The 279,797-nt window shown below is 47.6% G+C and overlaps 9 protein-coding genes, 4 long non-coding RNA genes and 2 pseudogenes across 31 annotated transcripts; 8 read left to right on the forward strand and 7 right to left on the reverse strand.

Annotated features, from left to right (window-relative positions):
• The first annotated feature begins 18,823 nt into the window (after positions 1-18,823).
• MSL1 (MSL complex subunit 1) lies at positions 18,824-31,223 on the forward strand. 2 transcript variants are annotated; one of them, XM_025917531.2, is made up of 9 exons: positions 18,824-19,948; positions 22,444-22,667; positions 23,961-24,343; positions 26,248-26,295; positions 26,756-26,820; positions 27,454-27,521; positions 27,957-28,081; positions 28,250-28,322; positions 28,685-31,223. In XM_025917531.2, the coding sequence occupies exons 1-9, from the start codon at positions 19,181-19,183 to the stop codon at positions 28,773-28,775; spliced, it is 1,845 nt and encodes a 614-aa protein (XP_025773316.1). In that variant the 5' UTR covers positions 18,824-19,180; the 3' UTR covers positions 28,776-31,223. The 2 variants fall into 2 exon arrangements, with proteins under 2 accessions (XP_025773316.1, XP_086543358.1); XM_086687232.1 differs by lacking the exon at positions 26,248-26,295.
• Positions 31,224-31,335: 112 nt separating this feature from the next.
• On the forward strand, positions 31,336-31,489 carry LOC112854220 (U2 spliceosomal RNA; annotated as a pseudogene).
• Positions 31,490-33,261: 1,772 nt separating this feature from the next.
• On the forward strand, positions 33,262-55,763 carry CASC3 (CASC3 exon junction complex subunit). 3 transcript variants are annotated; one of them, XM_086687229.1, is made up of 14 exons: positions 33,266-33,558; positions 33,927-33,954; positions 34,297-34,334; positions 46,257-46,415; positions 46,506-46,657; positions 47,141-47,317; positions 47,504-48,189; positions 50,732-50,796; positions 51,238-51,352; positions 51,623-51,721; positions 51,977-52,191; positions 52,820-52,942; positions 53,088-53,151; positions 54,060-55,763. In XM_086687229.1, exons 1-13 carry the CDS (start codon positions 33,328-33,330, stop codon positions 53,109-53,111), a joined length of 2,112 nt encoding a protein of 703 aa, XP_086543355.1. In that variant the 5' UTR covers positions 33,266-33,327; the 3' UTR covers positions 53,112-53,151; positions 54,060-55,763. The 3 variants fall into 3 exon arrangements, with proteins under 3 accessions (XP_086543356.1, XP_086543355.1, XP_086543357.1); XM_086687231.1 differs by having other exon boundaries at positions 33,268-33,558; positions 54,055-55,763; XM_086687230.1 differs by lacking the exon at positions 51,623-51,721 and having other exon boundaries at positions 33,262-33,558; positions 54,055-55,763.
• Positions 55,764-57,142: 1,379 nt separating this feature from the next.
• On the reverse strand, positions 57,143-57,239 carry LOC112854224 (U6 spliceosomal RNA; annotated as a pseudogene).
• A 1,737-nt stretch (positions 57,240-58,976) lies between these two features.
• Positions 58,977-73,218, forward strand: RAPGEFL1 (Rap guanine nucleotide exchange factor like 1). Its single transcript, XM_086687233.1, has 15 exons — positions 58,977-59,896; positions 62,737-62,815; positions 63,737-63,872; positions 64,101-64,198; positions 66,835-66,947; positions 67,192-67,359; positions 68,082-68,179; positions 68,286-68,408; positions 68,923-69,101; positions 69,188-69,278; positions 69,833-69,883; positions 70,228-70,315; positions 70,501-70,565; positions 70,949-71,003; positions 71,240-73,218. The coding sequence occupies exons 1-15, from the start codon at positions 59,377-59,379 to the stop codon at positions 71,362-71,364; spliced, it is 1,989 nt and encodes a 662-aa protein (XP_086543359.1). The 5' UTR covers positions 58,977-59,376; the 3' UTR covers positions 71,365-73,218.
• LOC147574346 (uncharacterized) lies at positions 67,892-71,259 on the reverse strand. The gene is made up of 2 exons (XR_015244148.1): positions 69,272-71,259; positions 67,892-68,574 (listed from the first exon to the last, which is right to left on the reverse strand). It is a non-coding gene; the product is annotated as an uncharacterized LOC147574346 (long non-coding RNA).
• Positions 73,219-78,703: 5,485 nt separating the features above from the next.
• LOC147574347 (uncharacterized) lies at positions 78,704-86,038 on the reverse strand. The gene is made up of 3 exons (XR_015244146.1): positions 85,706-86,038; positions 82,083-82,170; positions 78,704-81,366 (listed from the first exon to the last, which is right to left on the reverse strand). It is a non-coding gene; the product is annotated as an uncharacterized LOC147574347 (long non-coding RNA).
• Positions 86,035-136,153, forward strand: WIPF2 (WAS/WASL interacting protein family member 2). 7 transcript variants are annotated; one of them, XM_086687245.1, is made up of 9 exons: positions 86,035-86,170; positions 108,739-108,778; positions 112,002-112,133; positions 119,013-119,145; positions 119,865-119,981; positions 120,315-120,971; positions 129,391-129,600; positions 130,974-131,075; positions 131,322-136,153. In XM_086687245.1, the coding sequence occupies exons 3-9, from the start codon at positions 112,071-112,073 to the stop codon at positions 131,360-131,362; spliced, it is 1,323 nt and encodes a 440-aa protein (XP_086543371.1). In that variant the 5' UTR covers positions 86,035-86,170; positions 108,739-108,778; positions 112,002-112,070; the 3' UTR covers positions 131,363-136,153. The 7 variants fall into 7 exon arrangements, with proteins under 7 accessions (XP_086543371.1, XP_086543370.1, XP_086543375.1 ...); XM_086687247.1 differs by lacking the exon at positions 86,035-86,170 and adding an exon at positions 86,432-86,527; XM_086687246.1 differs by lacking the exon at positions 86,035-86,170 and adding an exon at positions 92,591-92,765.
• A 140-nt stretch (positions 136,154-136,293) lies between these two features.
• CDC6 (cell division cycle 6) lies at positions 136,294-177,406 on the forward strand. 6 transcript variants are annotated; one of them, XM_086687239.1, is made up of 14 exons: positions 136,600-139,196; positions 140,067-140,254; positions 141,334-141,615; positions 141,739-141,938; positions 142,439-142,614; positions 143,020-143,126; positions 143,573-143,712; positions 144,607-144,707; positions 144,823-144,942; positions 145,856-145,920; positions 148,169-148,371; positions 148,782-148,922; positions 149,465-149,660; positions 177,303-177,406. In XM_086687239.1, exons 2-13 carry the CDS (start codon positions 140,080-140,082, stop codon positions 149,552-149,554), a joined length of 1,800 nt encoding a protein of 599 aa, XP_086543365.1. In that variant the 5' UTR covers positions 136,600-139,196; positions 140,067-140,079; the 3' UTR covers positions 149,555-149,660; positions 177,303-177,406. The 6 variants fall into 6 exon arrangements, with proteins under 6 accessions (XP_086543361.1, XP_086543365.1, XP_086543363.1 ...); XM_086687234.1 differs by lacking the exon at positions 144,823-144,942 and having other exon boundaries at positions 136,603-139,196; XM_086687235.1 differs by lacking the exons at positions 136,600-139,196; positions 144,823-144,942; positions 177,303-177,406 and adding an exon at positions 136,294-136,568 and having other exon boundaries at positions 149,465-149,801.
• On the reverse strand, positions 141,499-156,610 carry LOC147574348 (uncharacterized). The gene is made up of 3 exons (XR_015244149.1): positions 156,242-156,610; positions 152,707-152,883; positions 141,499-141,795 (listed from the first exon to the last, which is right to left on the reverse strand). It is a non-coding gene; the product is annotated as an uncharacterized LOC147574348 (long non-coding RNA).
• Positions 177,407-177,668: 262 nt separating the features above from the next.
• On the forward strand, positions 177,669-199,736 carry RARA (retinoic acid receptor alpha). 4 transcript variants are annotated; one of them, XM_086687240.1, is made up of 8 exons: positions 177,669-177,846; positions 191,653-191,801; positions 193,051-193,192; positions 195,211-195,371; positions 195,616-195,792; positions 197,155-197,359; positions 198,180-198,338; positions 198,970-199,736. In XM_086687240.1, exons 1-8 carry the CDS (start codon positions 177,669-177,671, stop codon positions 199,185-199,187), a joined length of 1,389 nt encoding a protein of 462 aa, XP_086543366.1. In that variant the 3' UTR covers positions 199,188-199,736. The 4 variants fall into 4 exon arrangements, with proteins under 4 accessions (XP_086543366.1, XP_086543367.1, XP_086543369.1 ...); XM_086687241.1 differs by lacking the exon at positions 177,669-177,846 and adding an exon at positions 186,014-186,319; XM_086687243.1 differs by lacking the exon at positions 177,669-177,846 and adding an exon at positions 186,162-186,323.
• Positions 199,737-204,155: 4,419 nt separating this feature from the next.
• GJD3 (gap junction protein delta 3) lies at positions 204,156-208,195 on the reverse strand. The gene is made up of 2 exons (XM_086687253.1): positions 207,762-208,195; positions 204,156-206,994 (listed from the first exon to the last, which is right to left on the reverse strand). The coding sequence occupies exon 2, from the start codon at positions 206,988-206,990 to the stop codon at positions 206,211-206,213; it is 780 nt and encodes a 259-aa protein (XP_086543379.1). The 5' UTR covers positions 206,991-206,994; positions 207,762-208,195; the 3' UTR covers positions 204,156-206,210.
• Positions 208,196-215,049: 6,854 nt separating this feature from the next.
• TOP2A (DNA topoisomerase II alpha) lies at positions 215,050-243,737 on the reverse strand. Its single transcript, XM_025917657.2, has 35 exons — positions 243,581-243,737; positions 242,580-242,735; positions 242,269-242,359; positions 241,940-242,003; positions 240,362-240,507; positions 240,111-240,208; positions 239,460-239,672; positions 238,888-239,061; positions 238,601-238,702; positions 238,351-238,488; positions 236,950-237,088; positions 235,585-235,742; positions 235,166-235,291; positions 234,799-234,909; positions 234,555-234,660; positions 234,354-234,463; positions 234,046-234,138; positions 233,109-233,223; positions 232,885-233,006; positions 230,742-230,890; positions 228,732-228,963; positions 228,405-228,539; positions 228,076-228,276; positions 227,704-227,899; positions 226,320-226,411; positions 226,054-226,218; positions 225,839-225,922; positions 224,452-224,634; positions 224,028-224,118; positions 218,521-218,673; positions 218,160-218,286; positions 217,997-218,040; positions 217,469-217,609; positions 216,701-216,900; positions 215,050-216,152 (listed from the first exon to the last, which is right to left on the reverse strand). Exons 1-35 carry the CDS (start codon positions 243,599-243,601, stop codon positions 216,024-216,026), a joined length of 4,605 nt encoding a protein of 1,534 aa, XP_025773442.1. The 5' UTR covers positions 243,602-243,737; the 3' UTR covers positions 215,050-216,023.
• Positions 243,738-259,787: 16,050 nt separating this feature from the next.
• LOC147574349 (uncharacterized) lies at positions 259,788-266,351 on the reverse strand. 2 transcript variants are annotated; one of them, XR_015244150.1, is made up of 3 exons: positions 266,215-266,351; positions 265,798-265,890; positions 259,788-264,789 (listed from the first exon to the last, which is right to left on the reverse strand). It is a non-coding gene; the product is annotated as an uncharacterized LOC147574349 (long non-coding RNA). The 2 variants fall into 2 exon arrangements; XR_015244151.1 differs by lacking the exon at positions 266,215-266,351 and having other exon boundaries at positions 259,788-263,755; positions 264,098-264,789; positions 265,798-265,917.
• On the forward strand, positions 265,008-277,818 carry IGFBP4 (insulin like growth factor binding protein 4). The gene is made up of 4 exons (XM_086687257.1): positions 265,008-265,643; positions 273,332-273,489; positions 274,246-274,380; positions 276,613-277,818. Exons 1-4 carry the CDS (start codon positions 265,295-265,297, stop codon positions 276,745-276,747), a joined length of 777 nt encoding a protein of 258 aa, XP_086543383.1. The 5' UTR covers positions 265,008-265,294; the 3' UTR covers positions 276,748-277,818.
• Positions 277,819-279,797: the final 1,979 nt, after the last annotated feature.

Raw genomic sequence — 279,797 nt, forward strand, 5'->3', positions numbered from 1 at the left:
TGTGAATTCCTGGGGAGGGACTGGCAAGCTTGGCTGTTCGCCGGGAGATCAAAGCTAACAGGCTCTTTCTGCAAACCTTGCAAACGTGAGGGCTTCACGTGATTGCCGGACTGACCTCGCCTTGAGGTTACTAGTGACACAAGGAGATATGACCAGTAGGGGAGGGAGATATCCCCAAAGTCAAGAGCTTAAGATGAATTTCTGCTGCAGGGCCAAGTCCAGGGACCAAAAGGAAATGTGACCCCTTTTTCCTTTTATTCTCCTTAGGGAAAGCATCCCTAAGGGAGGAGGAGTTGCCATGCGGGTGAGGTTGTCTCTGGGGACTCCCTGTCTGCTTGTATGACACCACCTCACTCATTCGAGGTGACTTGGGGGTGAGTCATTTCCTTTTGTCTGGGAAATAAAAAGGACCAGGGAAGGGAACTTTATGGTGAAAGTGCTTTTTAAGATCCTAAAGTAATGGGGCTGAGGTGAGGCAGGGGGCAGAGTGACACCTCCACCACTCTGGGTGCTTGAGTGCAGCATGCAGATCCCACATAAGGGAACTCAGGAGGGAACACGAAGATCATCTTCACCACCACCACCCCTTCCTCAGTATCCTTTCCTCAGTAAGAGGAAAATGAGCCTTAGAAGAAGTGGGTGGCCCAAGGTCAGACGTTCATTCCTAGTTCCCTCTGCCCTCCCAAACATCAGGGAGATGAGCAGACACACAGTGAAACACTGAACAAGGGGTTAGAAATGGCCCCCTTCAAAGCAGCGATTGCCCCACTGGTGAAAACAGATGTCTCCCACTTGAGGACGTGGACTGTGGGGAGAGATGGGGGCCTCTTCTCCAAGCAACCAAGTGAGGCTGAGCCACCTGCTGCTTCCTGCTAATTTCCTCCTCAGTCCCAGTCCTTGGAGGGAGGCTTTTCCCTCACAGGAAGCCCTTCCCCACTTGTTCACAGACAGCGCCTGGAGCAGCACTGGTGGATGCTTGGAAACATGACAGTCAGCAAAGAGGTAGAGAAAAGGAGGAGTGTGGGTGCCAAGGAAGGAGGAAGCTGGGTGGTGAGGAGTTGAGTGAACTGAGAGGAACTGAGAGGGCTGTGAGGTTGACTGAGAGGTGACTGAGTAGCTGGCTTGATCACTGACCCTTTGACTCCCTTTAGGAGACCCTTTAGGGAGATGTGCTCCCTAAAATGGGCTCCTTAGAATGGCCTGGGCTTTTACTTTATTCCCCCCGCCCAAAAATGTGGGAGAGAGAAGACAGGGGGCGCTTCCCTGGCCTGCCCTGGCCTTCTGGCCCAGAGCTGGGAAGCTGTAACACAGCGTGGGAGAAACTGGGAGGGGCTAGGACAAACTGGGAAAGAGGCTTTTCAGGAAAGCTTGGTTCTGAACTCAGCCTTCTCCCCTCCCCCCCTCCCCTCCTGCTGGGCTCTGGAGGGAAAGCTGGGAGGTAAGCTGCTGTGTCTAGGACTGCATGCTCTTTGAGCCTGTCCTGACTCTTCCATCAGAAGCAGGGCCAGGGCTCAAGTATCTGCCAGGGCTGGATTCAAAATCAGGGCTCTGGGCACGACCTCTAGTGCCCCACCAGCCCGAGTACCAACACCAACACACTCCCAGTTGTCCTGGACCCTCCCTGAGGCTTGTGATCCCACCCACCTCCTGTTCTATTTGTTGGTCTTTTTCCCTATAGGGAAAGGGCCAGGGGTCAAGATTCTCTCCCTGAAGTTGCAGCCAGTGAGAGGGAAGAGGAAGCAGAGGCAAGGAGAGTTGAAATTCAGTCAGCCTAACTCTTGGCAAGGAGCTGGGTTGTTTTGCAGTCTAAGTGAGGTATGAAGGCGGAGGCTTGGGAGGGAGGGAGCAAGGGAGGGGGGTTACCTCTGCTCCCTCCTTCCTCTGCAGCACTTCTTATAGGGCCCCCTTTTTCTTCCCTGACAAAGAGGTAACTTTGGGATATTCCTTCTACAATTGGAGGGAAGGATACAGAAGAATCAAGAGGCAAGACTCGTCCTTGGTTCCAGAAGCTTCTAGCCTATCTCCCCCTGCCACCGCCCCCCCCCCCCCCACGTTCCTCTCTCTGCCAGTAGCTACTGGGAGAAAGACAGAGACCTATGGGACCCAGAGGCACCAAAGGGAGGGAGAAAAAGCTGAGTTGTCTGGCCTTTGGAGACACAGACTAGAATCTAGCTTTGGCCTCTCTTTGACCTCAACCTTGACCTTAAGACAACAGGTGCATTTCAACACAGCCTCCCTCCCCCCCCCCCCCCCCCACGCCAGCTGGACATTCCAGTTCACTTCTACACACACACACACACACACACACACACACTGTTCCGCCTATAGCCAAATTCAGCCCAAGAAGGAACTGGACTCTTAATAAACAGTGCTCAGACTAGAACTGTGTGGAATGGATGCATATCGAAGATCCAGCACAGCAAGCACAGCCCTGGCTCCATGTTGCACACACTTCCACTCAGATTCCTCAGGGTCTGGGATTCTGAGGACTGACCTCCCCATTTGGGGGCAGGATTAGATCGTGTGTGTGTGTGTGTGTGTGTGTGTGTGTGTGTGTCTGTGTGTCTGTGTGTGTCTGTGTGTTCCCAAATATTCTTTAATTCTCCTGGATTTCTTTGGACTGGGGTTGGGGGGAGTGGACAGCACAGAGAAAGCAGAGGAAAGAAAAGGGATCAAGAGCTCTAAACTCTCGTCAGAGTATGCATGTGATCATATAAGTGAGAGACTGCACTGCCCATGTGAGTGTGTAAGTGTGAATGGTGTGAGTGTGCATAGATGTGTGTGTGTTTGACCCAGAATCTGTGCTCCTTGCCAGTGTGTTGTTCTGGGTAACAGGGCAACGCCTGTACAAATCCTGGGTGGCCTAAATCTTGGGCTGACTGCTTGACTAACTGACTGACTGAGGGTGGGTCCTTGCTGGAAACCAGGTCAGACTTCCTTAGGTGCCTTCCCTTCCCCCTCCTTTTTCACCAAGCAAACCATTGCCCAGGAGAGTAACCTCCCTGCCTAGGTCATGCAAACCTGGGTCAGAAACCCTGGGGATTCCCCCAGAATCAGGGAAGCAGCCATGTGCCTGGGAGAGACTCATGCCTTGCCCTCCTAGAATCTTTTCCTATTCTCTAAAGGCCCAGCTGGCTTTTCTTCACCTACCCAAAGCATTGATGTCTTGGGGAGAATTTCAAGAACATGCCACAGGAGGGTCTAAGTCTGAGCTGATTTGTTCGTTGGGGGAACTGGAGAAAGAGAGGGTGAAGCATGGTCCAGGGCTGGGTTCCATGGATGTGTTTTATCTCAGATTCTATCCTTACACCACTCCTTTCTTCAAGGAGAGGAAATAATAAGCATGTATTAAGCACCAACTGTATGCCAGGCACTGTGCTAAGTGTTTTGTATATATGATCTCATTTAATATACATAATGACACAATGCTACAAGTCCCATTTTTATTTTAGAGACAGGAACCTGAAACTTTGAGACGTTTGTTAGCTTGCCTGGGAAGAGGGTTAGCTGATTTGTCTGAAAGCTATATTTGGAGTGAAACACTGCAGATTGAGAGGATGTCACATCAGGGGTGCCTGGGTGGCTCAGTCGATTGAGCATCTGACTCTTGATTTCAGCTCAGGTCATGATCCCAGGGAGTGTGGGATCAAGCCCTGCGTCAGGCTCCACACTAAGCATGGAGCCTGCTTGGGATTCTCTCTCTCTCTCTCTCTCTCTCTCTCTCTCTCTCTCTTACGCTCTCTCCCTCCCTCTGCCCCTCTCCCAACCCTGAGTGTGTGCAGGCATGCATGCATTCTCTCTCTAAAATAAAAATAAATAAATAAAAATAAAAGACTATGTCACATCAAAAAATGGAGATTTTTGGAGAGGCTAAAACTCCCCCAACTCTCTCTTGAGACTACCACTGTCAATGTCACAATGAAGACAGGAGTGCTGGAAATCTGACCCCAGGTCTGAGGATACAACTGTTCCCACTAGCAAGACCGTCTTTCCTGGAGAGAATGATCACTTTGACTGAAACATTGACACGTCTGAGCAGCAAGTACATCCCAGTGTTTCCTAAGCAATAATGCTACTTCGAAGTGTGGGGTGTCAACCAGAAGAGATACTTGAAGCTCCCCTGTCCTTGGCCCCATTAGTACCTCACCTTCCCAGAGCCACATTTCCTTTTCCCTTGTACTCTCCCCTCTCTCCCTCCACATTCTCCTTATGTGGTTATAAAGGTAGACAGGGGCCAGAATAGGGTGCAGCAGATAGCAAACACATTTCCACATAGACTGCTACAGAGGTGAGTCACCGAAGCAGGCATCTGAACCCTCTTCTCTACCTCTGACTTTGGGATCCACAGCTGGTGACAAGAGGAGGGGGCAGGGAGACCAGGGCCCTGTAAAGCACCATGGTATTTCCTTCAGGGGATGTATTAAGAATAGTTTGGTTCATATAACTTCGTACAGTGACAGATGGTAACTATGCTTATCGTGGTGAGCACTTTGTAATGTATATAAATGTTGAATCACTATGTTGTAAAAAATAATAAATAAAATAAAAAATTAAAAAAATGAAAAAGAATGGATTAGTTCAATGAGAGTGGGGAAGGCCTCTAAAGAAATTGTGTACAAACTACTTAGGAATAACATCCCACTTCTCCATTTACCTGCTTGAGCAATGTGCACTTCTAAGTACAGTCCTTCGAGAGTCATCCACCATCCTAGGCCAATGCTTCTGCAGTAGATGCTTTGGGGAACCGGAAGGAGGATTCTCCTTCCAGAGCCCAGGATCCCACTCGCATCACAGGATCCAGGAGGTGCATGGGCTGTCCTTGGCAGTGGAAGACTAGGTCTCAGATCATCCTCTTTCTGGCATGGGGGTCTTCCTCCCGGGTTGGGGTGGTGGCAGCCAGCACATGCTATGCCAAGGCCATCTTGTCCAACCTTTGCTACGTTGCTGCTGGAGCCTACTGGTGGTTTTCTCTTCCAGGTCCAGGTCTGGCAACGACCTGTTGTCTGTCCTTGAGCCTGTGTAGGATGCAAATGCAGGGAAGTGTGTGTAGGGAGTGGGGGGGGGGGTACCTGTGTGCCTGCCTCTGTTTCCACCTATTACCACAAGCTCTAGCTCAAACTCTCTATCCAACGTCTCCCCATTTCTTGGGCCACGGAAGATCTCTGTGTAGCTGCCCAGGGAGGCCAGAGGCTCATGACAGTCCTTGTGAGCAGGATGGACCTCAGAGGAGCCATGGCCTGGGCAGACATTAGGGGCCATGTGTAGCTTCTAGGAGGCTTACATAAACACTGGCTGGGATGGGAAGGGAAGGGGGGGGTGTAATGGGCTGCCCAAGAAAAAAGCAACCCCCGCCCCTCTAGCTCATACTGCATGGAAAGAAGGAAAGCTCATTTTCCCTCCTCCCATCCCTCTCCCCTAGTCTGCAGCTGTGAGTTGGGCCGGAAAGACTGCAGTATCTTGGGGGAGGGGTGCAGGAGAAGGAGAGAGAGAGAGGATGAGACTTTGTGAATTTGGGATCCCCCCCTTCTTCTAAATTGGGGGGGTGAAGGGGGGAGAAGCAATTTGCCAAAGAGATTTTCAATGCCACAGGAAGGAGCTTTGGCTCATTAGAATGCGCAGTTTGCACCCTGAAAAAAAAAAATCTGTGCTGGTTGCAAAAATGCAGACGTGTGTAGGGGCCCAGCAGAGATTAAAAAAAAAAAAAAAAAAAAAGCACTAGCTCTGCAATGCAGGATCTGCGAAGTTTTGGTGCGATGAGGAAATGTGGGTCGTGCTCACTTCATTTGCTTGTTCCTGGTAACCTACTGTCCGCCTGACTCCAGCACGGTCTCACATCCCAGCAAGAGGCACTGCTGCTCAGAAATGGGGTCACGGGCAGGGGGCCGGAGCAGAGGGCTGAAGTGGGGGGTTTGGGGTTAGTCCTGAGAGAAGGACTCTATGGGGCTGGGAGGGCCAGGTGGATGGGAGGGGACACTTCCATGAGGCATGGAGGCTGAGCTTTTTCACACTAGTGTTTGTTCTCCAGCCGGACAGGGGTTAGTGTGAAATTCTTCCAGATCCCCCCCAGCCCCCCACCCTGCCCTCAGTGCCTCCCTATCCCCCATTGGCAAAGAGACTTTCCTTCTCCTGTCCCGCAGACCACTGCTGCAGAAAGAACCCTGGCTTCGTGTCCCTGACCCCACAAATCCCTGAACTCTCTTTGTTCTAATCCTGGAATAGGCACTTGCTGCATGTCTGTGTGGCATCCTCCTTCCTAGAAAAAGGGGACCAGGCAGTCCGATTTGGGGAACCCAGGCTGCAGGGATACCAAGTCTTGGCCCTGGGCTGACATTAGCACATCAACTCCAAGGGTAGGGTGGCCACTCTGTGCTCTTGGCTTGGGGAGGCCCTTTGTCATCTGGGGCCTAAGGCCCTGGGCTGTATATACGCCAAGAGGCTGCCTGGGAAGAGAATATGCCTGGGGAAACCTTGTTTCTTTCCTGGGTATTTGCTCCCCCAGTGGCTCAGGAGAAACAAAAGGAGGCAAAAGCAGAATAAAAAGCTGGGAGATAAGGAGAGGGGAGCCTAGTGCCCTTTTGCTCCTTCCCCATCTTTTCTCCTGTTTTTCTGGCCCATGGAGGACAGGGCCGAGGGTGTTTGTGCCGGCAAGGCTCACGCGGGCTGCAGGGTCACATGGCCTGGGCATGTGCAGCCTGCTCCATTTCTACCACAACAACTCGCTCATAAACAGCCCGGCTGCTGCGGCGGTGGTGGCGGAGACATGTGCAAGCGAGGGGGTGGGGCACGTGGCCCTGCCCAAGCCAAGGGAAGGCTCTCTCTGAGCCCTGCCTCTCCCCTCCCCACGCTGGTGCTGCCTCGCCACAGGAAATTCCTAGTGCTCCTTTGCTGCTGCTGCAAAACATGTTTTTGGGAAATAACTTTTAACAAGGATGGAGTTGACAGACCATTTTAAATGACATAGAAGAGATAATCAGTCTGACACAGACTTCTTCTCACCCTTGCCCTATGTTTCTTAGATCCCTATACATGTTGGGGTTGAGGGCTGAGCAGGAGTCACGTGTTTTCAATTCTCACCTGTTTCTTCCTCTTAAACTACATAATATTGGAAACCAACCAGGTCCCCATGGTGAGCACTGGGGCAAGGGGCTGTGCTTCCCTAACACAGTGGTTCTCAGGATCCACTGGTGGTCCAGGATTAGTAGTGGGGTCAGCATCACCTGAGAACCTGTTAGAAATACAAATTCTCAGGTCCCGCACCAGGCCTACTGAATCAGAAACTCTGGGAGTAGAGCCCAGCAATCTGGGTTGTCACCAGCCCTGCAGGTGATTCAGATGCATGCTGAGGTCTGAGAAGCACTGCTCTGAGGTCTTTGTTCCCTAGCAAATCAGTCCTGCAGGATCTAGCCCAGGATCCACTTTCCCCTTTTGTGCTTCTTCCTCTAAGTTTGGCCAGAGAGCACAACCTGATTCAGTTTGACAGTATAAAAAGCGTTTATCGAGTGCCTACTGGGTGCGAGGATTCTGGAAATGAGAGCAGGTGAGTAGTAGGAAAAGGGAGGGGATGGTAATAGGGAAGAATAAAGAAAGTGAAGGCTAGGGAGGTAATTATTTATCCTTTCTCCATCTTATCTACTTTTCTCCCTGTTGTGAAGCTTTATTTAGAACAGTTGATTGTGGTTTAAATTGTTTGGAGGCTGGAAGTAGAAATTGGTCCTTTGTCTATTTTTGCTGGCCATGGGAACCCCAAGCTAGTTAGAGCCATAGGTCCTTGACTCCCCATGCATAACAAAGAGAATACGAGCACCATGCACATGCACATGCACATGCACACGCACACACGCTCCTGGGGATCTCAGAGACAGGGGTAGGGAGAGCCAAGAAAAGGAAAGAGGTCCCAGAGGGTTGGAAGTACCCCAGGCAAAATGAGTTTAACAGATAACAAGCAGGAAAAGTCTTTCAATGGGGGAGGGTGGGGACAATTCTGGCCTACTCCAGCTTCCTGAGACCCAGAAACTGTGACCAGAGGAAGCAGAGGGTCTCTAAGGCAAATCACAAAGGCTCCTGAGAATGAAACCTGCACCAAACCAAGGCGAAATGGGGGAATGGACTTCAGATCAGAAGGGCTTCCTTTCACAGGCAAACAGGACAAGGGTAAGGCACAGCCCCTCTCCTGTGACCTCTTCTCCTCCATCACACATTGTCCCTTAAGAGCAGAGCTCCCATTACTGTCTCAACCATGACTCGTTGACTCCTGGCCTCTCCCTGCTTCAGCTTCATTTTTTTCTTTAATTTTTTAATGCTAATCTATTTTTGAGAGAGAGAGAGAGACAGAGAGTGAGGGAGTCACAGAATTCGAAGCAGGCTCCATGCTCTGAGCCGTCAGCACAAAGCCCAATGCAAGGCTCGAACTCATGAACCGTGAGATCATGACCTGAGTTGAAGTCAGACGCTTAACAGATTGAGCCACCCAGGTGCTGCCCCCCCCCCCAGTTCATTTTTTGAGGAATACGCTTTCCTCTGGTTCTCACAGAGATCTTTCTCTCACTTCTCTCTGCAAGGGTTCCTCTCTGTGCCTGAAAGGCTTTGGGCTCAAGGAGCAGACAGCCCTGCAGGCTCAGCCGCAGTGACCTACATCAGCTCTCCCCTAGGTCCTGGGTGTGGGGGCTGAGGTTTCAAGATAGGAACTTGGGAATCTGGCACAGGTCTGCAGATGACGTCAGGGAGACAGGCTGCAAAAGTGGCACTGAGGGACTGCAAGGCAGGGGGTACTGCAGGACTGAGTTCTCACTTTGTCATTTGTGGACAACGGCAGAAGACAATCCAAACCTCATATACAAAAACATTTCTGAGCAGTGACCTCTTGGATAGGAGCCAGAGGTCTCTGACAGGTCTGACCTCTATTCGCTAGATTTGGAAGTGGTTTCTGCCTGCTCCCCATTCTTGCTGAACTCACCCTAGTCTGCTGCATCTGGCTGGAAAGATTACCTTGGCCTTGATGTGGACCAGTGAGTTCAGATTTCAGCTGATTTATTTCAGGATATGAAGGCTGAGGAGAGGCGGTCAGAGATGCAGAAATCTACTCCGAAGATTTACTATATAGAGACCCATGTAATTTTTTTAGATCTGAGGTTCTGAGAAGGATCCAGAAGAAGCCCCACAACCGAATTATCATTTACAAACCCCCTTACCTCAGGACCCTGGCAGTTGAAACTCTCCTTCCAGCTACAGGCTCCTGGCACAGGAAGGCAGGTTCTGAAATAGGTGTTTTCCCTCTCTCTCACTATAAACCACAGTATTTAGCATGCCCATTGCCTCCAGATTGTGGATGTTTTGCCCTGGCAAGGAAATGCTATTGTAGGGGGAGAAATTAGGTGGTGGTGACAGAGAATGATAGATGAGCCTTTTACTTAGCGGGGGGGGGGGGGGGGGGGGGGGGGGGGGGGGAGGGGGGGGAGGAGGGAGAGAGGGCGTGTGAGCAAACGAGCCCGAGCTCATGAAGGGGAGAGGGGAGGGAGAGCACGCAGGCAGTGCCGGACTGGATGGCTCTCTCTCTCCAAAGGGCTTCCCCTCCGCCAAGCCCCACCCCCAAAGCCCAGGAAGTCCACATCCTGGCACCCAGCCAGGGTGAGAGCATTCCTCAGGGCTCTGACAGGCTGGGGGGTTGGGGGGAGATAGTGGTGGTGCTCCCACCCAGAGGACAGCGAGAAGGGAAGGAAACACGCGGGGGAGGAAATGACCACAGAGAAGAGGGTGAGGGTAAGAGGTGGGGAGCTAGTTCCCAGCGCCACAAGTCCTTTTTAGAGAGAAGGGTTGAGGCTGGATGCCTTCCCAACGGCCATGCGAAGGGTCTGCAGCTTCAGAGCAGATGACCTCCAGGTCACCTCTCTGAGCAGGGTTGTCAATGACGTCTCACGCTGTCCTCTGGAGGTTCTCTCTCTTCCTTCCTTACTCTGGGGCTGTGGTTGAGCTCGGGAGACCCAGAGTGGCGAAACTCTGGAACTGCAGCTGGGCAGGGGGAGGAGCTCAACGCGTCTCCCTCCGTCTTTCCACCAGGGCCCCGCCCTTTTCCTCCGCTAGGCCCGGGACTCTGGAAATAGCACCTGGTAATGGGAGTGCTGACAGATGCTGAATTATAGGAGAGCAAGTGTCCCTCGTCTTTAATGTTCTAGCTTAACCCGCTTTTTGGCTCTTTCCCTTGAAAATAGGCGCCCTAGGACTCCTCCCACTCCCTTCCATACATTGCTCCTTAACATGCCCCTGGATAGCCTGCTACTTGGCTGTAATAAAGTCTCCCTCTTTGAGCCCCAGGACCCATAGCCTCTTGGACCTCTATGACTTTGAAGAACAAATGGCCCTGTGATAATTGTGATTTTATTTTTTATTTTTAAAAAATTTTATTCTGAGAGATAGAGAACAAGTGGGGAGGGGCTGAGAGAGAGGGAGACAGAATCTCAAGCAGGCTCTGCACTGTCAGCGCGGAGCCCCATGAGGGGCTTGAACCCATGAACACTGGGATCATGACCTGAGCCAAAATCAAGAGTTAGACGATCAACCAACAGAGCCACCCAGGCATCCTGATACTTCTGATTTTAAATTTACCATTCCCTACTCTTCCTTCCCTGAGCACTGCCTGATAGATAACTCTTTCTCCTGGTCAGCTTCCAAACACATGCCTTCCATCACCCCAATTTCCCATGCAACCTCTCAACCTCACATCTCATGTGGGGGAAAGGAGTGGGAAGGAAAATGGACAAAGCTAGGTCAGAATTGTTTTCCAAGGAAAACCAGTTCTCTCTGTTTGGTTTCATTTGACCTATACCTCAGCTTTTCCTGGTTGGTCCTCTTGTTCCTTGCTGCCCTCCTCACCTCTCCCTCCAACATGATCCCCTGTGCTGTTCCCATCCAGGGAAAATGTCCCTAATGCTGAGAAAAAAGACTCCACTTTGGTAATAATTTATGTCAGCTCTCGAGGAATACCAACTCACAGAGGAATAACTGCTTCCAGTGTTGTTGGGGAAGGGGAGGTGGTGGAGGAGGCAAGAAGCAAAACATTCACTCTAGGAGAGGCCGTGTTCCCATTATCCAGCCGGTAATTAAAGAACTCTTGGTTCTTTTCTGGTATCTGCGGATCTCAGCTCTGCCAAGAACAACGAAGAACTTTAAGGGAAATAGGAGTTGGAGTAGAGGTAACCAACTGTGCAGTGAGGGACTAAAACTTTACCCACCTCCACCTCCAAAGTCGTTTTCTTTGATGATATCCCTTCTCTTGAATTGCCTGTTTTATTTACTTTTATTTTTTAAGTTTATTTTTTTAGAGAGAGAAAGAGCACGTGAGCAGGGAAGAGAGAATCTCAAGCAGGCTCTGCACGGTCAGAAGGAGCCCAACCCTCCGGCTCAAACCCACGAACCAAAAGATCATGACCTGAGCTGAAATCAAGAGCAGGAGGACCTACCAAGTGAGCCACCCAGGCACCCCACCTCATCTTTTAAATTGCATAATCCTTAATGTTATTAAGCAGTGAGCTACACGGCATGAAATCATTTTAAGTAGATACAGTCACATTCCCTTCTTGCACTGCACACCTCAATCAACTTTTCTCTTCCTCCCCAGGTTGCTGCCCCACATTCACCCTGAAGGGGGCACTTTTGTTCAGTCTTTGGTGCCAGAGAAAAGGGAGCCCCAGGAAGGAAACATAACAATTGGTCATGTGTTGGGGGGGTTCTCGAAGGGGTTGCTGGGACAGGGAAGGGAGGTCCACGTGGAGTGGGCGGAGCCTGCTGAAAGTTTTGGCGGGGCTGGCAATAGGAGAAAAATACCACATTTGAGTTGTGATTTTACTAAAAAGAAAAAAAAGAGGCAGCAGAGAGGGTGTGTCCTGCCCTCAGAGAGGGCCCTGCAGAGGGGAGAAGGGGAGCGGCACACGCGCGTCCTGCTCGCGGAGGCCTGGAACGCAGGGTAGAGTTTCTGCCAGAAAGAGCTCTGAGCCATATCGGGCTTCGGAGCCGGAAACCTCCGTGGCTCCATGCTGGTTTCCCATCCCCCATCCTCTCGGAGAAGGGAAAGGTGGCCTCTCCCCCATGGTCTCCTTTCGGAGACCATGTGGAGCTGGGCTAATGCCAGCCACGCAACCCCAGTCTTTATTTACCTTTCCAAGAGCCTCAGGAAGCCGCCCAGATGAAGCCTCTCTCCTTGGGGAGAAGCCAAAACAAGCCTCTTTTTACTACCTAGTTCTGCCCTACTGTTAGCTGGAAAACAGAGCTTCATACAGTCTTTAAACTGGAAGGGCCTTAGTGATGATCTACTTCAATTTTTTTTCTGGTCTGGGAAAACCAACACCCAGACAGGTAACAGGGCTTACTACCTGCTCTTTCCACACCATAGACACTCAGTTCCAAGAATGTAGGTCATAGAAATGGAATTCGCCATCCTAAATCCTTAGAGTAGTGATAGTATTGGCTTTAACTCCATCCATACCCTTAGCCAGAGGGCAAAAGGAAATGATCATTAGCCCATTATGGATAAAAAAGGCAGAGGATTGTTTAGGGACTTAATTTATGGGTCCCACGGTTTTCCTAAGTGCTCTCAACAGTGGGCAACTCCACCTTTCTCCCTCTGCGCCTTTACTGTTTGGTATTAGGGCCCTTATATGTCTTAGTTCAGGGATTACCACAGTTTAAAAATCTAATGGTTTGGAAGCAAGAATTCTTAGAAGAGCTTCTTTCCCCAGGATTAAGTTTTCTGGTGATTTATTTACCTCGTCCTGTGACTTGAGATCAAGATCAGACCTCCAAATCCAAAAAGTCCAGACTTTTGGCTTTGGAGGAGAAAAGCATGTTTACTTAGTCTGGAGTAGTGAAATCTTAGACTTTGGATTTCAGAGCTGTAAAATTTCCAGAAAAAAAAAAAAAAAGTGGGGGGACTGATGTAGAATTGCCAGTGTTCTATTTTGCCAAGTAAGGACATTAAAAAAACTACTAGCACCAATTGCTATTTATTATCACCATCATTTCACAAAAGGAAGTACATTTTAGCACACACAAAATAGGAAACATATAATGTCAGAATAAATAACAGTTCTAAGCCACCCTGCATTGATTCACGAGTACTGCATAGTGCTTTGCTTTTTTTTTTTTTTTTTCCATTTTGTTGTAGATTGGTTCCAGTTTGGTCTATTGGTCTCTAGACCAGTGGTAGCAAACTGCAGTCTGAGTGCCAAATCCAGCCCAATGCTTCTTTTTGTATTTGCCCCAAGCTAAGCAAAGCTAAGCATTTTTTTTTTTTTTTAATTTTGTCCTTATTTAAATTCTACACCCAGTGTGGGGTTTGAACTCACAACCCCAGGATCGAGAGTCACATGCTCTATGGCCTGAGCCAGCCAGGTGCCCCTAAGTTAAGAAATTTTTTTTTATTTTAATTTTTTAAAAAGACTTTTGGGGTGCCTGGGTGGCTCAGTCGATTAAGTGTCCAACTTCGGCTAAGGTCGCCATCTCGTTGTTCGTGAGTTCAAGCCCCATGACAGGATCTGGGCGGACAGCTTCAGATTCTGTCTCCCTCTCTCTCTGTGCCCCTCCCCCACTTGCCCTGTCTCTCTATCTCTCTCTCTCAAAATAGATATTTAAAAAAAATTTTTTTTTTTTTAAAGACTTTTGGGACACCTGGGTGGCTCAGTAGGTTTAAGTGTCCAACTCTTGATTTCGACTCGGGTCATTATATCACAGTTTGTGAGTTTGAGCCCAGCGTTGGGCTCTGTGGTGACAGCACGGAGCCTGCTTGGTATTTTATTTCTCCTTCTCTCTCTGCTTCTCCCCTGCTCACATTCTTTTCTCTCTCCCTCTCAAAATAAATAAGTAAACATTTAAAAAAAAACAAATTTTGGGGTGCTTGGGTGGTTCAGTCAATTGTCTCATTTTGGATCATGTCGTGATCTTGAGGCTCATGAGTTCAAGCCCCATATCGGGCTCTCTGCTGTCAGTCTGCTTCATATCCTCTGTCTCCTTCTCTCTCTGCCCCTTCTCTGCTTGTGCTAGCTTGCACACTGTCTTTCTAAAATAAACATTGGAAAAACACATTTACTTATTTATTTGAGAGAGAAAGAGAGCCAGAGTGGGGAGAGGGGCAGATGGGGGGGCGTGGAGAGAGAAATAGAGGATCTCGAGCAGGCTCCATGCTCAGCACAGAGCCCAATGCAGAGCTCAATCCCACAACCCTGAGATCGTGACCTGAGCTGAAATCAAGAGTTGGATGTTCAACCGACTGAGCCACCCAGGCGCCCTAAGAATTTTTAAATAGTTGAAAAATCTAAAATAATATTTCTTTTTTTTTTTTTTAATGTTTATTTAATTTTCAGAGAGACAGAGTGTGAGCAGGGGAGGGGCAGAGAGAGAGGGAGACACAGAATCTGAAACAGGCTCCAGGCTCTGAGCGGTCAGCACAGAGCACAACGTGGGGCTCGAACTCACAGACCATGAGATCATGACCTGAGCCAAAGTTGGACACTCAACCGACTGAGCCACCCAAGTGCCCCTCTAAAATAATATTTCATGACACATGAGAACTATGTGAAATTCAAATTTCAGGGTCCCTAAATAAAATGTTATTGAACGGTGGAACTGTGATTGCGGCTTGCAGTCTCATGCCAGAGCCTTTGTTTTTAACTGTTGAGTCTCCCATCTGCCTTAAAAAAAAAAAAAAAAAAAAAGTTTATTTATTTGCACAAGCAGGGAAGTGGCAGATAGGGAGAGAATCCCAAGCAGGCTCTGTGTTGTGGAGGCAGAGTCTGATGATGTGGGGCTCGATCCCACAAACTGTGAGATCTTGACCTGAGCTGAAATCAAGAGTTGGACGCTCAACTGAGCCAGCCACCCAGGTACCACCACTTGCCTTTCCCTCTGTATCTCCACAACCGTGGTACTTTACATTAACAGTCATCATAAGCCACCCTTATTCATTCACATGTCTTTTGCAACACAATAGCAGAGTTGAATAGTTTAAGAGCCCCTATGACTGTCAAAGCCTAAAATATTTCCTGTCTGGCCCTTTAAGAATAGGAAGGCCAAGGGGTGCCTGGCTGGCTCAGTTGGTGGAGCATAAGACTCTTGATCTCAGGTTGTGAGTTTGAGCAATGGTTGGGTGCAGAGATTACTTAAAAAACAAAAACAAACAAACAAACAAACAAACCCAAAAAATTGGTCAGCCAACTCTGGAAAGTTTTCAAACTTGAGGGGCATCAGAATCACATGGAAGGCTTGTTAAAACACAGACTGCTGAGTCTCACCCCAGCATTTATGATTCTTTAAATCTAGAGTGAGAGGCCTGAGAATTTGCATTTCTAACAAGTTCCCAGTGACGCTGATGATGTGGGACCACATACCACTAGTATCCTAGATTAACCACGTGTCATCTCACACTTAGGGTAACAGCCTTCAAATTGGCCTCCTGCCTTAGGTGCAAAGATATAAATATTGAAATTAGCTTTCAAAAACAAATCTGGCCATTCTCCACTTTGCTGGAAATCCTTTGATGCTTCACCTTGGCTGAGAAATTATCCATTCCTTAGCTAGGCCTCATAATCTGTTCTCAACCTACCTTACCTGCTTTATCCCCTATACTCTCCACTATCCAAACTAAACTCCAGCCAATTTCTCTCATTTACTCCAATCTATCCTTTTATCCCATGCCTTTGTAATGCTCTCACTTCTGTTTGAGAGGTCTTCCTATGGTCTCAACCTTTAAGATCCGCCTCAGTTGCCACTTCCTCAATTCCTTCCAGATGGTATATTCTATCTTCTCTGTACTCCCAGACCTTATTCTTCCCTAGGTTTCATTTTTACTATATTAATGTTAAAACTGTCACTGTCAACCAAGCTAAAGGTCAAGGGAAGATGCTTTCTCTTAATATATCTACATAGCTCATTTATTCATTCAATGAATGTGCCAACTTTGTGCCAGGTATGGTTCTAGGTGCTGAAGGTATAGCAGTGAAAAAACATGAAGCTTATATTCTAGCAGGAGAAGATATTAACAAGGTAAATTACATGTTTAAAAGTATTAAGGGGCGCTTGGGTGGCTCAGTCGGTTAACCGGCCGACTTCGGCTCAGGTCATGATCTCACGGTCCGTGAGTTCGAGCCCCGCGTCGGGCTCTGTGCTGACAGCTCAGAGCCTGGAGCCTGTTTCAGATTCTGTGTCTCCCTCTCTCTGCCCCTCCCCCGTTCATGCTCTGTCTCTCTCTGTCTCAAAAATAAACGTTAAAAGTATTAAGCACAAAGAAGAAAAATAAAGCAGAAAAGGAAGGGAGGGAGTTTGGAGGGGTATGTGAGTTCACATAGGGTGACCAGAGAAGGTCTGATGAAGAGATGATATTCAGTTAAGAACTGAAGAAGTGATAGGAGGGCAGGTGGATATTGGAAAGAAGAATGATCCGAGTGGAGGGAATAGCAAGGCAAAGGATGTGAGCAGGCAAATACCAGGCGTGTCTGAAGGACAGTAAAGAGAGGAGTGTGGCAGGAGGGGAGTGAATAGGGGAGAGAAGAGTAAAAGTTGAAGTCAGAGAGCAGTGGCCAGAGGGCCACATCCTGTAGGCCGTAATAATGATTTTGTTCTTCTTCCAAGTAAGATGGGAAGCCATGAGAGGATTTTGAGCAGAGAAAGAACATGATCTCACTCATGTCTTATCAGGATCACTATGGCTGCTGTGCTGAGAACAAATTTGAGGCAAAGGTTGAAACTGAGAGACTAATTACAAGGTTACAGCAATAAAAAGGTGTGATATGACTATAACTTAGACTAAGGTGGAAGTTGTGGAGGTGTGTGAAGATGTGGGATTCTGGACATGTATTTTGAAGGGCAGTGGGATTGGTGATTGAGTGGGTATTAGGTGAGAGAGAAAAAGAAGGCTGTAGAAGCAGGATTTGGAGGAGGGAAATTCAGGAGTGAGATCTTAGATGTAAGTTTGAAATGCTGATTAGACATCTAAATGGATATGTCTCCTAGACAATTGGATATATGATTAGGGGAGGAGTCCAGGAAGAAGATATAAATTTGGGAGTTGTCCGTGTAGAGATGGTATTGAAAGTCTAGACACTGAAAAAGAACACCATATTCCATGTGCCTCCCACCACACCCGCCTTTATTGGTATCCCTAACCCCAATGCTTCCTTTGCAGATCTTAGGCCATACAGTCTGGTGGAAGAGGGCTGGGGCTCCTTGGCATCTTAACACATGCACACCCACTTGTTTAAAATTTTCAGTGCTTCATGCTTTGGGCCCACAAGGCCAAGACATAGTTCTAATTAGAGGTTTTCACATCAGGCCAAAGAATGTTAGTCATCTCCAATCTTCATATGGATTGAAAAAAAAATACACCTCAACAGAAAAACAATCAATTAAAACTACTTAAAAGTTTTTCCACGAGGAACTGAAGACTTGTTGCCTAAGTTGCATGGAAAGTGAGACACACAAATACACACACACACACACACACTGAACACTGAGAGATAGGAAGAAGTGTTCCACATAAGAGAATATGCAAAGTATTCCTATTCCCAGTAAGGACAGAAATCCCTGGGGCTGGCTGGCTCTGGCCGAGGAGAAAGTGAATCTTGATCTTGGGATGGTGAGTTCAATCCCCACATTGGGTGTGGAAACTACTAAAATAAAATAAAATAAATAAACTTAAAAAAAAGATAAAAATCCCTTCCGAGATTTCCTTTTTGCTTCGACCCTTCGTGAACCTCCAGCAGATGCTAGAAGTGACTTAAGAAGACTGGGGAGATGGCCATTGGGAAAGAACTGTTGGTAGTTGGCAATACTTCATTCTAGGGAGGTTGTGGCAAGAACTCCCTAGGCAGCAGACATCATGGATTTTCCTCCCTCTGGGAACCAGAGGTCCCTCAGTTTCTGGTCTGAATCCCTTAGAGACAAAGAACTTCATTCTCTCCCAGACCAGAGTGGGGCTGCTGGGGAGTGGAAGGGGTGGAGGGGTTAGAATTCTACCCCCAGGAAACACCCACAGGCTCAGACAGGAGCCCGAATCCTGACTCTGGTCCAGGAGGCGTGCGGTGCTGCTGCGGGGGCCGCGGGGCCCCTCCGGCGAGGGCCGGGCCGGCTGCCAAGGTGCCCGGGGAAGGGGCCGCCCAGCGCAGGCCGGGTACGTGGAGCGCTCCGTACACTGCCTCGAAGGGCGCGTCTGCTCCTGAAACCCCCTGCCCTCCTCTCCGCTCCATTCTCTCGCGTTCCCTTTTCCCGGGGAACCTCCGCATTCCCCATCTTCCCAAAGCCGCCCTCGCCTTTTCTTCCCTCCCCCGACCCTCCCCCGAGTAACCCCCTCCCTCCGCAGCCCACCTTCGCCTCGCTCCTCCGCGGGCTCCTGGGTCCTCGCCCCTCATCCCTGGCCTCCCCTCGCCGGCCCCCAGCGCCCAGGGCCTCCGCGGCCCCCTCCCCGCCCCCCTCGAGGCAGCGGCGGCCCCTTTCACAATAGCGCGGCCCGCCTCCCTCCTCTAGCTCCCGGTTCGCTCCCGCCCGCTCCCCGCCTGGCGCATGCGCCCTCCGGTCGGCGGCGGCTGCGGCGGTGGCGGCTGCGAGCGGCTCCGTTTTTTTAAAGGGAAACGCTGAGGCGCCGGGGGTGACTGTGGGGGAGGGGGACCCCGAGCCGCGGAGACCCCCGGGGGAGGCGACAGACCCCCCTCCCGCAGTAGGAGGGCTTTGGGCGGACCCATCCCTCCCACCCCCTCCTGAGGAGGAGCGGGGGGAAAATGGAGGCTCGGGGCGGCTGAGGCGAGCTCCGGGGCGGGGGGCCGGGGCGGGGAAGGGGGGGTGTGGGGTGGGGAGACGAGGCGGGCCCGGCCGGGCCAGGGGGGGCCGAAGCGAGCTCCGGGGATGAGCTCGGGGGCGGCTGGGTGCGAGCTCCTGCCTCTGAGGCGAAGGCGGCGGCGGCGGCAGCAGAGGCGGCGGCGAGGCCCCCATGGGCCGGCGGCGGGCCTCAGCCGCGGCCTCCACTTCTCCACACGCCGGCGGGATGGCGCCCGGGCCCCGGAGGAGCCGCGCTAGCCGAGGCCTGCTGCCGCGCTGCTGAGGCGAGCCCGCCAAACTCCCCTCCCCCTCCTCCGTCCTCGACCCCCCACACCTCGCCCCTTCCCCACCCCCTCCTCCGTCTCGGTCCCCGACGCTGCTCCGGACCACTATGACCATGAGATCCGCAGTGTTCAAGGCGGCCGCGGCCCCTGCCGGCGGCAACCCTGAGCAGCGACTGGACTACGAGCGGGCTGCGGCGCTGGGCGGGCCCGAGGACGAGCCCGGGGCGGCCGAAGCCCACTTCCTCCCCCGGCACCGTAAGCTCAAGGAGCCGGGGCCCCCGCTGGCCTCCTCCCAGGGCGGGAGCCCCGCGCCCTCCCCGGCCGGCTGCGGCGGCAAGGGCCGGGGCTTGTTACTCCCGGCCGGGGCGGCCCCTGGGCAGCAGGAAGAGAGCTGGGGCGGCTCGGTGCCCTTGCCCTGTCCGCCCCCGGCCACCAAACAAGCCGGCATTGGGGGGGAGCCAGCGGCCGCGGGAGCCGGCTGCAGCCCCCGACCCAAGTATCAGGCGGTGCTGCCCATTCAGACGGGCTCTCTCGTGGCGGCGGCCAAAGAGCCTACGCCCTGGGCTGGGGACAAGGGTGGGGCGGCTCCCCCAGCTGCCACCGCCTCGGACCCGGCGGGACCCCCACCACTACCTCTGCCGGGGCCGCCACCCCTCGCGCCCACCGCCACCGCCGGGACCCTGGCGGCTAGCGAGGGCAGATGGAAGAGTATGAGGAAGAGCCCTCTCGGGGGTGGCGGCGGCTCGGGAGCCTCCAGTCAGGCCGCCTGCCTCAAACAGATCCTTCTGCTGCAATTGGACCTCATCGAACAGCAGCAGCAGCAGCTGCAGGCCAAGGAAAAGGAGATCGAGGAGCTGAAGTCAGAGAGAGACACGGTACGGGAGGGGTTAATCGGCGTTCAGGATGAAGAGCGAGTTGTGCGCATGCTCGGGGGAAGGGGGCTGTAGGAGGTTAAGGTATCCCTTGGTTAGGGGTAAGGAGGCTGGCCACCAGCAAAGGAGTAGCTTAAGTGTCGAGTCCCTGGGAGCCAAGCTCACAGACACGTTGGGTCGGAGGGAAGGGTTAAAGGGCAACCTCCCAGGGGGAGGGGGAGGGGAGGTTTCAGGTGCCAAAGGGTTAATTTAAAATGACAGCCCCAGACTTGTGGGAAAGACGTTTAGAGTGGGAAAAGATCTGATTTGTGAGGGGTTGAAAATGCAAAGGTGGGAATGCATATGTGGTGGCTTTATGGAAGGGGTTAATTGAAGGAGCTTTTGCTTTAGAGATGCATTTTGAGAGGAGAGGGACATAGCAGCTGTTGCACTGCTGGAGCATCTTCTGACAGGAGGGCAGTAGGCCTTTTCACTGGCAGACAGGCAGAGGTGATTTCACAGTGGAATCCTATTTTAGTTTTCTTCAATGATATGAAGAGACTGACCGCCTTTGATTTCAGACAGTTTTTAATGGGAATCTGAGTTATAAAACATGACCCACTGACTAGCTCCCTTGTATAAGCATTGTGTTTAGAGGCCGGTAGATTTTAAGGCATCAGCGGAAAGTAAGTTTATTAAATGTATAAAGTAGACCCCCTCTAAAAAAAAAATCCCTATTTTAGAATCTTAAGATAGTAGGGCAGTAATTTATTATTTCTTTGTACTTCTGAGGAGCACGACTATATAGGCTTGTTTTCACTGCAGCAGTAGTCAAGAGCTCCCTATGCATTAAAACAAATTCTTTCAGATATCAGGAAAACTGTGTGTGTGTGTGGGGGGGGTATTACTGTGCTAGCATACCTTACAGCTGCCTAAAAATAAACATGGTTTCTACAATTGTTGTGTTCAGGCTGCAGCAGTCTGTCTCTCTGTCTCTTTCTCTCCCTCTCTCTCTCTCTCTCTCTCTCTCTCTCTCTCTCTCTCTGGCGTTGTGTGCGCCAAGGGCTGAGCAAGGGAGCAGAGGGCTCTTCATTTTGTTTGCTTTACAAATGAATCGCATCAAGCAGGGGCTGTTTTATTGGAGAATGCATTCTGCAAGGTGGAATGGGAGCTGGGGCAGGTCTCATTAAAATATCTCATAGTGTCGATTTGTGGAAGTTACTCAACATGGAGGTGGCCCTGCTTAGCTACTGTACTGCAGTCTAGGGGTGCGATGGTACTGTAATTACAACACATCATATCCTTACATGGGGGGGGGTGAGTGGGGCGAAGAGAAGGACCAGTGAAGAAGAAGAAATCAAGGAAATGTCACCCACAAACCATGGTTGAGTAATGTTAAGGCCGGGAATCAGAACAGAAGGAGATGAAATGAGAGTATGGCTGACTGGGGCGGGGGGTGGGGGGGGAGCCCCCCTGCTGATTGTGGAGGTTTATGCTCAGTTCCTGAGGTAATGGCCCCTTTGCAGACTTTCCTAGGCAGTAAAAGTGGGGTGAGTTAAGGATAGAGTATCAGTCTGAACTTGGCATTCACTGTTTCTGTTGTGTATTGCAGTCTTAGCATTGCTTAAGCTTGTTTCTCTTATTCCAGTTGTTGTTTGGCCTCTACTAAAATCTCTGCAGCTAAGTAGATATAATGAAGATAACATTAATATCACTGTCTACCCAAATAAAATTCTTACTATAGTGTTTAAAGAGCATAGTTGGCACCTTTTCTCAGAACATTTAATATGAAGTTTCCAATGGTAATAGACTTCTATTTTCTGTTTGATTATGTAGTTCTCTCTTTAATTAGAGTTAAAAGACTTTGTTTTAGTTAATATTTAGATAAATAGGTAGATTTTTTTCTGGTATCTCAAATGTAAAGAAATAAGCATATTTCTGATTGATGGGATTATGGGCACTGGTTTCTATTATAATTCTTCCAAATTGAGTATTCATTGTTTAAATGCCCTGTACGCCACTTTCAAATCCCTCATGGCACTGGGACTGTGAGCTTTTAATTCCTTCTCAATATATTCTTTGGACTCTGCCCTTGTGTATAGCATTTTGGAGTGAAAGGAGAGAGGATAGGATTTGGAGAAACTTAGGGCCTCCTAAAAGAGCATAGGGTTAATTCTGGAAACTCCCAAACTGACTTGGAGCCACATGGTTAGCAGTAGCAGAGACCATGCCATGTTGTGGCCCCTCCCAGAAAAGAGGATCTTCTTTCAAAAGAATGAACTACAAATTCCCCCATGCCTCTCCTCAACTAGGTTAGCCCTAAAATTAAGCAGAGTACCTTTTCTTCTCTACTGTGTTTAAGGAAAACTTTTCCAGTTAATGTCTGCCTATTAAAAATAAGTTAAATTGCTATGGTCCATGGAAAAAGGCAGAAGATCATACTGATGCCTAAACGGTGCTAAGTACCTGGGTGTAATTTTTTGTGTGTTAAGTCTGCATTTTGGCACTCTCTCTTTTAGCTCCTTGCTCGGATTGAACGTATGGAAAGGCGGATGCAGCTGGTAAAGAAGGATAACGAGAAAGAAAGGCACAAGCTGTTTCAGGGCTATGAAACTGAAGAGAGAGAGGAAACGGAGCTATCCGAGAAAATTAAACTGGAGTGCCAGCCGGAGCTTTCCGAGACATCCCAGACTCTGCCTCCCAAGCCTTTCTCTTGTGGGCGGAGTGGAAAGGGACACAAAAGGTGTGCTGATAACTTTGTTACACTGTCTGGACATGATGAGGACACTTGTTTCCAGTGACTGAGAGTAGGGGATTGAGATTTAGGAATTAGTTTTAATGCAGCCATATCCTGAATTAAGAAGTCTTCCATGCTGAGAAACTATCTTGAAACATTCTTGTAGGCTATAAAAATCTTTTAGGAACATTGTGGTCACAGTAGTAATTACCGAATGCAGAGTATATCACAAAGAGAATGGGCAACAAATGTGGCAGCTGAGTTTCTTAAAGAAAACTATAGCAGTTGACATCAAGTTAGGAAGTGTTAAATCATTCCTTCATTGTGTTAGGTACACTGGTGGACAAAAAAGTAAGATCTAACTGTCCTTGGACCCAAAGAGATTAGTCAGTCTAGCTGTAAAGGTGGCATAAATTTGGCAAACTTGGAATTCAGCTGCAATAAAATGTGAAGGTAGACAACAGTGACACAAAGTAAGTTTTGTGAGATTCGGAGACATTAAAGATTATTCTAAGGTAAAATAGCAAAACTTTTAGGGCGAGATGGATCTTGAAAAAGAAGTATAGAATTTAGGTTGGTAAGCAGGAAATGAGACGGCATTCTAGGAATGGGGATTTGGGGGAGGAGATGGTGGGAGAAAGAAAGCTGGTAGATAGCAAGAAAAACGAAACAGATCGTAATTAACATGGTATAGAATTGATGGAAAAAATAAGAGACCGGTCTCTGGTTGACAGGAATTTTCTTTAAAAAAAAAAAATTTTTTTTTTAAATATTTTTATTTATTTTTGAAGGAGAGAGAGACAGAGCATGAGCGGGGGAGGAACAGAGAGAGAGGGAGACAGAATTTGAAGCAGGCTCCAGGCTCTAAGCTGTCAGCACAGAGCCCGATGCGGGGCTCAAAACCACAAACTGTGAGATCATGACCTGAGCCAAAGTCGGATGCTCAACTGACTGAGCCACCCAGGCGCCCCAACAGGAATTTTCGAAATAAGTCACAGAGTAGTGGCACCTGATGTTAGCGAAAGGGTCTTGAATAAAATAAGACTCTTTTTAAGTTTAGTAGGCAATAAGATACTATTAGAGGTTTATGGAAACTCAGTTGTTCAATAAAGACTTACGGAGGGCCTGTCATATATAGTGGTAAGCATGAGGCTGTTCCTGCTCATGGTTGCCAACTGAACCAGATGTTTAGATATTTAGATACCTGAACTAGTTTGTTCTCTTGCCCCAAAATGTAATCAATTCAGATTTTATTCAAGAATCAATACATTTTATAATGTTTTCTTCCCTATCTAATAGGAAATCCCCATTTGGAAGTACAGAAAGAAAGATTCCTGTTAAAAAGCTGGCTCCTGAATTTTCAAAAGTCAAAACAAAAACTCCTAAGCACTCTCCCATTAAAGAGGAACCCTGTGGTTCCTTATCTGAAACTGTTTGTAAACGTGAATTGAGGAGCCAAGAAACTCCAGAAAAGCCCCGGTCTTCAGTGGACACCCCGCCAAGACTCTCCACTCCCCAGAAGGGACCCAGCACCCATCCCAAGGAGAAAGCCTTCTCAAGTGAGATAGAAGATTTGCCGTACCTTTCCACCACAGAAATGTATTTGTGTCGTTGGCACCAGCCTCCCCCATCACCGTTACCATTACGGGAATCCTCTCCAAAGAAGGAGGAGACTGTAGCAAGTAAGGCATAGAGAACACTTGCTCTTATACCCTAGTGGTGGCGGTCAAGCTAACAAGTGTGAAAATGCCTTTGGCATTTTTAAAAAAGTGCAATCAATAAAGCAGAGTTCTGTCAAGAATGAGTAAGTTAACAGCCAGAGACAGACACTGTGCAGGCATTGCAAATAGATGGAATTACAGCAAAATGTGCTCAATGTATTTGCCTGCTTACAACACTGGGAGATGTGTTTGCCAGTAAGTTGCTCATCACAAGAGCACCAGACTTGGGGGTGTAATCTCCGGCAACTTGCATGCCCTCTGAAAGAAGGGTTTTCTGTGCTGTGAAATGCATAGAACTTATACTTTGCCATGCACGACTGTTCCTGCAATTGATATTGTGTGAAACCTGGGAGGGTGGTCTTTGGGTGTTCTCAGGGGCCAATGGTAATTTTTGGGTTGGGGAGCCAGCTTGGGGTGGGGAATTTCACCTGGGCCTCCGCTCTTTAACTATATAAACATTTATCTGTATCTCTATGTCCCGGTCTGGGGGGCAGGAGGAATCTGCCAAAGACCAACAGTCTTACTTTATCTTACTATACTTCACAAAGGTTCTAAATGTGAAGAGTTTACTTGGATTGCAGTAGCCCATTGGTTGTTCATATATTTAAATAAAATGGTCTACAAACTATTTTTCAAACAATAAGGACTATCTTGGGATATCTGAGCTGCTTGGGGAGGGTGTGGGGTGTGGGACCTTGGTCTTCATTCCCTTTTTTTCTTTATGGCTTCCACACAGAGATGCTCCCTTATATCCTACATCAACCAGTTAACTGCAATGTGCCTTCAATTGTGTAATGTTAGTCTGACAGTCACTATGGGTACTCCGGGGTGATGGTGGGGGAAGCCTTCTTGAATAGAGCCACAGCCCCAAGTTTCTACCACTGGGTCTTACCCTAGCAGGGATGGGGATGGGAATCCATTCCAATAAGACAAGAGCATTCTCCAGGCTTTGTTTGGCTGTTCTGGTGACAAAATTAAGTGGGGAAGATAGATTACTCTTCTTAATTATCTAAAATACATTAGGCCTCACACTTGAGTACATGAGATAGACCAGGATCCTGATCTAGGTTCAGGTTTTTTGTTGGTTCAGTCAGTTGAACAGGTTCATCCTTAATGGTTAACCTTGCTGCCATGGCAATGCTGTGTAACAACTTAAGAGAAACCGTGAAGCAACTTCCCATCCGGGATTGGGAAATGGCTTGGTCCAGAGCTGTTCTGTTTGACTGGCTGTTTTGAAAACCCTATCTGTCCTAGTACAGAAAATTCCAAACACCTCTGAGATTGTGGGCATAGCAGTACAGAAAGAGTCTGATTGGGGGGATCCCAGCCCTTTGAGGAGCCTGAGTTGTGAATAAACGTGTGAATCCTTATTCTTGATGCCCCTATCTCAAGAGGAAGCTCAATGGCTTGTTCTAAGGAAGCCAAAGTCTTTGTGCATGTTGTTCAGGCTGGACCAGCAAGGTAGTTTGTTTGGAGGGAGGAGGGAGCTGTTTCAGAAGACTACATATGTAAGTTTTGAGAACACTGATCTTTTATTTGAAAAATAGGGTCAACTTTTACTCACCTGCCATGTTCTGAGTTTAAGGTTTGATATCCTTGGCCATCAACTGTTGCAGGGAAACCACCCTAAATAATGAAGAAAAGAAGTCGTCTCAGTGTAAAAAAAAAAGTGGTGGGCTTATTTTCTTTTCTTTTGTCTGTTTTTCCCTCTTCCCCTCCCCCAGAGAGAAATTCTCAAAAGAACAACTCAAAAAAACCAAAATGGCTTCCTAGTGAGAACTTCAGTGATGATCCTTTCCTCCATTTTGGGTATGGGCTTTTTTTCTTTTTACACTGAGATGATTCTTCTTTCCTGCATTATTTAGGGTGTCTGATGCCATCAAGTGTTGCAGGAGAAACTTCAGTCTTGGCTGGTGAGTAGAATAGGAATTGTGCTGGCTGGGCCTGGGGTGGGGGTTGGGGGGATGGTGGATGGTGGGAGCTGCGTTCCCTGTCAGTTGGATGTGGGAGAGTGAGATTCCTTGGTGTGTGATTACACTATAGACTTCAAAATGACTACAAATTTCAGTTGTTTTTCAGGAACTGCAATAGCATCCATTATATGAATTGTCAGGTATTGGCTTAGGGTTTTTTGTGATCCTGTGTTTGGCAGACTGCTGCACTGGCATTTTAGGTTCTTTTTATACCATAGCAAGGACACTGAATATGGCTTCAAGCGAGGCCATAGAATGGATTCCTATCACTTGGTAACTTGGTCTTATCTGGGGAGAGACCTCTGGTCCTAGTGAATAGTAGGAGGGTTGTGTGACCTTGGATTTAAGGGTGGTTCCACCCCTCCTCCCTTTCTTTTTCTTTCTTTTTTTTTTTTTTCAGTTCCTTCTTGGAGGGACCACTCAGTAGAGCCTCTAAGGGACCCAAATCCTTCAGACCTTTTGGAGGTAGGTACCCAAGACCTGTCAGTGGAGGGGAGTGAGGGACAGAGTAGGAATGGAGCTTTAACTTGAATGTGTTATAGTAACTGGATGGATGGGTTAAATAACTCTAAAGCCAGAAGGGAACTTGAGTGATTATATCTAATCCAACTCTTTTGTTTATATAGAATAGAAAACTGAGTTTCAGAGTGGTAAAATGATTTATTCAAAAATAAGTAGCTAGGGAGTGCTCAAAACAAAATGAGATTTTACGTTAAGTAGAAAAATTAGCATGTACCACTCAGCAACAAAATCATATATTCCAAACTCATTTGACTCTTAAAACAGACTCTTGCAAAGTATGGAGGTAGGAAGGGTTTATGGCAGTCTCAAGGGTTGTTTCAGTTTGATGTGGTTTTCACCTTGGAAAGTTAAGAAAATAATTTTGAAATGTGGACAGTCTAAAAGGGTGGGTGTGGGGAGAAGCATATGTGTTTTGTTGATTCTGTTACCAGGAGGTTCCCATGACATCCATAGAACTCACAGACTCAGGTGGGACCTGCAGGGAAAAGATTTTACATTCCTGGAAGCTGGAGATGAGTGCTATACCCATGTGTCACGTGGTGATAAATACTTTATTAGCTGCTGTTCTTTACACAGAACCTGGATGACAGTGTGTTTTCGAAGCGGCATGCAAAACTGGAGCTGGATGAGAAGAGAAGGAAAAGGTGAGGCTAGAGGTACTCGTCCTGGAACACCTGAGCCCTAGGACCCTGACCTCTCTCATCCATGCTGTGAAAAGTCCTGGAGCCCTTAACACCCTTAAATTACTGGCATCCCAATTGGTTGAGTATCTTAGTTTGAAGTGGTAGTTGTCGTAAGTAAAGGTGTTTGGCTTCTTTTTCTTTGTGTACACCCTTCTTCAGTTCCACTCTCTGTGGAACACCAACACATGATTCGGACTGCTAGACCGACACAAGTCTTTCCTGAACCGGTAGACAGTTCACTTTACCACCCCCACCCTGCCCACCCCATTAAGAAGAGTCAGCACGGGTCTCACCGGTGTCTGGATTGTGTTAGTTGCTTTTATAGAGCAGGTTTTCAGTAATATTGGGTTTGTTTGTTTGTTTGTTTGTTTTGTTTGTCTGTTTTGTTTTTCCCAGATGGGATATTCAGAGGATCAGGGAACAAAGAATTTTACAACGACTGCAGCTCAGAATGTATAAAAAGAAAGGAATTCAGGAATCTGAGCCTGAGGTTACCTCATTTTTCCCTGAGCCAGATGACGGTAAGTTCTGTCTATGTAAGAGAATAGGGTTTTCAAAGAAGGAAAAGGGTGCAAGGCTCCAGGGTACAACTTGCTGTGAATGAGCGAACAGCATTTTGGAGCAGGTGTAGTTGCTAGACATTTCCCCTCTATGTCACTAACGAGGTCCCATTTGGCTTTCTTCCATAGTTGAAAGTTTGATGATTACCCCCTTCTTGCCTGTTGTAGCATTTGGACGACCATTACCCAAATTAACTCCGCAGTAAGTACAAAGGTTTTTTTTCCCCCCCCCCTCCCCTGTCAGGTAGCCTGCACTCCACCTCCTTTTTAGACCTCATGAAAGCCTAGATCTAAGGCAGAACAGGTGGCTTAGGGATAGCCATGGTTTTTTGGCAGTGGTAATTAGGAGGATTGCTTTTTGAGTTAGAAGTAGATTATTCAGTCATTTTAATAGCAAACTGTTTCTCTGGCTTTGAGGCAGGAAAGACCATCCAAACTTGGAACTTGGGAGTCAGAATTAGGAGTGGTAAGGGGCATATAACTCTTTTTTAGAGTTAATCTCATGTCCACACTGAATCCCTTCTAGTCTTGCAAGTTGATTTCCTTATCCTTTTTTTTTGCCAGGAATTTTGAGCTGCCCTGGTTGGATGAGCGTAGCCGATGCAGGTTGGAGATCCAGAAGAAGCAAACACCTCACCGGACGTGTAGGAAATAGCTGGGCTGGCAAGAACCTTCTGTCTTCAGATAGTTGTAGCATGCCATTCCCAGAGAATGGCAGAGACCTGTATATGTGACCTATGTCCTCATGTATGTTATCATTCGCTGATAATGCCCTTCCATAGTCCCTTGATCTTGGTTTTGTTTTCATCACTCTGATTTCACAAAAACTCTTCCATTGGGCTAATTGTGAATTATGGAGGATGATTGGGATTTCTTTTCCCTTTTTGGGAATATGAGCTCTCAAGCTAAATCTATAGGATGGCAGATTTAGAAGCCTCAGGGGTCTGCTTCTATACACTTGCCTATGTTAAAGGGGCAAAAGGGCTCTTTTCGTTCGACTTGTGGAAGATGAAGCAACCCCTGCCTTTAGAGCTGTGCCTGCATGGCACTCTTCACGCCCTGGTGTACCCTTCCTTATAGTTCTGAGTATAGTGATGTTTACCCGAAAACAAAACAAACAAACAACCAACCTCACCAGGAGCTTAAGGACCAGATGAGGAATAAAAAGTGAAGTGATGAAGCAAGTCATCTTCACAGGGTAGAAAAGAGATTCAAGAGTTGGCAGATACACGTCTGAAAAAACAGTTGTTCTCTTAAAACTATTCTGTGATACAGCCATGTGGGAAGGGATATTTGGCTATGATTATTTTGTAAGTTAATGGGTAACTGAATTTCTTCCCCCACCCCTCAAAAAAAATATTCAGAAAAAAGAATGGGGATGGTTAGTTTTGGTCAAGTTATGGCTCTAAACAAAAGCTATTGGCATCTGAGGATGGCATGCCAGAACCTGTACAGATGTCCTTGTGTCACATCACTTCTCAAGTATTCCTTAGTTGGGCTTTATTCTTTTAGCTGAGCTCTTGGTGGTGGGATAGAGATTTAGGGAGGGTGGGGGGGGTATGTGGAAATATGTGCTTCCTTTGGCTGGCAAATGTCTACATCTTGAAACAAACAGATGTACCTAATGAGCTTCTCCATTCACTTTGTAAAAATAGATTTGTATGTGTATCATCTTGGTCCCCCTTCCCCCCATTTTGTTAAAAAATTTCAGGACAGCACTCCAGGCCACTTTGGTCTCAGTGTAAGATCCCTGTAACTATCTGGAAGGAAAATAGAGCCAAGACCTCTGGTCTTAAATATATAGGAATTGCCTTTCTTTAGTCTTCATGACTATTGTGTGAAAACAAGTAGGGGTCTAATCTCCTAGAAGGTAGGGGCTTTTATCCTTGAAGAGAATATGTCCCCAGATTATTAGCACTTTTAGAGGAGAAGCCAAGGTATGTAGGGTGTGTGGCCGGCCCATCAGTGGAGCATGAGAGAATGGGGATACCATTGTGGGAAGAAAAGAAAAGTTCCTCAGGGGCCTCCCACTGCTAAAGATTTTTGTGAGATGTTGATCTGTGCTCCCTGAGTTTGACTTTTAAGGGAGTTATTCCGGCAGCACATGTAGTATTCTTGGATGATCTTGCTGCTTTTATTTCTCCTTCTGTGTGTGTGTGTGGCTATGGGCTTTCATTTGTAACTCCATCTGCTTAGGAGAGTGGGCTCTCCACAAGGGAACCTGCTGTGAACTTCATTGCAGCAAGAGTATAGAGAGAAATAGGACTTGTTCCACTAGGGGCTCTCATCTCACACCTTAAGGGGAGGAAGGAGATTTCTAGAAAAACTGGGCCAGATTTTCTTTGTTCTCCATCATTTTAATATGGCAAGCTGTTTGGCTTTCCTACTCTGATCTATGTTATGTTCCTTTATGATGTGCCCAAGAAGAAAAAAGACCAATCAGTGTCTCTTTACGTTGTTCCTTGATTCCTCTGTTTCTTCCTGATTTTCAGCATTTGTCGGATTCCTAATTTGGATATGGGTTAGCAAATTTAACCTTTTATGTTTGTGCCCTACCCAGGGAACTCCCAGGTTCTGAAATTGAGCTAGACTAAGAGGAATCCATGAGGTGCTATCTGGCCAGACTTAAGTGGATTCTATTTCCTTGGTTCTCCCTATACCTAGGACTGCTTATTTTATTGTCCCCTCTTCTAGATCAGTTCTCCTTTGATTTGGATGTGTTGAGGTTTGTTGAGGAGGTTGGAGAGTAGATTAGCAAAGTTCCAAGAGCGAAATTACAGTGTGTTAGAGTGTGGGGGGAAAATTAGTCTTATTTTTTCCCTACATGGGATACAACACTGTGAAATTCAATCTTCAACTACGGCCCTGCAATTCTCCTAAAACATAGTTCTTTGTTTCTTTCTTTAACAACGTTTAAGCTAGTGTTAATAAATTAAAAAGAGAAACTGCTTGTCTGTCCACTTCAGCTTTGTTTTATGCCCATTTCATATTGTTGTCTGTGTTGTAATTCATACTTTTGATACCATTTCTGATGTGTAAAATTGGTTGTCTTGTAAATATCTTATAAAGAGTTCAATTGTAAATAAACTATTGTGGCTGTTAATTTTTGAACTTCTGCTTCAATTTATTAGATTTATTGGGAAGCATTGAATAGTTCTGCTTGTAGATATTAAAAGATTAGAAAAAGAAAAGCATTTTCAAAAATGGAGAAACACATCGCTTCTCGGCCTTTTGGCTAAGATCAAGTGTAGTATCAAAAATGGAGAAACACACCATTTTCTCTTTTATTTGTGTATGAGCACAATGTATGTTTTTCATCCCTCTTTGTTCTGTGTTCTCTCTTCCACATGCGGTAAGTGGCAACTTTAAAAATGAGATTCTAGGGTAGGATACTTGGTGCCTGGTGTCTAAATGAATAAAACCTAGTTGAAAAGACCTTAGAGGTCATCTAGTCTGACCGCTAATACATGATTTCCCCTTGACAACATTCCAGACAAATGAAGTCCAGCTTCTGCCTCAACTTTTCATTTTTTCCCTAAATGTTAGAAAATCCTTCCTCAATGATAAAATCTAACTTTTTGTAACTCGAACCCATTGGTTCTTGGTTTGCCTTCCAGGGTGATGAAAAAAGATCAATTCTTCCTGTTCCTCATAGTCTCTTGAATAGTTAGATTGCTGTGGCTATCTCAAATCTTCTTCATGGTAAACATTCAGAGAGCTTACACTTGTTCCTCAAAAGCAAGGATTTTGAATTTTTCAGTTCCCTCTGAGTGAACAAGTTCATGTTCATTTAAAAATTGAACCCAGCCTTGGGACACCTGGGTGGCTCTTCAGCTCAGCTCAGGTCTTGATCTCACATGAGTTCAAGCCCCACGTTGGGCTCTGTGCAGGGTATGAAGCCTGCTTAGAAAAAAAAGAAAAATTGAACCCAGACCAAACAACTAAAAAGTAAAGTGGCAGGTTATCACTTTTCTTATTTACACACTAAACTTGGCAGCCTTATTTGCATCAATTTACCTTGTGATAGAAAAAGCCCTCCAAATCTTTTCCTCCTTTCCTTTTTCCTTTCCCTTTCCCCTTCTTTCCTCCATGCATACATCCTCCATTTTTGGACTCTGGAAGCTGGGTTTTGGAGCTGGATTTACAACATGTCACATTTGGCCACTTGTTAAGATCTTTTTGGATCCTGAATCTGTGAAGGCATTCAGAATGCCTTCTAGTTTCGTATTGTCTATAAATTTGGTAAACATCAGAATCTTTAACCATATACCTTGTAAAAATATTACATGGGATAGAATCCTGTACTATGCCATAGTGACTTTTCTCTGTTTGATATATATTATTAATGTGCACTCCTGTAGGTACACTAATACCTTACACAGCTTGAACGTATTTACTATGGTCCAAAGAAAATACACCTTTTTTTTTTTTTTTCACTGCTGGCAAATGCCTGGCCAAAATCAAAGCATTCCCCTCAGCTACCTGTCTGGTAACCCTTAAGAAGGAAATCATGTCAGGAAATTGAACCAACGGCAGTTCATCTTTTAAAATCGGTTCTAAATCTTGGTTAAGTCTAGCATCATACCAGCCTGCACTTTGGGAGAGGTGATAGCTGGGATGGGGGTGGGGGAGATACAAGAAGGAAGAGGAAGTGAGAAAACACGGTGTGCTGCAACACTAAGTCCTTGAGCTTCACTGCAGACAACCGGTTTCTCCTTCGCTCTTTAGCTTCAAATGGGCTGCTGTGGCAAATTCTGATGCACCACAACGACTTTAGAGGTTTACCTTCACTCGTGATTTTACTAAGCAAACGAATGCAGTAAAACGATCTGCTTCAAACGTAGGTAGAAACGAGAAACGGAAATAGAAAAGCCTGAAACAGCTCCAATGCCGCAGTGAAGCTGTGACAGGTGAGCGCCTTCGACTCGCAAGGCCCAAGATGGCTGGGCGAGGAACACCGCTACCCTCGCGGGGGCCTACCCCAGGCAAGACAGGGGTCGCGGCACGCCCCCCGCACGACACGGATTACGTAATCCCGCTCGCCGCAAACGTGCCGCAGGGTGCCCGCCCCTAGCCCCTCCTCCCGAAAAGCGCGGCGGCCAGTGTCGCACGTGAAGCATGCTGGGACTAGCTCTCAAGCCTCCCGGCAGCCCCTGCGACGGGCGCGGTACGTAAGGAGCTGGCCGGCGGCGGCCGTTCTCCGTAAAATGGCGGATCGTCGGCGGCAGCGCGCTTCGCAGGACACGGAGGACGAGGAGTCTGGCGCATCGGGCTCAGACAGCGGCGGCTCCCCGGCGCGGGGCGGCGGGAGCTGCAGCGGTAGCGCTGGAGGCGGTGGCAGCGGCTCTCTGCCTTCTCAGCGCGGAGGCCGAGCTGGGGCCCTTCATCTGCGGCGGGTGGAGAGCGGGGGGGCGAAGAGCGCCGAGGAGTCGGAATGTGTGAGTGCGCGCGGGCGGGGCCGGCCGGGGGGCGGGGTGTAGGTGGTGATGCGAGGCTGGGAGTTGATGGTAGATGCTGGGGCATATCGTGTTAGAGAAGAGAGCTATCCCAGTGCGGTGTGCATCCGGAGCCCCAAGGGAGGAGGAGGTGTTGGGGTGTCAAGGGGAAGGGTAGAGCCGCTGTAGATGAAAAGCGGATGTTTATTCAGAAATTGGGGTTGGAAGTGAAGAGATCGGACCTCCCTCGGCTGCTATTTGTTAAAGATGTACCTTTCCTCATCTCCCTTTTCAACCATTTTGTGTTGAGTCTTTAGCTCCCCACCCTCTGGAAATCACGGAACTAACCCATGTCATCTCCTTTCCTTCAGGAGAGTGAAGATGGCATGGAGGGCGATGGTGAGTAGCATTATGACAAGTTTTTTGCCGGTAAACTCAGATCACCTATCTTTAGCAGTTGACATCCTGTCAGACTGTTATGGATGTGGGGGAAAAGTGCCATAACGTGGCTCTTTGTAGCACAGGGCTTGTGAGCATACATTTTAGCAGTATGATGTTGGGCAAATCGCTCTTTGAGCCTGTTTCCCATTTGTAAATAGGGACCGTAATTTTATCTCCCTGATAGGTTGATGTCAGAATTGAGTTAGAGTCTTAGCTTGACTCAAAAAGCAATCAGGAAATGTATTTATAATCATTTCTGTTGCCTTTTTTTTTTCCTTACATATTTCTGTTTTGTTTCAGCTGTTCTCTCGGATTATGAAAGTGCAGAAGACTCTGAAGTGAGTGTAACAGGTTCTTTTTTCTCTGTTATCTAGGTTGGAAAATGGTTTGTTTGTTTTTAATGTATTTTAAAAACATGTACACACTCGTGGTTCAAAAGTACCATGACCCAGTTGTTACTGTTCTTGTGCATTCTTCATTTATGCTCTTCAAAAACTGTTATAAAAGGTCTTGTTTAGAGTGAGGGAAATTTGGTGCATGCCTCTTTAGGTTTCATGTGATACACTGTTAGTGTCAGTTTTTCACTCTGTTTGCGGAAAATAAGGTTCTAAATTAGAGAATGAGAACATCTTGAAGTCCTTCACGGGATCTTTGGCAGTTCCTTTTATGCTACCTACAGAATGAAACCAGGCAGTTGGATATTTTTTTTCAAGTGTGTCTGAAGACCTTAAAAGGGCAGGATTCTGAGTGGTTTGTATCAGAAACATCCCTCAGTTTATAGGGTGCTTTCTCCCTCTTAAATTCAGGAGAAAATTTCCATAAACTAAGCTTTTGTGATCTTATTTTGGTTGGATGAACTACCAGAGATGAACTACCAGGGAATGGCTGTTTGTTTCCTTGGGTTGTTGAATAAAGTCCTGAGTTCTGGATTTTGATCATGGGATTATGAACAGAAGGAATTGGATTGTGGATCAAAGGTTCATTGTGTAGATTTTGTAGGACTGTTACTGTGTATTAGATTTCCATTAAGCACTGGAAATGCAACAGTGAACACTATACCACAATTTCTGTCTTTAGGAATGACTTAGTAAGGAAGTTGGATAAACATGCAGGCAATCCTAGGACCTGGTGACAACTGCTGGGGACAGGGTTAAGTAGGGTATTAATGGCTGAGTACTGAATCCATTTTAGGTAGTCAGGAAAAAATAAGTTGGAGTTAGACAAACCATGTTCTAGGCAGAGGGAACAACAGCTGTGAAAGTCCTGACACAGGAGAGTAGACTGAATTATTTGGAAACTGATAGTTTGATGTGGCTGGAACATAATAGGTATGGGACGGATACCAGAAATAAAGGCAAATTAGTGAACAGGGGCAAGATCGTCGAGGGATTTACTTGTTCCTTTTTTTCATCATGTACCTGCTATGTGCCAGGAGTTGTGCTGAGCACTGGAATAAAAGACAGACATGGTTCTTCCCTTGTGGAGAAAATAGACAAGTAATTACAGTAATGTTTGGTGAGTGTCATAATATCGGAAGCATAGGGTGCTTTGGGAACACCTGGTGGGGGCAACTAACTGGGTTTAGGGTATTTGGAAACACAGAGGATGGGATGTTAAAATAGAGGTTTGAAGAGTGAGTGGGAGTTAGCCAGGCAGAATATCCTAAGCAGAGAGAACACTGGGAAAAAGGTCTAGAAGGAATGGACTGCATGACGATTTGGAGGATGTGAAAAGTTTAGCATGACTGGTGCTAAGTGATGAGTCTGAGTCCAAATCTTAAAATATCTTGTAGGCCAGATTAAAATGTATTTGGATTATAACGTAAGGAAGTGAGAAAGCGTAACAGGGTTTTCACCAAGTATGTGATGAATACTGATGGCTTAAATTTTATTATATTATTATTATTATTATTGTTATTTTAATGTTTATTTTTGAGAGAGCAAGACAGCATGAGTAGAGGAGGACAGAAAGAGGGAGACAGAGAATCCGAAGCAGTCTCCAAGCTCCAAGCTGTCAGCGCAGAGCCCGATGTGGGACTCGAACCCACAAACTGTGACATCATAACCTGAGCCAAAGTTGGACGCTTAACCGACTGAGCCACCCAGACGCCCCCTTATTTTATTATTATTTTTTAAGATTTTAAGTAATCTCTACACCCAGCGTGGGGCTGAAACCCACAACCCCAAGATCAACTGTTGCATGCTCCACTGACCAAGCTAGCCAGGCTCCCCTGAATTAGACTTAAATTTTAAAGAAGTGTTTGTCAGATCCAAGGGACACCTGCCTCAGAAAATCCAGTTGGCCAGTTCTGAGCAAAATCTTGCAGAGGGAGGGAAGACTCAGACATTTATATGTTAATAAGATCCCAGGTTGATGTTTATGCACAGTAAAATTTGAGATCTTTTTTTTAAGTAGGCTCCATACCCAGCATGGGGCTTGAATTCATGACCCTGAGATCAAGAGTTGGACACACTACCGTCTGACCCAGCCAGGCATCCCAAGAATTATTATTTTATAACCGTTATTTTGTCTGCAATTTTAGTTGATCTGAGGGGAGCAAAATTGGAAGCAGAAAAGCTAAAGCAATGTGCAAGTTGAGGCAAGCAGTATATGTGGCCTGGAGTGGAGTGGTGTGATAGCAATGAAAACGGAACTGGACAGGATCAAGGGGCACCTGGGTGGCTCAGTCAGTTAAGTGTCTGACCCTAGGTTTTGGCTCAGGTCATGATCTTGCGGGTTTGTTGGTTCTAGCCCTGTGTCAGGCTCTGTGCTGGCAGTGCAGGGCGTTCTTGGGGTTCTCCCTCTCTCCCTCCCCCTCCCTCCCTCCCCCTCCCCCCTCCCCCCCCCACCCCTCCTGAGCTCTATCTCTTAAAATAAATTAACTTGGGAGGAAAAAAGTGGACAGAATTGAAAGCTATTTAGGTAATGGAATTCATAGAATGTGGTGATTGATGAGATGACTTATTTTCTCTGAAGTCAGTGATGAAGTTAATGTGTAAAGAGTAGAAGGGAGATGAGAGGTTTTGGGGTGAAGAATGTTTGCAGTAGTCACTAGAGAATGGAAACCCTGGAAAGATTGTTACGCAGAATGCAGTGTTCAGTGAGGTTTGTTGATTATGAACTTATAGCATCTCACCATTCTGTATGTAAATGAGTTTGGGTGTTACCCTAATAGCAAGGAAAGAAAGCTACTGATGGCTTAAGTAAAGAAGATGAATTGTGGGTGAGGCAAGACTTGGGACAGGGAGAGCCGGTTAAGAGGTTGTTAGGACAAGCCAGGGAACATGATGGTACCCTACAGAAGAGACATGGCAGTGGGACTCAGATTTGAGACATGTTAGGTGGTACTAACAGAACTTCTTGATTGATTGAATGTGGAGCCTGAATTAAGGAGTCAAAGGGATGCCCAGGTTGATGAATAAGAGAGAGAATGGGACATAGGAAGGGTGCCTGGGTGGCTCAGTTGGCTAAGCAGATGACTTTGGCTCAGGTCATGATCTCGTGGTTCATGGGTTCCAGCCCCACGTCGGGCTCTGTGCTGACAGTGGAGAGCCTGGAGCCTGCTTTGGATTCTGTGTCTGTCTCTCTCTGCCCCTCCCCCAGTCACATTCTGTCTCTCTCTCTCTCTCTCAAAAATAACATTTTATGAGAAGGGCACATGGGTGGCTCAGTCAGTTGTGCATCCGACTCCAGCTCAGATCATGATCTTGCGGTTCATGAGTTCAAGCCCCGTGTCACGTCAGGCTCTGTGCTGACAGTTCAGAGCCTGGAGCCTGCTTCGGATTCTGTCTCCTCTGCTTCTCCACTCACACCGCCCCGCGCGCGCGCTCTCTCTCTCTCTCTCTCTCTCTCTCTCTCTCTCTCTCTCTCTTAAAAATAAATAAAACATTAAAAAAAAAAAAAAAAGAACAGGGTGCCTGGGTGGCTCAGTCTGTTAAGCATCCGACTTTGGTTCAAGTCATGGTCTCACAGTCTGTGGGTTCAGGCACTACATAGGGCTCTGTGATGACGGCTCAGCCTGGAGCCTGCTTCGGATTCTGTGTCTGTCTGTCTGTCTGTCTGTCTGTCTCTCTCTCCACCCCCCGCCCAAACTCTGTCTCTCAAAAATGAATAAACGTTAAAAAAAATTTTTTTTAAGAAAAAAAGAATGGGACACAGGAGGAGATTTTAGGAAGAAGAATGGTGGGTTAAATTTTGGATGTTTTGAAATTGAGGGACTTGTGGGACTTTGAAATGGCAACATATAGTATATATATCGTCTGAAAGTTAAGAAAGTCTAGTTCTGCTCTAATACAGTAGTCACTAGCCAAATGTGGCTATTTAAATTTAAATTAGTTTAACTTAAAATCAACTTCAGTTCTTCAGTTGCAGTGGCCACATTTTAAGTACTCAGTAGCTAGCTGTGGGTACTGGCTGCTGTATTGGACAGCATAGAAAAAGTTTCTATGGACAGCAGATTATATTACAGAAAAAAAGCCTGGTATCCTGACTTTCATAGTAATCCATTGCTTGCATTTCTTCTTGATTACTAACTATATACCTATACGCTACAGTCACACAGTCTTGCCTATTAAAGTATGATCTCTCTTGAGGTATCTGGGTGGCTCAGTCTGTTAAGTATCTGACTTTGGCTAAAGATATGATCTCAAGGTTCATAAATTCAAGCCCCACAGCAGGCTTGCTGCTGTCAGTGCAAAGCCTGCTTTGGATCCTCTGTCCCCCTCTCTCTGCCCCTCTTCAACTTGCGCTCTCTCAAAAAAAATAATAATTTTGATTTTATTTTTTTAAGTTCATCTTGAGAGAGCATGTGCGCAAGTGGTGGTGGGGGGGGGGGCAGAGAGTGAGAGAGAGAGAGAGAATGGGAGAGAGAGAATCCCAAGCAGGCTCCATTGATGCACTATCAGCATGGAGCCTGTTGTGGGGCTCAAACTCATGAACTATGAGATCATGACCAGAGCTGAAATCAAGAGTTGGACGCTTAACCGACTGAGCCACCCAGGTGCCCCAAATTTGATCGGTCTCTTAGTCTACAGGTTAGTTTTTCATCCCTTTCTTTTCCTTACAGTTTATCTGTTGAAAAGGTATTGATGATTGTTCACTCGTAGTACAACCCAACATGCCTTTTCTGTCCTTTGTATTTCCTGCAAATTATTTCCAGATCCATGGAAAGACAACATGAAACAAAGATTTTATCTTGAACAAAACTAATCATTACTTATTTTCTTTCCCTTATAGGTCACTTGCTTTTTTGTGTGTAGGTATTCCCAGTATATATTTTTTAAGGTCCAGTAACTATATTAGAATTTGTCTAGTGGTGGTTGCTCTGGGTTGGTGTTCACAGGTATGAGATGTACTCTGCAATATGTCATGGAACTCCTATCCCAAGTATTTTGTTTTATTTATTTTTAATGTGTATTTATTTTTGAGAGAGAGAAAGTGTATGTGCACAAGTGGGAGAGGGATAGAGTGAGGGACAGAGGATCCCAAGTAGGCTCTGTGCTGATGGCAGAGAGTTGGATGCAGGGCTCCAACTCACAAACCCTGAGATCATGACCTGAGCCAAATTTGGACACTTAACCAACAGAGCCAGGTGCCCCCTAAGTATTTTATGTGTGTCTTCAGTATTTGACCCTTTCTTTCTAATCCTTTTTTCCTTTACTTCTTGATTTTTAAAAATACTTTGTTCCTTATCACTTTTATTTTTACGTAAGGTGTTATTACTATGTTTATTCACTCTTGTGTTTCTTCTAGTTTTAGGCTTTGTATTTGAAATGATTTTTTTAAAATTTCTAGTACTTTCCTGAGTTCTTTCGTTTCGTTTTTGAGTTTTTCTAACTCTGATTGATGTTCTTTCATACCTTACCTAATTTTCTTAATGCCTTTTTAGCTTTTTTGAAATGAAGTTACACTTTTTATATGATATGTCTGTCTTCTGTCATGCTTTCTTTGTAGAATGTTCTTATTTTTTCTTTCTCATGATAAGTTTATATAGGATTTGACCTCTATGTTTTTGCTACCGGTTTGTATTTTATGTGATATTAGTTTTCCTGATCTGTTAAAAAGACATATGGCTCAGAGTAGCTTTTTCTGACTTCATAAAGCTCTTTCTGTTGTTTTCCTGTAGTGTTAAAAAAAAAAAAAAAAAGTGGTGGATTGCTTTCTGTGATTTCCTGCTCTTGTTCCCATTCCTAATTTGTTTTGTAGCTTCTCTTCATTCCTTCTGCTCCTCTCCTGCTCAATTGGATTGTCCTCTCAAGTTTCTCTTTGGTGTGGGACCCTATCCTAGAAGGCAGCCCTGGCAGCTGCGTCGGTTGCAAGATTTCAGAGATTTTAGACCCCTCGAGCCCTTTCAGAGCTTCTTACTGTAGGACCCTTACATTCAAACACTATTGGAGACAGTAAAACTCCTCCTACTTTCAACTGTTGTTTTCAGTTTAGGTTTCTGTTAAATAAATACCTGTTGATTAATTAGTTCAGGGTTCTCCTGTTCTCAGTTCCATTTACTACTCTGCTTTCTTGAATACGGACACAGTCTGGTGCAGGTCTTAATGGCTGTTCGTGCTTTATTTCTGTGTGCTTGTATTTTGAGGTCTGGGGAATACCTTGTAACCTAGTTTTGTTGTAAACGTCCAAAGCCTTTAAAGGGCTTTGATTTTGCTGTCTAGAAGCTCTCATTTCATGTGGAGGTTAGAAGAGATCAAAAACTGTGGCTGCCATTTTCCCAGAATCCTGGGAAAATCCCAGACAATTTTTAAACTTGTTTTTATTATTATTATTATTATTTTTAATTTTATTTATTTTTGACAGAGACAGAGTGTGAGCATGAGCTGGGGAGGGGCAGAGAGAGAGGGAGACACAGAATCTGAAGCAGGCTCCAGGCTCCAAGCTGTCAGCACAGAGCCTGACGCGGGGCTTGAACTCATGAACTGCGAGATCATGATCTAGGCCGAAGTCGGACACTTAACCAACTGAGCCACCCCGGCCCCCCCCCCCCCTTTTTTTTTAATGTTTATTTATTTTTGAGAGAGAGAATGCAAGCAGGGGACACGCAGAGAGAGAAGGGGACAAGAGGATCTGAAGCAGGCTCTGTGCTGACAGCAGAGAGCCCGATGCAGGACCTGAGCCCATGAACTGTGAGATCATGACTCAGCTGAAGTTGGATGCTTAACCGACTGAGCCACCCAGGACTGTCCTATTTTTTCATTGGGTTGTCTTTTTATTGAGTTGTAAAAATATATTCTAGATACAAGTTCCTTATCAGATACATGATTTGCAAATCTTTTTTCCGCATTCTGTGGGTTTTCTTTCTACTTTCTTTTTTTTTTTTAATTTTTTTTTTTTCAATTTTTTTTTTTTCAACGTTTATTTATTTTTGGGACAGAGAGAGACAGAGCATGAACGGGGGAGGGGCAGAGAGAGAGGGAGACACAGAATCGGAAACAGGCTCCAGGCTCTGAGCCATCAGCCCAGAGCCTGACGCGGGGCTCGAACTCACGGACCGCGAGATCGTGACCTGGCTGAAGTCGGACGCTTAACCGACTGCGCCACCCAGGCGCCCCTCTTTCTACTTTCTTTTTTTTTTTTTTTTTCAACGTTTATTTATTTTTGGGACAGAGAAAGACAGAGCATGAACGGGGGAGGGGCAGAGAGAGAGAGGGAGACACAGAATCGGAAACAGGCTCCAGGCTCTCAGCCATCAGCCCAGAGCCCGACGCGGGGCTCGAACTCACGGACCGCGAGATCGTGACCTGGCTGAAGTCGGACGCTTAACCGACTGCGCCACCCAGGCGCCCCTCTACTTTCTTAATGGTGTAAGGTTTCAATTTTGATGAAGTCTAATATATCTGTTTTTTTTTCTTTTTGTTTGTGCTTTTGATGTCATATCTAAGAAGGCTGAATCCATGCCAAAACCAAAGTCATGAAGATTAACTCCTGTTTTCTTCTAAGAGTTCTATAGTTTTAGCTCTTAAATTTAGGACTTTGATTCATTTGAGTTAATTTTTGTATATGGGGTGAGGTGGGGGTCTAACTTTTTTTTTTGCATGTGGCAGTTTTTTAGTTTTATTTTTTAATGTTTATTTATTTATGAGAGAGCGCGAATCAGGGAGGAGCAGAGAGAGAGGGAGACACAGAATCCGAAGCAGGCTCCAGGCTCTGAGTTGTCAGCACAGAGCCTGATGTGGGGCTGGAACTCAGGAACCATGAGATCATGACCTGAGCCGAAGTCACTCACTCAACCAACTAACTGAGCCTCTCAGGTGCCCCTGCATGTGGTAGTTTTGATCAAAGGAGTATTGAAGAGTTTTAAAGAGGAGCAGGTTTACTTTTTTAAAAATGTATGGCATAAAAATAAAATGTATAGCAGGGGTGCCTGTCTGGCTCAGTCGGCAGAGTAGGCAACTCTTGATCTCAGGGTCGTGGGTTGTGAGTTCAAGCCCCACATTGGGTGTGGAGCCTGCTTAAAAAAGAAATGTATAGCAGTTCCAGATAAGACTTGTCTGGAGTGTGGGCATGGAAACAGATGGCCTGTAGCAGAGGTGAAGAGTGAGCATCTTGCTAGTCTTCCAAGTCTGTGGCAGGGTTGGCTCAAGGAAGGCATAGAGGTATATAGCTAGGTGATAGGAGCCTCAGGGGAGTAGGAATTTAAAATGATGCTGGATAACTTAGATCTAGAAGAGACATTGAGAACCAGGAAGACACTAACTCTTGTCTTATACTCTGAAATACATAGGGAATGCAAGAATAAGCTAAAACTTCTGTGTGAGAAAGCTACCAGGGGCTTCAAGGGAGAGCTAGACTTGAGAGTTGGGGAGAGTATTCATTGAAGAGGAGTTTTATCTCTGGAAAAGGATTTGGTGTCAGTCCTTAGCCAAAGCAGTGTGATCCTGGTGTAGCACCTTTTTGTCTTCAGTTAGACCAGACTAATTTGGAGTCTTCTCAGCACTGCTGTTTGTATCTTTCTGTCCTGCCCTGGAAACAAAATTAGTTTCTCATTTGGAATAAAAGAATTCCCTCATTTGACATTCCACCATGGACTAGAGGAGGCAGAGCATAAAACAAAATTCTCATAATCATGCTGATACTATTTTAAGATGTTTGAAATCAGTGTGTGTGTCTGTGTGTTTGTTTGGTGGGGACTAATGAATGAAGGTCACATATACATATTGAATAAGATTCTTGAAATTTCTGCTTTAGAACTTACAGGGAACATAAGATTAGGGAAAGAACTGAATGATTACCACCCACCCATCCCCATCTTAAGAGGAGGGGAAACTTCTTGTGAATGAGGGGAAATGGGAAGAATCAAGGACACTTGGTTATTAGAAAGCTGTGGGTAGGGGCGTTTGGGTGGTTCAGTCAGTTAAGCATCTGACTCTTGATTTCGGCTTAGGTCATGATCCCACGGTTTGTGATTTCAAGCTCCACATTGGGCTCTGCACTAACAGTGCGGAGCCCGCTTGGGATTCTCTCTCTGCCTCTACCCCACTCACTTGCTCTCTCTCATAATAAATACATTAAAAAAAAAAAAAAAAAAAGCTGTGAGTAGAGGCTTAATCCTTATAGTGTGGGTGTGGTCTTCCTCTAATTGTGGGTTTCATAACAGTATCACCTTTCAGGAATCTGACCCAAAACACTTAGAGGCTGAAATACCCAGATGCTGAGTAGGGAAGAGGATTAGTTGGCTCATTTGGGCCGGTTGGGCAGATGCCACTCTATTTGAAGAAAGGGTAGAAACTTAGAGCTTCTTTGCTTTATCAGGAATCTCACAGTAGAACTCTTTGATCACATTCCTGATGTTAGCATGAGTTTGGAGTTATGAGCAAGTCTAGTATAGATCAAGCGTCAGACCCAGTAGGAGAATAAGATTAGTGTGCACCTATCTACCAGGTGGCAGCGGGGTATTGGCACCCTGACCTGTTAACCCAGCAGTGAGGACTAGCCCACCTTCCTTTGAACCCATTTCTTTGTCTTCAGGTCTCTAAACCTACCCTCCAGCCTATAGATTGGCCTCTGGAGGCCCAAATCCTGAGAGGAATTTGAAATGAAAGTATTCTAAAGCCAGTTCCCTCAGCATAAGCTTTAATTGCTCCTTTTCTCTCCCTAGAACTAGCCACACCTTTATTACCTAACCCTTTCTGGTGGCCCCTATTTAGTAGATGGCCTAAGGACCCTCTTCGGTATGGACAGACTCAGCAGTTTCTCTGTCACAAGCAGGATTATCCAACCTTGATGTGGCAGGAGAGGCAAGAAAGCACTTGAGCTTTGTTTTCATTTCTAAAATGCAGTGGTCATACAAGTTCTCTAGCTTTCTAAGTCACGGGTGCCTGGTTGGCTCAGTTGGTAGAGCATGCGACTCTTGATCTCGGGGTCGTTAGTTCAAGCCCCACGTTGGGTGTAGAGATTACTTAAAAATAAAATCTTAAAAAGAACAAGTTTTTTAAGCCAAAATTTTATAATTACATAATTCTGGGCTGAGTTGTTGGCTAAGGTGATCTCATGCTGCAGAAAGTTGAGTATTCGTATCACAGACATAAAAAATGGTATGCCATTATTTCCCAATTTGAGGGTAAATAAATGCCTTGAAAAATCGTAGGGTTATTACAGAGTTTGCAAATTCACTAGCTCAGTTCATATTATTTATAGACTAAATGTACATCTCCCACCTTTGTGTATTACTGGTTTTGAATATACAAGTTAATACAATGTAGATTTTTTTGAAGTATTATTGAATGTATAGAAATTGTTAATATGTTTTTTTCAGTCATTGGGTGTTATATGAGCTATTGTCTAATGGAGATCCATGAAAATTTTGGAGTTTAACAAGAGGTCCACATAATCTAAAAGGTTGGGAATCTCTGCTCTAAGCTATTCTGAGATGAGACAATTCACAGCTTGAGTTAGAGTGTAGTTTTTAGGCACTGCATGTTTAAGAAATAATCCATGAAGAGGGAGAGGAATCATCAACAAAGATTAAGCTCCTTTTGTATGGTAGGCAGTTTTTATTTTTACTTTTTTTAATGTTTATTTATATTTGAGAGAGAGAGAGAGAGAGAGAGAGAGAGAGAGACACTGTGAGCAGGGAAGGGGCAGAGAGAGAAGGGGACAGAGGATCTGAAACGGGCTCTACACTGACAGCAGCCAGCCCGATGTGGGGCTTGAACTCATGAACCATAAGATTATGACCTGAGCTGAAGTTGTCCACTTAACCAACTGAGCCACCCAGGTGCCCCTGTATGCTAGGCAGTTTAAAGCCTCTCTTTCATATCTCCTGGGCTCCTTCCCCAGAGGCTACCATGGTTAACATTTCCTTGCATATCTTCCTGGAAAACTTACATGGATCTGTATAAGTATACGTATGTATATTTTTTATTGTGTTTTGTGTGTGTGTGTGCGCACGCGCGCCCCATCCTCTAGAAATTTTAGTAAGAGTTTTGATATGTTTGCTTTTAATTCTTACATGGTAGTAAAAGTTCATTAGAAAATGTTTCTATCCTGGGGCGCCTGGGTGGCGCAGTCGGTTAAGCGTCCGACTTCAGTCAGGTCACGATCTCGCGGTCCGTGAGTTTGAGCCCCGCGTCAGGCTCTGGGCTGATGGCTCAGAGCCTGGAGCCTGTTTCCGATTCTGTGTCTCCCTCTCTCTCTGCCCCTCCCCCGTTCATGCTCTGTCTCTCTCTGTCCCCAAAATAAATAAACGTTGAAAAAAAAATTAAAAAAAAAAAAGAAAATGTTTCTATCCTAAAGAATGGAAAATAGGGGCGCCTGGGTGGCGCAGTCGGTTAAGCGTCCGACTTCAGCCAGGTCACGATCTCGTGGTCCGTGAGTTCGAGCCCCACGTCGGGCTCTGGGCTGATGGCTCAGAGCCTGGAGCCTGTTTCCGATTCTGTGTCTCCCTCTCTCTCTGCCCCTCCCCCATTCATGCTCTGTCTCTCTCTGTCCCAAAAATAAATAAACGTTGAAAAAAAAAATTAAAAAAAAAAAAGAATGGAAAATAAGGGGCACCTGGGTGGCTCAGTCGGTTAAGGGTTCAACTCTTTGTTTTGACTGAGGTCATGATCTCATGGTTTGTGGGTTGGAGCCCTGTGTCAGGCTCTGTACTGACAGCATGGAACCTGCTTGGGATTCTCTCTTTCCCTCTCTCTCTGCCCTTCCCCTGCTCATGTACATGCTCTCTTTCTCTCTCAATAAACTTTAAAAAAAAAAAAAAAAAAAGAATGGAAAGTAAAAATGCACCATTTCCAACTGATGGGAACTTTTTTCAGGGTGAAGAAGGGGAATACAGTGAAGAGGAAAACTCCAAAGTGGAGCTGAAATCAGAAGCCAATGATGCTGCTAATTGTTCAGCAAAAGAAGAGAAGGGAGAAGAAAAGCCTGACACCAAAGGCACTGTAACTGGAGAGAGGCAGAGTGGGGATGGACAGGTCAGTGTCCACCACAGGCCTCCATTTTGGGGGCCAGAATAAGGACTCTTAACCTTGGAGAGAATAAGGAGCCCTTTGTCTGTCCTCTAGGAGAGCACAGAGCCTGTGGAGAACAAAGTGGGTAAAAAAGGCCCTAAGCATTTGGATGATGATGAGGATCGGAAGAACCCAGCATACATACCCCGGAAAGGGCTCTTCTTTGAGCATGATCTTCGAGGGCAAACTCAGGAGGAGGAAGTCAGGTACAACCATTTGTTGCTGCTATTAGTATGTATTTAGTGCTTACTGTATGCCCAGCACTTTGCTAATTTATTGCTCACAGTACTTTAAGTTTTATGATTATCTTTTGAGGAAAGTGAGGCTTAGGATATTTGGTAACTTTTGGTGGAGGAGCTGGGATCCAGACCCACACTTCCACTGCCTTCCTTAATTTGAGGCTCAAGACTCTGGGATATGAAATAGTTGCATAGGCTGCCTTATAAGCAAGAGATATTTATTTCCAAGGTGCTGAGTAGTTTGAAGTGAAGTCTTTCCTCATTTTTGTCCCTTATTACATTTGAGCTCAGTAGGCTCTGTGATTCACTCTTGGTTTTGTATAATCTGTCTGGGAAAATGGGAAGACCAGTGAAGTTCCTACTGTTTCTCTGCCCAACCCTATTTTTTTGTGAACATCTTTATATAATGGAATCTACCAGCCTAAGACACTTTTTCCTGGTTTTATCCAGACCCAAAGGGAGACAGCGAAAGCTATGGAAGGATGAGGGTCGCTGGGAGCATGATAAGTTCCGGGAAGATGAACAGGCTCCAAAGTCTCGACAGGAGCTAATTGCTCTTTATGGCTATGACATCCGCTCAGCTCACAATCCTGATGACATCAAACCCCGAAGAATCCGGAAACCCAGGTGAGGAAATTTTGCAGTTTATATTTATATTTTAGAGAGACCTTTGCTTTTCTAAATGCCATTTCAGCCTGTCATTCAGTCGGTGAGGAATGGGTGAAGTCTCCCTGACCTTCAGTTTATATCTCTAGTCATCTCATCTCTTTTGTTATTTCTTTCCTTAAGACTTTTGCCATTCCATTTATTCAGGTTTGGGAGTCCTCCGCAAAGAGATCCAAACTGGATTGTTGAGCGACCAAACAAGTCCCATCGCCATCAGGGTCCTGGGGGCACCCTACCACCAAGGACATTTATTAACAGAAATGCTGCAGGTACTGGCCGGATGTCTGCTCCCAGGAATTACTCTCGATCTGGGGGCTTCAAGGAAGGTCGTGCTGGTTTTAGGCCTGTGGATGCTGGTGGGCAGCATGGTGGCCGATCTGGTGAGACTGTTAAACATGAAGCCAGTTACCGGTCACGGCGCCTAGAGCAGACTCCTGTGAGGGATCCATCTCCAGAAGCTGATGCTCAAGTGCTTGGCAGTCCTGAGAAGGAAGAGGCAGCCTCAGAGATTCCAGCTGCTGCTCCTGATGCTGCACCACCAGCCCCTGACAGGCCTATTGAGAAGAAATCCTATTCCCGGGCAAGAAGAACGAGAATCAAAGCTGGAGATGCAGTCAAGGTTGCAGAGGAGGTGCCCCCTCCACCTGAAGGGCTGAACCCAGCGCCTCCAGTCCCAGAAACTACCCCTTCTCCACCTGCTAAGACTGGAGCCTGGGAGGCTCCAGTGGATTCAACTACAAGTGGACTTGAGCAAGATGTGGCACAACTAAATATAACAGAACAGAATTGGAGTCCAGGGCAGCCTTCGTTCCTACAGCCACGTGAGCTTCGGGGTAGGTACCTTAGGGTTAGTGACTAACTTTTTTCCCTGAGCATCACTGAGTTTGGGGACATGGGATTAGGTGTCTTGGGGATATAGTGTCTGATAAATATCTTTTTTTTTTTTTTTTTTTTTTTAAGAGAGTGCATGCATGTGCAAATGGGGGAGAAAGAAAGAGAGAATCCCAAGCAGGCTCTGAGAGCAGGCTCCCTGCTTTCAGCACAGAGCCCATCAAAGGGTTCAAACTCACAAACTGTGAAATCATGACCTAAGCCGAAATGAAGAGTTGGATGCTTAACCAACTCCACCCGGGTGCCCCTAGCTTTGTTTTTGTTAACTGAAAGAAATATATTCATAGGTATATTCATACAAAGACCTCAGAGAAGTTTTATCTGTTACCCAAGACTACCCCACTACTTTGCCTACCTGACCAGTTATCAATATTGGCCTCCTGAATGCACAATCTTTTACCCATTCTCTGTGGGGAAAGTTGGAAGAGAGTGGCAGTGTTCTTATTATATGAATTAATAGTTAAATATCTGAAGGCAGATACTTACTCGTTTGAATTTGGATGAGAATTTTCTTTTTTTTTCTTATTTATTTATTTAATGTTTTTTATGGAGGGCTTTTATTTTATTTTTTTTTTAATGTTTATTTTAGAGAGAGAGACAGTGCAAGTGGGGGAGGGGGGCAGAGAGGGGGAGATATTTAATATTTATTTTTGAGAGAGAGCACAAGCGAGGGAGGGGCAGAGAGAGAAGGGGAGAGACACAGAATCAGAGAGAGAGAGAGAGAGGGAGACACAGAATCTGAAGCAGGCTTCAGGCTCTGAGCTGTCAGCACAGAGCCCAATGCGGTGGTCAAACCCACAAACCATGAGATCATGACCTGAGGCAAAGTTGGACTCTCAATGGACTGAGACACCCAGGTACCCCTGGATGAGAATTTTCTAATCTCTTTGAAAGGAAAGCCTAATTTCCTTAATCTAGAGCCAGGCTACCCAATAGAGTTTTCTATAGTGTAAGAACTTTTTGAACAACTGTAATGTGCCTAGAGTGACTGAGGAAATGAACTTGCAATTTTAATTAATAGAAATTTAAATAACCACATGTGGCTATTGGATATCACGTTGGATAGCAGAGTTCTAGAAACCAGGACCTATCTACCAGGCTCTTGCCCATCCATCTTTCCCTCCAGCCAGGTAGATCAAAAGATCTTTTCCTTAGTTTCTTTTTTTTTTTTTTTTTTTTTTTTTAATTTTTTTAATGTTTGTTTATTTTTGAGAGACAGAGTGTGGGTGGGGGAGGGGCAGAGAGAGAGAGAGAGAGAGAGGGAGACACAGAATCTGAAGCAGGCTCCAGGCTCTGGGCTGTTGTCAGCACAGAGCCCAAGGTGGGGCTCGAACTCACAAGCTGTGAGATCATTACCTGAGCCGAAGTTGGCCGCTTAACCAACTGAGTCACCCAGGCACCCCTCTTTTCCTTAGTTTCTGAAATCTGATTTGAACTTAAAGATTGGAAATCCTCATTTGGACTGGGAGTTTCAGCATCCTTCCCTGGTGTGCATGATTTTGTTTGTTTATTTGGAGAAAGCATGTGAGTGAGAGGGAGCAGAGGAGGGGAAGAGAGAGGAAGAGAGAATCCCAAGCAGGCTCCACGCTGACAGTGGGGCATGAACCTACGAACTATGAGATCATGACCTGAGCCAAAATCAAGAGTGGACACTTAACCTACTGAGCCATCCAGGCACCCCTGTGCATTTTTGAATACCAAAAACCAATGTAGTATAAACTGGACCTGGAGTTGATCTTTGGATGGAGAAGTATACCCTTCTACTGATACCTTATTACCATTGGAAGATGTCTTTTTTTGTCCTGAGTCATTTTCAGCTAGAGGGCAGTATCTTCCCAAATGTCCATCCTAGACCTCTATGGCCTAGAATAATTGGGCAGATTCACAGAATGTCCAGTTATGTTCAGAAACTTGAGGGCTGAGATTTTTCAATACGTTTGATAATGTACTGTGCTAATTATAACTCTTAGGCATTCTGTAAAAGGAAGTATTTGGTGGGAGAAATTTGAACTTGCACTTTCTCATTGAAGTGTGTGTGTGTGTTCAAAGACTTTATTGCTATATTAAGATTGCAGGCAGTGAGGACAGATTTCCAAATGCTGGTATTGACAGGAGGCAGAGATAGTTTAAAAGGAATTTTGTTGGGTCCCTGGGTGGCTTAGTTGGCAAGCCTCTGACTCTTGATTTTGGCTCAGCTCATGATCTCATGATCTCATGGTTCGTGAGATCCAGCCCAGCATCAGTCTCTTTGCTGACACCGTGGAACCTGCTTGGGATTCTCTCATTCCCTCTTCCTCTGCCCTTCCCCAACTCATGTGCTTCCTCACTGTCTCTCCCCTTCTCCCTCTCAAAATAAATAAATAAACATTAAAAAAGAATTTTGTTAGTTTAAAAGAATAAAACAATTCCACATGTTGTATTCTTTAGTCTTACTCAACATCTATCTACTCTGCAGCCATGACTTTTTTTTTTGTTATATTACAGGTATGCCCAATCACATACACATGGGAGCAGGACCTCCACCTCAGTTTAACCGGATGGAAGAAATGGTACAGAAAGGAAAAGGGAGTAGTTGGGGGAGCGAGCTGCATGCAACAGTTGTTCACTGTTTAAACCAGGATAAGGCCTTGGAGTCTGCTTTCCCATTGATTTACCCTTATTTCTTTTAATTTGGCTCTCCAGAAAGGGTAGAGGGTCTAGGTTCAGATCTTGATGTTTCTCATCGGCTTTACAATTCATTTCGCAAATATTTTTTTAAGCTTTTTTTATTAAGTAATCTCTACACCTCATGTGGGGCTCGAACTCATGACCCGGAAGTCAAGAGTTGCATGTTCTTCCAACTGAGCCAACCAGAACCCCTTCATTTTGCCAGTATTGTTTAAATATGTGCCATATACCAAGGGTGTGTTTTGCAGCACCTACAGGAGGGTGGGACTTGATAGGAGAGTCAGCCCTCTGGGAGTCTTTTTGCTCAGACCTTGTTATTTCAGGGTGTCCAGGGTGGGCGAGCCAAACGCTATTCATCTCAGCGGCAGAGACCTGTGCCGGAGCCCCCTGCCCCTCCTGTGCACATCAGTATCATGGAAGGACATTACTATGATCCATGTGAGTTATTTTGGGGGTTTTTTGTTTGTTTTTTTTTAAATTCTTGTTAGGCACCTTTCTTGGCAGGATGAAGTGAATTAAGAGACCAGCCTCTTGACTCCTAAAATTTCCCTTCTGACTTCTCACAGTGGTTATCAAACATTGTCTGGCTGCTGTTTTCTTCACATGGAAAACTGAGAACATCTTTTAAAGGGTTTGGGGGACAAGGAGACTTATCCATATGATACGAAGAGTGAGGGTTTATGAGAGTCCCAATGTGATATTTTACAGTGCAGTTCCAGGGACCAATCTATACCCATGGTGACAGCCCTGCCCCACTGCCTCCTCAGGGCATGATTGTGCAGCCAGAAATGCACCTTCCCCACCCAGGTAAGCTTTGCACCTCTGCTTGTATGCTTCCAGTACGTGAGGATATGTGTTGGGGGCTTCACAAGCTCCATCCTCCTGAGCTCTGTGCTGCTTGCTTACAAGGCTGGCCACTCTGGCTGCTTGAGCAACAAACTCCTCTTGGGTCCATCCTGAGGACTTCATCCTGAGTCTTTCTGTGCTGAGCAGGGCAGCCAAGCCATCCCATGGAAATGGTGTTATCTTCTATTTAATTTTTGTTTTCCTCTTCTTATCCAGGTTTACATCCCCACCAGACACCGGCACCTCTCCCCAATCCGGGCCTCTATCCCCCACCAGTGTCCATGTCTCCAGGACAGCCACCACCTCAGCAGTTGCTTGCTCCTACTTACTTTTCTGCTCCAGGCGTCATGAACTTTGGTAATCCTAGCTACCCTTATGCTCCAGGGGCACTGCCTCCCCCACCGCCTCCTCATCTATATCCTAATACGCAGGTGAGATGGCTAATGAGCAGATTTTTCTACACGTCCTTTAATTCAGACGAGGAGGTGATATGGGAAGAATGCTTAAGGAATTTGAGAAAACATTTTGATGCCACTGATTTGCATGTGACACCAGGACGCCTCTTGGTGGTCAGGAGCTGGAAATGCAGCTTATGTAATGCCCATCGTCTGTTTATTGCCTTCTGTTTCTTGAATGGTATTTCATTGAAGTGTTTTGGTATGTCTTAGGTGGCTGTGTCTGTTATTCAATTGAGTAAAGAAGCTGTATTATCCTTACCAGCCCTACCCCTTCCTGTGCTGCTTAACTCCCAACAGGTTGACACCATCTGGTATGTGAGGTGTCACCACTGAGCTTAGTTAGCCTCTTCCATTTTTCAGCTGATGGTAAGAATTAGAGAAAGATGAGCAATACTTTGGAGGAGTAAGAACCAGAACATAATTAAAAGATAGTAAGATAGAAATGAATGATCACTTTAAGGGGCAGCTTAGAGATTTAAAAATTCCCCAGTACTTTTATTTTTGTGCCCGAATAATGCTTCCTGCCCAAATAATGTTTCCTGTTCGTCATAGTTAGGGTGAGTTTGCCTAACTTTTTCTTCTGACTTATTGGGGTCCCAAGGCCCCATCACAGGTATATGGAGGAGTGACCTACTATAACCCTGCCCAGCAGCAGGTGCAGCCAAAGCCCTCCCCACCCCGGAGGACTCCCCAGCCAGTCACCATTAAGCCCCCACCTCCTGAGGTATGTAAGCTGCTTCCCACATCAGTGGGTTTTCCTTTCCCCTAGAAAATTTCTCTCCTTTTCTGAGTGTGTCTCCATGGCCTTTTTTTTTTTTTTTTTTTTTTTTTTTAACGACTGGTAACAAATTCTAACTTTATTATTTCAGGTTGTAAGCAGGGGTTCCAGTTAATATGAGTTCTTAAATATTTTAAATCGAACATCCTATAAAAGTAAGTGTACAATGTACTATGACTCTTACAACATTTTAAATCTTTTTTATTTATTTATTTATTTATTTATTTATTTATTTATTTATTTATTTATTTTTTAATGTTTATTTTTGAGAGACAGAGACAGAGCATGAGCCGGGGAGGGACAGAGAGGGAGACACAGAGTCTGAAGCAGGCTCCAGGCTCTGAGCTGTTAGCACAGACCCCAACACAGGGCCCAAACCCACAAACCGTGAGATCAGGACCTGAGCCGAAGTCTGCTGCCCAATCGACTGAGCCACCTAGGCGCCCCAACTCTTATAACATTCTTAAAACTAATGCTCATGCTTATTTACTTAACAGTCACCTAATTAATGCTTTAAGTTATAATCATGAGATATCTTGTGGGGAGGCTTAAAGGAGTCTCAAAATTTGCCAGCCGCTTTGTTTTGCGAATGCATTGAGCAGGATTGAAGCAGAAACCATTGTTAACTTGGCAGAATTTCATTTGGGAATCTGCAGGGGAAAAATGCAGGGCATTCTTTTTTAAGGAAAGGGAAATCTAAATTTGAGGTGTTTGTAGCAGAGCCAGTTCTAAAAGTCATGGAGAAAGATCATGGGGGTTTTATTGTTGCTTTGTTAGGGACTTTATTTTTTTATCTTTACTATTATTTTTTTTAACGTTTATTTATTTGAGAAAGAGACGTGGAGAGAGAATCTCTGCTGTACTGCAGAGCCTGCTTGGAATTTTCTCTCTCTCACTCGTGTGTGCTCCTTCTCCTTCTTTCTCTCTCTTAAAAATAAATAAACATTAAAAAAAAATAATAAAACACATGATTTAGAAACGTGGCTTTTTGAAAACAGCTTGTAAATGCCCAGAAGGTCCATTAACGATGTTTCTTCCCATTTCCCCACCCCTGTCAGAACAGCAGAGGTGAGAACCCAGGAGAGAAGAGAAATACAACTGGCTGTTTACTACCAGGAGGGCTTCAAAGATATAGGGTGGCTCCTACCAGCAAGCAGCTGAATGAGGAGGACCCCTGCCTTCCTCTGAGGACAGACTCTGTTGGAGAAGGGGCTAAACAAGTGGACTTCCTCCCATCTCCACTCTTTACTTGAGTTGGCTGTGCTCAGAGGAGCAGAGGTCCAGCCAGCTCAGGCTTCTGGGTCTACATCTAGAAGCCCATGTCTTTTACTCTTCTTCACTTTTTCCTGGGAAATTCAAGTGTCTTCTCCCAGGGAAGCTCCTTCCTGTATGTTTTGTTTCCTAAGACGTTCGTTTGTAAAGCCTGGCTTATTATTCTTAAATTAATATTCTTTTAGTTTCTTTTTCTCTTTGCCTTTAAATGAGACAAATTCATTCTTCTGATTTGCTAGCTCCTCTGGGTTCCCTTTTGGTCTTTCCCTGCATCCCAGATAATTGAAGTTTTACCAGCCAGTTTTCCCCCACCAAGTCTTTAAAGAGGTGGCCTTTCATTTTTGTCTGGCCGTTGTTATTGTACTTGGATTCTCTCACTTCCTCTAACCCTCGAAGCAGAGCCGTCCACAGAGTGTCTCATTGTGGAGAAAAGTTCAAAGTGTGTGGTAGGAGCCCTTCGTCTTGACTTCGATTTTCAGGAGTCTGAGCCTCCATCAGTCCCTGTACTGTGTAGGTGTCAGTCCTCTACTTGAGGGCAGAGTCTCTACAGTGGGGAGAGATGGCAGTCCAGATACCCTTGTGAGAAAGGGAGAGTGGAGTAAGCCTTTGCCCCTTAAGGGTCTGTATTCACACAGTCCTCAGGGCTCAGTCTTGGAGGTAAGTGGAGTTAGAGGTCCCTGTGCTTCTCTTCTTTCCATCCTTCCTACCACACCCCCTTTCCAGTTGCTGTGGACCAATACATCTCTCTAGAGGCAGATACTGTCCAGCAAGTGGTCTGCCCTATACTTCGCAGTTGCTCTTCTCCATGTCTTTCCTGCTACAAGTGTTTTAGATGTTACTACCTGATTTTCCCCAAGTTCTGCTCCTGTCCCTGCAAACAGAAGATCCCACATCTGGGCTTCAGGCCTAAGGAAGCCAGTCATTTTCGGGGCAAGGGCTCCTCTTCCTTTTCTTCCCTATCCATGGCGCTGAACCACTCCCCTGCTGCCTCTGTGGAAGAGATCCCTATTACTGCAGCACTTGTGTCTGCCAGGGGTAATTTGGCCACTGTCCCTGTCCTACAGAACCTGAGGGAGATGGTGGTGGCTGTGTTTCCCCAAGTAATGTCACTGTCTCTATTCTCTCCAAGAGCTGACCTAACCACTCTTGAGTCACAGGTGTGGGGTGGGGGGAGGCACTCAAGCTGTAACCCCCAAGGAGGAAATAACTGAGAGATTCTTCTAGGGGTAGCTGGTGGTTGTGCCTTTTGTAGGCTGTTCCCTTTGCCTTAAACCTGAAGATGTCTCCTCAAGCCTGTGGGCAGCATGCCCAGATTCCCAGACCTTAAGACACTGTGACAGTTGTCTCTGTTGGTCCACTGTGTTTCATTGCAAGAATTTCTCCATGTGTGGTGGTGGTGTTGTTGTTTGTTTGTTTGTTTGTTACTATTTTAAAGGGTGCACATTTGTGATCAGCATTGTGACTTGGAGATAATAAAATTTAGACTGTAAACTTGGCTCCTTTGCCAGTGTTTTGCATGAGTCTTGATTTGGGAGGGACAGTAGAGAACTTGCTGACTCCCCAGAGTTGCGGTCACAACTCAAGGCAACTCAAGACTTATGAAATGGAAGCCCTGAGAGGTGGGGAACCCACAGTTGTATCAGTATTCCCCATTGGCTATCTTATCCTAACTACATTGCCACATGGATCCAGGATATTATTCAGTCCCTTTGATTGGAAGCATCAGGGACAGAAAAAACTAGTGCGATGCAACTTACCCACGTGAACATGTAGTTACCCTTTCACCTTTGTTAGTGTTTGGCAAGTGAGTTTCCCTTCCCAGGGTAATGTGCCCAAAGTCAATACAACTGTACCAGGGGGAGGCACAGGTAGCTAAGCTTTCTTCTTGTAAAGACACTCTGGCACTGAAGTATCAAGAACCACAGCCCAAGAGGGAGGCTTCTATTAACCTTAGTAAAGGTAAAGCGGAACTATTGAGACCATCAGCTGTGGCTAATGCTGCCGGTTACCTAGTTCACTGAGCCCCTGATGTGTGCAGGCCAGTTCCTAGCTTCGAAGTGACTGTTTTCTTCCAGATCCTGGGTGGGGTGAAGTTTACTACAGAGGTGATGCCCAGTGGGGGGAGCAATTGAATTTAATGTGGAGCTAGTGGCATCTGTTCTTGGACCACAAATCCTTGTGCACCGGGGGCATGGACATCATGGTATACCTTAAAACAGTTGGGACTCCCCCTGTATCCCTTGGTGCTACTGCTTGAGGCAGAGGACCATGATTCTTTTTCCCCCTACCCCTAATTCCTCTTAGTCATGTCCATTTGCTTTCCTCCTCCCCACAGGGTGATGGGTAACTATGGCCCTGATCTCCTGGGGGTCATGCAAAGAATGCCAGGCATCCTTGGGGGTAGGACACTGGCGGGAGGGATGACTGTTAAGATGTTTCCTCCTCACCCCTGCCTCTTGCTTCCCCAGTCCTGCAGTTAGATCCCATTGCTCTCTGTTGCCCTGGTAACAAGCTCAGCAAGAAGAAACTCAAACTCAACAAAGCCCCCAGGTTCTCTGCCCTACCAGCCTGCCTTTCAGTGGGCAGAAAGCAAGTATGAGGGGCAGATCAGCCTTATGTAGCCTTGCCCTATTCCCTTCTAGAAGTCCATGGGCTGGGCTCTCAGAGTTCTTTGCTTCCATCTTCTCACAGTTGTTAATCCTATCACTCTCTTCCCCTCTATTTCTTCCATGCCAGCCCCCTCTCCCCTGCGCGGTCAACACACAGGCTTGCTACCTTATGGGTAAGGTCTTAGAATCCTGAAGTTGTCTCCTAGCATCGACAGCCTGCTTGGGCTGTCCCTCTAGGGCAGTGATTCTCAACCATGGCTGTTTGAATCACATGGGGATCTTCTACGTGGCATCCTTGTACAGGGACCATGCTAATCTCTGTATCATCCCAGGTTTGCTATATGTGCTGCCAAAGTGAGCACCACTTGGGGATCTTTTAAAAAATACCATAAACCTCAGCCTCACCTCAAAGATGTAATTGATTCGGACTGTGGCCTGGGCATCAGTATTGTTGAGTTCCCCTGGATTCCAATGTGCACTTGGGGTGAGAACCACTCTTCTAGGAGGGCCATGACTCACTCCATGCTGGCTTTCCTTCCTCATTCAAGTCCTTGAACTCAGTCTCTGCCTGATATCCTTGAGTAGTTGCAGGGGTGCTGGGGTCCTGCTCCCCAAGCTTTCAGTTTCCAGAAGTGTCTCTGCCTCCTTTATTTCCAGCCCCCACACCCTCCACACTCCCCAAATCTTTCCCCTTCCTAACTGACAATCCCAAATCCTGCCCAGAGAGGAGGTTACCAAGGCAACCGCTTAATCTGGTAACTGTGGCATGTGCTCGGAGTGGAGCCCTCTCCTCTTCTTATTTGGTTCACAAAATGCCTGGGGAGCTCTTAGCCACTCCAGCCAGTTTCTCCTCTTAACCCCAGGGATAGTGGGGTATCCAATAAAGGGAGCCCAGCAAGCTGATACTCGGATCTCTATTCCAGCTTTTTAGCCAAAACTGCTCTTTCCCTTTTACTGTTCCCTTTTGAAATCCACAAACAGATGGGTGTGCAAAGCTTTAATTCTGTAAACACATGCTCTAGCACACATAGGACCAGATATGCACACACGATGACACGTGTGGAGTACACACCCTGCAGTTCAACCACCACTCCCAGCCTTTAGCATTCCTGTCCCTGCCTGGTCCCTGCACGGTAAACAGGGGTGGGGCATTGTCCAAGGAGCTTCAATCTCTCTGGAACCTGGTGCCACTCCCCCACCTTGTTACTTTAACCTTGATGTGTTTACACTGAGTGTTTCTCTATACCCACCTCTTTCTGGGGCAGTGTATCTTTAGGGACAGAATGCTCCAGGCACAGGCATCAGGAATAAAGATCATTTAGAGTGCAAATTGGCACCACTTGCCCTACTCCATGGCTATGTCCACCCTGGAGGGGCTCTACACTAAGTGATATTGGCTGGCAGTTCTGGAGCTTGTCACTCATCTCCACAGTCCTAATTTCTCCTGCTGCTGGCTGGGTTCAGGTGCCCTTGTGCTCCTTGTCTCCTCCCCTCTGCCTCCTGTCTCTTTTCCTCACCCCAACTAGACCTGCCACAACCTGCTGCTGCTCCTTGCCTGGCTCCTACCTGCCTGCCAGCACCTGCCTCTCACAAGCCAGGCCTTCACCACCTATTGTGCCCTACCAGAAAGGGCAGATGGGCACCGCCCCCAGTGCCAATGCCAATCCACTTCAGGCCTTCCCAGCCCTTCTTATAGAAGGAAGATAAAAATCACAAATATAGCAACAGAGCATAGTGTCGGGGTTGAGGGTGATGGACACCCAACCAGCAATCTTTGTAGGTCTCACCTGAGTACAAGTCCCAAGTCTGCAGGCCACAGGCCTGCCCTACTTCTTTGAAATGAAACTAAGAGCCCCTGTAAGCCCCCAAGCCAGGAATCTCTCTCCATTGCTAAATCACTCCATCACCTTTGCCCTTAATTTCTGCATCTGCTCTGAAGCCAATCCCATTCAGCCCTTCACTATTTCCCTCTCGGCCAGCCCCAGCGCCCAAGTTCAAGCCTCGCGCGGGCCAGGGGGCGGGCCAGAAGGGGCAGGGGCGGGGACTGGGCGGAGACTGGAAGAGGGGGCGCGGTCTCAGTTCTGCCACCTTCCCCCCTGGCCAGGAGCGCAGCCGCCGCCGCCGCCGCCGCCGCGTCCTCTCTCAGCTTTGCGCTCCGCCCGCTGTCTCTGCCGCCGCAGCCCGGCCCAGGAGCGCAGAGCCCCGGGCACTGGCCCCGCAGCCTATCCACCCTCTGGGCCGCGTGCCAGCTGCAACCGGCATGGGGGGCCACTAACAGCGGACACTCCTTCCCTCTGGCACCTCCCCGGGCCACTGGCCACTGGACCCCGGCCAGCGAGCCTCGGGCTCCTCTGGCCCCCAGTCCGGCGCCTGGCACGGCCCTCCGCTCTGCCCCTCCGGCTCTGAGCATCGTGTCCCCGCCCCCCCCCCCCCCGCCCGCGCCTGGGACACCTGGGTCCTCCGGCGGCCCCAAGGAGAGGGGCGGGGGGGGGGGAGGGCATGAAGCCACTGGAGAAATTTTTGAAGAAGCAGACGTCGCAGCTGGCGGGGCGAACGGTGGCGGGAGGTCCCGGCGGGGGTCCGGGGAGCTGCGGTGGGCCTGGCGGGGGCGGGGGACCCGGTGGGGGCAGCGGTCCAGCCGGGGGACTGCGGCCGCTGCAGCGGCGTCAGAGCGTGTCTCGCCTGCTGCTCCCCGCTTTCCTCCGGGAGCCCCCCGCCGAGCCGGGGCTGGAGCCGCCCCCTGAAGAGGAAGGGGGAGAGCCGGCGGGGGTCGCAGAGGAGCTCGGCAGCGGGGGGCCCTGTTGGCTGCAGCTTGAGGAGGTGCCAGGGACCGGGCCTCTCGGGGGAGGGGGACCCCTGCGCTCGCCTTCCTCGTACTCCTCTGACGAGCTGTCCCCCGGCGAGCCCCTGACTTCCCCGCCCTGGGCCCCCCTGGGCGCCCCCGAGCGGCCGGAGCATCTTCTGAACCGGGTTCTGGAGCGGCTCGCTGGAGGGGCCACCAGGGACAGCGCCGCCTCAGGTAAGGCTCCTCCATCCCGGAGTTGGGGGTTGTTACCCGGTTCTTCTTCCTTGCCCTTGGAGAGTGGGGGTGGCGCCATGGCGGGAGCCTCGGTGTGGGGCCGAGCGGTCAGCTGAAGTGGGGCAGCGGCCTAGGGGAGGAACAGACCCTTCTGCAGAAGGGAAGTGGCTGTGCCACCTTCCTCCCTGTAGCAGCCTCACCCACTGGCTGGAGAAGAAGGCGAACTCTTTCTCTGAACCTCAAGCCACCCTTCCTTTCCCCTGGACATTCTACCCACAGACTCTCATGGGTCCCGGAGGTTGACTACCTCCTTCTGTGGCCCCAAATTAAGGCCTGACACCCTAAGATGGAAGCTGCCCAGAGCACACCGTGCTTCACACCCCTCACTCCAAGAGGTGCTGCCTGAGACCTGAGAGATGTTCCCGGAGTCCCTGCTTCTGTCTAGAAACCCCAGAGCACAGGGCTGGCCCACTCAGTGGGGCAATGCCAGACAGGCGCAAGGCCCAAGCTGCCTTTCGGCCCGGCAAAGGGATGCATTGTCCTTAGCAGCTTGAGGGGGAAGGAGGCATTCTAGTTGGGGGCTGACTCAGAAGGTGTTTGTTGGGGGAGAGGTGGCTGGGCAGACAGACAGCAGGACCCTGCAGCATGGAGGGGATTCTGAGCTCCACCAACTCCTGCCCTTCCCAAGGTAGGCCTCAGCATACGGCCTCTTTAAAAAATAATAGCCACACCCTGAGAAGCTTATTCCCTAAACGATGATACTATTTCACCACTCCCCACCAGCACCCCTACTAAGGGAACTTTGAGGAAACCGAGACCCCAAATTGCCGGTTGGTGGTGGAGGTAAAAGGCTGGTGGGCCTTTAGGTCTGCCTCTCAGTATTTCACTAAGCCCAGCAAGGTCTGAGGGTGGGGAGCCCTGGTTGAGGGCCTCAAGGTGGGGGTTTCACACTTTGCTCTCAGACCTCTGTAGGGAGCCTGGACCTAGGCATGTGGAATGGGACTACATCCCCCACCCCCTAGATTTTTTTTCAAGACCTGGGCCCTCTCCTTGGCTCAGCTGTCATTGCCCTGGGGAGCTGACACCTTTTGGATTTAATTAGAAAAATATCAGACACACACAGCTCTCCTAACCATAACTTCCCGCCTACACCACACACCCTGTGTCTCTATGACACATTCCCTGGGGAGGCTGTGCATTGGACCAGAGCCTGGCTTGGAAGAGACAGACGCCAAACTGTAGCCCCCATAGCAGCATCTCCCCCACTCTGCCCCATGTTCCTCTTCCTTTGCTCTGGCTGAGCTCTCCTGTGAGATAGATAGGAACGATGCTGGGCATCCCTATTCCTTGTCACCATCCCTGGGGCCGGAGGTCGGGTCTGGGGCTCTCAGCCTCACTTTAAGAGCATAGCAAGGTAGCTGGGCAAAGAGGAAAAGGGAGAAACTGTCTTTCCCCTTCCACAGGGGCCTGGTGCCACACACTGTGCCTGGTCTCCCCTGGGAAAGGACTCTTGAGTTGCTTGTCATCCTATTATCTGGGCTGGCAAGCTAGATCCCCAGAGTAACTGGTTTGGGGAACCAGTTAGTAAATGAGAATTAGTTTAACCTACCACTCTGATATTCTCCAATATAACCAATGTTCTCAAGCCATCTTGGCTTTTTCCCAGGGTGTGTGGGAGGTGAGGGGGACTTACAGAAGTTATTCCCAAATCAGCCAAAGGCTCACAAACATCTAAGCAGCCCCACCGTGCTCTACCCCGACACTCTGGTTGCCTCGGGCAGATCGAGAAAAGAACAAAGACTCAGGAGTCTGGGTTCCTATTCCAGCTCCAGGCAAGTCCCTCCCAACTCTGGGCCTCAGTTTCTCATTTGTGAAATGCAGTAGTTAAAATAGAGGATCTTGTGTTGGTTCTCCTCCTCTACCTTCATGGCTTGAATCAGAGGCCAGGGCATGGTGAGCCAAGGGACTCAGAAGACTTGGTTTTGTCTGGGGGCAGTGTCTGGGGACCTGGCCCTAACCTGTCCTGGTGAGGACACCTGGCTCCCTCCCTGCGCCCTGCTTGTCTGTGTGTGCCAGGCTGCCCTGCCCCACCCCAGGGCTGGCTGCAAGTCAGGGCGACCTTGTACCTGGCTGACTGGCTGAGCCAGGCCCAGATGGGGGTGTGGAGGGGAAAAGGGTGGTGAGAGCCACTCCCCTCCACCCTTCCATCATTAACCCTTCCGTCTCTGGGCATCTGGGGGACACAGGGTTTCTTCTTAAAGGCTTTTGGGATCAAAGAGAGGGCAATCACTCCCTCTCCCTTTTAATGGGGCTGGTTCTCACCTGCCTAGTTGGAACTCAAAGTTGTTAGGTAGAGAGTAGGGAGGGCAGGAGGGATGAACACACAGACACACACACACACAGACACACACACACACACACACACACACACACACACACACACACACCACTGACTCTAACCTCTGTTTGGAAGTTCTTTTTGTCTAGAGACACTTCTGTGGTCTACCTCTACCTCTTTTTTTCAGGCAGATCTCAAGTTTGCTATATTATCTGACCAGCTTCCCACATCCATTGAAGAGAAGTGGGCGTGACCAAAAGGCGCCCCCTCCTTCCCTCCAGCTGCCTTGGCAGCTGCCAACCCCACCCCCGCAGCGGCTGCCCAGAACCTTCACACGTGTGCGTGCGCGCTTGTGCAGAGCATGACGGGGCAGGTGGCCAGGGCTCCAGCCTGGCTAAGGAGAACTCACTCTAGGAGGCGGCGGTGGGGGGAGGGTAGTGAGTGTCCAGTCGGGCCCTACAAGTGCCCGCCTGACATCAGTGGTGCCAATTGATCTCTACAGATATCCTGCTGGATGACATCGTCCTCACCCATTCTCTCTTCCTCCCCACGGAGAAATTTCTGCAGGAGCTACACCAGTAATATCCTTTTATGGAGCCTGCAAAAGGGGAGGTCGGGAGGAAGCCACTCCCCCTACCCAATGTGTGATGTCAGGGCCTCCACTCTTCCCTAGAAAATACACCTTGGTTTCAATTCCAGGGGTTTTACTCAGCAGCTGCGTGACCTTGGGCAGACCACTCAACCTCCTAAAGCCTCAGTTTCCTCTTCTGTAAAAGGGGGTAAATAGCACCTGCCCTGCCTACCTATGGGGCTGCTGTGGAGATCATCTGATAGTAGATGTGGGAGTGCTTTGGAGACTGCAGAGCCCTCTGCAAGTGTAAGGTGTTATTATTCTATTAAGAGTGCCTCTCCCCCCCACTGGATTGCTGCTCTAAACATCTGGTTGCCCAGTGAGTTATTATAGGGTCCGATGTAAACATCAGGTCACAGCTATGCTTTAGTAAGGTCTGCTAGAGACAAGCACTGGCTGAGCTATTCATAGGGTCTCATGTAAGCATAGGGCCTCTTGCTGAGTTATTTTAGGATCTAATTGTAAATGTCAGGCCACTGTGTAGAATACCATAGACTCTCTTAGAAACAACGGGCCTTACACTGAGGTATGGTCAGGTTTGTGGTAAGGATCATTGGCCTTTACCAGCTCCAGGTTATGGGCCAGTCAGAGGTTGGGTGGGTCCTGGTAGGGTATCCTCAAGTGAAATTCAAACAGGCAGGATGTGGTCAGATGGATGTGGTCAAGTGGATGCCATCCACACCTACTGTGAGAAAAATACCTGGGCTGAGGCATGAGGGGGTCTTGGCTCCAGGGACACCTGGATCTCCTTTCTTCTTGGCCCCAAGCCTAGAGAGCATTTGGGAGGGCTTAAGCAACCACTGCCTCTCATCTCCCTTCCCAGTTTCTTCAGGTCTCCCTGCTTGGGGCTTTTTCTTAACTAAGGGGTCAGCTTTGTTTGGGCAGGAGGCATGGAGGGCCCCGAGGGGCTGGGTCGGAAGCAAGCCTGTCTAGCCATGCTCCTTCATTTCCTGGACACCTACCAGGGGCTGCTGCAGGAGGAAGAGGGGGCCGGCCGCATCATCAAGGTGGGCCTGGGAAGAGAAGGCGGGTGAGCAGGCTATTAGCTCTGGAAGGGGACCCCTTTGAAGGAGCCATACTCCTCAAGCTGGGTACCTGGAAGAAGATGCCTGTGGGCCTTAAGTTTATACGGTCCCTCTGTGCTCCAAGGCATGGAGACCCTGCGCCAGCCCTTGCTGATAGTGATGCTTGGGATGACACCCCTGCCTTCACCTTCTCTCTCCTCTGCTCCCCAGGATCTGTACCTGCTGATTATGAAGGATGAGTCCCTTTACCAGGACCTTCGAGAGGACACACTGAGGCTGCACCAGCTTGTGGAAACAGTGGAGCTAAAGTGAGGGGAATGGGTTGGGGGGAGGGGACAGGACAGAAGTCCCCGTGTTCCTCTATCACAGGGACTGCCTCTGGCCTTTTGACTCCAATGCGGTTTTAGTTTTCAGCCCCTTTCTCTTGCTGGAGGGTAGCACAAAGCACGGCCTCCAGTGGCTTCCTTGTCTGTTGTCCCATCCGTTTCTTTGTTGATCCAGTGGTGTACTGGTACCTATTTAACAACCAGCACATCAGGGTCAAAAAAGCCCTGATTTGTAGCTTTTGCTGATTCCCATGGTGTAAATTCTTTCACTGGCTGCTTTAAAGCAACCAACGTGATGTCACCGAATGTGAAGTTGGGCAGAGAAGAGAGGAGCAGTAGCAGGGCTTAGGTGGGATTTTCACCACACAAATACAAGAGAGGTAAATAACCTCAGAAGCACAGACAATAGCAAAATGTAGTAAAACAGGCCACTACCTTTTGTGGTAATAATTTGGCTAAAAGTTTATGAAACTTTTTTTTCATGGCTTTTTAAAAGGCAGTAGGCAGAGGGGCGCCTGGGTGGCGCAGTCGGTTAAGCGTCCGACTTCAGCCAGGTCACGATCTCGCGGTCCGTGAGTTCGAGCCCCGCGTCAGGCTCTGGGCTGATGGCTCGGAGCCTGGAGCCTGTTTCCGATTCTGTGTCTCCCTCTCTCTCTGCCCCTCCCCCGTTCATGCTCTGTCTCTCTCTGTCCCAAAAATAAATAAACGTTGAAAAAAATAAAAAAATAAAAAAATAAAAGGCAGTAGGCAGAATCGCCCCCAAATTTCACAATCCGCTGTCATGAGCCAACGTGAGCCCGCTTCAGGACTCCACTGCATCCATCCATCCATCTGTCCGTCTGTCCATCCATCCCTTGGACCACTTCAGTTTCTTTCCATTCCATCCCTACCGCCACAACCCCCATTTAGGCCTCATTATCTCTCACCTGGAATATCGATCGCCACAGCCTCCTGTCCAGGGCTTCAGCTTATGGTCTTGTGTCCTCTCCTTTCTTCTTCTTCTTCTTCTTCTTCTTCTTCTTCTTCTTCTTGTAAATTTTATTAATTTTTAAAAATATTTATTTATTTTGAGAGAGAGACAGAGACAGAGTGAGAGCGGGGGAGGAACAGAGAGAGGGGCGGTTGGCGGGGCGGTGGGGGGGGGCGGGGTGGAGGGCCGGACAGAGGATCCAAAGCGGGCTCTGTGCTGACAGCAGAAAGCCCAATGCAGGGCTCGAACTCATGAACCTTGAGATCATGACCTGAACTGAAGTCAGACGCTTAACCCACTGAGCCACCCAGGTACCCTGTGTCCTCTCCCTTCTTATGCTGACACCAGAGGGATCTTTCCAGTTTGATGACATCGTGCTCCTATTCCAAACACATCCTCGGCTCCCAATTGCCTATAAGACAAAATTGCAACATCCTTGCACAGTGTTCAATGAACGCCCTTGCCTTTCTGCCTTCTGCCACTGCTTCCCACCTCATTTCCCAGCCCCCATGACACTCCCTATACACCCCTGAACTCCTGGGCTCTCCCATTTTCCCACCATCATTTGCGTGGTCCACTCCAGAAGGACTCCCCCATACCCACTTCTCTTTCTGTTGTCCTTCAAGGCCCAAGTCAGATGCCATCTTTTTTTTTTTTTTTTAATGTTTATTCATTTTTTTTGACAGAAAGCCTACGCGCCAGCACGAATGGGGGAGGGGCAGAGAGAGAGGGGGACAGCGGATCTGAGGTGGGCTCTGAGCTGACAGCAGTGAGCCCGATGTAAGGCTCAAACTCACGAACCATGAGATCATGACCTGAGCCGAAGTCAGATGCTTAACCGACTGAGCCACCCAGGTGTCCCTCAAATGCCATCTTCTTGTTTTTTTTTTTAATTTTTAAAAATGTTTTTATTATTTTAATTTTTGAGAGAGAGACAGAGCACGAGCAGGGGAGGGGCAGAGAAAACAGGGGACAGAGGATCCCAAGCAGGCTTGAACCCATGAACCATAAGATCATGACCTGAGCCGAAGTCGGACGCTTAACTAACTGAGCCACCCAGGCAACCCAAATGCCATCTTGTTGCTGAAAGTTCTCCCTGCCTCATACCAACAGAACTCTCCTTGTACCTTTGTTATATCACCTAACACCTCCTGCCTCGTGTTAGAAGTAGCTGTATACACACCTGTCTCCTCCCAGGCTGTGAAGTTCTTGTCAGCAAAATTCAGCAAACAGTGGATGACCTACACCTATCATGTGCCAAGTAGTGTGCTAGACCTGTGGGGTGAAAAAAAAATTTCAGGAAGAACTAAGCCCAGCCCTCAAACGCTCTCAGCCTTGTAGAAGAGATAAGATTCGAACGTAAACAAATATTAGCCCAGTGTCCTACGGCAGTTAAAGCCAAAAAGTGACCTTTCCTGGTGGGTGGGGTAGATCAGAGAAGAATTCACGAAAGAGGTGGCATTTGATCTGGGTCACCTGGACTGTTGTCCCATGCTGTTCATTGTCTCTCTTCTGACCTCCTTCATCACTTTCTGAACCTGGTACTGGTGCATCCTTGACTCAGTTCTGATGTCCCTGCTTGATGTTGCCTGCCTGGCGCTCCATATGCCTGGCAGGACTTCCTGACGCCCAGCTGTGTCCATGTCAGGATCCCAGAGGAAAGCCAGCCGCCCAGCAAGCAGGTGAAGCCACTGTTCCGCCACTTCCGCCGGATAGACTCTTGTCTGCAGACCCGAGTGGCCTTCCGGGGCTCTGATGAGAGTGAGTGGGGGCACTAAGAGGGGCAGAGCTTCCAGGGTGGCTCAGAGGGCCCTCTGGGGTCTCTGGATTTGGGGCATTCTCCTTATGTTGTAGAACCTGTCCTGTTTCCAGCATCTTTTTCAGAAGCTAACCAATTTAGGGTTAGGGGTGAGATGGGATGGGGAACAGAGGTGCCCTGGAGGGGACGATGCCAACACTGCCATTCTGCCTTCTAATGAAAACCCACCTTCCTGGCTCTGCCCAGTCTTCTGCCGGGTCTACATGCCTGACCACTCTTACGTGACCATACGCAGCCGCCTCTCAGCGTCAGTGCAGGACATTCTGGGTTCTGTGACAGAGAAATTGCAGTACTCAGAGGAGCCTGCAGGGCGCGAGGACTCGCTCATCCTGGTAGCTGTGGCTTCCTCCGGAGGTGAGGCTCAGGAACAGCAGGGCTGGGGGGTGGGTGAGGGGGGGGGGCAGGCAGGAGAGGAGAAACTCACCTGCCCAGAGCTCTGGGGCATGGCTAAAGACAAATTCTAGGCCCTGGCTACTTGAAGTGTGGTCCTGAGGCCAGCCACATGAGCATCACCTGGGAGCTTATTAAAACTGCAGCACCTCAGACCCCACCAGACCTGCTGACTCAGAATGAGCATTTTAACAAGATTCCCAGGTGATTCCTATGCACATTAAAGTTTGGAAAGCACTGGCCCAAGACACTTGGATTGTGATCTAGGTGCTTGCCTCTTACTCATCTTGGGATCTGGTTCTTTAACCTCCTGGAGGCTACGTTTTTGAGGCTAAAACACAGGGTGGGCCTCCAATCCCTGTGGGAAGGCAGAGAGCCTGCAATGTAGCCAGAATCCTATTTTCCTCTGAGGCAAGGGAAAAAATATTCCAGTATCATGGGGATGATAGAATGACAGAAGAGCTGTGGAAGAATGTTGGGGGGTAAAAGAAGGTGATGAATGCTGAGGAAATCATTATTTGAAAATTTCAGATGAATGTGGCACAAACTGGTGATAACAGCAGTCCCATTCGTCTAGAATGTGTCCATGCAGGGTTAGGAGTTTCTAGACGGGATGGCGACAGTGGCTGGGGTGTGTGAGGGTGCAGATAGCCAGGGCTGAGGCAGAACAGCTCGTTCTCCTGCAGAGAAGGTCCTTCTCCAGCCGACTGAAGACTGTGTCTTCACCACGCTGGGCATCAACAGTCACCTGTTTGCCTGCACCCGCGACAGCTATGAGGCGCTGGTAAGAACTCCGTCACAAGGGCGTTGGCTGGGAGTGAGGGCCCAGAGGGACTATGGGGCAGAAACTCACAAGCCCAGAGTGGAGTCCAGCCCCTGCCTGTCACCAGATGCCCCTCCCCGAGGAGATCCAGGTCTCCCCTGGAGACACAGAGATCCACCGAGTGGAGCCTGAGGACGTCGCCAACCACCTTACTGCCTTCCACTGGGAGCTGTTTCGATGTGTGCACGAGGTGGGGACTGAAGGTGGTGCTGGGCTGGGGGCCTGGAGGGAGAAATGTGCCAACGTGGGGTCCTGGAGACGGGCCATGTGTGCAGCTGAACTTTGCATTAGAAGGTGGCTGGCGGGGTGCCCTCGGGCAATTCACCCCCAGACCCTCTAAGCCTTACGTCTCCAATCTGAAAAAAGCGGCAAAGTGAGAGTCCTTAGTAAAGTGGGTCTAACCAGATAAGGTATCTTTAAAATATTCTCTACTAAAGAGAGAAATTAAGGCAGTGACAATACTGTCTATCAGATGGTTCGAGGACCTGGCACCAAATAAGCGCCCAGTAGATGGGAGAGTATTATTAATGGTGCTTCCCCTCTTCCCCCATTTCTGTTGCATCCCGTCTTGTCCCGGCTTCTTCTAATTTCCACCCCTCCTACCCCTGCCCTCCTGCCTTTGCCTCCTCGGGTCCAATTCACCTCCCGCCCACGCACACCCCCCACGCCCCGGCGGCCCCTCCGCCACGCGGACGTGGGTGCAGCTGGAATTCGTGGACTACGTGTTCCACGGAGAGCGCGGCCGCCGGGAGACGGCCAACCTGGAGCTGCTGCTGCAGCGCTGCAGCGAGGTCACGCACTGGGTGGCCACCGAGGTGTTGCTGTGCGAGGCCCCGGGCAAGCGCGCGCAGCTGCTGAAGAAGTTCCTCAAGATCGCGGCCATGTGAGTGCGGCCAGCCGGCGGAGGGGGAGCGCGGAGACCACCCCCCTCCCCCCACCTCGCGCTGACCTCGCCTCCCACCCCTGCAGCTGCAAGCAGAACCAGGACCTGCTGTCCTTCTACGCCGTGGTCATGGGGCTGGACAACGCCGCTGTCAGCCGCCTGCGGCTCACCTGGGAGGTGATGCATGGCTGCCCTCTCCTCTCCTCCCGCCTGGGCTGGCCCGGCTCGGGGATCTTGGCCTGCCGGGCTCACCCCCGGTGCTGCCTCCCGCGGTGCGGCTGGCCCTTAGGGAGCCTTTGTGCCAGGCGGAAGGAGGCGCCCTCTTCTGGCAGATCCAGGCCCGAGGCACGCCGCTAGGTTAATGCGCCCTGTCCTTGCGCAAATTAGTAAAAAGCCGGAATCCCCGCCGGAGAGGGGGGCAGGCAGCCCAGGCCAGGTCGCAGACTTGGATGCTGGATTCCAGCCAGCGCTCAGTGAGGCCCCTTGTGCGTGGCAATGCCAACGCAGAGGCTCGAATTCCCCAGAATAATTCATTCCTCCGGGCTGCTTCAAGCTCCCCAGACCTCACCAAGAGCTGATTCTATTTCCCTACCCACCAGACCAGCTTGCCAGCCCCTTGCAAGATAGCCGGGCCCTTTCCCCCTCTGACACCTGGGGATTAGCCAGAGGTCCCCTGAAACGCAAGGAGCTCCAGTCTGACATTCCTTCTCCTTCCTTCAAACTCTCTGCAGAAGCTGCCCGGGAAATTCAAGAATTTGTTCCGCAAATTTGAGAACCTGACAGTGAGTGGGTTCAGCTCTTTTATCTGCCCCTGGGCTTGCACCCCAGAGACCCTCTGTTCCCACAAACCTTCCTCCTCAAGCTTGCCTTTAAGGTTTTTAGTGCCCAAGACCCTTCCCCTGGCATGCTGGGAGGGGGAAGGGTGGGTGGATTGCTGCCCTGTTTGCTTTGGAGGTGAGGGGAGGACAGTCAAGCTCCTCCCCATCTCACCCCCAGCTAGACACCCATACATACCTCTCTCTGATCAGAGATGGATCTAGGGCAGGGGGATGAGGGAGGAGTAGGGGGCATCTTTGAGGTACACTGGGACTATGTGTCCCCTAACCTCTCTTCTGCGGAATGCCAGGACCCCTGCAGGAACCACAAAAGCTACCGAGAAGTCATCTCCAAGATGAAACCTCCTGTGATTCCCTTTGTGCCTCTGATCCTCAAAGGTGAGAGTCAATCCCATGCTCTTCTGGCCACAGTCTCTGTGCCCCAGTTCCGGCTATCAACCACTGCCACTTAGCTCTGAATGCCCACTGGAGAGGAGCCCCGCACTGAGGGGTTGTGGGGGAGGGGAAGGGCCCTTTGGACCTCCTCTCTTCTTCCTCACATTTGCTTCTCTTCCCTCCCCTAGACCTGACTTTCCTGCATGAGGGGAGTAAGACTCTTGTTGATGGTTTGGTGAACATTGAGAAGCTGGTGAGTGACACGGCCTACCCTGGCCCAGGAGCAGGGGCTGGCATCCTTCCCCCCCCCCATCCTGGCAGCCCCCTAAAGACAGCAGCCTTCCTTCTTGGTGCCCAGCTTGCTTGACAGACTCCTGACCGTCCCTGCTGCCATTGCTGTGGCAACACGCCCACAGGCCACAAAGCTGACAGGGAGCTGGGGGGGGGGGGGCAACTCTACCTCCCCTCACCAGCCCCATTACACCCCTTCTTTGGTTCTTCAGAGACCCTCCAGAATTAGACCCTGGAGGGAGTGGAGTCAAACCAGCAGAGTTGGGGAATAGACCAGGGGGAGCATAAGAGGGGGGGAGCATCTTTCTGTACCCTTTTTAGGGCTCATTTCTTGTCATCTCCCAGCATTCAGTGGCTGAAAAGGTGAGGACAATCCGCAAATACCGGAGCCGGCCCCTTTGTGAGTACCCAGGCTTCTAAGAGCTTTACAGGTAGAGCTTTGACTGAGCGGGAGGATTCCGGGAGGAGACCGTCCTCAATTCTTTATTTCCTTAAACTTGTCAGCTCTCCATCCTCTCTTTGGCCTCTCTAGGGACCCTCCTGTCCCAATCCACACCCCTCTTCTCTGGCTGGTAGGCATGTAGAGCAAGAAGGGAGGCTGGGAGCCTGAAGGCCTCTCTCTTGTCACACCTCCAGGCCTGGATATGGAGGCATCCCCCCATCACCTCCAGACCAAGGCCTATGTGCGCCAGTTCCAGGTCATCGACAACCAGAACCTCCTCTTCGAGCTCTCCTACAAGCTGGAGGCTAATAGTCAGTGAGAACAGAGGTTTTGGTCAGTGCCCCACCAGGGTCCTTGGGCACCTGGCACTCAAGCACTTTGCACGCTATCCCAACCCACCTCTGACATCTTTCCCTTGGAGCAACTTCCTGCCCCTCAGGAAAGAGTCGGATGGACTTACCCCTGGGCTCATAAGCCTGTTCATCCTGCTGAAGTCCTCTCCCCCTTGCTCCTTCAAGCCAAAACCGCACTCTGCTGGGTCCTGCCCTCGCAGGGATGGGGGGCAGAACACTCCTTCCTCTGCCCCCTCTCATCAAGGTCTGTTCCAGAGACGGAGCTTCCAACCTCCTCCTCCCACGCAGACAGGAAAGCTGCCCACATTGTCTGTGAGACAGAGCGGAACTGTGGAAGGGATTGGCAGCCTTCCTCTCCACCCGTGGCCGGCTTCTCCCTGGTCAGGGCTGGGACCCCTGGATGCACCCCTCCTGGAATATTATATTGCCCTTGTGTCTGTGTGTGTGTGTGTGTGTGCGCGCGTGCGTGTGTGTGTGCACCTGTCCCCTTTAAGAAGCAGCAGCGCATCTGTAACTGAGGGAGGGTGTTGTGTGTAGCAGGGGTCCTTCTGTTTGGTGCTACCCTGGTCTACTTGGCCCTGTGATGGTGCGGGGTGCTGTCCCCACCCCCACCACTCCCTGCTCAGCTCCTTGTGCTGCCCCATGTGCCCAAGCTTGTGGGTGAAGCTGCTCGTGGGGCAGGGGGCAGCAGTGAGGGGGAAGGGGTTATCTGTCAGCCCTTGGGAGTCCTCCACTCACGCCTCCCCAGGGTCTCTGGGTGGGCTCTGGTGAGAGGGTAAGAGATGCTCAGGGAAACACAGGCCTAAGCTGCCTACAGGACACTCCCTCTGCATTGTGGGGTGGGACGTGGTGGTATCAGGAGTTGGGGGTGTTTGCTGCCCACACTCCTTCTTTTGCGGTGTGTTACTGCTAAGAAGGGAGCTGTCATTCCCCTCCTTCTGGCTCTTCTGTGGGACACCAACAACATGGTCTCTATCCTCCTCCCTGTGTTGACTCCCCCTTGGTCCTCCCCATCAGAGCTGGGGTGGGGCAGACCCCTGTCCCTGGGCAGGTAGCCCACAGAAGTGAGGGGAGGGAATGGCTGAGACTGTAAAGGCCACACTGGACTGTGGTGATGCCTTTAATACCTCTCTGTCTCCCCTCCCTCTCCCACACGGGCCTCCAGGGCTGAGGGGCACAGGGCTCCTGGCAGCTACCGGGTGAGGTTCCCTGGCACAGCCTCACCCTCCTTTCTGGCGCCACCTCTTTCTCTTCTGAAGAGGCAGCAGCAGCAACAGCAAAAACAGCTGCTGCTCTGAGGGTGTATATATTTTTTACCAAAAGCTCTGGAATTGTAAATTTATTTTTTAAAACTCAAAGAGGGAAAGAGCCTTGTATCATATGTAAACATTGTATCATAGGTTATGTTGTACAGTCCCTTTTATACAGTGGTCTGTCTCGTTCCTGCCACAAAAGATGTCTATGGACCCCTCATTCCCCATACATACACCGGCACGGTGTCCCACCACCTCCATCCCCCAAGGACGGTGACCATAGGCCCCCCTCCCGCTCCCTGCTTCCTCCCTGCAGCTTAACACGCGCCCTCCTCTCCCTGGGCCGCCCTCCTCCTGACCCCACGCAGCAGCCTTCTCTCGCAGCTCCCACAACCCTCCTCAAGCACTGGGGCCCACTGGTCCAGTCTTCGCTGCTTCCCGCCCCCAGCCGTGATGCCTGCCCCGCTGCTCCCCAGCTTTGCCAGAGTGAACCGTGTGTACCGTACAGGCTCGGTTGTCTGCAGAAGCCGCTGGCTGGAGAAAAAGCTGATAAAGTCTATGAATCAAGCTGCTTGCTGTTATCCATTCTGTTTCTCTGAGGGAGAGGGTGAGGGAGGGGAGAGGGGAGAGGGGACCGCCTCTCAGTGTGCTGGGCCCCTCAGCAGGGCTGTTCTCAGTCTGGAAAGACTTTTAAAATGTGGATGAGGGAAAAGTGCCAGCCTCTTAAGACTTGCCACATAGTGTCTGGAACTTGGAAGAGTGGAAGTTTGAGTTCTTCCATGTTCCAGGTGCCCTAGACATGGGATCTTGTTAAATTCTAACACCATAAGGTGGAAGATGGAATCCTAGCATAAGGTCCAAGTTACAGGCGAGCGAGGGGGCAGAACTGGGCCCCTAACTCAGATCTGTCACTGCAGACAGCATGCATGCACATTCCCCCAGCCGCTACCCAGACAGCACGCGCCATTCACACAACCAGTGTCTGCCAGTTATACTAGGATGGGGGCATCTAGAGCCTTAGTGCTCTAAGGATGGCCTAAGCTCCAGCAGATGACATATTCAGACAGCTACCCATGAGTCCTTGACCTTCCCTTGGCCCACATCTGTTATTCCCTGTCTCCTGCATCTTAGAAAACGGTCCTCTCATCCACCCGGGTTTTCAAGGCAAGGATGCAGGACTCGCCCTGATGCCTCCTTCTCATCCCTCCCTCACTCATCAACCAGTCTGTCCTGCTACAATTCCAGGACACGTCCTGACTGATCCACTTCTCTGACTCCTCTATTACCATCTAGTGCAAACCATTTGTGGGTCTTGACCCACACTAGCCTCCTGTCTGGTGTCTCAGTTTCCTCTGCCCAGCCCAACCCTAATCCCACCACTTGGTTCTCAGAGTGCAGCCAGGTTGCTCTGCTAAAAACCTACATCAGATCATGAATGACTACAATTTTAAAAAGTGGTAATACCAGTATCAGCAAGGGTGTGGAGCAACTGGAACCTTTATATGCTGTTGGTGGGGAGTGTGAATTGGCACAGCTACTTTGGAAACCTGCTTGGCAGTGCTTACAAAGACTAAATGTACACCTAACCTATGACCTAGAATTTCCACTCCCAAGAGAAATCAGTGCTTGATGTCCAGTGAAAGACACAGCCAACAGTGATCAATAGCAGTTTTATTAATGACCGTGAAACTGGAAGAAGCCAGAATGTCCTTCAGCAGGTGAATGGATAAATCAATTGCGGTATACTATTACAACGGAATACTACGTAGCAATAAAAAAGAACTACAACCTGCATGAAGGAACCTCACTCACAGACGTAATGCTGAGTAAAAGAAGCCACACACATAAGACTACAAACGGTAGGATTCTACTTAAGAGAAATTCAAGAATAGACCCAATTAATCTATGGGAATAGAAGTAAAAATAGTGGTTACTTGATGGGGATGGGAGAGAGTATTGACTGGGAAGGGGCATGAGGAAGCCCTTTGTGGTGATAAAAATGTTTTATATTTTTAAAAATTTAAACTTATTTATTTTGAGAGAGGCAGAGACAGTGCACGTGGGGGAGGGGCAGAGAGAAAGGGAGACAGAGAATCCCAAGCAGGCTCTGCAGTGTCAGCGTGGAGTCCAGTGTGGGCTTGAACCCACAAAACCATGAGATCGTGACCTGAGCTGAAACCAAGAGTCGGACGCTTAACCGACTGAGCTACCCAGGCGCTCCAAGAACGTTCTGTATCTTGACCTGGGGGGTGGTTATGTGTGTGTGTTCACTCAATTGTGAGATTTACCCAATAACTGTAGGTTTGTGACATCTCGGCTAAAACAATTCAGATTGCAACACTCCTGTTTCCAATAACGCATTAAGAATCAAAATTCTCCCTCTCCGACCCCATCTCCTGCCCCCTCTCCTCTTACTCACCCCACTGCAGCCACACTGACTGCTTTACTGTTCCTTAAAAACCCTAAGACCCATTCCTGTCTCAGGGAATCACCTTTGCTCTTCTCCGAGCCTTTCCTGACCACTCTGTTTCCATCTCGCCCACCCCCACTCTGTCCCCTACCCCCTGTATAGTCAAGGCACTCATCACTCCCTGACCTATATATTCTCTGTGTATTTTCTTTGCACCCACTCCCCTACAAGGATGTTAGCTCCATGAGTGTCTTGTTTGCTATCCAGAGCCAAGAACAGTACCTGGCACAGAGAAGACGCTCAATACATATTTGCTGAATTAATAAATTAGGTTGGTTGAAATAGTAGCAGTAAGAGTGGACACAACACAAGATGATAAATGCTCTAGGAATTGAGCTAAAGAGATTCACTACTGGTCTGAGGATCGGGGGGTGGTGGTGGGGACAATAAAAGAAAACTTCTTGAGAACGATGACTTAGGCCTTGAAGCAGGTTTGATGGCCAAAGTGCAAAAGTGGGAAGTCAGGGATGAGGCACTGGGAGGCACTGAGAGCTGCCTCTGCCCTGCTGGACTGGTTACAAGGGAAGCCAGACGTATGGGGGCCGGACAGGTTCTGCCCTCTTTAAAGGGTGCTGGTCGCACCCTCAAGGACTCCATGCCCTGGTGCAGGATCATAGGGACCAGTCCTTTCTGTCCCTGCTCTTCTACCCCCAGGGAGGGCAGAGAAAGTGGTGTGGGCTATTCTCCTTATCCCCATCTTGGCCACCTCCAGAGCCATCAGTCATCTGCTCTCTTTCACGGGTGATGATAAGAACTGACACTTGGAACGGTGTCCTTTGCCACTCACTGTGCTTGACTTTATGTGCCTTCTCTCAATTAATCTTCCCATGGGGCGCCTGGGTGGCGCAGTCGGTTAAGCGGCCGACTTCAGCCAGGTCACAATCTCACGGTCCGTGAGTTCGAGCCCCGCGTCGGGCTCTGGGCTGATGGCTCGGAGCCTGGAGCCTGTTTCCGATTCTGTGTCTCCCTCTCTCTCTGCCCCTCCCCCGTTCATGCTCTGTCTCTCTCTGTCCCAAAAATAAATAAAAAACGTTGGAAAAAAAAAAAAATCTTCCCAACAAATAGGTTGGCTCTATCAGCGTCACTTTCCAGATGAGAACCAAGGTCATGAGAAATTTAGCATCACAGGCACAGAGAGGCCAAGTCACAGCTAGCAAGAATTTGAATCCAGTTATTCTGACTCCGGAGACCACAGTTTAAGCTCTGCACAATCCCCAGAGCTTGAATAACTGAGAAATGGCCATCTTGCACTCATCAGGGCTGCAGTGGTCACTTGACTGGAGCTGGGTGACTGGGGTGTGGGGGACATATATCCTTTCTGGTCCCTTCCTCACCCTGTCTGAATTCTGCTTCCTTGTGGGGAGAGTGGCCGAGAGACAAGAGACGTGGCCAAGGTCCACTGTGGACTGAGAGGGGAGAGGACGAACTTACTTAGTAGCATTGCACATCGTAGGCTGGTCTAGCAGTGAACAAAAGGGTGAAAATGATTTGGAGTGGTCACAAGACCAGCATGAGATGCCCTCTTGAGGAGGTGTAGAGAGAGGAGTGAAGAATTTCAACAGTGCCCTTTGAATCCACTAGGTGTCACCACCATGATTTCTTTCTCCTGAAGCTTGGGGCTAGGAGGCGGGTAGAACATTTCTTGGGGTGTACTGAATCTCTCACATGGTTGGTCTATCCCCAGGCATGAGTCAGAAGTTTGACCAGAATAGCTTGTATCTTTCATGCTCCTCTTTCTGTTGGCTCTTTCCCACTTAGCATTTAAACCCTCTCATCTCCCCTTTTGTTTTTCAATTTTTTTTTTTAACGTTTATTTATTTTTGAGACAGAGAGAGACAGAGCATGAACGGGAGAGGGTCAGAGAGACGGAGACACAGAATCTGAAACGGGCTCCAGGCTCTGAGCTGTCAGCACAGAGCCTGACGCGGGGCTCGAACTCATGGACTGCGAGATCATGACCTGAGCCGAAGTCGGCCGCTTAACCGACTGAGCCACCCAGGCGCCCCTCATCTCCCCATTTTTATTTTTATTTCAACGTTTTTTATTTATTTTTGGGACAGAGAGAGACAGAGCATGAACGGGGGAGGGGCAGAGAGAGAGGGAGACACAGAATCGGAAACAGGCTCCAGGCTCCGAGCCATCAGCCCAGAGCCCGACGCGGGGCTCGAACTCACGGACCACGAGATCGTGACCTGGCTGAAGTCGGCCGCTTAACCGACTGCGCCACCCAGGCGCCCCTCATCTCCCCATTTTTAAAAAGCACTCTCTTGACCCTACGTGCTTGCTCCAGCTTATTGTTCCCTCTCTCACTTGGCAGTTCAAGGCCAAACTGCTGCAAAGGATGGTCTCCACCTCCTCATCTCCCATTCATTCCTTTTTTATTTTGTCTTGTTCCCCCAACTTTCCATCATGAATCATCTTAAACACAGAAAAGTTTAAAGATTAGTACAGTGAATAGCCTTGAAACTTTCTAGATTCTACAATTACCATTTTGCTAATTGGCTTTTGTTGTCTCTTTCCCACTTCCTCTCCCTTTCTCTCTTCACACACACACACACACACACACACTCTTTTGCCAAGCTATTTGAAAGTAAGTTGCAAACATTAATATCATTTCACTCCTAAAAGCCTCAGTGGAAACTTCCTAAGAATAAGGACAATTTCCCGCATATCCACCACAGCATTATCACACCTAAGAAAGCCAGCAGTAGTTCTCAGATATCATCTAATATTCAGTCTCTATTTGATTTTCCCAGGTTGTCTCAAAAATCTCTTTTTAAAAACTTAAAAAAAAGAGGGGTGCCTGGCTGGCTCAGTCAGTAGAGCATGGGACTCTTAATCTCAGGGTTGTGAGTTCAAGCCCCACATTGGGTGTAGAACTTACCAAAACAAAACACTTAAAAAAAGAAATCCTGGGGGTGCCTAGCTGGCTCAGTCAGTGGGGCATGTGACTCTTGGTCTTGGGGTCATGAGTTCAAGCCCCACGTTGGGGCTAGAGATTACTTAAAAACTTTTTTTAATTAAATCTAAATCTTTTTTTTTTTTTAAGGTGGGGGGATTCTGATCCAATCAAGGCCCAGCAGTGCATTGGGTTCTTATATCTCGTTTCTTTTAATTTAAAACAGCTCTTTTCTTTTTTTCCAACCACATTGACTTTCCGAAGTCTAGATGTCTTGTAAAATGTCCCAGATTCTTGACTTCTCTGTTTCCCCATGCTCTTGTTCCCTTATACTTTCATCCCCTCTAATGTAATTTACATTTTTCTAGTAGTTACACTTAAAAAGTAAGAACAGGCGAATTAATTTCAATAATATATTCTATTTAACTCAATATATACAAAACAATGTTATTTTAACATGTAATTGATATGAAAATACTGAGCTATTTTACTTTTTTTATATTAAGTCTTTGAAACCTGCTGTTAATTTTATATTTAACAGCATATGTCAAGCTAGACTAGTCACATTTTAATTGTTTAAGAGCTACAAGTGGCTAGTGGCTCCCAAATTGGACAATTTAGCTCCCAAATTAGCGAACATTCCTTATAGTGGTTTTCTGGAGCTTCAATATTCTAGAAAAAAATACTTTTTAAAAAGTTTATTTATTTATTTGGGGGTGGGGGAAGGAGCAGAGAGAGAGAGAGACAGAGAGACAGAGAGAGACAGAGAGAGCCCCAATAGGCTCCACGCTCAGCACAAAGCCTGACGCAGGGCTTAATCCCACAAACCGCAAGATCATAACCTGAGCCCAGATCAAGAGTTGGATGCTCAACCCACTGAGCCACCCAGGCACCCATAGAGAAGAATACTTTATAGGTGATGCTGTTAATACCATTGTACCAGGAGATAGGAACGTCAGGTTGGTTCCTATCAGTGATGGCTGAGTTTGTCCAGGAGGATTGCCAGATCTCTCCATGAAAAAGATAATATATTTCTTCTCTCTTTGTTGTATGTGGTGATTTTTGCATCTTGCAAATATCCTATTTATCTCAATCATTCTTTCCTGCTAAAAAATTATGTTTAAATGTGTAATTTTTCGATCACGCAAAAAGTTTAAAGACTAATGTAATGAACACCCATGTCTCCACCATCCAGCTTAGGAAATAAAACCTGACCCTGCAGCTGAGGCCCCCGGTGCCTGTCCCCAGCCACGTCTCCTTCCTTTCTCCCCAGACAACCGCTTTCCTAAGTGTGGTATCATTTCCCTGTATTTCCATAAATATTTACTGTGTATGTATACATCTCAGAACAATATATTTTTTTTGCATTCTGGGGAGTAACAATTTTATTGAGATATTTACATGCACTATTTAAAGTGTACAGTTCAATGGCTTTTAGCATAACCATGGAGTCGCGTGACTATTGCCACAATCGACTTTAGAACATGTTCATCACCTCAAAAAAGAAATCATACAAGAGTGTTCAGAGCAGCATTATTTGTGATAGCCAAAAAGTGGAAACAACTCAGTATCCATTAATTGATGCGTGGATAAACTAAAATGTGGTATATCCATAAAATGAAGTATTATTTAGTGATAAAAAGGAATGAAGCACGGATACAGGCTACAATGTGGATGCACCTTGAAAACACTACACTAAGTAGAAGAAGCCAGACACAAAAGCTCACATATTGTATGAAATGTCAAATCTATAGACATAGAGTGGATTAGGGGTTGCCAGGAGACAGAAGGAAGGCAGAATTGGGAGAGGCTATTAATGGGTACAAGTTTTCTTTTTGGGGTGATGAAAAAGTGCTGGAATTAGACAGTGGTGATGGTTGCACAATACTGAGAATATATAAAACCTGCTCAACTGTACACTTTCAAGTGGTTAAAACGGTTTCCTGTTATGTGAACTTTGTGTGCTTGACTTGTAGACACATAGCTCCAATCTGCCTCTGTCTTCACCTGGAGTTCTCCCCTGTGTATGTCTGAGGCCTCTCCTCTTCTTGTACGGACATCTGTCACTGGATTTAGGGCCCACCCTAATCTACTTCATTTCATCTTGACCCACCTGGCTTCAATTTAACTAATTTTATCTGCAAAGACCTTATTTCCAAATAAGGCCAAATTCTGAGGTTCCAGGTGAACATGAATTTTGGGGGGGGACACCATTCAATCCACTCCAAGATCCTTTAACCATTGGTTAATTGGGTTATTTGTCTTTTTATTACTGAGTTTTAAGAGTTTTTTAATATTTGCATGTTTTAAAACTATATAAATACTGTCCTCCTAGGTATAGTGTTCAGCAACCTTCCCTCCTCAAGGTTATGCTTGTGAGATTCACCCAGGTCAATAGGTGTAACTCTAAAAACAAAAACAAAAAACAAGCCAGGGCGCCTGGGTGGCTCAGTCGGTTGAGTGTCCGACTTCGGCTCAGGTCATGACCTCGCAGTTTGTGGATTTGAGCCCCGTGTTGGGCTCTGCGCTGACACTTTGGAGCCTGGAGCCTGCTTCAGATTCTGTGTCTTCCTCTCTTTGCCCCTCCCATGCTCATGCTCTGTCTCTCTCTCTTAAAAATAAATAAATATTAAAAAAACATAAACAACCCCCAAAACCGTAACTCCAGTTTGATTTTGTTGCTTTTTTCATTCTTCAACCCAGTGTATCTGGCGTCCACCCTCAGTGCTCACTGAAACTGTTCTTGTCAAGGTCACTGACTCCCATGTTACCAAATCCAAGGGATACTTATCTAACTGTTCTTTCATTGGCATTTGATATTTCTGACCACTCTTCCTTCCTGAGCACTTATTGCCACTTCCAGGATACCACGCTCTCAGGATTTCCCTCTGTCCTGTTTATCTCAATCTCCCGTGTGAGCCTTCTCCCTCAGTTTGGTCCTTGCATGTGGGGTGCCTTGGCTCTGTTCTAAGCCCTCTTCTCTTCTCACTATACACCTGGGCTTAGAGTTCATCAGTATCATTCTGCTTGGAGATCTATTGCTGCATAACAAACTATTCTAAATGTAGTGCCTCAAAACAACAACCATTTTATAACTTCTCATGATCCTCCCAGTTGGTTGATGGGAGCTCACCTGGACAGCTCTGCTGTCTTAGTTGGGGGTGTCTCTTGTGGCCACAGTCAGAAAGTAACTGGAGCTGGAATGTCCATGATGGCTGGCTTGCTTGTCTCCCACTCTGGGGGCAACAGCTGGAATGCTGGGATGGCTGAACCTCCCTTTCTCCATGTCCAAGCTTCTCTCTCCAGATGATGTCCACAGCAGAGAGGCTGATTTCCCACATGAGACCTTAGGGGTCCCCAAAGCAAGAGTGGAAGCTGCCAGGTCTTCTTAAAGCTTAGCCCTGGACCTGGTGCAGCTGACTTCCGCTGCATTAAAGGTTGCCACAGGCCGGCCCAGATTCCATGGATACAAGGAGTCCTGGGTTGTCAGGGGCCATCTTACTCCACAGTTTAGGAGTCCCACATTGCTAGGATCACTCTTTTAAGTTCCAGACCCAGATATGTAGTGGTCTACCTGACCTCTCTTTGCTCCCTCACCAGGCTCCTTGGGCTCATTTAGTCCTGGCCTGTCTTCCTCTGGGCCTCTCTAAGCTAAGTGTTAGCATCATGTGCACATAGGAGGTTAGCCCAAAGCCTGAGGGTCATCTTTGGCTTGTCCCTGTCCTCAACCCTCACATTCCACTTCTTCAATATCTCTTGAATTACTTCTTCCATCTCTACTGCTCATACCTAATAATGATCATAGCTAAGATTAGCGGGTGCTTTCCGAGTGGGTACGCACTTTGGACACATTCCATCCAGTCTTATCTCCATTTTATAGATGACAAGACTGAGGCTGGTAGAGATTGAGTAACTTGCCCAAAGTCTCACCTTATTCAGTAGTGGGAGAACTGAAACTCAAGCCCTTTGGCTCTGCAGACAGGCAGGCCTGCCTCCAAAGCCTTTGTGTCGGGCTGGTGCCCCGCTGCCACTCACCACAGGCAACCGTCATCTCCCACTTACCTGTTCACAGAAGCCTCCCAACAGGTGTTTCTGCCTCCCATCTGGACCCATCTAATCCATCCTCCACCTTTCAGTCAGATGGATTTTTCTGGAAGGCAAAAGGAGCCACAGCACTTCTCGGCTTAAATCTTTCAATGGTTTCCCTCTCAACCTGAAGATAAAATCTAACTTTTCACGACAGTTAATAAAGTCCTTCATAAATTGGCTCCCATCAATTTTGACAGTGTACCGTGGGGCATTGGTTCTCTATGGGGGCATTCTGGAAATTTGTGGAAGCTTTTTTGTTGTTGTTGACCACAACAATAAGGATGTGCTGTAGACATTTGGTATGCAGGGGGCAGGGATGCTAGGGGGCTGCAATGCAAGGGACAGAACCACACAGCCAAGAATTATCCTAGGTTCCACACGGCTTTCAATGTCCTATTGGACATTCCATGTGAAAAATCCATTAAAAAAAACAAACAAAATAACACACTTAGCTGGGCCTATAATCTATCTCCATTAACCCTATACCCAAGGGAGGAGATGACAGACTTATTTCTGGTTCACCCTTACCAGAAATAAAGCCCTTTATTTCTTTGAGGGTTACATTTTTACAAAGAAGAATTTTTTGTTAAACTCCCCTGTTGAGGAGGTTCTGAGGCATTTATTTTTTCCATGAGACACTGACCAAAGCTCATGTTCACCTAGTTAGGCAAATGTCCTTAGAGCAAAAACCTGCATCAGTGTTCTACTTACCTCTCTACAAACCCCGCCTTCACTTACTTTGTTTTGCCCTGAAAATTCCTTACTTTTTCATTGAAGCACTGACGATACTTTTATTTTTGTATGTTTATTTATTTTTGAGAGAGAGCATGTGCAAGGGAGGGACAGAGAGAGGGGGACAGAGGATCTGAAGCAGGATCTGCACTGACAGCAGCGAGCCTGATGTGGGGCTCAAGCTCACGAACCACGAGATCATGACCTGAGCCGAAGTTGGATGCTCAACGAACTGAGCCACCCAGGTGCCCCAAAGATATTTTACTTTTTTTTTTCTTTCTTTCTTGCTTGCTTTTTGAGAGAGAGAGAGGGAAAGAGTGAGTGTGAGTGGGGGAGGGGCAAAGAGCAAGGGAGAGAGACTCTTTAAGAATCTCAAGCAGGCTCCACACCCAGTTGGGAGCCTAACGCTAGGCTCAATCTCATGACTATAAGATCATGATCTGGGCTCAAATCAAGAGTCAGACACCTAAGTGACTGAGCCGCCCAGGCACCCCTAAGATGTTTTTTAATATTTTTCTATCCAGGATTTTTTGTTGTTTTTTGAGAGGTCTCCCAGGTGTTTGGCCTGTCATATTATCAAAAAAGGAAATTGCAAACATGAAACATTTTTGCACAAACTTAATATAACCTGTTTTTTTAATGAATACATTTATTGTGTTGTTTTGTGTTGTTGAGAACTTTACCATAAGTCTTTCATCATTTTAGGAAATCACATCACAAATGACAATGCAGGGACACCTGGGTGGTTCAGTCGGTTAAGCTTCTTGATCTTGGCTCAGGTCATGATCTCACAGTTCGTGGGTTCAAACCCCGCGTCAAGACCCAAGCTGGGAGCATGGAGCCTGCTTGGGATTCTCTCCCTCCTTTTCTCTCTCTGCCCTTTCCCTGCTCATATACACTCACTTGTGTGTATGCTCTCTTTCAAAATAAGTAAAATAAACATTAAAAAAAAAATGACAATGCAGGGTCACTTGGTATGGGCATTAAGAGCACAGACTCTGGAGCCAGTTCTATTTTGTGCATATGTGGCTTTGGGCAGGATGGTTACTCCTGCTGTGTCTCAGTTTCTTCATTTGTAAAATGGGGGTAATAATACCTACCTCAGAAAGTTATTGTGAAGATTAAATGAGCTATGACATGTGAAGTTATGCCAATGTTACATGGTAACATGGTGTTAATAAATGTCAGATGTTATGATGATTTCTTCGACCTAATTTCTTGCCTTTTTCCAAGTTCTAGCTCTAACCACATCAAAATGCTTTGAGTTTTTGGAAGGTGCCCTGATTCTTATTTTGCACATACTCTCCCTCTGCTCTGGGATGCTTTTCTCTCTCCTCTAGCCCTGCCCAATTCTTATTTTCCCATCAGGCCTCACTTTCTTCATGAAGCCCATGCCTAGTTCCCCAGGTGAGATGTCTCTGTGCTCCACCCCAGTGGCTGCCCTCGGCACAGAGTGATGTTATAGAGAATGGTGGGGGGGGGGGACGGCGGGGTGGGGGTGGCTAACATTAGCTACAGTGGGCAGGGAATGCCTCTGAGGAGGGGACATTTGAACTAAGGCTTGAAAAATGCGGAAGGGGCAGAGTAGAGGCAGTGCAAAGGCCTTGAGGAGCCACTGGGTGCACTGCAGTGATAGAAAGCAGGTTCACACTGTATATGATGAGCAAGAAGGAGACAGAATGGACACGAAGTTGAAGAACGGGGAGTTTGGGTCTATCATCTTCCTGACCCAATCACCCCACCTTCAGACACGCAGGACTACATACCTGAAAATCTTTAGCTTTATACCCACTGGTCCCTATGCCTGGAATGTGTTCCCTACCTTCTCTGACTAGTAATGAAATTCTACTCATCCTTCAAGGCCAAGTTCAAAACCATTTACGAAACCTTCTCCCATTCTTTAGCAGGAGTTAATCACTCCCTGTCTGACCTCTCACAGCACATAGGTCCCCATGGCACTAATTACATGCTGACTTGTATCTCAGCTAGCTGTTTACATGCCCGTCTGCCTACCACACAGTGAGTTCCCTGAAAACTAGGCTCTTAGTCATCTCTGTAACCATCTCGTGGTGCCTAGCCCACAGCAGGTTCTCAACGAATGCTGTGACATTGACTAGTGGGTGCTGCCCAGCACTACTCATGGCACAACAGAAGGAAAACAAAAATAATAACAATTTACAATTTATCACATGCCTTCCCATTCATTACTTGATTTGAGCCTTCCAATAACCCTATAAAACAGTTGAGACAAGCACTATTAGTCCCATTTTACAGATAGGGTAGTTGAAGCCCAAGGGCACACAGCTAGTAAGCAGTGGAAACTGAGTCTCAATCCTATCCCTTTACTTTGGATTTAACACAAGGAAGGATGCCAGAGAGATGCAAAGAGCATTTTGAGGATATACGGCAATGGGGTTAGCTATAGTAGAAAAGAGCTTTTGTGAGTGGACTAGGGAGAGATCCTTACTCAGCTGGGAAGGAGTTAACAGCAGCTCCACCACGGAGGGCACAGGATTCCTCTCCCTGACCCAAGCAGCTGGAGGAGTCTGCAGCACCATCCCCCAGCCCCGGAAACTAGGGAACCCCCGGCCCGCGGAAGAGACGTGTTCAGGTCAGGTGGCTATGACGTTAAGGATGACTTGTTGGCAGGGGCTTGCCTCTCTGTTGCTATGACAACAGGAGCTAGACTACTGGGCCCCAGCAAGGTTGAATGAAGAGGGTTCTTCCTTGACTCGAAACTAGGGAAGGACATTTATGGGGCAGGTGCGTGGGTGTGTGTGCGCGCGCGGTAAAATAAAAATGCAAAAGCTATGTTCAAGACGGTAGCTCAGTGGTTCTCCACCTCGGTAACATGTTGGATTTACCTGCGGAATTTAAAAGTCTCGATGCGTAGGACATACCCCAGACCAATTAAATCAGAATCTCTGGGCTTCACTCTGCTTAAGTCTTCGCAGACGATTCCAAACGCTGAAGTTGCAAACCCTGCTTTGAGGAGGCAGGCGGAATTTTCGCGACCTTCCCAAGATGGCGGCTACCCGACCGCTTCCGCCTTTACGTGCGCCGTTAGGGGCCGGGCTTTCCGATAGCGCGTGCGTGTAGTGTCTTTTCGCCCCCTGCTCCCTCCTCCTCTTTCCCCCGCCTCCATTTTGTTCGCGGACGCTGGGGACGGTGGGAGCAGATCCATTTCCGGGTTGGCAAAAGGGGCGGCGGCGGCGAGAGAGGGAGCTTGCTGGGGAGCTAGCCGGACGGGACGAAGCCGGAGCGGAGGTGGCGGAGGATTCGCTCCCGGGGCAGCTACAGCCCGGTCGAAAGGAGGCCGAGGAGGCTGGGTATGTCGCTGAGATGACCTGCGGACTTGAGTGGGAGGGAGGGCCGGGGTGGGGGGCATTGGGGCGGGGCTTGGAGAGGAGAGAGAGAGAGAGAGAGAGAGAGAGAGAGAGAGAGAGAGAGAGAGAGAGAGACAGAGAGGAGATTGGGGGAGGGGCCTGAGGGAGAGAGGGGGTCCTGGGGGCGGAGTCTGAGGGGTGAGTGGAACGCTGGGCTGGGTCTGAAGAGCTTGGAGCGGGGCGTGGGCAATCTAAGTAGGGAGGAGTGGTCGGGAATTGGTGTGGGACGAGCGCTGACTGAAAATGGGAAGGAAGGTTACTGAGAGACAGGAAATAAGGAATCCTGAAGGGTTGGGTAAGGTAAGTAAGACGGCAGCTGGGAGTGAGGAACAAGTAACCGTGCGCCTAAAGGGAGATGGGGAGGGCGGACTTGTTGTGAACAGGTAATTAACAGGATGCTGAGTGAGGAGGCCACTGTGACATTTTAGGGATTGAGTTGAGTGACAACCAATGGTTTAGGATGATTCGGGAAGCTGCTTACACTAGAGGGTATTTTGAGAGCGTTGGTGGAGAAAGAATCAGAGTTGAGATAAAGGTATGAGAAGTACTGAGTTGCGCATGGGAGCAACCTAGAGTTGAGGGTTCAGATTGGAGTGGTGTGAAGCAAGGGAAGATGGAAATCTTAAAGTGTTAGACGTGGGCAGCGTGTGGTGGTAAGTTACTGATCAGGAAGGAAAATTACTAAGAGAGAACGCACGGCTGAGGAGCTGGAAGAAGCTGGCCTGTACTGGAGTTTGTATTTTTAAAGGGATTTGAATAATCTGTTACTGCTTTGGGCTCCCCCAGGATCCACCTCCTTTTTCATGGTGCTGTTTTTACTCATTGTTTTCTGAATGATTTACGGAATGTTTTGGTGGCTTTTGTCTCCTCCTACAAACCAAAAGAGAACCTTGGGGAATAAGGACTGTTCTAGCATACCTATGGATTTACTAAGTAACTTTGAGGCAAGTCATTAAACTGTCCTTTTTTCCCCCCCCCTTTGAAAGACAGGTTTGGTTCTTCTCTGCTTCTGAAAGATTGTTTTAACTAAGTGGGACTTTTTTTTTAAGTTTATTTATTTATTTTGAGGGGGAGGAGGGGCAGAGAGAGGGAGAGAGAATCCCAAGCAGGCTCCTCGCTGTCAGCACAGAGCCCAACACAGGGCTCGAAGTCACAAACTGTGAGATCATGACCTGAGCCAAAATCAAGGATCAGATGCTTAACCCATTGAGCCACCAGGTGCCCCTAAATGGGATCTTTAAAGTGGTTGCAAAGAAGTGATCTCTGACAACAAGATTGAGATATTGGTATTTAGAAGACCTGTTTTCTCAGTTTCTTCTCAGCCTTGCTGCGTTTGTTACACCAGGGAATAGTTGGTTTTCCGCGTTTGTTGTGCCAGGGAATATAGTTGGTTTTGATTTAATACATGTTCAGTTTTTTAACTTTTTTCCGAGTCAACTTTTAGTAGCCCAGAATTTCATATTACTTGTTACATTGTATTGGCTACCATCAAGATGGAGATAGGGAAGTTAGAGCTTGGGTTGAATGAGGTTGGTTGATGAGGAATGTGAGAGAATGCAGTGTTTTATTTTACCCTTGACAAACACTGACTTTCCTCAATGAACTCTGAGAATTCGCTGAAGAATAGTACTTTATTTAGTTGAGCCTTTTGCTTTGGTCCAGGCAGTTTGGCCCCGTTGGTGGGGAGGAGTGTGCTTGTGGCCAGTTTCAGCTTCTTTATTGTTAATACTTTGAAATCTTGACTATTCCAGTTTTTTCTTTGGGCATAATATTCTAAACACTTTGCTCATAGGTGAACTTATTTAATTTAGCTTAGAAGAAGTGTTCCTGAAAGTCTTGGCATTTCTGAGGTCTGACTTGGATTTGCTTAAGAGGGGGCAGTTTCCAAATCTACCTCATACTTGATATCCGTAGTGTTTACTTTAGTTGGTACTGATTAGTTATGTGATGTCAGCACAAAGGTGAAATGCAGGGCAAGGTGGAAGATGTTGATAACAGTGGAGTTTTCAGGTTTTATTAATGGCTTTTAAGAAAGGAAGAGAGAAGTCCTGTCCCTGTCGAAGAGACAATTTCTTGACCTCTTCTTAGATTGGGAGAGTAACCTAGTGTACTTGTGTCTGTTTTCCTATTGCTCTGAAATGATTCTGAAAGTCTTGGGCTTGTTCAGGCTGTTCTCAAGCAAACTATAGTCTTCTTACCCCAGCAAGAGCAGGAAGATCTTCAGGCTATGAAGTATATAGTACATACTTATTTGGGGGTAAAAACCAGCTTAATATTTTGCCGTTATTTCAACCACAGGGTGTCTCTTTGGTTTGTTTTTCAGAGGGTTTGGAAATAAGTTATGGGAGTTCAGAGCTCTGGGCAGGCTTTTGGTATAGCCTGCTCTTTAACATAATGATTTTCCATTCTTCCTATCCTGTCACGTTTTTCCATTGCTCTACTTGAGCCAGTCCTAGGTAGAAAATGGCAAATAACACATTCTTTCCCTGTTCTTTTTAGTCTCTGGTTGATATGTTGTCTGTGTCACAGTTTGATACCTCAAAAATGAAAGGATTTTTGACTGCTTTAAATGGAGAAGATGACAGTAGCTGAGCTGGGTTTTCTGGGCCAGAGAATGGACTCTGTCAGAGCAAAGAATAGTTGCAGAGACACAAACTGGGACCTTAAGCTGTGACTAACATTTTGGCAACATGCTTCCCTTTGCCAAATAACTTCTTTTCTTCTTGAGTGTGATTGTTGATCTCCTTCTCAAAGTAGGCTCTTGTTGCTACTGTGCTCCACACAACTCCCAAGCAGAAGTTGGCAGAGTTCTGGTTGATTGACTGTCTTTTGAGGGATATGTCCTGGATTAGAGTAGATGGGGTGTTCCTTGTCAAATTGAGGTTCATTGGCAGGTCCTGAGAGCTGCTCTGCAAGGAAATGGAGTCAGTATTCTTTACTGAATGTTCTTGCACTCCTTTATGCTTCTTCTAAATTCAAACCTGTTTCTTATTCACCTGCTGATTAAGTGCAGAATCATTGCTTCTGCCTAGCTTTCAAAGTCCAGAGCACTGAAGAGAGAGAGAGAATTTCCCACTTTTTTTTTTTTTTTTTTGCTCCACTCTCCCTCTCAAGCCTTTTAGCCTAGGGAACCACAGGCTAAATTCATGAGTACTTCTTGGTATTATTATAGACAGGTATTAAACAAAATTTTTATTTAATGTTTACCTTTTTTTGAGAGAGAGCATGAGTGGAGAGGGGCAGGGAGAGAGGGAGACACAGAGTCTGAAGCAGGCTCTAGGCTCCAAGCTGTCAGCACAGAGCCCAATGCGGGGCTCAAACTCAAAATCCGTGAGATCATGACTGGAGCCAGTCTGACACTTAACCGACTGAGCCACCCAGGCACCCTATAAAGGGGGATTTTAAAATGGTGAGTAGAACTTTATGGAGAAAAACAATGTTGGTAGGGAAATCAGGTGATTTGTTTGCTGGTGTCTGTGTCAGTCTTAGATCTCAAGATTTTGACTTAATATGCAGAAAGAGCGTTTGGGGGCAAAGAAGTTATCAAATGGGAGAGCCAGGAATTGGCTTCTTACTTGCCATGTAACATGGCAAAGTTATGACAATTTAGAATGGCTGTACTGAGTACTTCGTTCTACTTAGTAAATACCATTTTGTTTTTCAGGGGATAATTAGTTGAAGATAACTGTGTCTCTAATAGGTCTTGGGATGGATTATGAAGATCATTTCTTGCAGTCGATGGCAATGGCCCTTGTAACATTGGAGATAATCCCGAAAAAAAATCCTCTTTTTGGTGGCCCTGGATTCAGGTTCCTCTTGCCATTCTTAGTCCAGAGTATTCTGTACCTGATATGCAGGTTTGGGAAACTAACAGGTTCAGATCCAAAGGTTTTGACTCTGTTCCAGGGCTTTGATTGTGGTAACAAACAGGATTATTGGAGTTGTGTTTAATCTTGTCTCAGATATTTCTTTACTGAAGAATGTCTTAAAGTTTGGCACATCTGTTTATCTAAGGAATGTGTATAGATTTCCTTACCATTTTTAACTAGTTTTCAAAAAGTTCTTTAGTTTTGTGAACTTTGTGGATTCAGATTAAGCTCCATTTGGATTTTAAGGCCCCTCGGTGAGAATATTTTGTTTTGGGTCAGTATTTATGATATTTCTTCCATACAAATGTATCAACCTACTTTCTAAGCTAAAAAAAATGCTGAATTCCCTTTTTTCTCTAATCCCTTTTTTCTGTCAGTAATCCCTTCTGACTGTGAAAACATTCTCCATGTATCTGGATCGGGACAATTAGTTGTGAAAAAGATGGAATTTTCTTCCAAAATGGTACAATCTAGGAGTGCCTGGGTGGCTCAGTTGGTTAAGTGTCCAAGTTTGGCTCAAATCATGATCTCAGAGTTGTGGGTTCAAGCCTCACATTGGGCTCTGTGCTGACAGCTCAGAGCCTGGAACCTGCTCCAGCTTCTGTGTCTCCTGTTCTGCCCCTCCCTCACTCACACTCTGTCTCTCTCTCTCAAAAATAAATAAACATTAAAAAAAATAATAAAGTGGTACAATCTAGTATGGAGTAAGATGTCTGAGATTTGTGGATAAGTGAATTGTCTTTCTTTTCACTCCCCCCCCCTCCCCGTGCTTAGCTTGCAAGCAGGATATTTGTCATCAAATCATTTAAACTTCATCACTGTCTTAGAAATGAGGATAGGACTGTCTTTAGCAAATTTTATTTATTTATAAGTTTTATTTCTGTTTTTCTTTAGTTATTTATTTTTTTTAAGTAGGCTTCACACGCAGCGTGGATCCCAGTGCGGTCCTTGAACTCAGGAGGCTGAGATTAAGACCTGAGCTGAAATCAAGAGTCGGATACTTAACTGACTGAGCCACCCAGGCACCCCATTTTATTTTTTAGTAATCTCTATACCCGGCATGGGAGTTGAAATCACAACCTGAGATCAAGAGTTGCATGCTCCTCTATTTTTTTTTTTTTTAATTTAAAAGTTTATTTATTTATTTTGAGAGAAAGAGACAGCATGAGCAGGGGAGGGGCAGAGAGCAAGGGAGAGAGATCTTGTGGAGCCTGCTTGGAATTCTCTCCCTCCCCCTCCCCTCCCTCCCTCCCTCCCTCCCTCCCTCCCTCCCTCCCTCTCGCTCTCTGCCCCTCCCGTGTGCACACACATACACTTTTTCTCTCTCTCAAACATTAAAAAAAAATACATTTATATGGTTCAAAATTTAAAACTTAAAAAAAGTGTACATTGAATAGTCTTTTATGCTTGTGTACTCGTGAGTCCAGTCTGTCTTCCCAGGGGCAACTGATGTTTTCAGTTTCTTAAGATCCTTTCCAGAGATAACATGTACATATAAAGCATATATATATTTCTTGCGTTTTCTTTTAAACAAATGTAGCACGCTGTTAGTACTATTTGCATTTTTAAAAAACTTACTTTTGCAGTCATTCCATGAAAGCAATAGAGATTTGGCACCTGCCGTGTATTGGTAGACATTTTAAATATTTCCGCCTTTATGCTATTACCAACTATGCCCTAGTGAGTAACCATAAGCATTTGGCCCTTTGTGACTATATCTGTAGGGTAAATTATAAGTAGAATTGCCAAAGCTGATGTGTTTTTAGCCCTGTTACTCATTTATTTGTCAAGAAGTTTTGAGCTCCTACTGTGTGACAGGCTCTGTGCTTTGCCAGTGAACAAAACTGACTGAGCCCTTGCAGTCATACAGTTATGGTCTGGTGGGGAAGACATCCATTAAACAATAATTAATTACTGTTTTGTTCTAAATACTGTGGAAGCAGCTAATGGGAAGCCTAACCCAGGTTGATTGGGAAACAGGGCAGTGAGGGAATGTCCCCAAGGAATTGACTTTTAAGGCTGACACCTAAGGGATGAGGGGCAGACCAAAGACTGTGCTAGGTGGACGGAATGACATAGATGAAGATCCTGAGGAGGGGCCATGTTCTTTAACATGGCTATTTTGAAGAATTGAAGGAAGGAAGTTCCAGTGTGTCTGGAGCTTAGGGAATGAGAAGTAGAGAGGTAGGCAAGGCTTCAGGGAGTGTGAGGTCTCCAAAAAAACCAGATAAATGACAGTGAATTTTGAGCCCAGTCTTTACAGGAGAGATTTTTCTCAGTTCTTTTCACAGATATTAATTTACTAGTGTTGATGCTGAAATTGTCAATATCGTACAGAAATCTGATGCTTGTACAATGGAATATGTATTTTATAAGAACTTTTTTAGATAAAGGAGGTTCTTTTAGTCTTGAGTCATTTTATTTTATTTTATTATTTATTTATTTATTTATTTATTATTATTTTTTTTTACATTTATTTATTTTTGAGAGACAGAGTCAGTGAGAGCACAAGTGGGGGAGGTGTAGAGAGAGAAGGAAACACAGAATCCGAAGCAGGCTCCACACTCGAGCAAGCATTCAGCACAGAGCCCGACGTGGGGCTCAAACCCACGAACTGCGAGATCATGACCTGAGTTGAAGTCGGTCACCTAACCAACGGAGCCACCCAGGTGCCCCGTTATTACTTATTTTTTTAATGTTTGTTTATTTTTGAGAGAGAGACAGTGTGTGAGCTAGAGAGGGGCAGAGAGAGCCAGAGACACAGAATTGGAAGCAGGCTCCAGGCTCTGAGCTGTCAGCACAGGGCGCGATGCAGGGCTCCAACTCATGAACTGTGAGATCATGACCTGAGTCGAAGTCAGATGCTCAACCGACTGAGCCACCCACACGCCCCAGTCTTGAGTCTTGATTTTTAGGTCTGGCAAATTAAACTTGCATGGCTGGATTAGGTCTTAAAATTTTAGGATCTTGGAAATTGGTTTGGAGGTTAGTAATAATTGGGGAACCATTCTGAGATTATGGGGGATGGTGAATTTGGCCATACCACCCTGAACACACCCAATCTTGTCAGATTATGGGGGTGTTGAGATGGGTGGTTTGCCAGACCTGCTGCTTAGGAACAGAAAACCTGTTTACTTCTAGAGAATATTGACTGTTTTTTGTAAGCCTCATAGGGCTAGAGGGTGAGCACAGATGTTCTCATTATGAACTGGTGAATATAATACTCTGTTTGTACCCGTCCGTCATCTAGGCCATATGTCTTAATACAACACATAACTCTTACTGGACGTGAAAATGAATCGGTAGCCCAAGGGCCATTATAACTGAATATATGAAAGCATTTTTATCTGCAAGTATATTGACTTTTGTTCAGACATCACAATACTCTTGCTTAAAGCCCAGATGGTCCTGTTTGATTTAGTACCTTTTTTGTGTAATTGGATCAGCTTGCCCTGTTGTCATAACTTAAAGTAGACTCTTGGTTTAGCAGCCCAGCAGTAGTGAGCAAGGAATGAAAATGTGCAAATTTTTCTAGCATTTCAGCATGAAGCGTCTGTATATCTGATGGCTTCGGGGCATTAGAGTGAGAGAAGAGACGCCTCAACAATGAAAGTCACAGCTTTGTTATTAGATTATCGGTGGTGAGTCAGGGCCTAATATATTATCTTTGAAATGAGGCATGACACTTCTCTCCATGTGAAGTCTGGATCAACATTTTATGGAGCATCTGTTTAAGTTTTCTTTCAGGCCTTTTCTCATGCAGACTGTCCTCACTGGATTTCCCTTACTCCTGACTCTTGTCTTTATAGGCTTTTTACTTGTATCTTTGGGATGAGTGGAATGAAGGCTGCTGGGACATGGAAGCTGAGGCCTAGTAACATGAGACACAGCTAGCCTAGCCTACAGTGAGAAGAGCCATTTTTTGTCATCTGTGGCTAGGTTACAGCCTAACCCGCTAATTAACAGTTTCCTAGAACTTGTAAAGATGTTTTGACCACAGATGTTGGGTGTTTCTAAAAAATTTTTTAATTAGTTGTGTTAAATTGAAAATAAGACCTAAAAATGGAGCTAAGGTAATTGATTTCAAGATCTATCCCTTTGTTTTTATGCTTACCTTTGCAGTTAATTTTGGTCATGATTTCTTCTTGAGGCCTCGAGTTTCTTCAGGTATTTGACCTGCGATAGAGTGAACTCTGGGATGGTGAACATTGTTAGGTCACACCCAGGCTGTGGCGGAGATTGAGGTCACATTAGGCAGCCTGCTTTCATTAGAGTTGGATCTGAGATACAGGTTCTAGAATTAAGCATATAATGGCCTTTTAATTATTTGGTTGGTTTGGGATTTTCTGCTGTTTTTAACTACATTGGCAACAGATCCAGTACGGACCTTATGGTTTGAAATTTTGGTCAGTCTGAAGTTTGATTTTGCTTATACAGTGTTAGGATTTTTTGCCTTTTAGTAATTAAATGTTTGGATTTTTAAGTTGAAATAGTAAGAATACACAATTTAAATAGTCAAATAGTACTACAAGACTTATAATTAAAAGAACAGCTGCTCCATTTCTCCTTATTTGTCCTCATTTTTAGTACTTTTGGTGTTTTTTTTCCTGATGCATATTATTTCCATATTTTTACATGGTATGCCTGTACTGTCATTTCTTGGTTTTTCTAGTCTCAGATATTATCTATTGAATTTCTATGAAAGATGATTTTGTATTCTTTTTTAAAAGATTTTTAAAATTTTTATCATAATTAAAAAAATTTTTAAAATATTTGTTTTAGAACGGGGGAAGGGGAGAGAGAGAAAGGGCAACAGAGGATCCGAAGTGGGCTCTGTGGTGATAGCAGAGAGCCCAATGCGGGCCCGAACCCATAAACCATGAGATCATGACCTGAGCAGAAGTTGGATTCCCAACCGACTGAGCCACCCAGGCACCCCTTTATATATTTTTTAAGTTTATTTACTTATTTTGAGAGAGAGAGAGAGAGAGAGAGAGAAAGAGCACATGAGCAGGAGAGGGGCAGAGAGAGAGGGAGAGAATCCTAAGCAGTCTCTGTGCTGTTAGCTCAGAGCCCAAATGGGGCTCAACCTCTTGAACTGTTGAGAGCATGATCTGAGCTAAAATCAAGAGTTGGTTGCTTAACTGACTGAGCCACCCAATCACCCCAAGATTTTTTTTTTAATGTTTATTTGTGTGTGTGTGTGTGTGTGTGTGAGAGAGAGAGAGAGCGTGCGCACGCACACGCGTATGTGTAGGGGAGGGGCAGAGAGGGAGGGAGACAAAGGATACAAAGCAGGCTCTGTGCTGTCAGTGCAGAGCCTGATGTGGGGCTTGAACTCGCAAATTGGGAGATCATGACCTGAGCTGAAATTGGACTCTTAACCCACTGAGCCACCCAGGTGCTCCAGATTTTTTTTTTTTTTCAACGTTTATTTATTTTTGGGACAGAGAGAGACAGAGCATGAACGGGGGAGGGGCAGAGAGAGAGGGAGACACAAAATCGGAAACAGGCTCCAGGCTCTGAGCCATCAGCCCAGAGCCTGATGGCGGGGCTTGAACTCACGGACCGCGAGATCGCGACCTGGCTGAAGTCGGACGCTCAACCGACTGCGCCACCCAGGCGCCCCAAGAGTTTTTAAAGTGAACTCTACATCCAACATGGGGCTCAAACTTACAACCCTGAGATCAAAAGTTGCATGTTCTACCAACTGAGCCAGCCAGAAATCCCTGATTTTGCATTCTTATACTGTTATCTATCCTCAACTCTTTCTGCTACTTTCCTAATACAGTCCCATCACAGTTTTTATTAAACCAATATTTTATATGTTTTTATGTATCAGGGTTCAATCAGAGAAACAAACCATTCTTGATATTTCAAAGAGGATATTAGATGCTTGCACAACCATTGGAAGATCATGGGAACATAGGTCAGGGAAAGCCACTTTGCAGGGATTACAAACTGCTAACCATTAATAATCTTGGCTATCTTAAATACCAAAGCAGGCAGTTTGTAGAATATTGGAAACCTGCAAAACGACATGTCTGTCATTTGTTGGAGGCCACACACCTGCTCATTGCTACTAGAAAAGCAATAATGACATATACCTTTCTTACATCTTCTAGGGCTTGAGTGAATGAGTCTGTGCTGATGGAATTAATTTATTTATTTATAATATGGGGCTCAAACTCCCTACCCTGAGATCAAGAGTCGCATGCTCTTCCAAGTGAGCCATGGGTCCAGTTGACCCATATGTACTGTTGGAATTTATTTATTTATTTATTTATTTATTTATTTATTTATTTATTTAAAAGAGAGTTTTTTTTTTTTTGTTTTTTTTTTAATTTTTGGGACAGAGAGACAGAGCATGAACGGGGGAGGGGCAGAGAGAGAGGGAGACACAGAATCGGAAGCAGGCTCCAGGCTCCGAGCCATCAGCCCAGAACCCGACGCGGGGCTCGAACTCACGGACCGCGAGATCGTGACCTGGCTGAAGTCGGACGCTTAACCAACTGCGCCACCCAGGCGCCCCTGTACTGTTGGAATTTAAACCACAACTCCATTGAAAGGGCATTCTGGGAAATGTAGTTCCCAGGTTTTCAGCCTCCCTTTCCATCTTCCATGAGCCCAGAAAGTGAATACAGGTAAATGTAACCTAAAGAAGAAAAATTAACATCCAGTATAATGACTGTGTGTACTATGCTTATACAGTATTTCCTTATAGATTTTCCCTTTAAATATAATAATTACCATTCTTTTCTTTCCTTTTTTCCTTCCTTCTGCTTGATTTATTGAGTATCAATCACTAGTTCATCCCTAAACTCTGAGGAAAGTGTAAATCTCTTTTCAGTACAGTTACATTAGTGGAGCCTTGTTCAGAGGCTTTATGAAAAAGGGTTCATTGGAGGTGGTGCATTTTTTTTGAGACTTACCTGTTTCTGCCTGCACATTGGTTGGAAGTTTGGATGTAAAATGTTGTTAGAGATGGTATTTGGAAACTTTAAGCCTTGTTTTGTGGTCTTATGACTTTCAGTGGTAGACTATGAAGTTTGATGCTATTCTGATTCTGGATTTTTTGTATGGGATTTGTTTTTTCTCTGAAAGATTTTAGGATGTTGTCTTTACCCCAGGTATTCTGAAATACAGTGATACATGACTGTATACCTTGGTGTGACTATTTAAAAATTCATCATGATTGACATTCATTGGGCCTTTTCAGTCTGAAGCTTATTTCCATCTATTCTGGGAAATTTTCTTGTATTATATATTTAAAAAAAATTTTTTTTTTTTTAACGTTTATTTATCTTTGAGATAGAGAGAGACAGAGCATGAACAGGGGAGGGGCAGAGGGAGAGGGAGACACAGAGTCCAAAACAGGCTCCAGGCTCTGAGCTGTCAGCCCAGAGCCCGACACGGGGCTTGAACTCACGGGCTGCGAGATCATGACCTGAGCCAAAGTCGGCCGCCCAACCGACCAAGCCACCCAGGGGCCCCTTGTATTATATTTTTGATAATGTATTCTTTGGTAGTGATTTCTGTCCTTTCTCTTTCTTGGGAACCCTTATTATCCAGATGGTGAAATTCCAACACTGGTCCTCTTAATTTTTTTTTCCTCATGAATTTGTCTGTTTTTCCCTCCTCATTCAGTTTTCAGATATTCTGAGTTTTTTCTTCCAACTCTTCTATGATATTTTTAATATTTGCTATTGGCATTTTAAATTTCCATAAGCACTTTTTGTTCCAGAACTTTATTATCATTATTATTATTATTATTTAACATTTGTTCATTTTTGAGAGAGAGAGAGAGTGCAAGCAGAGGAGGGGCAGAGAGAGAGGGAGGCACAGAATTTGAAGCATGCTCCAGGCTCTGACCTGTCAGCACAGAGCCTGATGTGGGGCTCGAACCCACGAACCATGAGATCATGCCCTAAGCTGAACTGACTGAGCCACCCAGGTGCCCCAGAACTTTATATATAAGTATTTTCACACATTGTCAGGAATTCTGTTTTGTTACTTTGATTCTTGTCTTTCCTGTAAGAGATTTTCTTCAAATGTCTGGTAATTTTTGGCTGTTTATTTTTAAGAATGAGGCACTAAAAAGCTCTCAGTGTGGAGCCCTGGCTCATCAAGTGGTAGGCATCACTATAGGGTGTATTGGCAACTGGTCATTTTCCTTGGAGAGGACTCTTCCAATCTCCTGCGTAGAGAGGATGAGCCCAGCAGTAGGTGTTTTGGAACCAAATTGGGGAAGAGAGCTGAGGAACGGGGACAGGTCTCATCGCTGAGTGGAAGACTTTCACTTGATCTCCCTTTTTACAGTATGGCACTCCTGCTCTAAGCTGTAACTGCTCCCTTGGTTCAGAGGCTTTCTGCCTGGCAGCATGGGCAAGGGAAAGAGGGTACCTCTTTCTTTTTTTTGAGAGAGAAGTCGCAAGTGAGTGAGGGGCAGAGAGAGAAGCAAGGCTCACCCGAAGCAGGGCATGAGCTCACCCCAAGCAGAGTTCAAACTCACGAATTGTGAGATCATGACCTGAGCCCAAGTCAGATGCTTAACTGAGCTACCCAGGTGCCCAGAGGGGAATCTCTTTCCTTTACAGACTTTCAATCAGTTCTCCTGTTTTAGCCCCTCCAAGGCCCCTTTGTCCAGAGGTACCAGGTGCCTTTGGTTTCTGAGCTTTTTCTGAGATTCTGTGGTGGGAATCTACTTTCTGCTGCAAGTGTTTAACTTTTTCCTTCCTTTGAAGTTACTTGTCACTAGTGCATGTGCCTTCCAGCTTCCAAAATTTTGTTGACATCCTTCTGCTGTTGCATCCTTTCCCATTTTCTTCATTTTTTTTTTTCAGGTTTAGGTCTTAAAAAAAACATCTCTTGTCGTTTTAATGGTGTTTCATGAGGGAACACTAATAAATGCATGCAACACGTTTATGTTGACCCAGCTTATTCATCAGCTTTTCCTTGCTGATTTCCGTTCAGACACAATAGTGTTGGTGTAGTTGATTATTAATACTCTTTCAGAACAATGTTTTTCAGACTTCCCTAATACCCAAGTATTACTTAAGGTGCTTCTTAAATATACAGATCACCAGATCTTTCTGCTGAAATATTTCTGATTTTAGTAGGTCTGGATTAGGGTCCAGGAGTGTGTGTGTGGCTGTGTGTGTGTGTGTGTGTGTGTGTGTGTGTGTGTGTGTGGTGGGTGGTGGGTGTGTGTTTTAAACAAATGCCCTAAGATGTGTCTTATCTTCAGGTAAATTTGGAAACTCTGTTTTAGAAGAACCTTTTAAACAATTTATTGCTCCCAAGTCTCTAAGGCAAACTTCTCAGGCTCCACCTAGTATTGCTTTTGTATTCAGACTGTGTTTTAGTCTGTCTGGCTTTGGTCTGGATTTCTAAATTAGAATGTGTGTCCTTCATCTGATTAACTCCTCTCTTCTCTGGTTATATGCTGGCTGATGTTAATGGCTTTGGCCTTGTGTGACTCCAATTTTTTTTTTAGCTAGCACTTCTAGACCCATTGGTTCTTGGCCTGTGTGGATGAGGAGGAAATATTAGTTATGAACATTGAGCTACTCTCTGCATAATTTCGCTGTCCAAATCCAGGAATCTGTTAATTTTTTTTTTTTTTTTTGGTGAAGTGGAAAATTGACTTAAGGTTTTGAAAATAGATGTACTAATGATCTGCCTTGGACTAATGCAGAATCATTTTTGGAGATGTTAAAGGATGTGATTTGAAGTTTGTAACTTTGATAATATGAAAGGGCACATTCTATTCTCCTTTTTGTATTATGGATCCCTAAGGCCTAGAAAGGAAAAATGGTTGAACCATTTACTGCCAGTCTGTAACGCATCTGGAAATGAGATGTTTGCAGCTGCTCTTTGGTTGCTGTGAATTGCTTGGCAGTCAGGAACCAACTAGTACATGTCTTATAATGCAGAGGCCAAGTTTAGGATCCTAGTTCTTGGTTCTCGGAAATCTTGTGGCTGTTATTAGCTAAAATACAGCCTGAGAAAGTCATGTTGGCTCTGACGTAGAGCTGATGTAAATCCTAAGATGAACAATTCCAGAGAAACAGCTCTAATATGTTTTGCAAGTTCCTCTGAAACAGTTGTGGTGAATGAAGCCACAAAAACAGTTCTAAATCTAAAGTGTTATTGTTTGCTAGATTATTGATCTCTGGCTATGTTACAAAACACTACTTTGAACTACTACTGATTTATTGCAGTTGACTGTTTTCTATATATGTTCCCCTACCTTTCCAATACTTTAGTGTTTTCAGGTTAACAGGATTTTTCTCTTTGCTTTGAGGGGTGTAGTAGGTTCTGGTGAGGTCATTCCCTGACTTCTGTTTAGGATAATTTTCAGACATTTCATTTACCCTTGATCTTGCATTAGTTAATCTATAGCCATCTCTTTTATGGAGCCATTCTTTGCTGTTGTGGTTATTTAATTGAACACAAGAGCAGACTTCTCATTGATTTGTCATCATTTTAGATGAGAGGGCTTGGCTCCTGGGTTGCCCTGTATCTGGGAATAACCCGTGGCACCTAATACATATTACATTAAGTAGTATGTGAATAAGTACACTTCTGAGTTTATGTTTTTAGGGCTTTAAACAAATCTAAGACAAGAGGAAGGAGTCATATTAGGGGAAAAGCTGCATCATGGGATGTGTACTTCCGTTTCTTGTTAGAGAAATTATATAGACAGGATTTCTTCATACAGTTACATATCTTTTTTCTGCCTCTTTCCTTTTCTCTTTCAAGGTTGTGTACTGCGTATAACAGTGAAAAGTCATTGATGTAGAGAGTAAAAATCCAGCTTTAGTGGTAGAAATTGTAGGATTTTCAGTTTAAATATTCACAGTGTGTATGTGATTTTTTTTTTTTTTTATTACTTGTTTTGGATCAATCCTATTTGCTGCATAGTTGGATTTCCATGATGGAAAATGCCTGCAGTTGGAAGAGTGATTTTTTTTTCCCTTCATGGAGTAACCTTGGAGTTTTAATTAATTCTGTCTGTATGCATGATAGAAATCTGTTTCACCAGTTTTGACTGAATTGAATTTCAAGGGGAAGGTAGCACCTTTTCCATTGAGAGAAGAGGGCTGTGGATTATTTTTAAAGCCTTTTTTCAGGTTGGTGGGAGGGTGGTTAAATATCTGTGACATGAAAGTCATTCTAGTCTGTTTCCTTATGTTTTAGAGAAACCAAAATGCTTTAGTGGAAACCCTCCACTGTATTCTATCCTAGAACACATAAAGGAGTGTTCATAATTCTGTGTTGACATCAGTTCCCACATAATTATAGGAGCCTGTTGTTCGTTAGTCTCCTGGAGTGGCATGTGAATACTCTTAGGTAGCTCCTGGCACTTCTCCCATGTTGAAGTTCTTTCGTTTGGCAACTGGATGCCATTGTGTTTACTGTGGTAATGAGCTCCTACCTCACCATACTGTATTGCTTTTCAGGAGCAAAATTGAAGGGCAGGTGGATAGGCAGACAGATTATCATTAGGTGATTTTTAACCCTGGGAAGCTTCCAGTTAGTATCTAGGTCCCTAGCTGTGCTTAAGCCAAGAGATGAAATACAGTCTATGGGATTAATGAGATAACCGATTGAATTTGTTTACTCTGGGCGTGAAACTATTGGTTGGTTTAAACTTCTTTAGTATAGGCATGTTGGATGGAGAAGGATACTACTTTAAAAAAAAATTTTTTTTTAATGTTTATTTATTGTTGAGAGAGAGAGAGAGAGAGAGAGAGAGACAGAGTGCGAGTGGGGGAAGGGCAGAGAGAGAGACACACAAAATCCGAAGCAGGTTCCAGGCTTCGAGCTGTCAGCACAGAGCCCGATGTGGGGCTCGAACTCACAAACCATGAGATCATGACCTGAGCTGAAGTCGGATGCTTAACCAACTGAGCCACCCAGGTGCCCTGGGATACTACCTTTTTTTTTTTTTTTTTTTTTTTAATATATATATATTTTTTCAACGTTTATTTTTATTTTTGGGACAGAGAGAGACAGAGCATGAATGGGGGAGGGGCAGAGAGAGAGGGAGACACAGAATCGGAAGCAGGCTCCAGGCTCTGAGCCATCAGCCCAGAGCCTGACATGGGGCTCGAACTCCCGGACCGCGAGATGGTGACCTGGCTGAAGTCGGACGCTTAACCGACTGCGCCACCCAGGCGCCCCTGTGGGATACTACTTTTAAGGGATTTGGAGAATGGCATGTAAGGCCTCAGATTTCATCTTCTACTGCTCTTGTCTGTATTCTATTCTAGCTACCCTGGCTTTCTTACTAGTTCTCTGACATGACAAGCTCATTCTCATCTCAGGGACTTTTTACTTGCCATTTTAAAATTCTTTTTGGAATACTCTTTCCCTAGATGTTCATAGGAGTTGTGTGCTCATGGAGAGAATTCTTTGTGGAGAGCTGGCCCCTCTCCCTGCGACCCTGTCTAAGAGAACACTCCATCATACTCCTAGTTTCAGCCTTTCTGATTCTCTTTTTTAAATTCTTTTTATCAGTAACTGAGATACGAGATTGTATTTGTTTCCTTGTTTATCTCTTCTAGAACATAAGCCCCAAGATTGTAGAAACTTGTTCAGCCTCTAGAACTGAGTTTATCAATCTCAGCATTATTGACGTTTTGAACTAGATGATTCTTTGTTGTAGGGGACTGTCCTATGCATTATAGAATGTTTTTATCCACTAGAAGCCAGGAGCACCCTCCTAGTCACGACAGTCAAAAATGTCTGTAGACATTGCCAAATGTCTCCTGGGGGACAAAATCATTCCAGCTTAGAATCATTGTTATAGAACAGTGCTTTGGTTCCTAGTGAATGCTTAAGAAATATTTATTGAGGACGCCTGGGTGGCTCAGTTGGTTAAGTGTCCGGCTGTTGATTTTAGCTCAGGTCATGATCTCACAGTTTGTGGGTTCAAGTCCTGTGTCGGACTCTGTGCTGACAGTGCAGAGCCTGCTTGGGATTCTCTGTCTCTGTCTCTCTGTCTCTCTCTCTCTCTCTCTGCATGCATGCTCTCTCTTCTCTCTCTCAAAATAAGTAAACTTAAAAAAATATTTATTGAATGGATCAAGTGATGGGTGCTTAATAAATATCATTGGGTGGTAGATGAATTCATGAATGATTGAATTTAACAAGTTAAAAAAAATTCAAACACTGAACTACACACAGTCCCGTGTTTCTTCCTTTCCTGTTTTTCATAGATATCCATTCTTTTTTCTGTTTCTGGCACAATGTCCATCCTTTACTTCTTTTTTTCCACCACTCTTGTTTGCTCTTTCAGACAGTGTTACTCTTTTTTATTTAATTTTTTACTTTTTTAAATTTACATCCAAATTAGTTAGTATATAGTGCAACAATGATTTCAGGAGTAGATTCCTTAGTGCCCCTTACCCATTTAGTCCATCCTCCCTCTCACAACCCCTCCAGTAACCCTCAGTTTATTCTCCATATTTATGAGTCTCTTCTGTTTTGTCCCCCTCCCTGTTTTTATATTATTTTTGTTTCCCTTCCCTTATGTTCATCTGTTTTGTCTCTTATTAAAGTCCTCATATGAGTGAAGTCATATGAATTTTGTCTTTCTCTGACTGACTAATCAGACAGTGTTACTCTTAAATTTACTTTTGTTCAGTTCAACACACTACTACTGAACACTTTGTGCTGTAAAGTAATAAAAAAGAAAACTATAGAAAGATGCAGTGCTGTCTGTGCTTAAGAGCTCATTGGGTAGGGGGTATGTGCAACTCTTGATATCAGGGTTGCAGGTTTGAGCCCCATGTTAGGTACGGAGATTACTTACAGATAAAATCTTTATTTAAAAAAAAAAAAGAGCTCATTGGGTTAAATGGACATACATATATGAAATGTTCCTCTAAATTTAATTCTTAGTTTAGAGTAATGTCTACATGGGTACTAATGGGCCAACACAGGTTATTTGAGTCAGTAGTAAGTGCTTATCAGAATGGGATGAAATTACCGATGAATTTGGAATGTAGTTTCAACAAAAATCTATCCATTCACTTTCTACTTTTTTTTTTTTTTTTTTTTTTTTTAAAGTAGGTTTCATGGGGCGCCTGGGTGGCGCAGTCGGTTAAGCGTCCGACTTCAGCCAGGTCACGATCTCGCGGTCCGTGAGTTCGAGCCCCGCGTCAGGCTTTGGGCTGATGGCTCAGAGCCTGGAGCCTGTTTCCGATTCTGTGTCTCCCTCTCCCTCTGCCCCTCCCCCGTTCATGCTCTGTCTCTCTCTGTCCCAAAAATAAATAAACGTTGAAAAAAAAAAAAAAAAATTTAAAGTAGGTTTCATGCCCAGTGCGGGGCCCAACATAGGGCTTGAATTCAAGACCTGAGCTGAGATCCAAGAATCAGATGCTTAACCAACTAAACCACTCAGGCACCCCTACTTTTTACTTATTTTTATTTGTTGCAGTTACCCTTGGTTTTTTGCTATTCTTTTTTGTCTAAAACCTTATTGAGAAATAATACAAAATGGAATTGTTCATTTTGAACTTGTTTGAGGTAAATGTTTCTAGGGTTTGTTGTGTGATTATGAACATTGGATTCATCAGTGGGTTTTTAATGTCTATGCTTGGAAAGTCTTGCCACCCCACCTACCTGGGTTGTTGAAGCCTTATTAGGTAATGCTGTAGTTTCTTCTGACTCAGATTAAAATACACCAAACAAAAACTGCATTCTGCATTATGTGACTTTGTCTCAGGGCAGCTGATTTTCTATTTCTGCCAAACATTTATTGTTCCATCTCTGATACTATTAGATTTATTTTGCTTTGAACTGTTGGATCAGAAGAATTCCATTGAGGGGAATGTCTGGAACCTTTCCTCTTGAAGACAAAACTCTCTTTTCTTTAGATGATTTGGAGACAGAGTAGGCAGAGTATTGGTCTTTTAGAGAGTATCTTGAAATGTCTTTTTTGTCTGTCTCTCAGCTTCTTTATGCTGGGGAGAGGTTTAATAGGATAGTAAAGAATTGAACATGTTTGGGGCACTGGGTGGCTCAGTCGGTTGGGTGTCTGACTTCGGCTCAGGTCATGATTTCACAGCTCATGAGTTCGAGCCCCAATGTCAGGCTCTGTGCTGACAGCTCAGAGCCTGGAGCCTGCTTCGGATTCTGTGTCTCCCTCTCTATCTTCCCCTTCCCTGCTCATGGTCTGTTTCTCTCTCTCTCAAAAAATAAATAAACATTAAAAAAAAAAAAAAAAGAATTGAACATGTTTTTAAGAAAGGAGAGAGGGGCTCCTGGCTGGCTCAGTAGGTAGAGCATGTGACTCTTGATCTTGGGGTCGTGAGTTTGAGCCCCACATTGGGCATAGAGAGTACTTAAAAAAAGAATTTTCTTATTGACATCCCAAATTCATATTCATTTAACTGATTCTTGTAAGGCAGAAGGTAAGGCTCTTGAGACTTTGCTGAGGGAGGCAGCCTACTTTTTAAGGTCAGTTTTTTTTTTTTTTTCTCTTGTGGGATTTTGTTGGGTACTTCAGTGCAAAAACTGTAATTTACTAGATAATCAAAGGTGAGATGAAAGGAGAGTGCTGTTACTTAAGGTCTCTTCGAATGAAAGTACATGGCATTAAGATTTAAAATTAAAAACCTTTTTTCTTTTTTTCTTTTTTTTTTTTTTTTATTTATTTTTGGGGCAGAGAGAGACAGAGCATGAACGGGGAAGGGGCAGAGAGAGAGGGAGACACAGAATCGGAAACAGGCTCCAGGCTCCGAGCCATCAGCCCAGAGCCCGACGCGGGGCTCGAACTCACGGACCGTGAGATCGTGACCTGGCTGAAGTCGGACGCTTAACCGACTGCGCCACCCAGGCGCCCCAAAAACCTTTTTTCTTTTAAAAATAACTTGTAATTGAGACTTGAGGGTTTTTTTTTAATGTTTATTCTTTTTTTTTTTTTTTTTTTTTTTTTGAGAGAGTGTGAGCAGGAGAGGGGCACAGATAGAGTGGGATAGAGGAACTGAAGCAGGCTCTGTGCTGATAGCAGCAAGCCCAATGCAGGGCTTGAACTTATGAACCGTGAGATCATGACCTGAATCAAAGTCAGATGCTCAACTGACTGAGCCACCCAGGTACCCTGAAACTTGAGTTTTATAATAATAGCAGGATGCCATTTCAATAAAGGCCCCAAATGGTAGTGGTAACTAGAATATCTCTGAGATTATTTTAAGTATATGAAAATAGCAACAACTAAATTAGATTCTTCATTTATCAAATGTGAAAAGTTGATGTCTTTTTTTTCTTTTTATATATAGAGAGAATGCATGCAGAGGGAGAGAGAATCTTAAGCAGGCTGCATGTCCAACACAGAGCCCAAGCTCAATGCAGGGCTCAATCCCATGACCCTGGGATTGTGACCTGAGCTGAGATCAAGAGTCGGATGCTCAACTGACTGAGCCACCCAGGAGACCCTAATTTTTTTTTTTAAGTAGGCTCCATGCACAGCATGGAGCCAATATGGGACTTGAACTCACAACGCTGAGATCAAGAACTAAGCTGAGATTAAGAGTCAAACACTCAACTGACTGAACCACCCAGGCGCCCTAATAGCAACTCAGCATTTTTTTTTTTTTTAACATCTTATTTTTAAGTAATTACACCCAACATGGGGCTCAAACTTACAACCTGGAGATCAAGAGTCTCGTGCTCTACTGATTGAGTCAGCCAGGAGCCCCTTCTATGTCTTTGTACTCAGAAGTTTGCTCTTACAAAATACGTATTTGGAATGAAACATTAGGAAATTGAATAGAAAACTAGGTTTTGTCTTTTGAGGAACAGAAGAGAGTGCATTGCTTTTTAAAAGTGTGTTGTTTGATGGGGCTCCTGGGTGGCGCAGTCGGTTAGGCGTCCGACTTCAACCAGGTCACGATCTCACGGTCCGTGAGTTCGAGCCCCGCGTCGGGCTCTGGGCTGATGGCTCAGAGCCTGGAGCCTGTTTCCGATTCTGTGTCTCCCTCTCTCTCTGCCCCTCGCCTGTTCATGCTCTGTCTCTCTCTGTCCCAAAAATAGATAAACGTTGAAAAAAAAAAAAAGTGCGTTGTTTGAATTTTATGAAGACTTATCTCTGAGTTCTGTGATAATTTTGACATCAGAAAAATTTGAAATACTGCTTTCTGAACTCGATTTAAAAGAAACGGACTCCTGAGGATGTGAATGAAAAGCTTATTCTGTCATGGTTTTTGAGGTAGAAGGGCTTACAAAGGGAATGAGAACTTGTGTGTTGATGAACTGGAGGCAGCCTCACAACATTTCTGAAAATCAAGGACTCTGAAGAGCACAGATGGTGAGGTTTTATAGTTCTCATTTAAAAGATCAGAAAGGAAAGACTTAAAATTCTGTAGAGAACCCTCTTTTTAGGTTTAGGTTTAATCTCAGGGTTGTTAGGTTTTAAAAATTGCAATAGACAGTGCTTCTGGAAGGGCTGGAATTTGTCCTTTGTTTAAAAGTAGCTGGCCATGGGGCACCTGGGTGGCTCAGTCAGTTAAGCGCCTGACTCTTGATTTTGTCTCAGGCCATGATCCCAGGGTCTTGGGATTTAGGCCCAAGTGGAGCTTGTTTAAGATTCTCTCCCTCCCTGCCTCTCTCCCCGGCTTGCATGTGCACACTCCTACATGCTCTCTTTCTCTAATAATAATAATAATAATAATAATAATAATAATAATAAATAAAAGTAATTGGCCACTAAAACTTGTTATTCTGTTACAAAACTTTAGGAACTGTTTTGGTTCACTTGTTTTTAACTAAAAGCAGACCCTCTACTTTGGCTTAGTGATTGTTATCCATCTTAAATTAGCTTGAATAAAGCTTTTGGGGATTTTCAGGGAAAGGAATGTTGTATTAATGTAAATTTACTTAAGTTGGGCTGCTCTTGGGAAACCTAGAGAGAGCTGTTTGTATTCTGTTAATAAAATAGAAATTTGGAGTGGGTTGAATTTTCATTTGGGGAAAATACTAGAAATTGTTAAACCAAACCAATTTCCAGCAGAAATGATTTCCGTGGCGATTAACGAAATTGCAGGAGATCAGAAGGGCTGGTGTTGAGTCCTAATTCTGCAGTTTACTCCAAAGTGATCTTGGGCAATGCCCTTACTTAGATCAGTCTTTTTCTCTAGTGTGCATGCATGCATGCAATTGTATCCACTCCTGGAGCTTTAGTGTCCTTACCTGTAAGATGGAAAGCAATGATACCCTACCATAGCATATTGTTGTATAATAAGTGTCAATAATAGGAGCATGTCACGCATGCAGTCTGTGGAGGCAGAAGAAAGGTTGAAAGCCCTGCTGGTTGTCAACACTAAAATCTGTCACATGATGGTGATTTTTTTTTTTTTTTTTTAATGGATCTATTTTGAAGTTGGAGTTTGAATTGAGCCTATTTTTAAAGAAGGTGTCTGTAACTGTGTAATTAATATAACTGGTCTTTTCCAGTAGATTGCTTTATAGAAAAGATATGCTTTGCTAGAGAATTTCTATTTTGCCTAATAAATGATGGTCACTGTAAGGCATAAGGTTGTTCTTCTAGATCACTCCTTACTTTGTAGCATGTAGGTTGGATCACTTGTGGATATGAAAAGAATTAGAGATTTGTCTGAATCTCTTTTCCAGGTCATTCTAGGAGACCATTTCAGTCATGGCAATGGCAAAGGTAGGTAGAACTGGGAACTCAGAAAAGGCAGGAATTGCGGTGACTGGAATTAGTTGAAAATGTTTGTTTCTGAGTAGATTATTATTTTTGCCTATTGTTTACTGTTAGCTTTTAATTTTTTTTAACTTTATTTATTTTGAGAGAGGGTGCGAGGGGGGAGTGGGGTGGGGAGAGAATCCTAAGCAGGCTCTGTGCTGTCAGCACAGAGCCCAATGAGGGGCTCTATCTCACAAACCATGAGATTGTGACCTGAGCTGAAATCAAGAGTCAGACACTTAACCGACTGAGCTATCCAGGCACCCCTGCTAGCTTTTTAAAAGAATGTTTTGGGGGAACTGTCAGAGTGAACCCAGAAAATTCAAACAGAAGAAAATTTTTTCATTTCTGTAATCTTTATTTTAAATTTGCATTCCCCCTCCCAATTATAGGTAGATCGTGAGGATTTACTATTTTGATCAATTTTAAAAAATATTTTTGTTTTTTATATTCTAGAGAGAGCCAAGGTGGGGAGAGGGGCAGAGGAAGAGAGAGAGAATCTTGAGCAGGCTCCATGCTCAGCGCTCCATCCCACGGTCCTGGGATCATGACCCGAGCCGAGATCAAGAGTCAGACACTCAATCGACCGAGTCACCCAGCCTCCCCTATTTTAATCAGTTTTTAAAGCCCAGTATGTTAGATCCCTGGCAAAGAAAAACTAGACTTAGCTTTGAAACAGAAATGGTGTTTCCCTTGGAGAGCAGTCAACTTCTTGATTCTTGCAGTGAGTTCAGACACCATTCCCCATGGGAACCATCTAGCCAGAGTACTGTCCAGTTTTGTGATTGGAGCAAAAAGCTCTGTTGGGCATCCAACCCATAGTGGCATTACTGGAAGGGTTGGGATTTTGAAGACTTTCACAGTCATGTTTCTAATCAAATTCTAACCACCTCTAAAGATTTTTAGTTTCTTAGAACCTTTGAAATATTTGCTCTTTATTTTCATCACTGAGGAAGTATTTAAATGGTTTTGAGAACACTGAGAGAAGTGTTTAAGTCATATCCTTTATTCACAGGGAAATTGTGATCACCCTTGTAAAGAGTTCAGAACCAACCCTCCTCAGTGGATTGTCATGCTGGTTTGATCTTTTAAACTTGGCTTGGTACACATGGTCTCTCATCTGTGCTAGGGGCTGCTTGTGAGATTTCTTGGGTCATAATCTAATCACCTTGCTTTTCTGGAAGCGGTTCTTTCATGGATTAATTGGTGAAGTTGTACCTTTCTTGTCATCTGTAATTTGTACTCTCAGTGCTAATATTATTTTGACTTTGATTTTTGGGGGAGAAAGGGTCAAGAAGTGGGATTTCCTTGGGACCAACTTTTTGGGGGAGTTTTACTCTTGAGTTTTGGTTTTATCTTTGCCCCCTACTTTAATGTCTTAAAGTAAGACAATTCCCTGGTTTTAATCTCATTTGTAAAATGAGGATCACTTACAGACTATAATAATTGGGGGACAACTGTATAGTTTTTTGTGTGTGATCTGAGAAGTAGCTAAATTCTCACTTGGTGTTTATGCTCTGATCAGATTCCAAGGATGTGAGTATAGTAGGGGTCAGTAGACTGGCCAGTGAGTCAGATCTGGGCCGTGGTCTGTTTTTCTATGACCTGTGAATAAATGGTTTTTGTATTTTTAAAATGTAAAAATGTAGTTTTAAAATGTAAAAATCAAGAGTGAGAAGATATGCCACAGACTGGGAGAAAATATTTGCAAAAGACACATCTGGTAAAGGACTGTATCCAAAACAGACAAAGACTCTTAAAACTCAACAATAAGAAAACAACCTTATTAGAAACTGTGCAAAAGACCTAAACAGACACCTCACCAAAAAAGCTACACAGATGGGAAGTAAGCATATGAAAAGGGGTTTAACTTCATACGTTATCAGGGAATTGAAAATTAAAACAGTGAGATAGTGCTACTACACACCTATCTAAAACACTGACAGCACCAAATGCTGGCAGGGATGTGGAGCAGCAGGAACTCTCATCCATTGTTGGTGGGAATGCAAAATGGTGCAGTCACTTGGAAGACATTTGGGGAGTTTGTTATCCAATGTAGCTCTTACCATATGATCTGGCAGTCACACTCAGTGGTATTTACTCAAATGAGCAAAAAATTTATGTCTACATGAAAACTTGCACAAGAATATTTATAGCAGCTATATTCATAATTGTTAAAACTTGGAAGCAGCCAAGGTGTCTTTCAGTAGGTGAATGGATAAACAAGCTGTTGCACATGAAGACAGTGGAATATTATTGAGCACTAATAAAGCTATCAAGCTATGAAAAAGCATGGAAGAAACTTAAATGCATATTACTAATAGAAAGAAGCCAATCTGAAAAAGGCTACGTATTATATGATTCCAACTATTTGACATTCTAGAAAAGACAAAACTATGGAGACAGTAAAAAAGAGCAATGGTTAGGGGAAAGGAGGGATAAATAGGCAGAGCACAGATTTTTAGGACAGTGAAACTATTCTGTATGATGCTACAGTGGTACGTAGTTGTCATTACACATTTGTCCAAACAAAATACGTCACCAAGAGTAAGCCCTAATGTAAACTATGGACTTTGGTAATGAGGTGTCCGTTGTATCAAATGTTCCACTGCAGGATGTCGATAACGGAGGCTGTGTATGTGTGTGTGAGGGGAACAGGAATATATGGGTACTCTCTGTACTGTCTGCTCAATTTTGCTGTCAACCTAAAACTGCTCTTTTTTTTAATGTTTATTTTTGAGAGAGACAGTGCAGGTGGGGGAGGGGCAGAGAGAGGGCGACCCAGACACAGAATCCAGGCTCTGAGCTGTCAGCCACAGAGCCCGACGTGGGGCTCGAACTCATGAGCCATGAGACCATGACCTGAGCCGAAGTTGGACACTTAACTGATTGAGCCACCCAGGCGCCCCTAAAACTAGTTTGTTTAAAAATTTTTGCCAAAATAAAATCAAAGAATAAAATGTTACAGAGACCATATGTGGCCTATAAAGCCTAAAATATTAATATTTCTTACCTGACCTTCTACAGAAAATATTTACCGAACCCTAGACTATATCACAGAAGAACTAGGAGAAGAGTTGCTTGGTTTCTCTTTGGTATCCTGTCCTGCCTGGTACCCTAAGTCCCCCTGAGTACTCAGTGTCTCTGATGGCAGAGTTGTTCTTAAGAATTTCCATTTCATTTGCAGGTATATGAGTGACCTAAAGCTGCAAATTAAAACGGAGAGAAAGCAGTATCAACTGCGAGCAGGGCAAGGATGCCAATTCCTCCTCCCCCTCCACCGCCCCCTGGTCCTCCTCCACCTCCCACTTTTAATCAGGTATGTACTTCTTCCACCTGGCTATCTCAAAACCTTAATGGATACTTAGGGCTTCCTGGTGTAAGACATGGAGTACTCAAAGATACGTGGCATAGAAAGATGGAGAAAAAAATGCTTGAAGTCTCTCCTCATTAACTGTTTCTGATTCTTGAATGGTCCTCTTAGGACTATAATGGCTTATCTTGGGTTTTTTTTGGCCTGGTTCAGTATAAGTGGAGATTTGGACAAGTCACATCAGAACAGGAACTAGTCTTTTGCCCCAAAACTATTCTACAAAGGTGAGCACAGCATTTCTCTGGAGTTGTTGAGAAAAGGGACGGCAACTCCTGGTTGTTACTTGCTACTGTTTCATCTCCTTTTCTTCCACTCCAAACCAGTTCATCCTAAGGCCAAGTCCATTAAGTCTACTACACCATCAAAAAAGAAAGGAGTTTCCGGAAAATATTAGTACAAAGACTTAAAGGTTTGATAACAGAAGGAAAAAAAGCAATGTGGCTTCTGAACCGAAGAGGCAACCATGTTTACTATATGTGGATTGTGATATCTGGTGTTGCATGAGAAAGAAGCAACTTGGGTGCTTTCTCTCTCTCTCTCTCTCTTTTTTTTTTTTTTTTTTTAGATTTTTAAGTAATTTTTACACCCAACGTAGGGTAGAATTCAAAGATCAAGAGTTTCATGTTCTACCAACTGAGCTAGCCAGGCATGCCTGCTTTATCTCATTTTTGTAAAATTTTAAAGCAAAAGAAACTTGAGGGAATGAATATTGTGTGTGTGTGTGTGTGTGTGTTTAGCAGATGAGAAATAGTGCCTGAAAGTGTCGGTGTATGTGTGTCTTAGGTATTGAACAGATGAGAGGTAGTGCCCCTAAGGAGGCAAAGTGACTTGCCTAGCCAATTTATTTTAGAACTAGGACTAGAGTTCAGGTCTGCCCACTTGTTTTTTTTCCGTAAGTTCTGGTTTTCAGACATTTTGTTTGAGGGTATGTATGAACCCTCTTTCTGGATGAAATCTTATTTCATCCAGAAAGCCCAATAAGTGAAATGGAAAGCAGAGCTGCTCTGGTCATAGTGGGATTCAAGGACCCAAAGTATATCCTTGGATCTGTATAACTTCCTGGGTTAATGCTCTGCATCATGCTGTCTTAGTCATTTACTCAGTAGCCTTTTGTTGTGTGCTTCATGTCAGAGACTTGGCTTGGCATACAACTTAGAAAATCCAGATAATTTTACTCCATACTTCTTTCTATGTTGCTTGACTCTTTCCCAATAAGATTTATTTATGTAATTGAAAGAGAGGGAAAACATGCAGATAAGAAAAACAGATTAAAAATAATCTGTAATACCATTGGCCAGAAAGGACAATTTCTGCCTTCAAAGGCTCCCAGCACAATGGGTGAAACAGACAAGTCAGCAGGCAAATTCCATGCTACACAGAGATAAATGAAGCCATAAAGGAGCAGGCCTCACCTACCGGCTCTGGAGGGAGTGGAGGCAGTCAGAGGCGGCTTCTAGCCAGGAGGTGATACTTGAGCGGAGTCTTAACAGATGAGTAGCATTTAGCCAGAAAGTGAAGAGTGAGGGCAGGCACTTGGTATTGAAGTAGAACGGAAGAGTGCTGATGTGTGGGAAATCACACCCAGGATCGGATCATTGCTGGAGGGGTGTGGTGGGAAATGAAGCTGGAGGCAGGCACAGGCTGAGAGGGTTTGGGTTTTTCTCCAGGCAGTGATAGGGAGGTAGTGTATTTTTAGCAGCAGGAATTAACTGATTGGGTGCATTAGAAAAGTGTGGATAGTAGGTTGGGGTTGAGACTGGAGACAGAAGGCTGTTACAGTTGAAAATCGAGAGTTTTGCACTAAAGCAGCAAAGATGGAAGAAATGAAGATGAGAGACATTTAGAAAGTAAAATCTTTTTTTTTTAAGTTCGTTTATTTTGAGTGAGAGAGAGCGCGAGTGCGCGCGTGCATGGAGGAGGGGCAGAGAGAGAAGGAGAGAGAGAATCCCAAGTAGGCTGTTGCGGTGCTTGAACTCACTAACCCGTGAAATCATGACCTGAGCCGAAATTGAGTTGGATGCTTAACAAACTGAGCCAGCCAGGCGCCCCTAGAAAGTAAAATCTTAAAGAGTTGGTAACAGTTGTAAGACTGAGGAAGAGGAAGGAAGTTGGAATGACTCTAGTTTGGGGGACTGAATGATGGTGTTGTTGACAAAGAGAAACAGGTTTGTGGAGGAGGATATGAATTCAATTTTGGATATGTTTAGTAATGTTTTAATGATTTTCTCTTTACAAAAGTAATGAGTAAGAAATTTATGAACTATGGCTTGGATGCCTGGCTGGCTCACTTGGTAGAACATGGGACTCTTGATCTTGGGGTTGTGAGTTTGAGCCCCATCGTGGGCATAGGATTTATTTTTAAAAGAAAGAAATTGGGGCTCCTGGGTGGGTCAGTTGGTTGAGCGTCTGACTATTGATTTCAGCTCAGGTCATGATCGTAGGGTCGGGAGATCAAGTCCCACATTGGGCTTTTAGCTGACAGCACGGAGCCTGCTTGGGAATCTTTTTCTCCTCCTCTCTCTGCCCCTTCCCTGCTCTCTTTCTCTCTCTCAAAATAAATAAACATTTAAAAAAGAAATGTATTAACTATGGATAAGTATAAAGTATAACTATAAAGGATTCTACTTAATCCAGTGATTCATAATAGTTTTGTGTATATCCGTCCCCTCCCTTCCTCCCTTTTATCTTCTACTTTTTTAAAAAGGAGGCTGTGCTGTATATACATACTGATTTGTTTTGTTTTCTTTTCCCCTCCCTCACACTGCTATGCGTACTGAGTTCTAATCTGCTCTTACTCATTAATACATCGTGAATGACTTCTCACATCATTAAATGGTTAGTGCTATCATTAAAAAAAATTTTTTTACTGTATTAAAAATGTGGAAAAAATTAGAGAATGCCAATAAAAATAGAAAATGTTAAACTATCAATAATTAACCTTTGTTAGCATCTTACGTTTTACATACTTATGATAGGAAAACTAGAAAATTCAAGTAAATATAGAGAAGTATTACCCCAAATTAACTTTTGTTAGTACCCGTGTATATCCTGCAGATGTTCTATATAGATGTACCTTGAAATTTAGCTACTGCTTTTATTGAGTTCTTTTTATACATCAGGCACTGTGATAAGCTCTTGAAAAATGTTTTTTTTTTTTAATTTTTTAATGTTTATTTTTTTGAGGAGAGGGGGGATAGAGATGGGGGAGGGGCCCCTGAAGCAGGCTCTAGGCTCCTGAGTTGTCAGCACAGAGCCCAATGTGGGGCTCAAACGTACCAACCTACCAACCACAAGATCATGACCTGAGCCAAAGTTGGGTGCTTAACCAACTGAGCCACCCACCCAGGCACCCCAAAAAGTGTTATTTCATTTAATTTTCAAAACTACCCTATGAGATAGGTTCTATTATTTTTCCTGTTCTATAGAAGAGAAAATGAATCCAAATCCTCTTAAGGGTATTGTTTTATAATCTTTTTTACTTGACTATGTCACACATTTACTGCTGTGTAAAGATATTTACTGCCACATCTTGAAGAACTTAACTGGCATTCCCTTCTATGCTTGTGCCATCAGTGTTCCCTTATTGAACTTTCGATTATTTTCAGTTCTTTGCTATTATAAACTTTTTTGCAATTATTAACATGTTTGTATACTTCTCTAGTTTTTTTTTTTTTAAGTTTTCATTTATTTTGAGAGAGACACACACACACACACACAGCATGAGTAGGGGAGCGACAGAGAGAGGGAGAGATACAGAACCCCAAGCAGGTTCTATGCTGTCAGTGCAGAGCCCAGCATGGGGCTTGAACCCACGAAGCCATGAGATCATGACCTGAGCTGAAATCGAGAATTGGGACACCTAACCGACCTAGCCACCAGGTGCCCTTCTACTTGTTTTCTTGAAGTTAATTCCTGGAGATAGAATTCTTGTGGTAGACTTTCTGAAGATGTTTGATACATAAACTACTTTCTAGAAAGATCATACTAATCTGTCTTACTCCAGGTGATACAAGAGTACCTGTTTCCCTGAATCGTTATGACCACCATAAGACAGTTACTTGTTCTTCACATTTTTTTGAGCACCCTCAGTGTGTCAGGCACTGTACAACAGTGAGCAGTGGATGCTGCCTTCTGCAGCTAGCAGTCTCCTGTTAGAATTTTACCTTTTACCAATTTCATTGGTAAATGATGATACTGTGTTTTAGCCTGAAAAATTTTTTTTGTGGTTGAATTTTTTTCGTATATGCTGGTTCTCTGATTTCTTTTATGTAGTTCATATCCTTTGCTTATTATCCTGTTGATTTATAAGTCCTCTTTATGTTAATGCTCTATAGATTTAGGACATTATCTGTATGTGTTACAGATGATTTTTTCTTCCAGTATATATATCATCTGTTTATTATATTCCTAAGTAAATAAAAGTCTTTCGGTCTTTCCCTATTTTAGTTGTCATATTCTTCCCTTTATGTGTTTTTCCATATAGTACTTCTGTGAGGTTTTTTTTTTACATTTACATTAAAAAAATTTTTTTAATGTTTATTTTTGACAAAAAGACAGTGCAGGTGGGGGAGGGGCAGAGAGAAGAGGGAGACACAGAATCTGAAGCAGGTTCCAGGCTCTGAGCTGTCAGCACAGAGCCCAGCATTGGGCTCGAACTCATAAACCTTGAGATCATTACCAGAGCTGAAGTTGGACGCTTAACTGATTAAGCCACCCAGGCACCCCTACATTTACATTTTATAACTCAGCTAGAATTTGAGAAGAAGCCGTGAGGTAGGGGTTTAACTTTATGATTTTTTCCCCAAATTAACCAGTTATTATCAGTAGCTTATATTTAATAATCAGTGCTTTCTGCACTGCTGAAATACACTTTTATTATTTCTTACATAGATCTAGGTTTGTTTATGGACTTTCTGTTTTGTTCCATTTATCTAGCTGTCTGTCCCTGTGCTCCCCTTGTAGTCGATTCTAGCTTTTGGTGGCGCAAGTCCCATTTTCTTAGTTTTTTTTCCCTCTGCTTAATCTTCCAGATGGATTTTAGAATCCTTTTTTTTAATGATTTCCAAAAAATTCCATTGTGTGGTTATTTTAATTTTTTTTAATTTTTTTTTTCAACGTTTTTTATTTATTTTTTTTGGGACAGAGAGAGACAGAGCATGAACGGGGGAGGGGCAGAGAGAGAGGGAGACACAGAATCGGAAACAGGCTCCAGGCTCTGAGCCATCAGCCCAGAGCCCGACACGGGGCTCGAATTCACGGACCGCGAGATCGTGACCTGAGCTGAAGTCGGACGCTTAACCGACTGCGCCACCCAGGCGCCCCAAATGTATAGCTTTTAAAAATAACCACACATGGGGCGCCTGGGTGGCGCAGTCGGTTAAGCGTCCGACTTCAGCTCAGGTCACGATCTCGCGGTCCGTGAGTTCGAGCCCCGCGTCGGGCTCTGGGCTGATGGCTCAGAGCCTGGAGCCTGTTTCCGATTCTGTGTCTCCCTCTCTCTCTGCCCCTCCCCCGTTCATGCTCTGTCTCTCTCTGTCCCAAAAATAAATAAACATTAAAAAAAAATAAATAAAAAAAAATAAAAGCTATACATTTAAAAATTTTGTAAGGAACATGGTATGTATGATGTGTTTCATTTTAGGTATGTGTGGGATATTCATTTGGAGATGTCCTGGAGACATTGGCACACATGGGTATGAAGCTCAGGGCCAGAAGTGGTGACGAGATAGAAACATTAGAGATACTAGGGCTTATCAGTGGTATTGAAACCATGGGACTGGATGAGCTTGCTTGGGGAGGTTTAGATGGAGGCTGAGGATAGGGCTCTGAAATGGCATTTAAGAGGTAGGTGGAAGGTGAAGAACTCAAAAATAAATATATAGGGGGCTCCTGAGTGGCTCAGTCGGTTAAGCATCTTGACTTTGGCTCAGACCATGATCTCGTGGTTCTTGAGTTCAAGCCCCACATCAGGCTCTGTGCTGACAGCTCAGAGCCTGGAGCCTGCTTTGGATTCTGTCTCCCCCTTGCTCTCTGCCCCTCCCCCACTCATGCTCTGTCTCTCTCTCTCTCTCAAAGATAAATAAACATTAAAAAAAAAATTCAAAAAAGAAAAGAAATAATGTTGTTGGAAGAGACCATAGGGAAAGTGGGAAAGGCATGGGCTTTACACAATCAGACCAGCTCTGCATTTACTAACCATGTGACATTAACTTTTCTACACCTTCACTTCCTCATTTTTGGAATAGGAATAATATGGTCTATTTTATAACATTGTCTAGAAGATGAAGTAATAGGGAAGCAGTAAGGTCTGTTAGTTGAGATAAGATGGGCATTTTAGAGTCAGTGTCTGGGTTTGGATCTTTGCTTTCCTATGTACTGGGTGTATGGCCTCAGGGAACTATTCAACTATTCACTTTCCAAATGAGTAATGATAATAATACTTCATAAAAATATTTCAAGATTTAAATGAGCTAACAGAAGTAGCATGCTTAACTTGAGGCATAGTAGGGACTCATTGTTTGCCTTGATACGTATAAAGCATCTAACATACAAGCCCAGCACACAGGTACTTGGTGTTAGTGTAGGCCTCCTTTCAGAAGCTTCTTAACAGGAAGGAGACCACACCCTTTGCAGAAGGCACAACAGGGGAAGGACTAAGAAGAATGAAACCGAAGAATGAAAACGTGCATTGGTAGTGATATTTGGCGCAGGGTCTGATTAGGTTAGAAGGGCATTAATGAAATCCAGTTTGGCTTAAGGTATTTATCCCAACCTTGTGGTGAAGGGAACTATTTAGGATGAATAGTTCTATTTTCCCCTCTCCAGGCAAACACAGAGCCGCCCAAGCTGAGTAGAGATGAGCAGCGGGGTCGAGGTGCCCTATTACAGGATATCTGCAAAGGGACCAAGCTGAAGAAGGTGACCAATGTTAATGATCGGAGTGCTCCCATCCTTGAGAGTGAGTCTAAGCTTCATTTCCTAGTGAGCCACCAGGGTCCCAGGATCAAGCTGGAGACTTGGCTGGCCTGTCATTTTTATTGTTGGGCCTTGAGTTGGAGAGTTTTGTCCTTTATGAGAGTTTTCTTTGAATGTTCTTTGGCCGTCTTTGCCTCTGTTCATTTGAATATCTTAGAAGTTTCTTTTTTGACCTTTGGGATGTGTTCTCTGGGGTAAGATTCTCTTCTACTGTAACTAGTGCTTGTTAGGGTTTATCTTTGGCAGTTCTCTGAGGAGACCACTGTATTACTAAAAACCACTAAGCTGAAGCCAACGATGATTTCTATAATTGTCACAGGTGTCCATTCAGATAGGCCTCTGGAGAGTTGCTCACACCTGGGTCCCTGAGTCATTGGCCCCCTTACCATCTGGGACTTGGAGAGACACTCCTCTGAGCCTGTCTTTATCCTGGTTTTCCCTCTGCCTTTCCTAAATAAGGGAAGTTTGGCTTCTTTTTCCTTTTGTTCTTTCTCTTTCATCACAGTGTAGAATTTTATCTCCACATGAAGCTGTGGATCTGAGAGGCCTAGCAATTTTATTTTTAATTTAAATGCAAAGGCAAAAGCAAGATTGGTTTGTTTGCAAATTAAAGCCCAAATAGAGGAGGGGTTTCTCCTCAGGATTGACTTGGTCACCAGCTTGGAGCATGTGAAGTAAAAACCCTAATGGTATGCTTTCCAGAACCCAAAGGAAGCAGTGGTGGTTATGGCTCTGGAGCAGTTGCCCTGCAGCCCAAGGGAGGTTTCTTCCAAGGGGGAGTGCCGAAGCTCCGACCTGTGGGAGCCAAGGATGGTTCAGGTATCTGAGCAGTACTTTATTAGGATATTTCCCAAGTGCATTAATTTCTAACTAGTCCCAAGTGGGCTATCTAGGGTTAAGGCATGTGGTAGAGGTGGGAGAAAGGAGAAAAGGGAGCAGGGGAGGGGTTACAGAGTAGAATAAAGCCAAAGCTGAGGGATTAAATAAAAATGTGTTCATCTTGTATCAGCAGTATTTGTTAGTGGGCCCTGAACCTGAAACCAGATTAAAACCCAGAACTATACCAGGCATTTACCTGCTACCATGCAGGTTACACTGAGGAGGCTGGGTGAAGGATATACTGACCAACATGTATGTATGTTGTATTTGTAGAGAACCTAGCTGGTAAGCCAGCCCTACAAGTCCCCAGTTCTCGAGCTGCTGCCCCAAGGCCACCGGTGTCTACAGCCAGTGGGCGCCCTCAAGATGATACAGACAGCAACCGAGCCTCACTCCCAGAACTGCCCCGGATGCAGAGACCATCGTTACCGGACCTCTCTAGGCCTAATACCACCAGCAGTACAGGCATGAAGCACAGCAGCTCTGCCCCTCCTCCACCACCCCCGGGGCGGCGGGCCAACGCTCCCCCTACACCTCTGCCTGTGCACAGCAACAAAGCCCTAGCCTACAACAGAGAGAAACCCTTGCCGCCCACACCTGGACAAAGGCTGCACCTTGGTCGAGAGGGACCTCCTGCTCCACCCCCAGTCAAACCACCTCCTTCCCCTGTGAATATTAGAACGGGACCAAGTGGCCAGTCTCTGGCTCCTCCTCCTCCGCCTTACCGCCAGCCTCCTGGGGTCCCCAATGGACCCTCCAGTCCCACTAACGAGTCAGCCCCTGAGCTGCCCCAGAGACACAATTCTTTGCATAGGAAGACACCGGGGCCTGTCAGAGGCCTAGCGCCTCCTCCACCCACCTCAGCTTCTCCCTCGCTACAGAGTAATAGGCCACCACCCCCAGCCCGGGACCCTCCCAGTCGGGGAGCAGGTAAGTGCCTGGAAGCACCTTTTTTTTCTATTAGATGGAGAATTGAGTTAATTGTCTCATCCTTTTCTCCAAAGCTCTCCTTCAGCAATTGAAGAGAGAAAAAATTCACTTATTCAATAAGTTTATTGAGTTCCTTTTTATGTGTCGGACTGTGTTAGGGAAACAGCAATCGATAGAAAAGACAGAAGATTCCTGTTCTCTGGACAGTCAAGCAAATTAGTAAAAAAAAAAAAAAAATTAGAGAAATACAAAGCAGAGAAGGAGGGGAATAGGATCTATGGGGTGGAAGGTGGTGGTGATATTTTTATTGCAGGAGTGGGGTATGAAGTGACAGTCTGGCAAAGACCTGAAGACAATAAGCTAAGCAGTTTCTGGGAGAACAGCTATTGCAAGCATTGAGAACAGCAAATGCAAAGGCCCTGAGACTGGGGACATCAGGGAGGCCATCTTGACAGGACTAGAATGAGTAAGGGGACGAGCGGCAGGACATGGAGATCAGGAAGCTAGATTTCCTCGAGAGAATACTGCAAGGCTTTATCATGACTGGGATTTACTTGGAGAGATGCAGAGCCACTGGAACCATGGGAACAAAGGAGAAGCATTGCTTCAGATTTTATTTATTATTATTTTTAAATTTTTAAAATGTTTATTTATTTTTGAGAGAGACAGAGAAAGCGAGGGAGGGACAGAGAGAAGGAGACAGAATCCCAAGGAGGCTCCGTGCAGTCAGCACAAAGCCTGATGTGGGGCTCAAACTCACAAACTGACAACATGACCTGAGCTAAAATCAAGAGTCAGGATGCTTAACCCACTGAACTACCCAGGTGCCCTGTTGCTTTTGCTTTGAAAAGGATGACAAACTCCTGTGTTGAAAACAGACTGCCTGAGGACAAAGTTGGCAAAGGAGACTCCTTCCGAGGCTGTTGAAATAGACTGGGCAGATAGGTAGGATCACAGCAGGTTTGGGGGAAGAAGACAGGTGTTCACTTCTGGACAAGTCAAGTTTGAGATCCCTGTTAGCCAAACACCAATTCATTATTTTCTCTTGGATGTCTGTCAGACTTTGAAGTTCAGGGGAGAGATCTGGGCTAGAGAAATTTGAATGATATTGAAAACCACGTGCTGGGGGAGCTCACCAGAGGAGCTGATCTAGGTAGAGAAGAGGTTGAGGCTTAAGGCCTGGGGTCCTCCTATATCACAGAGATATATAGTAGCGAGCAGAGGAAGCTGAGAAAGAGCCTCTAGTGAGGAAGAAAGAAACCCAAGAGAATGCTGGAAGGATGCCAGGATGGAGTCATCAGCTGTGTCCGGGGCTGAAAACAGAATGACATTGGTGTTAGCAACTTGGAGTCATTGGGGGTCCCGCAAACAACATGATACCCTTTAGAGTAGTTTCAGTGGAATGGTGGAGGATGAGGGTAAAAGTCTAACTGGGATGTGTTTGGGAAATCTGGAATAGGAGGAAAGGAATTGGAGATAGCAATGTAGAAATCTCAGTTTGCTTCAAGGGGAGTGGGGTGCAGATAAATGGAATGGTTGCTGGAGGAGGATGTGAGAGTGAAGGTTCGGACCCCTCCTCCCCATGGTGCAGTAGAAGCAGGGGAAATTGCTTGAGTAATGTCCTCAAGAAGGCTAAAAGGAATGGTATCTGATCCATAGGTAGGAGATTGGCCTTAGATAAGAACACCGTTCTTCCATGGTAACCAGAGGGAAGGTAGAATGCATAGGCATAGAAGCAAGTGGGTAGGTGGGTGTAGTGATAGGAACATGCGCAGAGTTTCTTCTGGTTTGTTTCTAATTGGCGAAATGGAAAGCAGGGATATCTGCTGTGAACAAGGGGTGGGGGGAAGGAGAGAGAGGGCATGAGTGGCTGTCTAGAGGTGTGCTGGGATAATCAGCAACATGAAAGGCCCACTCAGGGTTAGGAGCCATACACTCAAAGTGAGATTAGCACAGTGTGTGTCGAGCTGTGCATTTGCAGGTGCTGAGTGGGGCAGCATGGTATTTAACCAGGGTTAGCTTTTTTAGGCATGTGTGATACTAAGGGAGAGTGGGTCAAGGAAGCTAAGGATTTAGGTCAGGGACTGATTGTAACAGTGGACTTTCGGCCTAAATTGGGTGAGCAGGAGACTAAGGAGCTCTCGAAAAGGTAGAAGAGGTTGTGTAATCTTTTTACAAAATAGCATGACTGAAAGTAGAGTGAGGTAGATCATGAAGCTCTCTGGTGCCTTCCTAGACCCAGGAATTTTGGCTCCCATGTCCTCTTGTATCATTGGACTTTGAGCCACACCCTCCACAAATGGCTTTTGAGCTTTTATTTTATTATTTTTTTTAGAGAGTGCATGAGCCAGGGAGAGGGGCAGGGAGAGAGAGAATCTGAAGCAGACTCCACTTCCATCATAGAGCCCAACTTGGGGCTCGATCTCATGACCCTGGTATGACTTGAGCCAAAATCAAGAGTTGGACACTCAGCTGACTGAGCCACCCAGTTGCCCCGGCTTTTGAGCTTTTAAACAATCAGTCCTTGCTGATATAGATCATTGATGAAGAAATTAAGTGATCCAGAGGCCGTATAACCTGTGCTGCTGGTTGGTGAGGTACATAGAGATTTGTACTCTAGGAGCTGGCAGTCCAGCCTAAGCTGTCATATAGTACCTGGTACGTTCCTGATTCCATGTCTCCTTGGTTTTAGCCATAAGAATCCTATTCCTAAGGTGGCCTTTGATTCTATAAAATTTAGGTTTAAAAAAAGTCTTTTTAACTTAGGGACTTAAAAAAAAACTCTTTAAGTAGAGCCCATATCTACCTAACTCCATCCAGAAATAGAAGTGGGGAAAAAATGTAATTTCTGTGGGTTGAACTGAGTAATTTTAATTTATTTCTCAATTTGATTCAATTTAATTTATTTTAACTAGGCTGTAGGCCTAAAGTGGGGTGTGAACTCACTACCCCGAGATCAAGAGTCACATGCTCTACTGATGTGAGGCAGCCATGTGCCCTGAACTGAATAGTTTTAAATGTCTGTGTACTTCTTGCTTCCCACTTCTCAGTTCTTTCTTTGGGGTTTCTTTAGAAGAATGTGAGGTTATGAGCCTTGTTCTTCTGTCACTTAGCTATCACCAACTTTGAGGCCTGGTGGAGGCCTCAGCAAGCTTTCCTTTTTTTTTTTTTTCCCCTTTCAAATTTTAATTTATTTGTTTATTTTGAGAGAGAGGGAGGGAACATGAGTGGGAGAGGGGCAGAGAGAGAGAGAGAGAGAGAGAGAGAGAGAGAGAGAGAATCCGAAGCAGGCTCCCCACTGTCAGAGCAGAGCCTGATGTGGGGCAAATAAATAAACATCTAAAAAATAAATTGGGGGAGGTGCTTGGGTGGCTCAGTTAGTTAAGTATCCAACTTCTGCTCAGGTCATGGTCCCGTGGTTCATGGGTTTGAGCCCTGCATTGGGCTCTGTGCTGACAGCTCAGAGCCTGGAGCCTGCTTCGGATTCTGTTTCCCTTTCTCTGCCCCTCCACCGCTCACTCTTGCACTCTCTCTCCTCTCTCTCAAAAGTAAACAAACATTAAAAAAAAACTTTCATATAAAAAATAAATAGGGGTGTCTAGGTGGTTCAGTTGGCTCAGGTCATGATCTTGCAGTTTGTAAGTTCCAGCCCTGCTCCAGGTGAGCTCGAGCCCCACTTCAGGTGAGCCCCACTTCTCTCTCTCCCTCTCTCCCTCTCTCCCTCTCTCCCTCTCTCCCTCTCCCCCTCCCTCCCTCCCCCTTCTCTCTGCTCCTTGCTCACTTGCACCCCCCCCCATAAATAAATTAAATAAATTCAAGTTAATTAATAGTGTAATACTGGTTTCAGGAGTAGAATTTAGTGATTGGTCACTGACCTATAACATCAAGTGCTTAACACCCATTTAGCCCATCCCCCACCCACCTTCCTCTATCAACCCTCAGTGTGTTCTCTATCATTAAGAGTCCGTTAGGAGGGTGCCTGGGTGGCTCAGTTGGTTAAGCATCCAAATTCAGTGCAGGTCATGATCATCTTACAGTTTGTGGGTTTGAGCCCTGCATTGGGCTGTGTGTGGACAGTCAGAGCCTGGAGCCTGCTTCGGATTCTGTGTCTTCTCTCTGTGTCTTCCCCAGCTCATGCTCTGTCTCTCTCTCTCAAAAATAAAGAAAACATTTTAAAAAGTTTTTAATAAAAAAGAATAATTTAAAAAGTCTGTTATGTTTTGTTTCCCTCTTCCCCCCCCTTCCCATATGTTCATCTGTGTTGTTTCCTAAATTCCACACATGAGTGAAATCATACGTTATTTGTCTTTCTCTGAATGATTTATTTGGTTTAACATAATACACTGTAGCTCCAGCCACATTGTTGCAAATGTCAAGATTTCATTCCTTTTGATGGCTGAGTAATATTCCTGTGTGCATGTGCGCGTCTGTGTGTGTGTGTGTGTCTGTGTGTGTGTGTGTCTGTGTGTGTGTGTGTGTACACACATCTTCTCCATTCATCAGTTGATGGACACTTGGGCTGCTTCCATATCTTGGCTATAGTGAATAATGCTGCTGTAAACATTGGGTGCATGTATCCCTCTTTGAATTTGTATTCCTTGGGTAAATACCTAGTAGTGTGATTTTTATAGGGTAATTCAATTTTTAACTTTTTGGGAAACTCCACACTTTTTTTCAGAGTGGCTACACCAGTTTGCACTGCCACCAACAGTGTTAAGAGGGTTCCCCTTTCTCTGCATCCTCGCCAACATATGTTGTTTCCTTTGGTGTTAATTTTAGCTATTCTGACAGGTGTGAGGTAGTATCATTGTGTTTTTGATTCGTATTTCCCTGATGATGAGTGATGTTGACTATCTTTTCATGTGACTGTTAGCCATCTGAATGTCTTCTTTGGAAAAATGTGTATTCATGTCTTCTGCCTGTATCTTAACTGGATTGTTTTTTGCGTGTTGTTTAAGTTCAACACTTATTTTGGATAGTTTATTTTTCAACACTATTTTGGATAATAACCCTTTATCAGATATGTCATTTGTAAATATCTTCTCCCATTCCATAGGCTGCCTTTTAGTTTTGTTTATTGTTCCTTCTCTCTGCAGAAGCTTTTTATCTTGATGAGGTCCCAGTAGTTCATTTTTGCTTTTGTTTACCTTGCCCCCGGCAACTTGTCTAGGAAAAAGTTGCTCCAGCCAAGGTCAAAGAGGTTGCTGCCTATGTTCTTCTCTAGGATTTTGATGGTTTCCTGTCTCACATTTAGGTCTTTCATCCATTTTGAATTTATTTTTGTGTGTGGTGAAAGAAAGTGGTCCAGTTTCATTCTTCTGCATGTCAGTAACCAGAGCAACAGTTCTTAGAGTGATAATACTGAGAAAAAATTGAGGTATCTTAATCAGAGATCATGTCAGTATTGGCTCTCTTTGTTGTGTGACATTGGGCAGATCTCTCTGATTCTCTGGGTTTGTTTCCTCTTGTGTTCACAGTACCTTCAGAGGTGGTTGTAAATAAAAGTATGTATGAAAGTGCTTTGTAAACAGTAGTATGCTGATAACTTAGTGGTTTTCCGCAAGGATTTCCAGGTAGTTCATGGATATATCTCTGTTACTCAATCATATTATGACAGTATTATATGATAATGTAGTTTTGTTTCTATATGAATTATTTACATTTAAAAAAGCATGGAGTCTTTTGTCTTCCCAGAGTGCTCAAGGATCAAAAATTGCCATGTGTTGGTCCGTAGAGTTTCTGAATTTTTTCTTTGCAGAGTAAAATACTATTTTTAAGGGATTTTTTTTTTTTCTTTTAAGAATCAATACTACCCTTCCCTCAAAATTAGGTTTATCTTGGTCTACAAAAGGGTGACCTCCCACCGCAGGGTTTCTTTTACAAACTACTTCTTTCTTAGGGTCCTTGGGTCCCAGCTCTGTCACTTGAAACAGTCTTAAAATTGGATGTGACAAAGGGCCCAGAAACTTATTGGAGATGGCAGAACCTGGTTGGGATGCCTGGTCCCTCAGGGAGGGTGCCAAAGGAGCAAGCAGGCTGCTCTTGGTCCTGCTCTATTTGGCCAGTCTGGGTTGGCTATAATCAGTGCCACCTGCCCAGTGTCTAGCTGGTGTCCTTTTGAGCCTGGCTAATATTGCCTGTCTTACACTTCCTGGCACTGCCCTAGAGTAGAAACAGACTCTTAGGGCCCTGAGAAATCTGGGTTTTAGAGAAATATTTTGAGGGTGACCTGAAAGGGCTTTGGTTTGGGCAGATTTGAAATGCAAATAAGGTTCAGAGATCTGCTGCTAGGTGCTATTAAGGAGATTTCTCTTTTATTATTGCCTCTAATAGCCCCTGTCATACTTAAACCTTGAAAAGAGGGAGACATTCAGAGTGTATTTTAGGAGAATTGCAAACCAACATTTACTGGGCCTACAGTGCTGGACCCTTTGTCTACATATATTATCCCATTACTGTTTTATGCTTAGCTGTGGTCACTCTACAGAAATTCTGACAGTAATTTAGAAGGAGTAAATTGAAGATACACTCTTGGGGTACCTAGCTGGCTCACTCAGTAGAGCATGTGACTCCAAGGGTCATGAGTTCAAGCCCCACATTGGGCACAGAGTTTACTTAAAAAAAAAAAAAAAAAAAAAAAAAAAAAAGATACACTCTTTCTCACTAAACTAGTGTTAAGCTGAGTTGTCTCTCCATGTATTATTTAGGTAACAGCTATTTATTGGATATGGCATTGGTGCCAAAAGACACACTTCCATCTCAGTGGGTTACAAATTTTGGGGGGAGATAAAATACATAGTACTTGGTGGTAGTTATGAAAAGCAGAGTGGGCACAGTGGAAAGAGCAGATGTGTGCTGAGTCTGTTAGATCTATGGCCTCAGACAAACAGGCTGAGTCCCAGTTTCCTCATTTGTGAAATGGGGATAATACCACATAATTTGCAGGAGAGACTGAAGAGTTTTTAAAGATTTAATGCATATAAAGTGCTCAGGACAGTGCCTGGAATATAATGGAAATGAAATAAATGGTAGCTACTATTTTTGCTAGTTAATGAAAAGAATAGAATAATATAACATAAACACCTTAGAACCTATTCCAGTGATGTTGACATGTCTTCAGACGTGTTTTTTATGTTCTACTTAGTGGCACATTTTTGTCTTTTAATAGTGAATTTGATTTTTGAAAAGACGTAAGTACGAATATTTTTATTGGTAGTGGTACGACCTCAGAAATGAGATATGAACATCATATAATATTTATGGATGTGTCTGATTAGAAACTGGGTTTGGAGGCAATTCCCAAAGAGGCATTCCCAATTTTTTGAGCAATTAGATTATCATTGGAGATATGTAACTTCTGCAGATGAACATACTAAACATATTTTGAGAATCACTCATTTTAGTATGTACTACTAAGTGTTAGAATAAATGACAGAGCCTATAAATGCTGTGGGAGAACAAAGAAGAGGGGATTAGAATAGAGTGCATTGCTTTGGGAAAGCCTGTAGAAGATAGGGCTTGAGTTGAACCTTAAAGAGAGGTAGGGTTTGTCAGTAAGGGAAGAGGGATGGTATTTCCGAGTCTTTTGGGCCAGTCACAAGAGCAAAGCGTATGTAGTTTGGTTTAGTCAGCAAATGTTGATTGCCTACCTGTGTGCTGTACATTTGGCTGAGCTTGGGAACTCAGATGAATGGACAACTGCTCTGACTTAGTGTCCTGGGGAAGAGGCACATAAAATGAACAACTATAATACAATATAGTAGTGTAGTAGAGAGGTACAGAGGCAACAGTGTGAGTGTGGAAGAGGGGCACCCAACCCAGCCTTAGGAATCAAGCAAGGAAGAGGAGATGGTGAGATCAGGCTGACTGCTGTGCTAAGTTACTGTGTAAGAAAGGAAGATGATAGGATGAGACTCAGCTGGGGTTGAAGCTAAGGATTTGAAACTTCATGATACAGGAAATGCAAAGTCCTTGGAAAAGTTTGAGCAAGTATTTGGGGACATTAGTGAGTTGGTATGCAGAATGGATTGGCATGATAAGAGATGAGAAGCAAGGAGGACATTTGGGAAACTTTTTGCAATAAAACAGGCTAAATACGAGAAATCTTTGAATTAGAAATGTGGAGGAAGGCGTGGAAAGGCAGGGAAAAGAACACGAATAGGCAGAGTTCTTGGCTGACTCGTCACAGAAAATTAAAAAGGTCACACATTCATTCTGAACTTTGGGATCTGATAGAATGTTGCCGCTGTTAAATAGGGGTGACAGGAGGGTGAGTATGATACTTGATATGCTGCCCGGGTGCTCACAGAGCCTGGTTCTTTGGGAAGGCACCAAGACATTTAGTGTGTGTCTCTTAACCCGCCCCCCACTCCTCACCATCTCTGCATCGCAGTCTAACTGCTTTGGATTTTCATTGCAGCTCCTCTACCCCCACCACCCATGATCCGAAATGGTGCCAGGGATGCTCCCCCTCCCCCACCACCATACCGAATGCATGGGTCAGAACCCCTGAGCCGAGGAAAGCCCCCACCTCCTCCCTCAAGGACGCCAGCTGGACCACCCCCTCCTCCTCCACTACCCCTGAGGAATGGCCACAGAGATTCTATTACCACTGTCCGATCTTTCTTGGGTGAGTAGCAAGCTGTTTTAGTCTCACAGTTCCTGTGGTGACTTCACTAATTCCAGTGGCCACTCTAGAATGGGAATGGTCACTGGGTACCCTTTGTTGACAGCAGTTCTTCTCCTAACTTCCTCTTGGATTTCTGGGCCTTTGCAAATTGACATGCCTTTCCTTTTGCAAATTCTAGGCATGATTGCTTTGGAAGAGATTGAAGTAAAATCAGTAGGTGTTGTGTTAATAACTCCAAAGCCACTCTCTTGCTCCCCAAGGATCATTTGTGATTAACTTTTAGGTCAGAGACTTTATCCTCTTCAGGATTATTCAGGCAGGAATTATGTATCTTCCTAGGAAGGAGAGGGCCTTTCTGGACCTTTAGAAAACAAACAAAACACACCACTGTACACCACATTAATCTAATAATACAAAGCCACTGCCTAGCTGTGTTACTTTGAGGAAGCCATTTCATTTCTCTGGGCCCCGCTTCCCTCATCTATGAAATGAGGGGGTTGAGATCAGGAGTGTATCATATTTAACTTTTCAAGGTTATAAATGAGTCTTAGGCCCCACTTAAGAGGTTCTAATTCATTAGGTTTAGAATGGAGCCCCAAGCAAAGGTTGTCCATAGGGTTTTCTCAGACCCTCTGTTGAGGACCCCTGGAAAGATCTATACAGCCCCATTCGACCCTAACACTCTACGTTCTTTAATGGTTAACTCTTACCCGCTCCCGCTCTAGTCTGTTCCTAATAGGTGGACCAGGGTTTTTGGAATGTGAGTCACGCCCATAGAAAATTTGAGCCGCCTTGTAGAAGGGCCATGGAAAGTGGGAGTGGGGGCCGTGAGAGGGCTCTCCCAACTGTGTCGTAGAATTTAAATGAGGGTAGTTTGGACCAGAGGGGAATTATCTGGTCAGATCTCTCACTAGCTCGTGACAGAAATTCCCGTTTTAGGTTAATGTCTACCAATCTGTAGATTCAGTTCAGTTGGTTTCCCATGGTGACAGTCTCTAAGATGACTGAAACAGAACTGTATTTCTTTCTCTTCCCATGCAAACAGCTGGGCTCCTTTCATGTTAAGTGTGTGGTTTTTGGTGGAAAGATTTGAAGAACCAATTCAAAGATTGATTCCTTTTCATTAGAAAGAGCCTTTCATTAGAAAGATTCTTTTCATTAGAAAAGAGCCTTTAAGCACAGCCTCTGCATATGAGGTGCCTAGAAAGATGCTCTTGCTGGCCTCCAGAACCTTGGTTTAGTGGGCCAGGCGGGCCCCTCATCGTCCATCAGAATTTGCATGGGAAATTAGCAAGGGGAGGGTCAGAAGTGGTACGGAGTATGTGGGAGCACATGAAAGAGTGATAGGAATTAATTTTTTGTTCTTTTCCCAGATGATTTTGAGTCAAAGTATTCTTTCCATCCAGTAGAAGACTTCCCTGCTCCAGAAGAATATAAACACTTTCAAAGAATATATCCCAGCAAAACAAACCGAGGTGAGAAGAGCAGCCATGAAAGTTTTTCCGTAATTCCATTGAATGTAGAATTGGTGTGTTTTTCTTAGGTTAAAATTTGCTTCTCCTCATCAGTGTTTTCTTAAGAAAACAAAGATAACAACAAAACCAATCCCTAAATTTTAAAGGTTAGCTTAAAGAGCCTGTTTCTTATTTCAGGAATGTTTGGGTTATTCAGGCTCTGGTGGTTGACCTTCTGTATGTGGTTTTCATTTTTATATTTTTCAGCTGCCCGTGGAGCCCCACCTCTGCCACCCATTCTCAGGTGAAGCCTGGCTTGGTCCTGTTCCTCAGGATAAGGATGGACCCTCTCCTGTGCTCAGATGGTCCCTTCCATTCCCCTGAAACCTGCATGAGAGCTCCTGACGTGTTTCTCCAGTGCAACCCACCTCTAGACACCAAGCGTCCTCCCCACTCACCTCCATCTATGCATCTCGTCTCTAGACTTGGTGATTGGACTCTTTATATTGACAGGAGGGTCTCAAACCCTGCATCCATCCCTCCTCTTGCAAGCCCTGCTAGCCAGATGAGGAAAAAGCTTCCATGTCTCCTGCTTTCCTTTTGGGGAAAGGTGCCTTGTTGTGATGAATGAACTCATTGTTGGAGCAGGGTGGAGAATGGTACTCCTACCTTCTCCTACCCACAGTGGGGGAGGCTTGGCGAGTATATTCTATTTCATCATTCAGGAGGCTGGCATGGCCAGGACTTCTGGGGGGTGGGCATTTTTAGTGAAACAGGAAAGGAATTTGCAGAGAAGTGATCTGTTTTAAAGGTCATGTTTGAAAAAAGGGCAAAGAAACGGTTCTGCTTTCTTTTTAGGGGTATTTTGGTTTTGTTTTCACCCCACCCCATGCCACCACCCCAGGGAGAAGTTGGATATTACAAATACTAAATACTAATCAGTTGAACTAAACATCTAATAAGAAGAGAGGGTGAAATAAACTGGGGATCCTTTTAGAGCTAGTCAGTTTCTGTGCAGCAAAGGGACCAGGAGCCATTTGCATCCTCTGGGAATCCCTGCCCATTTCCTCAGGGTGCTGAGGCTGAGGGATGTTTTTCCTCTCTGCACTGCCCACTCCCTCAAGAGAAAAGTCCCATTTTTTCATTCATTACAGATTCACATACTCCAAAACCTGCAATGGGAGATGGGAAGATAAGGCCTTGGCCTTGACACCTGGCCCTTTTAGTCCTGCTCAGAAACTTCAGCCCCTCATGGGTGCTCCAGGATGACAAGGGAAGGGTGAAGCACCTCATGGAAGGGATCAGCTCTGTGGACTTCGAAGGACTTTAAGGCCAACTTATTCCAAAGTTCACAGCCCATCTGGCTGAGTATGTTCTTTCTGTTCCTTTCTCCACCACACTTGCTTTCCCAAGACTGAAGGGGTTGTACAACCAAATAGAGAAGGGTGAGGAAGCTTATGGGGATAGTCAAAGATTCCTCTGTGCCAAGAAGCACAAAGACTTTGGTGAGGTGTGCTTCAGTCCAATTGATCTTCCTTGGCAGTCAGCAATATGTTTCTTTGTCTTCCAGTCCTGGTTAAAGGGCACAGAGGAAATGGGTCCCAGTCTAGGTAGGAACTGAGCTTGGATGGTGGAACAGGGACTTCACCATTCTCCAGCAGCAGGATGGGGCTCCTGGGTTCTACACATGGGTTGGTTTGGTTTGCTACAGCTCTTGCCAAGTGCAGAGACTGCTCAAAGCTTGGAGTTAGAGCAGGAGAGCCAGGGCTATTCCTTGAAATGGATGGGGAGAGTCAATTAAAAATTATCACCAGGTACATCAACAGGCTTAAACTGCCTTAGGGACCTCTCTAATCTGTTAGATCACAGACTAAGGATCTGTGCCTGGTGCCCAGTGAAACCCAAGTCTTCCCAGTGCTAGATGGGAGAGCTCTCAACCTGGGTTATTTGTATGGGGTCTGCTATCCTCTGTCATCCCCTGGACTACATTGGCCCTTGGGACAAACCATGGTGAGGTCTGTCACCAAACTTTTCTAATCATTCTCTTTATTTTTATTTTCAAATCTGTTAGCAGTTACCTCCCAGCAGTATATCCCTAGCATCCTGAAGCCAGGATAGCTGAGACAGGGCACTAGTGGAGGGAAAAAGAGTTACAAGAGTTAATTCTGCAGCAGAGTTCCAGGGAGATGTTGACCAGTTACTGAACTTGGACTGTGAAGTCTTCCCATTTGTTTTTGAAATGGGAGTTGATGCCTTTTGTACAATGTTATCAAAGTATATCTTTTTTTTTCCTCCTTTACTCAAACATAGAGCATCAAAATGAGTATCACAAGTAAAAGCCAAACCCCAGCTTTTCATTGGGGCTGATAATCTTCCTCCTCTGTGACCTGCTGTCCCTCATATTCCCCAGCATTTGGGCTGTGTCACATGGGTATTGATTGTATTCCCATTTTCTTGGCCTCATGAAAAAAGGCCTGGGCCTAGATCTAATCAGAGGGATTTTCTTCTTGAGAGCATGTTGATGGCACAGTACCTATTTAAATGTCTTTTGCCTTATACGTTATTTGGTCCCTCTGTTAATAACAGATTTATTGTCATGTATATTTACTATTGAAGAATGGGAATGTGATCCTCATAGTTATTGATCTATTTTATATGTTGTAAAAAGCTTGTAAAATAGATTTAAGGTGGGCTGGCTGCAAGAGCACTAAAACTTCTCACCTTTTAAACTGCTCTTTTTATCTGCTTGTGGGAATTTTGTCTCTTCAGTGGAAGATTGGGTGGTCTCATGTTGAGACTATTGCCCAGTCCCATTAACCCCCTTATTCCCTCCCAGAAGGAAGAGACATTGCCTAACTAAGCATCAGGAATCTGTGTTAAAAGCCCTTGTGCGGGTTTGGTTTTATGATGTTTTTCTCTAGTGGGAAAAACTTAATTGTTTCTTTCCACCCTTTCTGGGAAGCAGAGCAGTGGCTTCCAGGTTTTTAAATGAGCTAGATGCCCCTCTTCCCTCTTTTTTGGTCACCAGACCTGGATCGAATCACTTTGATATTCCAGGTATGGTTTTTTTCTGTTGTGGGGATTTCCTCCAGCTGCAGAACCCTATCATCCTCACAGCCTGGGCTCCCAGAGTGTGGGTTTAGGGCTACCCCACCTGATGGATGTGAGGCTGCTGTCTCCAGAAATGCATCCCAGCACTCCTAACTGGCAAACGCAAGGAGACTAGCCGCTGGCCATTGCACTGGGGGCTTCCCTCCCCCGACAGCTTCCCAACTTGAAGCCCAGATTTACCTCCAGGGAGAGGTGAGAAAAAATTGTAAATAGACTTGCTACAGAGCAACTCAGGGTTGGGGTGTGTTTTAATTCTCCTGATCACTTGAAATAATCTGTAGGCTGAGTGCTTATGGGAGTGGGGGAGAAATGTGACTCCAGGGTCCTTCCCTTCCGCAAAGCTCTGGGGGTGGAGTACAGGGCATCTGAGGCCCTTTGATGGCACTACACTGAGCTGTCTGTCCTTCTGGAAACCCAACCTACGATCAACTGCAAATCCAATTCTTCACATTCCAGTTGTAGCCTTTCTTTCCCTACTGAATCTCAGTCCCTGGCCATGTGGTCAAGGTGGCTTTCTGTAAGACACCCTGATTTAGGGAATGGAAGGCATTACAAGTCTGCCTTCAAGACTCATCTCTTAAAAGCAAAATGTAACAAAATTACAGCCACCTTCAAGATACATACAAAAAGAAGGATAACTTTAACTGAAGGAAGGATTTGGTTCCATTCAACTCCACGGTCATTGTGCCTTTACTTGTGTTAGAGTTCTCTGCTTTCTTCCTCTCTCCCTTTGAAGCAATTAAAATCTTCCTTGATAACTGCTGTTTCCTTCTTTCTACTCTTGTTTCTAACAGTTTAGTGGGTTTCCTCTAATTGTCTTAAATCTCATTCCACTGGTGGCAGAGGGGCCAAGCCTTCTTTTCTCATGTCTAACCTTTGTCCTTTCCCACGGGGACCAGTGTGAAAGTCATAGTCAACACTGAATAAAAGACTAGAGTGACGTGTGGCGTGCGTGAGTGTGTGTGTCTGTCCATCTTTGCGTGTGGGTCAGTTTATTTTCTTTTTAAAAAATAATTTATTGTATGACTTATTTTGGAGTTCTACTCCAATTACAGTGCTCCCTCACCCAATTAGCAGTGATTTTGCCCCCTCCCTCCCCACAATGTATAGTCTGGTCTCAGGTTGGATTCTTTGGTACATTTCTTTCTTCTGGATGCCGTGCAGTTTAATTAAACCTTGCTTAAAAACAAAAACAAAAACCTGAAAACTGTGTACTCTTGTCTGGAACGCCGCCTCAAGTGGTGGCATAGAGAGGGGAGAAAATCCGTTGCCTCCAGTGAGTGTAGTGGTTTGACTAGGACCTCTGAGAAGGTAGATGCACTGACTTGGGCGGAAGCATCTGGTAGCTGGAGGGGTTTTCCCTCCTCCCCTCCTGCTGTTTTGAATACCACAGTTCATTAGCCATGCTCACCTGGGTGATTCTGATAGATTTGGTCATCAATGTTTGCCACCTACCTGATTTCAGGGGACCCAGGAGATGCTCTGGCCTTGTCCTCTCCTTCTATCTCTTAAGCTTCTTTCTACCTGTGTTGCATGGCAGTCTCAGACTGAGGTATGGAAGAAAAGGTGGGGGCAGAGCAGACAGACTATGCGTGTCTATTTTTATTGGTTTTTTTTTTTTTTCCCTTTCCTGCTTTTTGCATTGAAATCTTAGCTGGCTTTCTTGAACTTTGACTTGGGGTGTAAAAACTGAACCAGACATTCTCTGCTTACTGTGGTCAGCTGACATAATCACCACCAAGAGTTAATGAGCTTACCTTGCACTTTTCATCACTAGGAAAGGTCTTGAAATTATTTCCCATACTGATTCATTATGGGTGTGTGTATGAATCACTTTCACATAATTTTAGATATGAAAACATGTGAGAGGGAGGGGGGAAAGGCCTCCTTTCATTTTCATCCATACTTAACAGATTGGCTGAATCCCTGATTATTTGACCCATCATTGTTATTAATATGATTAATAAACTACCTATTTATTGATTTAATTGTTCCTCCTGTGACTTTAAATAGCCCTCAAATAGATTTTGTGTGAATGACCCTCAGCTTCACTTCCTAACCCTGTAAGGTTTTCTCTGTCCTGTTTGAGATGGTATTGCTAGTCTGTGTGTGTGTGTGTGTGTGTGTGTGTGTGTGTGTGCGTGTGCGTGTGTGTGCACGCATGGGTGCACACACAAGGATGTTATGCACTGGATGGGTCCTTCCAGTGTGATTTGATTCCTTCCCTCATGCTACTGTGTTATCAGTTAAGCAGGTGATAAGGACTCCAGTGTGTCAACTGTCATTATTACTGAGACACAGCTGCTTACTGTGAATGTGCCTGTTTAAGTATTTCCTGGCCCCGCCCAGCCACAGCTGCAAGGATGCTGCCTGCCTCTGACTTCTGTTACTCTGCAGACAGAGGTAAGAGAAGGAAAATGTCAACCTCAGGACCCTAACCACCCCAGAGGAGAACTACAGGGAAATGCTTCACGTCTGACATCATGACAGCACTGGAGCCCAGTCTGGATCATTTTTACACATAATTGAATTAATTTTCCACTCCTAGGTTATGGGGTGTGAAATTTAAAGGACTCTATGCTATCCAGCCACAAAAAGTGTTCATGAAAAAGGTGGATATCCAGTTGGCAGGAATGTCCTTTCCGTTCTTTCAGCAGGCCCGTATTGTATACTTTACTCTGCCAGGGACCTACAATATGAAGATGAATAGGACACGGTCTTTGCCTCCAGGGAGCTCAGAGTCTAGGAGGACACTTCAGGACAGCTGCCAGGAGAAACCTATGTAGGTTATTAAAAGGCTTTATGGGAGCCAGGGAGGGAGGATGGTGTGTGGCATTCCACACAGAGGAAACAGCAAGGACAGAGGCACAGAAGCAAGAAACTGGTGGCATGTGCAGCATGTTCCTGTAGTATCGGAAAGGGAGAGCTTCATGTAGGTAACCTTTTAGGGACCTTTCAATCCAGACATTCTGTGATTCTCTGCCTGCTTCCACGGTGGTCATTTAATCTTGTAGGCTTATTTTGGACCATTGTTTTTCTTCTTGGTGGGTGTTTTCATAGCCTGCAAGATGTATATGTTAAGTACTCCTTGCTTCCTGGGCTCCCTCTAGCCCACTGTAACTGAGGGAGGTTGTTTGCCACTACCCCTTAAAGCTGGCTGGACACATGTTTCCATTTCAGGTTATTAAGGACAGTTCTTAGGTGGCCAGGTTATCAAAATACATGAACAGTAAATGTTGCTTCCTGGGTTCTATCGCTCTATTAAGAGATCAGAAATACCATCAAGTCAAAAAGCCTCCATTCTACGGTAACACTTTTTCCATTCACGTCAGTTAGTCTCTTCACTTAGGGTTTCCAGCTCCTAGAGAGCCTTCCCAAAATGTGCTCCTTCACCATCTCTTCCTATTTATTTACTTTTGAAGTTTTATTTAAGTGATCTCTACACCCCACGTGGGGCTTGAACTCACAGCCAGAGATGGAGTCATAAGCTCTTGTGACTGAGCCAACTAGGCACCGCCATCCCTTCCTATTTAGAAGTACACAGAAGGTTTCTTACTTAGGACCTGCATCTAATACCTCCCCCTGTATTTAAGTGGTCAAGAATTTGATCTCCTGTCAGACTTCCTGAGTTCAAATGCCAGTTTTTCCACTTACTGGTTGTGTGACTTTGGGCAAATTTACCCAAGCCCTCTATTTCAGTTTCCTCATTTGCAAAATGAAAATAACACCAATTTAATGCGATGTTTGTGAGAGTAAGGTGATAATAGGTGGGCTCAGTGCCTGGCATACACTTAAACACTCAGTATTTGTGCTTTATCTCCTGTATGAACTAATTATAATTAACTGATGATTGTAATACCATTGGTTCCTATTTCTCAGCTTCATTGCTCTATTTCATTTGAAACTAAAGAATGAAAGATAAATGCCTGCCATCACCTAGAATTGGGTTTTGGCCTTCAAGGGAACCTGAGGTTATTAGCTTTGGAAGCCGGCCTGTAAATTACTCCTTTAATTTATATTTTTCATTAAAAGCTCAGCTTGCCTCTTCTTCTATAGGGGTCTTCTCTGGCCCTGAAACCCCAGTGTTTAGCCATAAAATAAGGTTTTAAAATTAAGGGTCCATAATTCTCTCAGCTCCCCACAAGGTGTGGATTAATGGAATTGATAAGAAGGTGCACAGGATGTTATTTTTAACGAAAGCAAAGGCCTGGCCCTATTTCTTATCTTTGAAACACAAATCAAGGAGATACTGCGATTGGAGTGTAGTGTATTTATTTATGTATGTGTAGAGCTTTACAAAAAAAACCTCGGTTTGGGTGTCAGGAAAACTGGGTCCTAAGCTCTTCATAGCTCTTCATCGCCACCAAGATGCTGTGACCTCTAACCCTCTGCACATTCGCTTTGTGACTTGCAGGTTGAACATCAGGTAAGTAAAGCGCCTAGTATCACGCCTGGCACACAGAACTGCCCCCCCCCTTCCCCTGTCATGACAGGTAGTAGGTCTCTGAAAATGCATACCACTAGGATAATGAAAATGGGTACGCGCGCCAGTGAGAAGGGGCAACCACATCTCTACACCTCCCACGGAAAAATGAGCATGGAAACAGAGTCGCGTTGCAGCTAAGACTACACTTCCCGCTGCCCTTTGCGGCCGGCTCGTTTGCCTTACCCAGAATCGCTCCCTCCGCAACCTTGCGTCTTTCCGCGGAGGCCCCGGATGTAGAATCCCTCTTTGCTCGATGGGCGTGGCCTGGCGGTGGCTCTGAGACCTGGGGCTCTCTTATTGGTTGTGGTCCTTCCGACTGGATTGGAAGTGAAGGAGGGGGCGTGGGCCAAGGCGCGCGGCGCTCTAGCGACAGCCAATCAGAAGCCTGGTCGGGCTTTGGCGGGAGGCAGTAAAGCTGCGGCTTTGCAGATTTGGCGCGAGTGCGGCTGGGCTTTACTGCAGCTGGTGTGTAGTTTATTCCGGAACTTGCCCTGAAGAATCTCAGAAGCCTTGTGCGAGAGACGTGAGAAAGAGCCAACACTGAGGTACTCAGCCTTGTGAGGTGGAGAGGAGAGGATTGCTCGGGGAGGCCTAGGGCCCAGGAGGCAGCGGAGTTGGGAGAGCGGCTACGGCGAGGGCCGCTGCTTCCCCCTGAGGCTCGAGGTGAAGTGAGGGGAGAAGAGCTCAGATCGTCGGAGGTCTGGGGTCGGAGTAAGAGAAGGGAGTAGCTTGGCAGTCGTGCGTGGAATAAAGGGGCTGAATGTCGAAGGAGGGAGATGTTTCGGAGTGGGGTTGAGAAGGTGTGGCGTGAGGACTGAGTGCAGGGTGGAGGGAAGACCGTATATATGTCAGGGTGCTGGGCCAACCTGGTGATAAAGACACACCCCGTGCCCGGAGTGAGGGAATTAGAAGTCCTGTAGAAGTCAGTTAAGATAAACTTTTTATTGCATCACTCAAGTGGTTAAGAATTTGGGCTCTGGAGCCAGAATGCCTGGCCTGTTATGACTTTGGGCTTTTGTGCCTCTGAGTTTTCTCCTCTGTAAAATAAGAATAGTAAGAGTGCCGACCTCTAGTGTGTAAAACTTAAATGAGTCAGTGCCTAAGGGGCCCCGAGCTGGCTCTGTCCGTAGAGCATGCGACTTGTGATCTCAGGGGTCGAGTCGGAGCTCCACGCTGGGTGTAGAGATTCCTTAAAGTGAAAATAAAATGCTTATAACAGCGTCTTACACATAGTAGGTAGACAGCAAGTGTTTGTTATTATTGCTCAGATTTGGATGTGAAGTAGAACTGAATGCTAAAATATTGTTATCACATAATTATGAAATGTTGCTCATCGTTATAAATTCCATGTTAGCTACTTTTCCTTCATTTTTTACATATTGACAGATTGTCCTGTTCCCTTTTTTTGTACCCAGCCGTGTTGCCATCATGCCTCAAACCCGATCCCAGTCACAGGCTACAATCAGTTTTCCAAAAAAGAAGCTGTCTCGGACATTGGACAAAGCTAAAACTTCTGGTGACACCAAACTAGAACTGACCAATGTCCAGGCCTCACGCCATTCTTGTGTAAAAATTCTGCCTCTCAGCCCCAGAAAACGTCTTGGTAAGCTATCCATTATAGAAGTACAACTTTTTGCCTGGTAGCTCTTTGTTTGTTTAGTTTGAGAGAGAGAGAGAGAGAGAGAAAGAGAGAAAGCATGAGTGGGGGGAAGGGGCAGAGGGAGAGAGAGAATCTTAAGCAGGCACCACGCTCAGCACAGAGCCCCACTCGGGGTTTGATTCCCACCACCCTGGGATCATGATCTGAGCCCAAATCAAGAGTCGGGTGTTCAACTGATGGAGCCACCCAGGCGCCCTGTGACTGGTAGCTCTTGACCTCTCTTTCCTCAATAATAAGATGCCTAGTCCTTTGAAACAGCTTCCTAAGTTCATTTAAGACCACTGTGTTCTTAAACTAATTAAAAAAAAAAAAAAAAAGACCACTCTGTTCACTTTGGTTATTTTCAAAATAGTTGCTAAATTCATTTACTGAACTTCAGAGTTAAGCTCCGTGTTGAGGTCACTTTCTGAACTGCTTAACAGTTCTGGTATTCAGTTCCTTAATTTTGAACTTAGTCGTCAGTGTTTTAAATGACCTTGCAGTTATTTATATAGTATTTTGAAGCTTTCACCTCATTAATGGTGAAATTAATAGAAGCAAAATAATAGAAGATTGTTTTAGAACAGTAGTTGGTAATCCTGTCTTGTTTTAGATCTTTTTTTGTTTTTTTGTTTTTAAATGAAGGGTGATATGGCAGTATCTAAAGACATTTTTGGTTGTCACAATTGAGGGAGTGGCATAGTGGATAAAGGCCAGGGATGCTGCTGAACATTCTACAATGCACAGGATAGCTCCCTACAAGAATTATTTGGTCCAAGATCTCAATGGTGCCAAGACTGACAAACCTTGTTTTAGAGCAATGTTAAAAATTTCATCCCACTAAACGCGTTTGCTTTCTGCCAAATAGTGGTAAGATTCAGTGTGCCATCTGGTGGCCAGTATTTGCTTCTAGATGAGAAGCATTTTATTTTGGTGGTTTTGATTATGGAAATTTGACTCTTGCTGAGAAAAGCAGAGATGTTCCAAGTCCTTTTACTATCCACTACTATGAATGACCATATTTTGATTTTAATATATTTCAGGTGATGATAATCTGTGCAACACTCCCCATTTGCCACCCTGTTCTCCACCAAAACAAGGCAAGAAAGAGAATGGCCCCCCTCGCTTCCATACACCTAAGGGGCGCAGATTGGTGTTTGACAATCAGCTGACAATTAAGTCTCCTAGCAAAAGAGAACAAGCCAGAGTTCACCAAAACAAAATACATTCCTCAGTTCGAAAAGGTCAAGAGATTACAACAAATTCTGAGCAGAGATGTCCACTGGAGAAAGAATCTGCATGTATGAGACTGTTCAAGCAAGAAGGTTCGTTCTTACATGTCAGCTGTTAGTACAGCCTCATAAACAAGCTGGTGACTCCAGATGAAACCCAGTGGATTTTCTTAGTCTCCTCTGTTGTATCTAATTGTCCTTTCACGTTTGACACAGGCACTTGCTACCAGCAAGCAAAGCTGGTCCTGAATACAGCTGTCCCAGATCGGCTGCCTGCCAGGGAAAAGGAGATGAATGTCATCAGGAATTTCCTGAGGGAGCACATCTGTGGGAAAAAAGCTGGAAGTCTTTATCTTTCTGGTCCTCCTGGAACTGGAAAAACTGCCTGTTTAAGCCGAATTCTGCAAGACCTCAAGGTACACTGAAAGTCTGAAATATGAAGCTCTTGCTAAAATGACACTTGGTTATTAAGGGTTAAGAAAAAGTAGACATGCTTAGGAGATTGAAGTCTTCCCTCAAATAAGATGTTTTTAGTTTCATTGTCTAAATCTTTCTTTTTTTTTTTTTTTTAATTTTTTTTTTAACGTTTATTTATTTTTGAGACAGAGAGAGACAGAGCATGAACGGGGGAGGGTCAGAGAGAGAGGGAGACACAGAATCCGAAACAGGCTCCAGGCTCTGAGCTGTCAGCACAGAGCCTGACGCGGGGCTCGAACTCACGGACCGCAAGATCATGACCTGAGCTGAAGTCAGCCGCTTAACCGACTGAGCCACCCAGGCGCCCCATCATTGTCTCAATCTTTCTAAATGAAAGTAGAACTTATTCTCTTACATGCATTTAACTCCTCAAAGACGTTTAGGTCCCGTCAAACCTTTATCTGAGGGCAAAATATCTCTCATGTTTGCATTTTTCTAGAAGGAACTGAAAGGCTTTAAAACTATCATGCTGAATTGCATGTCCTTGAGGACTGCCCAGGCTGTATTCCCAGCTATTGCTCAGGAGATTTGTCAGGAAGAAGTATGCAGGCCAGCTGGGAAGGACATGATGAAGAAACTGGAAAACCATATGACTGCAGAGAAGGGCCCCATGATGTAAGTATTGCTCTGCTGCATGTTGTTCTATAAAAATCTGCAAGGTCTGTTGCCCACAAACTCATATTCTAGTCTCTTGAATTTATCAGTTTGTATAAAAAAAGAACATTTCCTATATTTGCTGTACAAGAGGTAGTTACATATGCTTAAAGGGAAAGAAGAGAGGAAAAATACATGTTCTAATTTTAAATTGGAAAAAATGTTTTTAAACTAATTGCTTGAAAAACCTGTATGTTACTTTTATGTGATGGTGGGGGGTTATCATTGTAACAGTGACTGGAGAGAGGACAGCTTATGACCTCCAAACTGGTGTCAGCTGTAGGAATGTGACTTGAGTCAGCCCAGATATCACAGATTGGAGAGTTAAGGTGAACATGGATACTAATCACTTCTCTTTATATGTAGTGTGTTGGTGTTGGACGAGGTGGATCAGCTGGACAGCAAAGGGCAGGATGTGTTGTACACGCTGTTCGAATGGCCATGGTTAAGCAATTCTCGATTGGTGCTGATTGGTTAGTGTTCAGTTGCTAATGTTACAGGATGGTTCTAAAGAATTCTTTTTTAATCGCTTCATCTTATCTATCACCTATTTTATATCAAGCCAGCTTTCTGCTTTCTTATCAAAATGAAAGTTACTGCAAAATAATAGTAGTTTTAACCTAAAATCAGTTTTGTGAAGTCTGAATAGAAATGCTATAATACTTCATTTCAGAGACCGCTGATTTTTGGACTATCTGGTCCTATTTATTAGTGAACAATTCTAAACCTAACTTGAACAGAGCATTCTAAGGTGACTGTGTACATCTTACCTAATAAGTATGGGTGGAGGGTGGGTGGCAAGTGAGAAGCAACAGTTAGAATGCTGGATTATAACTAGAAATCTTGTTCAGCTTTCCAAGGGTTTAGTTTTCCTTATAGGTGATTTGACCGTGATGATTGGTAGTATTTATCTCCTCAGGTATTGCTAATACCCTGGATCTCACGGACAGAATTCTGCCGAGGCTTCAAGCTAGAGAAAAATGTAAGCCACAGCTGTTGAACTTCCCACCTTATACCAAAAATCAGATAGCTGCTATCTTGCAGGATCGGCTTGATCTGGTAAGTCCCACCTACTGTACCACATTATGTATCCCTTGGATCAGCTCTGGAGGGGAAGCCTAACAGTCATTCTAAAATATTTTTGCTTAGATTGCTTTCCTTAGCAGGGAGTTCTGGTGGGCCATAGTGAGAACATTTTTATATGAATTTCTACCCAAGGCTCCGTTTATTGGGTGCCTCAGTGTTGGAATAAAAATAAGAGAAGAATCACTCAATACTGTTTTTTCCTCTTTTTTTTCAAGTTTATGTATTTGTAGTAATCTCTACACCCAATGTGGAGCTCAGACTCATGACCCTAAGATCATGCTCTTCTGAGTGAGCCAGCCAAGTGCCCTTAATCCTTTAAAAGAAATTTTTTTAATGTTTATTTATTATTGAGAGACAGAGAGAGACAGAGCATGAGCATGGGCGGGGCAGAGAGAGGAGGAGACACAGACTCTGAAGCAGGCTCCAGCCTCTGAGCTGCCAGCACAGAGTCTGTTGTGGGACTCGAACTCACACAAACCTCGAGATATGACCTGAGCAGAAGTCGGATGCTCAACCGGCTGAGCCACCCAGGTGCCCTGCCCCTCAATCCTTTTTAAATGGCCTTTAAAAATAGGGCCTATGAAAAAAACTTTCTCTTGAAAATGACCAAATAGATTTTATTTTAGTTTAGTTTGCTAATTTCTGATTGCTTTTTTTCCCCATTCATGAACCTCAAGTACATGCTGACAGAATGCTTCAATGTGTGAAATTTCCGTTTACTTTATGAGAAAAAAAGGCATCTCTTAGATCCTAAAGGGTGGCCAGTCAAGTTTAGACTTAACATGAAAATATGTATATCAGGGACCTAAATTACAGAGAGGGGGAATATTATACTTCATGTTGTCATCCCCTGTGTCTTGTCCAAAGGTATCTAGAGATCAGGTTCTGGACAATGCTGCAATTCAATTCTGTGCCCGAAAAGTCTCTGCTGTTTCAGGAGATGTTCGAAAAGCACTAGATGTTTGCAGGTGAGTTATGGCACTGTCGGCTACTTTTATTAAAAAAAGAAATGATGTTAATTGTCTCATGTAACTCAAGTGAATGTGGCTTAAGAGGCTGCATTCTGCCACTTTTTACACTCAGAAAGGAGGACTTGTTTCTCAGTGGGGAGCTCTGCATTTCCACCGTGTTAATGTCTGAAACATTATCAGTCCATTACCTACAGAGGGAGAAACAAATGAGATGTTGCTGGCACTCCCTGTGGTGATTATAGATTGGTTAATTACATTTGTATTAAAAAAGACTCCAGTTTACTTTTCCATTAGCTGGTCTCAAGCAGGTTTATTTATGGACCTGAACCATCTTTGCCTTTAGACTTTTTTTTCCTTCCTTTCCTTTTGTGAGCACCCCTTCCTCCTGTTGGTGGTCCCCCACAGTTGTACTCTAGACCTCTCTCTCCCTTCCCATCCTCTGCCCCTCCTGCTGGGGAAAGCCTCTGTGCTGACTGATGAAATTTCTTCCTTCCCAGTAGGGACACTGGGTCCATTAAAATGATACTTGCTGTGTTGGCCCGCTGGTCCAACCTCCCCCTACTGCCATGCAAAAGATCCAGGCCTGGCTTATGGCTTCCTGTGGGCAAAGTACTTTGGAGACAGCAGTGGGAGAGTAAGCTCTGCCTATTGCTAGATGGCATGATCCTGGATTTGAAAGTTTCCCCTAGTCAGCAAACTAGTTGGGTAAAGACTGCAACTATGAGCAATTGTCATGTAGGCTGGTGTGGTTTAGCCTACATGTATCATATGTATATGTAGCCAAGGACTCCCCTTTTAGCTCCAGTGCGTATGGGTGGTACTGGCTCTCTGTAGTCAGTCACCCACCCACATATCCTCTCTCCTGTCCATGACATTTTTTCCTTGTTCAGAATGTTATTATTGGCCACATGTATGATGACCTACTTGGCATCTATAAGAGGAAACCATATAGTGTTGAAGTTTCTCAGATTCCCTGGTCCATGAAATTATTTCAAGGCAATTAAGTCCCCTTTAGCTGAGACATAACCCAGCTTCATTTAGGGGCTTTGAAATTATAAAACATGTGTCTGTTTTTGAGCTTGGTGGTTTGGTGTGGTGTTTGGTTTGGCTCAGCCTAAATTAATTTTAGAAATATTTTTTTATAGGAGAGCTATTGAAATTGTAGAGTCGGATGTCAAAAGCCAGACTATCCTCAAACCGCTGTCTGAATGTAAGTAGTTTATCTCCTTCCCGTCTTCCTTTATAATTGGAAGCTTAACTTTTCTGAGGAAAGGGGTAGAAAGATGAAATGAACACAGTTAAATCCACACTTATCCTGTTCTGTATTTCTGTTTTTGGTCAATTTCATCTACTTTACTTGAGTCTGGCCTGTCAGTACTGTAGTCCATGCATTGCTGGAAATGAGCTCCCCAGGGTGTTACAGAAATGGCTGGGTCATAGTAAGTTTTCTTTCTAAACTCTAGAAATGAAAATTGTAGACAATAAGGCTTGCCCAGCTTCTCTCTGGGTTCTTGTGTTGAGCGCACTTTAGGTCTTGATATAGGTGAAAAGAAAGCCCAGTAAATAAGAGTCAGACAGTGAGAGAATCTAGTTCAACTTGGGATATCTCAAGCCTTTACACATGTGTAGGAGGGTGAAGATACAAACATGATATTGCTACAGTGGGCTGTTAGAAAAATGACAAAATTAATTTTCCTTTCCGTTAGCTTTGTTCTCTTAGTCATGGCGGATGTAAAATGGCCCTGAACTACGGATCTTGTCAGTATTTTAATATCCAGTGTTAATCTTTAGAAACAAGACAGTCCGATTTGATTGTTTCCTCTTTCACTCTTGCAGTGGTTGAGAGTTATCAAAATTGTTTCTAGCACTATAGTTCCATAGAAAACTCACTTTCTTTTCTTCCCTTCCCTTCCCTCCCCTCCCTTCCCTCTTTTCTTTTCTTTTCTTTTCTTTTCTTTTCTTTTCTTTTCTTTTCTTTTCTTTTCTTTTCTTTTCTCTTCTTTCTTCTTTTCCTTTCCTTTCTTTTTTCTTCTTTCCTCTTCTCTTCTCTTCTCTTCTCTTCTCTTCTCTTCTTTTCTTTTCTTTTCTTTTCTTTTCTTTTTTCTCCCCCTCTCCCCTTCTCTCCCTTCCTCCCTTCCTTTTCATCAATTTGTTGAAAGGAAATCAATAAAAATATTTCAGAAGTAGCCAAATTCAGAGCGTATGCTAATTAATGGTAGGTAATATATACCAATGCATAGATTAGGTTATTGGTTTCTCTTTAACTTTTCAGATTATTCCTTTTCCTGAAGCAATAACATTTAGGCTTGTCAGTGCCCCTGTGAGCACCACTGGCACACACATAGCTAAAGGAGGTTGTAAGCTTCTGGCATAAATTATCAGACTAACTACATTCCTGTCTTTTGACCTCTGGTATGTGTGATTAGCTTTTAATGGCTCCAGAAAGCTATACGGAGGCTGATTTCAACTAAATATAAGAAGGCACTTTCTAGTAAATAGCAGTAACTGGGCTTCTTTGACACATATGTGGGTTCCCTAGCTTTGAAGATATTCAAACAAAAGCTGGATAGATGATCACTGGTTGGGATTGTTTGGGGTAGGAAGCAAGAAGAGACCTCTAAATTCCTTTCAACTTTAAGATTCAGCTACTTGATCAGTGATCTCCAGTTTCTCTACTACCGCCAGTTCACAGCAGCATCCCATTTGTGGTAACAAAATAGAAGCAAATTGCTTTGGGGTGACTGCACGTGGTCTGAGGAAGTAACTTAGGCAAAGGTTGTTACAGAGCAAATCCCTCCTCTGTCCAAACAATGAGGCCACAGTCCTAGGCATCTCGTTGGCAGTTCCCCAACCTCCCGCCTCCGAGATGGTGCTATCTGCTAAGATATCCAATGACATTTTCTCAAGTGTTGCTCTATTGTAGATCAGCTTAGGCAAGTGAACCAAACCTCAAAGGTCATTTGGGGAGGCTATCTAGAAGAATTATGTAGGATTCCCTTTACTGTCCACATTTAGCCACTCATTTGATTCAAGATATTAGGTAATTCTTACAATTTCTTTTTCCTTTCTTAATTACCATGCACAATCATCCTTGCCGTAAGGTTCTATTCTTTTTCATCTTCAAGATACTAAGAACTTCCAAGGCAGAATACAGTAGTTTTCTGTCTAGTCCTTCTTTCCTGAGGTGGATTTTGTCTCCCTGACATTAAATTGCATTCCACAGGACAAAATAGCTTGCCGTTCTACCCAGAAAGAGGAAAACCCAATTTTCCCAGTCATCATATTTTTAAGGATAGCATTGTCTCTCGTCCTTTGGCTTCTAGTCACAGAGTTGGAACCTCCGCTTTTGCCACCACATGACTGCACTTGAATTTCTTTCAGCTAAAACTTAGTATTATCTGTCTCAATGCACACGATATTTTAAAATTTTAATTAAGCTTGATTTATTTACTTTTTAGGTAAATCGCCCTCTGAGTCACTGGTTCCCAAGAGGGTTAGTCTTATTCACATATCCCAAGTCATCTCAGAAGTTGATGGTAACAGAATGACTTTGAGCCAAGAAGGGGCACAAGATTCCTTCCCCCTTCAGCAGAAGATATTGGTCTGCTCTTTGCTGCTCTTGACCAGGCAGCTGAAAATCAAAGAGGTCACTCTGGGGAAGGTGAGTTGAGAATCTGCTTTGCAGAGCAGATATTGTCCAAAAGGCCTATTATGCTCCAACTGATATGAATTAAAAATGGATTTTTAACAATAAGAATAAATATTGGTACCATATAAAAGGCAACTGGCTTTATTTCCCTTGGGTTGTGGTTGAGAATTTCCCATTAATTTCCTCCTCTCCATTTCTTCCTCTCCCTAAGAAATATATAGAGCTCCTCTCCTGCATTACAGTACAGTCTGTTGGCAATGTCTACAGTGTGCCTCTTCGAGGATTTGATTGAAAAGAGGGAAAATTAGGGTATTCAGATAACCTACAAATGCGAACTCACAATTTAAAAAAAAAAAAAAAGATTATAAAGTTACAAAAGATAGAACTTTTAAACAACTTTTGTTCTTCCTTATTCCTCCCAGTTACATGAAGCCTATAGTAACATCTGTCGCAAACAGCAGGTGGCAGCTGTGGACCAGTCAGAGTGTTTGTCACTTTCAGGGCTCTTGGAGGCCAGGGGCATTTTAGGATTAAAGAAAAACAAGGAAACCCGCTTCACAAAGGTACAACTAACTGCTTCTTTGTGATAATGCTTTTAATTGTCATGTTTTGGAGAGATTATCTTTTGCTAAAGTAAAGATTTAAATATGACCACAGTTAGGTAAACAATTTTTTTTGTTAAGTAGAGTTAAAGATCTGTGAGGATGGGGGGCACCTAGTGGCTCAGTTGGTTAAGCATCTGACTTCAGCTCAGGTCATGATCCCACTTCAGCTCAGGTCACGATCTGGTAGTTTGTGATTTCAAGCTCCTTGTCTGAGCTGTACTGACAGCTCACAGCCTGGGGCCTGCTTTGGATCTGTCACTCCCTCTCTGCCCCTCCCCTGCTTGCACTCTGTTTCTCAAAAATAAATAAACATTTTTAAAAATTAAAAAAAAAAAAAAAAGATCTGTGAGGATGGGGCAATGGTATGAATGAAGCATTCTCTGCGGGCCATTGACTTCTTGCCTCTTGTGACAGAAGTTCAACATGGTAGAAATGTGTGTAATAAAAACTTGACTTTTGTGAGTTCTCCACCATGAAAAGTCCTTTTCTCTTCTTTCCAGGTGTCTTTGAAGATTGAAGAGAAGGAAGTAGAGCATGCTCTAAAAGACAAAGCTTTAATCGGAAATATCTTAGCTACTGGATTGCCTTAAATTCTTTCCTTTTATACTAATGACGCTACCTGAAAGTATCCAGCTGGCATTTAGAGATCTATGGAGTCTTCATTTTAGTACTTTATCCATTCAGTGGCATTCAATGGTAATTTGTGAAAATATGACCTTTTTTTAACATGAAACTGATAAATTTTAATCTATGGATTCATGAATATTAGTGCAGAATAATAATTTGGGGTCTTATTTTATGCATTAAAAATTACCAAGTAGACCTTTTTTAATTATATTCACTACCTCCACCTCTTGTGTATCTCTAACCAATATGCTTATATTGCAGTACACAAGATTTATGTTGTGGAATGTGCCTGTATATACCTCTTAGTTTCTTCAGACATTGGCATATTTTAAAGAACCTTGGGGCTAGAGTAAGAAGAGAGAAAAAGGATGTTGCAGGAAAATAAGCAAGTCCACGTGGAGATCTGGAGATTTGATCAAAGAATTTCTTTCTTTTTGGAGGATATTGTGTTTGTGTTGCAAGTGCTTCCACAGTGACATTTTATTTTTTTATTTTTTTTTTTTCAACATTTATTTATTTTTGGGACAGAGAGAGACAGAGCATGAACGGGGGAGGGGCAGAGAGAGAGGGAGACAGAATCGGAAACAGGCTCCAGGCTCTGAGCCATCAGCCCAGAGCCCAACGCGGGGCTCGAACTCACGGACCGCGAGATCGTGGCCTGGCTGAAGTCGGACGCTTAACCGACTGCGCCACCCAGGCGCCCCCACAGTGACATTTTAAATTTTTTTTTTTTTCAACGTTTATTTATTTTTGGGACAGGGAGAGACAGAGCATGAACGGGGGAGGGTCAGAGAGAGAGGGAGACAGAATCGGAAACAGGCTCCAGGCTCTGAGCCATCAGCCCAGAGCCTGACGCGGGGCTCGAACTCACGGACCGCAAGATCGTGACCTGGCTGAAGTCGGACGCTTAACCGACTGCGCCACCCAGGCGCCCCAACCCACAGTGACATTTTAAAGACTCATGGAGCTTATTGGGCACTCCCAAGGCTGTGGGGGTGGTAAAGGGACAGTAACTGTATGGATTGTGAATATATTTATTTTCAAGTTGCATCCTTTGTCTTTTTAAGCATGCACATTTCAAGAGAGCTCAGACTTTCAGAAAACCATGTGAAAATTTCTCCCCAAACTGTCCCACAGTCTTAGCTGCCCTCAGATGAAGCCACTTGTTTCCAGATGCTTTCGTTTGGGGTTGGATTTTCATCTGAGCCTTTTCATCTGAGCCTCAGATTTTTCCAGTCTTATTAGATAAATTAATCCATGTGGCTACTCAAGTCTTCCCTTTGCTTCATTTGGTTTCCAGTGGCATTCAATGGTAATTTGTGATGGGGACACCAGAGGGCACCATTATAACACTGACTACCTTAAAACTGCAGGCTTGGGGCTGGGGTAGTTTTGAGGGAAGGGGGAGAAAACCAGTTTGATCCCTTTGGGAGATTACTATACTTTTATAACTCAAGCAGATGCTTGGAATGCAAACCATGTGCGATGTGAATGGTCTCAGAGCCAGTGACCAAGTCTGTGCTCACTGAGCTCTTTTACCTCTCGGACAGGACTTGAGTTGGGGAACTTGATATTGTACAAATGATCTGTTGGCCAGTGTTTCATTCATGCTGCCCACTGTATCCTTGTAATGTGATCTGGGCCACGGCAGATGGTATGGGATAGAAGAAGGACATGCAGAGAGAGCCCTCTGAAATGAACACTACCCACCGGTGGGTGTGGCAGAGCATTGTCTGTACATGAGAGTCTGAATGTCGTTCTCGCCTTCTCACCTTTACCAGGTTACTCCCTCCCTCTGAGGGTCATCTGTGAGTGGAAAACACAGTTCTGTACCTAGAAGCCTGAGAGTGTCTGGGGCTACAAGGGTTAACAAGCATAATTGCAAAGATTGTCCGAAGGCTGATGGAAAGCAGAGACTGAATGGGATTGAGAACAGATGCGAGGCTTGATTTAAATTACATTTTATTGGATGCTGCAGCCTTAAGAGACGTGACTGCTTTACAGTTTGTTTCCACACTGTGGGCAGCTGCTGTCTGTTCTGTGTCCACAGTAGGATCCTGCCCAAAAAGGAGCGGCCTCCCCACCTCGTTGTGTTTGAGGCTTGGCGCCTTTCTCTTAACTGTAGGGCTTGAGTCAGGAACATGGCTTGACTCGCAGTGGGGCTGCTATGTATCCTCCATGGCTCTGAGCCAAGATTGCATTTGCAGATTCAAAAGGGTGAAATTTCTTTCCCCTCTACCTCTTTTCTCTCCCTTTCCCCTGGTATTTGGAAATAGGGTTTTTTGTGTACTGGTTTGTTAGTTTCCTTTCCTTCAGTTCTCCCCCCACTGTCAATTTCTAGGTCATTGCTGCTCTTAAGACTTCAGCAATTGGAACAGGGTTGGTTCTGTCAATGATGCGTGAAGCAGACTTAGAGTCCCTGCTTGGCTTCCACTGCCCTTGTGGGAGCAAAAGCTGATGTATGTTTGTCAGTGAAGTCTTAAGTGTAATTCAGACAGCCAGAGAGCAGACTGAGAGGAGGAAGAAAGTGCTTTTCTTACTGGCGTTTCTCACTGAACCTGAGAGCTATGGGAAGGTAGTGGGATTTTTAGAGGGATGGGCCGGACTTGTGGTTACTAGTTTTTGCCAGGATTGTAGCCTGTTTCACATACAGTAGTGGCAAAGATGCTGACCTACATTCTTCCTCTTGAAGGTGGTGGGGTGTGTGTCTATATCCTGATTTATATTTCTTCACAGAAGCAGATTAAGCTTCCGTAGAGTGTTGATGGGTATTGCCATGGAAAGAACATAGACACAATAAAATTGGTGTGTTTCAACCCCAGAGCTGCCGCTGACATTTCTGGCTCAGTGAAGACTTGCCTGTGGGTAGATAACTAACTGGCAAGAGTGTGTGAGGTCCAAGCTACCCAAAGATCAAAAATATTGGCAGAGCTCTATTTGCTACCCACCCCCCATCCACTGCTCCCTGCCTTTATTAAGTGCCCTTTTAAGATTGACCAATAAGAACTGGGAGGTAGGATTGAAATACTTCTTGAGGATCTTCAAAAATATCTATTGAGAGGTGTTGCCTTGACTACCGAGGGAGACCAAAAGAAAGAGCCAAGATGTTACTTACCTTTGTGTCTGTCCCCAGCACCTAGTACAGCGTTGGGTACCTGGTAGGTATTCAGTAAACAGTCATTGAATGGACGGATAAATGAACCAAGGAAGACACTGCCTTTTCCTCCATCTCGAGGCCAGTTATCAGAAGGTAAACACTGTTGGTGTTTCTGCACGGAGGTGGAGCAGGGCCCTGTAAAAGAAGGGTGCTCCATCTTACAAGATGTGTCTTGACACATTGTGGAGCGTTTATTGGTCTCACAGATGCGTACCAATCGCTCCCTCTGATGTAGTGGCATTTTGCTTGAGGCAACTTCCACACTGCTCCCAGGAAGCCTCGGGTTTGGGGAGAGGGAGTCCTACCCATGGGCTGGGAAGATGGGCACCTGTCTAGATGTTACCTAGTGTCCCTAGGGATTGGCCGGAAGCTTTGCCTCCATTTGGCAAGGGATCAGGGAGGAACACACCTTTGGTGTCCCACTTTGTAACTTTTGAAGAAAGTGGTGATCTCAGGTTCTTCCTGAAAATCTGAGGTGCCCTCTAAGACATTCCCCTTCATGCTGCAAACAGCACTGGTCTCCCTCTTCTCAGAAGTGCATTCTGTAGGGGGAGAAGGTGTGCCCTCTGGCCTCCCTTGATTTTCAACCCCAGCCCCAAGGCACTGGCAGTAGAAGCTAATTGGGTGCAAGGGGCCTGGGTAGAGGCTGTCTGAAGACTGGGGAAAGGAGAGAGCCAGCTCCTTTTTTAAAAAGCTCTAATTGAGTTCTGAATCAGCCTCCCTCTCTTTGATCCCTCCTCTGTTTCCCACACTGCCTGAAAGAGCTAGATCAGCACTTTATAACAAGGGTGCGCCTGCTCCCCACACCGCCCCCCTCTCCCGACGCGCTCTCCGCTGCCGCCATCCACTGCTTGTCTCCTTCAGTTAAGATAATGAAGATGCTGAGAGATAAAATGTGTATTTAATAAGGGTGGGGGTAGGGAGGCGGAAAGGGGCAGCCAGGGCCTTCCCTAGTTTGGGGCCTAGCCAAGACTCAAGCTGAAAGCAAAGCTGGAGTAAGACTTGGCCCCAGGGTGTGGGGGTTTCTGGGCCTCAATCCAGCTGACTTCACTGCCTGCTGTTTGCCCTAAATTCCCCCACCTCCACCCTCTCACCCCCACACTCCTTTCTTTCCTCTCTCCTTGCTCCCCATGGGGAAAGGGAATCTTGCTTCAACTTTGTTTTCAGCTGGTAACTTGGCCTTTGGTGCGGTGCCCCCAGTCCCCGAGTCAGCTGCAAGGTCGGGCTAGGGCAGCCCCCTCTAGCTAAGGCCTGCAGAAGCCTTGGGTTCGCGGTGGGGGGTGAAAAAAAGCTGGAGTTAATGAAGACCAGCTGCTAGTCTGGGTTCTGCCTGCAGTTAGCTGGAGGCCAGCCTTTGGTGGTGGTTGAAGGTACTGGGGTGCATGACCTCCGTCCCTGGGCACAAGGATATCCTGTGGCAGCTGAGGCTTGCGCTCCTCTCTGGGCTCGGTTTTATCCTTAGTTTGTAAGAGAGGAGTGCGTTTCCCTCTTGCCCTACTCCTCCCCTCTCCAAATAACACTCGCCCTTATTGGGCTTTATAACTGTAGTGGCGGCCCAGCTGAGATCTGAGGATCTCCAAGTTCTTTTGTAAACACTCATTAACTGCCTGGGAAGAACCAAGAGCCCTGGTTAACAGCTGGGAGGGAACTGAGGCACGTTAGGGAGAAAGGCTTGACCTGAGCTCACCCCATGGACTCCACCCTGGGGCCTCCATCCTTCCTGTCTAGCTCCTTTCCTCAGTAATTCCTATAAGCGGGAGAAAGATGTGGGTGAAACACTGCTGCCCTCTCCCCTTCTAGGAAGAGGCCATACTTTCTCCCTGCCCTTGAATCTGTCCCTGACTACCTCCTGCCCCACAGAGTCCCTTCACCGCATGAAACTTTCCCTGCTCTGCTGCTGCTGCTGCTGGAGATGCATGCAATTCTCCTTGCAAAATACTCTCACTCCAGCCCTCTGCAGCCCTCCCATCCACCTTTCCCTGGCCCACCAAACCCAAACCCCAGTGCCTCTTTTTGAGGTACTTGGGAAAATCACCTATCCTAAACTGGGCCTGTAACCTTGAAGCTGATCTAATTGTGCTAAGAGGTCCCTCTGTCCCTTGTATTTATCCCAAATGGTAGCTGGGAAAATACTCTTTCTTTACTGAATTCATTCTGGTAAAGTTTCAGGATTAAGGGCTGGGCAGCGGCACTGGTTGACCCCTATGTGTTCTGAATCTCGCCCTTCTGCTGACAATTGCCATTTCTGGTGATAGGTGTAACCCAAAGCCCCCCAGCTCCACCTGCTCATACTCTCATCTGTATGTGCATGTCTGCCCACTTTAGCACACTCCCAGGTACACACACCCTAGCCAGGATATGAAACTACCAGTTTCCAACTGCTATGGATGTCTCATCGCCCTTTTACTTGTGGGGAAATCGCCCTCCCCTCCCCTGGGTGGCGTCCTAGGTACTTAGGAATAGTGGGGAGGGATGGGGAGATTGTGCTATGTCTCTGAGGGGTGGGATAGGAGTGAGCACCTGTCCAAAATGCATACCTCCATCCCCAAATTCTCAATGGCTAAGTGGCTTAACAGGAGTGGTAAGGAAGGAAATCTTAACCCCCATCTTCAACATCAAAGCCCAAATCATCTGCTAGGGGCAGGAAGGAAGAAATGTCCTTTTCCTCTTGTCAAATATTATCCTATCTTCAGCTAAAGTCATCCATGTGCTGTGTATTTGAGACTGAGGACTGTTCCGGTCTCCAGCCCATGACTGAGACACCCTGCTTTCTCCCAGTGAGTTCCTTCTCCCCCCATCAGTCAGCTCTGCACCCGCTGACCCAGCCAGGGCTGGTGGAAGAGGGCGGGGAGAGCTTACTGTTTGGCGAGTGGCCTTTAGGACCCAACGGAAACCCGTGCCTCTTGCAGCAGCCTAACCCAGAAGCAGGGGGGAATCCTGAATCGAGCTGAGAGGGCTTCCCCGGTTCTCCTGGGAACCCCATCGCCCCCCTGCCAGCACACACCTGAGCAGGTAGGACCGCGCACTCCCTTCCCAATTCCCCCTCGGCCGCCTTCCGCCGGGCTTCTCCGCTGCTGATCTGGTCGTTTCCCTCTCGCCAGTTCAGGCTTTCCCCATCCCTCCTCCCCCCACTGATCACTGTGGTCCGGGGAGGTGGGAGCCTGGGAACAGTGGGGTGTCTGAGAGCTCGGAGCCCCCCGCACCCTGCAGCGCCCTTCCCGCGCTCACTCCCAGGCATTCCCCGATCTCAGGCTAAGAATGGAAAGTGGGGGGAAGGTCTGCCCAGGCCCCACGCCCTTGCACCCTCCTTTGCAGTATTGCCTAATCCCCCTTCCCCCACCTCACCTCGACAGGAGAATTTACAGTGCTGGGGTGATAGTGGAGGGAGCAGGAGAGGAACCAGAGCCTTCCAGGGGGATTTGTCTCTCGCTTCCTCCTGGCCTCCCCGCCCCAAGAGCTTGGGACTTTGGTTTGCCCCCAACTCCCTACTCACCTTGTAGGGGAACTAATACCCCTTTCCAGATCTCACACTTAGGTGGCTAAAGGCTTTGCTGGAGGGTAGTGGAGGTTGTGAGCAGTTTTCGGTGACCTGTTCCTCTAGGGAAAGTTCTTTCATTCTTTCAGCTTAGAGCCCCCATCACTGCCAATACCTCAGCACCTATTGCAAAGAACCCCCCCCCCCAACTACGTGTGTGTGTGTGTGTGTGTGTGTGTGTGTGTGTGTGTGTGTAGACCATGTGATTTTAAATCTACAAGCTTTGGATAAAGGTGGCTGCGTGCAGTGAAGGGGAGAGATCCCAGAATGTGGCCCAGGCCAGAACAGGCTCAGCCCAGATGGCTGGGGAAGGGGGTGTGGACCAGATCTGGGAGGCCACCCAGCCATGCCAGCTCCCTGGGCTCCTTGGCTTTCAGAGCCTCAGGCTCCTGGTGTTACCCCAAAGCTTCTGCCCTCCTGCAGGCTCTCTGGGAAAGGGCTGAATGGCACCTACTGTTTACAGTGGCTTATTTTTCCCTCCAGCTGGGGGCTGACAAAGCCTGCTCTCTGAAGATCTAGGGCATCTCATTCTGGTTTAGTGGGTTTGCAGGAGGGGTGTATGACCTGTCAGAGTAACTGTGTGAATGTGTGTATATCACCTCTGAACAGAGCCGACTGGGGAGGAGAGTGATAGGAAAGACTGGTCACACTTTAGGGGAACCCCTCTAGCTCTCTCTGGTGGAGTGGGCTGCATGTCCCCTGTCCCCAACTGTGAACTCTATCTAGGTGTGGGGTGTGCTCTGCAGTCTCCATGACTCCTTGGATCCCCAACAGGTTGGTTTTGTAGGAAAGGGTGGATAATGGAGTGACTTCAGACTTAGTTCTGCTCTTGACCCAGGAAGCAAAGTAGAGATTCTGAGTGTGAACAGGTATGTGAACATTTGTACTGAAGCCTCAGTTTTCTTTCCTTCTTTCTTTCTCTCTTTTTCTTTCTTTCTTTCTTTCTTTCTTTCTTTCTTTCTTTCTTTCTTTCTTTCTTTCTTTCCTTTCTTTCCCTTCCTTCCTTCCTTCCTTCCTTCCTTCCTTCCTTCCTTCCTTCCTTCCTTTCTTTTTTTCTTTCTTTGACAAAGAAGGGAATTTATTTCAGTGAGGCTAATACAAGGAAGACAGCACACTAATGTCTCAGACTATCTCCCTCAGTTTCTTCATTTGTAAAAATGGCTATTGGTAGCAAGCCCCGCTTGCCTGATAGGGACACCTCCATAAAGGCCCCATAAGACAATGTATTCTAAAACCCAGTGCAAATGGTGGTTTCCGCTGGGGTGGGAGTGGGGGTTCTAAGATGGGATTCTGTTCCTAAATCTAGGTCAGTCTCTCTGCTTTGGCTTTCCCTCGCCCCAATCCTTGCCCTTCTGGGGGATGGTGGAATCAGGCAGGCTATTGCCCTAGGGGCTGCAGAATTACCCTAATGCCAGTGGTGGCTGTTGCCAGAGAGCCTGTGGTCAGAGAGGACAGATCTCTCTACTAGGCTTTTCTTCCTCTGGGGCTCCACATCTTCTCCCCTGAGCCCCGTCTCCACCTTCCTTCTGCCATGCCTGCTCAGCGTCCTTGTCCCCGTCTCTCCCCTGCCCAGTGGCCTCCTTGTCCGGCTCACTGGACAGGGGCCCTAATCGGATTGGACAGCTGAGATATGTGTGGCGGCTGAGAGCAGGCGGGAGGGAAGCCAGTGGGAGGATGGTATGAGGGCTGCCCCTGGCACTGTCCAGGCCTCCCAGGCACCACCTTGGTCCTGCGGACTCCCGGCTTGGCTTGGTCCTGGGGAAGGGGTGCCAGAGGAGGCTAGGAATGAAGATTAGGGGAGGGGGGAATCCACCCAGGACCCCAGGACCTCTTTGATCTTTGGTGGCCTAAATGACACTATCTCTGACCGTGACCTGGAGGAGAGGACAGCAGGTGAGGGCCAGGCTGGCTCTGCCCCCTCCCCCATTCTCATGGCCCTGTTTTCTTCTCTTCTTGTTTGGAAATGTGTTCACTTTCCCCATCCAGCCCCTTTGGCCAGTTCCCCCTTATGGGTCACATCTGGGAGCTGCTGGGGGCACCATGTGTCTGCCTCACTCTGGGCTGTTTCCTCCCCTCCAAGGTATTTCTCTCATTCACTCTCTGGGCTGGGCGCCAGGACTCCTGGGTTTCCCGCCTGCCTCCTGGTGCAGGGCTGTCCTTCAGGCCTCCAGAGAGTCGCTAAGCTGGTTTCCTTCCTCCTGTGTGGGGAGGGCCTTCTCCCTGGGCTGGGAGGTGTCAAGAATCCCAAGTGGGATAGGGGTGGGGGCACCACAGCCCCTGGCACTGTGTACCCCAACTCCTCCCTCCCAACCTCTGACTCAGCTTGGGGGCAACACATGCCCTGCCTGGAAGGCATGGCCTGTTCTCGCCTCCAGGCTTTCATCTTTACATGTGGGCAGCCCAGATCTTCTGCTATTCTTTCAAGCTTTTTTTCTCATGGTATCTGGGGGTGGCCATTGAAACCCCTATGTCTGTACCCACACATTTTGGGGAGCAGAGGATTAGCATAATTAAGGCTGGGGCACTATTTTGTCTTCTCTCCAGCTGGGCCAGGATGAAGGAAACCAGCACAAACTTCCCCATGCCAATTCCCTCTGCCCTCAAAAGACCAGTCAGTGGAGCCAGGCCCTGCCCTCTCGGTGCCCACAATGTGGTTGGCACTGATTTGTCAGAAATTGGGAAGGTTTCCCTCTAGACTGCTTGCCTCCGCTCTCCTCCTCTCGGAGGGCAGGGACAGCTCTAGGATGGCAGGCACTTATGGGCAGGCCTCTCCCCTAGGGAAGGGGTGTGGGATGCCCCTGAGATGGCCAGGTTGGCACTCTCCCCAGGCTGGAGTCCTGGACTTGGTTTGGAGCTGGGAGTTTGTGGGGGAGAGCAGGACACGGGCCTCCCTGCCCCCCTCATTTCCTGCTCTTTGGGCAGCTGTGGGCGAGAAAGGCTGCAGGGACTATTTTTAGTCGGTCTGTCCCCTGGCAGGAGGGACGTGCAGAAAAGCACGGGGCAGCAGAGGGGCTGGCCAAGGTGAGGGTAAGCAGGCAGGCGGAGGAGTGAGGAAGAGCCAGAGGGGCAGCAGACAGGGCAGAGAGGCACGCATTGGGCTGGGGCAGGGTCTGGCAGAGAGGGTCCTGACCCAGGTAGATGGGCTGGGCTGGGATGAGGAATACTGGGCACCCCTTGGCGGGTTCTCTGTCCTGCTAGACTTAGAACCCTGAAAGGGCATTAAAGACCACTTAGACAATCCCTCCCCCTTGTGGAGGAGCAAACAGGCCTGGGGTGGGGGCAGGATATTCCTTGCACTAGGACATTCAAGCAGTCATCTGGCTGCACTGGGACCCCTTGCACCCATCTTCTCTCTTCAGGGTCCCTCACCACACCTGGTTGTGTCTCCCTACCCTGCTGCAGCAAGGAGGACCTGGTTGTTTCCTTCTCTGCTTGTTTATGCACCGTCTCCCGTAAACCCCAGCTTGGTTTGTTTAGAAGTCTCCACTATGTGGAGAGAGCCTGTGTCCAGGCTGGAAGGAGGTCAGGGTTGGGGTTTGTTTAGGTGGCCTGTGGCCACTGGTGTGGATCGAGGTGCTGGGCATCTGCCAACAGGCTCACAGGCTGGCGAGTCTGGGCTTAGAGACACCTCAGGGAAGGGGCATCCAGTCTCACTCCACCTTAGAGACCCAGAGAAGGCCCGGATTTGCCCGCAGTCCTGGGATGAGCTAAGGATAGACCAAGGACGGGAGTTTTGCAGGCTCTCCAGAGCCCCCATCCGGCCCCACGGAGGTCATCCTGGTTCTTTGCCAGTGCCCCCAAGAAAGGAGGGGCACAGGCAGAAGAGTGGGTAGATTACCAGAGGCTTCCAGCCACAAGTCAGAAGTGAGCCCTCCTCCAAGGCCTGGGGGCAGAGCACCTGGTTGAGCTTTGGGAGGAGAAAGTTCAGGAGAGAGTTGCGGTCCCTCAGGACTCAGTCTCCGGTCTCAGTCTCACCCCCAGGGCCACCATGTTGCACAAAGACTGTGAATGGTGCCCCCTGGAGTTGTTCAGGGCCCTGCCTATGGAGTCAAACGTGGTGCTTCTGTCCCCCACCTTCTTTCTTTCAATCAGCCTCAGATCCAGCTGGAAGGAGGTGTTCCAGGTGGGCTTGAATCCAACATTTCCTCCCCCACTCTGCCTCCTGCCACTCTGTCTCTTATTCCTCTGTTGCCTAACCCCTCCCCACCAAGCCTGGCACAGTGGGCCACAAATTGTGGTGCAGGCACCCCTCCCCCCTCTCCATTCAGTCTCTATGTCTCTGGGGGCTGATTTATCCTGCCACCCCCCCACTCCTGCCCGCCTTCAGGCCTGCTGCAGTGTGTGAGAAATCAGTAGTGCAAATGGATTGAGGTTGTTCAGCCAGTCCATTCCCCTTGGGCCACCCCCCCCCCCCCCCAATCCTCCTGGGACTTGGAGAGTTACCCAGTCCTCTTCTGGCTCCACATACACAGTGATATACACACCTAGTGGCTGTAGCTAGAGCGCTGAGCACAGGAATTACTCTTTCTGTCCATCGCTGCCTCTGTCCCTCTCATTCTCTCTCTTTCTCTCATATACTGGGCTGGCCTTAGCATGACAAATACCCTTGACCATTTATTTTCTAGCTTGGGTGGAGTGGGGGTGGAGGGCCTTAGAGAGCAGTAGGCTGCCAGCCAGAGGTGGGGGGAAGCAGGTGGGTAAGGGAGATGGGGGGGGGCGGGAGGACTAGCTGGGGAGGGATTGGGTGACAGCCCACCCCATCAGCCTCTGGTAACCCAATCCCTACACCCCACCCTCCTGATTCCCCTCCTGTTCAACAGCTTCAGCAGCTGCTGGCAGAAGCAGGGCTGGCAGAAGTGTGTGTGACTGCATGTGTGTGTGTGTTGGGGGTGGAGAGGGGCTGTGGGGGCAGGAGGTGCTGCCAGGACATGTTAAAGGAGCCGCACAGCCTGGGTACGACTTGGGTGGCAGGAGGAGGTGGGGCTGGTGGGAGAGTGGGTGGTGAATGATGGCAGGGGGCAGGCTGCAGGGGGGCAGGGCAGCCTAGGGGTCTCACAGAACTTGTCTGCACTAGAACAGGGCCTGGCAAGCTGGGGGTGGGCAGTGATGAGGGGACAGGGGCGGGTACAGCTGTGGCTAGCCCTAGGATGCCTGTTCTTCGCCAGGGGGCGCATGTAACCATGGAGGACACAGCCTGCCCCTGTCCCCAATCCCTGGGCTGTGCCTGCTGGGCATCACAGTCTTGGTGACTAAGTCACTTCTGTCCTGGGGCTGGCAAGGTGCCAGGCTCAGCTCTTCTCGGTAGGTGAGTCACTGCCCTGGCATCTCCCCCGGATGCAGCTGAGTCACCGGGCTGTGCCTGCTGGGCAGGTGGGCACCATGCTTGGGGTGGGGTTGGGGGACCATGTATGTAGCCTCCGGTGTCTTCTCTGATCTCTCTCTGGCATGTCCTGGCCCTATCCACCACCCTGCAGCTCTGGTGTTTGTCCCATGTGCTCTATTGAGGGGGTAAAGAAGGAAGCAGCATGGTACTGAGTGGAAATGTTTGATTCGGAGTGAAGGGGGGGGTGGTTGAGAAGGGGCCTGTGGGTCAGAATCTTAGCTCTGCCGCTGGCAAGCTGTATGACCTTGAGCAAGACAATTTCCTTTTCGTACCTCAGTCTCCTCATCTGCACAATGGAAACAGGAGCCGTGCCCCAGATTACCCTTCAGTTCGAATCAGAGGGAGTGGGGAAGTGAGCGTGCTTGTGGGAGGAGCTCCCCCAGGGATGAGGGGGGCGGAGGGCAGCCAGGGACGGGAAGAGGAGTCAGGGGCTGGGCTGGTTCCAGCAGACATTTCCCACACGGCCTGCATCCAGGTAGTCTCTTCTCACTCACTACCAGTGTGGTGCTATTCTTGAATAGGAGCTCCCCACTGGCTGTGAGAGGGAGGCCTTGTTTTGCTGGAATTGTGGGCCCTCCTGGGGTGGGGGGTGTCTCAGGGCTATTTTGTATCTCCTTTGAGTGCTGCGGGCTCTCTAGGGTTTCCCTTTGGAGAGAGATCCCTGTCTTGGGAAAACAGTGGCTCAGACTTCTTCCCCAGCCCATTGCCTTCTGTATACAGGACGGGAAGGGCAGGCCCCAAGAAGGAGTGTCTTTCCTAAAGAGTGAGGAGCCCCCTGGCCTGTGGCTTTTCTCAGTCTGATAGTCTCCTGCTGCCTACTGCACTTTTCTCCCCTCCTGTGTAGGGTCCCTGCAGGGTGGGGGTGGGGACCCTGCTGGGGGTACGGCACAGCTGGAGTTCAGCTGCTGCAGCTTGAAGACTCCTGGCCTCCCACCTGGGGACCTCTCCTGTTTCCTGGAGTCAAGCCTGGGTAGGACTAGAGCCTGGACAGGCAGTACTGGGTGCCCTGGACAGGGGGAAAGTGCCCCAAAGGCCTGTGGGCTGTGTGCTTGTACATCTGGGGCCAGTCTTCTGTGCATGAGTGTCTGGCCCCCTGTGGGGAGTGGATGTGTGGGTGCATGAATTTCTTCCTCCATCTGCACATGGGCCTACTGCCGTGTCTGTTCAGGAGTGTGCCCCACACTGCCTCATGACCTTGTGCATGCCCAAATGCCTGTCTTATATGTGCATGTTCTGTTTGACTCAAGGATGTGGATACATGTGTGCTCTGAATATGCATGTGGGTGTGCATATATGGGGGTCCTGCATGTGTGTTTCCACATCTGAATCTCAGTGTGCACGAGTGTACCTGACCCTGTGTGCTGGCACGTATATGTGAAGGCCTTTCTTCGTGGGAGGCAGTGTACCCGTGTTTATGCACACTTGCATTTTTGTGTCCATAGCTTTAGCTAGAAGGGATACTGGCAAAATCTAGGGCAGGAAGAGCCTGTGTGGGATAGGGGTGGCTGGCGCTGAGCCCCCTCCCAAACTGATCTCACCCGGGGCAACGCCCCCTGCTGCTGGTTAGGCTCAGGCTGGAAGGCCTGGGCGGTGGGGGGGGGGGGGGGGTGTTGGGGGGGAAGGGGTTAAGCGTCGGCGTCCACATCTGGGAGCCATTGGCGCATTCCTGCCCGCTGAGCGCATGTTTGCGGATGGATCTGGACGGGACAGGACGGGAGGGGCTGGGCGGGCGTTTCGCACCGGTGGACGGAAATCCAGACGAGAGCACGAGAGCGAGAGACAGCCGGGCCTGGAGGGCGGGAAGGGGCCTGGGGAAGCGCTGCCCCAGCGCCCTGTCCCTGTGCCGGACCTCAGAGCAGATCATCCCACCGACCAGGCTTGTCCTACTTTACCAAGGCTGGGGGGCTAAAGCTGGAGGGAACAATCAGATACTCCGATTCTCCACCCAGCTGTGCAGCCGGTGTGATGGTGGACAGAACCCTGTGTCCACTCCCGACCTCCTGTTCCTCGTCTGTAAAGCGGGGGCCGTCGGGCCGGTGGCTTTGAGAACTTTGCCAGCCGGGTCAGGCTGAGAGTCTTCCTCACTGGGGTGGAGGCCTGGGAGTGTGACACTTCCCCTTCCACTGGGAAGTCCTGTGGGGGCACTTGTGGCCACTTCTCTGACCGGGGAGGGGGGTGGTGTTGTTCCTTAATGATTTTGCTTCCCCCCAGTAGGCTGCTACAGGTGGGGACGTGATCCTTCCAGCAGGCTCGAAGGGGGCCTGTGGCTGTGCTGGGAACTGGGGTCTCTGCAGATGGAGAGTGATTCAGATCTTGCCCCGCTAGAGCAAGAACGAGAGCTCTTCTGGCTCCTCCAGACTGGGCCGGGAGAGAGAAGCTGGAGTCTGAGAGTCCTCTAGCACTGAGGGGTGCTCCTGGGCGCCCCCTGGTTGGTTCTTGGAAGATCCAAAGGCCACTGCCCTTCTGGGGGAAGGGTACTTGGCAAGGAGATGCTGAGGGGTTAGGTTGGGCTCTAGTTCCTCAGACCTGCTCGAACTGGAGAGGTGTTTGGGGGAAGAGGAGAGGAGTCATTACTCGAGGGAGGTATACCTACTCTTGCACTTCCTTTTTTTTTTTTTTTCAGATGGGAAAATTAAGATTCAGAGAAAGGAAGCGACTTATTCAAGGTCGCACAGCTCTGAGTTCCAATTGATCCCCAGAGAAGGATTATAACTATAGGAGTTAGGGGCTTAATATCTAGGGCCAGAGTCACTATATTCACTTCTATATTATGCTCTCTTCCCCGGTTTAGGTGTTGGGCGTGTGTGTGATCTGTGCCTCTGCGAGTGTTGGTACGTGTGATTGGGGGCAAGGGAGTGTGATACCACACACTGCTGTCCTTTCTCGACAGAGTCCTCTTTCCATTCTTTCCGCAGAACTCCTCCTGCCCTCTCAGAATCTCTCCTTTTGGGGCAGAGGGAGGGAATTCTCCCAGATTCCCACGGTCCAGCCTTTAGCTAGGCGCGTCTCCTTTAAGACTCGCCCTTCTCCGGGTCTGTTAAGGAGGGGCGGGGGGCGTGATCCCACAGGCCCGCCCCTGGCTGGTGATAGGTCGGTGGGCGGGCAGAGGCGGGTCTGGGTGGGGGAGAGGGCCGCCCCTCCTGCTCCGTACCCTCCGCCCCCCTAGTCTGGGGCTCCGGGTAAAGTTTCAGCCTCCGCACGTGACTCGCCATGGCCGCTGCCTTCGCCCCGCGCCCCTGAGCCGCGGCCCCCCAGACTGCTCCTCTCCTGGGATCCCGTACCCCTGACGCTTAACAGCACCGAGGCGCAGGGTCAGGGCAGACGCCGAGCCCGCGGGCGCTCTGGACGGATTGCTTCCTCCCGCTGCGAGGTAACCTCTGCCCCGGGGATTTTGGAGAGCCCCCAGCTCCCGCGGGCACCGGGGCCCCTTGGCCTGTCCCTGATAGGAGCTGCAGGCGGGGACCTGGTGCTGGGCGGGTTCGGACGGGAACCCGGGGTTTCCTGGGCTTCCTACCCCGCCGCCGCCGTGCCCAGGGTCGGGGAGTCCAATCTGTGCGTCTGTCTGCGCCCGAGTGTTCGCGCGCAGCCGTGAGGCATCTGGGGCGGTCTGCCGCGCGTGTCCCCGGCGCCCGAGCTGTGGCAGAACCGCCGCTGGGAACTCCTACTCCCTCTTGCTTTCCTCTTCAAAAACAAACAAAACAGAAAGACTTTCAAACCTGTTTGGGGAGAGATCGGATGCCCAACGGACTAGCCCCCTCCTTTTCCTCCTGTTATCTGAGCTGCCCTGTGGTTTGGGGAGAATCAGCCCGGAGGCCCACCCCCACCGGAGCAGGCGGCTGGGGGGCGGGGCCCGCTCAGCTGGTGTCCCCCGTGGAGTGAGGGGAGCCGAGATCGAATTGGGTAAGGGAGTCAGTGCAGTACCAGGAGGGAGGTCTCTGGATCTAGTGCTACCATGGGGTTATGGAAGCTTTTTGGGGTGAGGGGAGGACGGAATGGACTGGTTGTCTTTGCTCTGCAGAGGGTGTCTGGGACCTGGTGCCACCCACGAGGAGGAGAAGCTGCTAGCCAGATGTGGATGTGGGGGGGGGGGGTGTGCTGGAAAATCAGCTTGGCTATGCCCCTTCTCCTCTCTGGGCACTGCCCTATTGTCAAGTTGCTCAGTGGGAAGGGCAGCAGGCCACCAGTGTGCTAGGCTGGGGATGGGGACCGACTCCTATGGAAATCAGACAAGAAAAGCCCCACAGCCTTGAAGATATTTCTCTGCCTCTGTCCATCCTGTCTTGGATAGGATGCCCATGTGCTGGCATGGGGTACCCTCAGCATTCAGCTGGTGCCAGCTCCTTCTACCAGATTGCTTTCTGCCTGTGGGCTGTGTGCACATGTGTGTGTGTATATGTTCTTAGAGGGACTATTCCTGAGAACACTCCCCCACTTCCCCACCCCCTTCTGCTAACTCCCCCTCACTTTTGCTCCTGACCACCATCCCTCCTCCAGTTTCCTGGGTGGGAGATTCAGGGATGTCTCTTGTCCCTCTCCCTGGCTGCAGTGGTCATAGGGCAGGGTTGTTCTAGGGAAGTGGTTCAGTAAAGGCACCAGGTCTTGCTACAAAGTGGGCTTGAGCGCCAAGCACTCCTTCAGGGCCTTGTGCTTGATGGGGAGGCTGGGTTGGGGAAGACCCAGATTGGAGCGGGGGTGGCTTGACACCTTGGGGCTTCCCCCTGTTGGGGGTGGAGATGAGTCTGGGGGAAGAACAAGAGAAAGAGTATTTGGAGCTGGAGGAAAGGGGGGGTCTGGGGGTTTCTGACTATGAAGGGTGTTAGTGTACTGGGAGGGGCTGGGACATCAGTTCTGTGTGGGAGTCTGAGCTACGTTGGTCCTGAGACCGAGCAGTCACTAGGGTCAGACTGGGGTAGGCCCTTGGGAGCTGAGGATCTTAGATTTGGACTTTGAGGGTGTGAGTGAATGTGCATGAAATGGTCCATGCAGGAGTTTCCCCACCAGACTGGTGAGGGCAGTGCAGATGAGGTAGCAGTTCTGAAAAGACCCTGGGTTTGGAATGGCTTAATCCTGGCCACCTCCTCCTATCACCTCTCAATCTCCATCCTTAATTTGACCCTAAATGCCCCTGCTACCATTCTGGGACACTTCTCTGGTCCACCTCCTACTCCCAGCCATGTGGCAGCCTGGCAGGAAGCTAGCTGTGGGCAGCCCCATCCTGATCACCCCTGTGCCTCCCCCGCTGGGCACAGTCACCCACATGTGCCATGACGCGGTTCCTGCCACTCTGTCTAGTGTGGGGTAGAGGACATTGTCTGAGTGGCACTTCAAGTCTGTTTTGGGGGGATTGACCCAGACCTCGGTTAATTGGCTCCTCCTCCCTAAATCCTTTGGTCTTAGAAGCTGGCTCTGCCCTCTAGGACCTTTCCCCCCAACCCACTTCTTGCTCATACTTCTAGGTTCTTTAGTGGGGTAGTCCTCAGAACTGTGTGACGTGAGGGTGCGGCCTGCTCCAAAATATAAACCTCAGTGCCTGGTTCCCTGCGCTTTGGGCAGCATAGGCTGGGCAGGGCAGGGCCTGACCTGGGCTGAGCTGAGGGATGGGTGTGTTTGGGCCTTTCTGGAGGTCTGTTTAGGAGTAGTGTCTGGGATCTATGGTGATGGGCATCTAGGGAAGGTAATCCTATCCCTGTGACGAATGAACATGGTAATCTCCACTTGCCCAGTGCCCCACGCCCCTTTCTGGTGGCAGTGGTTTTGGGAGTGTGGGAAGCTGGCAGGGTCCCTGGCAAGATGACCAGGGTTGTCTTGACTTACTGGGTTTTGGGAAAGGCGTGTGGCAACTGATACCTCAGCTCCCAGGGCTTTGGCCGCACATCCTCTCTGATGCCTGCTGTCTTTCTTCCCTCCATTCCCCTCTCCACCCTCTGGCTGCTGTCTAGAGCCCACACGGTTTGTAGGGGATGGAGGGTGGGGGCGAGGGCCTGGATCTCCGTGTGTGTCCAGGGAGTGTTCTGGGGATTGGCAGGATTGGCTGAGAGTGTCTGGGTGTCCCTGCAGGGTGGGTGGTGTGCAGGGACCAGGCCCAGAGTGTGAGAATGTGTCAGCGTCGGTGTGTCTGTCCCCCGTCTGGCTTGGGTGTGGGTGTCTCTTGCTTGTCTGGATCTTGCCTCCCGCTCCAGTCCCCGCCTCCCCCCTCCCCCCCCCCCCCCCCACCAGTTGGGACCGCCTGCTTTCTCTCCCTCTCTCTCTCTCCGCAACTGGAGCCTCCCTTGCCTGTTCCTGGAATTTGGAGAGGAGGAGGAGGAAGAGGCAGGCAGACAGACCTCCCACACTGTAGCCCGCCTGCCTGGCATCATGGGGAAATGAAATAGGTGCTATGGAACTAAGGTTTCCCTGCCTTCTCTAGACCCTCCAACACACATCACAGAGTCTAGGGAGCCACGTTTACAGAAGGGCCTTGGGCTGCCCCCTACCTGCCTGGCAGTGATGCCTCCTTCTTCTACCCAGCATCCTGCCTGCTTGGCCCCTGCCGGGACCTCTAGGCACCACTGTCAGCCCCGGGAGCGGATGGGGGATTAGACTGCTGCCAGCCTGGCCAGCACCTGTTGCCAACCCCCAGCGCTGTAACTGGAGCCGGCCATGGAAGGGGGCTACAAAATGACAGGTGGAATTTCTGCAACCAGGCAACCCCCCCCCCCCCCCCCCCCACTGGATATGCCTTTGCCTTCCGGCCGGAATAAGGAAAGCCTACCCCCCCACACCCCCTCTGCAAGTGTCAACCTGATCTCAAGGATGATGTCCCAATCCTGCCTGTGGGGGCAGGGCCTGGGAGATGGGCAAAGGAATGAGTTTATTGCTGTTTGCCCAGTGACCCCCCCATCCCCTTCACAGGCTGCAGAGCTGAGCTGGCCTTGTTTAAGTTAACTGAGCTCTGTTGCTCAGGGAGGGCTGGGGGGCATGGGGGTTGTGGAGGGGGGTGGTTCTCTGTTAATGTTTTAATTGCATAAAAACTGGGAGCTCAGCTCCCGACCAGTGGGGAGTCTGGGTCTGGCTGGCCGCCCGGTTTGGGCTAAATATAGTCTGGGACATCTGCAGAGAAGGGGAGGAGGGTGGAGGGAGGTTCCTTTCCCCCCACCTTCCACCAAGGTGCCCTCGTCTGGGCGGGCACCTTGGAGCAGGGAGGGGGATTCCTGAGCACAAAAGGCTGGGGAGAGGCGGTGGGGGCTGGGTACAGTTGGGATCTCGCCTGTCTGGCGGCCAGTAGCTGCCTGAGATGAACCCAGAGGCTCAGGACAGGCTGGAGTGGGGTGTGCGGGCTGTATCCAATGGCTCTGCTCCCCTCCCCCCAGAGCTGCCTGAGGTCAGGCAGTCTCCGTGTGTCACTGCGCCCTGCCGGCCGCCGCCGTGTGTCACCGTGACCCACTCTCTGTGTGCCTGTGTGTACACACCTACCTAGGAGTGGCTCCCTCCCGGCTCCTCCCCCAGAGCCTCTGTCCCCTGGGTCCTACCGCAGATCCCCAGCCCTCCTTCCTTCTGCCCCTCGGCCCACGGTGAAACCTCCAGCCCAGGAATCGAGACTTGAGAAGGGGAAGCTGCGGTGGGGAGTTCTCTGATCTCTAGTCACGGCAGGAAGTGGAGGGGAGGGGGAGCAAGGGGGAGAACCGTGAGTGGCAGGCCAGGAGGGAGGGCCCATCAGCCCTGCGACCAACCTCACACACTGCGATAGGGGGTGGCCACCCTCCCAGCTGGCCCCCTTCCCTCCAGCTCCAAGTGGGGGAACCTTAAGGGACAGCTGATTCTCTAGGGGCTGGTAACAATCCTTATCACCCCCCAACACTGGAAAAAAAAAGTCTTCCTGTCACGTGGCTGTCACTTCCTGTCCCACTGTGGTTCCAGGGATGTTTGTTGTTGGTTGCCATGGAGATAGCCGCCGTGGGCACTACCCCGGTTCTTGTGGGGAGGGAGCTGCCCCTCCCCCCAGGGCCACAGTTGGGAAGGGACTTGGGGGGCCTGCCTTGGGGGCTATTTCAGGCTGAGTGTGTGTGGTCTCTGATGCTCCAGATCCTCTAGGCACCGACCCCCCCCCCCCCCAGACTTCTGTCTGTGGGAAGGAGTCACAGCCACCTACTCAGACCCAGTGTTGGGGAGACCGTGACTGTGCCTGGTTGTGCTTGACTGGCTGACTGTGTGAGTCTGACTGATTGTGTGGTCCTGTCCCCTCCAGGCTAGGTTGTGCTGCCTCAAAGATACATCGCAGAGGTTCGTGGGACCTCTGCTCCCTATCTCCTTTTACCTTTGGAACCTTCTCCCATCTTGTGTTCTCATGGAAATTGCCTTCCCCAGGGAGCTTCTGGGATGTCTTGGGGTATAAGCTGGAGTGGGAGGAGGCTCTGGGCAGGTTGTGTGTGTGTTTGGGGGTGGGGAGGTGGGGGTCTGCCTCACCCTTGCACACAGCCTGTACCAGCCTTTCTCTGAGCCTGAAGGCCCTGTGCTTTAAGGGGCAGGCCATACGACTTTGTGACCCATTCTTCCCACCCCCTTGTGGGTTTCCCTCTTCAGCCAGGGATGGAGACGAGGAGATTCCCCCTAGTTCTAACCCCCAACTGGTAGGCGGGTGCAGAGTAGGAAGTTCCTGGGGGGTCAGTGGATGGAGGGGTATGGGGCGGGGTACAGTCTGACTCAGGCCTGGTCTGGGGTCAGAGCCAAGAGGATATCCTGAGGCAGGGGATTGGCGTTCCCGGCTTCCCTGCAGTCGAGGTCCCCAGGGAGGGGTGCTGGGAGGGGATTGGTAGGACCATGTCCTGCTGACTTTCTGCCCTAGGATTCAGAATCTGGCAGTCTCAGGTTTAGGGCAGAGCTGAGGGGATAGCGGAGGGCGGGGATTGCTGTAGCCTTACATACACACACACACACACACACACACACACACACACACACACCCCCCCTTGCTGTGTGTGCTCCCATTGTGAGAACAGTGTTTCCTGCGTGGTATAGTGGGGAGACAAGTGGTGAGGGGGCAGCTGCCAAGGTGAAGGTGGGGAAAGCCCCATGCCAGGCTGGGTATAAGGACGGTGGTTTCCAAGCTGGGGGGGGGGGTCCCCTTTGTCTGTGCCCCCTTGGTCCCCTGCCCGGACAGAGGGGCCTTTGTTTGGTCCACACACTCCTGTGGTCTGGCTGTGGCTTCGGCAGGCTCATCTCTTCCTCTTCCTGTTTTCTTCCTTCCCTGTAGGTTGCTCCCTCCTCGAGGCCTGGGCTGCCCCCTGCCCTTTCACCTACTCTCTGCTTTGAAAGAAGACCCAGTGGGTTCCAGGGGAGGGGGAGCTCAGCCACCTTGAGCTTTGGAGGTCCCAAGCATGTCTCCTAGGGGGCTCTGAGGTGCAGTCTTTGGGGATGCAGGAGTTGGAGGCACTGTCATGCCCACAGAGACCACCATTTCCTCCTCTCAGAACCTGGCCTGTCCTAGGTTTGGACTTACCCAGTTGCCCTTTCTGCTGGGTAATCAGTCACTGCTGGAGGTCAGGTGGCCCTGCGTAGCTGGGACAGAACCTAGGGCCAGGTGGGGTCACAGGTTGAGGGGACATCAGACCCACTCTTCTGGGACTGAGTGCTGCATCTTGAGGCAGTTGGGCAGTGGCAGCATACAGAGGAAGATGCTGGACTTCATCCCTCCCCTAATCCCCTCTGAGGATGTGCTAAGGGCCTGCACATGTTTGGGGCAGGTTTTCAAACAAGTCCTAGCTCTAGTGAGGCAGGCCTGGGGTTGCAAGGGTCTGGTAGAGAAGAGGTGCCCTGTACCTGTCCTGACATAGTCCAGGCCCTCCTGGGGTGGTGATCTCTTTCAAAGTGGGGCTGGCCTTGCTGGCTCCCTGCAGCTGGGACTCTGGTGAGCAAAAGGTAAACAGAGGACCAGAGTGGCCAGACTGTGGACTTGGAGGAGAGGGGTGAGAGCCTTGGCCAGAGGAACCTTTGGAAAAGGGAAAGAGGGAGTAGTGATCATCACTGCTCCCCAGACCCTGCCTGAAGATCTGAAGAGCTAGGAGGAGGGGAGAAGTTGTGGCTTTGTGTGTGTGTGTGTGTGTGTGTGTGTGTGTGTGTGTGTGTTCCTGGAAAGTTTATAAATAGTTCCAGCCCACTGTTCTGGTTTAAAATCTGCCCTGTCCCGCCCTGTCCTGCCCTGCCCTGCCCTGCCAGCTCCTTATCTGATAGGGGGTGCAGAGGGTCCAGGTCTTTGTTTCCACCAGGGTTCATGTCCTGTGTGTTCCCCTGGGTACCCCGTCAAGTTGAACTGAGCTTTGGGTGTCATTTGCCTATGATTCACTGACTGTCTAGAATGCTGAGGAAAACCCCCATCTCCCCTTCTTTTAAGCTGCCCGGTCTCTGTCCCTATCTCTCAGCCTCTCTGGGACTGCCTGCCTTCTGTTCCTTGGGAGCCATTGTTGCAGAGGAGCCTGGGAGCTGAGAGGAAGGAGTCAATGAGGAAGGGAGGCTGGATCAGCTGGGTTTGGGGACCCCCGGCTCCTCTTCTCTGGGGATAGGAAAGGAAATAGTCTATTTCTCTTCCCTTCCTCCCCTCCCCAAATCCAAAAGGTTTCTCTTTTTTGGTTTGTGAAATGAAAGAAGGGAATTTGGGAAAGCGCTGTGGTTGGGCGTCCACCCACACCCGAATATCCCTCACCCACATCCCTCTTCTCAGTCTGGGGGGAAGCAGACCCTGGAAAATGGGTAATTGTCTCTCCGGGGCCTGTCCACAGACACGAGCCCTGGTTGGGAAGAGGGAAGGGAGAGCAGACACATGGCCCAGGGAGGCACCGGGTGTGGTGAGAGGTGTGGGGAAAGGGGCCCCGTTGCCCAGCACCGCCTGTGTGCCCAGTGCTGTGCTAGGTGCTTTCCAGACTCATATGTCTGAAACCACACAGCCAGTTGTTGAGAGGGGTAGCTCACAAGTGAGTAAACAGACGCTTAGAGAGGTTAAGTGACTTGCCGAAGGTCACCCAGAGTGGCAGAGCTGAGATTTGACCCTACAAACCTCTGGTTCTTTCTACCGTCTTCATGGCTCAGCCAGCCCTTGCCTTTTCCTCTAGGGGTGTGAGTTTCCCCTGGCACTTTTTGGGAGTGAGGGAGGCTCCGGTGGGCAGGGTGCATGGCTGGTGGCTGGCACTCCAGCGCCCACCCCCTCCGACTGTGCCCAGGCGAGGCTCAGCGTATTGGAGGGATGGGCCTGTGGTTTTCTCTGCCTTGAGGGAGGGTGCCCACGGGTAGTAGAGCTGGTGGGCAGAGGGTGGAGGTTGGAGGTAGGTAGTTTGTTTTCCCTTTCTTTGGTGGTTTCAGTTCTCTGCTGGTGTCTTCTCTACCCCTGGGTCCAGGTAGCTGGGGCCCAGGTGTCTCCCCAGGGATCATGGCTCCAGAGGGAGCTTCTGAGGCAGGGCCTGTGCTCTTTGGCTCAGCCCCCATCATCCCTGCCCTCTCCCATCCCTGTTCCCTGGCCAGCCTGGCCCTCGGCTCATTTCCATGACCTTTACCCCCTCCCATGGCTCAAGGTCCTCCCCAGGGAGCTGAGTAACTCTGCACCAGAGTTTGCAGGCTGAGCAGGGTTAGGGATAGTGAGGCTCTCATGGGGTGAGGGAGGCCTTCCAGTCTCTCACTGGGGTGTGGCTTTGGAGTGCAGGGGGTTTTGAAGTTTGGTCCCATGTCTAACTCCTCACAGGCATTAAGGTGGGCATAGTCATCTGTCCTCTGGGGGCAGGGGTGGGATGCAGAAGGTCCAGACTGGACCGACTGAATCCACCCCTATACCCCAAAAGCTGAGTCAGAATGCCTGGGGTCTAGAGTGAATGGCTTTCTGGGCCTCAGCTTCCTGGGCCTCACCTCAGGGAGGCCGGCCCCTGTGTGGACGTAAACCCTCCTGAGTATTTGTCAGAGGGTGCACCTCAGTGTGTGTTGGGTGCTGGGCCCCCAGGGAGGCAGGTACAAAGGCCAGCCTGGCTGTGTGAGGGCCAGGGAATGTGCAGTTTGGGAAACTGTGGGGCTGTGGTTGTGTGTCTGTGGGGAGCTGTGTCCTGGGGCCGTGCACACAAGCCCTGAACCATGTTCATTGTGTGGTGAAGCCCAGGTGTGGAGAGATGGTATCTCCAGGTTCCCTCTCTTCACGTGCGTGCCCGCACACACACAGGCTGGGGCGTGCAAGCATGCTCTTGCCCACCCGGATGCTTTCCATAGACCTGCATGCATGAGTTTCTGCAGGAGAGAGAGAGAGAGAGAGAGAGAGAGAGAGAGAGAGTGTGTGTGTGTGTGTGTGTGTGTCTGACTGTCAACGCTGATGAGGCTCGGCCAACCCCTCCTTCCCTTGCCTGGCTCCCTCAGCTCAAGAGTTCCCGTTGTGTGGGGCCCCACAGGGGCGTGGGGGGCTGGGGTGGCAGCTGGCCCAATGGGTGGGGCTCCTGTTCCTCTGACGTCAGCCTTCTCAGCCTGGGAGGGAATCAACAGGGGCCTGGGGAGAGAAGGGGGTACTTCATTTAGGAGTAAGGAGAGAGGCCTTATGGTTGTCATAATTAGTACCAGTAAAAATCATGGTCATTAACAATGTCCAGATTCCACTCCTGGGGGAGCTGCCCCCTCCCTAGCAAGTACCTGTCCCCTCTCCCCCTCCCTCAGCTTGGCCCAGCTGGGCCCAAAAGTCCTGGCCTTGTCCACTGTGGCCTTGGCAGGAACTCCTCTATCCCAGGCATGGTCCTCTGCCAAACGCTGGCCATGTGCATGTCCCTTGGATTCTAGGTCTGAGCCTGGAGCTTAGAACCTGGTGTGGCCTAGGCTTGGTGGGGGAGGTGGGGGGAGGAACAGGGGTTAGAAATGCAGGCAGTCCTTAGTTTGGGTCTTTGTGACCTTGTTTCTTTCCTTTTTCCTTTTTTCTCTTTCTCTCTTTCCTTTTCTCTTCCCTTCTTTGTGTAATATTTATTTTTTATTTTTATTTTTTTTTATTTAAAAAAAAATTTTTTTTTCAACGTTTATTTATTTTTGGGACAGAGAGAGACAGAGCATGAACAGGGGAAGGGCAGAGAGAGGGAGACATAGAATCGGAAACAGGCTCCAGGCCCTGAGCCATCAGCCCAGAGCCTGACGCGGGGCTCGAACTCACGGACCGCGAGATCGTGACCTGGCTGAAGCCGGACGCTTAACCGACTGCGCCACCCAGGCGCCCCATTTATTTTTTATTTTTAATTAAACCCTACCCCCAATGTGGGGCTCAAACTCATGACGCTGACCTTGAGAGTCACACGCTCTACTGACTGAACCCGTCAGGGGCCCCTCCTTTCTTCTTTTTAACAGGTTTATTGAGATGTAATTCATATACCGTAAAATTCACCCATTAAAGTGTATAACACAGTGGTTTTTGTATACTCACAGAGTTGTGTGAATGTCCCCACCATCAATTTTTGAAGATTTTCATCACTCTAAAAAGACCCCGTTAACTGTCAGCAGTCACCTCCCATTTCCTTCAAACCCACCCCCTAGCCCCTGGTGACTGCAGTCTGCTTTCTGTTTTTATAGATTTGTCTATTCTGGGCGTTTCATAGAAATGGAATCATCGTATGTAGCCTTTTAGAACTAGCATGACTGTTTTCATGTTGTAGTAGTATATATCAGTACTTCATTCCTTTTTCTGGCAGAATTAAGTTTGCATGTGGATGGACACTCTGTCCATTCATCAGCTGATAGACATTTGGGTCGGTTCTACTTTTAGGCCATTGTGAGTAATACTGGTCTGAACATCTGAGCACAAGTTTTTGTGTGAACTTATGTTTTCATATCTCTTGGGGAGATACCTAGGAGTGGACTTGCTGGATCATAAGGTAACTCTGTTTAACTTTTTGAGGAACTGCCACATTGTTTTCCAAAGTGGTTGTACTGTTTTACATTCCCTCCAGCAGGTGTATGAGGGTTCCGGTTTCTCCATATCCTTGCCAGATTTATTCTTTTTGATTATAGTCATCTTGGTGGATCTGAGGTGATATCTCATTGTGGTTATTTATTTACTTATTTAAATGTTTATTTATGTTGAGAGAGAGAGAGAGACAGAACATGAACAGGGGAGAGGCAGAGAGAGAGGGAGACGCAGAATCCGAAGCAGGCTCCAGGTTCTGAGCTGCCAGCACAGAGCTTGACGTGAGGCTTGAACTCACAAACCGAGAGATCTTGACCTGCGCTGAAGTCTGATGCTCCACCCACCAAGCCACCCAGGTGTCTCTCATTGTGGTTTTAAAAGGCTGTTTCTTTGGAGCGCCTGGGTGGCTCAGTTAAGTGTCCTACTTCAGTTCAGATCATGATTTCATGGTTCATGAGTTCGGGCCCCGCATCAGGCTCTGTGCTAACATCTCGGAGCCTGGAACCTGCTTCGGATTGTGTGTCCCTCTCTCTCTTTCCCCTCCCCCGCTGGCACTCTGTCTGTCTCTGTCACAAAAATGAGTAAATATTAAAAAACAAATAAATGGCTGTTTCTTTTTGTCTTTTTTTGTCTTCACATATATACAATGCCATACATATGTCATATATATGTGTATATGTATTTGTATATAAAGAAATATATCCATGTACATGTATTTATTTTAGTATATCCTATACCCCAGGTGGATTTGATTGGAAGCATCCTCTTGCGGATGCTTCTCTTTTTCCCCTTTCTCTCTTTTCCCTTGTTGCTGCCTTTCTGTCTGTGTCATGGCATCTCTGGGTTCATCTCTGCCTCTCTCTGCCCCATGGTGTTATCTGTGCATGCCCTTCTGATCCCAGCTGTTCAAACAGGGTTTGGATCTGTATACACACACGTGTGTGTGTGTGTGTGTGTGGGGGGGCGGGCATCTGGTCCTTCATTGTGTGCCCTCCTCCCACCCCATCCAGGGATGTTGCTTTTGCCACCAACTATGAGGGTGAACTTTGAATTCATCAATCTTCCTTACCGTTTCATTGCCTGGGGCTGGGGAGGTTCTATCCTGGGCAATCCCTACCCTTCTTACACACTGCCCACTCCTGGCCCATCATGCTGGTAAGCATTGGAGGTGATACCCAGGAGTCCTTGGTTCCCGTTTCCTTATTTGTGTGTATGTCAACGGGCCTCCTCCCTAGGCCTGTGGGACAAACCCATCTGGGGTGCTGGGGCTTGGATTTTGGGGGGAAGTGGTATAAGAGGGGCCCCCTGGCCTAGGAGTCATTTTTCTGAGAAGTGCCAATGCTTTAGGGAAGCGGCTTTTCCTCCCCCACCCTCCTCCCCTCAGGCACAAGGTTCTTTGTATCTTGACCTCAGGTAACCCGCACTGGGGGGAGGAGGAGGGCCAGCTGCTGGCCTCTGCCACAGGGATCCTCTGGGGTGGCAGACCCTGACCTTTCCCCTCAGGACTGTGGGTGAGAGGCCCTTTGTGGCTCTGGGCTCTGTCCTCGTCTCCCCAGCCTGGCTGTGCTATCCTGCCACCCCCAGCAGTGTCTGGGCCCTGCTCCCAGGCTGTCTCTGCCAGCCAGGCATGGTGCCAGCTGTCTGCTCAGCCGGGTGCCACGGGAGAATCTCCGGCCGCCCAGGTTGGGGAGCTCCACGGGGAATGCCCGTGTACCCGCTCCTCAGTGCCCACTCACCTGCCTTTCCTTTTTCTGCAGTGCCACAGAACATGGCCCCCCGAGCCGCCTAGCCAGGGCCCATCTGGGAGAGGCATCCTCTTCGGTGTCCTGAAGGCCAGCTCTGGACCTTCCCAGAAAAGTGCCAGCTCACAGAACTGCTTGACCGAAGGACCAGCTCTTGGGACCTCCCCCAACCCACGCGGCCCCCCGCTAGAGTGGGGGATCCAGGAGGCTGAGATTAGCCTGTTGGCCTTGGACAGAAGCTCCAGGACAGAAGGGGGGGGTGGGCTGACCACCCAGACCCCCTCTGGGCCCAGGCCCCATGCCCCGAGGAGGGGCAGCCTGAAGCCCGTCAGAGCCTCCTGCCAGACTGTCTGCCTACCCTTCTGACTGTGGCTGCTTGGCATGGCCAGCAACAGCAGCTCCTGCCCAACACCTGGGGGAGGGCACCTCAATGGGTACCCGGTGCCCCCCTACGCCTTCTTCTTCCCGCCAATGCTGGGTGGACTTTCTCCGCCAGGCGCCCTGACCACTCTCCAGCACCAGCTTCCAGTCAGCGGCTATAGCACACCATCCCCAGCCAGTAAGTGGGGTGGTGGGAGGCTTGGTGGGAGGGGGCTGTGGAGATCGGCAGGCCTCAGGGCTTGGCCTCCAGGCACATCTGTTCTGCGCGTCTTCTCTAGATGAGGGGGACCATCGTTGTGTGTGTGTGTGGGGGGGTGGCTCCAGGCTGGTAACAGTGGTTGTTTGATGTTGGGGGCGGCTGAGGGAGAGATGCAACCGTGCCGTTCCCCGGGGCTCCTGGCGCCCTCTCCTGTGCTGTGCTCTTGAGGGCCTTATAAATAGCTCCGAGGACTGGACACAGAGGCCGGAGGCTGGTAAACACACCTCTTGACATTTGGTGGAAATGGCAACTCTCCTGAGAGTGGCACCCCACCTCCGTCCCACCCCTCTGAGGAAAGAGCTTGAGGGCGCAGACTGCCCTGGAGGCTGACGAGCCCCCCCACCTCTCCCCTCCCTGCCAGCTCCGCCCACGGTTGCCTGGTGGCCAGGGCCAGTGTCCCAGGAGGGGGCGCCCAGCCTGGACTCTGGCTGTGCACGCATGCATGGTCTTGGCAGGGCCTGTGTTTTCTCTGTGACTCCACCCTCTGCCACGGGGGTCGCCTGTTGGCTGGACAGGGGTCTCCGTACCCTTCCCCGGCTGGCCGAGCCAGGTAGTGGGAGGTGGCAGCAGCTATGGCCAGCTGGCGGAGTCCAGGCCTCGGGCCTGCCAGGCCGCTTACAGTAACTCTGGCCCCCAGGGCCCAGCTGGGCACCAGGCCAGGGCTCGGGGAGGAGGGAGCAGGGGCCTGGCCTGGGGCGGGAGGGGTTGGAAGCAGCAGAATGGGCCATGGACGGTTGGCTGGTCGGTCAGCTGCTGACCTGGGAAACGTGTCCCACCTCTCCTGGTGGGCGGGGACTGAACACCCTGCCCCGGGCACCCACTGCCCCTCCCACAGCCCCTGGCAGGCTGCCTGGCACCACTGCCCTGTGCGCCCGGCTGGGCTGGGTCAGTGCCCCCTTCTCAGTGTGGGGGCAGCACACTCTCGCCGGAGCCAGGGAGTCTCTTTGTCCCTGGGGCAGGCCCTGGCCGGGCGCCTCGCTGCCCGCACTGGCCGTCTGCCCACCGCCACCACCGCTTCCTGGACCTCCTCCTCTGGCTCCGCCACGGCCCCTCCCTCCCAGGCCCCACCGGCTGCTGGAGCAGGGGCTCCGTGTCTGTTCCTACAGGCTCCCCCTCTTTCTGGCCTGGGACCAGAGGGCAGGCAGATACTCCCTCAGTTTCCACTGCAATGCCATTCATTCTCTACCTTCTGTTTCCTCCCTCTCTTCTGTCCTCATACGGCAGTGGCGGGTGGCACAGTGACCCGGAGTTGGGGGAACTCCGAGTTTGGCCTAGTCTTCCAGTCCATGCTAGGTGGCCAGGGAGGCCAGTCTCTGGGTTCAGGGTTGCTGGGGAATGGAATTGGGGTTGTGGGCACGTCTGTGGTTCCTTTTGTCTACAGACACTGGAATTCGTATTCTTGGCTGGAGTAACTGGAGTGTCTCCTTCCTGCCAGGGTGGGATTTTTAGGGAGGGAGACGTGGGGGGCTTGCAACCTGGTACCTGTGGATAACTTGTCCTTCCCCAGGTGATGGGAACAAAGCCCCAGACGCTGCTCAGAGTTGGAGGTGGACTGGGTTCTTGCCCATCCTGTGTCAGACGAGCAAAGAGCAAATGCTATGTCCTCTGAATGTTGCAAGCTTCTTCCCCTTTCTTAGAGGTGGGTGGGGAGGGCTTCCGGGTCCCCCACTTCCCACCCTGGTAACATTCTCCCCCCCCCCCAGGGTGGGGTGCCCACATTTTGGGCAAGTGGAGCCTTCTCTGGCTTTCCCCACCCAGGTTAGGCAATGCTCCTTTCCTGCCCCCTCCCTCTGTGAGCCTGTGGGTTTCCCTACCCTTCCCCTCTTCCTAGTAAACAACAACTTCTCTTCCTACCTAGACCCCCAGCTTCTGAGCTTCTCCCTGCCATTCTCCTACTCTGGGACCAGGGGTGTAGCCATGGGCTTCAGGGAGCCAGGCATCTCCCCTCCTTCTGTGCAGGGCTGGGTGGCCTGGTGACCCAAGCTCCTCAGCCCTGGGTAGTGAAGCATGACAGATCAAAATTCATATGTGTTAGAGATGGAGGCAGCCTCATTTCTCTGCTCTCCCTGCCATGAGGCTGGTGCCAGGGGTCAGGCAGTTCCTAGGAGAGGTAGACATTGGTGGCCCCCATTCCTGCAGAGAGCAATGGTCACCTTTTTTTGTAGGAAGCCTCAAATGGGAGGCTCTTTACTCCCATTTCCCACCAACAAAGGTGTTTGCATAGTGCCCCTCCCTTTCCCATCCCTCTTCCCATGTAATGTGGAGGCCGGACCTTGGGTGTCTTGGGTGTATCCTTCAGAGACCCAGTGGCCTGTGGAATGACAGGTCTGGGTCACTGTTGGGGAAGGGGTATTTCTCTTACTCCGGTCAGGGAGTCAGAGTAAGAGGCCCCAGAGATGGGACAGGATTCCCTCCCCACCTCCCCAGAGCCCCTGGGGCTTGATCTCTGAGGACTGGTATTTACTATGGAGGGTTGAGATTCTGTGTGCATTGTGGGGAGGGTCAGGGTTGTGTGTGTTTTAGGGGTGGGGGTGTCAAGGCTGAGTGTGTGTTGGGAAGGGGGTTAATGGCTTGTGTGTATGGGGTGAGAAGGTCAGAGCTGAGCGTGTCTTGGGAGAATCAAATCCAGAGCTGGGGAGGGGGGGCGGTCAGTCTGTATGTGTGCTGGAGGAGGCGGTGACTTAGGGCATAGAGTGTTTAAAGGAGAGGTCTGCGGATTGTGCTGTGTGTCTCGGGAGGTCAGGGTCTCTTCTTATCGCCAGTTTAGGCTGGGGGTGGTGGTGTGGGGAGTGGGGAACACCAACCTGCCCGTGTTGTTGCTCACTGTAGGAATCCGTGTGGGCTACCTGCTGTAGTGGAGCCTGAGTTCTGGCTTTGCCACTTAACTACATGTGATAACCTCTCTGAGCACGTTTCCTGGTCTGTAAAACAGGGATATTACCAGAACCTCCCTCAAAGGCTGAGATTAGGCAAGATCACCGACGTAATGTTCTCAGCTCTGCGTCTGCTTGTGGCATCCTGTCGTCTGCATCCTTGCTGTCTCCTGTGTGGTACCGTTACCACGGTGAAAAGGGGACCCAGGTCCCTTCTAGGTGGAGGAGTTGGAGAGAACTGGATGCTGACATGTGTGGAGCACGTACTATGTGCCCCAGATTATCTCTGTGGTGCTGGGAGAGGGTTATTATCCCCATTTGTATTTGAGGAACTGGTGTGGGTGGAGGTTAAGTGATTGGGTTAAGTGAGCGGTAAAGCTGACCTATTTTCCAGCATCCAGATAGGCAGCTGCAGGAGGGTATGGTGGTGGGCACTCCTGGGTTGGGGGAGCCTTTGGGGGGGAGGGGTCTGTCAGGGCCAATGATGAAACCTCCTCTCCTATGGCTGAGTCCCACTTCTGCCCAGGAACCTCCTGCTTTCCCCCAGTAGGGGGCGTCAGGGAAGGCAGCCAAGCCACACCCCCTCTTCTGTGTTTTGGATCCTGAAGGCTGGAGGCAAAGAGCCCTAAGAGGCCTGGGCCAGATCTCCATCCTGTCCTGGAAACTGTGGATACAATCTGTTCACACCCATCCCCACCCCCGAATCTGCCCGCTGCAGCCCAGGGGAGTTTGCAGAGCTCAGTAGGCAATCCTCCCGTCCCCCTCCAGACAGACATTGTAGGAACAGAGTGTAAAAGCCACAGTTGTTATTCTTATTTTGTTTCAATTTGTGGGGTGGGGGCAGGGAAGTTGGAAGCAATCAGTAGAGGAGCTAGAGATGGGAACCCCAAAAGACTGGCTCCAGACTTTTCCTTTCTGTCCACATATTCCTAGTGTGTGTGCCTGGAGACTGGGGAGACCAAGGAGGGAGTGAGCCCCTCTTCCTTTCTTCTGCCACTCCCTTCCTTTAGTCTCTTCCTCCCACCCTCCCTTCCGTCCACTCTTTCCTTGGACAATAAGAGAGACAGCCCAGGGAGAGAGGGTATTGCTAGCAGTGCCTTTCCAGAGGTCCAAAATGCAGAGTCAGCCAAAGATTGTTGGATGGGATTTTGAGTGAAAATGGGGCCCCTCACCTTTTATCTGGTAGCGGTGATAATGCATGAGCTCCCTCAGGCAGGACTCAGGGAAGGAAGCCTGTCTTCCTCTTGGGCTGGCAGGACCTGAGACATTGGGTCCACCCCATGCCAAGGGCCATGTGCCCACAGGGATGTGCCAGTGCAGGCTATGACTACCCTTTAGGGGGTAGCATCTGTAGAAAGAGGAAGTGTTTCCCTTCTCCAGATCACTTTGGGGCAGTGCCCACGTGGCCTCCTCCTCCTCCTCCTTCTCTATGGAGTCAGGCACAGCCAGTGGAGCTGGGTGTCCCAGGGTAGACTGGTTAGATCAGCCCTGGCTAGATCAGATATAGAGGCTCTCCCCTCCCCATTTTGACTTCTGGGTTACTGAGAACCTCAAGCAGCCCACAGACCAAGGCACCATGGGCAGAAATCTTAAAAAAGACTGCTCTTCCCATGCAGCCTAGGGCAGGTCACCTATCCTCTCTCTGAGTCTGTATCCTCTTCAAAGTAAGACCCTTAATGCGTTCCTGGCTGGGTGAGTTGCTATGAGGCCACAGTGACCTGCTGACTGTTGAGCCTGGGTGAGCTTCAAGTATCTTGCAAGGGCAGTGATGATGAGGTGGGTGGAGTTGGGCCCTCGTCTTGGGGGATGACCACCCTATACTGGGACCCCATGTCTGGGTCCAGGCCTCATGATTTTCTGTTTGTGATCCCCTCCAGATGGGGTTGGGGACAGGAGGGGGCCTGGAACAAGTGGGGGCTAGTTCAGTTCAGCCCATACCTGCTGAGGGCCTGCTAAACACACAGTCCTGGAGGAGCTGTGGGGGAATGTCACAGAGAAGCAGCAGAGGAGGCCTGGACCTCAGGCCTGCAGGTAGCTGTGGCTGGAGCCCTCCCTTGGCCACCAGAACCTTCCTTTTTCCCTCTTCTCCCTGTGCCTCAGGAAACTGTGTTCTTCTCTGACATGCCTCATGACCTTGCTGCTGCCCAGAACAGGTATCTCACCTGGACTTTTCCCTTTCTCCAGCTCCAGCAATCCTACCATCCTTTAAGGAACATCCTGAATCCAGAAACCCTCACATCCTCTTCCTAGAAACCTTCACAGATGTTTCCCATTCCACACTACACTCTCCCACCTTTGAAACCTGTGTGTCATTTTTTTCTCTTGTAACACTCATCCTTCTACCACGAAGTGACTTCTTCCTGCCTAGTTCCTGCCGTGAGCTGTAATCATTTGGGAGATCTTTTCCCAGTTACCAGGTCTTTGATGGCAGAGACAGTCTCAGATCCCTTAGTAGCTCACAGCAGTGAACACAGAGCCTAGCACATAACTGATGCCCAGGAGCTATCTCGTTTGGGAGGAAAGATCCCAAAGGCTGTGGAAGCAGTCTGCCCTCTTCCCCGTCACTCAACCACTGCCAAGGCTTGCATATGTGCCCCAGACCCCAGCATTCCACCTGCAGCCCAGACTTCACTTAGGTGGGACCTCACTTTGGAGCCCACAGCCACCTGTCCATCCGCCAGACCAGTAGATGTCTGTACTTCGCAGTCTTGGGAACTTTGCTGTTGCAAAGCCACACACCAGAGTGCTCTTGGCTACCCTCCCCCTGTCCTTTTATGCTGCCTGGACTGTTGTAGCAGCTACTAACCGGTCTCTCTTGCCCCCCTACAGTCCATTCTTCACACAGCTGCTAGAAAGATCTTACAACACTGTAAATCAGATCTTGGTTCTCCTCTGTTTGGGAAGCTTTCTGTGGCTTCTCCTGGCATTTAAGATAAAATCCAAAAGTCATACTGAAGCCAACAGGCCCACCTGGTCTGGCCTCCGCCCACCTCTCCAGCCTGGTCTTGTGGCTGTTTTCCTCTTGAATTTTACGCTGCCTCTACCCTAGTCCTCTGTCAGTACCTTGAATGAACTCACCAACATCTCTAACCCCAGGACCTTTGCACAGGCTCCTTCCTTTACTGGGACCGCATTCCTTCCTACTCTTTGCCTGATTAACTTACAAACTTCTACTTTCTTTAGGTCTCTGCCTTGAGGTCCTCCCTGACTCTTCAACCTAAATTAGGTACCTACAGTATTAATTCTCCTTCAAAGCATACTATAGTTGTTTCCAAATACCAATTATCTGTGTGCAATTACATTATATATATATAATGTAATTATTTGCTTAATGGCTGTTGCTCCTTAAGGTCTGCTAGAACAGACTCACCAGAGTATCTATATAGGCGGTGCTCAGAAAATACCTTTTCTTGAATCAGCCTGGCATGATGGGAATATGGGCTTTGGCAGCAGAAAGTTCAAATACCCTAGCTTTATTAGCAGTTTGAACTTGGGACAACCCACCTAGCCTTGCTGAGACCTCAGTTTCTTTATATGTAAAATAGGAATAATGCCCCCTTATCTCTTGGAGTTGCTGTGAGGATTTAATGACCAGATTAAGAACCTGACTTCTAGAAGAATGTCCTTGGGAAGCATGTCAGTTCCCATCCTTTTTTAGAATGAGGGAGTTCTGCTGCAGGGTTAGTGGGAATTAACAGGATACCCTCTCCTCTAGGGGCATCTCCCTCCTTCACGTACCTACCCAACCTAGACCTTTCTTCCACTGAAACTGGCATCCCGAGGGCTTCCGGGAGGAAGTGGTCAGCTGGAAGGCACCAGCCCCTCCTCTTATCTCTCCGGGGCTGGATTGCGCGGTGGGGGGCCAATCCTGGTTCCGCCGCTGGGAGACACCTTGGGCGGGGCTTTGCTCGCCGGAAGCACGCAGAGCGTGGGGAGGAGAGCCCCTTCTGCAAGCGTTTATGCCAAAGCAGACGCGCTGCCGCGTCGGGTTCCGGCGGGCGGCCGGAGTCACACATGATGTCACAGACAATGACACAAGCCGGGTGTCTCATCCCGACACTACGCCTGAGCTGCACAATGTCACACCCGGGACACTCGGCACACGCTGCACGTTGCATTCGTGGCGCTAACGCTTGGCCACGCGCGCCCTGGTCCCTCGCCTCCTGCGGCCACTCTCCGCGGCTCCAGGGACGCTGGCCTGGCCTGAGGGGGCCGGGGGCCGGTGGGCGAGCCCCGCGAGCGGGCTGGCAAGCGGGTGATGTCACGGGCAGCGGTGGGTGGGTCACCCGGAGGTGAGGCGCCGCCAGGCGAGTTCAGCGAGAGTTCAGCCGCATTACATTAGGCAAATGAGGCCCGGGCTGGGTGGGGGGTGTGTTAGGGGGAGGACACCGGGACCACCCCCTCCTCCCCGCCCCGTCACCTCTCCCCTTCCAGCGCCGGGTCGGGGACTGACCGAATCACTGGGAGGCCGGGAGCCGGAACTGGGATGGGGTAGACTCCCGCCCCTCTTCCGTTCCTGCCTCAGCGCCAGCCCCCACCTCTCCGCGTACCCTGCCTCCGTCCGTCCTCCGCGTACTCCTCTGTAGCCTTTCCCCATTCCGTCCCCGCTTCTCTCCTCCCCCTTCCCAGGCTCCCCCCACTCGCCCGCCACAGCCCGCCTCTCCCTGTCAATTCCCTGCGCTTCGCCCGCCGGACCCGCCGGGCAAGGGTTAAGTCAGGGGCGGTGCCTGGACGGGACGGGGCGGAGGAAAGGGGGTGGGACCGCCGGGGAGGGGGCGCGCAGGCTCCGGGCAGGGGGCAGCGGCGAGCACCTCCGAGACCGAGCGTCGGCCGGCGGCCCCGGGCCTGGCGGAGGCGGAGCCGCGCGGGGTCCCCACCCCCACCCGGAATCCTCGTCCCGGAGAAGCCCCGGGAGCCCCGGGGAGGAGGAAGTGCCCGGCGTCCCCCCGCCCCCACCCCCCGTGCCCCGCGCCGATCCCGCCCCCGGCCGGAGCACTTGGGGAGCCGCGGGACTCTGCCTAGGACAGCATGCGACTCGAGACGGGAGCCCCCTCGAGGTGGAGCCGCTGAGTTCCCGGGCCTCCGCCGGGCGTTCCCGGGGGGAGCCAAGGGACACCCCCCTCGGCCCCCGCACACAACTTCCCCGCTGTTCACCTGGGACTGGTGGAGCCGCCAGCCGACTTAGACGCAGGACTTCGGGCGACGGGCGGCCCCCGGCCCGGGTCGCCAGTCGGGGCGAGGGGGACGTGCCCCTCGCCCCCAGCTGCTCGCCGAGGATGGCGCCGCCGGCTGAGTGAGAGAGGCGGCGCGCAGGACTTCCCCGCCCGGACCTCTTGTCTTCGCGGGGAAGATGTACGAGAGTGTGGAAGTGGGGGGGCTCACCCCCACCCCCAATCCCTTCCTGGTGGTGGATTTTTATAACCAGAACCGGGCCTGTTTGCTCCCGGAGAAAGGGCTCCCCGCCCCTGGTCCCTACTCCACCCCGCTCCGGACTCCGCTTTGGAATGGCTCAAACCACTGTAGGTACCGGCCTCCCCTCTCCTATTGTAGGAGCTGGGGCTGGGGGTGGGTGGTGGAGCTTCCACTCCCACTGGGGATGCGGGCCTGGGGCGCGGTGGGGGTCTTGTCTCTACTTTCCCGTCTCTATTGCTGAAACTCGGGTGCCCTTGCTGGACAATTGGACCCTCCCAAGTAACCCCTGGGTGCTCTTTCTGTTACATTAGGGCTGAGGAACTTTAGAGGTTCCTCCCTTCGGGAAGCATTCGTTCATCTGTTCTGCTACTTCTTGCAGGGGAAGTGAAGCCCTTTGCCTCCACTTTGTATCTTCTTGCTAGGAATCCAGTAGCTTCACCGCAGAGTGGTCCTTTCTCCCACTCTGGAGGGTGGGGTAAAGGTCCTATCTGTGGGCTTATCTGCTCTAGGAGGAGGGGCCTCCTTCCCAGGTCCCACCCGTCAAAGCCTGGGGGAGAGCCCCCTCCTGTGCAACAGCTGCTGCCCCCAGCCCTTGCCCTTGTGTCATTAGAGTCCCTGTCCGGGGAGCGCTTAGTGTCTTTGGTGTTGGCAGTGGGGTGTGGCAGGAAGGGGCAACTTCACTGACACCCGTCTGCCATCCTAACCAACTCTTTACACTGGGGAGGGCACCTGTCCATATGAGGGTTGTCCTGTCCCTGGACACTTGGCTGGCATCTTTGAGGTTTCTGTCTCAGGAATGGCAGGGAGAGGCTGCTCTGGTGGAAAGAATCCCTCCCTACTAATCCAAAGCTGGTTTGTTTTCTGGGAATGAGTTTGTTTTTTGTGGGTCTGGGGCTGCTCTGGAAATGAGGGATGCATTCCCTGCCAACCCAGCTGTGTCCTTTTGTTACCCTGTTTTCGCTTAGGGATAGGAGCAGGGAACTGGGCTGACCCTAAGAGGGGTGCTGAACCCTGGAGCCCTGCAGCCAGCTCACCTTCCCGCTGTCCTCCGTCTGGGTTCGGGCTCTTCTGGAAGGGAGGGGCTCTGTGCACCCTCGAGAGCTAGCGCCTGGGGTGCACACCTGGGCGTGTTCCTACCCAGCTGTGAGGTAGTGTACCTGGGCGGGAGGGAGCCGGCGCTAGAGGGCTATTGTTACCTGGCTCGGGTTTCTTCCCTTTCCCAGCTCGGGGCTCAACTCTTCCCCGGAGCTTCTCCCACCCTCCCGACTGGCTGCCTCCCTGCTGCCTGCCTGGGAGGAGGGGTGGAGTGGGTCTCTAGGGGCCCGGCAGATTGGAGAAGGTTGAAGGGCAGCCCCCAGCCCCTTTGCTCTAGGAAGAGAGACCTGAAGTGAAGAGACACCCCACCTGTACCCCTCCCAGAGCCACCTCGCCTGCAGCTTTTCCTATTGTCCTGCCCCTTGACCTTTGCCTCTGGGGCTGAGTGGCTGGGAGGCTGCAGGCTGCCTACCCTGGGAGGGAGGGGGTGTGTGAGTGGGCCGACTTTGGCCAAAGGGGATTGGTAAGAGGTGCCACACCAAGACCCTTTTCCCCACTTTTCACAGCTGGAGGAAGGTGTTCCTCCGCAGTGGGATAATTGGGGCACGGCTGCTGTGGTCACCCCCTCCACCACCTTGGCCACCTGTGCCAGAAGACTAGGGGGAAGCTGGGATCAGAGACCTTGGGCTCCAACCCCGTCTCTTCCTTTACCCCACGGGAGCAGCTCAGCTCTCCCTGGCCCCAAACTGGTTGGGGAGGAGGAGCATGGGGTCCCAACAGGCCTTGAGTTTGGTGAGGCTCGGGATAGGGAAGTGGAGAGCTGTTTCCCACACCCTGTCGGGTTAGGTAGAGCTAGAGATCTGGGTTTCCCTGTTCCCAGGGTCCCTTTGTAGGCGTGTGTATGCGTCCTCAGTGGGGGTACCAGCGGGCTCAGCCCCAAAGCTGTGGGCTGGGAGTTGTTCTGAGGCGCAGGAAAGACCTGAAGGCTTCCGGTGGTGACTTGACCCTGCCCTACATGGGGTCACACCACTGTCTTGGGAGGAATACCTTGGTGTGTGTGGAGGTCCTATGGTGACAAGAGCCCTCCAGCCTGCTCACTGCCTCCTGCTACCTGCACGCAAGGTGGGAAGAGGGCAGCCTGGCTGTGGAAGGAGATCTTTCAATCCCGCAGGGCCCTGTGGGGACCTCGCCTCCATCCCCAGAGACCCTACTGGGGGGAGGGGCACTGGAGGACAAGGGGTACACGGGATGCGGCTCCCCATCTGTCCCCCACCAATCTCACCGCTCACGCCTCCGCCCGCTCCCAGACGTCCAAGAATGTGAAGCACGTGGATGCCCGTGGTGGGGGGAGGGGGAGAGATGCTTATCGGGGTGCTGGGCTAGGGGCCTCCTTCCGCCCTACGCCCAGAGCCACCCCACCCTCCCCCGCGGGGAGGGAGGAGGGGGCAGTACAGGGGGGCCCTGTGCCCCCTCCCCAGCCCTCCCCAGGGGCAGCGAGGGGAGCTGCGGAGGAGCGGGCGCCAGCTGGATTGGGAGGGGAGCCGCTGGCCAGGGGCCCGGCTGATTTCCTGCTGATCTCCTCCAGGAAACCAGCCCCTTGTGCGAGCCTGCGAACGGCTCTGGGGCGTGGGGAATCCGGAGCGCTGTGCCTCTGCCTCCTGGCCCCTGCCCGCCAAGGGTGGGGGAGGGGCACCTGGCAGTTCTGGCGGGAGGGGACGCCTGGCTTCCTGGGCCGGTTCCAGCCCTCCGAGGGGGCGCTCCCCCTCGGGGACTTGGAGCCGAGAAGGTGTGGTGCTCCTGCAGCCTTCTCCTTCAGGAAGAGGAGAGATTTGTGGGCTGGGGCCTCTTGGGAGGGAGGTGAGCAGGGAGGGGCCAGGCCCTGGCGGTCCTTCCCCCAAAGGTCCAGTGTGCAGACGTAAGGCTGACTCCTAACTCTTGCAGACGCCAGGAGGGTCCCAGAGTGCCGCCCCCCCACCCGCCACCCGCCAGGCCCAGCTTCTCTAGGCTGTTGGCCAGAGGCCAGGAGGTGGAGACTGGGCCAGGGCTCTGGGTTCAAAGGGCATGGTGCAAAACCTCCAAAGTGTTACCTGGGTGACAGGTGGGGATGTGCAGGGGGTGGGGGTGCAGAGCATGCTAGAGCCTCAGAGGCAGCCAGCCACAGTGGGGTGGGCTGCAGGGAGGCCTCACCCAGCCCAGACTGTAGCTCCCACCAAGGCTCACCTCTCCCATCCTGCCAAAAAAACGATTTTAAAAAGCACATGCTTTTAAGTTCTGTAAACACCCTCTGGACTTTGCCTTAGCTCCAAATTTCTATGGGCCTTTGCCCCTTTAGTCAGTCCCTGGCCTTAGAGCTGTCTGTCCCTCATCACGGTATCCTGTGTGTCTCCCTATGCCCTCCCTTCCCTCTGCCCCACTCTGTACCCCAAAGCTCCATCTGTCCTTTCTTCTCCTCCTGTCTGGCCCATTTTAGAGGTGGGGCTTTGGGGAGGTGGGCCAGGGCAAAGGGTGGATGCGGAGGGGAGGGGAGGTTGGTGCCTTCATCCTCTGCTTATTGGAAAGCAAGCTGGGATTCTAGGCCATGGTCCCCCCACACACACCCCCTTGTCCTTGACACCCCCTCCCCCCCCACAACCAGTCTGGATTGTCTATTGTTACTCCTTTTACGTCTTGGAAAAAGTTAGCACAACAAAGAGCTTCTTTGTCACTCACCCCTCTGCCTCCTGGCCTCACCCAGGCCCCCCAACCCCACCCCCCCCCCCCCCAGCAGCTGTTCTCAGGCCTCTCGCCTGTCTGATTTGCTTGTCTGGCCTCTGAGAGGGTGAGGTGGGGGGAAAACCAGGCCAGGGCAGCTCAGTGTTGGGGTGAGAAGCAGAGAGCCAGGGGAGGTCAGTGAACAGGCTGTGGATTGGTGGGGGTATGGGCATCCACTATTCCTTTGCTGCAGGCTGGTCTCTGGGCAGGGACGGGGCACGGGACCATGGCAGTGGTGGTCAACCAGGCTGACCAGGGAAGTGGTGCCCAGGCCCTGCAAAGAGCCAGGAAAGCCCTGCCAAGGTTGGTGGCCTGGTTCCCTGTCATCAGCCACCTGGCAGTCCCTGGTGTGTCTGCAGGTAAGGTGGGGGCGGTGGTCGTACGCAGCCAGCCCCCAGTGTCCGGCTACTGCTTTTCTCTGTGTCTGGACTTTGGGGTCATGTGATTCATGGCCATAAGGTGCTTGGGTCAGGAGCTGCCCTGAGCTCCTTTGAATTCCAGAACCTTGCATGCTGGAGTTTGGGAGGAGACTAGGTAGGATTCTGGGGTGTGGGAGGAGGCCGGGATCTACCTGCTCAGGGAGGCATCCTTGCCCCTCCTTGGCCCTGGACAAGTAGATGTGGCAAAGGCCTCTGGGGGATGCCGGGTGGCACCTTGGGAATCTGGGATTGCCTCGGGTCACAGTTCTCATCCAGCATGATACACCCCCAGCTGCCCAGGCTTTGGGCACAGACAGCCCCCACCTAACCCAGCTCTGTTCTGCCTGGGGTGATGGGCAGGGGGCCAGGCACTGGGGAGGATTTGGTAGTGGTGCCCCTGTTGGCTGGGTCACCCCCCCCCCCCCCCCCCCCCCCCCGGCTGCCCTCTTGGGGCTGAATAACCGGAGAGGAGGAGGGTAGTAACCCGGACATAGTATTGAGGGCAGACAGACAGAGCATTGATAAGAACAGATCCCCTTTTGTCATGCTGCTTCCCCCCTAGATAGGGGGCACCTAGAGCAGTGGGCTTCCGGGGTCCAGAGGGAGTCTTCTCCCTGCCTCCGGGGGTCCCCCTGCTTATCTCAGGGGAATCCCCACCTGCTCTGCTCCAACATTGGCAAATCTTCTTTCCACACCCTGCCTTGGGTCCCCGGCCAGGGGATTGTTTAGGTGGAGGAGGGGCTGTGGCTGCTGGCTGAGGGGTGGAGAGGGGGGAACGGAAGCAGAGGGGGTGGGGGAGTGGCCGCTTTGAATATCCTGTTGACCCCAGTTTCCTCTGCCCCCAGCTTGTGTCCTCTTCCTTCCCTCCTCATCAGGCCTTAACTCCTTCCTAACTTGGGGGAGATGGGGCCAGGGCTTGAGAGCCAGGCTGACTCCTGTCCCCAACCCCCAAGTGTGGCTATGTCTACATACAAATCTGATGGTTTATCCTCTGATCTTTCTGGTTTTGAAAGGCGGGGTGCTGGGGGAGTAGGCAGGAGTGATGGGGTGCTGGAAGCTTCATTGGCAACCTCATTCTCCACGTCTGCCTGTGAAGTCCCAGTTTTCCTGAGACTGTCCCTGCCTTAGAGTGAGAGCCCAGGGAGCAGTGGTGAGGGCTGGGAGAGGCAGGGTGGGTACGGTATTAGGGATGGTGACCTGGGTCTCTAACTGCTCCTCCCCTCTTCTCTCTCTAGCCATTGAGACCCAGAGCAGCAGTTCCGAAGAGATAGTGCCCAGTCCTCCCTCGCCACCCCCCCTCCCCCGCATCTACAAGCCTTGCTTTGTCTGTCAAGACAAATCCTCAGGCTACCACTATGGGGTCAGCGCCTGTGAGGGCTGCAAGGTGAGTTGAGGGGGTCACTGGGAAGGACAGTCCTGATTAGATAAATGGGATGTCCCCACTGCCTCGTCCTGGAGTATGCTGGGGGTGGGGGGCTGGGGGTGGGGGATGTCTCTGAAACTGCTGCCCTTGCTTCCTTCTGTGCAGAAGGTGGCAGATCCTTGGAGGAGAGGGAGACTGCATTAGAACCTTCCTGTAGATGATCAGGAACCCCCAAACCAGAGGTCCCCCCTCTGCCTGAGCCCCTCTCCTTGTCTCCATCCTCTAGCTGCCAGGGTGTGCACTCCCTTTGCTGCCACCCAGGTTGCCATAGTGAGCTGGCTGCCAACTGGGTCTTGGCTGGAAACCCAGGAGGCCTGCCCCCAGTGGCCCTGCCTGAACCTCACCATGGCAGCCTGGCGGGAGGCAGGTAAGAGCAGGCGCCCTGCCTTGGGTGCCCAGGCTGTGGGCTCCCCGGGGTCTGACTGGATTTCCCCGTGCCCACGGTAGGCTCCAGAGTGCAGATGAGGCTGCCACCTTCCCAGCAGCTGTGGGTGTGGCTTCTTCCCCTCTCCCTTGTGCCTGAGCCTCTGTATTGGTTCCTTCCCCAGAGATTGGGGCTCAGAAGCTGCACGGCTTGAGGCTGCCCCTCGGCGTGGAGTGGCTATCCCCAGGGGCGGGGCGAAGACAAGGGCAAAGCACAAGGCTTCGGATGTGTGTGTCCGCCTGTCCTGTCTGGTTGTTCCTAGTTTGTCCCTGGGTGCTTGTCTCTGGTCAGCCTGTGTGTGCAGCCTCTGACCAGCCCAGGTCTGCCTGTGACCATGGACATCTGCCTGGTCGGTGACCATGTGTCTCGCTGCCTTACTCCCGATCACGTGTGCATCTCCACCTCTCTGGCTAGCCTGCGTATGTCCCTCTATGGCCTCTTTCTCCTGTGCTCTGAGCCTGGGGCTGTGGATTCCAGAGCTCTGCTTCTCTCCCATCTAGTTCTCTCTGCCCCTTTTCTTGACTCACTAGCAGCCCTGAGATCCTTCTCCCTGGGAGGGAGAAAGCCAGGCATGTGGGTATGGGTTGTGGGAAGACCGCTGCCCACCTGCAGCATTAAGGCGGGCACTGGGATTCTTCTGGGGGTGTCTTTGTGGGACTATTTTCTTCACCTCGTCGGGCTTAGGGCAGCAGCGGCATGGCTCTCCACCCTCCAGGCCGAGGCTGCAGGCCCGCCACGCTCCCACCGTGGGTGCGGCTGACCTGACTCCTTTTCCTCCATACCCAGGGCTTCTTCCGACGCAGCATCCAGAAGAACATGGTGTACACGTGTCACCGGGACAAGAACTGCATCATCAACAAGGTGACCCGGAACCGTTGCCAGTACTGCCGGCTGCAGAAGTGCTTTGAAGTGGGCATGTCCAAGGAGTGTGAGTGCCACAGTGCCAGGAGCCGGCTCTGCATTAGGCAGGGCCCGACGTGCTCCTAAAAGGCCATGGGAGTCGGGGCGGGTGGATAATGTGTGTGTGGACCAGAGCGCGTGTGCCCGTGGTGCAGTGTGTGGGCTCATGGTTGAGGACGGTTTGTATACAGCTGCAAGGACCTGTCCGTCTGTCTGCACCTCTAGCCCGCTGTGTGTCTGTGTGTGGGCAGCCATTCCGTTTGCATGCAATTGGCTGTGTGTGCTCGCACACGCGTGCATGTGTGTCTGCTTCCAGGCCCCGCTGCGCTTTGGGGCGGGGCTCAGGCACACCTGAGGCCCTCTGGATTGTGCACCTTAGGGGAGGGCTTGCACAGAGGGGTGCTGGCTGGTATTTGTGTGTTGTTGGGGGTGTGTGTGGCTGGCACAGGGATTTAAAAGCCATTGTCTGGTGAAGCCTGGGACCTAGAGTTGGAAGAGAGAACTGGGACTTCTCAGGTCCCAGAGGAATGGGGGTTTCCAGTTTGGGCTCAGCTGAGGCCTGATGGAGGGAGGGAAGGAGGGAGGGCTGGACAGGGAGACCCTCTTGTGTTGAATCATGGGTGTTGCCGTGGTGACCGGTGATTGATGATGTCAGAGATAAATGACGCTGACAGACGCCTCCTTGTCTGCGTGGCCGTTGCCATGGAGCCAGAGCCTTGGGGGATGGGGTGGGGGAGGGGGGCTGCGGGACCCCCTAGCCCTTTGTGGGGAGGGCAGTGGAAGAGGGAAGTGGGGAGGGAATGTGGGGGGGGACACAAGGAGCCCCAGAGAGGAGCAGAGGGGCCCTGCAGCAGCCTGCCACCTCCTGCCTTGGGAGGCAAGGGACGCGTGGTCTGGCACCCAGGAAGCGGTGGCTTTACGCTGTAGAGTGGGTGACAGCCCGGGACCCTTCCCTTCAGGGCCCAGCGCCGCCACCTCCCACTGCTTCTGCCGCCTTCCACTCCCAGAGCTTTTCAGCGTAGAAGGACCAGGGTGGGGACCCCCTCTCCCTCCCATCACCAACTCCCCCTTTCCCTCCCTCCTTCTCCTCTCCGGCTGCTCTGTGCCCCGGAGCTGAGCAGCTGCCATTTCAATAGAATTAAAGCTTCCGAATGATAAACGTCTTGTCACAGCTGCAATTTTCTCTTCCCAAATTATCCCCCCCCACTCTCCCTCTCCCTCTTCCCTCCTCTCCCTTGCACTTTATTGAATTTGCAGAATCGACATGAGTGATCTCCAAATTATGCCAGCTCCCCCCACCCCCACCCGCTGCCCCCTCCCTGGGCCCCCAACCCCCACCCCCCTCTCTTCCTCCAGCGTCAGCAGCCGCGCCACCACTGGCCCTGTGAGTGATTGTGTGTCTGGGATAATCGGCTGGTAACGACCCCATCGCTTCTTTAAAGCCGAGTGGTGTGTGCGGCTCAGCGCCCCTGGTGATTTGTCAGCTCCCCCCGGCTAATGGGCCGAGAGATTCTCCCGCCGGGCCCCCACTTTCAGGCTGGGGAGCTGCTCAGAGCCAGTCCCTGGGACCCCCAGGGAGACTGCTGGCAGGGGGGCTGGGGGCCGTGGAGGCAGGAACCAGTCCTTCCTGGAAGCAGAGGGAGTAGGGGGTGGGGGAGGCAGAGCACGGAGCTGGGACTCTCTGCACACTTGCTTTCAGCCCTGGACACCTGCACACTTGGAGTGTGGGCTGGTGTGGCTGTGTAGGAGTACAGGGGACACAGGCTGGCCAAGGGGTGTGTGCGCTGTGGTCACGTGCTGGGGCAGGACTTGGCGTGTGGGTCAGGTGGGTGTGGAGGGGTGGGCCGTGTGCTGACACCTTACCTGCCTGTGCACTCGTATGTGCGCATTCACACGTGCACTCCCGTGAGTGCGCTCCTGTGCGCCTGCGCCGGGCCTGGCTGGGTGACTTCCTTGGCAGCCAGTGGTTCTGTCTGGTGGGAGGAGCTCAGGCAGGAATGGGCCACTACCCTCACCTGCTGTAACCCCGGCCTCTGCCCTCCACAGCTGTGAGGAACGACAGAAACAAGAAGAAGAAGGAGGCGCCCAAGCCTGAGTGCTCGGAGAGCTACACGCTGACGCCCGAGGTTGGGGAGCTCATCGAGAAGGTGCGCAAAGCGCACCAGGAGACCTTCCCCGCCCTCTGCCAGCTGGGCAAATACACTACGGTATGGTTTCCCCCGGCCTGGCAGGGTGGGGTGCACCCAGTGCCATGGGGCCCATCTTGCCCCTCCTCACCCCTGCCTGGGCCTCCATGTCCTCCCTTCCCCTCTTCTCCTTCCTCCCGCTGCCTCCTGATTCCGGGGCTCTCAGGAAGTGAAGTGGGTGGAGGGCAGGCCTGTGGGGGCAGTGGAGCCAGGCTGAGAAGGGGTACATGAGGAGAAGGCCCTCACTGTCCCCCGTCCCTCCCAGAACAACAGCTCAGAGCAACGTGTCTCTCTGGACATTGACCTCTGGGACAAGTTCAGTGAACTCTCCACCAAGTGCATCATTAAGACTGTGGAGTTCGCCAAGCAACTGCCCGGCTTTACCACCCTCACCATTGCCGACCAGATCACCCTCCTCAAGGCTGCCTGCCTGGACATCCTGGTGAGGGTCTGCACCCTGCCCACCCGGGCACTGCCCCCGAGTCCTTGGAGAAGGTCCTGCCACTCAAATAACCACCCTCCCAAACACACATCTGGAATCCATCTATCCAAATGCCCACCACCCGGTGTCCACCCTTCCTTTCCCCCATGTGTCCACCTGTCCACTTAGCCACTCAGCATCTGGATGTGCCATGCTTCACCGATTCACCTAGACACGCATCCATCCACGCGTACCTGATCTTTCCACTGAACCTTTCACCCCACCACCCATCTGCCCATGTCTTCAGTCTAATAAAGTTTCACGTAGGACCCTGTGTGGCCAGGCCTTGAGCTGGGTTTCAGGAACAGAGGTGAACACAACACCAGCCCCTCTCTTGAGAACCTTCTGTGGGTGGAGGCAGCAGATATGTAAACAGAGGTTATAAAACCATGCCGAGTGCTGGCTGGAGATGGGGGAGGGCTGTCCCTTCCCTTTTGGGAGAGAGAGTCAGGGCTGCTGGGCCCCAGGGAAGGCGTCCAGAGGAGGGGGCATCTTGGGGTTGTGTAGAAGGGGCATGTGAGAGGGCCCTAACTTAGGAGCAGGGTATGAAAGGCCCAAGAGAGTGTGAGACCAGCTGGGTTCAGGAGACTACAGGGCATTTGGTGGGGCAGAGGGTGACTAGGCTGGAGGCAGGATGTGTGTGATGGGGACTGTCAAAGCCAAGGCTGAAAGAATTCTCCTCCTTGTCATCCCTGATGGGCTCTGCTCACCTGTCCCCTCTTGGCCACTTCCAGGGTAGGGGAACCTGGGAGGTGACAAGGCTTACAGCTTCCTGGTGGGGGTGGGGCAGGAGGAGCAGATTATGGCATCTCTGGGTAGTCTCCTGTCCCCGTGCCCCAGATTTAAGAGTTTCAAATCTGGATCGGGGTTTGGAATGGTTGGAGCTGATACACATTTATGGAATTCTGTTGTGTACCCAGTCCCAGGATCTGTAGACATAAACCTGCTATGGTCCTTGCCTCCTGAAAATTCTAGTTTCCCTCTAAATTCTCTTGTGGATGGAGATCAGCTGATCTAGATCTGCACTGTCTGTTACAGTAGCTGCTTGCTGTGTGTGGCTCTTTAAATTTAATTAAAATTAAACTTCGTTCAGTTCTTTAGTCTCACTAACCACATTTCAAGTGCCCAATGGCTACATTGTAGCTGGTGGCTACTACTTGCACAGTGCAGACCTAGGCCATTTCCATCATTGCAGAAGATTCTAGAAGGTTCTGTCCGACAGACAGGTTTGCCACCTGCCAGGTGGTCCTGTGGGGGATGCTGGTACTGGAAGTGCTGGAAGGATGGGTCAAGTCCCTGAACCTGTGCATCCTCTGTACCCAGATCCTGCGGATCTGCACGCGGTACACGCCCGAGCAGGACACAATGACCTTCTCAGATGGGCTGACCCTGAACCGGACCCAGATGCACAATGCTGGCTTCGGCCCCCTCACGGATCTGGTCTTCGCATTTGCCAACCAGCTGCTGCCCCTGGAGATGGATGATGCTGAGACTGGTCTTCTCAGTGCCATCTGTCTTATCTGTGGAGGTGGGCAGGGGGCCTGGGACTGCGGGGGTCAGGCCCAGGGTGGGTGGTGGGGCAGCCCCCGGAGTCTCTTCCCAGGGAGAAGCCTAGGGCCAGATCAGAAAGGGACCTTGGCCTCTGTCAGGCCCCTCTCAAAGGGGCAGACTGAGAACCCAGAGGGGCAGGATTTGGTCTGCGGTCACACAAGCAAGGGAGTGGCAGTGGAGACCTGAACTCTGGTTCTCACTCTTAGGGGGCTTAAGAGTGAAGGCTTGAAGGTCAGACCACCCAGGTTCAAATCCTGGCCAGCTTGTGACCTTGAGCAGTTGCTGAATTTCACTGAGCCCCCGTTTCTTTAAAATGGGGCAGTAATGGTCTCCACCTCATAAAGTTGATGGGGGGATTAAGAGAGTAATAAATAAGGCGCAGTGTGACTACAGTAAGGCCCAGTAAATGTTGGCTGGTGTTATTATTTTATTGTTAAGAGTTTTGACATACTGTGCTGGTGTCCACAATGATGGGTGGGAGTGAGACCTACCTGGGCATCCTCCCTCTGCCTGAGGACGGCACCGCCCGTGTTCAGGGGACACATCCCTATAAATTGGGCTGTCAGAGGGGGCCCTGGACAAGCCCCACCTCAGTTCTTCTCGCATTTAAGAGCCTCTTGGAGCCTTTCTCACAGCCGCACAGGCTCCAGCCACTGCCCTTGTAGGGGAAGGTCCCAGGAGCAGAGACGCTTAGCCTGTGGCCTGGACAAGCGCGCCCTCCCGTGGCCAAGGCTGGGAGCGCGGCTGTGTTCCTTGCTTCTCCGGGGCAGCTGCTCAGGGGGCATCTGCTTCCTCAGACCGGCAGGACCTGGAGCAGCCAGACAGGGTGGACATGCTTCAGGAGCCGCTGCTGGAGGCGCTGAAGGTCTATGTGCGGAAACGGAGGCCCAGCCGCCCCCACATGTTCCCCAAGATGCTGATGAAGATCACGGACCTGCGAAGCATCAGTGCTAAGGGTGAGGCTCCCGCACCTGGAAGGATGCCTTGTGTGTCTGCCAGGGCTGGACCCCGACACCTGGCCCATGCCCAGAGTCCGGCCCCCCACGTGTGAGCCAACACGCCACGTCTTTGTGCCCAGGACGATGCCCCACTCCACTCACCTGGACTTCACCGTGCCCAGGTGACCTGCCTGTGAGCTCTAAGGTGGCAGCGTCACCTCTGCGTGGTGGTTGAGGGCATGGCTCTGCCTCCAGACCCTGTGGGTGTGTGTTCTTGAGCAGGTCACTTAACAGCTCTGAGCCTCAGTTTCCCTGGGGATAATTAATGATGGTGTTTACAGAGTTGTTTTGAGGTGTCAGTAGGAGAATTCATAACACACAGCACCTAGGAAGGGGCCCAGTGTCCACCCCAGGCAGTCTGACCCTGGAGCCTGAGTTTGGAAACACTGCTGCCCCTAGACCTGGGGGCTTGGGAGAGCTGGCTTATGTCAAAGAGCTGAGCCCTGAGTTCGGTCCACACTGGATGCTGATACTGGTAGTACCAGTCCTCCCACCCCTGCACCCTCCCTCCTGGAGCTTTGTGGGGCTGGGGGCCGGGGGCCGGGGGCCAGGGGCCAGGGTGCTGACCTCTGCTCCTCCTTTCCTGCAGGGGCTGAGCGGGTGATCACGCTGAAGATGGAGATCCCGGGCTCCATGCCACCTCTCATCCAGGAAATGCTAGAGAACTCCGAGGGCCTGGACACTCTGAGCGGACAGCCAGGGAGCGGGGGGCGGGATGGGGGCGGCCTGGCCCCCGCCCCCGGTAGCTGTAGCCCCAGCCTCAGCCCCAGCTCAAACAGAAGCAGCCCGGCCGCCCACTCCCCGTGACCGCCCGTGCCCCGTGGACACAGCCCTCACCCCACGCCCTGGCTTTTCTCTGCCTTTCTACCAACCATGCGACCCCCACCAGCCCTGCCCCCCACCTGTCCTCCCTTTCCTGGGGGACAGGAGGGAGGAGGCGGCGACTCTTCAGATGGAGGCCCAGGTGCAGATGGACTGCCTGCTCCTGCAGCCTGGGCTGATGTCAGGGGCAAGGTCATGAACTGAGTGAGGACCCCTGGTCCTGGGCCTCAGGATGGAGCCTGGGGGCCTGGTGTTCATCAAGACAGCCCTCTGCCCCCCTTGCCACATCTTCATCACCAGCAAACGCCAGGACCTGGCTCCCCCATACTCAGAACCCGCAAGCCATTGCCCCCCGGTCGGGAACCCCCCCCCCTGCCTAGGTTGGTGACAGAGGGGGTGGGCCAGGGGTGGGGGGTTCCCCCTGTACATACCCTGCCATACCAACCCCCAGGTATTAATTCTCGCTGGTTTTGTTTTTATTTTAATTTTTTTTTGGTTTTGATTTTTTTAATAAGAATTTTCATTTTAAGCACATTTATACTGAAGGAATCTGTGCTGTGTATTGGGGGGAGCTGGATCCAGAGCTGGAGGGGGGTGGGTCCTGGGAGAGGGGAGCGGCTCAGAAGGGGCTCCCACTCTCTCTCCATGTCCCTGCACCCCCTAGCCCTCCTCCCCAGCCATTTTCTCCTCAGTTTTCTCTTTAAAACTGTGAAGTACTAACTTTCCAAGATCTGCCCTCCCCTTCTCCCTCTGCCTAACCACTGGGCGTGGACCGTTTCCGGCAGCCCCTAGAAGGAGGGGGCTCACCAGGAGAGACAGGGCAGGGGCAAAGCAGTGGGGGGGGGGGTCCTCAGAACATCCACGTGTGTGTGTCTCCACCCTGTGGCCTTGGCAGAGCTGCCTCCCCATCAGGGCTCACATCATCGAAGCCCTCCAGCCCCCACTGCGAAGGGGCTGGCCGAGGGGTTCAAGCTGCCCCGTCCCCCAGCCTCACAGCCACCAGCACTGCCCACAGGGCCCCCAGACACACACACGTGTACACACACACACACACACACACACACAGCGGATGGGCGGACAGACACACTTGGCCCGAGTTCCTCCATTTCCCTGGCCTGCCCCACCCTCACCCATACCCGTGCCCCCTCCTTGCCCCGCAGGACGGGCCTACAGGGGGTCCCCTCCCCTCACCCCCTGCACCCCCCGGCTGGGGGAGCTGGCTCTGCCCTGCCCTCCTTGCCCCGGGGTTGGGGTCTCATCCCCCCAGAGCCCGCTGGTGCACCTGTTACTGTTGGACTTTCCACTGAGATCTACTGGATAAAGAATAAAGTTATATTTATTCTACACATGCCTCAGAGTCTCACTGCCTCGCTGCCTTCTCTTGGTGTGTGGGCAGGGACTGGGGATGGGGGCCAGGTATGAGCACCAGAGGGCAAGCTGCCTTCGGAGCCTGCCTTGCTGTGCTGGGGTCTTTGGTGGAGCAAGATAGGCCTGCCCTTGGGAGGCCCTCTGTCTAGGGGTCCACACAGCCCGTGTCAGGGAGCTCCAGTCTGAAGGTGGGGAGGGCAGAGGAGAAACGGTTCCCACCTGCAGGGAGTCCCCAGTTTGAGGGAGGAAGCCAGCCCCAGTTCTCTGGCAATCTCAGTCTGAAGGAGGAAGCCAGCTCCTGCCTGCAGAGTCCTGAGCCCCTGGAAGCCAGAGGTTGGGTCTGAGGGTCTCTAAGTGGCAGAGGAGCTCTAATTTGCACTTGACCTTCAGAGGTGGCAGTTGGCATGGGCACTTGGGTCAGGAGCTCCTGGCAAGCTAACAAGAACATAGATTCGGATGGAAGATTAGAAAACTAGTCCATCCATCCCTGTGCTTCCGAGAAGGACTGTCCTGCCTTCCCCTGCCTACCCCTAAAGTCACTCTGTAGGCAGGAGGCACAGAGGACAGGTTGCAAGAGACCATGGATGCTCCTGGTTGAGAGGATCAAGTGTGGCAGTCCTGTAGGATCATCAGAGACCAAGTTTGTCCACGCTTCACACTCTGCACATCAAGGCCCAGAGAGAGCAGTGCCCTTGCCCAGGATCACAGCGAATTCACGGCTGATGGGGGACCAGTACTCAGGGCTCCCACCTCTCACCCAGAGGTCTTTCCTGGAATCTTGCCCCCAAAGAAGCATCGAGCACTGAGGTCTGAGGGTTCCAGGGAGGTGGCAGTGGAAGCTGTGTCTGGGGTGGGTTAGGGCCCCTGGACAGGAAGAGATTCCTGGGCAGAAAGAGTTCCTTCCGTGGGAGTCTGCCTGCCATTTCTACTTCAGCCACCAGGTGGCGGCAGCCCCCTACTTATCTGGCCATCTGGGCCGTCACCGTGCACGTGGAGGCCAAGGTTCTCTTCCTCCAGCAAATATTTTCTAACATTTTCTTCCTGAATCTGACAGAAGTTTAACATAACATACCTATCCACGTGATTTACAAAAATCACTATGCTATCACGCTGTATTGTAAAGGAGAAATGAAGGGGAAGGACTATGAATTTCAGTACGTTAATACTTGGACACAACTGCATAGCAGATAGAACATTGTCCTTCGATTCCTTCTACTTTTTTTTCTTCTGTAAAGTTTTTATTTATTTTGAGACAGAGATAGCAAGCGGGGGAAGGGCAAAGAACGTGGAAGACAGAATCCCAAGCAGGCTCCACGGTGCCAATGCAGAGCCGGAAGCAGAGCTTGAACTCACGAACCGTGAGATCATGACCTGAGCCAAAGTCAGATGCTTAACTGAGCCACCCAGGCGCCCTAAGAAGCCCAGGAAACTTAAAGAGTATGAGTAATGTTGAAATAAAAGCTGCCAATGTATAATAAAACCACACACACACACACACACACACACACACACACAAAATCCCCAACCACAACCCTAAGGTTTTACTTGTGAAACAGAATCAGGTTTCGGGCTCAGGTAGTTATGGAGAGGCTTTTCACTATGTGACCATCCAGTGGGTCATTCTAAAGTCATGTGTGAAATTTCTTTTCTGTCTCCCTTTTTAAAAAAAGTAATCTCTACACCCAACTTGGGGCTCTAAGTCACAACCTCCAAGTCACAATCTTGAAATCAGGGGTGCCTGGGTGGCTTCGTTGGTTGAGCATCCGACTTTGGCACAGGTCATCATCTCACAGTTCGTGAGTTCAAGCTTTGCCTCAGGTTCTCTGCTGTCAGCACAGATCTCTCTGCACCTCCCCCATGCTCTCTCTCCCTCTCTCTCTCCCCTTCCCCCACTTGTGCACACGAGCAAGCTCTCTCTCAAAAATAAATGAACATTAAAAAAAAAAAACCCAAATCAAGAGTCACATGCTCTAACTGAGGCAGCCAGGTGCCCCCACGTGTGGTGCGTGTTGTAGGAGGGCATCTTGGCATTTCTAGCCCCTGACTACCAAATGCCAACAGGATTGCCTTCATTTTGACAACTGTAGCAGTGGCCCCACATTTATAAAATGCCCGCTTGGAGTTGTATCTTTGATGATGGGGCTTGAGGTTGTCCTCAGGGGCTCACAGTTCAGCTATGGCACAAGTGACATTTTGGGCCCAGGGATTCTTTTGTCGTGAGGGGCTGTCCTGTGCATTGTAGGGTTTTAGTAGCATCCCTGGCTTCTGCCCCTAGATGCTAGTTGCACCTTCCCCTCAGCTGTGACAAACTAATATGTCTGCAGACATTGCCAAATGTCCCCTGGGGGGAGAAACTGCCCCCAGGTGAGAACCCCTGCTGTGGGGTCTGATCCTTGCTGACATGTGCTTTGCACCATCAGGGAGACTGACTGAAGGATGCTGACTGGGGTACAAGCTGGGAAAAGCTGTGACTAAGTCTTGGGTCTATGGGAGCTCAGGGCATTTAACCAGGCCTGGGACAAATTTCAGAAGGCTTCCTGGAAGAGGTGTCCCAGGTCCCAGCTAAATTAGGTGTAAGGGAAGGAGTTAGCCAGCTGGGACACAGAGGTGATAAATAGCTTCATGTGACCAGAAACTGTCACCAGCTCTGTGCTTTAACCATTTTGGTTGGAATGTTGGAAGAAATGAGTTGGAGAGGCTGGGATGGGCTCAGGCTAGGGCCGGTTCAGGAGCTGGACTTGACCGAGAAGGCAATGGGAGTGAAGGATCTCAAGCCAGCGAGTGAGCCATTTGGACTGGAATTGCAGGGAGCAGAGAAGCTGTGGGAGCAATTCCGGCCACTGGTGACAAGGCTGACCCTGGTCAGTGCCTGGAGGGATGAGAGTGGTAGAGGGAGGAAATGCTTCGGTGGTAAAATGGGACTAGGTGGTTGACAGGACATGGGAGGTGGGCAGAAGACAGCCTTCGGCAGTAGTGGGTGCAGGTGGCCTGGGTGGATGGAGATACCAGCACTGAGAGGGGAACTAAGGCAGTTGGGTTGCATTTGAGGTGTTGGTGACCACACTCCCATCCCTCATTCCACTCCAGCCACAATGGCCTCCTTGCTGGCCTCAAACACCCCAGCATATTCCTGCCTCAGGGCCTTTGCACTTGCCAGCCCCTCCACCAGGAATGCTCTTCCCAGAGCCAGCTTCGTGGCTAGCTCTTTGCTACATTCTGTTCCAGTGTCACTCCTCAGGGATAGTCACTGTCTGCCCTTACTCTGAGCGATATCTGGCGGTATGTGCTATATTTATTGCCTGCTTTGTAAGCTTCATGAGGGCAGGTTTTGTTGCCCACTGGAGCCCAACATCTGGATCTGCTCTGTTCAGTACAGCAGTCACTAGCCGTACGTGGTGACTGAGTCCAGAAATGTGGCTGGTCCAAATCCAGATGTGCTCCAAGCATAAAATATACACAGATTTCAAAGACTTAGTAAAAAAAAAAAAAAAAAAAAAAAAAAAAAAATATATATATATATATATATATATATATATATATATAAAATATCTCCTTAATGCTTTTTTCATATTGATGATGTGTTGAGATAGTATTTTGGATATGCTGGGTTAAAGAAAATATATTATTAAAATTAATTTCATGCGTTTCCTTTTACTTTTTAATGTGGCTAATGGAATATCTGAAATTACACATGTGGCTCACATCCTATTTCTATTGAACGGTGCTGATCTCGAACGTAGTCTGGCATATAGTATGTGCTCAACAAATATTTCTTGAACGAATACATCCGGAGAACAGCTGTGTACCCACATTTGAGTTTGTTGGAGATCCAGGCTTTGCACACCTGACTGATCAACATCAGAGAGACACTATTGCACACCGTGAGCAAGGATAAGTGCTTGGGCCTCTGGGACGCCTTGGGTTCCTTATCAACATATTTTACTAAGCACGACTCTGGGTCCATTGGTGGAGGAGCAAGTAATGCCATTCAGCAGAAGTGCTCTGTCTGGAGAAGCAAGGGTGCCGTGGTCATCTAGCTCTGACTTGGGGGTGGGGGCCATTAGGAAAAGGATCTATTTATTTCCAAATGAGACTGAAAGGCAGGTAGGTATTAGCTAGGGTGGGGAGGGGGGTGCTGCAGAAAGAGGCTGCTCCAGGCAAAGAAACAGCACGTTCAAACATCTGGAAGGAAATTGGTCACTGTGTTTGTAGGAAGAGAAAAGTCAGTATGGTTAGGAAGCCCGTGCAGCAGGGGTGAAGCAGGGCCAGGAGAGGGCAAGACTTCAGAAGGCTCATTCAGGTGCTTGACTTACCCTGATGACAGGGAGCCCCTGGGGGCCTAAGTAGGAGGACTATTTAGAAAGACCCCTCTGGCTGCTGTGTGCAGTGCAGGCAGGGGTTTCCAGGAAGAAGAGCGCAAGGAAAGGAGGACAAAGAAGGAAGGGCCAAGGACGCAGGAGAAAATCAGGCAGAGCGGGTCGCAGCAGCCTGCTCAGGGGGGTTGAACAAAGTCCAGGGTGCAGTCACATGGTGGCCCCTGGATGTCACTTAGGGCCTGGGTGATCTTACGGAGAGCAGCCCCACTGGGGTGGAGAGGGAGGAAGACAGATGGGGACAGAGAAGAGACAGGAGCAGGACCAGAGGTGGCCATGTAGGTGGCTCTTTATACTCTCAGAGGAGAGAAGAGGGTGGTGGCTACAAGGAAATGCAGGGCCAGGGCACGTTTCAGGGCAGCTTTCTTTTGAGGTCGGCTGGGACTTAGCCGAGTTTATGGACTGCGGGGGGGCGGGGGGGGAACAGCAGCAGGGTGAGGGGGTGAATCTAGAAAAGAGTCCTGCCCTCTGACCCTACCGCCAACCCCTACTCTACCTCCACCAAAGGGAGGGCTTGGCCACTGCCCAGGCCACAAGGCTGAGTGTGGGTGGTATCCACAAGCCCTACCGCACTGAGGCCTGCCCAGCGTGAAGGGGCGCCTGCCTCCTCTCCCTGTGGGCTCGGTCAAGAGGGGAGACCTTCCTGCAATGCCCCTGCAGGTAGGGAGGGAGCCAGTGTGGCTGCTGCCGGCACTGAGTCCTGACCACCCACCCGGTACATATCAGAGATCTCTCTCTGTCTCTCATACACACACGCACACGCGGCTCACACAGGGCATACAGATGCCTGCACAGACGCAGACCTACAGGGAATACACACGCACACACAGAGAGCCCACATAGGATGTACACACACACGTACACACACGGCTCACGTGCACGCACGCAAAGAGCTCACACAGGTTTTACATGTGCATGTGCACACGCAGCTCATACCACACATATGTGCGGTGTGTGGCCACACACAGGGAGCCCACACAGAGGCCAGGCCTCAGCCCCAACAAGGAGAGGCCCTCGGGAGGCTGGTATCACAAGTACTTTTTCTGGGCACCACCTGCACCTCCCCTTCCGGCTCTGCGGTGCCCTCCTCCTGTGCACGTTCTCTCAGCCCCAGGCCTCCCCCCTGCCACCTGGATCAGGGCAACAAGGACCTGCCACAGTTCAATCTACGGGGCCCCCACGCAACCGAGCGCACTCGGGAAGTGCTGGGGACGCTGCAGGGCAGGGTCCCGGGGACAGTTCTCCGGGAAGCACCCGCGGCCCGCCTCTAGATGGCCAGGTCCTGGCGGACCGTGGCCAGGGACGCCTTGCTGTGGCCGCTGCCGCCCTCGCTGTCGCTGGCCGGCGCCGGGTGCGGGTAGGCGGGGGGGCCGCAGGGGTCGGGGCGCGCGCGGTGGCGGCGGCCGTCGCGCTCTGCCGCCTGGCGACGGCGCCCGGCGCGCGGGCGGCCCTTCCAGAGCAGGTGGCCCAGCTCGGCCACGCTGAGCAGCGCCGAGAGCAGCCCCACGGCGAAGTAGAAGAGCACGAAGACGGTCTTCTCGGTGGGCCGGCTCACGAAGCAGTCCACGGTGTGCGGGCACGGCGGGCCCGCGCACGCGAAGTGCGGGGCCACGCGGAAGCCGTAGAGCAGCGCCTGGCCCGCCAGGAAGGCCAGCTCGGCCAGCAGGCGCAGCGCCACGCTCAGCAGGTAGCAGCGGCGGCGCGGGGGCGGCCCGGGCCCATCGTCCGCGCCGCCCGCCTGCTTTCCGGCGCGGTGCACCGAGTAGATGACGAAGAGCACGGGGGGCGCCGAGAGCAGCAGGATGTGGAAGAGCCAGAAGCGGTAGTGGGAGACCGGGAAGGCGCGGTCGTAGCAGGTCTGGCGGCAGCCGGGCTGCAGCGTGTTGCACACGAACTCCTCCTGCTCGTCCTCGAACACGGCACCGCCCACCGTGGCCAGCACCAGGATGCGGAAGATCAGCATGACCACCAGCCACAGGCGGCCCACGAGCGGCGACTGCAGCTGCACGGCGTCCAGCAGCGAGCCCAGGAACGCCCACTCCCCCATGGCGCTGGGGACGCAGGGGTTGGGGGGGACCGGTGTCAGAGGCTACCGATCAGCGCCCCCCCCAGCCCCCTAGCCCATGGGGTGAGGTTAGCTAGCCCTCCTCTAACTTGGGGTGAGGCAGGGGCTCAGGCCTGGGTTTAGCTGGGATTTTGTGGGAACGAGGGAGTCAGCAAGGGGGCGGGGGCAGGAGGGGTTAGGAGATTCTCAACTGTGGGTGCCTTTCTCCTTGGGGAGAAGGTGCTGGGGAGGAGCCCCACCCTGGTGCTCTAGCCAGACCCCCACGGGCCTGCTTGGTTGGACCCCATGCTCCTCCAGGGTCTATATCCGTAGGGAATCAACTTGACATCGGCAGGGCCAGACCGACTGCATTGTAGAACCAGAAGCCCGGTGGTGCCCTTACGTGCCCAAGGATGCTTTCCATGGGCAACCGTGGTACCTCCAACCGGGGAGTCCAGACCCAACTTAACCTGGGAGAGGTGGGAGCCAGCAGACCCAGAGGGACCTCACCTCCTTCCTTCTCTGCCCACCATTTCTCCTGCCCTTCTTACTGCAGTGAACTCCTCTCAGAATGGGGAGTTCCATAACTCTGTCATTATCCCTTGTTCTAGGGGTCCCCTGCCATCCCACTCCTGAGCGGCCCAGCCATCTCCGATCTCCTCCATGGTGTCCCTCTGCTTCCAGCCTCCCACATCTCCGGAGAACCTCCCCAACACACTCACGCAGGCCCCACAGGCTCCCCGTGCCACCGGACCCCAGCCTGACCCCACTCACCCTGTGGCTGGAGCTGAGGTGTTAGAGCTGAGGGACGGATCCTGGGAGATGGCTGGGACCTGTTACTCTCCCGGGCCCTCTTTCATTTTCCCTTTTGGGTTTGGCCAGGATAGATGACAGGACAGAATAGCCAAGAGGGGCTTGCTCTCCCCCTTCTCTTAAAGGGACAGGGTGGCCCTGTCGGTTGGCTCCACCCTTGGGAACGTACACAAGGCCATGCCCCTTGCTGGGCTTTGCAGCCCTCCCTTTCTATCCCTTACCCACCCTTCCCCCATCCCACCTGCTGTGTCTCCTTCTGGAAATGGGGGTGGGAGTTAACCAGAGCCACACCCCTTTTGAGGGAGGGGGACTCTACGGAAGCCCATGGAACAGACTCCCCCAAACTGGAAGGCCTAGATCCACTAGCAACTGACTGTCACCTTCGAAGGCAGTCTTCAGGGTGGGCCCAGTCTCCTGGCTTGTCAGCTGAGGAGGCTGCACTGTCTGACCCCCAAGTTTCCTTGTCTTAATGCTAAGGTCCCAACCATATTATGGAGAACAAAGCCAACCTGTGCCCAGGAAAGAATCCCACATGGAAACCATTAAGGCATCAAGAGTGTTCGGCACTGGTGGTTAAATAAAAGCTTTTGCTTTCTTCCTGCTTTTCTATAATTTCCAGATTTATTCTAATAAGCATGTTATTTTATAATGTGAAAAATGAATAGAAGGACTTCTCTGCCCTGGTAAGGCTCGGAATCACATTCTACAACTCTAGGTGGCAGGAGAAGCTATCCCTTAGGGGAAGAGTTAGGATGATGCGTGGTGATCTGAGTGGCTGAGGAGGGGACACCCTCAGGTTGAGACATCTTGTTTGTCCCCTCTAGGCCTTTCTAGGAATCTGCCCCACCCGCACACCATTCCCCTTCCCCTGTACACCCGCTCTGGACCAGGCCTCGCGCCGAGCCGATCACACAAATCAGCTCATTGCATCCTCTTGATGACCCTGGCAGGAGGGAAGCTGAGACTGGGAGGGTCTAAGCCACTTGCCCACACAGCAAGTAAATAGCCAGTTCCCGTCTCATGCCTGGCTTGATGGGTTGGGAGCCCATGTGCTTAAGCCCCTCATGGAACTGTTCTCACTCTAGCTTGGCTGGGCTTCCCAGGTGGTGTTCCGGGGCCTGACCATCCCCAGGGCTTTGGTTGGGTCTGGTGGGCCCAGACACGCCTGCCCCTCTCTGAGTGGGGAGGCCAAGAACCTCCCCCTCCATGACATTTCCTTTCCCCGTCAGCCATGGGGGCCTGTATAGTTTTCCATGTGTTGACAGGGACCCCCTGGCCTGATTTCAGGGAGGGGTGGGAAATGTGCCCTTCACCTACACTGGCTCAGGGGTCCTGCCCAGCCTGGAAAAACCCTCGGTTAATGATGGATGTGGTGGGGAACCCTCCGCACTGTCATGCAGGGTTCCCTTGGGAGTGGACCTGGGTGGGGAGACACTGCCTTGGACAAAGTCCAAAGGAAAGCACATGCTGGGGCCCCACATTCCAAAAACAGGATGTGGGGTGGGGGTATGGCTGACTTTCCCAACCCTCACCTCTGCCTGCTCCTGGCAAAGCTGCTCCCCGACCCCCGACCCCCAGCCCCAGCCATGGGGGCTCAGGGACACACCTCATCTCTCCTGACTGTCCAGGAATGGTCCCTGCCCTGTCCTCACAGCCCCTGCTGGGTGAGGACACTGGCCCAGCCTGGAAAAACCCCATCAGATCTGTCTGCTTTTGGGGAATGGAAAATGGCAGAGGTAGTGGGCTAGGGTGAGGCAGGAGCATGGTCACATGCTGTCCACAATCCCTGATGCCACAGGCCAGACACAGGGGACTGTACAATCTCCGGGGCCCGTCCTCCTTCCCAGATAGCGCTGTCCAGACTGAGAGGAGGTGTCACTGATGCTGCCCAGGGCTGGTGACACATGGCCCCATTCTTGGCCATACTTAAGGTCTGGAGCTGGGCTGAGAGGCCCATCCTGCCCAGTTTCATATTCAATCTCTGTCCCAGACACTTCACTCTACCCTGTGGGGGCTGGGGAGCCAATTCCCATTCTGTCACACATAGACACACATATGCAGGCACTACATGGTTGTACCCAGTAAGTGACATCATCAACACATGGCTGTATTTTCTCTCCCTGTGCCCCTCTAACATTTTTTTTTTTAAAGTTCATTTATATATTTTGAGAGACTGAGCATGAGGGACAGAGAGAGAGAGAGAGAGAGAGAGAGAGAGAGAACGAGAGAATCCCAAGCAGGCTCCCACTGACTCAGGGCTTGAATTCACAAACTGTGAGATCATGAGCCGAGCTGAAATCAAGAGGCGCCCAACCAATTGAGCCACCCAGGCATCCCAACCCCTCTAACATTTTTAGTCTTTACAGAAATGTTGCCTTTTAGTGAGGCCTTCCCTAACCTTCCTAACGGGAATTTAACCCCCTACTTCCTATCCCCTTTCTCAGCTTTATTTCCTTTGCACTGATCACTACATAACATACTTGGTTATTTAAAAATTGTATCCTGTGTAGCACCCATCTCCTCCATTAGCATGTATGCTCCACGAGGTGCCCTGCTCACTGTCCCGTGTCAGCACCTAGAACAGTTCCTGGCACGTGGTAGAGGCTGGGTGGGTGAAGGTTGGGGTGGGAGGGTTGCGGACGGGGCAGACCATCTCTGCCCCAAGACGGTGAGCTCACTCTGCCTCATTTGCTAACTCTGGTCTCCTCTAAAGCTAGTGATCACTTAAGTGGCCGATTTGGTCTGAGATCGGTAATCAGAATGTCTAGTCCTGGGTAGAAATGAAAACCTCCAAACGGGTTAACGGTAAAATTCCTCCCTCACCTCCCCCCTCGGCCTGGGTGGGAAAGGTGAGGGAGTCAGATGCGTGGTTGTGTTGGCTTCTGATTACTCTGGAGCATTCCTCGTCCCCCCTCGCCCCTCCGCTGCACAGTGTCTGACCCTTCAAACTCTTTCCAGGCCTGCAAATCCTCTGGACAGGTGATCTTCGGTTCACAGGTTGTCCCCGCTCCTCTCTCTTCTCCCCGCCCTCAGCCTGTGGTTCCCAATAGACCCCTCAGGCTCTGCGGTTTTATCACTCACGGGGACCTGCTTCCCCTTCAGGCCTTCCCTCCTCCCTTGGCTCTATAATTATTTAAGATTAGGTTCGGCTGTAACAGCACAGCTACTAAACCGTGGCTTAAACAAGAGAAGCTGGTTTCCCTCTCACACAAAAGGAGGAGGGCGATGGGCTGTTCAGGGAGGAGGGGCAGCTCTGTGCCTCAAAGTCCTTGGGGGTGCAGGCTCCTTACAAACTCCTCCCTGGGTGTGGTCCTCGTCCTCCACCATTCCTCCTCCGCCGCATTCCAGGCAGCAGATGGAGGAAGGGACGAAGGCGGGACAAATTTGTGCAAAAACGGCTCTCTCAGAAAGTCCCGGAAGCTGCCATGTGACCGACTGCTCACTTATCATTGGCCAGGATGACCTTCCGCAAGGAAGGCTGGGAAATGTAGTCTTTTCTCCCCGGTAGGTGGCCTTACATCCAGTAAAGGGGAATTTAACCCTCACTGTCGCAAATCTGCACCACTTAATGGCTTTCTCCGCGGAGGTGGGGATTCAGAGAAACTAGTTCCCCCAGGTCTGCCCCCACCCGCTGAACAGTTCTATTTAGGTTCTCAGCGGATTGGATGGTGCCCATCCGCATTGGTAATGGTGATCTTTACCCAGTCTACTGATTCAAATGCTAATTTGTTCTGGAGACACCCTAAGAGACACACTCAGTAATATTTTACAGGCTATCTGGGCATCCTTAACCCAGTCAAGTTGACACCTACAATTAACCGCCACACAGTTTTTCAACACAGCTTGCGGACATCTTCCTCAGATTTGAAATGGTGCGGGCGGCCCATCGGTAAGAAACACCTGAGATCGATTCCTGGCGTGGTACAAGTTCAGCATCATTTTAGAACTGGAACCCATTTATTACTTTAAAAACCTGAAAAAAATTATAGTTATTTTCATTTCGAATAAAACCATGTAACACTGACTATTTTTGTAAACTATAGGAAGATGCAAAGAAGAAAATGAGATCACCCAGATCTCATTATCCAAAGAAAAGCAGATGACGGTTTGCTGCAACTTGCAGTTGGCCTTTCAGTGCACATAGCATTTGGTCTCAAACTTCAGTTTGCATCAGAATTAACGGAGCGCTTTTTAAAACAGGCGCTTTTAAATCACCCGGTTCTGGAGTGGGCCTGATAATTTGAATTTCTAGCAAGCTCTCAGGTCACGCTAATCCTGCTGGTCCAGGGAGCACACACACACGGAGGAGCACTGATATGTACTCTACACCTTTGCTTTTCCAAGTAGGCTCTCCAAACAGCAGCACTGACATCACTTGGGGAAATTACTAGTAACACAACTTCAGACCTCACTCCAGGCCTACTGAATCAGAATCCGCAGTTTAACAAGATCTCTAGTGGATTTGTAAGTGCAAGTTTGAGAAGCTCTGGTTTATATTTGAGCCTCATACTATCTAAAAGATAGCTTTTCCTATTTTGTTTACACGCAGCGAAATGCACCATTTTATAATATAACTTAATGAGTTTTGATGCATTATACAGGATAGTTTTTGTATCTTTTTTCCCCCTCTACCCAACACAATGACTTTCCTGTGTTATTAAATGTTTTGGGAAAATATGACTTTTAATGACTTGGTAATACATGATAAGGGTGTACCAGTTTAACCAATTCTTCCATTGCAGTACACCTATTCTGTTCCATTTTTCACCAGTGTAAATAATGCCACGATGAATGCTTTTGGACACAAACTTTTTGTTTTTCGGACTCCAGAATAATCTTCCAAAAGTGGAATTACTGAGGAAAGAGGTGCTGGATAGGTCAGAACAGATATCCCTCACTCTAGAAGTAAAAAATGCATGCAAAAATTTTGTCTTTGTGTTTTAGGAAAAATGGCTAGGAATCACTTAAAAAATTCCCCTTCAGCAAAACAGTGGGATGCAATGTATTTAAAAAAAACAAAAAGGATAGGGCACCTGGGTGGCTCGGTTGAGTGGGATTTTTCTTTCTGTCTCTAAAAAAATATAATAAAAGAACAAAAAGCCTTAGTAAGCTTATTGTATTATATATCAACTCATGCAAGTTTTGAATCCCTTATTTTCCAAGTATTCTTTTGTAATTCTAATTGATGTAATATGTATTTATTAAGCAATGTTTCCTGTGTAGGAGAAATAATTACATTCTATAAAGGGTTTAAATGTGTACGACCAAGTTTATTAGCACTAGAATTTTTATCTTCTCGAATGTCTAGAATGAATAGTTAAGAGATGAATTTACTCAGAGTCTTTTAGTTAGCAAGTGCTTTGCTGGGAACAAACTTCCACTTTTAAAAGGTAAAGGTTTCTGACTTTTTATTTTTAAAGAGGCTTTATATGCTTTCTTTGATTTGTTTTATAAACAAATGCATACTTACCAGACAGGGACTTCACCTCTGATTTGTAATCTGCTTGCTTTCTTCACTCAGTAAGGTCTTGGGTGTCTTTTCATGTCAATCAATATTTTTCTTTCCCCCCCAAATATATCATTGTTAGTGAGTACCTGGTATTCCTCATTGTACCATAATTTGTTTAAACCAATTGTTTTATCTGAAGTCTCCTGTTCGTTGGACGTTTAGGTTACTTTTATTTATTTTTAAATTTTTTTTTTCAACGTTTTTTATTTATTTTTGGGACAGAGAGAGACAGAGCATGAACGGGGGAGGGGCAGAGAGAGAGGGAGACACAGAATCGGAAACAGGCTCCAGGCTCTGAGCCATCAGCCCAGAGCCCGACGCAGGGCTCGAACTCACGGACCGCGAGATCCTGACCTGGCTGAAGTCGGACGCTTAACCGACTGCGCCACCCAGGCGCCCCAGGTTACTTTTAATTTTATTACATAAACTTTAATAAGCATCTTTAAAAAAAAAAAAATAGAATCTATAGATTTTTTTTTTTTAATGTTTATTATTTATTTTTGAGAGAGAGAGACAGAGTGTGAGCAGGGGAGCGGCAAAGAGAGAGAGGAGACACAGAATCCGAAGCAACTCCAGGCTCCAAAGCTGTCAGCACAGAGCCTGATGCAGGGCTCGAACTCACGAACGCAAGATAATGACCTGAGCTGAAGTCAGACGCTTAACCGACTGAGCCACTCAAGTGCCCCAATAAGCATCTTTTTTAAAAAACATCTTTGCATGTGGCTTTTCTTGAGGTAATTGTAGATTTATATGTAGTTTTGAGAAACAGAAATCCCTTGTGTACTTTGCCCCACTCTCCCCTAATGGTAGCATTTGTAACATTATGTAACTAGGATATTGAGATTTCCTGTATTTCTGTGTTTACATGGTTTTGCATGTTTCAATTCTTCTCTTGAACTAACTTTTTTAATGTTTATTTTTGAGAGTGCACTTGAGCAGAAGGGCAGAGGGAGAGGGAGATGAGAATCCCAAGCAGATTCAATGCTGTCAGTGCAGAGCCTGATGTGGGGATTGAACCCACAACCGTGAGATCACAACCTGAGCTGAATTCAAGAGTTGGACACTTAACCAACTGAACCACCAGGTGCCCTTTGAACTAAATTTCTTAAAGTGAGAGTTTTTGAGACAGAGTTTGGCCTCTTTGCCGATTCTGATGAAAGGGATCATTTTTCCAGATCTTTGTCAACACTACCCTTGGAGATATGTTTTGGATATCCCTCTGTAACTCAAGATTACTTTTCTTCTGGTACATTTCTAAATGGTTTTGCTTTTGACATTTAAATAAATATTGTCTGTTTGAACTTAACTTTGGTATAAGATGTGAGGAAGGAATTGGATTTATCTAACATTTGTCTTTTTTCTAAATGGTTAGCCAGTTGCCCTTATTGAGATCATCAAATAGTTGTCCCGATTATCAAAATAGTTGTAAAGGAATTAAAAAAAAAGACATGCATATTTGAAACTACTTACTGATGTAGGGCCAAGGCCTTCTGAGTATGAAGGAGATGGAAGAACTTTGTACCCATGTATAAAATCCCAGGAAAAAACCTGATTGGCTTTGGTTAGGTCATGATGCCTATCTCTTAGACCTGTTGCCACACGGCCAGGGGCTGTTAGGTCGGTACATCAGCACATGATCAGAATAGTTCTCAAAAGGAAGTGAAGAGGGATATATTTTAGAGTAAAGTAAAGGGTATATTGCAAGGCCCCCGCCACCAAAAGGGGCAATCAATCAACGGGTTGCAATGTTTAGAACATTTTATTAAAGTACAAAATTGTTGAAATTAGGTGAAATAGAAAAACATAGTAAATATTTACAAAAACATTGATAACACCACTCAAGTAACACAACATGTAAAAATGCAGAAAGGCCTTAAAAAGTTTGTAAGTTGAAAATTATAGAGATTTCACAAAGTGGATATAACTGCTCCTGAGTATGGCACTCATAGAAGATCTTTGAATGCTGTCCTCCACTTTTCTGCAATCCAGTGCTCCCTAGATATTTGTTCTTTGGGAGATTTGGACTTGGAGACAGCCCAAGGGGACAAGTCAAGAGCTGAGATAGTCACATAACTTATGGTCTAATTTTCTTCATCCTATTGACTGTGTTGAGGTTATACAGACACAGCCAAGGTGTTTTCTTCAGCCTCTGCTAATATTCAAAAGGATATAAAGAATATGAGTAATTTTCTTATTGCTTGAGCAGAAATTCAGCACATAAAAGGCTGAGTGGGGAGTATTTGTATTAGAACTATAAAGTTCTATCTGATGGAAAATTACCTAAATTTTAAGGTAAAACAGAATTAATCATGCTCTCTCATATTTACGGAAAGTAGGAAATTGAAAGGAGGCAGAATAGACACTTTTATAACAATTTTAGCTTAATGAATGGTCAGTAAACTGTATTATGCTGAAGTGACCACACAACTATCTCTAGAGTCCAGAAGAATTTAAAATCAGATTCTAAAGACAAAAGAAAAGACAGTCAAAACATAGACAAAGCAGAGAAGAAAACAATGCCCATGAAGTGGTCACTATTTAGACAGTATTATAAAAAGGGAAGGGATACTTGGGCTTTACACACTTCACTTTGATGATTCGGCATTAAAACTACCTTCCCCAAATGAAATTCAGAAGGGAGGAAATTAAGGGATTCAGGTAACTCTAAAATCAGTCTTGGGCTCAATAAGACCATTACTTAAAATAATCACATTTTAGAACAGATCATCTTCATCTGATTCTTCGAGGTACTTTATAGGTTTCTTTGCCCGTCCAGATTTGGCCCGAGGAGCCACAGCTGAGTCTAAGTCCAGATGGAAATCCTCACTCTCCCCCTTGGATTTCTACAAGAGGAAGTCCATGTAATTTGCACAATGTTAGTCTGACAGCAACATTTCACTGGAAAAACCATCAACAGACTATAATTCAAGAAGTTTCCCACCTTCTAATAAGTAGTAAGAAATAGATCTAAGGCTAGTCTCTCATTGACTAAGTGGCACATTTTTAAATGTAGCTGTGATATAGTAAGTAAAAGCTAAATGGATTAGGAGATTTAAATTTATTTTCTTAAAAATGTGTCAGATTAAGAGCAAATCTTAATTATGCATTTTAAATTTTTTTTTTTTTTTTTTTCAACGTTTATTTATTTTTGGGACAGAGAGAGACAGAGCATGAACGGGGGAGGGGCAGAGAGAGAGGGAGACACAGAATCGGAAACAGGCTCCAGGCTCTGAGCCATCAGCCCAGAGCCTGACGCGGGGCTCGAACTCCCAGACCGCGAGATCGTGACCTGGCTGAAGTCGGACGCTTAACCGACTGCGCCACCCAGGCGCCCCTAATTATGCATTTTAAAACAGCTATAGCAAACAGACGAACTAGGATAAATACTCACCTTGCTTGTGACTGTCTTAGAAATCATTTTCTCAAAATTAGAGTCAGAATCATCAGAAGTGGATGGTTTCCTTTTGCGGCGATTTTTGGTTTTGGGAGGATCAGGCTTTTGAGAGACATCAGAATTCAAGCCTGGCTCCTTTTTGGTTCCTTTTGGTGCAGCCCTTTTTTTGGCACCTGCAGTGGAGGTGGAAGACTGACCTGCAAGTCAACACAGGCATTCATCATGTCCACGCTAGATGGATTATTCTACTGTGGACTTTCTTTAGCAAGCTGTTGAATGCTTACATTTAACATAGGAAAAAATCTAATAGAGCTGAAAATACATTAGAGAATCAAAACTATTCTTAACTATTTTTAAGTAGGCTCCTATTTTACTAGGCGGGGCTTGAACTCATGACCCTGAGATCAAGACCTGAGCTGAGATCAAGAGTGGAACACTTAACCAACTGAGCCATCTAGGAGCCTCAGCATCTAATTTTTTTATAGGTGTATGTTTTACATTAAACCTTTGCAACTGTTTATAAACCTTATCCCTGTCATAGATAATGAGATAGATAACACCTGGCATTTTGAGATATATGCTGATTTTAGACCTTCTGACCACCAGTTTTGATTACAAAGATCTAAAGATCTAAAGATTTGCTTTCACTTGGGAAAGGTTTAATTTCAATATTACTAGTAATTTTTGGGAATAAAAAATTGAATTCATTTGTGGTAGCCAGCTTCTTAATCATAACATTAACCCTTTTGAAAGACTGAGGCTCACTTTTTGCTGCTGTCTTCTTCACCGCTACCTTCTTTTTAGAAACAGGGTTTATGACTTCAGTTTCAGCTGAGAAATCAGCAGCCGGAGAATCTAGAGAAGGTGGTACACTGTCCTTGGCACCACCAGAATCAAGGTCCATTACTTCAAATGGAAAGGAAAATAGCACATATAAGCAACACACAAAAATCCATTTCCTTCTCTGAGTTTCCATTTAACTACCAAGTCTGTGACTTTTCTAGAATATTTAAAACATACTCTTATAACTTTGTTCTAATTTCTGGATTCTTCATCAGCAGATATTTTTTGTACCTCTAGCACCCAGCAAGCATGTGATGACTTTCAGTATATTAAGTATAGAACCTGTTTCTGTGCAAAACTAACCCTAGTGAACAACATCAACGCAATGCTAACAAGAACCCACATTTATCTTCCAAGGCAGGACTCGGATAACGTAGTCCAGATTAGAACCCACTAGACCCAAGTGCCCCAGTGAAGCAGACATCTCACTACTTTTAATTAAATACATACCTGATGTGGCACTCTTCTGTGGCTTCAGTTCTTTGTTAGTAGGTCTAGAATAAAGAAGAAACCATCAACATCCTGACAACCAATTCTACATGTGTCAAAGAATGTATCATTGACTATTGACAACAATCACGATGATAAGATTCATGTTAGAGAAGATACTTACACTGGTGGGGAAGTTTTGGTCTTAACTGGGCTAACATCTGATGGGACAAAATCCTCATCTTGAGTTTTTTCATCAAAATCTGAGAAATCATCATCTGAATCCAAATCCACTGTAAATTTGGTTTTTGCTATAAAAAACATACATCAAAGAATAAAAGAGGGGAACAGAAATATGTAATTCACAGATTGCTATAACAATTCACGAAAATTTAAGCTTTAGTTTAATATCCTAAAAGATGCTGTAGTTTTTTAAAAACTTAGTAATATATATAATAGTATATAATAATTTCTGGGATTTGTGCCCTGAAATACACTGGCCCAGATCTTGCAACATATCTAGCATGTTGTTCGCTTGTGCTTACTTGCTGCTCTCCGTGGCTCTATCTCTCGTGGGGGAACATCAAAGTCACTTTCATTACTGCTCATATCTGATTCTGAATCAGACCAGGGGTTTCTCTTCTTTCCTTTTTTGACTGGTTTAAATGGCAACGTAGTTTGCTTCTTTGTCTTGGTACCTAGAAGGGAGATAGGAATTAACCACTTTCATATATTCTTAGCCACACTTTTCTCCATCTACCATCCATCCATCTTCCAAGTATTTATTGAGCTCTGTGCCAGTATTGAGAATACAACGGTGAATGGAAACGGATATAGTCCCTCTTCCTATTGAGCTTATATAGCTTGGTCATCTAATCCCATAAATAAATATAATGTGTCTATGTAGGGTATGAGGCATATGTGTATGTATTTAAATAAGAAGACTGTTCCAAGAAATGCTTGAGCTGAGACCTCAAGTTTAGAATGAACTAGTTGAAGGCAAGTGGGTAATGAAATATTACAGCGCAGAAACTACCATGTACAAAGGACCTGTGGGGAAAACAGTACATTTAGGAAAATGAGAGAAATCCATTATGGCTAGAAAACAGAAGTTGCAGGGAGAGAGGCTGGTCTTAAAGCCTTTAAATTTTTAAATTTGTATTTATTACTTATTTAAGTAAGCTGTACATCCAATGTGGGGCTTGAACCCATGACCTCAAGATCAAGAGCTGCATGCTCTACGGATTAAGCCATTCAGGAACCCCAAGGATTTTGTTTTAAACAGGGAACCAATATAACCAGATTTGAATTTTAAAAAGTTCTCTCAGGTTGCAGGATAGTGATTGGAAAGGGGCAAGAATAGATGCAAGATCAACAGAAGGTTATTCTTGAAGTCAAGGGAAGGGAGACAATTCAAACAGAAAAGAATGGCTAGGATGAAACCTTGAGGGTGTTTAATGGCTGAGTAAGGAGGTTTAAAGTCACTAGTCCTGGCCCAAAGAGGAGAAGGGCAGCACCCTCACTGATCTTATACCATCCTTCATATTCTTGTCAGTATACCTATCTACGTCAGATTTCCTAGTTGAATCTAATCTTATCCAGTATCCTCCAACAACCTGGTTTTCTATCTCTCTGTCATCTAGTTTAAGTTTTTTTGTTCTGTTGTTTTTACTATTTCCCAATATAAGCGTGCCCCTCGGCCCCCGTTGAGGTCTTCTCATTGTCCCATGCATATTATATGCCCATTTTTCTTTTCCTAATCTAGAATACCTAAATCTTATCCAGTCTTCAGGACTGTAACCCAAGTTTTACCTCTCTCACAAAGCCTCTACAATGTACATGCACCCACACTGATCTCGCCTTTCTCTCAGTTCCTACAATGGCTAGTATATATTGCTTTAACTTTCTTGATAAACCTCTTGAAGGTAAACACCATGCTCTCCCACTTCTTGTGCCCTCACATTATTTGGGAGTAATGGGAACATGAATGCTCAAAACATTCAACTGATTCGTTGGTTTTATATGCTAACCGACTGCTAGCTAGGTTTAAAGTTAATATAATTTTGCACAATTTGGCATGCTTTTATTACTTATTTAGTTTAATACTAAGATGTTTTCATCTGTTTTATTCATCTTTTCATTCCCCACAGAACTGAGCACACATTATCTATTAAAAGTAGATATTTGGGGCGCCTGGGTGGCTTAGTTGGTTGAGCATCTGAATCTTGATTTTGGCTCAGGTCATGCTCAGGTTGTGGGATTGAGCCCCATATCGGGCTCCACACTGAGCATGGAGCCTGCTTGAGATTCTCTCCCTCTGCCTCTCTCCCCCTCTCGCACATGCTATCTCAAAGTAAAAAAAAGTAGATAGTCAAGGTTAGATTTACAGATCAATCAATGGAATTGAGTTGAGAATCCATAAATAAACCTTAATATTTATGACTAACTGATTTTTGACAAGGGTGAAGACAATTTAATAGGGAAAAAAGGTTTTTCAATATGGTGCTGGGACAACTGGATATCCACATGCAAAAGAATGAAGTTGGACTCCTTCCTAACGCCACACACAAAAATTAATTCACAATTCATCAGAGACCTAAATGTAAGAGCTAAAACTAAAACTCTTAGAAGAAAACATAGGGGTGAATCTTCATGACCTTGGACTTGGCAAAAGATTAGATATGATACCAAAAACACAAGCAACAAAAGGAAAAAAAGAAGATAACTTAGATTTCATCACAATTAAAAACTTGTGCTTCCTATCAGCAATAGGCAAAGTATGGAAAGAGCCCAAATGTCCATCGCTGGATGAATGGATAAAGAAGATGTGGTGTGTGTGTGTGTGTGTGTGTGCGCGCGCGCACACACACACACACACACACACACACACACACACACACACACACACACACACACCGAGTCTTACTTGGCAATCAAAAAGAATGAAATCTTGCCATTTGCAACTATGAGGATGGAATGAGAAGGTATTATGCTAAGTGAAATTAGTCAGTTGAAAAAAGACAAATATCATATGAGGACTTTAAGATACAAAACAGATGAACATAAGGGAAGGGAAGCAAAACTAATATAAAAACAGGGAGGGGGACAAAACATAAGAGACTCTTAAATATGGAGAACAAACAGAGGGTTACTGGAGGGGTTGTGGGAGGGGGGATGGGCTAAATGGGTAAGAGGCATTAAGGAATCTACTCCTGAAATCATTGTTGCACTCTATGCCAACTAACTTGTATGTAAATTAAAAAAATAAATTAAATTAAAAAAATTAGAATAAACTGTTCTTAGAGGTTGAAAAGTTAAAAAAAACAACAAAACTTGTGCTTCAAAGGACATCATCAAGAAAATAAAAAAAATAATCTATAGGAGAAAATATTTGAGAATTATGTATCTGATAAAGGACTGGCATCTAGAATACATAAAGAAATCTTACAATAAACTCAACAACAACAAAAGACAACTCAATTAAAAAAATGGGCGGGCTGCCTGGGTGGCTCAGTCAGTTAAGTGTTGAACTTTAGCTCAGGTCATGATATGGCAGTTCGTGAGTTTGAGCCCCACATCGGGCTCTGTGCTGACAGCACAGAGCCTTGAGCCTGCTTCAGATTCTGTGTCTGTCTCTCACTCTGCCCCCCACCCCACCCCCACACTCTGTCGCACTCTCTCTCTCTCAAAAATAAATAAACATTAAAAAAAATTTTGGGGGGGTGGGTGCCTGGGTGGTTCAGTCAGTTAAGCAACTGACTTCGGGCTCAGGTCATGTTCTTGTAGTTCGTGAGTTCGAGCCCCGCGTTGGGCTCTGTGCTGACAGCTCAAAGCCTGGAGCCTGCTTCAGATTCTGTGTCTCCCTTTCTCTCTCTGCCCCTCCCCTGCTCGTGCTCTGTCTCTCTCAAAAATAAATAAACATTAAAAAAAAATTTTTTTTTAATAAAAATAAAGGGGCACTTAGGTGGTTCAGTTGGTTGGGTATCCGACTTCGGCCCAGGTCATGATCTTGCGGGGAGTTTGAGCCCCTAGGTGGGCTCTGTGCTGACAGCTCAGAGCCTGGAGCCTATTTCAGATTCTGGGTCTCCCTCTCTCTCTGCCCCTTCCCCGCTCATATTCTCTCTCTCTCTCTTAATAAACATTAAGAAAAAAGATTTTTAAAAAATGGGCCAAGGGTCTGAATAGGTATTTTTCCAAAGAAATATAAAAGGCCAACAAGCAACATGAAAAGATACTCAACTCAATCATTAGCTAATAGGGAAATGCAAACCAAAACCACAGTGAGATAACCACTTCATATCCACTAGCATGGCTAGAATGAAAAAGAGTGACAATGAATTAACAGTGTTGGTGAAGATGTGGAGAAACTGGAACCCTTCTACATTGCTGGAAGGAATGTAAAATGGTGCAGCTGCTCTGAAAAACAGTGCAGAGGGTTCTTTAAAATGTTAAACATAAAAAATCCTATCACCCCACACGATTCCACTCCTACGTATCTATCCAAAAGAAATCGAAACATTAAGTCCACGGGGGCACCTGGGTGGCTCAGTCAGTTAAGCACCTGACTCCTGATCTCAGCTCAGTTCTTGATGTCAGAGTCGTGAGTACAAACCCCTGGGTTGGGCTCCACACCCAGCGTGGAGCCTACTTAAAAACAAACAAACCCATGAAGTCCACATAAATACTTATATATGAATGTTCATAGCAGTGTTCACAATACCCAAAAAGTGGAAACAAGCCAGATACCTATCAACCAATGAACAAATAAAATGTATATCCATACTATGAAATACTATTTGACAATAAAAAAGAATGAAGTATTGATACATGTTACTACATGGACCACCCTTGAAAGTATGCTAAGTGAAAAAAGCCAGGCACAATAGACCACATATTATATGATTCCATTCATATGAAATGTCCAGAGTAAGTAAATCTAGAGACAGAAAGTAGATTAATGATTGTATAGGGGGAGGGGAAATTGGGAGGAAACAGAGAGAGTGACCATTAATGGGTAAAGTGTTTCTTTTTGGGACAAAAAAGTGTTTTAAAACTGTTGAGTATACTGAAATGATTGAAGGTATACTTTAAATGGATGAATTTGATATGTGAATTTTTTTTTTCTTAATTTTTTTTTAATCTTTATTTATTTTTGAGAGAGAGAGAGAGTGTGAGCGGGGGAAGAACAGAGAGAGAGGGAGACACAGAATCCAAAGCAGGCTCCAGGCTCCAAGCTGTCAGCACAGAGCCTGACCCGGGGCTCGAACCCACAAACTGTGAGATCATGACCTGAGCTGAAGTCGGTCACTTAACCGACTGAGCCACCAGGCGCCCCTGATATGTGAATATCTTAATGAAGAAGTTAAAAAGAGTAGATACTCAGTGAGGGCATAATCAAATGGCTAGTAAAATTCTTTTTTAAAAAATATATATTTTTGAGAGAGAGAGAGAGAGAGAGAGAGAGAGAGAGAGTGAGTGCACAAGCTGGGAAGGGGCAGAGAGAGGGGTGGGGGGGCGGGTGGAAGACACAGGGTCTGCGCTGTCAGCACAGGGCCCAATGCGGGGCTTGAACCCACAAACTGTGACATGACCTGAGCCTAAGCTGGACGCTTAACCAACTGAGCCACCCAGGCGTCCCTGTGTAGTAAAATTCTTAAATTTAATTTGCTGGGTGCTACTTATAACCCAGACGTGGTTATATGGTATTCAACTATAGGGGTAATACAAACATGACTAAGATGTGCTCACTGTTCTCAAGAAGCTTTATATAATATATATCAGGGCCTTTTAACTGGCTAGAAAGTGAAATCTAATAAACTGAGTGTGTTTTCTTTAGATTCCCAACTAAGGAATTCAAGTTGCCAAATTAACGAATTATTTCAAAATGATCTCTTCTAAAATAAATCAAATCCAAGGACAGTGTTAGGGGGTTCAAGTAAACTTCAGACATAGTCCTCCATCATGTTAGTACTGAACATGTATGCGGAATATACTAGGTAACAGACAAAATTTAATCTCAACTCTATACATTTTACTTAAAATGTTTTAATACCTGGTTCTCTTTTCTGTTTCTTCTCCAACCTTTGTTTCAGACCTTCTAGTTCCATACCATCCTCTTGAGGGCTCCCTTCAGTGTTTTCACTCTAATAAAAGAGAGCAAGACAAAGATGGTCAAGTTCTGTCAACTTATTATTTGGAATAATGTAAGGTCAAATATACAAATATATATCTAGTCAAAGAGTGATTTTTTTTCTTTAAGTTTTGGTTAAGAGCTATAAAAAAAGGTATGGGCATGACTTTTTCAAGATACTTAAACACCAAAAAAAAAAAAATTAGGTTCACAGGAAAGACAAGTTTTGATTAAATATAGGATAACTTACAAATTATGGGCTTAGAAATTTTATAATATCATTTATTCAATTTTAAGTTGAAATATGTTTCAAGTATTTTAGTGTATAACTTTTCAAGAGTATTACCTTAATTTTCTTTTTAATTTTCTTTTCTGCCTCTGCTTTCATCTCTATGGTCACTCGGGGGATGACTCTTTTCCCACATGGAGAAGGCAAAACTTCAGCCATCTGTATTTTTTTCCCCTTTGCTTTCCCCCCTTTCCCAGGGAGTCCTATTTGTTCTTCTTGTTTTTCCTTTGTTTCAACAGCCTACAAAGGGGTAAAAGAAAGCAAGTTTATAAGCCAACAAAGACAATACAAAATCTAGGCTAGTTATAGGAATAGAATAAAAGGCAACAGTCAAACTGATTTCAATCTGTACATCTTAATATAAAAATTTTTTAAAAATTTATGCATGTATGCAATCTCTAAATCCAGTGTGGGGCTTGAACTCAGGACCTCAAGATCAAGAGTCACATGTTCTTCTGACTGAGCCAGCCAGGCACCCCACATCTTAAGGTAAATTTGTGGCAAACTGTACAACTAAGTATATCACCAATAATAGTGAATATATAACTAAGGCCCACTTTGACAAGTGTGGAGACAGAAGATTGGGTTCTACTCTTGATTCCACCATTTAAACTGCTGAAGATAAAAAGGGGAAACTGGGTTAGGGATAAAATACATAGGTACATATATACATATTTATAAACTTAAATAAGAAGTGAGAAAGGGTGGAACTCTACTTGTACATCCATACCTAAGTGTAATAATATAAAACTGCACGGTAAGCATTATAACTTAGTTTATGAAATGCTTTTCTTATCTTAAAATAATATTGGAAAACAAAGCAAATTAGTGAGATTTAGGTAACAAAGTATCTTCTGAAACTGATTAGCTAGTCCTGAAGGTAAATATCTTTGTCCTTTTAGGTTGACTTGGGGGGCTGGCTTGGTCTTCTTACACATTTAAATTCTTTATCTTCTCAGTCTCAATAAGTCAGAAATCAGCTCTTGCCCTTTGCTCTCTTTGTCCAAAACCTTCTAGGTAGTATGCTTCCCAGTATCATTTACTTTATCCTAACAATCCGTTCTTTTATGTGTTATCTTGGAATGTTTCCTTTTGCCTCTTATATCCTTTCTATTTGCCAATTGTGAAATTTCTTGACAAAGAGGTATACTGCTGGAGTGTACTATTTCATTAATAATAACTCTTGGGGCACCTGGGTGGCTCAATCTGTTAAGCGTCTGACTCTTGATTCGGGTCAGGTCAAGATCTCGCAGTTTGTGAGTTTGAGCCCCACATCGGGCTCTGTGCTGACAGTGCAAAGCCTGTTTGGGATTCTCTCTCTCCCCGCCTCTCTCTGCCCCTCTCCCATGCTCGCTCTCGCTCTCTCAAAAATAAATAAATAACCTTAAAAATAATTAAAAAAAATAAAATAAAAACTCTAATGCAGACATTATAAATGACACACCTCCAGCTCTTCAATAAAAGCAGCTAGGTCTTCTTTCCACAAATCTGATGGACTCTTTCTCTTTAATGTTTCTAGCTCTTGTTCCTTCATAAGATAGTCAGAAAATTAAGAGTTAATTTATGGGCATAAATAAATAGCACATAATTTTCATGAAGCAGTTTTTACTTTCACTACTAAAACAACTAAGCGGCATGTACCCTCTACCAATAACTCACTTTTTCATTTCTCAGCTTGCACAGTTCATCCTTCTTTTCCTTGGTGAGATACCAAAGAGGCATATCAAGAAGGTAGTTGAAGGTTGGTCCAGAATCTTTTACAGAGTCACCCTTTTCAGCTTCATTTTCATTGTCACTCTCTTCATTTTCTTCTTCATCTGGTACCTAAAGGAGGAATTAAAATGTAGCTTTAACAGGACATGTGAAACAGAGACAGATTATACACAGTCTTTAATAACATAGAAAAATGCTAACCAAGAGATTACCTTTTGCTGGGCTTCTTTCCAAGCCTTCACAGGATCAGAATCATAACCCCTCTGAATCAGAACTTTAATTAATTCCTTCTTTGGCTTATTTTCTATTAAAATAAAAGTAAACATAGATAATGGGTTTGAGCATGAGTTGTACCATATTAATTCAAAAGATTAAAACTAAAAATTAAATGGTCTTTGTCTTACATAAATTTGTATATCCTGGTATAGAGAGAAGTCTTCTCCCCAAACCACTGTGGATGTAAATTACCACAAGGCAGGCAGTCAAATCATGTATGAGACTGCTGACCTAATCATAACTCTTAAAAGAATAGAAGGCAATCATACCTTTATTTCTGATAAGTCTCTACCTCAATTATACTCCCTTATTAACGTTTCAACATTTCATTGGGCAAGTTTTTAGTGCCACCAACCCAACCATTGGTTTCTCCATGCTGCATCCATTTCCTTTTTCTCTTCCAAGGACTACTGCAGCCAATTTATTACACTTTGAGGGATACTGAATTACTAGCTACTGATATTTCAGAATGAATTTGAGTGCCATCTTTTATTAATTAATTTGATACAGATTACATGTTTAGGCCCTCCACATTTTTATACTCAAGAAGACTGGATAGTCACATTATTTCATCTAAATACAACCTTTACTTTTAGTTTTCTTTGAGTCATGTCCAATATTACTCATTTTAGCCTTGCCTTAAGCAACAGTCTTATGAAATCAGGGAGCTGACAGTTAGTGTTATTAGTTTTAAAAACATTCATGAAATTGAACATTTAACTATGAAGTTAAACATTTTTGTGTACCACCAGAAAATTATTCTGTGATCACAAGGAACTCAAGTTGCCATGTTTTGGGACTTGCTCCTATAACCCATAAGTTAGTTACCTAGCTTTCCTACTTAGCCCTGGACAGGGTTGAGCTATTTCTTTTAATCTTCCTTATACTCCAGCTTTTATCAAAACTATTTACTTCCTGGTTACTTAAACCCTGACTTAGGTGCTTCTAGAAGGTCTTTAAAAAAAAAAACTTCTGAGACATAACTCAGTCTTCAGTACACAATTTACTTGTAATATAAGCCATTTATAATCTTCCTTCCAGTCTCTTTTTTTCCCTATCAGACAGACCTAACTTCTCTTTACACAGGTACTTTTTCTAGCTCTCTATTCTGTCTAAATGTGAACTAAATATTGATTTCTCAAGATAGTCTAAGAAAGCTATCTTTTTCAAACTATAAATGCCTAGGTATTTAAAATAAATGCTTGTATAAGTAACCAGCTGAACTAAATGGATTTTGCCCTCCCTCCCCACTATTATTCTCTCTAAAAATGTTTAAAGTTTGGCATAATTGTATAGACAGTTATTATTCCAAAAACATACCAATGATTATTTTGCCATCTATTTTCTCTAAGATAAAGCGAGCCTGATTGTTCAGTTTAGCAGATTCAGCACCAAGCATTCCTAGTAGCCATTCTTTTCTTAATCCATAATATTTAAGCCTGAGTTCAAAGAAGTCTCTTAGAATATCCAACACTGTGTCATATTTCTTTAAACATCCTACATGGTCAAAAAGCACCTAGAAAAGAAAAACAAGATTAGAGACAAGAACAGATAAATTGGCTAAACTTTAATGGTTTTAGAGAAATAAATTTATTCTTCAGAAATATAAAAGTATTCTAGGATATCCTTTTAAAACTGGTGGATCTTTAATACAAATCGAAACATATGGATCTCTCATAAAATAAGACATACCATAGAGTTGCATGTGAGACTAGTTTGGAGTTTGAAGACTTTGTGCAGTCCCACTCTCTCTGCCTCTGCCAATTTCTCTTCAGTCATCTTCACAACAAACTTCACAGTGGTGTCTGTATGGTATTCCCTATAATCGGTTATGAGAGGTGGTGTCTTCTCAGTGCCATTCAACATGGGTTCTAGAACCTGTTCTTTATATGTCTAAAGAAAGATAGAATAATCTTTTTGTTAAGTGTGTAAAACACAGGCTTATGAGTATTTAACAAGCTATAGTACAAAGTGTTTCCTTGATCATAAAAATCAAAGAAAAAAACCCCACAGTTACGTACCTGGGTCCATGTTCTGATGGGAAGTTCTGAGATTTCAATGGTTGTGGAATTAAGAATAGCCACTTCACCACTAATCACATATTGATTTGGAGCCAGCTCTTCAATCGTACCCCTGAAGTTCTTGTAACTCGGAAGCTAAATTGGTATTTTAAAGAAGAACAGGTTTTCTAAATGTGACACTAAAAACAGAAATCCCCACAGCATTAAACAATAAATCTAATGAATATTAAAGTATGAAATAAATTTGATGTGTCCTCTTTAACCATATAGCCTGATGAATTGAAACCAGGTGAAAACGAAGGATCCTGATACACACAGAATAGTTACCATTGGCAAAGGTTCTTCTCCATCCATCAGACGCCTGATATTATTTACAACTTCACGAATATCAAAGTTCGGGATTTTGCAGGACCACCCAGTACCGATTCCTTCAGCACCATTTATCAGCACCATGGGTATAATAGGAATGTACCATTCAGGTTCAACACGTTGATTGTCATCATATAAAAACTTTAATGTATGATCATCTTTTGGTGGAAATAACAACCGAGCCAAAGGGCTAAAGAAAACAATCAAAGAATGTTATTTTATAAAAATACTGGCTTTGATACTTAACTTGTGAAGGACAAGTATTGTCTCATATCTATGCATAAAACCTTCCATATTACCTTGGCTTTAATTGCTGACTAGTAATTGTTTAACAGTATTTACTGAGCACTTTGTATGTGCTAGGCACTGCAGACATAAAGTCTCTAAGGAGCTCACAGTCTACTACAGGGAGATAGACAATGCACATACATTTTGTCAGGTGGTGGGGTAAATGCTAAGAACAAAGAAAAAGTAGGTAAAAGTGATTGAGTGTGCTAAGGAACGGTCACACGTTCTGAAAGGATAATATTAGAGCAGAGAAGAAATTGAGAGAATGAGCCATCATGCGGTTATCTGGAGAAGGAGTAGTGTAAGCAGAGGGACCAGTAAGTTAAAGGCCCTGAAAGGTGTGCTTGGCACATTTGTGTATAGGCAGAGGCCAGGTGTGTTCGGAACAGCAATAGTATGAGATGGAATCAAACCATATGGGGAGTGGGCACATAGATCATGTAGGTCCTTTAGATTTTGCTCTAAACGAAGCAGTTGGAAGGTTCTGAACCAGAGTGGCCTATTTAAAAAAAATCAACTGGCTACTATAAGGATGAAGAATGAAGGATAAAGAATGAAAGAAGGATGGTAGACTATATTAAAATACTTTAGGTAAACAGAATGCCTTAGTATTTTTCTAATGCAAAACCCATAGGATACCAATGTGAAAAAAGGTGACTACAAGGTTTTTAGTCTGAGAATTAGAACAATAGCATCCAATTTGCTGAGACAGGAAGGCTAAGAATTTTGTTTTGGACTTCGGTTTGAGATGCTTATAAGACATCCAAGAAGGAAATTTTGAGAGGGTAGGCAGCTCTATGAGATTCAGGTTGGGACTGTGAGTCTAGATGGATGGGATATCATCCATGGATAGGAAGTTGAGTGTAGCTAGTGGAAAGAGAGCTAATGAAGGAGCTTTGGGGGCAGGCCAGAAGTTAGAGCCTGGGAAGATGAGAAAGACCCAGCCAAGAAGACGAACGAGGAAAGCCAACAGTCTAGTGTCTTAGAGTCCAAATAAAGAAGAGTTTCAAGGAGGATGAAGTGATTAAGTATCCAATGCTGCTGAAAGGTTAAATAAGGTGACAGCTGAAAATCGACCATTCATAGTGTACTTTCCATAGACTTAGAAAGGAAGTAAGATTTCAGCTGTGGTATTTCAGAGGAATTAAACTCTTTACTCTAACCCCAAGTCCACAGCACGGTTCCTCAACCTGAGCATTGACATTATGGGTCAGATTATTTTTTGCTGTGGGGGACTGTCCTATGCATCATAGGGTGTATCTCTGGCCACTGCCTTCTAGATGGCACAGCTGTCCTAGTCATGACAATCAAAAATGTCTCCAGACACTACTATGTCTTCTGGGAGATGGGGTGGCAGTGCAAAAATCTATCCTGGTTGAGAACCACTGCTCAATAGGATGAAAGAGAAGAAAACATAAGAGACGGAAGTAAAAACATTTAGTTTGGCAAGGAAACAACTAAGAAATTCAAAGGCATGGCTGTCAAACTGAAATAGAATTTAGACTTTCTACTGATCATAAAGAGTAGCATAAACTTTAATGAGCTAGTTAAAAAAAATTAATACTCTAAGCATTTACATCAAAAGCACATTTTCTGATTAACTGAATTTATATATTTTTGGCCAACTAATTATTTCAAAATTAGAAATGGCAATTCACTAGAAATTGAAAGCATACCCACCTGAGCATTGTGAAGATGTATCGAGGACTAGCAGAATCCTTACCACCATGCAGCCTGGTACCAAACTGACCAATGGGTTGCAAGAGGTTCAGATTATTGCTACCCACAAAATTCTGAGCCAAATTGATAATGGTCATCATTAGTGACATCTGGAGGTGGAAAAAGATTCATTAATCTGATCTGTAGGCTCTTAATAATAAAAATATCATTATAACTAAACCTCACTATAATTGTGTACAGTTTTATGACGCATAGATGTTTATTGATTCTTCCCAGATAAATACATGGCAGACGTACCTAAACCTAAGACTTCCGGCTCCAAGTTGAGGGCTCTTGCCTTCTAATAGTTTTTATCAAGTCCTACTTAACCTTGAAGGCATAGCTCTTCTCTTCACCCTCAGCAGAATGAAATATTTCCACCTTTGTGTTACAACACTTTGCTCATTTCTATTCTAGCATGCATCACTTTATTCTATAGTTGCATGAATGCGTGTTGGCCCTCTGGTTAAATTGTGATTATACTTTGAAGAACATATTTGATTTTTTTTTTTTAATATATTAAAAAAAATTTTTTTTTTTCTTCAACGTTTATTTATTTTTGGGACAGAGAGAGACAGAGCATGAACGGGGGAGGGGCAGAGAGAGAGGGAGACACAGAATCGGAAACAGGCTCCAGGCTCTGAGCCATCAACCCAGAGCCCGATGCGGGGCTCGAACTCACGGACCGCGAGATCATGACCTGGCTGAAGTCGGACGCTTAACCGACTGCGCCACCCAGGCGCCCCTTTGATTTTTAAATATATACCTGGTGCATGGTAAGCATTCAACAAATGTTTGTTGTGTCAACATTTTGATTGAAAGTGACAAGCAAGACAATCATTACATTTTAAAGTACTAGAAACTGTGGCACGTGGGTAGCTCAGTTGGTTAGGCATCTGACTTCAGCTCAGGTTATGGTCTTGCGGCTCGTTAGTTTGAGCCCCGCATCATGCTCTGTGCTGACAGCTCAGAGCCTGGAGGCTGCTTTGGATTCTATGCCTCCCTTTCTGTCTGCCCCTCCCCCACTCATGCTCTGCCTCTGTTTCTCTCTCAAGAATAAATAAAACATTGAATGCATGGGTGCCTGGGTTGAGTGTCCAACTTCAGGAGAGGTCATGATCTCATGGCTTCTGAGTTCCAGCCCTGCATTAGGCTCACTGCTGTCAGTGTAGAGAGGGCTTCGGATCCTCTTTCCATGGCTTTCCCCTACCACCCCGCTGCTCACCTGCTTGCTCTCTCAAAAACTAATAACATTAAAAATATGTATACATATGGTGAATGCAAAAATGGAATTTAATCACAAAATCTATAAAAAGGAATATGTTTGTGTAAAGTCAAACAATTCAGACATATAAAAAATTGAACAGTTGTCCTTTTCAATTGACAGGGATAACCAAAGTTAACAACTGGGAGGACACCCTTGTAGACATTTTGCTTAAGGTATTGTTTTGGCTTTTTCTCTGCACAGACAATGGGCTGGATATTCTCAGCGTTAGTACACACAGATTTACTTCAGTTATATCATTGACCCCAGGCATAGATGTGTCACAATCTAAAACAATTTGCCAATTGATAGCCACTTTTGATGTCTAAATTAAAAAAAAAAAAATTTTTTTTTTAACGTTTATTTATTTTTGAGACAGAGAGACAGAGCATGAACGGGGGAGGGTCAGAGAGAGGGAGACACAGAATCTGAAACAGGCTTCAGGCTCTGAGCTGTCAGCACAGAGCCCGACGCGGGGCTCGAACTCACAGACCGTGAGATCATGACCTGAGCCAAAGTCGGACGCTTAACCGACCGAGCCACCCAGGCGCCCCTCGATGTCTAAATTTTAGAATCAGTTATATTAAACATCACTAAATATCTTTGAATATTGATCCTTGCAGATTTATGAGTAACCTATCAGGATATTATTTTTGGAAATAGATTTGTTAGGTCCAAGGGTAAACACATTCATAATTTGACAGATTTCAGCAAATTGTCCTCTACTGTGGATGAACCAGTGTTCATATCACTAAGTACTCTCATTAAGTGTTTGGAAAATGATATTACAGGTATTACTGTTATAATGCTTTCTGGAAACATTATGGATTGTGTGTTTACCTCACCATGATGATAAGAGGACATCTCAGCCACTGACCCAGCTAACTGAGCAACCTTCACCTCTCGCTTGTCATTCCGTTTGAAACAGGTAAACAAAACCTTTCTTTGACCTGGTTTCAAACCTTCAAAATGAAAGAAGTGCAAATATTAGTATCCTCAGTTTAGCCATTTCTGGACATTGATTTCTGAGTATGATAGAAACAGGCTAACGAATTGGAACTCACCATCCACCATAGATGGAATAGATCTCTCGTTATCAGAATTTGAGAACAGGATAAGTTCCTTGTTTATGAAGTCATTGTATGTCAGATATGTGGTAGTTTGCCCATACAAGTAATCCTGAGGGACCAAAGAGAGTATTAAATGATCTAGTTTAAAATAAAAAAGATTAAAAAAAAAAAAAGATCATCACTGGTCTTAACAATATTTAACACCGAAAAAATCTTTCAGCATATTATTTTTTTTTCAATATATGAAATTTATTGTCAAATTGGTTTCCATACAACACCCAGTGCTCATACCAAAAGGTGCCCTCCTCAATACCCATCACCCACCCTCCCCTCCCTCCCAACCCCCCATCAACCCTCAGTTTGTTCACAGTTTTTAAGAGTCTCTTATGCTTTGGCTCTCTCCCACTCTAACCTTTTTTTTTTTTTTCTTCCCCTCCCCCATGGGTTTCTGTTAAGTTTCTCAGGATCCACATTAAGAGTGAAAACATATGGTATCTGTCTTTCTCTGTATGGCTTATTTCACTTAGCATAACACTCTCCACTTCCATCCACGTTGCTACAAAGGGCCATATTTCATTCTTTCTCATTGCCACGTAGTACTCCATTGTGTATATAAACCACAATTTCTTTATCCATTCATCAGTTGATGGACATTTAGGCTCTTTCCATAATTTGGCTATTGTCAGCATATTATTTCTATGATAATTCTTAAGTCTCTCAAAGATACAGAATTATGCAGACATATTTTACAGGTTTTAAAGATGAAGCCAATGTAATTGCTACACAATTAGGAAAAAGTGCATTGCTTTTGCAATTTCTTTCAGGCCCCAAACATTTATGTAGTAGTCTAAACAATCACATTTATATAGTTATCCATTATTAAATTTTAACTAGTCATCATTTTGTAGGATATGTAAGATTTTTTTTTTACCTCAGGAAGGCCAAGTAACTTCCGTTGCCTTCTGTCCTCCATGAAATGAGTTAACCATTCCTTTCGATCATCTATCTGTTTCTTGCTAAAGGCCTACAAATTAGAAAAAACTGATACGAACAGGTTCTAAAATATCTCTTGTATACAAACTAAGCAAACATATGGTCCCTTTCTCTAAGATATGCTTACCAAAAACATTCCATAGTCTATAAAATATTCTATTATATAAAAATTTATGTTTCAATTGACTAGCTAAAGTAGTGATTTACAAAACCAGAATGTATGTATGAAACAGAACTCAAACTGACCAGGCTGATGGCGGCATCATCTTCAGGACCGGAATATTTGAATTGAATACGATGTCTTTTCATATCTGCAAAGTATTCCTTAGCCTCTTTTGATGTGCTCGTGCCCAAACCTATACAGCCAAGAATACCAAGTTACTCCGTATAATCTTGTACAACGGTATATAACAAAATAAGAAGTTCTATACGGGTTTTCTTACAAACCTTTGTAGTACTTGACTTTCCATTTTTTATGATTTGGTGTAGAACTCTTCCATTCTTCAAATTCAGGAAGGCTATAGAATGCCATTTCTTGCTTGTTTTTAGACACCTGTGGTAAAGAAGATATTGCTATCGTTTTGTATACTCCTAGGTCCCCTGTATACTGTCCACCACTGGGCTTATAAGCATATAAAGGGTTGACTAGAGCCTTAAAATATCCATTATAGTAATTTAGAAGTTAATATACCTTTACAATAGGAGTGATAAATTCTTCCAGAAAACGGTGTCGCAGAAGAGAGGGCCAGTTGTGATGGATAAAATTAATCAGCAAGCCTTTGATATGGGAACCATCTTGGTCCTAGAAATATTTGGAAAGCCAAAACACAAAAGAATTATTCTGAGACCAAAAACAAATGATCGACCTACTGGTAATTTCTCAAAAATTTTTCTATGGGGATTAAAAAAAAGAAAATCTGCTCACTTAGTATGTAATATATATATGTGATGATTATAGCTCCAAGTTAAGTAATTTCCTTACATAGGAGGAAAGCAATAACCGTAAGACATGTTTAATTTAGTGTTAACAATCTAAAATATTTGAAAGCAATTCTGACCTGATCTGTCATAATCATTATCTTCCCATAACGAAGAGTCTTCAATGAATCTTCATCTTCATAGTTTTTCTTGTACTGAAGACCCACAATCTTGATGATATTGTTAATTTCAGCATTTTCCATGATCTGAAATAGACATATACCAAAAAAAGGTAATGTTTTGTTTATAAATTTGAAAAGAACAAAGAAATAGGACACTATATATTGTCTGGGTTTTCTTGAGCTTCAGTATTTTCAGTTATTAGCCTATACATTAGGTAAAGTCAGAAAGATCTGTTAAGATATGCTACAATGTACCCAATTTCTTAAAATAATAATAAACTATCTGAAATATATTTCAAAATGCCAGTGAAGGGATGAAATATGAGCATAAAATCCTGCATTATAAAACTGGATTTAGATTCTAAAGATGGTTCTACCTGTTTATGAGAAGCTTCTCGAACATTGAGTATTTTTCCTCTAAGCGGGAAAACCCCATATTTGTCTCTCCCAACCACACCAAGGCCCGAAACAGCCAAAGTTTTAGCTGAGTCTCCCTCAGTCAGGATAAGTGTACACTCATTGGAGTTTCGACCCCCTAAAATAAAAATACACAAATTAAATTCTTGGCACATTTAGTTGAACCCCAAATATACTAACTCAGATGTGCTATTAATAGTTTTATGATAAAACACTAATAAGTAGATATATATTAGAACTAAAGTTCATAGTAAAAAAAAAAAGTCCTAGTTTCTTAGACTAATTTCTTTTTCTTTTTAAAAAAGATTTTAAAGTAATCTCCACACCCAACATGGGGCCTGAACTCACAACCCTGAGACCAAGAGTCACACACTCCACTGAGTGAGTCAGTCAGGCATCCCTCTTAGACTCATTTTGCATGATATTTATACTATTATAGAACATTCATTTGATATATTATGTTAAAAAATGTTAGTGATGGGGTTCAGAACATAATACACCAAAATAGGGCACGTGGCATATTGAATATTTTAAGCTGAATTGAAACAGATCATGAAACCCTCATGTGAGAGGTGCCCTCCATATACCAGAGACGAAGGGAACATTCTTATCTCCCAGAGTGACACTGAAAAGAATCTGAACGAACAGGCCTCACGGAGCTTCCTCCCCATTTACTATACTTAGTTCATACTCTTTGCCCTTATCATATCTTTTCACTCTTCCTCAAACCTAACGTAAAAAAACCCCTCAGGTTTAACCATTTCTTTGGGTCTTCATTTTCCTACGAAGACCCAAAGCTCCTGTGTCCAGTACAATTTATATTAAATAAATTTGTATGCTTTTCATCTATTAACCTGTCTTTATCAGTTTAATTTTCAGACCCAGCCAGGGACTTAAGAGAGCTGAGGAAAACTTTTTCCTCCTCTACATTAGGTAATAGATCACTATATAGATATTCTTATTTTATACTCTTAATAGTCATCTCAACATTACTGTAATAGCCAAAAATTAGAAATGATCTAAATGTTCAATAACAGGGAATTGGCTGATTTTTTTTTAAAGTGATGCCTTTTTATAAAGTTAGTTAGTTAACTTATTTATTTAATAAGTAAATCTCCACCCAGTGTGGGGCTCAAACTTAGGACCCTGAGATCAAAAGTCGCATGCTCTTCTGACTGAGCCAGTCAGGCGCCCCAAATTGGTTGATTTTTAACCAAGTAAAAATATTCTATTGAATATTACATGTCAGAGGGAATGCTGTTAATGAGTAAAACAAATAACTGAACCAAAAGTTTTGAAGTTTGGAAACATTGTTAGTTGTGTACCTGCATCATTGGCATCATCGAGTTTGGGAATTCCCTTGATCCTGTTATGTTTTACAGCTGAACACTTCTTGTTTAACTGGACTTGGGCCTTAAACTTCACCCAGTTTAGTATGCTTTCTACAATACCACAACCAATTGCCTGAAAATGAGAAGATTCATGTTAGGGAAGAAGAGTTCTGTCAGAACTCTAGAATACAAGTGAGCTCCTATAAAAATAAAAATAAAAATAATTCAACATTTAAAAAGAGGCAAAAAAATAATTTCCAGACAGAGGATGACAGCTCTTCCTGTCTTAGGTTATCATAACTGAGGGAACTGGTTCCTTTGGGCTCATTCATTCCATAAATATATACTGACTACACACTTAACATTGTGCTAGGCACTGAGATCCATGTTGGAGATCTAGCGGTTAAAACAAATTGGTCATGGTCCTTGTCCTCATGGACTTTAAGATACAACAAGGAAGATGGAAATAAAATGAGAAATTATAAGAGTGATGAGTGTTATGGATAAGTGAAAAGTGTGCTATATCTAATAATGTATGTCCACTGTTGTAATGGAACCAACTTAGTTGGGGAAAAGGGTAGAAAGTAAAGGCTTTCCTAAGGAAATGATATTGAAGATCTAAAGTAGTTAGCTAAGTAAGAGCATTCCAGGCAGGATTACCATGTGAAAAAGCTGTAAGGAAGGAAGAGTACTAACGCTTCTGAGTAATTTGAAGCCAGTAGGATGAAGCTTAGGTAACATAGGAAAAAGTTGCACTGAGGTGAGGTTGGAGATGTCAGGGTCTTATAGGCCACATTAAAGAATTTGAACTGTTTTTATTTGATTACTCAAGAGCACTACAAAAAAAGGACTGAAATGTTATAAACATCAAAAATCTATTATAGTAATACAGAAAAGAGATGATAGTGAGAAGCTATTGAGGTACCCCAAAGATGGATACCTTACTGGTTGGATTAGAGACAAGGCAGGGGGGTAAAGAGAAGGCTCCCACCTTTGTTTATGCAACCCAGTGTTTAGTTGGAGCCTTTTACTAAAACAGGAAATAATTTTGTTTTTGGGGAAGCTCTTTGTATAGAGGTCAGTGAGTATAAAGAAAACGGAGTCAATTTTGTAGGTGTCAACTGAGAGGCAACTTTAGGCATTCAATGTTTGGTAAGCAGTTAAATGGGCTGAATTCAGAAGTGATCTAAACGAAATGGTGGTATGTAATGGGGAAATTTAAGCATATGGATGGTAACTAAGGCTGTAGTAAGACCAGTGAGGTGAAAGCTATTTTTTATTTCCTTTTCAGAGGCAGAAGACCTGTGGGAGGAATCTTCGTTTTTGCAGGGCTGGGAAGGGCAATGGACAATAAAGCAAGGTGCTTCTATTTCTTATATCCGTCTAAGTACTCACAGCTTTGATGAATTTTTCACTTAAATGGCAGGTTGATCCAAAGCTCTTGACTTGTAAAGTCATGTTCTCTTTTGTCTGAGAATCAAAGGTTGGGTTTTCAATTAAGGCATTCACAAAAATCCACATGTGATTTTTCACCTGCAGGAAAAGTTGACATTACATCACTAAAAACTTAGGTTTTATTTATAGCCCTTCTCTTCTTGTCTTTAGAAGAAGAAAAAAAAAAAAACAACAGGCTAAAATACCATACCTGATGTGCTTTTACTGCAACACCACCCTTGTTCTTCTTTTTAACAACCTCAACAAGTTTAGTCACAATCTGATCAGCTATATAATCAACATGTCTGCCACCCTATGGGGAAAAATACCAAATTGTAAAGCTTAGGATCCTCAAAATTATAATAATGACCAAATATTGAAAACAATTTAATTTAGCTCTCTTTACGCCAAGGTAGCCAAATATTCAAATTCATTTTATACAAAAGAGTAACACTTCTGTGTAAAGATAAATCATGATTAATACAAAAATAAAATTACCTTGGAAGTAGCAATGCTGTTGACAAAGCTAATTTGCTGAAAGCCTTTTTCACTCATTGTTAAGCATACTTCCCACCTGGGGTTTACTTGTTCATGGATAATTTTCAACGGATTGCCAGTTTCATCTACCTTATCCTTCAAATACATATCTACATAGCTACGGAATCCTTTTACCTGCACAGGAATTAAAAGTTATGGTATTAGAAAAAAGTTGTAAAAAGTATTCAATGATAGACCATGAGGATTTTTCAAAACCAGTGAAATAATGTTCACTAATGGGCATAAGAGAGTGGTCTTAAAGGGCACAAAAGGATTTATTTAGGAGACCGTTTGAGAATGACATTTCCTTTAGTGAGTTTAAAAGAGCTAGGTAATAAGATGTGGCATACTGTTTTCTTTTCAGGAGTGTATCCAAGAAGCGATTAGAGAAAAAAAAATGTATATATATATATATATATATATATATATATATATATATATATATATATATAATGAGAAAAAAAATCAGTGTTGCCTCTGATGATGACCATATAAAGTCTTTCATTGTCCTTAACACCCCAGAAAATACTTACTGGCAGCTTATTTCCATTGAGAAACACTTTGACATCTTTAGTGGATCCGGCAATATCATATGCTCTTCTGACCATTAGTGCAACAATATCTTTGTCTAGGCTTTGCATTTTAAACTTGGACAAATCAGGTTGGAAGGTAATACATGTATAATCTTCCCCATTGAAGGGCTTGAGTTCCATCTCACCAGCCCTTCCCATGTTATCCATCCATGTCTGTCAAGTAAAAAATAGGAAAGAGAAAAAATTCAAGTCTTTTCACAACGAACTAGAACTAAACACAAATTTATAAGTCCTAAAAAATAACCTAATATATGTTCATGAATAATTTTCCATGATTTAATAGCTTATAAATTTTGTTAAGTTAAACTAACCATTAATGCTGTTATACATTGCTAAAGTATTATTCATTTATTTTAAATGTTTATTTATTTATTTTTGAGAGAGAAAGAGATAGAATGAGCAGGGGAGGGGCAGAGAGAGAGGATACTAAGCAGGCTCTGTGCTGTTAGCACGGAGCCCGATGCCAGGCTCAAACTCATGAACCAGAAGATCATGACTTGAGCCTAAGTCAGATACTTAACCAACTGAGCCACCCAGGCACCCCACTGAAGTACAATTTATAATGGAGGCACAAAATACTTCTTTACTTGCCTGTTTGAACATTTTCTTGTATTCTCTACTGGCTGTTTCCACAGTAAATTTGGTACTGAATATGTTACACAATTTGGCCCCATAGCCATTTCGACCACCTGAGAAAATAAATGTAAAATACTTTGCTATCACTGTCAGTGTTAATCAATTATAGAGATTTATTCCAATATTTCTAACTTTTATGCCACAGTCATTTAAAAGATGTGTTTTTTCAGCAACCAATATGTTCTTTATTTTCCTCAATACTCTACCTGTTACTTTCTTTTCATCATCATCATAGTTACTAGAAGTTAGGAGCTGTCCAAAGATGAGAGCTGGGACATACATCTTCTCAACTTTGTGTTCAACAACAGGAATACCTTTCCCATTATTCCATATACTAATTAAATTGTTTTCCCTAAGAAAAGAAGAAACTTTTATTGTAAAACAGATGTAAACTAGTGCTTAATATTTTCATATTTAAATATCATTATTTCTAAAATATATAAATTGACAAGTCTCAATTTCATTGACTCTTCTTCATGTATATATCTTCCGAAATTCAGCATGAACTACCTTTCCCATCATGCTTAGTTCCTGACACTCCTATAATAGGAGCCAAGAGGAAAAAAGAATGAATCCTTTTCCAACACCTGGGCAGACAGCGATAATGCTAAAAAAATATGAAATTTTAAAATGTTAGGATAAACAAAGGGAAATGATTTATGCCCAATGGAAAGGACAAAATTCAGGAACAATATTATTATAGTGCTTGCTTTTTAAAAATTATTTATTTTTTTATTTTGAGAGAGAGAGAGAGAGAGAGAGAGAGAGAGCGCGCACACATAAGCGGGAGACAGGCAGAGAGAGAATATCCCAAGTAGGTTCCACACTATGTGTGGAACCTGATGCTGGGCTCCAGGGCTCCAGAGCTCGGTCTTACCACTGTCAGATCATGACCTGAGCCAAAATCAAGAGTCTGTGGCTTAACCGACTCACCCAGGCACCCCTATTATACTGCTTTGAAGAGGATCATCTGTACTGTCCCTAGCTCGCTTAGCTTTCCCACCCAACAAAGCACATTGCAAAACAAATATGAAAGGGAAAAACATTAGCAATTGTAAACTTCCCTGCTGGCCAATAAAATGGTAAAAATTTATTTGGACTTATTTCTCTCTTAGCTACTTTATGTTAATTCTCAGAAGATAGTACAATTTTAGGTATAACCAGACACACACTATGGATCTTATTCCGAGTAGTGCTTAATATTATCTACAAAAGACTAAAACTAGCTCATTTTTTTAAAGACTATGATATCAAGTCCTTTGGAGCAGTCAAATACATCATTAACACACTTCCTCCAAAGAACCTAAAATATAGCCATAACTGAGCAGGCTAATAAAAAGGTGAAACATGCACCCGTGTATCCATAAAGGGACACCCAGCATTTATAACCAGAAACATTAGATCCAATTATTCTCTATCACCACCTGCTGGTTTCCTACTTGAATAGCATCATGAGAAGAAAAAGCTCTAGATTCCAGAATGCTTAGACAGAGCATTTATTGGAGATGCTTACTGAAATACTTAGGGATGAAGTGTCATAATGTCTGTAATTTATTTTGAAATGACTTAGAAAAAATACAGATGAAGCAAATATAGCAAAGTATTGATAACTGTTGGATCTGGGTGGTAGTTATCACAGATTGTTCATTGTAACATTCTGCTTTTCTGTACTTTTGCAAGTAAGGGGGTGGGGTGGGAAAGCCAATGTTAGTATAAGGCAAAGCAAATGCAACTAACAGTAACAATGAGCTATAACACAACAAAAGACCATGCAAGAGACTTACGGGTCAATTGTGACTCTAATACAAGACATTTTTGGGTCCCTTTGTTTGTTGTCTGCAGCATTGACTGGAAGAAAATACACATTTGTAAGAAATTAAAGTATTTTTTAAAAACATTAAGATGTAGAAAGAAAAAAAATCTAAAACAGCACAGGAGTAATATTACCCAGGTATTAATTTAACATTTATTCATAGTGCTGCTTCTAGGAAAGAATTCAAATCGCTAGACTCCAGTAAACTGCCCCACTTTTGCCAGCTACATGGTTTGCTAGAAATGATACTTCTTATGAAGGATTTGACCGGTTGATCTTTATGTGAAAGAATTTACTTACCTAGAATCTCATCAAAGATTTTGTACAACCCAGGGACAAAGGTGACTTCCCTATAGTTAATGCCAATATCTTCATCGTAAACCCACATTTGCTAGAAATAAGGCAAAGAAATATAGTTACTTTTACCCTACATTTATTCTGTCTTATCATTATGATTACTGTTAAGTCTTCTGGATTAAATACTACAATATACATAGGATAGCTCAGGCTGGTTCTAGTGACACTAAAAATACCTGAAGTATATAGCAAATTAACCTGGAAAAGTATACATCTTAACTACTTGGTAACTGCATTTCATTACGTGGTTTTACCTGGGTCACTAATTCCACGGAGCCAATATAGGTGTCTGGGCGGAGCAAAATATGTTCCAGTTGGGTTTTCTTTTGATAGATCCTTTCAATAGACAGTCTTTTCTTGGCATCTTCATTTTTCTTTGTTTTGTTGATTAGCATATTTTCATTTACAGGCTAGCAATTTTAGAAAATTGTAGAAAAGGGTTTTTTAATCAGAGGTTTGTTAAAAACAAAAACAAAACACCCACCGTAATGATTCACCCACTGTAACAAATCACAATCTCTTACCAGGTATTGGTGGAGCTGACATCGTTTTGTACAAACACAGCAATTTAAGTTAATTTGCAGCAAAGCTCCCAGGGGTCGGATTGAATAAACATACATTAAGTGCACGTGACGTGAAAATAGTTTCCTTGAATGTTTTAGATGTCATCAATAAAATACACCCACTTTTCTCATACATTTCACAAATATTTGCTGAGTGCCCGCTATGTCCCAGGCACATAACAGATTCTGCTCAGCATCAGTTTGGGAAGGCCATCGATTCGATCCTTTGGCCAAGTTAACGTTTTGAATACAGAAGGGACATATTCCAAGCAACTCGGGCCTGCCGTCTCGTCAATAGGAACGTCGTGCAGTGCTCTGCACCTTCCAGGGTCAGGGGCAATCAATCTCATTTTCAACGGGAGGGAAGGAAAGGAAAGCATCTGTCTGTGCGGCTTAAAGTCACACGCGGACCATTATAATACAGGCCAGTGTAATACTGACCCTAGAGACAGTAAAACAGAACCCAACACCCCAGAAGCCAGAGTAGCCGATAATACTTCAATACTAGCACCATAAAGTGGTGTTATCCTCTTCACGATCCCGCCGAGCCCAGGAGACCCGGTCCACGCGGAATATCGGCTCCCAGCCGGCAGCGATCGGACCACAGCCCCAGAGCCTAACCCTTCGCCTGAAGCCAGAGAGATGCCGGGCCGCGCTGAACCTCCACGACCCGCCCCTTTCACGAGCTATACCTGCAGTGGTGACACCTCCATGGTGACGGTCGTGAAGGGGGTCGTGCAAGCGACTAAACCGGCGGGACCCACGAGGCCACCACGGAACCAGCCGCTTCTCCACAGACGCTCGTCGGTTAGAAAAGTTCTTCCAGTCGCATTTGAACCTTCCTGGAGCCCGCCCAAACCAGATGAACCAATCCCTGACTCGCTCTCACAGGCTCCGTCTTGAGAAACCAATCATAGCTTGTTTTTTTATATTCACCAATGAACGCCTGAGTTGGCCGGGGGCCTGTTTGAACAAGCCAATTAGACAAGGGAGGCGGGACTAGAGGGTTTTCAAAAGGCACCATTCGGCGTCTTAGCGGAGAGACGGACAGGGAATCTGGCGAATGAGGAGGGGTCTATTTGTTCTCTCGGTGCAGACTACCCCGAAGAGACTCGGGGGGCCACCGTGGTTTTCTGAGGTGCAGGCTGGGGCAAAAGGAGGAAGGAGAAGGGTTCCTCGCGAGCTGCTAATTTCTTTCAGATCCCTGAAATCTAAAAACCATCTCCCGTCCTGAGGCTTTTTAGCGAGAGGAACGGGAGTCCTAGCTTCATTTTCCTGAGGAAACCGAGAGCCGGCCTTCTGGGCAGATTCTGGCGTCTGCCTCAACCTCCCCTCCCAAGAATTTCTTTTCGAAGAAACCGAAGTGCCACAGTGGTGTTTTTGGGGTAGAATAGAGGGTGTGGAGAGGCCACGCAAAATGGAGAGCAGCATTCAAGTCCCCCAGTAGAGCGGCGTTGGGCTGCAAGCTGGTCAATCCAAAAGAATAGTTTGTGGTTACCGCTTCCGGAGCCGAGGACGGTGTTTAGGGGTCATTCGAGGACAGAAACTTTTTCCTCAGAAAGCCAGTAGGATGCCCTGCTGCTTGTTGCTTTTGCTTTCCTCTGTGTTAAGTTCCCTGAATTCTGCTATGCAGACAAGCTGTTCACATTTGAGGAGGAAATGCCAAGCCAAAGACTGAAGTTGTTGGTTTTTTTTTTTTTTTTAACTCTTCGGTGTAAACGTTTGAGTGGGTTTATTCTGCCCTTGTCAATCCACAATGTTAAAATGACAAAAGAACGTATTTTTTTTATTCCCCTTACAAGATGCCAGAATAGAATAACTGCACAATTTGAATGACTACTAATTCTGTCGTCTGAACCACTTCCTTCCAATCATTCTTAAACTGAGATTCTATCCCTGCTGGGCAATTTGCCAGTCGAGCGGTCTGGATGGAGGGAGCTTTTTGGTGCTTTTGTTTTCTCTGCTGAGAAAGGAGAATAACCGTGTTACCTCAGCTGTGTGAGGATGACACAAGATAAATGTAAGATGTTTAGAATAGTAGACTAACTAACTTGCTTAGTAGACTAAGCAAGAATCTTCCTTAGGCTGGCTTGACGATTTGTGGCTTTAATTCTTCCCCCACCCCACCTTCTAAAAGAAATCAGAGGTCAAAACAAATTGTTAAATCACCCCAGCATATCTAATACCTGCTGGGCTAGCAAAGCCCCAAGGAGGGCTGGTGATGGGGGGCGGGGAGGGGGGGGAGGTTTGTCACCGGAAGTCAAGGATGGAGGTAGCCTATGGGCTAGGGCTAGGGTGATTGGAAAAGCCAAAGGAATGGAGCTTTGGCATTGCTCTGGCCCGTGTCCACTGGTCTCCTGGCCTCCAGTAATTCCACGTGTTTCATTCCACTCTCCTCACTACATGTGTTGACACCAGTAGGCAACTTCCAGAGCACAGGACCACCAGGGTCTCAGAGCAGTTGTAGGGAAGCCCATCCAATCCAGTAACTTGTGCTCATCCAAAGGGCTGACCAGGCCTTGGGCTCCAGGGCCAGCCATTGATTCTCTGCAGCCTCCCCAGAACAGAGGCTGGCCCTGACAGAGAACTGCCATGCTGCTTTCTACTTCCTGGAGCACAGAGGCCCCACGAGGTAGTGGTCAGTGGACATGCTTTCCCAAGGATGGCAGCCCAGCCTTTGCCTTTCTTGGCCTCTGCCTTGTAGGTCATCCCAGCCTGCAGTACCGTATGAGACCCCGCTGGGGATGAGGCAACAGGAATTTAATAAGCAGCTCTCGCCCTATTTTCTAGGACCCTGCAGTTTAGTTTGATCCTGATTCTGTGAGGCTCTGTTCCAAAAACCCAGAAGCAGAACTGTGGAGTCAAAAGGACTTGAGTCACACAGGCTTGAGTCAAAAAATTCTCCGTGAGCCTCAGTTTTCCCATGTCATTATCCTTTATCAAAAGTGCAGAGGGATAAATGAGATATGGAAGCACTTAGAACAATTTTCCAGCCCTCTAGTGGGATCATCTTGTTATGGGGAGGGTTGGGGTAGGGTTGGGGCTTCTCTTTAGGACACAGGCTGTTTCTTTGTCAGTCTCTCCTCCTTTCCAGAGCCTATCACAGGGTGTCCTACAGGATGTGTTGGGGGCCACTGAAGGAAGTCTGGGATGGGTGGGCTTGGGAGGCAAGAAGGGGTAGGGAGTCAGTTCCAGGGGCTTGGTGGGGAGAGGGGGCAGCTACCACATCCTCATTACTGCCCGCCTCCCTCATCTTTACAGGGAGCTCAAACTAGCTACTCAGTGCCTTGCCCCATCCCTACTTCTGCCCTGGGTCAACATTAAGTACCGGAGTCAGATTCCTGGCTACAGTACTTGGCTGGGTGTATGACCTTGGCGAGTCATTCAGTTTCATTGTGTCTCCATTTCTTCACCTAAAATGGGGAAAACGAGAGTACCTCCACATAAGGGATATAACACATGTATACAGTGCTTAATGCATTGCTTGGCAAATAATAAATGCTCCAAACATGTTAGCAGTTATTACCTCTACTCCTTTTCAAGACCTTCCTCCCTCTCCCCTGCCAATTCTCCAAGTCCTTTCCTCCAAAACCAATTCAAAATTCCCCTTGTTCAGGGAATCTTCTTAGACCCTTTCTGCAAGTCTTCCTCCAGTTGTTTGGAGTACATTTGCATATGCGGATGAATTCCTTTGATAAATATTTTTTGGTTGTTTTCTTATGGGTATTTTGCATTTTCTGTCTCTCCACTCAGCAGCAGGGGGAAGGGGTCCTAAAGGAGCTGTGTCTCCATCCTCCACCAGGGAGTTCCTCTTGAAAGTGCATTATTTCTTCCCTCTAGCTGGCTGACTGAGTGAAGGGGGTTGGACTGAAAATGTGGCTCTGGATTTCGGGGATGGAGCTGGCTAGGCTAGGGTTCACTGGGAATTCCTGAATGAGGCTGGACTGGTCCAGGGTCTGGGGTGGTTAGGGCTGGGCCAACAGACCCTCTTTACCTTGAGGTTAATGACTGATAGGGTCAGATCAGTACTTTTTACCAGGGATACCAGTCTTGGGATGGAGGAGGCCAGGAGAGCCTAAAACATTCCATGGAGCTCAGCCTCTCCCTTCTGGTGGCACTGCAGGTCTGGTCCTTGGACAATTAGGGGTTTCAGACAATGGGGCAATGAGGGCCACCAAACAGACCTGGCAGGAGAACAAGGGAAGCTCCGGTGGGGAGCAGCTCAAGATGAGAGATTAGTCCCCAATAAGTTCACACAGAGGTTTCCTTCTGCAGTCTGGCAATCCAGTGTCTATCGAAAATTTAAAAGTGTACACACCTTTTGACTCAGTAATTTATCTTCTAGGAATACTGATACATTCCCACAATTGTGTGTATATATAAAGTCATTGCGATATTATTTTTATTAGCAAAGGACTGGCAGCATGGAATAGAATGATAGGTGAAAATTTATAAAGGAAAATCTCACTAAAATGGAGCAAGGAAGCCAGAAGGGAGAACCCTCACACCCTACCATTCCTCATCAATTGCAGACCCCAACAGGAAGAGACGTACCTTGCAAATCCATACTATAGCTACTTCATTACTACCCCAGCTGGAGGGAGAAAGATTTCCTCCTCCTCCAGCAACAGCCTAGCCAATGAGAGATTCCCACAACTGAGCCAAAGAAAAGCCACTAGGAACCCCATTTTGCTCCAATGGACTTTTTGTTTCTAATGGCCCTCCCTACTCCCCCCCCCCCCCCATAAAGAAGTGGTCCTCTCCTTTGTTCTTTTTTTTTTTTTTTTTAATTTTATCTATTTGTTTTTTGAGAGATACAGAGAAAGCAAGCAGGGGAAGGGCAGAGAGAGAGGGAGAGCAAGAAATCCCAAGCAGGCCCCACACCGTCTGTGTGGAGCTGGATGTGGGACTCGAATTCATAAACCATGAGATCACGACCTGAGCTGAAACCAAGGGTCAGAGGCTTAATCGACTGAGCCACCCAGGTGCCCCTCTCCTCTGTTCCTTGGACTTGCCTATGGTTTTGCTGTAGCTTGCTTGTCCTGAATTGCAGTTCTCTGCTATTCCCAAATAAACCCAGTTTTGCTGGTAAAATAACTGATGGTTTTATTTATTTTTTTTTTTAATTTTTTTTTTTTCAAACGTTTTTTTATTTTTGGGACAGAGAGAGACAGAGCATGAACGGGGGAGGGGCAGAGAGAGAGAGGGAGACACAGAATCGGAAACAGGCTCCAGGCTCTGAGCCATCAGCCCAGAGCCTGACGCGGGGCTCGAACTCACGGACCGCGAGATCGTGACCTGGCTGAAGTCGGACGCTTAACCAACTGCGCCACCCAGGCGCCCCAATTTTTAAGGTTAACAATATGCAGCTATTAAAGAGAATGAAGTTGGCCTAGGTGCACTGATATGGAAACATCACTAAGATATATTAAACATTTAAAAAGTGGGGCACTGGGTGGCTCAGTCGGTTAGAAATCCGACTTTGGCTCAGGTCATGATCTCACACTTTGTGGGTTCCAACCCTGAGTCTGGCTCTGTGCTGACAGCTTGGAGGCTGCAGTCTGCTTCGGATTCTGTGTCTCTCTCTCTCTCTCTCTCTGCCCCTCCCCTGCTCATGCGCTCTCTCTCTCTCTCTCTCTCAAATAAATAAACATTAAAAAATTAAAATAAAAATTTTAAAATGAAGTGAAGAATAGTATGTAGAACAGAATCCATTTGGGTAAATGTGCATTGAAAAACTCTGGAAGGGGGGGCGCCTGGGTGGCTCAGTCGGTTAAGCGTCCGACTTCGGCTCAGGTCATGATCTCACGGTCTGTGAGTTCGAGCCCCGCGTCGGGCTCTGTGCTGACAGCTCAGAGCCTGGAGCCTGCTTCGGATTCTGTGTCTTCCTCTCTCTCTGACCCTCCCCTGTTCATGCTCTGTCTCTCTCTGTCTCAAAAATAAATAAACGTTTAAAAAAAAATTAAAAAAAAAAGAAAAACTCTGGAAGGAATTATAAATGGTGGAAGGGGAGGAAAACTCCTCATATTTTCCATTCTATCCCATTTGAAAATTAAAAAATTATAGAAGGGCACCTGGGTAGCTCAGTCAGTTAAGCGTCTGACTCTTGATTTTGGCTCTCAATCGTGGGATCGAGCCCCGTGTTGAGCTCCACACTGACAGCATAGAGCCTGCTTGGGATTCTCTCTCCCTCTCCCTCTCTGCTCCTCCCCAACACTGGTGTGCACGCCCTCGCCCCCTCCTCTCTCTCTCAAGATAAATAAATAAACTTAAAAACATTATAAACATTTATTATTTTTATAATGTGAAAATTTAGCTTAAATAAGCACAATTTAAAAAATTTCCGTCAGTAATTGTGGATCTTGATAATCCTGTGTGTTCCTTATCTTTTGCCAGATGACTATTTTTTTTTTTTAGTTTTAAAATATTTATTTATTTTTGAGAGAGAGAGATGGCGTGAGAGGAGGAGGGGCAGAGAGAGAGGGAGACACAGAATCCGAAGCCGGCTCCAGGCTCGGAGCTGTCAGCCCAGAAGCCAACACAGGGCTCGAACTCATGAACTGTGAGATCATGACCTGAGCTGAATTCAGATGCTTAACTGACTGAGCCACCCAGGCACCCCGCCATGTGACTTTCTACGGGTTTGTTTTCTTCCCTGCCCTCTGCCCTTTTCACTCCTGTCCCTTTTTTCCTACCTCACTAAAGGCAAGGCATACTTGTCTATACAAGCTTGTGTGAGAATGTAAGTTTTGTACATATAGATTTTCAATATATGTGGATCCAGTGGGGAGACTCCCTACAGAAAAACCAAACTTTGGGCCAAATTGAGGGACAGGGACAGTGTGTTGTGGTGGTAAGTTGTAGCCCAGCTCTTTTGTCACTAGTTGCATGGCCTTGAGTAAATCCCTTCCTTTCTATAGGTCTGCTTCTCTACCTGTGAACTGAAGTCTAGGTAGCCCAGCAAAATGCCTTCCACAGAGTATTAGAGAGGTAATGGTGGGGTTGGGGAGGGCAGTTAGTGGAAGTGAGGCCAGGGTTCTCTAACCCAGAGGAGCTCCACTTTTGTCTTTTTATGTCCTGTGTAAGAGTTTAGTTCTGTGTAAGATTTCATTTGAAAATGAGGATTGACTAATCACATTAAACAAACCAACCAACCCTGGGTAAATGATTGTTAAGGGCCCTTCTAACACTGTGTAATTCCAAATATGACTTTTTGTGCACTGAGTTGTTTTCAATCAGTTGGGTTTATTTTATTTTAAAATTTTTTTTACAGTTTATTTATTTTAGAGAGCAAGAGAGGAGGAGGGGCAGAGAGAGAGAGAGAGAGAGAGAGAGAGAGAGAGAGAGAATCCCAAGCAGACTCCACACTGCCAGCACAGAGCCCAACATGGGGCTCGAACTCATGAGCAGTGAGATCATGACCTGAGCCGAAGTCAGATGCTTAACTGACTGAGCCACTCAGGTGCCCCTAATGTTTATTTATCTATTTTGAAAAAAAGAGAGGACAAGCAGGGGAGGGGCAGAAAGAGAGGGAGAGAATCCCAAGCAGGCTCTGTGCTATCATTGCAGAGCCTGACATGGGGCTTGATTCCACAAACCATGAGATCATGACCTGAGCTGAAATCAAGAGTCAGACACTCAACTGACTGAGCCATGCAGGCATCCCTCAATCTGCTTGAGATTGAAGAAAATCAAAGGCCTGCAACTAAATGCTGCTTACATGTTTCTCCTCCCTTTTGATCATGAAAAGAAAGAAGCTACAGAAGCAGAATGGTGGGAATTTTACAGAGCACAGAAAAGACTGTCAGTTGGAGCAGGCAGTTAGTCCTTTTCTTACTAGAAGAACCAGAAGACACAATAGGAGAAAGCCTATGTGGGCTTTTAAAATGAAGCTGTCTTGAAGCCCTTTGAATATTTAAGAAAGAAATTTTGGTATCACAATCCCAGATTTCAAGATATACTACTAAGCTGTAGTAACCAAATAAGATAAAAATAACACACGGATCGATGGAAGAGAATAGAAAGCCCAGAAATAAACCCACAATTATAGGGTCAATTAATCTACAACAAAGAAGACAAGAATATGCAATGGGAAAAAGAAAGTCTCATCAACAAATGGTTTCTTACACTATGCACAAAAATAAACTCAAAATGGATTAAAGATCTAAATATGAGACCCGAGACATAAAAATCCTAGAAGAGAGCACAGGCAGTAATTTCTCTGACGTTGGCTATAGCAACATTTTTCTAGATGTCTCCTAAGGAAAGGGAAACAAAAGTAAAAATAAACTATTTATTGGGACCCAATCAAAATTAAAAGTTTCTGCACACGAGTGCCTGGCTGGCTCAGTTAAGCGTCTGACTCTTGATCTCAGTTCAGGTCATGATCTTGAGGTTCATGGGTTCCAGCCCCATGTCACGCTCCATGCTTTCAATGGGGAGCCTGCTTGGGATTTTCTCTCCCTTTCTCTCTGCCCCTCTCCTGCTTGTGCTGGCACTCTCTGTCTCAAAATAAGTAAATAAAACTAAAAAAAAAAAAAAAAAAAAAAAAAAAAAAAAAAAAAAAAAAGCTTCTGCATAACAAAGGAAACAACAAAACAAAAAGACAACCTACTGAATGGGGGAAGATATTTGCAAATGATATATCCGATAAGGGGTTAGTATCCAAAATATGTAAAGAACTTGTACAACTCAACACTAAGAAAATGAATAATCCAATTTAAAAATGAGCGTCAGAAGACATGAAGAGACATTTCTCCAAAGAAGACATACAGATGGCGAACATACATGTTGAGCATGAAAAGATGCTCAACATCACTAATCATCAGGGAAATGTAAATCAAAACCACAATGAGATATCATCTCACACCTGTCAGAATGGCTAAAATGAAAAAGAAATAAGTGTTGGCAAGGATGTGAAGAAAAAGGAACCCTTGTGCACTGTTGGTAAGAATACAAACTGGTGCAGCTACAGAGTTCCTCAAAAAATTGAAAATAGAATTACCATTAGATTCAGTAATTCCACTACTGAGTATTTACCCAAAGAATACAAAAAGGCATATGTACCCCTATGTTTACTGAAGCATTATTTATGATAGCCAAAATATGGAAGCAACCCTAGTGTCCATCTATAGAGGAATGGATAAAGAAGATGTGGTACACGCACACACACACACACACACACACACACACACACACACACACACACACTGGAATACTACTCAGCCATAAAAAGAATGAAGTCTTCCATTTGCAACAACATGGATGAATCTAGAGGGGATAATGCTAAGTGAAATAAGTCGGCCAGAGAAAGACAAATACCTTATGATTTCACTCATATGTGGAATTTAATAAACAAGACAAACAATCAAAGAAAAAAAGAGACAAACAAAACCCCCAAACTCTTAAATATAGAGAACAACTACCGCAGAGGGAGGTGGGTGGGGAGATGGGTAAAACAGGTGTAGGGGACTAAGAGTACACTTCTCGTGATGAGCATTGAATAATGTATCGAACTATTGAATCTCTATATTGTACACTTGAAACTAATATAACACTGTATATAAATTATACTAGAATTAAAAAAATTAAAAAAACAAAAAAGAATTTTGACCTGATCAATAAACATTTAGGGCAAGTAAGGAAGTATTCTATTCAAGGATGGGAAAAATTCAGGATAAGATTTGTCTTTGATAAGTAAAAAAGAATAATTAATGAGAGGTACTGATGTAAGAAAGTACCATGTAAAGAAAAAGTTTCCAATTAGAGCTGGTCAAGAATAGACATTCTTAGGATCTAGGGACTTTTCTTACCACTGGAATGTTGGAGTCTAGATGGCCATTTTCTGAGTATGTTGTAAGAGAGATCTCTCCAAAGTGAGGGTTATAGCTAGTGATCTATAAGATCCCTTCTAACTTTAAGATGTTATGGTGATTTTACACAGGAGTTTGTTTCTGTAAATTGTGCTCTAAATTGTTTATAGTATTCAAACATAGTCCCATTTAACAAAGAGCAACTTCTCAGAAAGCATAATCAACTAGAAAAATATAACATAGTCCCTGTCTGGAGTAGCCTCTGCCTCGAATGACCTCTGTGATGGTTAATTTTCTGTGTCAACTTGGTTAGATTATGGCATCCAGTTGGGTCAAACACTAACCTAGATGTTGCTGTGAAGGTAGTCTGTAGATGTAATTAGCACTTACAATCAGATGACTTTGAAAAAAAGGATTGTAATGCCTTTGTAATGCTGGTGGGCCTCATCCAATCAGTTGAAGGCCTTAGGAGCAAAAAATGGAGGTTTCTCAGAAAAGAAAGAATTCTGTCTCAGGACTGGAACAGAAATTCCACAAGAGTCTCCAGCTGCCAGTCTGCCTACAAATTGCAGACCTGTCAGCCCCCACCATCGGAGCCATTTCCTAAAAACTATATAAGTTTTCTGAGTGCCAATTATGTACTAGACATAGTAACCAGCCCTGTACATAATTTTCCCCCTAATCTTTACACCAACCCTTTATACTGAGGAAACGGAAGATTAAGGGGGTTAGGTAATTCCCTCTAGATTGTAAATTTCTACTTATCTTTTAAGACAAGATCTCACATCACTTCCCTTTGAAGTTCTCTCTAATCACGCACTCCGGGCTCCTCTGTGCTTTCTTGGCATCCAGTACATTTCTCTTTGTTACATAGCACTGATCATTGTGTATTTAGCTGCAGGTCTCCCTCTTCTGGCCACAAGCTCTTCTGAAGGCCTGCTCTTTTGGAACCTTCAACACCTGGTACAATACCCACTCCCCAGGAGACCCACTGTGAATGCTATCAGTACTATCATTGTCCACCTGGGGGCAGCATACCCAGCGGCAGGCCCTCTTGTGAGGGAGTGCCAACTCTGGAGGGACAGCCAGTCAAACCCCAGAGTGAAAGGAAAGATCCTCACATGCCTCTGTTTACTACCCCCTGGAAGGTGGGACCCACTGTACCAACAGTTTGCTCCATACTCTTGGGATTCAGTGGAAGACTCAGTACCCATTGCTGACATTGGCTGTGCTGCCTTTGGGGACACTGGGGCTGTCCCAGGGCTTTTGTAACTTGAACTCAAAGATTCAGTGAGGGAACTGATGGAATGAAAACCCGGAAGGGGCAGAAGGGGTCAGCTGCAAGAGTCCTAGAGGAGACTTTTCCTGAGTAAGGCTGCATCCCCATGAAGTGAAAAAGGGGGAGAATTCTGCACTAGGGTGAATGAACCCTGGTTCTAACTGGAGTAGGTAAAGAGAAAGCCCAAGCAATCTCATTCACAAGACCCTGACCTCCAATCCTTCCCTTAGATTTTCTGTTCTTTCCAGATACTTTTTAAAAATTAACTAATTAATTAATTATTGAGGAGGGGAGGGGCAGAGAGAGAGGGGACAGAGGATCCATAGCAGGCTCCCAGCAGACAGTAGAGAGCCCGGATGTAGGACTCGAACCCACGAACCGTGAGATCATGACCTGAGCCAACAGCAGGCACTTAACCAACTGAGCCACCCAGGTGTTCTATTCCCAGATCGCTTCTAAGGCTAGGGTGAGCTGGGGGTGTGGATAGATGAGGCGCTCTTACATCAACATGTCTCACCTGAGCTCAGCAGAGAGGTGGGGACCAAGTTAAAATTGTTCCTCAATCTTCCTTCTGTTCCTCTGTCCTACCTCCACTGCCATCCCAGAGGTCCCAAAGTTCTTGAAATTCCTCACCCAGATAGGCACTTACCTGACATTCAGGAGGCCAAACAGGACAGGCACACCTAGAAGGTATGACAGGAGCAGGGTTGGATTTCCTTAGAAGAGAGAAGATTAAAACTAGGCTGGTTCTTAGATTACCAAGTTCAACCTCCTCATTGTACAGATGGGAAAACTGAGGCTCAGAGAGAGGTATAACAGGCAGAGAGCTGGCCTGGAGGATGGGGTGAGAAAGCCAGTATGTCTCCTAATGTGGTGGGGAATGGGGTCACTTGGACTTGTCACTTTCTACCCAGTTCTGAAATTGGCAGAAATCCCAGAGAAGGTCCTTGGGAGGTGTGATGTTTTGATAAGAAATATATATTGGTCTTTCTTTGTTCTTGGCACAGAGCTTCTAAAACCCTTGGAATTTCCTAAGAGAGCCTTCAAGGTGTCTTTTGTTATGTTAATGAGATGACTTTTGGAAAGCCCCTAGGTAACCTGAGGCTGGGGGCCAGTTGCCAGGGAGCCACCCCAGTGGTTAGAGGGTGGGAACTGTTCCAACCCCCAACCTCTGGGGAGGGGAGAGGTGCAGGAGATTGAGTTCAATCACCATTGGCCAATGATTTAATTAATCGTGCCTCTGTAACGAAGCCTCCATAAAAGATGGGGCTCCTCCTCTCTTTCTGGGTCCCACCCGTGGTTCCTATGATTCTGACACCAATTCTGATGTGTGGGTTTTCCACTATCATCAAACAGCTAGTTCTCTGAACACTGCCCTATTGGGTTCCCCTCCCATTCCTTAATGAGAATCAGGGTGGGAGTAAGGGAGGAGACAGGTATTCCTAGGAGCTAGTTGCTCCCCCTCTGACTTTGGTTTGTGAACCTGGGGGTCTGATCTGAGAAAGATCACCTGGAGCTGCAGAGACATGCCCTTCCTCCCCCCTCCCCCCCCAGCCTATCACCCTCCAAGAGCCCTTGGGTGCTGCTGGGAGCAGGCCTCTGGCCAGATGCAGGCTCTGAGACCTGGTCCAGTTTGGCAGCTACTGCCTCAGTCTCCATCTGAAGAATGAATGAGTGAATGAATGAATGAACGAATGGAGAGGGGGATTCTGGACTGGGATCTTTGGTTTCATATCTATCTATAAATCTCCCCCCTCCCTCCCAAGTTCTTCATTTTGTCACATCTATTCATCTTTCTCTGCCTTCCATCTCTGTGTCCTACTCCAGATTCAGCCCCACCGTCTCGTGGCCTTCCTCTTTTTAGTACCCTTTCCCCTTCTTTCTTTCTTTTTTTTTTTTTAATTTTTTTTTTCCCAACGTTTATTTATTTTTGGGACAGAGAGAGACAGAGCATGAACGGGGGAGGGGCAGAGAGAGAGGGAGACACAGAATCGGAAACAGGCTCCAGGCTCTGAGCCATCAGCCCAGATCCCGATGCGGGGCTCGAACTCACAGACCGAGAGATCGTGACCTGGCTGAAGTCGGATGCCTAACCGACTGCGCCACCCAGGCGCCCCTTTCCCCTTCTTTATATCCTTCTACTTCAAAGCGTCATAGAATCTTAGAATCAAAAAAGGTCACAATAATGACACCACTAATTGGTGACCTGCTTTCAGGTATCTATGTCCTTACACTTATATAGGTAGCCTCATCTGATCTTCCTTAGCAGCCCTGCGGAGTGAGTAGGGACTGACATCCCCATTTTACAGATGAAGAAATTGAGGATCATTGTGGTGAAGTGACAAGCCCACAGTACATGGCTTATGACCGCAAGACCAGAGCTCCCTGCCCCACAGCCTGTGTACTTCAACCTGAGGCCAAATTTTTCTCCATTCCGGGCTGTCTGGCTTTCCCTGGCTTGGGACCCAACTTCTGCTGCTTTTTAGATCATCAAGACTGGGTGGGGGTGAGGAACAGACTGCACAGATCTTGAGGATTACTGGCTCCAAGCATCAAGCCTCTGGACACCGGGAGGACTGAGGGGGTGAGGCTGGGAGGGATCCAGGTTTCAGGAGAGGAGAAGGTGGGGGCTATGTGGATTAGGGGTTCCAGGCAGGTTGGCCCTTCTTTCTGGGCCCCCTCAGTCCTATCCCTTTGCCCTCCAGTTGTCTCCAGTCCTCATCAGCCATCTTTAGGACTACCCCTACCTCTCTCAGGACAAAGAAAATCAAAGACTGCAGTAGAAGAGGCCGCTGACAACCAGAAGCCCTGGGGGCCAACGTGGCTTCTCTCTGAGACTCTCTCTTCCCACAGCCGGGGCTAGATCTAGGCTCTGGGCTACATCCCCAGCACCCCAAATGAGGGCACCAGAATTGTCAGATGGGTGCTAGATCCTGCCAGGCAGGGAAGGCACAACAGCCTCTGGGTCGCCCAGAACCCTGACAGCTGGAGCTACTGGAGACAAGAGCTTCAGTTGCAGAGGGCAGCCTGGCAGGAGGAAGAGGTGCTGTTTGGGTTTGGGCAAACGTCTCCAAGGCTATGGTGCCTCTGGAGGTGGTATGGGCATGTCAGTAGGAGCCTGGGTTCCATTATCACACAGCTGGGTTTAAATCACATTTAGTTGCATGTGACCTTAAGCCAGTCTTTTTACTACCTGGAACACCATCTATAAAATGGGTTAATAAGGTTACCATGGTGATCAATAATAATAACAGCTGACACGTATTGAGCCTTACTCTGGGCACTGTGCTAAGTGCCTCTGTGTAATGTTTCTGTAGGTTCTCAAACAACCCTATCAGACTGGGCTGCCATTAGCCCTCCTTTACAACTGAGGGTATTTAAGGATAAGAGGGAGGATGTCACTTGGCCAAAGTCACAAAGCAAGTAAATGGCAAATCCAGGTTTTAGTGCAGGCATTTTGGCTCCAGGCTCTTAATCTCACTCACTTGGCTGGTCATGGCTAATGACCAACACTCACTGGGTACTTAATATGTAGCAGGCACTGTTGTAAGCATTTTACACATTCTCACTCATTTAATCACGATAGCCACCCTACATAAGGGTCACTTAATGCAAAAGATGAGGACGCTGAGGCGTAGAGAGGTGTGCTCACTTATCTGAAACCTACTGCCAAGAATCCAGTCCAGGCAGAGGTGCCTGGGTGGCTCAGTCTGTTAAGCGTCTGACTTTGGTTCAGGTCATGATCTCATGGTTTGTGAGTTCGAGCCCCGTGTCGGGCTCTGTGCTGACAGCTCAGAGCCTGGAGCCTGCTTCAGATTCTGTGTCTCTCCATCTGTTGGCCCCTCCCCTGGTCATGCTCTCTGTCTCTCAATAATAAATAAATGTTAAAAAAAAAAAAAAAAGAATCCAGTCCAAGCAGCCTACTTGAGAGCCAGCAGTCTCTTAAAAAAAAAACAAACAAAAAAGTTGTTTCTTAAAAAAATTAAAGTACAACACACATACAGAAAAGTGCAGAAATAAGAAATGTTTAGCTCAATGGATGTTCATAAAGTGCATACACCATGTAACTAAATAATAAACATCACCTGTATCCTGTGAGGCCCTTTCTAGTAACTACTTCCACCATTCTTCCCAAAAGTAACTCCTATCCTGATTTCTAACACCATAGATTAGTTTTGCCTCTTTTTGAATTCTTTATAAATAGAATCCTACAATAGTAATCTCTTGCTCACTTTGTGATTCATCTATGTTGTTGGTATAGCAATAGTTCATTCAACCATAGATTTATCCATTCTACTACTGATGCCAGTGTTTGGCTATTGTGAATAATGCTGCTATGAACACTCATATATGTATTTTGGAATACACACACACACACACACACACACACACTTCTAGTGGGTACATATCTCGAGTAGAATTGTTGGTTGTACACATTTGTTTTCTTACTGATATTAGATGACAGTCCCCTTACTCCACACTTGGTACTCAGTCTTTAAAATTCTTACTGATCTGGGGCACTTGGGTGACTCAGTCGGCTGAGCATGCAACTCTTGATTTCGGCTCAGGTTATGATCTCATGGTTCGTGAGATAAAGTCCCATGTCGGGCTCTGTGCTGAGAGGGCAGAGCATGCTTGGGATTCTCTCTCTCTTCCTTGCTCTCTGCCTTTCCCCTGCTCTCTCTGTGCGCATGAGGCGTGCACGCTCTCTCTCTCAAAATAAATACATAAACATTAAATTTTTTTCACCAATCTGGTGGGAATAGAGTGGTATCTCAGTATGTTTTTCCATATCTATTTACTAAATGAGGTAAAAGCAAGCAGTCTGTACAGCTTGTCATAACAACCCTATGAGGTATGTGTGGTATCATTCCCATTTTGCAGATGAGGAAATGGAGGCCACAGTTGCTCCCTTTCCCCTTCCTCACTTACAATACACTCATCTTTCCTGGAAGCCCCTTCTCCACTTTTCCCGGTGGGGTTAGGATGCCTGGTTACCACCAAGTTTCGGGGGCCCCTTGGGCCAGAATGTTCTTCTGGGTAAGCAAAGAGGAAGGGCTGGGGTGAAGTCGACAGGGGTGCGGAGGCAGAAAGGATGAGGCATAAAGGTGGGTGTGCGGAGATTCTGGCCCTTGGCATGGGATGAGAGGGCCGGCAGGGACGTCTGGGAATATAGAGAAGGCATGACTGGGGATATTTGTGAACTCCCAGTGCTAGTGTGGAAAGAGGAAGTGTGCAGCCAGGGAATGAGAGTGACTGTAAATATGGGTATTGGGGATTTCTCTGGATCCCAGGGCCTCTTTCTGGGGTTTTGCTAAGTCTGAGGACTCCTCTGTGGGGTCTCTCTAAGCTAGAACCCGTTTGAAGGGTCAGTCTGGGTTCAACAGCCCCTTGGTAGAGTCTCTCTGGAGTTTTCTAAGAGGAAGGTAGCATTCTGTTTCCCAGGCTTGGGGGAGTAGGAGGCAGGGCCTAGAGGCCTGGAGGTCCTGTGGGAGAAGGACACGGGGTCTGCTCTGATTCTGGGCTTCTGATCTATCAGGCCAAGAGGCACCCTGGCAGGCAGATACCCTGCTCTTTGACTCAACAAGTGTCAGGGGAGGCAGGGCAAATAATTTCCCCTTCCTCACATGTGTCGCTCTCCTCCCAGAGTCCCCTCTGCGTCTGTACTTTTGCAAGTGTCATCTGCATGGATTCTCCCAGGTTGTACCTCCTTCGTCTCCTCCTACCCCAACCTTCCTTGAGTCCTTAGCCCTTAGCTCACTGGTGGTGCTCTGGCAACAGAGAAAGCATGGCTTGGGGCACTATGTCTGTAGCGGGTAGTAAATATATTTGGCTTAAGTCTTGGCTCTATTAATTACTAGCTGTATGCCCTCGAGTGAGCCTCGTCACCTCTCTGGGCAGTGACAGAACTCTCATAGGACTCAACAGCATTCACTTGGCTTGTCTCCTACACATTCTTTGACCAATGAGAAAGTGATTCCATGGGTGTCAGTTGGCTTGGAAACTGCAAACTCTGGGGGGTTGGGAGCCATGCCGGCATAGGGCCTGGGACCAGGCAAAAAGACTCCAGAGATTCTAGATTCCTAGACTGCCCAAGCTGGGAGGGGGCTCACAATTCAAGGAGTTCCCCTCCCCCATTTTACAGATGATAAAACTGAAGCTGAGGAAGGAGAAGTGGCCACAAAGCTGGCAAGTGGCCAAGCTGGTTGGACTGGAGATATGAAACCAGATCCTGGCCAGCTCAACTGCAGATGGGCTCTCCTCTCCACTCCCCATCCTCTGTCTGGGTGTCCTTTTCTCGAGCTACGTGTCCTGAGGGAAGGACCGAGGCTCTAGCCTCTGAACCAGACTTCCCTCTGTACTATAGGGTCTCTATGGAGATCCTAGCTCTCCTGATCTGTTCTCTCCAAGTATGGGGCCCCGGTGCACAAGGAGGCAGCTGTACTGATGTGCCATTGCTCAGAGCACACCTGCAGCGCCCCCTGGAGGATGCTCTACCTGGGGTCTGGACATCAGCCAACGTGGAAGGGAGTTGAGCCCCCCTATTCCGGGCAGGCACAGTGGGAAGTCCAGGGCGCCAGGGAGGGGTTGGGAAGCCAAAGCTCTGGGGAGTTCTGGGGTCCATTTCCATGCCAATGCCACTTCCACTCTCCTTCTCTGCACCCATCTTGCACTCTGTACCATAGTCTTTTTCCCTTGGCAATTGTTTAGAGTACTTCTGACAGCTGTTTGGAAGGCTGTAAAACATGAGAGTTAATCATACAGACTCTGGAGCCAGACTGCATGGGGTCAGACCCCTGTTTTTCTACTTACTTGTTGTGTGACCTTGAGTATGTTACATACCTTTCTGTGCTTTAGTTTCCCTTCCCTATCTTAACAGGGGGATAATGATAACTCCCACTTCATGAGATTGTTGTGAACTACATGAGTGAAGCACTTAGAACCATATGGCTCGTGTTAAGTGTTAGCTTTCATTATTATGTGTATTTTTTAAAAAGTTTTTAAAAAATTTATTATTTATTTTTGAGCAAGATAGAGTGTGAGCAGGGGAGGGGCAGAGAGAGAAGGAGAATCTCCCTCAGGGGATCTTCTGTCAGCGCAGAGCCCAACATGGGGCTTGAACTCATGAAACTGTGAGATCATGACTTGAGCTGAAATCAAGAGTCAGATGCCTAATCAACTGAGTCACCCAGGCACCCCTATTATGAGTACTTAAAAAAATTTTTTTTGAGAGAGGGAGGGGGGTGGGAATATGAGAGAATGCATGCGAGCAGGGGAGGGGCAGAAAAAGAGGGAGGGGGAGAATCTTAAGTATCCATGCTCAGTGCTCAGCACAGACACTCAGGACTCAATGACCTTGAGATCACAACCTGAGCAGAAATGGAGTTGGATGTTTAACCAACTGAGCCACCCAGGCGCCTCATATTATATGTATTTTGTCTACTCCATCAGATACTCTCTAGAACAAGCCCATGAGATTGGGGTTTCCCTGAGGGCAGGACTATCAATTCTCGAAGAAGCCAGCCTGAACCCAGTAGAAGTTTGCAACTGAACTAACAAGGGAGCTAATGAGACTCTAAGCAACAAGCCAGGAAGGGTATGGGCTGGGAGAAGTGGGCAGGGAGTGGGAATTTTTCTCACTCTTCCATCAGGAGCATCTTCCTGGTACCCTGGGTGTCTAGAAGCTCAGGGACAGAGAAGGATGCTGAGGGGGAGGCATAGGTTGTTTTTCTTTTCTTTCTTTTTTTTTTAAAGTTTATCTTATCTTTTAGAATCCAGGGTAGGGCTGGAACTCACGACCCTGAGATCAAGAGTCGCATGCTCTTCTGACTGAGCCAGCCAGGTGCCCCACAGTGGTTCTTTTTCTGGTAGAGCCCTGGGCGCCCACTCCTTGGGTTCCAAAGCCCTTTCTTGGCCGTTATCTCGTTTTCTCTTGCAACCCATCCTGTGGGGTAAGCCCAATTATCTCTCTTTCTTTCGTTCCTTTTAAAATAGAGGATAAGGGGCGCCTGGGTGGCTCAGTCGGTTAAGTGCCCGACTTTGGCTCAGGTCATGATTTCATGGTTCGTGAGTTCGATCCCCACATCAGGCTCTGCGCTGATGGTGTGGAGCCTGCATTGGATTCTCTGTCTCCCGCTTTCTCTCTGCCCCTCCCCTGTTTGTGCTTTGTCAAAAATAAATAAACATTAAAATAAAAAGAGGATGAAAATGACCCTTCAAGACCTTAAGTGTGTCCACGGTCACACAGCTCTTCAGTGGCTGTGCTGCAGTTTGAATCCAGGTCCTCTGACTCCAAATCCTATGCCTTTTATGTAGCCTCTCCCAGACACCAGCAAGCCGTGGGAGGCAGAGGGGAGACACTAAACCCAGTCCTCTGAGAACCTCCAGTCTGCCTGGGGAAACACAGGCCCTGCCTCCAGAAGAAGGAGAGGAAGAAGCAAACACACAGTGCTCACTGTATGCTGGGCAATTTGCACAAGCCTCTGTTTCTGTCTGTCCCCTCCCCATCCTTCTTTCTTTCTTATCACAAAGCCCTATTTTCCAGGTAAGGACAGTGAAGCTCAGAGTAACTTTTTTCAAGTCCAGTGGCAAAGCGGGGATTAGAATCCAGGTCGGCCTGATGCTCTTTCCCCTAGCATGGAAGATGGTTGTCTCAAGAGTTACCTTCTCCATGAAGCCTTTCCAGGCGCCAGATGTAGAACTGACCACTTGTGTGTCTGGGTCCCCACAGCACCCCATGTGGATGTCTCCCAGGGCACCTGTACACTTCTTAGACTCGTTTTATTTGTATGCCTGTCTCCCCTCACTAGGCAGTGAGCTCCTTGTGGGCAGGGAGTGATCTCAGCCAGCTCTGGGTCCTCGAATGTAGCACAAAGCCTGTGCACAGTGTCCAGTAAATATGTGCTGCATGAATGGTGGGGAAGTGCTTCGATGATCTACTTATGTCTATTTTCCTGCCTCTTTGGAATTATCTCAGACACTGATGTTTGGCGGTGGGGGTGGTGAACACCAGTGGATGGATAGGGGTCTGGGCACCTGTCTTACCTGGAAGCCTTTCTGGATTTCCCATACTCACCTGCACTCATGCTTCACTTCCAGGTCCTTCTTTTGGCTTCAGTCCAGCCTCTCCTGCAACTCCTTCCTCCATGTCCCAGCACCTTTAGCTCTCTCAGGTTTGCTGTCAAGGGGGCAAGTCTGGCTTTGGGGTTGGAACCCATCCTTTCAGTTCCCATTTTATTCCCACAAGCGCTTCAAGAGGCAGAATAGGTGGAGATGATGTACCTCCATTTTATAGTTAGGGACAATTCCAGCTCCAAGGGGTGGGGTCCAAGTTCATACAATACGTTGGCGCCTCAGTGATGATGGAGGGGGATAGAGCTAGGGGAAGTTTTCTGAATCAGGTGCAGGCTGGGCTTCCCCCGGGGACGTAAAGAGCCTGGCTCTGTTTGCCCTTATCCAAGACAGAAAAGACCCCAGTTTGTCTGTGAGATAGCAGGGAGAGAATCCCAGAATCTTGTCCCCGGGCCCTCCCGCCCCGTCAGAACTCTCCAGATCTTCTGCAGTCTTGATAGTTGCCAGTAGGTGCCGTCAGTTTGCAACTTTTGTGTTCTGTCCCTACAAGTTCAGCTTCCAGCCCCTTTCTTCTTCCTATCACCTGGACAGTTTACACTTGGAGAAAGTGGAAGGGGGCCTACTTGCTAGGAGACTGAAAGATCGCTGTCCTGGGAGTCTGGAAGATGGTCTCTGATCTGTACTTTGGCTTGGCTGCCTTGTAGCTTTATAGGCCAAGCCAAAAAAAAAAAAAAAAAAAAATCCATGGTAGGTCACCTATTATGCCCTGACAGGCACCCTTACCCCTCAGGCATCCTGAAACCAGCTCCAGGACAGCAGAAAGCTTTGTGGGGGAGGATAGATGGGTACCTAGGGAACTGGGGACCAGAGAGAGAACCCAGGAGACAGGTCCCTACTCAAATGTTACTGTAGGGTCCCTCCCAATCCCAGCAGGACTGAGGCGAGCGTGGGGGAAACAGGCACCAGCAGGATTTCACAGAGGACCTAGCCAGCCCCTAGCTAGCCCAAATAGCAAAGCTGGTCGAATTAGGAAAAGACACCCCTACCTGGAAATGCTTGTCTGCCACCTGCTGGAAAACTGTCATAACAGCTACACAAATCTACAAGGGGCGACGAGAGAAATAGGAGTTGTGCGATGCACAATTTGCACAACGACGGTGGCAATCTCCCTGGTCAATCTTCCTCTGGGGAGGGAGTCGGGCAGTGGAAACAAGCATCCAGGAAGGAAGAAGGGGCTTAGCACCTCCTTCCCCAGGAGTTCGGTTGATACAGTTCTCTGGAAGGCAGAGTGGACCAGGGCCCAGATGAGCCCTGGGGAGATAGGGTGTGTGTGTGTGGGGGGGGGGGGGGGGGGAAGCTGGAAGGACAAGTGGGAAGAAAGTCTACTAACTTCTTAGGGCCATCAGGCTCTTCTGGGTCCCTCGTTGGGTGCCCTTTCCCCACTTCGCTCGACTAGGTCTCCAGTGGTTGGGACTGGAAGCGCTAGGGTGGGGTGGAAAGGGCTCTGGTCAGGGAGACCGAATCCGCGGAGCCGGGAGTCCAGGCGAGGAGGTCGCGTTCTCAGTGGGGGGGACTGCAGCCGCCTGGGGGGGGGGGGTAGGGGAGGAATCCTCCAAGGTCGGGGAATGGGGCCAAAGAGCAGCCCCTTTGCGTCTCCTCTTCTCTCTCTCCCCTCCCAGGCTCGGGTTCAGAGGCGCTCTCGGCGCCTGCCACGGCTTCCAAACTGCGCCGCTTCCTTCTGCGGCAGAAAAGGACTTTCAGATGTTGTAGCGGCGGCGGCGGCAGCGGCGGCGGCAGCGACTCAGGACAGCGCCCCCTCCCCCTAACGGCCGCCTCTCCCTCTCCCCCCCGGCGCCCCCGCTCCCCCACCTCTGGGAAGGCGCTGGGGGTGTGGCCAGGGGCCGGTATAAAGTCCGGGGGAGCCGGTCCCGGGCAGCCACTCAGCCCCCTGCCCCCCCCCCCCCCCCCCCCGCCGCCCGCCGCCCGCCGCCCGCCGCCCGCCGCCTGGGCCGGGCCGAGGATGCGGCGCAGCGCCTCGGCGGCCAGGCTCGCTCCCCTCCAGCCCGCTTGCTAACTTCCCTGGCTCCGTCCCTGTCCGCCCGCGGGGCCGCCCCGTCTCCCCGCGCCCTCCGGGTCGGGTCCTCCAGGAGCGCCGGGCGCTGTCGCCCCGTGTCCCTGCTGCCAGTCTGCGCGCCGGTTCTTCCCTCCCACGCCCCGCGCCCGCGCCCCGTCCTAGCCCGGTCATGCTGCCCCTCTGCCTCGTGGCCGCGCTGCTGCTGGCCGCCGGGCCCGGGCCGAGCCTTGGCGACGAAGCCATCCACTGCCCGCCCTGCTCCGAGGAGAAGCTGGCGCGCTGCCGCCCCCCCGTGGGCTGCGAGGAGCTGGTGCGGGAGCCGGGCTGCGGCTGTTGCGCCACTTGCGCCCTGGGCAAGGGGATGCCCTGCGGGGTGTATACCCCCCGCTGCGGCTCGGGCCTGCGCTGCTACCCGCCCCGGGGTGTGGAGAAGCCCCTGCACACGCTGATGCACGGGCAAGGCGTGTGCATGGAGCTGGCGGAGATAGAGGCCATCCAGGAAAGCCTGCAGCCCTCTGGTAAGGTGCCCCTGCCCTTGCATGCCCTCCTCGGTGTGCTCCGCTCCTAGAAGCCCTTTCCCCATTCGGGCTGGCCTGGAAAGCCCTTGAAAATCTCCAGTGAGTTAAGAAGGCGGGTACCTGGCAGGGCTGGGCTGGCATAGGACAGGCTCACCTAAGGAAACTGCTGTTGAGTCCCTAGCAGGCCGTCGCCCCCAGCAAAGAAGACTCTGTCCCAGCCCTTCATCTCCAACCTCCTCAAGGGTGCCTATTTGGGAGGAGAGGTCTCAATGGTTGTCCCAGCTGCTGGGGTAACAGTGGAACATTATGTGACTCGGTCCAGCCACCCAGCCTGCAAGTGAGCGGCCTAGGGCCAGGTAACTAGAGGATGGGTTGGGCGGTGGTGGTGGCTTTCTGTTCCTGATCCAGGGACTTCCCTCATCCTGGCCACAGGTGAAAGCCCAGGGGTCTAAGAAGCCAGGGCGTGGCCTTTTGACATCCAGGTGGGGTGGAGTGGGACATCCAAATTAGAGGGGCTTTGGTGGTGAGGGGCATCAGAGTTGCCCCTCCCTAACGCCCCTGGGCAGCTCACCTTGCTGTTTGAGAGGATTGGGAAGACAGAGGTCTCTCTGCCAGGCCTGGGCACCTCATCTTGCTCTGGTACACAGGCACCCCGTTCCTCTCTCCTGGCAGGTGTCGTCTGAGGTAGCAGAAGAGAAGCAAGTCTTGGCTCCCAGCCCAGAGCTGTAGAAACCTAACGGTGTGGGATAGGGAGCAGAGAGAAGGGAGAGGGAGGGTGGGGGGTGGGGGGGGGTGGGGTGGGGTGGGGAGGAAGAGCGGAAGAGAGAGAGAGGGAGAGAGGTTTAGAGGGCCCTTTGCCCTAAACTCATTCTTATACTTTCTCCTTTTCCGTTTCTTAGTGAGCCTCTCTCAGTTTCTCCTTATAATCGTTCTCAGTCTTTCCTTCTCTCTTATTCTTTTGTTATCTCCTGCTCTGTCTCTGTCTCTAGTTTCATGACCAACATTCCCGAGTTCTCCTTTCCTCAATGACTTCTGCCTGTTATCAGTTTCTCTTTCTCTGTCTTGTTCCCTTTCTGCTTCTCTTTGTCCTCCGCCCCTTTCTGTTGCTTTCTCTCCGTGTCTCTGTCACTGTTTCTCTTTCTTTGTTCCTGCCTTTCTCTGTTACTTTTGGAATCTCTCTCTCTCTGTCTGCCTTTCTGTATTTCTGCCTCTGTTTCTGGTTCCCTCTCTGACTGATTTGTTCTCCCTCTGCCTCTGTCTGTGTCTGTCTCTTTTCCTGGTGCTTGAAGCTTCCATTGTTGCAGTCCGGATGCTGGGACTCCGGCCCCAAGCTTCCTGCCCTGGGTCCCAGACCGCTCCACTTCCTCAATCCTCTGCAGCTTGTTAGCGGAGGAAAGCAGGATGCAGGGAAAACAGGAAGGAGGTGGACCCCAGGGGTCTGGGCCTCAGGCCTCTCTGCCCTTCCTGTCCCTAGGCAGTGAGAGATGGGTCAGCAGAAAACATACTAGGAGAAATGCCAGCCTGGCACCCGGCACATCTGGGAAGCGGGGGTGGGGTGGGGGGATGTCCTGAGGGAGTAAGGCACTGATCCTGGGGCACGGATGCTGGTGCCAGTGGGAGAGGAGGGGTACTCGTACCAGACCAGATTGTGAGTGAGGGCTGAGCTCCTGGGCTCTCTGAGTATAATGGGATCTCTTTCCCTTTCTATCTGCATCCTCCACTGGCCAGTGGATATGTACCAGACTAGGATGGCTGGTAGCCTCCTCTTCTCTCGCTGACTTGAACATGGGGCAGAAGAGCCCTCAGATGGTCTTGAGCACCCCTTCCCCCCTGGCTGGGTAGGAGCTCCCTATCCTGTAGTGGAGGAAAATCTAATCCCATTGGGATAGGGGCTCTGGGGGAAATGGTATGAAGTGTGTGATTGTCCTGTGGACATCATGCAAATTGGCCTTTACATCCGGTTGGGATTACAGGTCCCAGGTCTCTAATGCCCTCCCCCCACCCCCCACCCTCCTTGCCTGTCCTCCACCCATTGCAGGGGATGCAGAGATCTGGAGAGGGGAAAGGGCAATCCTGGAGGACCCTGGGGAATCTAGGTACCGACTTGGCAAGCTGTGTCCATGCCTCCTAATCATCACAGAAGGACCCCCTGCACCATGTGAAAGGCGCCCCCTAGAGTTGTGCAACAGCCCTGCAGGGTCTCTGGTGAGAAAAGATGGCCAGAGCTTGGGACTGATCCTCACTATTCTCTCTAGCCTTCCACTGTCAATAGGCCACTGTCCCTCCTATGTCCCAAGGCTTGGGCCTTCTTGCCTTGGGAATAGTTCGGCAGAGGGCATCAGGCCCCTCTTTCTGCCTTTTCCTCTTGGGGCTAAGCTTCGGCAGGTGACTGGGGGAGGGCAGCCACTTGGCATACCCCTTCCCTTGGCCTGCTATGCCCAGCTGCCTACTATTTGCCCCAGGAGCGGGTCTCCTCCTTCCATTTTAAGCCTCTACCCCCCTAAGCTCCCCATAGCCCTCCTGTCTCAGCTTTCCGAGCCAGAAAAGGTTGTGGATTAACACTGCTCAGGCCCCCAGAGGTGGGGGCGGGGTGGGACGTGTGCGTCAGAGGTCCACAATTCTGCATCAGTGTACTGACCCTTGACTCATGGAATCTGGGGGAGTGGACAGTGGGAAGATCAGCGTTTGGACTGGGGAGCTCCTAAACTGTGCTCTTGGGTCCCTCTGGGACAGGGTTAGGGAACAGACAGACTGGGTTAATTTTTAGTCAACGCAGCAAATATTGTCCCCTTTACTTCAATACTGGGAATCCAGTCATGTCATGGGAACAGGGCCTTCCCAGAAATTCTGTGCCTTGGGGGAGGTGGGAGGAGGAGCATGGCTGCTTAACATTTTTTCTTTAGTATTGGCAAAGCCGGAATTATTGGTGCCTCGGGTATCAGGAGTCTTTCCATTTAAAGACATAGGAGCTGCAGGGATAAGTCTGTCCTCCTTCGCCCCCACCCAGTCTACTGCATTTCCTCATCTGTAAAATGGAGGTGACACAGGACTTGCCTCACAGGCTTGGGGTGTCTGGCATGCGTAAGAGCTCAGTCAATTGGAGCCATGCTGAGGGTGGTAATGAATAAGAGGCTGAGAGGGTTTCGGTTGACGCTTAGATCCTTCTCTGATGCTGGGGCTTTGGGGGCACAGTAGGGCAAGCGAGCAAAGTAGGGGAGCATTCAGAGGAGTTGAGAGGGGTAGGGAGGAACTTCGGTGCTTTTTGCTGCCGTGAACATGGGAAGGATGGGCCCGCTTTCCTTCAGTCTGAGGCTGGCAGCTGGCACAGCGGTGAGGGGATGCCCCGAGGGCCAGACCTCGAAGAAAGGGCGGGGTACTTGGCATGGGTGATCTTGGCTTCTCTAGCCAGAGTCCAGGGGGAAGGAAAAGGCCTTTCTTGCAGGGCAGGTGATCCTCCAAATTGTGGCTGAAACACCGGTGTCGGGGTGACTGGGCCCACCCACCTCACAGCCTCACCCTGGGTGTCTTGAAGGGGACGTGGCTGGAATTGAGGAGGAATCAGGGGGATGAAACCAGGCTGCCAGAAAGAGGAAATCCTGTAGCTTTGACCATGAACTTTTCAGCCAGTGGTGCCAAAGCTGTGAAGTCTTTCCTCTCTCTGGGCTCCTTCAGTTGCTGGAGCGAAGACCAAGGTTTCCCCTGTGGCTGAGTGTTGTTGGCTTGGCTCCAAGCAGGGGCTGGAGGAGATGACCTGGCTTACCTTGGAAGTCCCGCCTCCTAAATAAGCCTCCGGAGGTCAGATGGTCAAATCTTTTGGGGCAGGGGCGGCTAGGTCTGACTCTGGCTCCTGCTCAGAGGGGATCCCACTGGGATTGGGGTTTTTCCGGAGGGCCCCACCTGGGTGAGCAGTACCAGGTGGCTGGATTTCCTGAGTAAGCTGGGAAGTAGCAAGTATGTAACCGGCTTTGGAGATGGGAAGGTTAACATTTTCAGAGACCCAAGGCTACAACCCTCACCCTCCCAAACCCAGTGCCTAGGGCTGGATCCTGGGGTCGATCCTCAGTATGCCTATTAAGCAAGGCTGGGCAAGGAAAAGTTACAGATTAAGTGGAAAGTCAACAGGCTATGGTGCAGGCAACGTGCCCTGCCCCGGGTCTGTGTCTGCCCAGGGCAGGGTCAGAGTGCCCGAGTGCATGTGGGGGTGCACGTGTGGACCCGTGTGTGCCTGGACACGTGACTGTTTGTATATGCTTGTGGTTCTTAAGTCCTGACCTGTCTGTGTCTGAGTGGGCAGCTATGGATATACGGTGTGTCCCTATGAGATTAAGGAAGCAACTACTCTCCCTATCTGGTGTGTTCTTCTCTGAGCTTAGACACAAGCTGGGGACAGACCCAGACCAGACCTGGCAGAGCAGCTGGGAGTTGGCATGGTGGTGTTAATGAAGGATTGATCTCCTCTGTGGAGTGCCCTTTTGGTGGGGAGAAGTAGTCTGGTCTCAGGCGAGAGGGGTCCAAGTATGGCACTGATGAATCTCTGGACTCAAGTCTGGGAGTTCTGGAGACTTCTAGGGCTCTTCAGTTCTTCAAAAAAAGAAAAAAAGAAGCTTGCCTAACAACAACAAAAAAGTGGGGAAGCCAAGGAGAGGGAGTCCAGGCATGCTGCCTGCTTAGCTTTCTCCAGATAATCCCCCTCAGTGTGGCATGGGGCCCTACCCACACAAGAGCATACACTACGCTTCCAGCCTTGCCCTATGGCCTGCGCGGCCCCAGGTTTCAGTGAGCGGACCCAGTTGTCCTCCTTAGAGATACCTCCTAAGGGAAGGGATAAACATTTCATATATCCATTAACACTCCCCCGAGTGTTAGTCATTTGTGAACTTCAACTTGTAGAGACTCAACATTGGAACGCCGAGTTGCAGTTACATTTCTACTCCAGATCTCACTTTGTTCTTCAGGCCTTTATCACTCTGATGTGCCACACTTCCAGGGGTGGGGGGCGGGGGAGGCTCTCTACTTCCACTTGCTAGAAAACTCTTCCTTACTTCTCGAACCTAAGAACATTCTGCTTGCCTACCAAGAGGAACAAGTGTCACTGTGCAAAGTAGTGCTTCCCTTTATAGTCATGAAAAGAAAGCAAACGCAAAGAAAAGACAAAACCCTTTTTCAGGTTCCAAGGGTACCCCTCGGGTTAGCATTATGGGCTGTGGCAATTGAGTCCTTGTGATCCCTTCCAGCCTTTCCCGAGGAAAATGGTGTGCTTTTGTTCATGTCTTAGCTTAGCTTCTGTCGTTCCAAGATTTGGTTCTAATTTCTTTTTTCTTTTCTTTTCTTTTCTTTTCTTTTCTTTTCTTTTCTTTTCTTTTCTTTTCTCTTTTCTTTTCTTTTCTCTTTTCTCTTTTTCTTCCTTTCCTTTCCTTTCCTTTTTATAAAGTGTTTATTTATTTATTTTGAGAGAGAGAGAGAGTGAGCATGAGCGGGGGAGGGCAGAGAGACACAAGGAGAGAGAGAATCCCAAGCTATGCGATGACAGCACAGAGCCCAACATGGGGGCTTGATCCCACGAACCATGAGATCATGACCTAAATAAAAATCAAGAGTTGATGCTCAACCAACTGAGACACCCCAGGTGCCCGTGGCTCTAATTCTTTTTCTTTTTTTTTTTTTTTAATTTTTTTTTTCAACGTTTATTTATTTTTGGGACAGAGAGAGACAGAGCATGAACGGGGGAGGGGCAGAGAGAGAGGGAGACACAGAATCGGAAACAGGCCCAGGCTCCGAGCCATCAGCCCAGAGCCTGACGTGGGGCTCGAACTCACAGACCGCGAGATCGTGACCTGGCCGAAGTCAGACGCTTAACCGACTGCGCCACCAGGCGCCCCCCGTGGCTCTAATTCTTTTAGATCTTCCATTTCCTCTTTCACTCCAATACCCACTTCCAGACTATAGCTCTGAAACACTGTGGCCCCATCCAAAAGTCTTGTGACTTTGTGCAAGGTGGATGCAGGGGCAGGGTCACTGGCCAGCCTGGGCCAGAAAGGTTCCTTGGGAGAGCCTGGATCCTGGACCTTTTCTCTGGTTCTCACCGAGGGTTTGGGGTCTATCTGCTTATGGCCCCCTTGACAATCCTGGTCTTCTGAAATGTACCCGCATCTCTTGCTTCCCACATCACTGGGAGGTGTTTTCCCCTTGGTTGACCCTTAAGACCTTGGTGTTGTCTCTGAGGCTGGAGTCCCCTCCGGACTATCCTTCTTGGGATGTTGAATATGCAAAAGGATAGATCTATCTATAGCTCTATTTATTCCTTACCTTTGATTCTTCTTTCTAAACCAGCCCTCCACCCGTGACAAAACCTTCTTCCCATCCTTGGTGACTCAATTTTATAAATAACCTTTGGTATGGAATCTTGACAAAGCCTTTCTGAGAGTCTCGATTCCTCGTTTCCTGGTTTCCCTTTATCTACCTACTTCCCCCCACCCCACACCCCCAGAACTAGGAGAACAAAAAGAGAACTAACCCCCCAACTAACTTTGGCTAGGCGGAAAAATACCATTTGACCCAGAGGCAGCTCTGGGACTGCTGCCATGCGTGGAGGAACCTGCTAACTCCTCAGGAAAAAAAAAATCCTGACGCAAACCAGATGTAACCTTCTGTCTGGCTGCCAACATCTGGAATGCTGGCAGGGGCTTTGCACTCAGGCCGGCAGTGAGCTGCCAAGCCCAAGCGTTTCAGAGGTGGCTCTGAGCTGCAGAGAGGACTTGCAACCTCTTTCTCCAGTTCAGGCCTGTATTCCTGTTTTGGCTGCCTGCAGGGTGGAGTGGTGGTTACAGTGCTGGGACTTCTGGCTCAGGTTATTCTTGAGTTCAGGTAGAGTCTTCAGGAGATCCCAGGGAGAGTGTGTGGGTCCAGCCTCACTACTTCCTATCTCCAGATTCCCCAGTGCCCTGCCTCTGGGCCATAGTTGTGGACTTTCGGTGGGGTCTAAAGTCCAAGGATGGGAGATGTCGAGGTGGGGGACTGAAGTGATGTGTGAGGATGTTTTGGGTCCTGCGGCCACACAGGGTGTTGCACACACATGCGTGTGGGTGCACACTTTCTCATGCAGGCAGGCGGACACACCCACTCCCGCTTCTTCTTCCCTGTCTAGCCAATGGGGAGAGCCCTTTGGGCCAGATTTCTCATCACTCATGGAAACTCTGAGTTTGGCCATTTGGAAGAGGGGCGGCAGAGCCAACAGATCTGGGGATCCCCTGGCTGGCTCAGCCAGATGCTGAAAAGACCAGGAAAGGAGACAGGAAGAGAGAGCAGATGGAGAGGGGGATGGTAGGAGGAGCTGAATGGAGGGGGGTACGAGATCCAGGGGGGAGGCCCCTGCCTGCCTTAGACCTCCCTGCAGGGCCCAGGGGACCCTCCTGCTGTCTGCGCAGCTGCAGCTGGTGACTCATCTGAGGGCTGGACTGGGTGGGGTGAGGGACAAGTCAAGGATGTTAAGAAGATTTTCTCCTCAGGAATCCAGGAGAGCAGGGAGGAGACAGGGGTGTTGTTTTCACCCCCCCCCAGCCCAGGGTCCCCCACCCTTTCTCAGAGCCAGGCTGGAGAATCCCCTAGAAGAAAGCAGGTGGGAGGCTGGGTTGGTGTTCTGCCCTGTCCTTTCCCTGTGCTGACCTCTCTCCATCTCGGCCTGACTACAGACAAGGATGAGGGTGACCACCCGAACAACAGCTTCAGTCCCTGCAGCGCGCACGACCGCAGGTGCCTGCAGAAGCACTTAGCCAAAATTCGAGACCGCAGCACCAGCGGGGGCAAGATGAAGGTCATCGGGGTGCCCCGGGAGGAAGCTCGGCCTGTGGTGAGGACCTCAGCCCTACAAATGCGCGTGTGCATAGGCACACACACGCCACCACCACCACCACTGGATCTGGACTATGGTCATTCAGAAACATTCTTTGGATGCCTACTGTGTGCAAGATGCACCTAGTATGCGTCATCAGGACCAAATCCTCATTTCATTCCTTGAAATTCCTTTCCTGGTCATCAGTTATATACCTTGATGCAGTTGAAGTAATTTTTAAGTACTGAAATACTTTTATACTAGTTTGTAAATAGCGGTTGCCCCAAGCCTCCTGGTGTTTCTTAGCCCTTCTCTTGGACTCGCCACCCAGACCTTTTCAGTAACTCAAGGGCTAATGCTGGCCACAGCAGGGGGCCTGCCGACCTTGCTCCAGGGTCTGGTTACTGTCCTTCCTGATGGGGGGTTCCCAGTGGATCCTTGCCTAGGTCTTACAAGTCATTAATGATATGATGTCAACTATCCCTCCTGCTTAGAAATCACCCCCTTCCCAACCATCTCCATAGGGTTCCACAACCTCTTTCCCCACAAAGTCCTTTCCATTCACAGTCCTTCTTTTTAGAAGCTCTTTGGCTCAAGATCCTCTCTTCAGTGTCCTTCTGCCCTGCCCACCGGTGTCCCCTGAACCCATTGGGCCCTGCCCAGTCTCTGGGCCTTGAGCCTCCTTTCAGGTCCTTCAGTTGTGAGCTGACCTCCAGCCTTGGTCTTCCTGCCTCTCTCCCTTCTGCTAAGCTGTTCCATCCTCCCTTCCTCCAGCCCCAAGGCTCCTGCCAGAGTGAGCTGCACCGGGCCCTGGAGCGGCTGGCCGCCTCACAGAGCCGCACCCACGAAGACCTCTACATCATCCCCATCCCCAACTGCGACCGAAATGGCAACTTCCACCCCAAGCAGGTGGGTCTTCATCACTGCTGGCTCGGTCCTGACCTGAGTTCCTGGGGGCATTCCTGGTCTCTCCACAGGAGATCCTGGTCCAGGATGGAGATCTCAGGGAGGGGAAGACCTCCCAACCCAAACCTAACCCCTTGGGCCCTCCCTCAGCCTCCTGAGCCTCAGCTTATTTTGCCCACCACACTCATTTTGGAAGTGAGGAAACTGAGGCCCGAAGTCTCAGAGTGAGTTAACGGCAGACCAGCTATCCTGCTTCCCCATCCAGGGCTATTTCCATCACCTCCGGATTCACCATTTAGCACTCCTGCCAATGTCTACCTCCCAACACACTCTCATTCCCCCTGCTCCATCCTATGAGTAGTTCTCCTTTGTCATAGAATGTCTTAGGTTTCATCTTGGAATGGAGGGGCTCAGTCAGGAAGGGTTAAGGAGGAAAATCAGCCTGCCCCTTCCCCCAGGCTGAGTAACGAAACCACCTGGGGTATAGCCAGATCTGACAGCTGGGGACAGGAGCTTTGGATGGAAACAGAGGAAGAAAGGGGACAGGAGAGAAAACACGAATGCAGAAACCTCCATATTTCCTCATGCCCTTGGAACACGGGTTCCTCTGATAAGCCCTCAGGAGACTAGGATGTTCAGCAAGGTTGGCCTGCCTCAGCCCCATCTCTGACCCATGAGAGGTGGGCTTACTTGGGAGGGTGGCATACCTGGGCAGAGCAGCGGGGTGCCTTGTGCTGGGTGTAGCCTGGGGAATCCTGGCTGGGGTCTTCTTCAGCTCTTTGTGGGCACAAGCACATGCATTCTCCCACTCTGTGCTCTATAGACAAATCCGCAAAATGGGCTGCCACTTTGAGGCCTAGACAGGAGGAGAAGGGCTGCCTCCAGGTCTGCAAATCCGAGGCTGGCATGAGGAGGGTATGGGGTGGTGTGCAGTGAGTGGACGACCAGAAAGGGCTCCAGAAACCAGTGCCAAACCTGTCTGCAAGCTTTGTCCCAATATAAACTTTATCCTTGTCCCAATTTTTAAAAACTGTTTTCCCTAATTAAAAAAAATGAATAGACGGGACGCCTGGGTGGCGCAGTCGGTTAAGCGTCCGACTTCAGCCAGGTCACGATCTCGCGGTCCGTGAGTTCGAGCCCCGCGTCGGGCTCTGGGCTGATGGCTCAGAGCCTGGAGCCTGTTTCCGATTCTGTGTCTCCCTCTCTCTCTGCCCCTCCCCCGTTCATGCTCTGTCTCTCTCTGTCCCAAAAATAAATAAATGTTGAAAAAAAAAAATTAAAAAAAAAAATGAATAGATTTTATTTTCTAGAGCACTTTTAGGCTTATAGAAAAATCGAGCAGGAAGTACAGTGTTCTCATCTACCACCCCCCCCCCCCCGCCAGTTTTCCCTGTTAACATCTTGTATTAGTGTGGTATATATGTTATCACAGATTAAGGAGCTAATATTGACACATTATTATTATTATTATTATTATTATTATTATTTTAACATTTATTTATTTTGAGAGAGAGTGTGTGTGTGAGTGGGGGAAGGCAGAGAATCCCAAGCTCTGCACTGACAGCATGGAGTCTGACTCTGGGCTGGATCCCATGAACAGTGAGATCATGACCTGAGCTGAAATCAAGAGTTGGATGCTTAACTGACTGAGCCACCCAGATGCCCCCATTATTATTATTATTTTTTTTAAATTTATTTATTTGTTTTGAGAGGGGGGAGGGGCAGAGAGAGAGAGAGAGAGAGAGAGAGAGAATCCCAAGCAGACTCTGAGAAGCGGGCTTGATGCGGGGCTCGAACTCACAAACCATGAGATCATGACCTAAGCTGAAATCAAAAGTTGGACGCTCAACTGACTGAGCCACCCAGGAGTCCCTAGTGTTGATACATTTATTAACTAAAGTCCATAGTTTACATTAGAGTTCATTCTTTGTGTTAATTCAGTTCTATGTGTTTTCTTCCCCCAATTTTTATCCCACTGAAAGTTCTGACACTTGACCCTTTATCTCTAGACCAGTGCTGACCTCTGAGACAACCTTCACTTCTTGGCCAAATTCTCTCTACTTGACCTTTCCTTCTTGGCCAAGATCTCTTTATGCCATGGGCTCAGAGGGTCCACGATCATGAAAGAGCCTCTGCCATTACAGGCCATCTTGGATCAACTGTCTGACTTGAGGGCTGGGCTGGGGTTGAGGCAGGCTGCCTGGGAACTGACTTCTCCCACCCTTGTCTTGACAGTGTCACCCGGCCTTAGATGGGCAGCGCGGCAAGTGCTGGTGTGTGGACCGGAAGACAGGAGTGAAACTTCCAGGGGGCCTGGAACCAAAAGGGGAGCTGGACTGCCACCAGTTGGCTGACAGCTTCCGCGAGTGAGCCCTGCCAGGAGGCAGGGGGCTCAGTGCTCCCTGTCACCCCATCCCCTAGAGGCCTGGAGCCTGGGTCTGAGTCCTGGCTCTGTCTCTGGCCCAGAAATTTCCCTTTGTGTGTGTATGTGTGTGTGTATGGGTGTGCCCTTGGGGTGAGCCAAAGCCTAGGGGTGTCCTCTCTGGGCTTAGATAGCCTGAGAGGTCTGAGAGTGGCAATAGGGAGCCCTTGTGTTTCCAAATTGATCCTGGACTCATTCATTCATTCATTCATTCATTCATCCAGCCACTCATCTAAAAACATTTATTGACAACATACTACAGGCCAGCTCTAGTTTTTAACCCTGGAGGCTCTTATTCTGACTTTCTCTGATTTGGGCATGTGAGGCTACTTCCTCTAAGCTGAGCACAAGCTTGTGGGGCAAGAGGAGTCTCATGTCCGGAATCAGAGGAGGGAGGTAGACATGTACCTTGACCATCGTTCCTTGTACCATTGTCCCTCCCCTCAATCTAGTCAGAGGGTGGAGGCTGTAAGGAAGGTGTGGGTTGGCAGATGATTCAGTGGTGAGGAGTCCCAGACCCACTCCCAAAAGATCAAGCCTGCCAGGGTGCCCTTCCTCTCTTCCTTAGTTCCCTCCAGGGGGAAGGACCTATAGAGACAAGCCCAACTTTGGGTCTGGTGTGCTGTCTACTTGGTGGCCTGGCAGCCCAGACCCTGCTTTGGGGGAGGGAAGAGGGTCAGAAGAAGGCATGTGGGACAGAGGGCTGGGGAGGTGGGCCCCATCTCTGAACAGTCAGGGTGGGAGGAAAGAAATGTACAATCGAACTGCATGTGCCTGATGGAGAAGAGACACACATGCTCGGGGGTGAAGGACTTGCCCGGGGTCCTGCTTCCTCCCCTGTTTTTGTCACAGCCACAGAGTCACCAAGATGACTCTGTCCTTCTAGTGGCTCCCTGCCTGTGGCCTTGCCTCCTTCCCTATACCTCCCTACCCTCCAGGCATTTCTGGCTTGACTGGATGGAAGGAGACTTAGGGACCTACCAGTTGACCATGATGTCTTGTCTTTTTTTTTTTTTTTTTTTAACAAAACAGAACAAAACAACAACAAAAAAACTAGGCAATTGTGTTTGGTTGATTTATTTATAATCAGAGACAGGGGTGCGCCAGGGGTGGGAAGGCGGGGTCATCATGTAGTCCCCAGCCCTGTCCTACATGGTAAGACAACTGCAAAGAGTCGACCAGCTCATCTTCTTCCCTGCAGCCTCTTCCCAGGGGGCTTCCCTAGAGTCATGCTGTCTGTGTTCAGACTCCGGTGAGCAGAAAATGGCTTCTGAAGGAAGACAAGCAGAGACAGCCCTGTTGGACCAGAGCTATTTCTGGGATCATCTGGTGTGTGAAGCTGGGCTATTTCCTAGGGCATCAGGCAGACTGGGTTTGCATCTGGATTTGATGTATTAATTTAGTGAAGGAGACATTTCCCTGAAGTTGGGGAGAGGGGGTAGACTCTCCAACGCATTCCACAGCTCTGACTGCCTAGATTCCTTAATGGGGTGGTTGTGTTGAGATTTGATTCTGCGAAGTTGGGAGTGGGGCCATCTTTGATCTTGCTGTCCTGAGCTCACCAGGCTGTGGGCTCTTGGTGCCAGACCCAGATTTTGTGCCCATGTGGTATGACTGGATTTCTGGTCGTGTCCCAATGTCCCTCTTCCCCATCTCTGTGTTCTGTGTGTGTGACACTGATCTGGGTGGGGCCCCTTCTCGGGAGGTCATGGGCAGGGTGAAGGCCCTGTGCACCAAGTGTGCGGCACTCTGGGCGAGCCCCCTCCTGATGGGTTGTCTTCTGGGTTCCTAGCCCCTCCCCAGTTCCAGAGGCACGCCCAGGCCTTTCGATTTCATTGGCCCCTGATGAGGTGGCCCCTGTACTATCTGTATCTTGAAACTGGGGCTGCAATCCTCCTCCCCTTAGCTCTGCCCCAGTGGCAGCATTCCGCAGCCATCTGGTCTCCCTGAGGCACCACAGGACACTGCCAGCAGTAGGAGATAACAAAGTGACCTTGGTTCCCTGACCACCCTTCATGGAATCCCGTACTTCTTGGGCTGAGGCCAAGGCATGTTGGAGTAGCATATCAGCTTTCACTGACACGTAGACCCTTAAGTTCTAGGTCCTTAAACCAAATAAATGTAGGGATAGTATCTCTTTCCCTAAAGCATCTTTGTAAATTCCCCTTTTTTCTCCAGCCCCCTCCTCTCAGTGCTGTACCTTGGCAGTGGGCACTAAGAGGTCCTTTTCCTTTCCTGGGCTTCCAAAGAAAGCTGGATCTGCTTGGGAAGTAGCTGCATATATGGCCTGGGGTATGCCTCTGTGATATTTGTGATATATGTGTGTGTGTGTGTGCGCACGCGCGAGTGCACACATGCGTGTGAATATAGCAAAGCGATGCCTTTGAATGTACAAAGCGAGACGTGAGTGTATGGGCTTTTATAGGGCATGTATACCTGATCCGGGCGTGTGAAGAGGACACACTAATTTGAGAGGCATGTCTGCGTGGGTTGTGAATCTGAGTGTGAATGTGTGTGATGTGAGGAGGGAGGGACTAGAGAAATTCACAGAGTGTGTTGCTACTTCCCTCCTGGCTGTGAATGAGTGGCCTTCGCTCATTAGGTGTCCCCACTGCAGGATGTGTGGGGAGCTCTAGCACCAAAGAATAGCGGATGTGCACCTTGAGAGAGGGAATTCAACATCCCACAGAAACACTGCCCCCCACCCACCCCTGGCGCTTGCCTCCGCGATCCCAGAAGCAGGTCCTAGGTGTCCAAAAAGAAGGAAATAAAAGCAGCTCTGTGTCACAGTGGACACCCTCTACCACTGCCAGGCCAGAGGAAGTAAACTGCCCTGGGGAGTGTCACAGGGGGGAGAATCAGGCTCCAGAGAGGAATTGCTGGTCTAGTTTGCACCTAATGCCACCCCCACCGCCCCCATCACCACCCCAGCCATGATCTCCAAATACCCTTTAATGGTCACTCTAATAGTCACAGGGCATCGGTGTCTCTGGCAGAA

The sequence above is a fragment of the Puma concolor genome, chromosome E1, assembly GCF_028749965.1.
Source record: "Puma concolor isolate L17-30 chromosome E1, mPumCon1.1.hap2, whole genome shotgun sequence".
Lineage (NCBI taxonomy): Eukaryota > Metazoa > Chordata > Mammalia > Carnivora > Felidae > Puma > Puma concolor.

Bases quoted from the DNA above. Each gene is read 5' to 3' on its own strand.
- MSL1 (XM_025917531.2), top strand. From the start codon at position 19,181: ATGACCATGAGATCCGCAGTGTTCAAGGCGGCCGCGGCCCCTGCCGGC. The intron at 22,668-23,960 runs GTGTGCTGATAA...CCTATCTAATAG, and splicing joins AGTGGAAAGGGACACAAAAG to GAAATCCCCATTTGGAAGTA. The intron at 24,344-26,247 runs GTAAGGCATAGA...TGCATTATTTAG, and splicing joins GAAGGAGGAGACTGTAGCAA to GGTGTCTGATGCCATCAAGT.
- CASC3 (XM_086687229.1), top strand. From the start codon at position 33,328: ATGGCGGATCGTCGGCGGCAGCGCGCTTCGCAGGACACGGAGGACGAG. The intron at 46,416-46,505 runs GTCAGTGTCCAC...TCTGTCCTCTAG, and splicing joins GGCAGAGTGGGGATGGACAG to GAGAGCACAGAGCCTGTGGA. The intron at 50,797-51,237 runs GTACAGAAAGGA...TTGTTATTTCAG, and splicing joins TTAACCGGATGGAAGAAATG to GGTGTCCAGGGTGGGCGAGC.
- RAPGEFL1 (XM_086687233.1), top strand. From the start codon at position 59,377: ATGAAGCCACTGGAGAAATTTTTGAAGAAGCAGACGTCGCAGCTGGCG. The intron at 64,199-66,834 runs GTGAGGGGAATG...TGTCCATGTCAG, and splicing joins GTGGAAACAGTGGAGCTAAA to GATCCCAGAGGAAAGCCAGC. The intron at 70,316-70,500 runs GTGAGAGTCAAT...TCCCTCCCCTAG, and splicing joins TGTGCCTCTGATCCTCAAAG to ACCTGACTTTCCTGCATGAG.
- WIPF2 (XM_086687245.1), top strand. From the start codon at position 112,071: ATGCCAATTCCTCCTCCCCCTCCACCGCCCCCTGGTCCTCCTCCACCT. The intron at 112,134-119,012 runs GTATGTACTTCT...TCCCCTCTCCAG, and splicing joins CACCTCCCACTTTTAATCAG to GCAAACACAGAGCCGCCCAA. The intron at 119,982-120,314 runs GTATCTGAGCAG...TTGTATTTGTAG, and splicing joins GGGAGCCAAGGATGGTTCAG to AGAACCTAGCTGGTAAGCCA.
- CDC6 (XM_086687239.1), top strand. From the start codon at position 140,080: ATGCCTCAAACCCGATCCCAGTCACAGGCTACAATCAGTTTTCCAAAA. The intron at 143,713-144,606 runs GTAAGTCCCACC...TCTTGTCCAAAG, and splicing joins TGCAGGATCGGCTTGATCTG to GTATCTAGAGATCAGGTTCT. The intron at 144,943-145,855 runs GTGATTATAGAT...ATTTTTTTATAG, and splicing joins TGTTGCTGGCACTCCCTGTG to GAGAGCTATTGAAATTGTAG.
- RARA (XM_086687240.1), top strand. From the start codon at position 177,669: ATGGCCAGCAACAGCAGCTCCTGCCCAACACCTGGGGGAGGGCACCTC. The intron at 195,372-195,615 runs GTATGGTTTCCC...CGTCCCTCCCAG, and splicing joins AGCTGGGCAAATACACTACG to AACAACAGCTCAGAGCAACG. The intron at 197,360-198,179 runs GTGGGCAGGGGG...CTGCTTCCTCAG, and splicing joins CATCTGTCTTATCTGTGGAG to ACCGGCAGGACCTGGAGCAG.
- GJD3 (XM_086687253.1), bottom strand. From the start codon at position 206,990: ATGGGGGAGTGGGCGTTCCTGGGCTCGCTGCTGGACGCCGTGCAGCTG.
- TOP2A (XM_025917657.2), bottom strand. From the start codon at position 243,601: ATGGAGGTGTCACCACTGCAG. The intron at 225,923-226,053 runs GTGAGTTATTGG...TATCTTATGAAG, and splicing joins GCAAGCTGAGAAATGAAAAA to GAACAAGAGCTAGAAACATT. The intron at 224,635-225,838 runs GTGTGTCATTTA...ACCCCTTTGTAG, and splicing joins CTTTTATTGAAGAGCTGGAG to GCTGTTGAAACAAAGGAAAA.
- IGFBP4 (XM_086687257.1), top strand. From the start codon at position 265,295: ATGCTGCCCCTCTGCCTCGTGGCCGCGCTGCTGCTGGCCGCCGGGCCC. The intron at 273,490-274,245 runs GTGAGGACCTCA...CCCTTCCTCCAG, and splicing joins GGGAGGAAGCTCGGCCTGTG to CCCCAAGGCTCCTGCCAGAG. The intron at 274,381-276,612 runs GTGGGTCTTCAT...TTGTCTTGACAG, and splicing joins GCAACTTCCACCCCAAGCAG to TGTCACCCGGCCTTAGATGG.